General features: G+C 38.4%; 10 protein-coding genes across 25 annotated transcripts in view; 4 read left to right on the top strand and 6 right to left on the bottom strand.

Annotated features, from left to right (window-relative positions):
* The window catches only part of LOC127425179 (transmembrane protein 106B), a 22,927-nt gene extending 18,504 nt beyond the window's left edge, over positions 1-4,423 (bottom strand). The window contains exon 1 of the mRNA XM_051670881.1: positions 4,268-4,423. The gene's annotated coding sequence lies outside the window, so the exon portion shown is untranslated. The remainder of the gene's footprint in view (positions 1-4,267) is intronic.
* A 6,235-nt stretch (positions 4,424-10,658) lies between these two features.
* Positions 10,659-32,756, top strand: LOC127425180 (type 2 phosphatidylinositol 4,5-bisphosphate 4-phosphatase). Its single transcript, XM_051670883.1, has 7 exons — positions 10,659-10,866; positions 21,822-21,970; positions 23,915-24,021; positions 24,437-24,560; positions 26,426-26,478; positions 29,314-29,404; positions 30,982-32,756. Exons 1-7 carry the CDS (start codon positions 10,761-10,763, stop codon positions 31,123-31,125), a joined length of 774 nt encoding a protein of 257 aa, XP_051526843.1. The 5' UTR covers positions 10,659-10,760; the 3' UTR covers positions 31,126-32,756.
* A 2,084-nt stretch (positions 32,757-34,840) lies between these two features.
* On the bottom strand, positions 34,841-105,677 carry LOC127425173 (N-terminal EF-hand calcium-binding protein 1-like). Of its 2 annotated transcripts, none has more exons than XM_051670872.1 (13): positions 105,493-105,677; positions 104,268-104,292; positions 101,670-101,778; positions 83,332-83,357; positions 82,870-82,967; positions 68,982-69,118; positions 48,201-48,322; positions 47,444-47,520; positions 46,931-46,984; positions 40,691-40,803; positions 38,149-38,226; positions 35,443-35,534; positions 34,841-35,336 (listed from the first exon to the last, which is right to left on the bottom strand). In XM_051670872.1, the coding sequence occupies exons 1-13, from the start codon at positions 105,643-105,645 to the stop codon at positions 35,308-35,310; spliced, it is 1,113 nt and encodes a 370-aa protein (XP_051526832.1). In that variant the 5' UTR covers positions 105,646-105,677; the 3' UTR covers positions 34,841-35,307. The 2 variants fall into 2 exon arrangements, with proteins under 2 accessions (XP_051526832.1, XP_051526831.1); XM_051670871.1 differs by having other exon boundaries at positions 47,411-47,520.
* A 6,550-nt stretch (positions 105,678-112,227) lies between these two features.
* Positions 112,228-128,058, top strand: LOC127425174 (transmembrane protein 64-like). 3 transcript variants are annotated; one of them, XR_007894572.1, is made up of 4 exons: positions 113,869-115,231; positions 126,139-126,294; positions 127,099-127,610; positions 127,922-128,058. XR_007894572.1 is itself a non-coding variant. In XM_051670873.1 (3 exons), the coding sequence occupies exons 1-3, from the start codon at positions 114,536-114,538 to the stop codon at positions 127,282-127,284; spliced, it is 1,038 nt and encodes a 345-aa protein (XP_051526833.1). In that variant the 5' UTR covers positions 113,869-114,535; the 3' UTR covers positions 127,285-127,902. The 3 variants fall into 3 exon arrangements, 2 of the variants coding, with proteins under 2 accessions (XP_051526834.1, XP_051526833.1); XM_051670873.1 differs by lacking the exon at positions 127,922-128,058 and having other exon boundaries at positions 127,099-127,902; XM_051670874.1 differs by lacking the exons at positions 126,139-126,294; positions 127,099-127,610; positions 127,922-128,058 and adding an exon at positions 116,390-116,611 and having other exon boundaries at positions 112,228-115,231.
* Positions 128,038-139,781, bottom strand: LOC127425172 (tyrosyl-DNA phosphodiesterase 2-like). 2 transcript variants are annotated; one of them, XM_051670869.1, is made up of 8 exons: positions 139,563-139,781; positions 139,250-139,413; positions 138,963-139,145; positions 138,791-138,882; positions 138,596-138,714; positions 137,914-138,084; positions 136,454-136,703; positions 128,038-131,742 (listed from the first exon to the last, which is right to left on the bottom strand). In XM_051670869.1, exons 1-8 carry the CDS (start codon positions 139,716-139,718, stop codon positions 131,708-131,710), a joined length of 1,170 nt encoding a protein of 389 aa, XP_051526829.1. In that variant the 5' UTR covers positions 139,719-139,781; the 3' UTR covers positions 128,038-131,707. The 2 variants fall into 2 exon arrangements, with proteins under 2 accessions (XP_051526829.1, XP_051526830.1); XM_051670870.1 differs by lacking the exon at positions 128,038-131,742 and having other exon boundaries at positions 135,971-136,703; positions 139,563-139,780.
* A 521-nt stretch (positions 139,782-140,302) lies between these two features.
* Positions 140,303-143,348, top strand: LOC127425190 (acyl-coenzyme A thioesterase 13-like). The gene is made up of 3 exons (XM_051670903.1): positions 140,303-140,608; positions 140,712-140,896; positions 142,090-143,348. Exons 1-3 carry the CDS (start codon positions 140,525-140,527, stop codon positions 142,244-142,246), a joined length of 426 nt encoding a protein of 141 aa, XP_051526863.1. The 5' UTR covers positions 140,303-140,524; the 3' UTR covers positions 142,247-143,348.
* LOC127425178 (uncharacterized protein C6orf62 homolog) lies at positions 142,329-160,124 on the bottom strand. 4 transcript variants are annotated; one of them, XM_051670877.1, is made up of 6 exons: positions 158,415-160,124; positions 158,104-158,280; positions 148,665-148,841; positions 147,215-147,340; positions 143,669-143,803; positions 142,329-143,586 (listed from the first exon to the last, which is right to left on the bottom strand). In XM_051670877.1, the coding sequence occupies exons 1-6, from the start codon at positions 158,541-158,543 to the stop codon at positions 143,461-143,463; spliced, it is 870 nt and encodes a 289-aa protein (XP_051526837.1). In that variant the 5' UTR covers positions 158,544-160,124; the 3' UTR covers positions 142,329-143,460. The 4 variants fall into 4 exon arrangements, with proteins under 4 accessions (XP_051526837.1, XP_051526839.1, XP_051526840.1 ...); XM_051670879.1 differs by lacking the exon at positions 148,665-148,841 and having other exon boundaries at positions 158,415-160,098; XM_051670880.1 differs by lacking the exon at positions 158,104-158,280 and having other exon boundaries at positions 158,415-160,078.
* Positions 150,957-167,981, top strand: LOC127425183 (geminin-like). Of its 7 annotated transcripts, XM_051670896.1 has the most exons (8): positions 150,957-152,228; positions 152,711-152,771; positions 153,595-153,618; positions 163,064-163,135; positions 166,757-166,913; positions 167,043-167,125; positions 167,352-167,462; positions 167,560-167,981. In XM_051670896.1, the coding sequence occupies exons 2-8, from the start codon at positions 152,718-152,720 to the stop codon at positions 167,755-167,757; spliced, it is 699 nt and encodes a 232-aa protein (XP_051526856.1). In that variant the 5' UTR covers positions 150,957-152,228; positions 152,711-152,717; the 3' UTR covers positions 167,758-167,981. The 7 variants fall into 7 exon arrangements, with proteins under 7 accessions (XP_051526856.1, XP_051526855.1, XP_051526854.1 ...); XM_051670895.1 differs by having other exon boundaries at positions 150,957-152,771; XM_051670894.1 differs by lacking the exon at positions 163,064-163,135 and having other exon boundaries at positions 153,595-153,696.
* Positions 167,982-168,037: 56 nt separating this feature from the next.
* Positions 168,038-169,058, bottom strand: LOC127425189 (armadillo-like helical domain-containing protein 2). The gene is made up of 2 exons (XM_051670902.1): positions 168,867-169,058; positions 168,038-168,485 (listed from the first exon to the last, which is right to left on the bottom strand). Exons 1-2 carry the CDS (start codon positions 168,952-168,954, stop codon positions 168,043-168,045), a joined length of 531 nt encoding a protein of 176 aa, XP_051526862.1. The 5' UTR covers positions 168,955-169,058; the 3' UTR covers positions 168,038-168,042.
* A 2,856-nt stretch (positions 169,059-171,914) lies between these two features.
* LOC127425165 (rho family-interacting cell polarization regulator 2-like) lies at positions 171,915-242,579 on the bottom strand. Of its 3 annotated transcripts, none has more exons than XM_051670857.1 (23): positions 242,306-242,579; positions 212,298-212,418; positions 208,874-209,029; positions 208,609-208,687; positions 206,671-206,694; positions 206,364-206,417; positions 193,627-193,776; positions 193,399-193,462; positions 191,208-191,251; positions 190,731-190,856; positions 190,397-190,545; positions 190,024-190,153; positions 186,636-187,280; positions 184,792-184,964; positions 183,587-183,755; positions 183,256-183,388; positions 182,790-182,945; positions 182,140-182,313; positions 177,392-177,594; positions 177,071-177,154; positions 176,892-176,982; positions 174,157-174,231; positions 171,915-173,718 (listed from the first exon to the last, which is right to left on the bottom strand). In XM_051670857.1, the coding sequence occupies exons 1-23, from the start codon at positions 242,406-242,408 to the stop codon at positions 173,687-173,689; spliced, it is 3,135 nt and encodes a 1,044-aa protein (XP_051526817.1). In that variant the 5' UTR covers positions 242,409-242,579; the 3' UTR covers positions 171,915-173,686. The 3 variants fall into 3 exon arrangements, with proteins under 3 accessions (XP_051526817.1, XP_051526818.1, XP_051526819.1); XM_051670858.1 differs by having other exon boundaries at positions 183,587-183,752; positions 242,306-242,578; XM_051670859.1 differs by lacking the exon at positions 242,306-242,579 and adding an exon at positions 232,512-232,695.
* Positions 242,580-243,793: the final 1,214 nt, after the last annotated feature.

Here is a 243,793-nt window from a genome sequence, read left to right on the forward strand (position 1 = left end):
TTATGTAAAGATTTGAGTATGTGTATTTTTTTCCATGGGGGTTGCAATTATATTGGCAAATGTATGACATTTCAGTGTTTTAATCATAAATTAAACCTGAATAAAAAAATTATTCTACACCTTTGCTTTTTTGCCACTTATTTGAAAAATATAAATCACAAAATATGAAAATATTACATTACATATGGGGCTTGGTAATGTTAAGGCTGTTATCTGGCTGCCATTTGAGGATTTTGGCATAACTGTGGTTTAATTACGGCTGCTTTCTGGAGATGTAGGTTAAGTTAAGGCCAATAGGGATGGGCGATACCACTTATTTTCTTTTTGATCCGATACCAAGTACTTTCAGGCCATTATCGCCGATATCGATATTAATACAGATACCTCTATTGAATTTAATTTTTATCAATCCTTTGGATAAAATTAGTAACTTAAATTATTACTAAAAATTTTTATATATTTATAGGCCTAAGAAGAAAATGATTAGGCTGATTTGTTTAATCTTTAAAAATGAGTAAGTATAAGCCACATATAAAACCACAAAATTAACCATAGATATTATTATATGGTTACTATTTCTAAAACTAAGTTACCATATGGATACTACAGTAATGCTGTAGTAAAACCATGGTTAACTGTATCAAAACCTTGGTTACTGCCAAAAAAATAAAAAGAAAAGAAAACATGGTTACTACAGTCGTGGTTACTAGTCATGGTTAATACAATATTAATACAGTAAATCCATGGGTAGTTTTCATAAGGGTATCGTTTATTAATAAGGATTAATGAACAATGTTATTTTCAATGTTTTAACACCTCTTGAAATAAGCTTGTAAAAATGGTCACATAAGCCCATTATAATAAATGTCACATCTAGGTTTGCCATTATTTAGTGTGAATAACTCCAGATGCTGTTTTTCTGTCATTACCTCAGGAAAGCACTGCTCCCTCTTTGAACGAGTGCTATCCTGACTGAAAGGGTAAGCGCTGTCTGACTGCTGGTGTATTTTAGCATTTCTACGCGTCAAGATGAGCAGAGGAAAAAATAGTTCCGGTGCCATGCAACTATATGCTAATAGAATTATTTTTTTCCACTTCGAAGTTTATGAGATTCATTAATATTCACGTTATCTAAATAAGAAGATCACTAGTTTAAAAAAAACAACTTCAGAATCGATATTTTTATGTGAGGATCGATATTCTTGATACCACATCAGTATCGGAAGTATCCATACTTTAGTATCGATCCGCCCATCCCTAATGGCTGAGTTCTGGTGCAGCAGTGGCAAATTGTTTAGCTGTTTTCTGGCTGATGTCTGGGGATTCTGGCACACTTGTGGTCCAATTACAGCTGCATGCTGGGGGGACAGAATAAGTGTGGCTGAGTTTTGGCCTCTTTCTGGGGTGGATACGGCTTACCTTCGGTAGGTGGCTTTCGGGCACATTTTGGACCGTAATTCCACATGGTATGTAGGCCAAAATCGCAGGCTGATCCGGGCCAAGAAAATTTCAAAGGGGTGGGTGGGGGGGGGCAGTGTTCATGTTCAAACCGACAAACACCGGTATTACTGCTGTTTGGATGCTAGGTGGTACTATGGGGTAATTTTCGATAAGCAGGGTTAGGGTTAAGCCTACACCATAAAGCAAAGACACCTTGATTTCAAACTCTGAACTTTATTTTTTATTTATTTTAACTAAAAATTCAAATGAAACTGGAAACAAATTGAGTGCAATTAAAATGTGTGTTGTTCAACTTATTGAAAGATGGCTTGACAACAGTTGTGAAGGGCAACATCTCTTTGGCAAAGAACCTACTTCATCTGTGCATTTTCTACTGGTCGAGTATTTCGTTGTCCGGGAAAATACATCATGTGTGTGAATAAATTCATTTTGTTCCCTCCTTCACTATATATATATCTCGCAATATCCAATTACATCGGCAACCCCCGGGCTGAGGGATCGGTGAATATTCTTGCTTTAGTGATTTTGCATTGAAAATTATATTAATTTATTTAAATCAAATACATTTCTAAATTCAAATTGCACTCCAAACAAAACGAAAAAGCAATTAAGATAATGAAGTGATCAAAAAAATAATATATAAGTAATCACCTTTCCATTTACCATCAGGTAAGTATTCGTCTAAACATGCATGTGGAAAATTACTTACACAAATGAAGACATAAAAACAATTATAAATGTAAAAATAATAATTATCATGATGATAAGAATCACTGAAGTATAAATCATGATTCGAGGTGAATGTGTTTTTGTATTATTTTATGTTTTAATCACAGCTGTATAGGCTGCAGAGTTGTGGTCACAATGAACTGCTCTGTGGAAATAAAGCGAACTGAACTCAAAGCACCTCCTGAGCTGAGATGTCTGAGGTCATTTGCAGCACTCATAGATGATACTGTTCTTGCAAAAAAAAAAAAAAATTCAGAAGACAGAAACAAAGAAAGAGTGAGAACCTTTTACATGCACGTGTTCCACGAGACTGCACACCTCCGTACAAACAGCGTGCCATACATGTGCATAGATGGCTTTTCTGTCATCTGTTCTTAATAACATAATAAAGTGTGTTTCTTCAAGCGCATTCTTCAAGTCTGTGTGTCTACAGGCAAATTATTTGTAATATTAATTTGATGATAATTATAAAAGCCTAATAATAATAATAATAATAATAATTTAATACATTAATGGGAAAACGAGCCAAATATCGTCTTAACATCAAAGGCATCAGTTACTGGCGATCACTCTGACCATCGCTGATCCCCGAGATCATCGTCTATTGGCACAACCTTACTGCAGACTGTAGCGTGATGACGTAGTGGATCAAATCCCATGCGTATTGGATTTTAGTGACGTAGTGGATGTTTTAATGCGCATGCGTATTCACATTTTAATGTTTTGTTTTATTACTGTAGCGTACTTAACCGTCATTAATACAGTATATATTCATATAACACACACACACACACACACACACACACACATTTAGATATCAGGGCTGCACAATTAATTAAAATAAAATTGCGGTATGACATTGTGTGATTACTTAACCTCAAAGGGCTACAGCGACTGAATTAAATTAATAGATCAATCAAGCTGTTTGCTTCAAAGTCTATGCATGCTGCTCTGTCCTGTCTGTATTATGTATAAGCATTATTATAGTGCATTTAGAGTGGTTCTGTGCTCCACAACTCCATCTCATGCTCAGAGTAACAGATGAGCTCCATTTGGTTCCAGATTCACTTTAATTTCACTTTTGCATACTTCAAAGTATGTTTGTCCACTACATGTTAATATACAAATACAAATAATTCACCCCATGGCATTTATGTACAGTGGAGGAGATGTTAAAATGAGGAGCGCATTATAGTGAGGAGTATACTGCTTAATTTATATATTTGCTTTCTGTGGGTGAAGAGGAAAAACAAGGAAAAGTAATTTATTAAATCCATGGTTATGACCATTTTTAAAGCTAAGCTATATTAAACAAACGTCTCAGTGTAATACTTAAATACCAAGTAATAATATACTCCGTGTAATGCATAAAAATGAAAACATCCACTACGTCACCAAAACATCCACTACGCAGAGGATTAGAAAATTAAGCTATCTGGGATGGCTTTGTCGAAACCAATCAAATAAAAAGGCCAAATACTACAACAACTTTGCTTAGCAGGTCCAAACATATTTTATAGGAATAAACACACTTAATAAATAAATAAATAAATAAATAAATAAATAAATAAATAAAGCTGTTTAAACGGTCTGAAGTCAGCAATCGCAGCTGCGATGCTTAACAGTAGAGAAGATGTGAGCCCTAGCAACACTTATACCTCATTTTTATCCGCCGTGATACATCATCTGGGACAGTCAGGTCAACACGACAGAGTATATAACCGAGAGACTGATTCTCAACACGATGTCAGAGATCGGACAGTGACACCAATCATTGTATTTGCCGAAACAACAGCCGTCGTCTTGTATGTGATTTATGACAGCTGGACGACCTGAGGTCTGGTCACGACTTTGATGTTTTAGCAGAAAGTACGAAGTAAGAAACATACACATAACCATTACATAAACCATTCGTAGACCTTGACACTACATCAGTTCGTACTTGAAACGCAACTGACATGTTGGCTAAAAACAAAACTAATTAGATCGGAACCAGTCGATAATTCCCGTGCCTAACACTGAAGCAGATCTGTCTCACATTATATATGAATACTTATGTAAAAGATGCTGCTCTTACGTGAATTCGTTTACTTGAGCTCCACAGTCGTCATGCAAATGTCGTTTCTCTTGGCCTGACATGCGTAGTGCGACGTCTCTTGGACACGAAATACGAATCAAACTATGGCGAAGGTTTAGCCAAAGTCTCTCTAGCAAGTCAATCCACTGTCGGCCATCTTTGGAACACTCTCGGGAGGTTATTTCAAGTCATGCTAGTGCAGCTCCTATCTACTTGAATGGGGAAAGATCGAAATCTCAAAGATAGTTGGTTAAGATTACGATCAAAGAACATATTTCAAATCATCAATAAAATCTGATAATATTGGAATCATAAATTATGCTTCTTTACCTCATATTACGCTAAAACGCAATTTTCCCGGTTTGTATAGCTAATGCGCATGTGCTTTAGCGAGTTGATTGACAGGCGATGTCTGTATCTAAAAGGTGATTGGCTCTTTTACCTGTAAGGCGGGACTTCCTTTCCACGTAAGTTGTGCGCTAGAGCTTCTTGGTTGGGCGTTCCATTTTCTCCCATTCATTTAAATAGAAGTTGCCCGTCTCTGCTAAATACTCTCTGGTTTAGCTCATGAATATTAATTATGTCCTTCTGACGTTGCGTGGTTAAAGGTATAGTTCACCCAAAAATGAAAATTATCTCGTCATTTACTCACCCTCATATCAACTCAGACGTGTAAGACTTTCTTTCTTCTGCTGAACACAAAGAAAGATTTTTAAAAGAATATTTCAGCTCTGTAGGGCCATACAATGCAAGTGAATGGTGGCAAGAAATCAGAAGATCCAAAAAGCAGATAAAAGCAGTATAAAAGTAATCCATAAGTCTTACGTGGTTAAATCCATATCTTCATAAGTGATATGAGATCAATATTTAAGTCGTTATTTATTTATTTATTTATTTTGCTATAAATCTTCACATTCACTTTCAGATGTGAAAGTGAAAGTGGAGATTAATAGTAAAAAAGGGACTTAAATATTGATCTGTTACTCACCCACACTTATCATATCACTTCAGAAGATATGGAATTAGCCACTGGTGTCGTATGGAGTCGTTACTTTTATGCTGCCTTTATGTGCTGCCTTTTCATTATATAATGCTTAAAAGATTATTAAAACTGTAGTGCTGCCCATATCCACCATTAAAAGCTGATGCTTAAATAACCCCCTTTTACAGTATAAAAGAATAAGAGTATAAAAGCATAAAAAATGTATTTAAACTAAATAACAAAAACTATTTTTTTTTATTATTTATAATCTCTTTTTAAGAGATTTTACAATATGGGAAATTTCAATTAGAACGACTTCAAATCTGGGCAAAGTATAATATTATTATTATTATTATTATTATTATTATTATTATTATTATTATTATGAATAAAGTATTTGCAATGCAAAAAAAGTAAAAAAAATGTAATATAGCTGCAAGCAGCAATTAACAGGGTTCAAGCCTTTAAGGTCCCATTAGGTGCATATGCAACAGATATTAAGTATTAATTAGACAGCCTGTTAGCAACTAAAACAATGTTAAACTGCCTTAATTTTCAGAAACATCAGGTAAAGTAGCACAGAGATCTGGTATTTTTTTACATTCCTGACTGTTATTGCATCACCAAGAGGTAGAGGTGCAATTTTTTTTTTCATGTGTCCTCAAATAAGTGTTTTAAATTTGGTGAGAATATCTTATTCCATTCAAGAATTTTAACCATTTAAGAAAAAGTGGCCACGCCCACTTCAAACGTTTTGTCCTACTGTTGCAACAGTGCATGGAAAGTTAAATTTTTTTTTAGAATTATTGATACTGGGTCTCCAAAGAATCTTTCTGCACAGGTTTGGTTCCGATCGGGTGAACGGACTAGGACTAGTTCAAATAGCTGCTAAAAGTTCATTGGTCGATGCCGGCCATGTTTTTCAAGATATGTGACTGTCCTCATGGACCTTGATGGCACCATAGACAAAGACACTGCATGCAAAATTGTCAAATTTTGTCTTAAAAAAAATCAAGAATATCGATCCTCACATAAAAATAAAGTCAATTGGACCAACGGTTCCATAGTTAGAGCAATTTTTAGATTTTTAATTATTATAGCACCACCAAAAGGTAGAGACGCGCAATTTTTTTGGGTGTCCTCAGAATGACCCCTTACATATTTGTTCCAAATTTGGTGATAAAATCTCATTCCCTTCAAGAGTTATAACCGTTTTAGTAAAAGTGGCCCAACCTGCTACGTACGTTTTGGCGTACATTTGAGACGATGAATCGAAAGTTCAAACTTTTTTTTTGATAATTATTCATAATGGGACTCCAGAGAATCTTTCTGCACTAGTTTAGTTCCGATCAGGCGAACGGCCAAGGACTAGTTCGAAAAAGTTTTTTTTTTTTTTTTTTTAAATAATCTCAAATATTTAACAAATGATTTGAATCTCACCAATGGTTCTTGAGACAATGTTGTTCAGAAAGAGGAGGTCTACCATATGGTATGATTAACGTGTTTCTTTGTGAAAGACAGCCGTTTATACATCAATTTACACGCATGTAAAACGCGATAGCGCCTCCCAGTGACCAATTATTTTTTTCACATTTTGCACAGACCTCTTGGGCCAAGAGACAAATGGCACTTTTCCACTGCACGTTACGGTTCGACTCGACTCGACTCTGCTCGCTTTACTTTTCTGAGCTTGTTTTTCCACTGCAGTTTAATGCCACCTCAACGTGGGTGGGATTATAGGCTGATCGTCATAGTTGCGCCGCCTCTACTGCCGTGACATCATCTTAAACGCGACACAAACATTACTGACCATAAAACAATAACACGACCGCTAGCTGTTAGCTACTAGCTCATTGTGCTGCATAAAGCAGTTGTTGCATGGTGATTTTACACAAGTTAAATTGTCCTGGTTGTTTTAGAAGCAAGCTTTCCAGAAGCTGGTCAACTAAATAAAGTGAAGCTTTCAAACAGAATATAGAGTTAACGTAACAAAACGTACCATCCTCCATCGTAGACTCCAACAACGCCGAGTCCAGGGCTCTCTCCCTCCCATTGCTCACCGGCCTATTGCTATAGATAGCATCCATTTGGTCAAACCACTTCCACTTTCTTCGGTTTGAACCACTCCAGCTGTTGTGGACCTTGATGGTTCTGTAATCACTTTTAAGTTTTTTTTTACTTTTCCCTACACTGTTGGTAGGTCCGGTGCGGCCAACAGCTGAGACACTTCCTGAAAGACTTTTTCATTTCGCGTCGTTTCATTCGTCACTAACAAGAGGAATGTCTGCACCTCGTTTATTGACCACGGCATGGTTTTGCGCACAGCCATTTCTTTTTACAATTTGAAAGTCACGTGAACAAATGATATTGCTGTCGCTATTGCAAAATTTAAAACTAGCGGGTTGATGTCCCGTGTCGCAAATCCAGTGACACTGGTAGTGACGATTCTCTCTGACCAGTCAGTGATCTGCAGGGTTTTGACGTTACATTTAGTATCGGCTCGGCTCGCTTGGAACCTCAACCGAGGTGGTACTAAAAAAAGTATCAGGTGCCAGGTACTATCCACAGTGAAAAACCCCCAAAAAGTGAGCAGAGTCGAGTCGAGTTGAGCTGTACCGTGCAGTGGAAAAGCCCCAAAATAGGCCTTCCACGTTTCGTTTCGATCCGCCTTTTGTAACCTTGTTTTTCAACCTGCTTAAAGTTGATTGTTTTTGTTTGTTTGTTTGTTTGTTTGTTTGTTTGTTTGTGTTTTGTTTTGTTTTATTGCGAAAAAATTTTCGTGACGGAAATTAAATCCGGAGATAGCCATTTTGTTCATATTGAGCCAAGGATTCAAATGATATAAGGCACTTGAGTTGTGGCCATTGTGGCAAACGGTTCAAGAGTTATGGCCCAAAAAGCGTTTGCCTTTGTTATAGTGCCCCCCATTGGCCAATCGGGGCGAGTCCATGCGTACGGCTCGCCAGCTGGAGTACTACCCAAAGGTTTCAAGTCTCTAGGCCTTATGGTTTGGTCTGCACGATCAGTTTTACCAGAGAAAAATAATAATAATCCTGACAAATACAATAGGGTTTCAGCCCTATGGGCTTGAATCCCTAACAACATGTTCAGCAGCATGATTACTACAACCCCAATTCTGAAAAAGTTGGGACAGTATGAAAAATACTAATAAAAACAAAAAGTAGTGATTTGTAAATTATATTCAGCCTTTGCCATATTTAAAGCACTACAGCTACACATTATATGATGTTTTACCTTGCGAAATTCATTGTTTTTTGAAAATGTACAGTAATTTCAAATCAGATGATTGCAACATGCTCCAAAAAAGTTGCGACAGGGGCCATTTAAGACAAATAAAAATTTGACAAGTTGAAACAACAAGGTGATGTGAAACAGGTGAGGCAATCATGTCATGGTATATAGGGAGCCTCCAAAAACAGCCTAGTCCTTCAAGAGCAAGGATCATTCAAGATTTGTCAATTTGCCAAAAGATGCTTCAGCAAATAATCCAGCACTTTGAGAACAATGTTCCCCAAAGTCAAATTGGAAGGATTTTGGGCATTTCACCCTCTACAGTGCACAATATAGTTAAAAGATTCAAGGAATCTGGTCAAATCTCGGTGCGTAAAGGGCAAGACAAAAACCACTTCTGAATGCGCGTGATCTCTGATCCCTCAGATGTCACTGTCTTAAAAAACGGCAGTCATCTGTAATGGATATCATGAACATGGGCTTGGGATTACTTTAGTAAACCTTTGTTAGTCAACACCACTCGCCGATATATCCACAGATGCAAGTTAAGACTTTACTATGCAAAGCAGAAGCCCTACATCAACACTGTCCAGAAGCGCTGCCAACTTCTCTGGCCTCCGTCTCATCTTAGATGGAAAGTAGAACAGTGGAACTGTTTTTTTTTTGGTTCGAAGAGTCCACATTTCAAAAAGTTTTTGAAAAACACAGCCATCGTGTTATCCGGGCCAAAGAGGAAAAGGACCATCCAAGCTGCTATTAGCATCAGGTCCAAAAGCCAGTGTGTGTATGGGCCAGGGGTGTGTCAGTGCCCATGGCATGGGTAACTCGCACATCTGTAGAACACCATGAATGCAGACAGATATGTAAAAAGATTTTGGAGCAACATATACTGCCATCTAGCACCATCTTTTCCAGGGGCGTCCCTGCATTTTCCAGCAGCACAACTTCAAACCACATACTGCCTGGATTTTAAGTGCATGACTATGTAAGCAGAGAGTGTGGGTGCTAGATCGGCCTTCCTGCAGTCCTGACCTGTCTCCAAATGAGAATGTGTGGCGCATTATGAAGCACCCCATACTACAACGAAGACCCCGTACAATTGTGTAGCTAAAGACATACATAATGGATGAATGGGGCAGTTTCACTTTCTAAACTTAACAAACTTGTGTCTTCAGTACCCAAATGCTTAATAAGTGTTATTAGAAGAAATGGTGAAGTTTCCCAATGGAAAACACTCGACTGTCCCAACTTTTTTGGAGCGTGTTGCAATCATTTGATTTGAAATTACTGTAAATTTAAAAATAACAATGAAATTCACAAGGTAAAACATCATATAATGTGTAGTTGTAGTGCTTTCAATATAGCAAAGGGTGAATATAATTTACAAATCACTCTTTTTTGTTGTTTTTATTATTATTTTTCATACTGTCCGGAATTCATACTGGAATTCATAAAAAGTTAATACTTTTTCGGAATTGGGGTTGTACATGAAAACTAGAAAATATATCTTTCATTAATAAAATTATAATTTTATAAAGAGAGCCAAATAAAAATTAAAATTCTCCCAAAAGGGTTGTATATGATGCAGACTTTCTTCCTACATCCAACAGACTACACATACATTAGATATGTATCTAGAAGACAAACTAAAAGTTTGGGTATTATTCTTCTCTCACCAAGCACCCACTTGCTAACGTCTGACTTTCAGCTAATCAGTGTGGCTTACAGCTTGAACGTCACGTAACGTAGGCTAATTAATATTCATAAGCAAAGCTTCCGCCATAGTAGAATTCTAAGATTAATTTCGCAGACTGGACTAATGTTTTTTTCCCAAAACATTTTATTAATGAGCACATAAATAACTGAGTTTTAAAGAGTTTTAAAAAAAGTTTACAATTAGTTAAGATTTACAGTTACATTACAGTATATTTAATCGACATATTTGTACATTGAAATTACTTTTTGTTATAACAGTAAATACATATTTATTTCCCCTTTCTGAGCAAAATATATAGTGCCACTGCCAGGTCAAATTAATAGTATAATAGGAGTCGAGAAATAACTGGTGCGCAATATTTAAAGGGGAGACTGAAGGGAGATCCTGTCCACCCAACAGTGCTTTTTCATCCTCCTCGTTTACGTCTTTGACTCCGCCTCTCCACGGTCCCTGCCTAGTGCTCAATCACGAGCAGCGGACGGAGAGACCACCATTCTCTGCTGTTGTTGTTTATCTGTGCTGCCGGCTGATCTTTTGATATAATGGCCTCCGATGGTATGGATGAACGATCACCGCTGTTGTCAGCACCGAACTCGGGGAATGTCACGCCCACAGCTTCGCCGTACCTGCAGGATCAGAGCCCGAGAGGTAAATGTGAATTGTGAATAACGTAGGAGTGCTGAATCATTTTGGTCGGACAGTAGTGAGCACTGATCTGTAGCAGCCATCAGCCCATTTATGTGATACATTGTCTCAAAACGACATGCAGTAACAGCTCAGATGAGTCGGTCGTGTAAGAAGAACGGGCCTCGATCAACACTGGACATTACGTTGGCATCGCAGCCTAAAGTGATGGGTGCAAAATGTTGCATTCCTGGATACGCTAATTAAATAATGAATTCATTTAACAGCTAATTATTATACAGTGCTTGATAGCTTATTAAACGTGTACTTTAAATTTTAGGTCAACTGATACCCGTTCCGTATAATTTGCGGGGGTATTTCGTTTCGTGGTCAATTTGACATTTAGCTCGCTGTTAGTGATGTGTTGCTTTCATTCGTGAGCTGGTAGTTTGAGACACTGTAGCAGTGCCAGTCATCACGTAGGCCCAGACCACATTATATTGGGACTATCCTGTAAGCATATTACAGATGAATCGTCATAACACTTGTTTGCACATGCATAAGACACACTATTACAAGTACAAACAAACTAGAAAAAGAAGAACATTTTCAATTTCACAAAGTTACCATGAACAATTTTGGTTAGCCAGGAACGTTGATTTCACGGAAATGTTGTTTCAGGTTGTGCAAAAGGTTTCCCTAATGTTCCTTAAAGGTTCCATTAAAGGAATAGTTCACCCAAAAATGGTGAATTTACTCACCCCCATGCCATCTAAGATGTGTATGACTTTCTTTCTTCTGCGGAACACAAACGAAGATTTTTAGAAGAATATTTCAGCTCTGTAGGTCCATACAATGCAAGTGAATGGTGACCAGAACTCCAAAAGCTCCAAAAAGGGGATAAAAGCAGCAAAAAAGTAATCCATAAAACTCTAGTGATTTAATTAATGTCTTCTGAAGCGATCCAGTTGGTTTTGGTTGAGAACAGACCACAATGTAACTCCTTTTCACTGTACATCTTGACAGCAGTCTCCTTGGCGATTATGATTTCAAGCTCGATTACACTTCCTAATAGCGCCATGTAGCGCTCTGTGCATACGTCAAGCACTAGGACGTGTAATTGAGCTTGAAATCTTGATCGTGGCTAGAGACTACAATGACAAGATTTACAGTGAAAAAGGAGTTACATTTTGGTCTGTTCACCCAAAACCAACTGGATCGCTTCAGAAGACATGGATTAAACCATTGGAGTTTTATGGATTACTTTTATGCTGACTTTATTTCCTTTTTGGAGCGTCAAAGGTCTAGGCACAATTCACTTGCATTGTATGGACCTACAGAGCTGAAATATTCTTCTAAAAATCTTCGTTTGTGTTCCGCAGAAGAAAGAAAGTCAAACACATCTTGAATGGCATGAGGGTGAGTAAATGATGAGAGAATTTTCATTTTTGGGTGAACTATTCGTTTAACCTCTGAATTCCTAACTTATCTGCAACTGTACTGCAACATCAAAAATCATCATCAAATCCTTTGTTTGCTTAATTTATGCTTTTCTCACAGTGATTGTGAATGGGCATAACCACTATAGACACTGAGGAGTGCATGTGATGTGCCCCCTTTATTCAAATTAATATGTTAATCAGTATGCACTTTTCGGGCCTGGGTAGCTCAGCGAGTATGACGCTGACTACCACCCCTGGAGTCACAAGTTTGAATTCAGGGCATGCTGAGTGACTCCAGCCAGGTCTCCTAAGCAGCCAAATTGGCCCGGTTGCTAGAGAGGGTAGAGTCAACCTCCTTGTGGTTGCGATTAGTGGTTCTCGCTGTCAATGGGGCGCGTGGTAAATTGTGTGTGGATCGCGGAGAGTAGCATGAACCTCCACATGCTGTGAGTCTCCACGGTGTCATGCACAGCGAACCACGTGATAAGATGCGCGGATTGACAGTCTCAGAAGCGGAGGCAACTGAGACTTGTCCTCTGCCACCCGCATTGAGGTGAGTAACCGCGCCACCATGAGGACCTACTAAGTAGTGGGAATTGGACATTCCAAACTGGGAGAAAATGGGATAAATAAAAAAAAATAAAAAAAATAAAATAAAAATAAAAATGCACTTTTCAATTAACAATTCCAAACTTTTACATATAATTATAAAAAGATACTAGTCTGGAATCGGAATCGGGTCTGATACAGCACTCATGTACTTGTACTCGTTCTCGTAAAAATACTCAGATGCCAAAAACCAATACCATCTGATGTACAAATGTCATTACACATTTTGCCGACACTGTTCATAGCTTTTAGAGCTCCTTGGCTCATACATAGAAAACACCATCATGAGCATAACGTGATCTGTTTGTAGCAGATGACAGCAAGCAGAGCGCTAATTCGATTTGTAGCGTGAGGCACATACAGACTACATATTTATTTAATTAAATAGCAATCTTTTGTGGTTTAATAATCACTTTGAGCCACGTAGAGACCTGCTTTTCCAGAGGTGAGAAGCTACTGTCAGAAATACAGAAACAGAAAGAGCTTCAAAATAAAAGCTGCTGCCAAAATAAAAGCAAAAAGTACGTTTTTAATGGAAAAACGTGAAACGAAATATATCACTACTGTGTAGTTATGTAATATTCACTCTAATACTACAGTAGTATGAATAATAATAATAGATCAATAGTAGGTGTATAATACTCAAGCAATATCACACATCTGTGATGCTCTGTTATGCAGCATTTTATTTGACAAAATATAACTCCAATGTGGTATTTTGTATTGTGCTGTGAGGTTCCGTATAAAAGCACTTAATTTGATTTAAAAAAGAATACAATATTATGTTGAAAATTAATTGTTCTATTTTCATTTGATTAAAGTTTTAATGAATTAATTTATTTAGACACCATTTTGATGATAAAATTGATAAACTGTTGATATGGAATTCAGAAAAAAAAAAAAACAGGTATCAGTGTCAGTGAGTACTGAAAAGAAAGTATCGCTACTCGTACTTGTTCTCAAAAAAAAAAAATGGTATTGGATGGGACATCCTTAGGCTTTAATGATAAATGAGGGTTACAAAAACTGAACAGACAAGTTCACATTTTGAAATACTTTTAAGAAGAGAAGCACAGATGATGGTATTTCCTTTATGAATATAGACTCTGTAAACTGTTTGTCCTAGTGTACTATAGCTTTATGATCTGGCCTAGTATTTCAAACCCCTGGATAAAGTCTGTTTCTTTCGCTCTTTTTGACCGTGAGCATTAACTCACGAGGTGAATGAGAGGGATTAGCTTTGCCTGTTGAGGGAGGAACTGCTGAGCTGGGCTCTAGTCTGTGCACAACATTGCTTAGTGTGCTGAGATTGTTTTTTTTTATTCTGCATTTGCTGTATGAAGCCAAACCTACATTAATTAAAACACCTGTGTGGACTGAACTACATTGTAAGCTCGTGATTTATGAGCTATCCAGTTAGAGATATTGGTGAGAATAGGAAAAAGGATAAGAAACAGCATTGACCTTGTCTGACATTAAATAATTGGGTTTTATTTTAGTGATATGTGATCAGTCCTCTGAGGTAAATACCAGACCAAATAATTGTCTCTGCTCTGGTCATGTCATCTGATTTCCACAGGAATTTTTGAAAATAGACAAATATAAAATAATAGTCCATCAAAACTCTTGAAGGTGTAGGTGCAGACACATATTTTGATATTACAAGCAGTTTAAAAGGTCTACAGTAAAACTTCTGGCACTAAACTAAAGATGATTGGAATAAAAAAGAAAACATTAGTTAACATGAACTTACAATGAACTAAACTTTTACAGCATTTATTAATCTTGGTTAATGTTAATTTCAGTGTATAGTAATACATTTTTAAAATCAAAAGTTGTATATGTTAACATTAGTTAATGCACTATAACTAAACATGAACTAACAATTAAGCTTAGTAAATGCTGTAAAAATATATATTGTTAATTTTTAGTTCATGATACCTAATGCATTAACTAATGTTGACGAATGGAACCATATTGTAGTGTTACCAATTTTTTTATTTTTTTTATTTAACAAATACACATTTTGAATCGTTATTGATATTATTGTGTTTGAAAGCACTCTCTTCTGCGAGTTACCTCACTAGCAAGCTAGATTACCAATTTGTTAATGTTCCTTTGTTGGAGCATGTTTAGCTCTATTTAAATGTAAATAATTAAATATTCATATTTAGCTTTAGATTAGGTTTAAGAGTATATCTCTAGTTCAGATTTAATAATTATTTCACTGTATGCACATAACATTTAAAAAATAGACTGTGAGTCTAGAAGCACAGTCAGCACAGCAAATTATCCGTGATTAAGGATTAAGAGTAAAAACTGGGATAGGCATTATAAATTTACCAATCACAGGGAATGTGTACATGACTTGGACGCTAAGAATAATGCCCTACAAAACGCAGTAACTATGCTTCAGTTCACATGTTCAAGGTATAATGGATGGCCTACAATCCCAGACTATTGTAAATGTATGCTAATGCTAAATCAATACCCGCTACTCTTGGGATGCCCAGCCTCTCTCAGATTTTATACATGATAGTAAGACGGACAGAGTGGGAGTTGCAACAACAGCTGGCTGCAGTCTCCAGGGTTGGGAAAAGGCCTCTCTCATCTTACATGCGGTTCAGGCTGGTGTCAGAGGAACGAGACCTGGACTTTCCACCTGCCCATGGAGAGTTGGCAGATACTATATTAGTTTGTGAGACATAAAGTATATGTCTTAATTCTGTCATGAAGACACCTAGTAAAAAATACATTAATGCATACCAAACATGTGTGAGTCAGCAGTTCAAGCTTATGCTGTATTTAAAGATGGCAACAGCATCCAAAAAGGGTTAAAAATCCATCCTCGCCCTTCTTTGTCAAAGAGATTTGCCTTGAGCTGTCAAAATTAACACGTTAACGCATGCAATTAATTTAAAAAAGTTTAACGCATTAATTTTTCTTAATCACGATTAACCATTTACCATTAATAAAGCATAAACCAGCATAAACACTGGTTTGAAGGGTGGAACCTTTGCGATGTGTCTGCTTGGAGTCTTTACACAGATGTACACACCTCAAACACACAACAGTGATTCAGTGTCAGTGATATCGTGATGGGGAAAGGAGCACTTTGCGTTGTTGAAATGAGAATTGTGATAGAAATCAAGTATTTTTCAGCCTAAGTAAGGCACATTTTAATTACCACAGAAGCACAGCTTAACTATAGTCTTAACTTAACCAGTCTTAACTATCACCAAAACGCAGAATGAGACTTTTTTGTCTGCAAGCGCTTTTCATGTGGAGTTCAAAGCGGCGCTTGACACTGATGCACTGACACGAATCATGCTGGCTGATTAATATCGTAGAGGATGAGAGTTTAGAGATGTAATGCCCATTGCAATGAATATGCAAACTATGTGGGGACTAGTTCTTTCAATTAGTCAAACTCCCACTTAGACTGCCTTGTAAACGTTTAATGTTACTTGAATTGGTGCTATTTTAGTGCATTTCTTGTAGAAGGCTTTGTTTGGAAACTGTTAATAAAGCATTATATTGTTACATATTGTTTTGTTTTCTTTCCTAAGAAGGAAATAAATGCATTTCATCAGGAAAAAGATGTATATTTAAATTTCAGATGAAATACCACAAATTATGTCATTAATCACGATAAAAAAATGTAATCGACTGATAGCATTTATTTATAGTAACCTTTTGTTAAATCTATTGAAAACAAGAAAGAGATGCTTAACTGATTTTTCCTAGCCTTAAAGGTGCATTCATATAATGTCCATAGTCGTCTTGGATTTTTTTTTAAATTTAAAAAATAAAAATAATAAAACCTCCTAAAAAAAGAAACAGCAGTAGTGTAAGCAGTCAACCAGAAAACAGGATTTAAAAGTGTGTAAACAGGTGACATTTCCAGACAACACTAAAAGTATACTGGAGAAAGAAAAAGAGAGCGATGAAAAGCTGAATTTCTTGATGACATTGGTAATGACTTGCAGGTAAGTCAGGTGTGAATGCACTTCCAACATTCTGGTTCAGCAGGATGGTTTCCTGATAAGATAGAATGCAGAGAGGGGCAGTTTACTAAAGCCCTAGGTATACTTTCATTTTGACGTGAATGCTCAGCGTCTATGTACAGTGGAACGGGAGTCTGTCAAAGTATACACCATATAACTGTGCGTGCATATACACAGGCGGTTGGCGCATGCACATTATGGCTGCTATGTGACACCAGACTATCTCTTCAAGAGTTTGGACCCATAACCATGTCTTTATTTTCCTTTAGACTCGAGTTATTCAAATGCAGTGACATATCTCCAGACCTGCTCACACATGCGCTCTTGACTTGCACATCCAGTGTTGTTCTTTTTACCTACATTTCCTGATTTTCTTCATGACAGCAACGGCTCAAAATGTAGCACGTTCAGTGCTCGCGCACTCTGGTGATGACGAGATTTGCGTCACTCGTCCCTCTGACCGAAGTATACTTTGGGCTTAATGCATTACTCAATATAGAGTTACTATGTGGTTATTACATATCTAGTTCGGTCAGAAAAGAGTTTAGAGAAAATAATATTCAAGTGCTCAATCATTCCCACAGTTACAGTTATAAAGTGAGAAGTATGGATTGTGCAATAATAAACACACCCTGCATTATATCATATTGCATCTCTTGATTGCATTGTTTTAGTTTATCTCATGATTACATTGTGTTTAATGTCAAGTTTGTTTGTTTTTTGTCATTTGCAAAGCAAAAGTAAGTAAATTAAATATTCATATAGTGTAGAAAGAAAGAAAGCAGTATTGGGTCAGGAGCACTGCAGTAGAAACTGATCAAATGCAATAAATAATAGGTAAGTGACAGATTTTAAAGGTGCACTCAGTAATTTTTTCCTCATTATAAAAGTTTAACTCCTAAAGACAATTTTGAAATACATACCTGTTGCAGGCTTGTTGACAACATGATCACACGTGAAGTCGGAATGATCTTTCCGATAGTTTCAGTACCCTATCACATCAAATACTGTATATATTACATATATCATCTCTGAGGAGAGTCTACTCCTCCATAGGTCGCAAATACTTGATGTCCAGACTCTGCAGAAGTCATAGCAGCTTTAGTTGTCTATTTTACATTTTTTTATATAGATTTGTAAGTTTAGCATTCATCAATCAAAAGAATGATTAATTCATCTCTTACTTGGTAATATAGCTAATACTAATACAACATTCAGCTCAATGTTTGTTCCATGCGTTAGGCTGGCAAATCACACTTCTGCCGTTGTTTATGCACAAAATTGTAAATTTTCCTATTGCTAAGTAATGTTAATATTTTGCATTTTATTAGGACTTTGTAGTTTAGAATCAGAATCAGAATGAGCTTTAATGCCAAGTATGCTTACACACACAAGGAATTTGTCATGGTGACAGAAGCTTCCAGTGCAAAGAGAATGCAACCATATATACATACATACATACAAACATTTACATTTAAACATATACAGTATACAAATAGTAACATAAAAATAAAAAAATATGACATAACAGATAAATAAAAAGAGAAATATAAAATAGAGCAATGTTGTTCGAATATTTTATATACAGATATACAGTTATGTGCAGGTGATGTATGGAAGAAGAGGAAGGATATGTTAAAAAATATAAACGAAATATAGAAATAAGTGGGAATGGATGGATTGAATGTTGCACATGGTTGTATTGACAAAAAGGAAAGTATTTGAGGGCAATTTTAACTGTTCATGAGAATCTGTTCCTGTGCCTGGCTGTTCTGGTGCTCAGTGCTCTATAGCGCCGGTCAGAGGGAAACAGTTCGAAAAGGAAGTGTGCTGGGTGAATGGGGTCAAGAGTGATTTTACCAGCCCTTTTCATTACTCTGGATGTGTACAGTTCTAGCGGGGTGGGTAAGGGAGTGCCAATAATCCTCTCAGCAGTCCAAACTATCCTGTAAAGTCTTCTGATGTCTTACTTGGTAGCTGAACCAAACCAGACGGTTATAGAAGTGCAGAGGACAGACTCAATGGCTGCTGAGTAGAACTGTATCAGTAGTGCCTGTGGCAGGTTGAACTTCCTCATCTGGTGAAGGAAGTACAACCTCTGCTGGGCCTTTTTCAAAATTGAGCCTATGTGGGTCTCCCACTTAAGATCCTGTGAGATGGTAGTGCCCAGGAACCTGAATGACTCCATTGCTGCCACAGTGCTTTTCAGAACGTGAGCAGAGTTAATGCTGTGGTGTTCCTCCTAAAGTCCACTATCATCTGTACTGTTTTAAGCGTGTTCTGCTCCAGGTAGTTTTTACTGCACCAGATGGCCAGCTGTTCAACCTCCCTTTTGTATGCAAACTAATCGTCATCTTGGATGAGGCTGATGACTGTAGTGTCGTCTGTGGACTTCAGGAGCTTAACAGAGGGGTCCTTGGCAGTGCAGTCGTTTGTGTACAGGGAGAAGAGTAATGGGGAGAGTACACATCCCTGGGGTGCGCCAGTGCTGTTTGTATTTGTGCTGGAGGTGAATTTCCCCATTCTCACTAACTGCTGCCTGTCTGTCACAAAGCTGGTGATCCACTGACAGGTAGAGGCAGGAACAGAGAGCTGGGTTAATTTAGTCCATAGGAGAGCAGGGTTGATGGTGTTAAAAGCCAAACTGAAGTCAACAAATAGTATCCTTGCATAAGTCCCTGGTCAGTCTAGATGTTGAAGCAGTGTTGCCACTAAATGTATTTTGCAGCTGTGCGGTGCCACTGCTGAATTATGAGCACCACTGTTGGGATTTCACATGGTTAATTTAATATTCTTGACCCAACATAACACTTGCCAGCCCCAGTTAGCTGTGTGCTTTGTACACTGCGAAAGAGACTTGGTGATTCCCTACAGAGTTGGGGGATGGTGTCTTGTAGTTTGTAATGTCCTTCAGGCCTCTCCACACTGATGCAGGGTCATTAGCTGAGAACTAACCATCACTTTACGTCCTTACTACAGGTTTAGCTGATTTTAGTTTCTGCCTGTAGATCGGAAGAAGATGAACCAGACAGTGATCAGATAGTCACAAAGCTGCTCTAGGGACAGAGCGATATGCATCCTTTAATGTTGTATAACAGTGATCCAGTGTATTTCTGTCTCTAGTGGGGCATGTAATGTATTTAGGCAGTTCACGTGTGAGATTTGCCTTGTTAAAATCTCCAAGAATAATAATAAGCGAGTCCAGGTGTTGCTCCGTGTCTGTGATCTGATCAGCCAGCTGTTGCAGCGCTGCGCTCACACACGCTTGTGGAGAAATGTAAACACTCATAGGAATAAATGAGGAGAGTAGTAGAAGGTTTGCAGTTTATGAAGAGCGCCTCTAAATTAGGACAGCACATCTTCTTCAGCGTTGTTACATATGTACACCAACATTCATTGATGTAAAAACACGTTCAACCTCCTCTCGTTTTCCCCATTAACTCCACGATGCGATCCGCTCTGAACAGCTGGAAGCCCCGTAGATGTAATGCGCTGTCCAGAATGGCTTCACTCAGCCAGGTTTCCATGAAGCACAATGCAGAAGAATTTGCAAAGTCCTTTGTAAAGAACTTCACAACAGGATGGAAGGAGGATGCAGGGAACCGGATTTCTTCACACACAGATCAGGCTTTAATTGGTAACTTTCTGGGCTTACAGCTTCACAATGAAACTACTTCACAAATACACATCAGCTTCACATTTATATATCACATTTATATTTCAGCTTTACAGCAGGAGTCTTGTTCCCTAACTCTCTCTGCTTCTGTCACTGGTGTAGTCGCTTTTATGCCGCTCTCCCCAAGCTCACTAGAGTTGAAAACAGGTGTTAATCATAATCTGGCTCAGTTGTCTGCGCCCTTACCGTTTCTCTCTCTCCGGGTGGACGCTCGACCACGCCCCCGCTGCTACATCCTTATTTTTGCAGGTGAGAAGTAATTTGTCCATTTTGTTAGGAAGAGAGCGGAGATTTGCTAGATGGATGCTTGGCAGCGCGGTTCGAAAGCCGCGCTGTCGGAGCTTGACCAGTGTGCTGGCTCGCTTCCCACGTTTGCATCTTTTAGCTTAAATAGCACCGCTGCTCCTCCAACTAAAATGTCAAACAGAACGTCCGAATAATCAAAAACCGGTAAAAGATTGTCTGGCATGTGCTGCCGAATAATCAGCAGCTTGTCTCTGGTAAAACTGATCGGAAATAAATTACTAAACACAGGACAAACAAACAAAAACATCAAAATAACTGGAGAGCTCCACACCGAGGTGGCCATCCACGGTGCCATCTTTAAATTAGTTAATGTAGTTCACATAGTTCATGGTAATATTTATAAATTTCATTTTTGATTTTAAACTTATGTACGATAAACAATTGGTACTTTTTTGGGCCACCACTTAATGTCCAATTTAATATCTGGGTCCTTAAAGAAATGTTCTGGGTTCAAAACATATAGTACTTTAACATAGACACTGTTTCAAAACTATAGCCACAAGACATAAACTTTATACATGTTTACATGATTTTAGTGTGATAAAATCTGTCTATAAACATTTACATAGACACTGTTTCAAAAGAATAGCCACAAGACAAACATTATACATGTTTACATGATTTTAGTGTGATAAAATCTGCTATTTACCAGAGTTGAAGCGTTTTGCAGATTACAGGGATTACTGGTGTTGCGTATCCATCATGGATATAACTTTACACAGATGAGGTTAGGAAGCATGTTATCACCCTAAATCATGTTAACAACCTGTATAATGTTTATGTACTTTTGAAACCATTTGTATTTTAATGAACTGGGCCCATTCACTTCTGATGTAAGTGCCTTATTATAACCGTGATTTTTACTTGTTGTTATTTTTTTTTGTGAAATATTGCTCTAAACAACTTCAAGACATTTATGTTTGCTTTTTTCTCTTACAGCCGAATTACCTCCGCCCTACACAGCCATTGCCAGTCCAGATGCAGGGGGAGTGCCTGTCATCAACTGTCGTGTGTGCCAGTCTCTTATAAATCTGGATGGCAAGCTCCATCAGCATGTGGTGAAGTGCACCGTCTGCAACGAAGCAACGGTAAGAGACCTATCTGCAGCTCGTGCTTAGTCATCCACAATTCTCTCTCTTTTCCTCTAGCTCTTTTTCAAGCTATGTACATTCGTTTTTTTTTTGTTTTGCATGAATTCATGTGAACTTTGAAGGGACAAAGTTTGGTTATCCAACCAAACATCAGCCATCAACATCAGATATATAGTTCTCATAGAGATTTTAGTAATTGTGTTGTATGCTCATGGAACTGAATTGTGATGTAATTGGATTGCCTACATGAAAAATACTTTGCATAAACTCTGGCAAGTCGATGAATGGATGCTTAATCTGAGCTGCAATGTCACCTGAAAACATGCTTGTAGCTTTCTGATTATTATAATGGACCATAAATGTGTGTCCCAGAATGTTTAATGTATCATTTTATGTGAACTTGAGCTGCTAAAGCAAAATCAAAGGGCTTCACAAAGCTCTATTTCATAATTGGTCATCTGCATGTGCTGTACATGTTGGCTAACAATAAAATCTCAGCTCGACTGGTTCAAATGTTTCATAAATTCTGGTGCAGACATGACCTCAATAATGGGTATTAGTAACAGTTTGGAGGTGCTTTGTCTAGACTCAAATGAGAGGGCTCTCTGTGTAAAGGACTCAGACCATGTGCAATATTCATGAATTAGTCCAGCCATTAATGCAGCCTTTAACTAGTACCCACAATAATGGAATTATTTCATGCATAAGACATTGCTGATTGAACATGCTTATAGAGCATACTTAAATAAGAGCATGTATTTAAAGGGGGTATGTAAAGAAAGTTGTTAATGCATAATAATGGATTTGGTTCGATTTCATGCTTATTCACTAAATGAAATTTAAAATGATAGGGGAAACTTGCATTATCTTTAAGGAATATTCCAGGTTCAATACAAGTTAAGCTCAGTCAACAGCATTTGTGGCGTAGTGTTGATTACCACAAAAATTTATTTTGACTTGTCCCTCCTTTACTTTAAAAAAAAGCTAAAAAGCTAAAATGAACTTTACACAGAAAACTTTAGTAAGCAGTTTTATCACACTAAAATCATGTTAACATTCATATTGTTTATGTCTTGTGGCTATATTTTTGAAACAGCGAGTATTTTACATTTTACGAATTGGCCCCATTGACTCAATTGTAAGTGCCTCACTGTAACATTGATTTGTCTTTTTTAAAGAAAAGGAGAAACAAGTTGAAATACATTTTTGTGGTAATCAACATTATGCCACAAATGCTGTCGATTGAGCTTAACATGTACTAGCGTCAGCCAATGGAATTGCAAAAAATTGTTAAATAGGGTTCTCTCACACTCTCCTTGTCTTTCATTGGTCAAACAAACAGATAGTCCCAACAGAGCAATGCTTTCATTATGCCACAGTGATTACACTTTTCATGGAAATCAACCTCTGAATGGTATACTTTTAGTTGTCTGTGCTGAGACAGGGGAAAGTATTATAACATTTAAAAGAATTACACACTTCAGCATTAAATATTATTACTCTGTTATGTTGTATCTTGCATGTTGCATATTCAGTTAGTGTGGATCCATCTGAAATATGACGTGTGTCACGACTTGTGGTAGTGATGATGAAAGGAGAGGTGATGGATCTATTTGCAGGCTTTTTAATGAAGACGATATAAAACAATACAGAGTGCCATAAACCAAAACAACAAACTAACGCAAGCATTGCACGGACGAGAACTGACAAACATTGAACAAAACTGGAGGGTATATATACACACACACACAAGAACTAATGAGGGGATTGAAGACAGGTGAGGATGATGTGGAACAGAGTGAGGTGATGAGGGCAGTGCACTGTGGGAAATGGAGTCCAGGGGGAAACTTCAAATAAGAGTCCATGGAGAACATGAGGCAGACAGAATATGACATGTATCTAATTTCTTTATATTTTTTTATTTTTTTATTTTTTTTACAGCCTATAAAAAACCCACCAACGGGAAAGAAGTATGTTAGATGTCCTTGCAACTGCCTGTTAATCTGTAAAGACACATCTAGGAGGATAGGATGCCCCCGGCCCAACTGGTAAGTGGTAAAGGGGCACTTTTGTGGGTAGTTATTTTGTGGACATGTGTTATGGTAGCTGCAACACCATTATATCACAGCAAAAGTGCATTACCATGAATGCTCAAACGAGCTGTGCTGTTTTCATTTTGTACAGCTGACGAATTAGCACTTGATAGTGTTAAAAGATTTCTCTTGCTTTTACAAAGCGATCTAAACTTCTATAGAACACCACCATGTTTCTTTCACCACGCTTTGCTGCCTCAAATGAAATATTTGACATCAAGTTGTGAGCTTGCAGAGTAGAGTTTTATGACTTAACTTTAAAAGATTTAACAAATAATGGGGGGTTTTAGATATTTTTAGGGGGTTTGTAATTTGTTTCAAAAATTGTAGAAAGATTACAATTGACATCATTGTTTTTATTGACCCCCAGCAGACGGATCATAAATCTAAGTCCAGTGATGGTTATCCCAGAGGAGCAGCCCACCCAGCCAGCTCTACCAGTCCAGACTGAGGGCATGCGCGTGGTCTGCGGCCACTGCGGAAACACATTCCTTGTACGGTCTTTATATCAATCGTTATATTAATAACGTTTCTTTCAGGGTGTGCCCCTCCTAAAACTTTTGGTGTCAGTTCATGAAAGCAGAGAAGAACTGTGAACAGAAGAGTTTTTGTAGAACATGTTCTTAGTGTTTCTGTGATGCCCCTGGTGTGTAGGGCAGTGAAGATGAGTCATTCCTGACTGTCTCAGGCCGGGATATTGGTGCTTCCTTTGCTCTCTTCAAGGTCCTAATGCCCCTATCTACCACCCTTTGGGCAGACTGAACCAACTAAAAAACCAATCAGAAATAATGGTAACTCTTTACAGTAAGGTTCCATTAGTTAACATTAGTATATACAATATCATTTTACAACGTTTATTAATCTTTGATGACAATTTATTAAAACACTAATGTTTATTGTTAGTTCATGTAAGTTTATAATGCATTAACTAATGTTAATGTATACAACGGTTAATTTTTAGAATGTATTAGTATATGTTGAAATTGACATTAACCAAGATTGTTAAATGATGTAAAAGTATTGTTCATGTTAACTAAATGGTTAACTAATGTAAAAATACAACATTATTGTAAAGTGTTACTGAGATAATTCAACCTAGTCTCACAGAATGAATGTTAATATAACTACATAGTATATATCTACATAGTATATATATCTACTTTTGCAAACTGAGTTTTACGTGCCACTTTCTACGTTTTGCTGCAGTTTTCTGGTAAAGTTAACACTAAAGGCACTACACCAACTGTGCGTTTTATTAACTTTCATGCAAATCAAGGGTATTAGGGCTATTTAGGAACACTTTTTTCAAAATACTTTTACTCTAACGCATCATTTGAAAAACAATACATTTGAACGTTTGTATTACAGACCCACCTACATTTACACACTTATTCCAACTTGATTAGTTTGTGCTGTAGCTCACCTGATGGTGTTGAACTTTGGACTCAAGACTGAGCCTCGAGCCCAGCCAAGGATGCTCGGAGTGACTGTGAAGTGAAAATACCATATCCGTTAGGTTTAGGCTAAAGTTTTAGGTTAGGGTGGTATGTGTTTTACTCATTAAAACATCCGTCTAATATTCACCTTAAAAACCTTGTCTGATTACAACATCATTTCACTCCCTTTTGGCGCCCCCCGCTGGACATTTCACTTGGAAACTGCAGCCAAACATGTAATGAAGCACGTAATTTTGATTTGCAAAAATGTAAGCATTACACGTGATTCAACTGAACATAACTCTTTGTGGTCTACAGAGGCAAGATGCAGGAACTTCTTATGTCAAACAAAATATGTGCCACTTATGATTTTTGTGTTACTTGTGCAATGTTGTGGTGGAGAAGCCTTTGTCTATTTCAGGAAACAACTGCCTTTTGCCTTTGTACGGCGTTAAATACACTAATTTACATAGTTTTTTCCCTTCTTATACATTTTATTTTCACTGAAATCATCATATACAAAAGATCTTGCTAATTATCTTGAATAATTATCAGTAGCCATTTAAAGTCAACATGAAGTCCTTTTCTAATACAAATTCCTAGTCTTATAGTGAACAATTCATCGGTGGCGGTGCACAACGTTATTAAAAAAAATAATGTTTTGTCATAATCTTTTAGCAAAAAGTAATAATTTTGCTCCACCTCTGAAACAAGGTTTCCTATTCGGCAGATGTCACAGCAGAAATACATCACATTACGGAAAATAAAATGGGTTGCAAGCACCGTTTCATGTTGACTTTAATTTTAAATACCATTCACTGACCTGTGGAATCAGCTTTGGTGTAGTTTAGTAAAATGAATTGCTCTACCATGCTTTGTGTTTGCATGCTGTATAAGAAACTTCCTCTGTTTTCTGTCTGCAGTGGATGGAGCTCCGATTCAATACACTGGCCAAATGCCCACACTGCAAAAAAATGTGAGTTGCAATAATTTTTCATATTCTTCACTTTTTGTATGTCAAAACTGCTGGCTCAAGACAGGGTTGACTGTCCCGAATCAGTCAGGGTTCTTGTCTGTAGAGACTTGAGCCTGTATGGACTTACTCCACTGATGTCATGCCAACAGCTGAACTGTTGTTCCCGGGAGAAATATCATAAATCTAATTATGTAATGTGCATTACTAGCTGTAGGTCAGGCTAGAGTTTTCACTGGGAAGTGAAAATAAATAAACCTTTGCTAGTGGTACCAGTTAGAGAGGGATTGGCAATGTGATGCCAATCTGCCAGTCACCTGAGAGGCCACAGGGCTGTCACAAAGTAAATCATGCTGACATATTGGAACATGAGCACTGCACACACTAGTGATGCTATGACGGAGAGTTATGACAGAGGCAGTAGATGTTGCAACAGAGATGAAGCCTAGTGCCCAGAATCTTCTGAAGTAAATTAGAAGTTTAAAAAATTCACTTGAAAACTGAGCCTTTAAAGAGGCAGAGAAGGAGATAAAAGCAGGAGGAGAGAAAGGCTATATGGTTTGTTGTGATTCCAAAAGAATGTTTCAAAATCCAATCACATGCGAGGCATGTGAAGGGTCAGAGTAAGACTTAATGAGAATCAAACAGGAAAAAGAGAGGACCATGTGACCCAGAGACTCAATCCTTTTGACTGCAAGTGTTTCTTTAACAATGGCCACTTTTGGCCCTGTGGAATTTTAGAAAATATACTTAATGTTCACTCTCTCCATAGTTAAAGGGATAGTTCATTCAAAAATGATAGTTTTCTCATCATTTACTCACTTTCATGCCATCCCAGATGTGTATGACTTTTTCTTCTGCAGAACACAAATTAAGATTTTTAGAAGAATATCTCAGTCTATTCAAGTAAGTGAATGGTGGCCAGAACTTTGAAGCTCTAAAGGCACATAAAGGCAGAATAAAAGTAATCCATAAGACTCCAGTAGTTAAATCCATGTCTTCTGAAGTGATGCAGTCTCTTTGGGTGAGAAACAGATCAGTATTTCAATCCATTTTTACTATAAATCTCCACTTTCACTTTTACCTTCAGAATGTGAAAGTGGAGATTTATAGTAAAAAGGATTGAAATATTGATATGTTTCTCCCCCACACCTATCATATCACTTCTGAAGTCATGGATTTAACCACTGGAGTCTTATGAATTACTTTTATGCTGCCTTTATGTGATTTTTGGAGCTTGAAATGTCTGGTAACAATTCACTTGCATTGTATGGACCTATAGAGCTGAAATATTCTTCTAAAAATCTTTGTGTTCTGCAGAAGAAAGCCATACACATCTGGAATGGCATAAGTGTGAGAGAATGATGGGAGAATTTAAATTTTTGGGTGAACTAGCCCTTTAAATGTTTCCACTAACAGCATCCAGCTGTGTATAAATGTATCACAGGAGAATTCTGTCATTTCTGTCTTTTTTCTGAACTATCGTGAACATTCCCATATCACAAATGATGTATTTATTATGTTTAACCACATTTTGTGGTGGAAATGACATTTTTGGAATGAAATGGCAGACTCCTTTTGTCTTGCTAAATCTATTTTCATGGCTAGCTTTGTGTGTATCCTAAATACACACAATTAAATAATATTTTCACACTTTTGCATGGAAATGATGCGCAAAATTTATGTTCACAAGTAATATTTAAGAAATATGACATGTAATTCCCGACACTGTCATTCCTTTGATAACCAAGTACAATCATTTTGATGAAAATGTATTAATAACAAAACTGTTGGTTGAGATAGATATGATACCATGTAATTTGTTTAAAATATTATATAGATAATTTTTACACAATAAATATTGAACTGGTTCATGACTTGTTCAATGAACTTGTTGTTTAGATTATTCATTTTGTGATGAAGTTTCTTATTTTAAAGGATCATGACATGAAGAATCAAGTTTTCCTTGGTCTTTTGACATACAAGAGGTCATTGTACTATAAAAACATACTTTAAGTTTCAGAACTCAAAACTTCCTCCTCACTGCAAAAAGAGCATTTGTTGAAACCAAGCTACCAAAACAACTCCTCTACATCCTCCACATTGTGATGTCACACTGTGGGAGAAATTTGCATCTGACTGCCTCCACAACAGCACATCAATGCCTGCTTTATCTTTAATCACTTCTGAGTGAGCAGTGAGATGGCAAGGAGAGAGAGCAGGTCAGTCAAGAGCAGACAGCCAATCATAACAGTGGGCGTTTACTGTGAAGTCTTAAAGAAGCAGCAGCACCAAAACCAAGCATTTCTGACAGGGTCAGAATGAGGGTATAATTTAATCATATTTTACAAATATATGACTTTTTCTTTTTTGTGCACAAAACGTTACTAATATTATTAGTGAACATGATGCAACATATTAAAATAATAAAAACAGACATGTCATGAAAAAAAAACATTAAAAAAAAAATGTATACATACAAGATATTTGAAAAGCAGCAAAAATAAATTATGAAAGCATGGTAAAATATTTCCAACACTATGTGACCTTCATATAACAATTTTTTGTTTTTTTTAAAGGGCTCTGTTTTCCCTTTTAGCTATGCTTAACCAAGGGAGATTGGTTTTATCATTTGAGGGGGCTGGTAGCTTCATTTTAGCCTAGCTTGCATGTGTAATACCTGTTAAGTTATTTGCAAATCCATGTAACAAGGCCATTATACTTGTGTAAATAGAGATGGATGCTGCCCAATAGAGCAGTAAATCACAGGCTTTATGTTTGTGATCAGTTTGAAGAGCACTGACATAGCCTTACCAGGTATGCAATCTTTGTTTTCAGATCCTCTGTAGGCAGTGCCCTACCCAGAAGACGCTGCTGTGCCTACATTACAGTAGGAATGATCTGCATTTTCATTGGTGTTGGTTTAACGGTGAGTATTCATCATGGTTATCATAGCTGCGTTTCCATCCAATTATTTTTATGTGCATTTTAACAGTGTGCATAATGCAATGCAATGACATCCTATTGTCAGAAAATAATTTTGGAGCACTAAATTCAACACCTATAACAAGTAGAGGAATATCATATTAGAAAATACAATACAAATATTAAAAAATTATCTGGGTTGAATGCAAGTAAAATTGCATACTAGCCTTGTCTATGCAATTTCCAATTTTTCAACTGCTGTCATGACTATTTTAAAGTCAGTAAATCCTGTTACTTTCCCATGATATGCACAAGGAAACCAGAAAGGGAGTTGCTGTATGTTGGTAACTTATAACCAGAAGTTCCACTGTCTAGAAAAGAAGTTCCATCGCTGAACATATGAATTAAACTTTACAGCTTAAAATGCACAGAATAATTAATGTAATTAGTTTAGCAAAAAAATGAAGAATGCTTTGCCCCTGTTATAGGGATAAGTCACCCAAAAATGAAAATTCTCTCATCATTTACTCACCCTCATGCTATCCTTTCTTTCTTCTGCTGAACACAAAGATTTTTAGAAGAATATTTCAGCTCTGTAGGTCCTCACAATGCTGTTCCAAAAGTGAATGGTGGCCAGAACTTTGAAGGTCCAAAAAGCACATAAAGGTAGCATAAATGAAATCCATAAAAGTCCAGTGGTTAAATCCATATCTTCAGAAGTGATATGATAGGTGTGGGTGAGTCCCACTATAAGTCTTTCACTATAAATTCTCCTTCCTGCTCAGTTGGTGGTGATATGCACGAAGAATGCAAATTACCAAAAACAAAAGAAGAATATGAATGTAAAAGTGGAGATTGATAGTAAAAAAAAAAAAAAAAAAAAAATTACTTAACTATTGATCTTTTTCTCACTCACACCTATCATAACGCTTCTAAAGAAATATATTTAACCTCTGGAGTCTTATGGATCATTTTTATGCTGCCTTTTAAGTGCTTTTTGGAGCTTCAAAGTTCTGGTGCCATTCACTTGCATTGTGAGGATAGTTCACCCAAAAATGAAAATTCTGTCAATACTTGAACACCAATTCCATTCCAAAATAATGATTTTTTATTTTATTTATTTATTTATTTTTCTGTGGGAAAAAAGAAAAATCTGCAAAAATCTTCACGTCTTTTTGCCATATAATGAAAACAGATAGTGACTCCTGGCTGTCAAGCTCTATAAAGGACAAAAACACAGTGAAAGTCCTGAAAAAGTTTTCTGAATCCATGAAAGTGACAAGTCACTGTTCACTTTTATTATATGACATAAAGACATTAGATTGTGTGTGTTCCACAAAAGAAAGGAAGTCATACTGGTTAGGATCAACATGAGGGGAATAAATAATGGCGAAATGGGTGAGACTTTTTTTTTTAAACTTTAACTTAATTTAACTTTAATTATAACTTTTTTTTTTTCTTTTTTTTTATAAATAAAAAGTTACATTTTAAGTCTATTTTAGGACCATTAACTTAAATTTAACTTCAACCTAATTTTCCCCTTAACTGTTCTCACCAGATCTTTTGTGTGTTTCCTCACAGGTGGGCACTCAGGACTTTGCCAGGCGCTATCATGCTACTTATGTGTCCTGGGCCTTTGCATATCTCCTTGGTCTTATCTGTCTGGTACGGGCCTGCTACTGGGGAGCTATTAAAGTCAGCTATCCAGAGAACACCTTTGCATAGACAAAGATTTGTCCATCCTTCAATGAGTCCATTTAGTATTTGATTTATCCTGATTTTAACAAGCTAACAGCTGGATGCCCACTCCTCTTACAAGAGCTAGAATTTACTTCAAGAATTAGTTATTGATTGGCTCTGATACTTCTCTAACTGATTTGAACTTTATGATGACTAGGGAAAATAAAGTGAAACAAGTGATTCTAAAATTAGATTTAATAATAATAATAATTTTAATAATCCATTGTTCTTTTTGGTACACCTCTTGGATTTTGTCTTGGAGTTGTCATGGTGGGTGGACATATTTTAAGTACTACATTTTGTTACTAACTTGACCAAAAGAGATGATCTTTTACGAACAGTTTGCCCATTGCACTACGATTTTATGCAAATATTCTGTTCTGTTGCTGCTAGTTTCCACAGCTGTAATGAGATGAGAGATGTTATGTCTTAAGAAAGCCTGCCATCAACAATGGTGGCACTGTCTGTCATATGAAATGTTCAGATATATTTAACTCTTCTTACAATCCTGTGCCAACATTTTTGTTTCAGTGTCTGTTAGGGGAGGTCCCTCAGATGAAATTTAGCAGTATTTTAAAATCCATTTTGGCTGCTCAAACTCACTGTGAGCAATAATCAAAAGTTTCTGTGGCTTTAAAAATAAGTAAAAAAGTAAGCATGTACAGGGTCACTGTTCCTCTTAATGACATTTAAAGGAAAAGTTCGTGAAGGAAAATTCAATCATTTCAAATCTGTCATTCCAAACTCAAATTACTTTCTTTCTTCCATGGAACACAAAAGGAGATGTTTAGTAGAATGTTCACGCTGCTCTTTTCCATATAACAGCAGTGAATAGTGACCAGGGGGTAACAAGCTCCAAAAAGGACAAAAAGCACCATAACATTACCAGAACAGTAGTCCATAAGACGTGCACATTATATTCCAAGTCTTCTGAAGCCCTATGATAGCTGTATGTGAGGAATAGAATGAAGTGTTTCACATTTCACTGAAAAGTGAAACCCATGATCAACATTCACTTTCATTGTATGTAAAAAAAAAATAAAAAAAAATTGCTTAAACATTCTGCTGAACGTGGCCTACAGAAGAAAGAAAGTGATACAGGTTTGGAACGACATAATGTTGATGAGAGAATTTTCCTTTTTTTTTTTCTTTTTTTTTTTTTTTGGTGAATTATCCTTTAACACATGATGAATGGACATTAATTACATGTGCATGATTTTACTTGGATTCTTTTGTACTCAGAAACAGTGTTTTATTCGTCTGTTCCTGAAAGGGCACAGTGGAAGTGTTACTCCATTTGTGTCTAGTGCTTCTTCCTGTGTGTAGAATGTAAAAGCCCCACTGCTACCTGCCTAATTCCAAAACTCAGTAAAAACCTTGCTAGTATTGCTGTAGCTTATACATTTACAGTAGTTCTGTATTTTGTCAAGACAATTGGAAATAAACTTGTTCTGAATGTGACAAGCCAGTAAACTCTTTGTACATAGGCAACTCAGCACACAAAGTCTGTAGTTCAAGTTGTAATATGGCTTGGTTCTTTTTCAAACAATAATTTCTCAATAAAACTGAAAATTATTCCTAACCCTTTGACGGCCAGATGCTTCATGCTTTCTTGACTTGAATCAGAATTTTAATGAATATCTTGTGTTTTGTATATCTAGTGAAAATACTTCCTTTGTACATTTTTCTAATTTAATACAATTTCTTTCAATACAAATTGTATTATCAGCATAACAATTTGAGTACAAATGTAGTACTTGGGATGTCCCCCTTTTGCTTTAACGACAACATGGATACAAGCTGTCATGGACTCCACAATTTTGTGCAAAACCTTATGATCCATGTTATCGAGCATGATTTGAGAATGTTTCACACTAGAATGATCCTGTGTGCTTCAATGGAAGCAAGGAAATCTGACCTTTTGTACAAAGATGTTAACATGCATCAGTTTGAAAAATTGCATACATTTGATTAGTGATATAGAAATAATGCAGATTCTTAAACACAGTATTTCTTCTTCATTTTAAATCATAATGTTCTTTGTTTTTCAAAATCCAGGTTTACTGTTGATTTTGAATTAGATTGTCAATATGGTCTAAGAATTTGGACCCCACTCTCACAATAGCCTCCTTATATCTTTTCATTTGGTACAAAGTGTCATTTGATTTGAACCAATTAGCAGTTTGCTTTGTACCAAGTGCCATCATTAGTATTTTTGAGGAGAGAATTATTGTCTCCACTGTCACACAGGCATGTTAATTAAAGATGCTGGACCTTATATAAATGTCACAGTAAAGCATGCTGATGACATAATACAGTGAGAGCCCACCAGCAAACTGTCTCTCAAAGGTCAGGCTATCTTTTTATCTCATAATTATGACCTTTTATCTGAAAATGTTGACTTTTTAATCCCTTAATTGTTTATTTAGCATCTCATAATTTTGGCTTAGTATCATAAACGTGACTTTTTATCTCATAATTATAATTTTTTTTTCATAATTATGACTCTATATATAAATATTATGACTTTGTATCTCATAATTTTGACTTTTTATTTCAACATAATGACTTTATCTCATAATTTTGATTTAACAAAGCACAATGTTTTGTTTGTGATGGAAATGGGCTTCCATATGAAACCTTTTTTTCCCAAAGCATTACGATTTTTTTGCATTATGATATTATTTTCATGACAATTTCTTAAAAAATCAAGAAAGATTCTTTTTCCAAGACTTTTTTTTTTTTTTTCAGTACAAATCAGCATAATTTAAATTCAGTACAACACATACTACTACGATGTGTAAGGGTGGTTGATGCATAATGTGTCAATAGACTTTTTTTTTAATCGACATTAAGATTCTAGGTTAAAATGTAAACAAATGTATAAGGGAAAGGGTATATCTTAGGTCATATAGCTGGTTACCATTTATTTTACCCTTTTGCCTTCACTATTTAATTTTAAATTGTCCTCCGGTGTGACAAATTATATTTTAAAACTATTCCATACTGACAGTGTCAGTATATAATGACCAATTTCTGGTGCTTGATACACCGTAAATACTAATAGTAATCTCAAATGATAAAAAAAGTTAACAACTTAATCTTAAGTTTTTACTATTCTTACTAGTTTTAATTATGTTACCATTACTCTCTAAATCCTAAAGTTGTCATTAATAAAAACAATCAAGTGGTCCTAATTAAACAATACTTGAAATGTCACATTTTGGAATCAGAACTCAAGTACATAAGTTCTTTAAACTTTGGCTTTGAGTACTACTAACTCAAAATTATCAGGTACAAAACTGCTGTGTGCAATACCCATAAACACTTGAAAAAAACATGCAAAACGATTGCCTTGAAAAATGTAAGTAAGGTCAACTAATTAGTTTTTACAGTGTATCATAAAATCCTGATCCTTGTACATCCACAGGATGGCAGTGTTGATACTTGAAAGGTAGAAACACATGACCCTCTATGAGTCATCTGGCTCTGGAAAATAGTCTAGCACAATCAGTCCCCTCTCTAAGTGGACCAAGAAAAACATTCATGTGCTGTTCAAATACCATATGACATGTACAGAAAGAAAGAAAAAAACCTAAACCACAAGGCAGGTTAAATGAAGTACATGCCACTATGTCAGAATCCTTCCATTTGCTTAGAAAGATAATTAACAGCTTAGTTAACCCAAATATGTATCAAAAAAATAGTGGTTGGTCACATTTAATGTCATATTTTTATTCAGAGATGACAAACGATATAAAATAACAAAAGTATATACTTTCAAATTAATGGTCTAATATTATTATGAGTAAGAGACACAGTCCTGTTCTATAGACAAACAGTACATAATATGACAGTACACATCACTGTAATGTCATGTCAAAGATGAACAAATAGATTATGTATCTCTGATTAAGCATTTGGAACTATTGGTGTCAGAGTGCTATCGGATATCATTGCTTTATTTGATATAATCTAAAGTTTACACTATTCATATAGAGCTAATAATGTAACAACATGGACAACAAGTACTAGTCACTATGACTACACAGCAAATATGAACACAAGTGGTCACTTCCTGATGACAGAAGGATACAGATATCAATCTTGGCATGTGTGGTCCATGTAATTTCTGGCATCACCTAAAGTAAATAGAGTTGACAAGTTCTAGTTGTTGTTGAGGACCCACCATGATGCTGTAGAAAGAAGCAGAACAACATTTAATAGAGATTTAATGTATGTGAAATCTTACTATAGTGTGTCAGCTTTGGGTTTTGCCATCAGAGAGAATTTGTAGTTCACCTGGAACCAGCATTGTCGTCATAATCTCTGGTGTCTCTAAGAAATCCACGTTGCCTCTCTGGAAGGTTTTGCTGTAATTGGTCTGGAGATGACTACAGACAGAAAAAAATGCTTGCACTTTAATGTGAAACAATTATATAAAGGTGAAGTGTTTAATTTTTGTGCCATTAGCATCACAACATGATCACACGAGAAAACGACATGATGCTTCTGAAGGTTCATGTACCCAGAAATCAATCCCATTCAACTGAATTACTGACAAGCGGCATCCACCGTGAGACATTTTTGCATTTTGCAATTCACGCATCACTGCAATTTACTCCACTGACAGTTGGGATTTGGGTTTAGGTTATGGTGTAGGGTTAATTAAATGTGCATTCCTGTTCACTGTATTACTAGAGTTGTCGATCGATTAAAATGTTATCTGATTAATTGATCGAATTAAATGCAATTAATCACATACATCATAATTTGCTGAGAAAGGCTCCCAAAAAAAGAGACTTTAATATGAATAATACGTAATAATTCAAATAATTATATGCTGTGTCAAGTCAAAAGTAGTTGAAACTTTGAAAATCGCATCTTGAGATCCTTGCATTCTGTGGTTCTTTGTCCAGCTGTCAAGAACGTGTCCTGTATGACTGGCTGTCTTTCTGTGGCTACGCTGCTTGTGAGGTTTGTTGAGGGGCATTGACTGCCCCCAACTGACGTGGCTCATAAAAACACAAAATTATGTACGTTGAATTGCTCCAATAATATTAAAATATGTACTTTTATTACAGAATTTTCGTACAGGTCAGGAGGCATGATTACGGAGATAATCTTTTTTAAAGCATCGTTTTTAATATAATAAATCGCACTAAATTAACGTTAAATTGACAGCCCTATTTTCAACTACAAATACAACTCGCTTTTGGCACCACTCTGTGGCCATTTCACCAAGAAACTGGAGCTCACACGTGCACATACAGGTGCATCTCAATAAATTAGAATGTCGTGGAAAAGTTCATTTATTTCAGTAATTCAACTCAAATTGTGAAACTCGTGTATTAAATAAATTCAATGCACAGAGACTGAAGTAGTTTAAGTCTTTGGTTCTTTTAATTGTGATGATTTTGGCTCACATTTAACAAAAACCCACCAATTCACTATCTCAAAAAATTAGAATACATCATAAGACCAATAAAAAAAACATTTTTAGTGAATTGTTGGCCTTCTGGAAAGTATGTTCATTTACTGTATATGTACTCAATACTTGGTAGGGGCTCCTTTTGCTTTAATTACTGCCTCAATTCGGCGTGGCATGGAGGTGATCAGTTTGTGGCACTGCTGAGGTGGTATGGAAGCCCAGGTTTCTTTGACAGTGGCCTTCAGCTCATCTGCATTTTTTGGTCTCTTGTTTCTCATTTTCCTCTTGACAATACCCCATAGATTCTCTATGGGGTTCAGGTCTGGTGAGTTTGCTGGCCAGTCAAGCACACCAACACCATGGTCATTTAACCAACTTTTGGTGCTTTTGGCAGTGTGGGCAGGTGCCAAATCCTGCTGGAAAATGAAATCAGCATCTTTAAAAAGCTGGTCAGCAGAAGGAAGCATGAAGTGCTCCAAAATTTCTTGGTAAACGGGTGCAGTGACTTTGGTTTTCAAAAAACACAATGGACCAACACCAGCAGATGACATTGCACCCCAAATCATCACAGACTGTGGAAACTTAACACTGGACTTCAAGCAACTTGGGCTATGAGCTTCTCCACCCTTCCTCCAGACTCTAGGACCTTGGTTTCCAAATGAAATACAAAACTTGCTCTCATCTGAAAAGAGGACTTTGGACCACTGGGCAACAGTCCAGTTCTTCTTCTCCTTAGCCCAGGTAAGACGCCTCTGACGTTGTCTGTGGTTCAGGAGTGGCTTAACAAGAGGAATACGACAACTGTAGCCAAATTCCTTGAGACGTCTGTGTGTGGTGGCTCTTGATGCCTTGACCCCAGCCTCAGTCCATTCCTTGTGAAGTTCACCCAAATTCTTGAATCGATTTTGCTTGACAATCATAAGGCTGCGGTTCTCTCAGTTGGTTGTGCATCTTTTTCTTCCACACTTTTGCCTTCCACTCAACTTTCCGTTAACATGCTTGGATACAGCACTCTGTGAACAGCCAGCTTCTTTTGCAATGAATGTTTGTGGCTTACCCTCCTTGTGAAGAGTGTCAATTATTGTCTTCTGGACAACTGTCAGATCAGCAGTCTTCCCCATGATTGTGTAGCCTAGTGAACCAAACTGAGAGACCATTTTGAAGGCTCAGGAAACCTTTGCAGGTGTTTTGAGTTGATTAGCTGATTGGCATGTCAAAATATTCAAATTTTTTGAGATAGTGAATTGGTGGGTTTTTGTTAAATGTGAGCCAAAATCATCACAATTAAAAGAACCAAAGACTTAAACTACTTCAGTCTGTGTGCATTGAATTTATTTAATACACGAGTTTCACAATTTGAGTTGAATTACTGAAATAAATGAACTTTTCCACGACATTCTAATTTATTGAGATGCACCTGTATGTTTAACAACACTTCCAGATTCGGCCACTGGGGGCAGTGGTTCGAATTTCGGTAAGCACAGACCAATTTCGGCAGCAAACCTTTCTACCTACTGCTGCCGAATTCACCGTCTGATCAGTCTGTTGCATCACTAAATGGAATGAGAGTTACTTACTTTTTCCACACATTGCTTTGCTCCCAGAATTCATACAGTATGAAGCGGGATTCATTGGCAAGCCTCTGAACTGCAACACTGCCGACAGAGCATAGCCAGAGAAAGATTACTATCAATGTCTGGTTAAAATCCCTTACAATTCCTCCCTACCATTTAATACAGTGATGTTATCAGTTGGTAATATCACAGTACATTAACATATCTTATGGTACTGAAGGTTCTTAAAAGAATACCATGGTACTGCCATGGTGCATGCCCCAAAAAAACATAGTACTAGCATGGTACAATGTCCCAAAAACTATGGTACTACCATGGTTCCTTTTGTTACTTTTTATGTTAGCTACTTCCTAATTAAAATATTGGGAAGTCATCAAAAAAAAAAAAAAAAAAAAAAAAAAAAAGAAAGGTTGTCAAAGAGTCAGTCATTTGAGCTGTAGAGCTTCAAGCATGTCATTTACAACAGTATTTAATAGCCTAAGCAAAAACTCTTCATCCAAGCATTCCAACTGGCTAATTAGTAAAGTTTTTATGATAAAACCAAAGGAGAGGGCCTCCTCCAGTGCTTTAAAAAAGTACACAATGTCACAGAGAAATTTGGTGTTACCTAATGTGATGACACATCAGTTTTAAAAGTCAAACCTGGACTGAGGGCTTGTAAACACACGGCAGATTCCTCCCAGCATGCTGCCACTCATTCACAGAGCGCTGTAAGCTCTCTGACGTTGCACAGGCTAAGCCATGTGAACAATTGGATATCTTATCTTACATATTTCTAAGCTTGGAACAGTTTAATTGGGGTGTAATGGTAATAATTATGGGTATCATTGTTTTTTAAGAGATTACTCATGCAGAAAACTATGAGAATTCCTGGTGTGCAGAAAACAATGTGCTTCCATCTATGAACTGAAACAACTGATTAAATGATTTCAACCACATGGATGAGAATACTGATTGCTTGATTTACCAAATGAGAAGTGGCCCACACAGACCCTTCATAAATAAAGCTACCCAGGGCTTAAAGGAATAGTTCAACCAGAAATTAAAATTCTCTCATTATTTCCTCACCCTCATGCCATCCCAGATGTGTATGACTTTCTTTCTTCTGCTGAACACAAACAAAGATTTTTAGAAGAATATCTCATCTCTTTAGCTTCATACAATGCAAGTAAATGGTGATCAGGCCTTTGAAGGTTCAAAAAGCACATAAAGGCAGTATAAAAGTAATCCATAGGACTCCAGTTGTAAAATCCATATCTTCAGAAGCGATATAAGTGTGGGTGAGAAACAGATCAATATTTAAGTCCTTTTTTACCATAAATCTCCACCTTTCACTTTCACATTCTTCTTCTTTTGTTTTTGGTGATTCGCATTCTTCGTGCATATCGCCATCTGCTGGACAGAAGTAGATGGTGACATGATAGAACTTAAATATTGTTCTGTTTCTCACGCACACCTATCATATCGCTTCTGAAGATATGGATTTAACCACTGGAGTCATACGGACTACTTTTATGCTGCCTTTGTGGTTTTTAGACCGTCAAATTCCTAGTGACCATTCACTTGCATTGTATGGACCTACAGAGCTGAAATTTTCTTCTAAAAATCTTTGAGTTCAGCAGAAGAAAGAAAATCATACACATCTGGGATGGCATGAGGGTGAATAAATGATGAGAGAATTAAATTTTGGGGTGAACTATTCCTTTAAAATTAGATTTTGGAGGTGAGGGAACTCAAGATCTAATGGCAAGAAAGCAGAAATAACAACACAAAATTAGTGATTAATTATAAATTAAATGCACGCATATATGCATAGATATATATGCATCATAAAGTTGACTAGGGGTAGAAATCAGTGGGTACCTAGCAATATTATACAGATATCTGGGGAACAATGTCGCTAACGTTGTAATTTCTTTAGTGTATAGTTATTTAAAACTGTTATATATTGCAACCTTTTACTCAATTTTTTTTCATTCATCTGTGCTGGACTTCAGAGCTTTTTCAGAGCAATTATATATTCTATATTCTCACACACTTGCTCTCAGTTGTAGTCAATTTATCCCAAAAAATAGTCATGTAAAATGTATTTAACTACAACATCTGTTCATACTACTCATTCTGGTTTGGAACAACATGAGTGTGAATAAATGATGCCAGAATTTTTCTATTTGGGTGGACTATACCTTAAATGGATATTTGGTATGGTAGTGCTACTTGTACTGTGCTCCCTAAGATTAATTGCTTTTGCTTGTATAATTCTCATTTGAAAGTCGGTTTGGATAAAAGCATCTGCTAAATGAATAAATGTAACTGTAAAGTTTTTTTCCCACTCACTAAAAAGAGCCAGGAACGTGTGCACTGGAACCAACAAAACTTGGACTGGAGTACACGCACATGAAATGGAGTTGATTACCAAACAAATTGTCAATCATTTAATTTCTTGTTTGAATCAAAGGAGGTGTAATTCTAGTACAGATCACCCAATTCAATCCCTGTGTACAGCACAAAGCTTCACACAGATCCAGTGGTGGTGTGAACTCACTGGAGGCAGCCGGTCTGGACACTGGCACAGTCGATATACTGCCTGAGAGCCAGACGAAACTCCTCCACCTCCTCCTCCAGAACGGAGAGCTGCCTCTGTACGATCAGAATGTGCTAGAAGAGAGGTCACAGGAGAGAGCAGGACATCAGAGAACAGCAGCCAGAAATGATGCTACATAAAAGATTCAGGACCATGGGTTATTTATAAAAGAGTACAAAATTCTTTCTGGATCAGTTTTCTAAGAAATGAACATGAAGTACAAGAAACATGTACTTCTGATTATGTGGTAACATCTAAATTAATTGGTTTTATTAGGTAAAAAAAAATAAAATGGATGACACAACTGAATCAACTTGACTATATTAGTAGCACCAACCTAAGTAGTTTTAAAGGGTTGGTTCACTCAAAAAGGATAATTCTGTGACCCTCATGTCGTACTAAGCCCATATTACTTATTTCCTTCGATGGAACACAAAAGGAGGGAAAATATTTAGCTGCTCTTTTCCATACATTGAAAGTAAATGGGGACAGATGTGTTGAGCTCCAAAAATAATACAAAAGCACCAAAGATTTAGTTCATATCACTTGTAGTACATTACAAGTCTTCTGAAGCCATACAATAGATTTTTTTGAGGAACTGAATAAACAATTTTATCCACTGAAACTCAAATTTCACTTACATTTGCATATATTTTCAAAAATGGCAAGTGAAGTCAAATCACGGCAGGTTTTGCATCAATGATGCCAAATGCCTTTGGTTGTTAAGTGTGTCATTACAAATTATGGTGTGCCAGATTAAATACGAAATGAGATATGATAGGTACAGCGGATGGGAAGATTTTCAGTAAATAACATCTTAAATTTTGGTATGTTTCTCACACAAAGCTACCGTATGGGTTTATAAGTCTTCAAATGTAGCACACAAGTCTTATGGAACACCTTTATGGTGCTTTTCCGTAATTTTTGGAGTTCTACAGCATCTGTCTGCATTCACTTTCTTTGTATAGAAAAGAGCAGAATATTTTCAATATTCTATCTAACATCTTCTTGTGAATGTGTTCCATTCAAGAAAGAATGTCATACAGGATTGGAACGACATAAGGGTGAGTAAATGATTACAGAATTGTCACTTTTCTGTGAAATATCCCTTTGAGGGTCGGTAACAACTGAACATTTTTACTTTTTAAAGTGCAAGATACCAGGTCAGGGTTCAAAACTGAATTCAGGAAGATCAACCAGGGAGAACTGAAGTTAATGGGGCCGAACAGCCATGTTGCTCATAGACTAAAGCATGAAATATCCACCTATGGAATTGTGACTTAGACTGCAGTGGGAACAGAGAGGACCCACTCAAGCATCAGGTAGAGCCATGAAAAATCGTGTCATAATGGTTGCTTTTTAAAAAACAGGGATGGTGGAAGGTTGTTGACAGGTAAATAGTGGCTGAATGAAACAGGAAGTGAGAGTTCTTTCCCTGCGGGAATTGGTGACCTCTCCACAGGCGCTGAGCTGGTGCCACTTCTCATCTTTCATAAACTATTTGAGTCTACATACTGAGAGCTCATCTCTCTCCAACGCTTACAAATACACACATATAGCTGTCCTTTAATTAAGGAGATATGTTTTAAACATAGTCTGCCATATTCACATAAAATACAGCTGAAATAAGACAGTGAATGATGAATTAACATGAACAGAGGTATGATATTAGTGACAGTAATGAAATGATACAAATGCATTAGCAGTGCTGAAATTGTTATTCCATGCATAAAGTTTGTGCTGGAGTGTAAGTCACGGTCTGTTTAGATAACTGACAAATGACAAATTAATGAGAAAGAACAATTCCACTTCAGTAATGAACTATTATTTCAGAGATAAATAATTTCTCATTTTGTATTCTTCCTCTATGTATGCACAAATGCAATACCCCTGATCTGGCTTGAAATATCGCTCATTATAAACCAACAGCTCTCAGAGGAAGCATTTCTGTGAGTGGATTTTCAAAAGTAAAAAAAGACTGGATGAAATGTACTTCACCCCATTCCTCATGCAACAACATGATTTTTGGAGAAATAAAGGCTATTCGAGTCACTCTTAAAGGTGTAATGTTTGGGCAAGGCAGGACAGGCTGAAGACAGGAACGGACGAGGACGAGACGATGATGAAGTGAGAACCCAAGTGCAGTTTATGATATATCCAAAAACGTGAATCCAAAACATACATAAACGACTGGACTGGACTTGACACAACGTTTCATTAACACAACACTTGACAACAGACAATGGCAAACATGAGGGCTTAAATACATGAACATGGGTAACTACAAGACAGAGACAACCAATGACAAGACTAAACTAATGAACATGACAATGAAACAAGAACCAATGATAAAACAGAACTGATAACAAGACTCATAAACAAAGACCAATGAAGAGACAGGGCTAATAAACATAGTGGAACAAGAGGGAACAAATACCAATAAGAACAAAACACATGAAAACATGGCATGGAACATGGAGCATGGCCTGGCGAGACAGGGCGTGGGGCAGGAGACCAGGGAGGAGCCAGTGGCCAGAGAAGTGGTTTCCAGGAAGAGAGCGGGTCTAGCGGTTTAGGTGGTGGCTCCAGGAAGGAGGTGGTCTGGGGGGTGACCACAGAGCAGGGTCAGGAGACCTGGGAGGCGGCCACAGGACATGGTCAGGAGGCTTGGGAGGCGGCCGCAGGACATGGTCAGGAGGCTTGGGGGGCGGCCACAGGACAGGGTCAGGAGGCTTGGGGGGCGACCACAGGACAGGGTCAGGAGGCTTGGGGGGCGACCACAGGACAGGGTCAGGAAGGAGCGGCTCAGAGGGCGGAGCTCTGGAAGTCTCAGGGATTGGCCATGACAGGGGAATAGTCTTGGTGTTTGTGAGCACAGGCAGTGGCAGGGTAACAGTCTCCATAGTCAGGAGCATAGACAGTGACGAGGGAATGACCTCCATGGTCATGGGCACTGATATTGACTGGGAAACAGCTTTTGTGGCTGTAAGTACAGGAAGGGACAGAGGAACGACCTCTGTGGCCGTGAACACTGGCAGTGACAGGGGGACGACCTCCGTGGCCATCAACCCTGGCAGTAACAGGGGATCGGTCTCCATGGCTGTGAACACTGGCAGTGACAGGGGAACTGTCTCCGTGGCCGTGAACACTGGCAGTGACAAGGGAACTGTCTCCATGGCCGTGAACACTGGCAGTGACAGGGGAACGGCCTCCGAGGCCGTGAACACTGGCAGTGACAGGGGAACGGCCTCCATGGCCGCCAACACTGGCAGTGACAGGGAAACGGCCTCCGTGGCCGCCAACACTGGCAGTGACAGGGGAATGGCCTCCGTGGCCGCCAACACTGGCAGTGACAGGGGAACGGCCTCCGTGGCCGCCAACACTGGCAGTGAGCACAGCTGTGGGAGAATCGTAAGGCGGAACCATGGCAGGCTCAGGGGACGGAGACGTGGCAGGCTCAGGGGTCATGGCGACTTGGCATGAAGGGACAGGTGTGCCGACTTGACAAGGAGGGGCAGACGTGGCGACGTGGCAAGGCGGGGCTGCTTGACGAGGCATAGCAGGCGTAGTGGCCTGGCATGATGAGGCAGACGGGACAGCATGGCATGATGAGGTAGGAATGGTGGCTGAGGCTTGCAACGCTGGCTCTGGGACAGACGAGGCTTCAAGAACTGGCTCTGGGACGGATGAGGCTTCAAGAACTGGCTTGTCGACCGTGGCAGGCATGGGCGCTGGCTCATCAACGGTGGCAGGCATGGCGGCCATGACGGGGGACGGCTCTGACATGGCAGCCACTGTAGGAGTGCATAGTTCCTCATCAGCCACTCCTACAGTGATGTTGGAACCAGCAAGGCAAAATCAAGAAATTCCATCAAAGTCCATGTGATTTGACCTTGAGGCAAACAAGACTTGATAGGCTCTTCTAGTCCAAAACGGAAAATGTCCTTAAAAGCAACATCATTAAAGTTTACCTCGTTGGCCAAATCAAAAAAGTCCACCACAAAATCCTCTAGGGAACGATTGATAACAAGGCAATGAAACAAGAACCAATGATAAAACAGAATTGATAACAAGACTCATAAACATAGACCAATGAACAGACAGGACTAATAAACATAGTGGAACAAGAGGGTCACATGACAGTAACATGACAAAAAACCAATAAGAACAAAACTCATGAAAACATGGCAGGAACAGGAAATCACATGACAGGAACAAGGAACTAGTTTTTTTAAATAAAAGACATGAACAAAAACACACAAAAACATGACAAAAGGAGTTGTTCACCCAAAAATGAAACTTTTTGTGACACTCATGTTATTCCAAACCATCTATTTTTTTCATAGAATACAAAATAAGTTATTTAGCAGAATGTCTCAGCTACTATTTTCCATATAGTGAAAGTGAATGGTGAACATGATTTTTATTAGGGATGTCCCGATACAATTTTTTTAAGAACAAGTATGAGTACTGATACTTCCTTTTATGTACTCGCTGATACTGATGCCGATACCTGTTTAAAATTACTGTATAAAATTTCACAGAAAATAAAATAAAAAAATAATCACTATATACAAAACCAAGCAAGCTGACTTTATTGGTTTCAGCAACTCAAATAAAAACCAAGATGTAAAGGCTGTCTATCAGTATGGATTCTTTTGCAAATTTAAGGGCATGATTCTTTTTCATGAACAGAAGCATCTCTGCATGTTATCATGTATGAAATCTATAAAAAAATATTTTTACAAATATTTGTTTTATGTTTTCACAAATTCCATATTCAAAAATGTAAATAAATTTTATCATCAAAGGGTGTCTAAATACATTTATTAAATAAAACTTTAATTAAATGAAAAAAGAATAATAACCAGTAATTTTTAACATAATATTGCGTTAATTTTATCATATCAAGTGTTTTTTTCAGATCCTCAAAATACAACATTGAAGTTATTTTTGTCAAATAAAGTGCTGCACAAGCATCACAGAAAAGAGGAAGTGCTTAAATATAGTACAGTTATTATATTATTATTATTATTATTATTATTATTACAGTGAATATTACATAAGTATACAGTAGTGATAAAATGATGTCGTATCTTTGTCCATTTAAATGGAGCTACTATTTTGGCGGGATACCGAGTGAAGCCGGTTTGACATGACAGCTCCACACCTCCAGAAGATCAGGTCACTACGTGACCCAGTGTGATTTTAAACACTAATGTGCATGATTTTAAATGCGCACATGCAGACTATATATTTATTTATTTCAATTGCAGTCTTTGCTGTAGAATAATGACACTAGGACACAATGAGGATTTAATTTGCACTGAATGTTTATGCAATGAAATTCGTATGTATCGGTTTTTGGTATCGGAGCATTTTTAGGAGCACGAGTACGTGAGTACAGTATCAGATCCAATTCCGATATCAGTATCGGTATCGTATCGGGACATCCTTCATTTTCAAGCAAGATTTTCAGTGAATAATGACCTTAATTTTGTCCTGTTTCCCACACAAAAGCTACTGTATGTCTTCAGAAGTCTTGGACGATATACGCTACTTTTATGGTGTTTTTTTTTTTTAAAGCTCAACAGCCACAGTCCCTATTCATTTTCATTTTATGGAAAAGAGCAACTTGGACATTTTTCCAAACATCTCCCTTTGTGTTCCACAAAAGAAAAATAAAGTCATACAGGTTTGGAACAACATAAGGGTGGGTAAATTATAAGCGATGGGTGAACTATTCCTTTAAAATCATAAGTAATTGAATGGGAGTGATATTTTAGAAGGGAACTACTACTTTGAGTGTAATTTTATGCTTCAACATGTCCAATATCCATATTGCATTGTGTCTCTGTCGGCGATCACACATTATTATGTTTGCAGCCAGTCTCCACAGGGGTCTGGGTTCCACTCTCTTCTCATAAGCACTGAATCACAGACACACAAACCGTCTATTTAAAGTCTGTCAACAACATCTTGTCAGCCAGAGTGAAAAGCGCTCTAAAAGTACTTTGCAAAAGATGGCAGAGCCAAATGAGAGAGGGTGAGTGATAGGGAGAGAAGAAAAGAAAAGATAAAGAATAATTTGGAGCAAGTTTTTTGATCCTCACTGTTTCCTAGACGACAGGGATCTGTGGTCTCAGTGTGAATGAATCTCAGAGAATATTGTGAAAGACAGAGACATCACAACTGACTTACTGATTTGGTGGTGCTTTCCAACACCTCTTCTTCCACAGGCTCCAGACGCAGCTCCTAGGAAAAGAATAACAAGCTGGATCTGACACATTTCTCTAAAATCACAAGTAATCAGAATTGGGAGGGGTGCTTAATTATAATGAAAATAATGTCACAATGCAAAAATCTTAAAGGGAATATTTCACCCAAAATTTATATTAAATAGTGCATTATTTACTTTCCCTAATGTCATTCCAAATGTCATTCTTTCTTATGTGAAATACAAAAGCTGAATTTCTGAAGAATACATGGACACTTTTTTCATATAATTACTGTAAATGAGGACTGGGAATATTTTCAAAACAAAGCATTTTTTTTGTTTGTTTGTTTCTTTTGATATTGTGGTGAAATATGACTCTGGCATGTTCTTGGCAGGATTTGGATTTTAAATTTAAACTTAGTTTAAGGTAATTGTGACAAGAAGGAGAGAAAGAAAGAGATTACTGAGAAAGTGAAATCATGTGTGTAGCCAGTTGCCTTTTTTTCAAGACGGTCAATCAGTTTTTGCAGTCTGTTGATCTGAGTCATCCACTGGTTGTCCTCTTCATATAGACCTGCAGAAACACACACTTCAGCACTCAAATACAGCTCTTTCTTGCTCCGTTTTTTTAAATGTTTTTATTTATTTTATATCTGCCATATGTTACTTGGCTGCACTTGCTCTGATCCAGTGTAATTGAATGAATTTGAATCAAATACACTTTATTGGGTTTTGGCAGCATGTTTTTCACAGTCAATTGTTACGGCTTTAGAAACATACAATTCCATGTGGAAAATTACACATCATCACAAAGTCCCCTAGAGGAGGACAAGGGTTAAATTGACTTGGCAAAATCAAGCATGCTTTTCTTCACCTGAGATGCAAATATCATTTGAACACTAAAGCCACATTTAAAAATGCATGAATGTCATTGCATTAAGAAATATAGCACTCTTTTTTAACAAAACCTTTTTATTTTTATCTTTTTTTTTCTTTGTCAGAAAAACTTTTTTTTTTTCTTTTTAAAGAAATCTATTACTAAAATACTCACAGAACTGAAGTTTCCATCCAATTTATAGGGTCCTACCCAGACTCCATTCTAGAATCCCAATTAGATCCCCTTCCTTCCCCTGGAGTCTCTCACATAGAGTCCCTCCCTGACCACCTTCCTAAATCTCCTATCTGCTGCATGCCTTCTGTATGCAGACAAATAACCTTTCGTCCCTTTGAAGCATTGAGGATTAGAATAATCACCTGAATTGACAAGGTTGATAAGTGGGTTGTTTGGAGACAAGCTGTTGTTCCTTTGAAGTCTTCGATTAGATCTCCGTCCTGACAACTGAATCGACAGCACCTCGGGCTTCACAGGTCCTTTTCTGTGATTAAGACAGCATGCACACGCCAACAAAACAGACACGTGCAAAGGAAACAAATACATGAGGCAGCTGCTCAGGAATGTGTACAAAGTGTTTTTTCTCACATCCTCATCTCATTATTAGCTTCTGATTATTCTGCCCTGAGCATGTGAGATTAAAAATAACCATCAATATCACATATCACCAACTGATGAATGTCCTCTGGAAATGTAACAACCATCAGAAACAATAATTTACAACACAGCCCCAGGAGTGTCATTATAATGTCACATTCAAATAAGGATTATGTTCTTTAATATTCTAGGTCACACCACTAACAAGCAATTGAAGAATAAACAATCCAATGTACTGTAATAAAAACAAAAGTATATAAATGAATACATAAAAGAAGCAACATTTTTAAATACTCTGGTGCTTGTCTGTGCAAAACTCACAGGGCGTTGCATTTATGCTATACAGTTCCAAAGATGTTCTGTTATATATTTATTTTTGTGCATGTCTATATGGTTGCTAGGGTGTTTTTGGTTGGTTACTTGGGCATTGCTAGGTGGTTGCTAGGGTGGTTGCTTACTGGCCCAAGTCAAAAGAGCTTATCCCAAAGTTTCTATGATATTCTGGTCCCTATGTGTGGCTCGAGTCCCTCCTTTAATACAAATCTACAGGATTATTTGCTTCTCCTTCATTCAAAAATCATAAGTACAATTGCTTAGAAAAATAAAACACACCTCACCTCAACAAGCTGCACGATTTGAGGTATCATTCATGTCTGTAGTATAATGGAGTGTGGCAGGTTACATGTAGAGGTTTAATATAGGGTTGGGGGTTTGCTCAAATCCCTAACCTTAAGTACAAGCAATAGCAAGAGCCTCTACCCAATTGCACAGTAATACATGAGGAGACAAAAAATAGATTTATTTCCCTATACTTAAAGCAGGAAAAGCTCAAATGTCTTTGCTAATACAGTATCATTCATACATTGTATCTAATTGAATTCCATTAGAGTAGAAACAGAGTGTATTCACATACAAATGATGCTTCAACATTTTTAGCCATCATCAAAATGCAATTTTCTAGCATCATGACAACACTGATGCCTCTTTGATTGCACAGGACCTTTCTGGCCTGCACCACTTGCTACCAGTTAAAGTGTATGAAGGAAGTCATCAGGACTTGAAGCTTTCTTTAATGCTCAGAATTCAAGAAATGTTCGCCTTTTAGATGGCTGATGCCAGCAGAACATTTTCTTTTTTGGCAATAAGAAGGAATATGGTGATTTCCTTTTCAGAAAGAAAATAATTAACTTTTTGTCTTACTGATGGTGTTTAGATATTTTTTTCTTTCTCTATAGAGCTGTTCAGTCATGGTATCAATTTGTTGGCCAACAAAGAATGTTAATAGAGCTCATCAGTCTGGTATCGGTAGTAAAAATCCCATTAATTTTTCCCATAAACCTTAAAAGACAGGCCTACCATGAGCTCCAAGTTTGTTAATCAATGGTAAATGCTATACTTGAAGCCATCAGTATTTAGTTAAAAAAAAAAAAAAAAAAATTAATAGCAGAATTTGTGGTGAATGACTACACTACCCATAATCCTGAAGAGAGATCCACCAATCAGAGAATTAAGGTGAACAAAGTGCGTCAAAAGAGCCTTGCAGCGACCGTTCACTCCCATGACGCACTACGAATGATGGAGTCAAGTCAGTCTCCCTAACATTTCAAACTATTTGCATTTTTATCTAAGTATTTTGCACTAATCTTAAAATATATTGTTTCAATACATGTATTCAACAACTTTAAACCAATAGTTTTGTATTTTTATATATCTATTTTTATATTTTAATTAATCAAAGACCATTATTCTGAAAAAACAATACGGTACGAGAAGGATGCGAAAATGTAAATGCTCTTCCAGGTTTTAGGATTATAATCTGAACAGCTCTTTTGTTGTAATGAATGTGCCATTGACCAATCAAAGTGATGATATCATTTGTAACAGAATTATACTACTTGGTTTTGGGAGTGGAAAATTATTATATGAAATCTAATTATATCTATTGTTCAGCTGTTTGCAATAAGTAGCAGAATGCTGTGTCTATTTTAACTCTGAGAAAAAAATAAATGGAGGCAGGCAGGTGTCAAAATTATGGCTCAGCTGGTTCCTCATTATCCCTAAAGACACTGTTGCACAGCGCACGTCCTGAGAGGAGCTTATCCTCCAGAGTTAAAAATGAATCACAACTGCATCATCAGCACACAAAAAACAGCTGCAAATGAATCAGCCAGACCATGAAGCCACACAGGTGAATAACCCATGGACCAGTGCTGATGATATGATGGAAGTTGCACTGACCAATGCTAAGAGATCACTTCCCTCTCATACGAGGAATAATGTAAAAATTAAGCCAGTAGAAAACAAAAATGGAGACATGGGTGAATGTCACAAAGCATGTCAACAATACATCTGGCTTATATTTAATATTTTATTGAATCAACATAAGAAAAAACGAAATGTTCAAAAACTAGCTGCTTTTCATTATAGGTTAATTTTGAGTTAGCTATATTTTTTTGAGTGAAATATGACCCTGGCATGTTTTCATAAGATCCACCCATATATAAGTAGGAGTGCTGCTTCCTAATAGCTGATAATGGTGCTCTTCTCACACACAGATGAAAGCAGTGTTGTGAATGGGGTGAGCTCATGATGGCTGAACTTCTGTTAGGTCTGGACTCAGATTTGTGCTCATCACTGGCGTTTCAACCCTCTGTGTGGTGCTACTCTGAGAGCCTGACTCAATGCTTCACACAGAATAGAGAATGGACCATGCTATTTCAAATTGCTCTAGCCACCATCCACCCTAAGTACACCTAACACAGTGGGAATCAAGCCCTACGAAACAGCACTCAGTAGCACACAATGTTCTCATCCCGTAACACTACCGAATAAGCCGTATGAAAGCCTTTTTTCTCAAAATGTGAATAGACTTTATAAATAACACTAATGCTATGAAACACCACAATGTGAACCTTGTGGCCTAAATAGGCTACACACGTTGTGGTGATGTGGCCGAGCGACGTCTGTGGAGAGCGAGGCCGGGAGAGGAGGAGTGGTAAGGATTGACACCTGTGGTAAATCACCTCTAACAGCTGTTTTGTGTTGCAGTGAGAGCTGGAGGGGGTTAAAGGACAGTCCAGAACGCCGGAGTTTGTTACGCTGAAAATTGTGTAATAAAAAGACTTACGTTGACATTTACCCGGCCCTCGCTTCCTCCTTGAGAAGAGAACGTGAGATTGATCACAGTGGTGCTGAAACCCGGGGATTTGGGAAGATACACCATCATGAAGTCCTCGCCCTTCGCCGATCTGATCAAGACCCTCGCCAGCATCCACCAAACACAACAACAAGCTCTGCTTGAGCTGCTCCAGGAACAGGAGCAGCGATTCCAGGTCATCCTTCAAGCTCAAGCAGAGGACTGGCAGGTGCAATGGAGCTTGATAACCCAGGGGGCTTCCACTGGAGCGATCTCAGCCGCCGCCCCCGCTATGACCCACTTTACGCTCACCAAGTTGGGGCCAGAGGATGAACCGGAGGCATTCGTAGAACTATTTGAGCGTGCGGCGGAAGCAGCGGGATGGCCAGAGTCCCAGTAGGCGGTCCACCTGCTGCCGCTGCTGTCGGGAGAAGCACAACTGGCAACCCAACAACTGCCCATTGCCAACCTCCTGGGGTATCAGGTCTTGAAATGTGCCATCTTGCAACGGGTCAGCCACAGTTCAGAGCAGCACCACCTGCGCTTCCACTTGCTAACGCTTGGCGAGCTCGGCCGCCCATTTGCCTTTGCCCAACAGCTCCGTGACTCCAACCGGCGATGACTGCTGGCAGCAGAACACGACGCCACGGCTGTAGTCGACATGGTGGTGCTGGAGCAGCTGATCAACCAACTACCAAAGGGGTTAGTAGAATCGGTACAGTGCCACTGCCCAGCGTCGCTGGATGAGGCAATCCAGCTGGCAGAGGACCATATGGCGCTGTATTCAGGGGCCGGCGAGCCCTCTTCTTCTCTCTCTCACTCTCTCTCTCTCTCTCTCTCTCTCTCCCTCTCTCTCTCCTCCCTCCTCCTCTCCTTCCCCTCATCCTGTTCCTATTCCCCGGAAATGGGGAATTCCTACCCAAAAACAGGTTCCCCGGACCTGTGGGCCGTTCATCTTGGCAGTATCCCCTAACCCTCTCCACTCTCCCCCACAGGCTGGTGAATCTGCTGCTGCAGGTATTAGTGTGAAATCTGGGCTGGTCTGCTGGAGCTGTGGGGAACCTGGGAATTTCCAGGACCGATGTCCCACGATGGAAGTGGAGACATTGGTCCGGGTCCCCGACACACCACAGGCTGCCCCCGATTTAGCAGGAGAACACTGGATACCTGTGAGTATTAAGGGGACTACATTTCAAGCCTTGGTTGATTCAGTTTGTAATCAAACCTCCATTCACCAAAGCTTGGTTCAATCCGAGGCTTTGGATACAAGCCGGCGGGTGAAGTTAAGGTGGGTGCACGGGGATATTAAAAAATAAACCTGCAGTGATGGTCATTATTCAATTTTGGGTACATAAGCACAGTGTCGAGGCTGCGGTTAGTCCCCTCCCTCTCCCATCCACTAATCTTGGGTACGAATTGGCAGGCATTTACAACTTTATTAAGTATGTGGATGGGTCTTGCAACAAAACGTTTCGGTGTGGTGTGTGATTCGCTGTCTGGGGTGGCGGTGCCATCTATGTCAGCTCCACGTCAGGAGGACATAAGGGAGGCTTCCCCAGCCCTTAGAGGATTCCTGGCAGGGGATTTCCATCTGGAGCAGATGCGAGGCGAGACCATTCAGCATGCCTTTGATCAAGTGAAAGTGATTGATGGTCAATGCCTCCACATTGCACTCGCATATCCATATTTTTCAGTTATCAAGGATCGGTTGAATCAAGTGATGCAGGACACTCAGACAAAGGAGTATACAACCCAACTGTTAATACCACAGAGCCGTCGGAAAATGTTATTCCAGAAGGCTCCTCATAATCCAATAATAATCTCACTTAGTGCAGGAAAAGACATTGAACCGTCTAATGGCCCATTTCTATTGGCTGGTCATTCGCGGGGATGTTCGAGGTGGTGTGTGGCATGCCGTGAATGTCAGCTGCTGAATCCGCCAGCCACCCCAAGAGCGCCCTTCCATTAATCGAGGCCCCCTTCGAAAGAATTGGTATGGACCTCGTTGGCCCATTAGAGTGGACAGCACGCGTACATCACTTTGTATTGGATCTGGAGGACTATGTAACACGATATCCGGAAGCAGTGCCTCTGCGCAACATTTCAGCGCAAAGTGTTGCGGAGGCACTCTTCAGAATAATCTCCCGAGTGGGGATTCTGAAATAAATCCTCACTGATCAGGGCACTATGTTTATGTCACGTACACTACACAAACTGAATGAATTATCGGGGATTAAATCAATTCAGACCAGCGTTTACCACCTGCAAGCCTCCACGGGGTTCTCCCCATTTGAATTATTGTACAGGCGTGGACTGCGTGGTGTGCTCGACATCCTATGGGAAAATTGGGAGGAATTTCTCCAGGCTCAAGAACATCAAAGCCGGCTGTATAATAATAGGGCTACAGGAATTTACACCGGGAGATAAAGTCCTTGTATTGCTCCTCACATCACGCTCTAAATTACTTGCCAAGTGGCAAGAACCCTTTGAGGTCACATGGCGAGTTGGGGAAATTGTGGCATGCTTTCACCCTCTGTTCGGACCACCCCCCACTCCAGTGGCTCCATCGCATGAAGGATACCAATGCACGGATCATCCGTTGGTATCAGGCTCTCCAGCCTTTTAAGTTTGAGGTGGTCCACAGGCCAGGGGTGCAGATGGCTGTTGCAGATTTCCTCTCCAGAAATGGTGGGGGAGTAAGTGACAGGCCGAATGGCTCCCCAGCCTGAGTCAGGCGATGGGGGTATGTGGTGATGTGGGTGTGGCCGAGCGACGTCTGTGGAGCGTGGCCGGGAGAGGAAAAGCAGTAAGGATTGACACCTCTGGGAAATCACCTCTAACAGCTGTTTTGTGTTGCAGTGAGAGCTGGAGGGGGTTAAAAGGGCAGTCCAGACCACCGGAGGAAAGAGAGTGACGCACGCAGCCGAGTTCATGTGTGTGTGCATTCATTTATGTTGTGCTGAAGTTTGTTATGCTTAAAAGTGTGTGATAAAAAGACATTTACCCGGCCCTCGCTTCCTCCTTGAGAAGAGAACCTGAGATCTATTGCACACGTGTAGCCATATGATGACTTACAGAAAAGATTTTAAAAAAATATAAAGATGGCCGTTAACTGCCACTTTTCATGAATAAGGTACAGAAAATGTATATTTTTTTTATTTTTTATCAAATGGTCAGTAAAATGAGGTGCTTAACACTTCAGAAGATGTAGATGGTCAACAACAAATAGAAACAGTCCAAATGATGTTACTTCTTGGCAGGTTCTGTTTGCACCCTGGTGCAAATAAAGGTAGATGCTATTTGCTCCCCAGTGCAAATAGTGAAAAATATTATTTGTACCCCAAACCTGGTACAAATATTGGCAAATACTGTTTGCACCCTTATTTAAATACTAACATGCAGTATAGAGGCATCACTGCAGAACATTTATTGTTTATTGGTTAGGGTCTCACAGACACACCACACCAACCCTTACGCCTAAACCTAACCCTTACCTCCCTTTACTAAAATTCAGCAAAGCCTTCTCTGCTGGCGTAACAATAAATATTAATATTTAAAGAAAAAGAAAAAACTTCATCCTTTCATTCTCATTCACCTTTTTGCCTATGCATTTTCAGTCGCTTTACACTCCTAATTCATCTACAAACGAATAGCAAAAAACAAAAAGTTTATCCAATCAGAATTAATCGTTCGATGCTTATTAGCAAAGCGTGTCGGCTGTTTCACAAATCGCATGCTCCTTAGCCGAAGCACTGCGTGAGTCTGAGCTCCACCCTGTTAGGCCTTCAGAATTTCTGCAGAATCCCTCAACAGTGCAAATGAATGGGCATCTAAAGTCAGATTGTCAGATTTATCAGCCAATCAGATTGATTTATATGTTCTTGGTGGGTGTGGTCTTTAGGATATGTCCCATTCCAGGCCTTCTAGCTGGTCTTGAGTGACGCAATCATGCTTTAAGTGATTTACGTAATTTGAAAGCGAAGAGCGCGAGATCTTGCTGACGAGTCGGCTGTCATCACCATTGAAAAAGAGATCCTTATGGATTTAAAAACCTGAGATGTTCTGTATGATTGTGCGATTGATTAATTAAACAGGAAAGGAGGGCTGATTTTCACTTCAGGCAAATTGGTAAGTGCTTTTTGCATTGTTATAGCAACATCTGCTTGAGCATTCAGAGTCAGTTAATAATGTATAATAATGTGAAAATTAATCATGTACCCTGACGAAACAAAATTTATTGCAAGCAACATTTAAATCGCAAATATTATTAGATAACTTTTTACACCATATTACTGTAGTAACATCATAGTTAACTGCATCAAAACTATGGCTTCCTTCAAAACACATGGTTACTACAATATTACTATAGTAAAACTACCTTATATATATCTTAAATGTATATTAATTTTTTTTATTATTATAAATGCTATTAAAGAAAATGTTAAGAGAGGAGACAGGAAACAGAATGGGAAAAAGAGTGGGACAAAGCCACCCTCAGTATGTCAAAAAAATTTGAACCCGGGTCGCCTGCACAAAAAGGCACATTCACACTGGCATTACACCCCACGCCACTGCAGCAATGCTTAAAATGCAGTTTTTCGTACATTTCTATTTTTCCAAAAGACTATTGGGGTGCAGACAGCCACGCAGTATAGAAGGTGCTATTTACACCTGGGTGCAAATAGTTATAGTCATCATCTCACCCTCATGTTGTTTCATCCCTGTATGACTTTTGTTCTTCCATGGGACACAAAAGGAGATGTTAGACAGAATGTAAAAGACTGACAGCCTCAGTCCCCATTGATTGTCACTGTATGGAAATGAACTGTAATATGGGTTTTAAACAATATGAGGATGAGGAAATGTTTAATTTTTTGTGAACTATTCCTTGAAGGTATGTTAAATTTGGTGTTACATGGGAAAAACATTCTGTACGAGGGCAGCGTGAAAAATGTGGGACACAGCTAAATATCATAATATAAAAAATAAAAAATAAAAAAAATGTTTTCTACTACAATTAATTGAATATCAATTCAACAGATGTCAAAGATATGGCATTGTCGCATAATTTTAATTGCTTAAAATTAGATACTATCATGCTAGATTCATTTTATGTAAAAAAATGTTGTGTACTGTATTCATAGAATGTGCCAACTAAATTTGTGCTACAGAATGTCAAAAATCCTCTAACCAAGATGAAGGACAGAGGGAACATGGAATGTCAATGCAATGTATCTGAGATATTTTGAGTGGACCCATGGGATTGTGAGTGATGTTGCAAACTTTTTACAGCTGTATTTTACAGCGTCAAAGACTGTGACAAGCAGACTGAAAATGAGGACCGAAAGAGGGATAGAGAAAAGTTCCCTATCTGTCACTCACTTGATGTTGTGTTGATGTAGTGACACTAAGGGTCACTCTTGGGAGCCCGAGACACCTCTGGTATTTGATAAAAGGCCAATGAAAATTGGCGAGTGGTATTTGCATGCCACTCCCCCGGACATACGGGTATAAAAGGAGCTGGAGTGCAACCACTCATTCAGATTTTCTCCTCGGAGCCGAACAGTCGATGTCTACTGAGCTGACTGTTCATTCACCTCTGCTGGATCTGACGGCGCATTTCAGCGGCTTCTCCCTCCTCTGCACTGGTGCACTGCAGAGAACGCCCCTGGGCACTTCGTCCGAAAAAAGAGAGTATATTTTCCTGAAAAAGTATATTTCTCAAAAAGAGCGGCACACACGGAACGTCTTTTTAAAGACACGTCTTTTTAAAGATGCCTTTCCGTTTGTGTGTTATTCCCGGTTGCATTCGTTACCTCTCAACTTCAGACGGTCACGATCGCTGTCTTTCGTGTCTGGGCATGACCCACACGGAGGCTGCGAGAACATGACCATGGCAACATTGCGGTCACTTATGAAAGCAAGCCACCCCAGCGGCTCCCCGCCTCGGTCCTTCTACCTACGGGTTTGAGGCCAGCGCGGCTAGCACTGGGGCGATTTGGGGACCCCAATGGGACCGCCTCCGCCAGGTATCCCCCCGCGGATCTCCCATTCCCCAGCATGCTCGTCTGCCCCGATCGGGCTTCCGGATGAGTCCGCCGGCTCGTCTCACGGCTAGTTCGACCTCTTGTTCGGAGCCCGCGAAGCTGATGAGCTCTCGAACGCAGCATCGGAGAGCGGGCTTGTCCAGTCGGATGCAGAAGCCTCAGCTGGGCTCCCCCCTTTGGGGACGATTGCCCAGTCACAGGCTGATGCGGAGATGACGGACATGCTTTCCCGGGAACCCTCGGCTCTGCCCTGAACCCTCGCGCACGATGATTGGTTCCTGGGCTCGCAGCGCCGCTCAAAGCAGCCACGCCCCACTCCAGTGCCTTTCTTCCCGGAAGTGCACGAGGAGCTGACAAAATCATGGGAGGCACCTTTTACTGCCCGGTTTCTCAGTTCCCCCCGCCCTCACTACCCTCGATGGCGGGGCAGCCAGGGGCTATACAGCGATTCCCCCAGTGGATAAGGTGCTCGCAGTGCACCTATGCCCATAGAGCACTGCCACCTGGCGCGGACGCCCAAAGCTCCCGTCCAAGCCCTGTAGGTTCATGTCGTCCCTAACGGCCAAAGCCTACAGTGCTGCTGGACAAGCCGCCTCTGCCCTGCACACCATAGCTCTCCTGCAGGTCCACCAAGCCAAGGCGCTAAAAGAACTGCACGAGGGTAGTTCTGCCCTAGATCAGATGCAGGAACTGCCCTCGGCAACCAACCTCGCTCTCCGAGCGATGAAGGTCACGGCGCGGTCTCTCGGGCGGACGATGTCCACATTAGTGGCCCAGGAGCGCCACCTTTGGCTCAATCTGGTCGAGATGGGTGTGGCCGACAAGACATGGTTCTTTGCTGCCCCTATCTACCAGGCTGATCTATTCGGCCACACCGTCGAGGACTTTGCCCAGCAGTTCTCGACGGTGAAGCAGCAGACGGAGGCTATCCGGCATATCCTGCCCCGGCACGGCTCAAGATCCCGCACCCCATCTGCTCATCACCAAGGGCATCCCCCTGCAGTGACTGCACCGGCTCCGCTGCAGCCCGCCCCTTCGGCCCGGCCCCGGTGTGGAGCCCACCGCAGGAAGCAGATGCCACCCGTCTCACGGCCGGCTGCCAAGAACCCACGAAGGTCGTCAAAGCACCCCTGAGACGGGCAACCCAGGGTCGAAGAAACCCACTGCATTGGAGCTGATAGTAAGACCACTCCATCCCCTGGTGGAGGGCTGGGTGGAGAATCTTTTGTTGCCTTTTCATTTGATTTCGCTGCATGTCCAAGTGGCTGCGGCTGTGTGGTCACAAGGAGCCAGGTAAGTGCTTCGATGTCCCTAGACTCAGCACGGCCACGACATGGTGTGGCACCTTGAGCTCTGCCCCGCCGTGAGGCCCCACCTGCTGCTACATCCGACGAGGTTGTCCCTTTGGTCCCCCTCGCACGGAACTTGGATGCGTGGCTTGCGCTTTCCAATCCTTCGCGACGGCTGGTCCGGACCGTCCAACTTGGCTACGCAATTCAGTTCGCCAGGCATCCGCCTAGGTTCAGCGGTATCCACTTCACCTTGATGAAGGACGAAAACGCTGCTACCTTGCGCGCGGAGATCGCCACCCTCCTATGGAAGAGTGCGATAGAACCTGTCCCTCCGGCCGAGATGAAGAAGGGGTTTTACAGTCCCTACTTCATCGTACCGAATAAAGACGGTGGGTTGCGGCCAATCTTGGACCCGTGAGTACTGAACCGGGCTTTACACAGACTCCCGTTCAAGATGCTGACGCAAAAACGCATTCTGGCGAGCATCCGGCATCAAAATTGGTACGCGGTGGTAGACCTGAAGGACGCGTACTTTCACGTATCGATTCTACCTCGACACAGACCCTTCCTGTTTGCATTCGAGGGTCAGGCGTATCAGTACAAGGTCCTCCCTTTCGGCTTGTCCTTGTCCCCTCGCATCTTCACAAAGGTCGCAGAGGCAGCTCTTGCCCCGTTAAGGGAGGTAGGAATTTGCATGATTGGCTAATCCTAGCTCACTCTCGGGACATGTTGTGTGCACACAGGGACTTGGTGCTCTCGCACCTCAGCCGATTAGGGCTTCGGGTCAACTGTGAAAAGAGCAAGCTCATCCCGGTGCAGAGCATCTCTTTTCTCGGTTTGGAGTTGGACTCAGTCTCATTGACAGTGTGCCTCACAAACGAGCGCACAGTCAGTGCTGACCTGTTTGAAGGCATTCAAACAGAAAACAGCGGTTCCACTGAAACTCTTTCAGAGGCTCCTGGGGCATATGGCATCCTCAGCGGTGGCCACCCTGCTCGGGTTGATGCATATGAGACCGCTTCAGCACTGGCTTCAGACTCGAGTCCCGAGATGGGCATGGCACCGCGGGACACATCGCGTGGTCATCACGCCGGTCTGTCACCGTCTCTTCAGCCCTTGGACCGACCTCTCATTTCTACGGGCAGGTGTTCCCCTAGAGCAGGTCTCCAGGTGCGTCGTGGTCACAACAGACACCTCCAAAACGGGCTGGGGCGCTGTTTGCAATGGGCACGCAGCTGCCGGCTTATGGACGGGCCCGCAGCTGCGTTGGCACATCAACTGCCTCGAGATGCTGGCAATTCTGCTCGCCCTATGGAGGTTCACCGCGACACAGTGGACGGTAAGTCCTTAGGGAAGCACGACCGTATCATCAGGTTCCTGAGAGGCACCAGGAGGCTGAACCCCTCCAGACTGTGCCTCGTTCCCGCATGGGACATCTCTGTAGTTATTCAGGGTCTACAGAGAGCCCCCTTTGAGCCTTTGCAGTCAGCTAAGCTTAAGGCAATCTCCTTGAAGACTGCCCTCCTGACTGCGTTCACTTCCATCAAGAGGGTAGGAGACCTGCAAGTGTTCTCTGTCAGCGAAACGTGCCTGGAGTTTGGTCCGGGCTACTCTCACGTGATCTTGAGACCCCGACCGGGCTATGTTCCCAAGGTTCCCACGACCCCTTTTAGGGACCAGGTGGTGAACCTGCAAGCGCTGACCCCGGAGGAGGCAGACCAGCCCTGCCGTTACTGTGCCCGGTGTGTGCTTTACGCATCTATTTAGATCGCACGCAGAGATTTAGGATCTCTGAGCAGCTCTTTGTCTGCTTTGGTGCACAGCAAAAAGGAAGCGCTGTCTCCAAGCGGAGGATCGCCCACTAGCTCATTGATGCCATAGCTATGGCATATCATGCCGCCCTCGGTAGGGCTACGAGCCCATTCTACCAGGGGTGTAGTGGCCTCCTGGGCCCTGGCCAGGGGTGCCTCTTTAACAGACATTTGCAGAGCAGCGGGCTGGGCAACACCCAACACCTTTGAGAGGTTCTACAACCTTCGGATGGAACCAGTTACATCCTGGGTAGTGGCACGCAATACAAGCGGATAAGCCGGCCGGGTGTATCGCTTGCACATAGCGCCTTTCACCTCCTCTGAGCTGAAGACATGCGCCATTAATTCCCAGTAGTGTTCACAAACTATGTTCCCTGGTTGACTTCCTCCGAGCCCTGTGGCAGTCCAGTTTTCGGAGAGACTCGCTGCTGGCCCAGTACACGTGCTAACTAAGAGCCCTGTTCTGGGGTAGGTGCTCCGCATGTGGCGGTTCCCTGTAAGGTAACCCCATGCAATGTATATCTTCCGCTAATTCATTTCTCTGTTGGCAAACTGCATCTTCCTTGTGCAGAGCCCCCTCTGCCACAGTCTCCATGTTTGTAGTAACTCCTCCCCTGTTGGGTAGGATCTACCATGAGACTTCTCCACATGGTCTGCAAGACCATGTGACGTATTTTCCACTTAAATATCCTCCCCTCTCTCTGGGTGAGGTGTGGTCTCCACGGTGTCCTCTCCTTGGGAGGGACACCCCCTGACTAGACCTGGTCGGCCCAGTCGGATATTCCCCCTTTTTTTAGGGAGTGGAAAAAAAGAAGGGGAAAAGAGGCCACGACTGGTCTAGCCTGTCTCTATCTTTTGGGTAGTCTACTTATCCCCAAAGGGCCATTCGACACTCATAACTATATTGGGGGAGGTTTCGTGTTGGCCTGGTGTGCTGGCTACGAGGCAAACAGTTGTCTGCCCATCACACACCACCAGTTCACGTAACACAGTTCAGCCAGTTGCGGCGTTTTGTATAGGGACCCCTAGTGTCACTACATTGACACAACATCGAGTGAGTGACAGATAGGGAACATCCTGGTTACTTGCGTAACCTCCGTTCCCTGATGGAGGGAATGAGACGTTGTGTCCCTTCTGCCACAATGCTGAACTACCCGCTGAAATGGCTGGACCTTGTCTCAGCTCCTCAGCATAAAACCTGAATGAGTGGTTGCACGCCAGCTCCTGAACATACCCGTATGTTCAGGGGAGTGGCATGCAAATACCACTCGCCAATTTTCATTGGCCTTTTATCAAAGACCAGAGGTGTCTCGGGCTCCCAAGAGTGACCCCTAGTGTCACTACATCGACACAACGTCTCGTTCCCTCCATCAGGGAATGGAGGTTATGCAAGTAACCATGACGTTTTTTTTTATCTCAGGGAGTGGCAATGTCAACACCGCTATTGCCTCTTCAACCTCTATGTGACTGCTGGGTTGATTAAAACCTGAGAGACAAGGCTATGTGACATTCAGTATCAAGCAGAGATATATTTATCTGTTCACTTGCTCAATATGCAATTTAAATTTGAATTCCCTTAACTTACCATGGCAGTATAATCTGGAATAAGCCCTGATTAACAGTGCAAGAACAAAAAGTACAGAATCAAATTTATTTTCTGAAGAGAAAAAGCATTTTACAGTTCTTATTGTTGATTTCTGCAATAAATACTTAGGGGGTATTCACTAAGGATGAATTACTCCGCTAATAGCATAATTTATTTGCACACACTGTCTGCATTGTTTTAGTACCCGATTGACTAGTGAAATTTAAAGAAAAACAGGTAACAGACAAAAATGAGTGCTATTGTCAGGGGTGCAGGAAGGAGGACCTGAACATAGGCATGAAATATGAGTTTTTATTACAACAAAAACTCTCACAATGGAGAAAAACAGGAACATAAACAAAGATACAAACACTGGTTGAGGCAGAACAGGACTAGAATACATGACAGAACAGGGTTACTCACAAAACGATCCAGGACAGAGCACACAAGGGAACTATAAAGAGGGAGAAATCAAGAGGTAAACGATGAAGGCAGGTGAAGCACATTAACTAATAACAAGGGAACAAGGAGGCGGGGTCTTGATGAGAGACAGGAGAGCAGGGCTTCTGCCATGTGCTCACACCAAACATGATGACGAGTCATGGAGCATGGGTGTCCGGATCCTCAAACAAAAAAACACAACAAAACAGACAGGAACACCAACTAGGGTGGGGCAGGAGGCATGGACTAGGGTGGGGCAGGAGGCATGGACTAGGGTGGGGCAGGAGACACGGACCAGGGCAGGGTAGGAGGCACAGAACTGGGTGGGGCAACCCATAGAAGGGCTGGCAGACCATGGGGGCATAGACAGAACCAGCCAAGCGGGGAAGGGGGAAAACCAAGGAGAAGGCTTCAGAAAGGTCCTCAGAGGCCCAGACTGAGATGATACCATCCCACTTGATAGTCAAATTGATAACCTCTGATATACTCTCCCCCTCCTTCCCATACAGAACACAGGACTTGATAGGCTCTACCAGACCCACCATAAAAAATCTATCAGGCAGGACTGATTGAACTCTAGGCCTGAGGACAACACCAGAAATTCCTGTGCATACCCTCTCACCGACCAGTTTCCCTGACGGAGACCATCAAGCTCCTCAAACTCCGCTCTACGGCACGCAGGGGAACGGGGTTAAAAAGAAAAAAATTCATGCCTGCTGGTTCCATAACAGGTTGGATCATTATGTCGGGGTGCAGGAAGGAGGACCCAAATGCAGGCATGAAATAATGAGTTTTTATTAAATGAAAAATAAAACACAACAACAACAACTCTCACGATGGAGAAAAACAGGAACATAAACAAAGATACAAACACTGGCTGAGGCAGAATAGGACTAGAATATATAACAGAACAGGGTTACTCACAAAACGATCCAACACAGGACAGAGTACACAAGGGAATTATAAAGAGGGAGAAATCAAGAGGTAAATGAGGAAGGCTTGTGAAGCACATGACTAATAACAAGGAGGCAGGGTCTTGACAAGAGACAGGAGAGCACATGGCAAACAAATCTGACAGAAGCCATGTGCTCATACCAAACATAATGACAAGACATGGAGCATGGGTTAACTGATCCCGACTCAGAACCAAACCAGTCCGAAGAGTCAGGATCAAAACATCATGCTACGAACATGTAAACACAGACAGGACAAAAGAGCGCACGGCAAGGAATAAGCACCCAAAACGTCATGGTTACTTGTGTAACCTCCATTCCCTGATGGAGGGAACGAGACATTGTGTCGATGTAGTGACACTAGGGGTCACTCTTGGGAGCCCGAGACACCTCTGGTATTTGATAAAAGGCCAATGAATATTGGCGAGTGGTATTTGCATGCCACTCCCCCAGACATACGGGTATAAAAGGAGCTGGTATGCAACCACTCATTCAGGTTTTATGCTGAGGAGCCGATATAAAGTCCGGCCATTTCAGCGGGTAGTTCAGTGTGGTGGCAAGAGGGACACAACGTCTCGTTCCCTCCATCAGGGAACAGAGGTTACACAAGTAACCATTCGATGTGTCGATGTAGTGACACTAGGGGTCCCTATACGAAACGCCACAATTGGCTGAACTGTGTTACGTGAACTGGCGGTGTGTGGTGGGCAGACTACTGTGTGCTTCATAGCCAGCACACCAGGTTGACACATAACCTCCCCCAACATAGTTATGAGTGTCGAACGGCCCTTTGGGGACAAGTCGACTACCCAAAAGATAGAGAAAGGCTAACCCAGTCGTGGCCTCTTTTCCCCTTCTTTTTTTCCATCCCCTAAAAAAGAAGGGGGATTATTAAAGCGTGCACTGGACTCAGCAACGACAGGGCTGGTCTGCCTCCTCCTGGGGCAGCGCTTGCAGGTTCACCACCTGGTCCCTAAAAGGGGTCGTGGGAACCTCGGGCACATAGCCCAGTCGGGGTCTCAGGATCACGTGAGAGTAGCCCGGACCAAACTCCAGGCACGTTTCGCTGACAGAGAAGACTTGCAGGTCTCCTACCCTCTTGATGGAAGTGAGCACAGTCAGGAGGGCATACTTCAAGGAGAGTGCCTTAAGCTCGGCTGACTGCAAAGGCTCAAAGGGGGCTCTCTGTAGACCCTGAAGAACTACAGAGAGGTCCAATGAGGGAGCGAGGCGCAGTCTGGGGGGGATTCAGCCTCCTGGCACCTCTTAGGAACCTGATGATCAGGTTGTGCTTCCTTAAGGACTTACCGTCCACTGCGTCGTGGTGTGCTGCTATGGTGGCAATGTACACCTTCAAGGTGGAAGGGGACAGTCTCCCTTCCAACCTCTCCTGCAGGAAGGAAAGCACTGATCCAACTGCGCATCTCTGGGGGTCTTCCCGTCGGGAAGAACACCACTTTGAGAACAGACGCCACTTGAAGGCATACAGGCACCTCGTAGAGGGGGCCCTAGCCTGAGTGATCATGTCTACCACTGCAGGTGGTAGACCGCTTAGGTCTTCCACGTCCCGTCCAGGGCCAGACATGGAGATTCCAGAGGTCTGGTCGTGGGTGCCAGATGGTGCCCCGTCCCTGAGAAAGAAGGTCCTTCCTCAGGGGAATTCGCCAAGGGGGCTGTCGCGAGGAGCCTGAGGTCCAAGAACCACACCTGGGTAGGCCAGTAGGGTGCTACCAGGACGACCTGCTCCTCGTCTTCCCTGACCTTGCACAGGGTCTGTGCAAATAGGCTTACTTTTTTATCAAAGACCAGAGGTTTCTCGGGCTCCCAAGAGTGACCCCTAGTGTCACTACATCGACACACATCGAGTGAGTGACAGACAGGGAACCGTGTGCTCACACAAAAGGTCCTGTCACCACAATAAACATAACTGACAAGGTGACAGAACCCTGACAGCTATAGGATGAAGCAGACTACCATGATCTGACATGCTTTAGACTGTAAATAATAGTTATCTCAAATTGTAAATAAAATAGCTGTTCTATTTTTACTAGTTTTAATTAAGTTACCATTACTCTCTAAACCCTAAATTTGACATTAATAAAAACATTAAAGTGGTCCTAATTAAACAGTATTTGAAATGTCATATTTTGGAATTATAACTCAAATATATATGTTTTTTAAAGTTTGCTTTGAGTACTACTAACTTAAAATTATCATGTACAAAATTGTGGCTGCGTAGAATACCCATAAGCCCTTGTGCTTGAATAAATTATGTGTGTTTGGTAAAAACAAGGGAACTTTAGAAAAATAATAACTGTTATTTAAAAATGTATAGTTTTAATTCTTATGATTACTGTTGTTGTTGTTTTTGTTTGTTTTTTTGTAGCTGGTTGATGGTTGTGATTTGTGTAAAGTCAAAATGGGGGTGATTAGTGTTACCTCTGGTGAAATTGGAGCCTGTTCAATTTAAGCCATTCTTCTTTATTCAATTGTACTTTACAAAATTGCAGATTAATGTGCACTAAGAAGTACTTATCCAATGTGGATAACCAAAATTCCAGTCATAGTTTCCCTTACACTGAATAATACATTATATAACTCAATTTAAATAATTAAATAAAAACAACAATACTTTAATCACAGAGGAGTTAAGTTTACTTAAAAAACTTAAGTTCAGTTTACTTGAGACAAATAAGTATGTTTACTTAAAAGAAAAGCATGCACTTTTGCCTTAAAAAATATAAGTCCACTAATTAGATTTTAAAGTATACTATAATCCAGGCACCTGAACCACTCTTTAAAATGTCAAAAGTGTGTTTGACTGCATTGCATGTCACATGTCTGAATATATGCCTGAATATATCTTCTGGATTATATCATCTCCATCATTTTATGATCATTTGATTAATTACTGCTGCCATGATCAGTAAAAAAATGTACACAAACATCTTTCATTTTTTAAATTCTGTTTAGCACTTGCATTCTGTGGGCGGTAGTAGCACAACGCTAATTACATCACACAAATACAGCTTACTTTTGTGAATAAGGCGAATTCTATAATGTGCCTACTTTGCATAGAAAGCAAGAGTGCACTAAAAAGAATGACAGTTATTTAATTTAAATAAGCCTGGAGCAATAGAGAAAATAGCAGCAGGTCAAGCTGGATTATGAGTGGTTAGTGAACAAGATGCAGGTTTTCGTGCTTAAAAGTACAGAAGTACGAAGTAATAGTGAATTCACCCCTGTATTTTTGTAGCTCTTGGCTTTTTTATTAAGTAAGAGGTACTGTTTTGCCAGCAGAGGTGATAGAGTTAATTAGAATTTACCAATTAATTATGTAACTGGCTATATCACAGCTAGAGTGTATTTACTTTTAAGAATAGACCAAAGAAGACAAGGAAGCACTTCCTTTGCAATTAAAATGAAGCTTAAGCATCCATAATTTCTCAAGGCCAGCTGCTCCTGCTCATTTTCATGAGATCGTAAGGTGAGCAGAGCAGCACAGCTGCCACAGATCGAGTGGAGAGGTAGTGGGCACTTTGTGACACATACACACACACACACTTATGCTCACAGTTCTAGGCACACAGTCCTCTGCAGCATGCAATTATCCAGGTGCTGGAACAAAACAGCTAATTTTCCATTCAAAATGTTGCACTCTATAAGAAGCTGACCCCCACGGCAGGCCATACAGCAGACCATCCTCCACACATGAATGCTGTCAGTTAGAGACGCTGACAATCCCTGTGAGCTCTCAAAATGAACACATACACTCACACGCAGGCTAGACTTTATATTGATGCCTTCATTGATAGATTAAACTGGCTTCTGTTCCAGTTCAATTTAATAACCAGGGCCTGGTCATCACTCTATTGGTCACCTGGTCTATTAAGAATAAATGCACACGATGCTCTGGCAATTCAGTATCAAGGATTGCTGTGCCTGGAATACCTTTTGCTTCAACCTATGATGAGCCAGTACACAGGTACTGCTGGATTGTGCACCATTCAAAATTAAATTGAGAATGCCCTTTAAACTCCATTTCATTTCCTGAATTTGAATTGAGGCAGGATGTAGATTTGTAATTTGAATTTGAATGAAAAGAAGTAAAGTCAAAATGGAATGAAATTCAAATCAATAAAAAGAAACTACTGTAAGTGTGGGCTTTAATTTCATTTTTGATTTCTCATGTTATCAAATGGGGTTTAATTACATTTAATTAACTTTCATTTTATTGACCATGAATCACTTATTTCCCATATACACTCACTAGCTGCATTTTCACTATCGGGCCAAATGAGGGTGTGCTAGTGCGTGCCAGGGCCAGTTGTGTTCCCATTGTTACTTCCGGGGCTTCACTGTGCCTCCTCTGGGCTTCCTCGGGGCCAACGGCTAATGGCCTTTGGCCCGCTGATTACCCGTGGGCCAAAAAAGGCCAACTGGGGATTTAGGCAGGGTCAATGTCAAAGACAGAGTTTCACTGAGTCCGGTCAAAGGCGGCAACAAGGCGTTTCCGTCTGCAGAACTGCTGCTCACTGGATGTTTTTTTGTTTTTGGCACCATTCTAAGTCAACTCTAGAGACTGTTGTGTGTGAAAATCCCAGCAGATCAGCAGTTACAGAAATACTCAAACAAGCCCATCTGGCACCAACAATCATGTCGAGGTCAAAATCACTGAGATTACATTTTTTCCCCCATTCTGATGGTTGATGTGAACATTAACTGAAGATCCTGACCCATATATGCATGATTTTATGCATTGCACTGCTGCCACATGTTTGGCTGATTAGGTAATCGCATGAATAAGTAGGTGTAGAGGTGTTCATAATAAAGTGCTCAGTAAGTGTATATTATAAGTTAGAATACTTATATATTATAAGTTATCTGAAAAAGAAATGTAGTGGATAATTTAGAGAAAGTTTAGAGAAATATGTGAAATCAGTTGAGAACAGTTTTCATTCTATAGCTTACATTAAATCAGAAAATAAATTGGTCAATCATTTTGTTGCAAAACCTTTGTGTGACTGTGTTAAATTGATTTTATACAATTCAGTATCTTTCTATTTTTGTCTTTTTAATTCAGCATCGAATGGGCCGTAGCCAATTCAAATTCCCACTCATGAACTGAGAGGAGGCCAATTTTTAAATTCTGAATTTTGCCCAAACATGAAGTACTGTCTACATTTTGAACAGTGAAATAATATTTTTACATCTATGGGGAGTGGGGACTATAACAATTGTATATTTAGCAAAATGTAAAAGTGGATTCTGTGTTTCTTGCCTCTCCTGTCGGGTTTGTTCAGCCGTGGTCTCCATGGCACACTCCAGGGAGCTCTGCAGAGACTGCAGCTGACTGGTGGTCTCCTTCAGGAGGAAGCGTGTCACAAACTGTTCCAAATGTGTTGACTCTTGATACTCCTGCAGATAAAGGGAGAGATTTAATTGTCACTGATGATGAACTCACATGCTCCAGAACTGGGCATTGGCCCCAAAAAGTATTTGGATCCTGAATGAATTATTATAAACCAGGCCGATACTATAATTATAACTACCTGAACCAGAAAGTTTTAATCTAAGAACTCTAAGAAAGAAAGTTACAAAGCTCTTTGCAAATAAACGAGGAATTGTCAGATCAAACTAAAGTTAAGTATGTAGTGCCACAGGGATCAGTTTTATGACCTCTCCTTTTCTCCTTATAGGCTATATGCTTCCCCGGGAGACATTATCAGGAACCGTGGAATTAGTTTTCACTGTTATGCTAATGAAATTTAACTTTATATTTCCTCGAAACCCAACAAAATTTCACAAAAATTCCATCGATGGATGTACTGTCATGTCGTCTTCTATAGTGAAGAACTTAGGTGCTATATTTGATAGAAATGTTTGTAGAACAGCATTCTTCCATCTCAGAAATATTGCTAAGTTACGACACTTAGTTTCTAATGCCAAAAAACTAATTAATGCGTTCATGACCTCAAGACTAGATTATTGTAATGCATTAGTGGGAGGATGTCCTGCAGGTTCCATGAATAAACTTCAGTTAGTTAAAAATGCAGCAGCTAGAGTGCTGACTAGAACCAAGAAATATGATCATATCAGCCTAATCTTAGTGTTGCTACATTGGCTACCTGATAAATTTCATATTCATTTTAAAATACTTCTAACTACTTACAAAGATTTGAATGGTCTAGCCCACAGTACTTAAGTGACCTTCTATTACGCTATATTCCATCATGTTCACTAAGATCGCAAAATTCTGGCCTGTTAAAAATACATGGAATATCAAAATCCACAAAAGGAGGTAGATCCTTTTCATATTTGTCTCCTAAACTATGGAATAGTCTTCCGAAGATGGTTCGGGACTCAGACACACTCTCTCAGTTTAAGTCTAGACTAAAGACTCATCTTTTCAGCCAGACATAAACCTAATTTACCTATCAACTCATAGTTATGCTGCATTAGTTAGGTCTGCCGGAACCGGAAGCACTTCTCATATTCTATAGTTCTGTTTTAAAATGAATGGCATCTACGCTGAGTGATGATGACTAACTGAAGCCTGAGCCAGCCAGATATCACTTCAGTCTACTACGATGGACTTCACAGAGGATGAACTGATGCCAGCACCAACAATCAGACATGGGATACTTCACTGGACACTCCCTGAAACCTGGACTTACTCCACCGGAAATTAGTTTGCCATGAGCTTACAGTCGAACTGCAGTGCACCTTACTGACCTCTGCCTGCATCACCTTGGTCAAAGGATGGACTACACTTTTAAAATGGAATAAATAGTTAATAAATTAATTGCAGTCTTCATCAGCCAAATAACAAAATAATGCATCTGTTTGCACTTCCGCAGTTAATTAAGAACGTAAATTCTGAGACTTTAGTAATTAATCTTACAGTTAATACAAAAGCTTTTTGTTTAAACATTGGCCCCTAACACTTACTTAGTTTATTAATTTTAAATCTTGACTTATACTACACATAAATAACTAATATTGGCATTGTATTCATGCTGTTTAGCCAGAGGGAAACTGGCCCCCACAGTGAGCCTGGTTTCCCCTAAGGTTATTTTTCTCCATTAACCAACATCTTATGGATTTTGTGTTACTTGCCACAGTTGCCTTAGGCTTGCTCACTGGGCTCTAAATATACTGTAAATATAATTATTCTCTATTATTTATTTTAAGGTGCAATTTACAATAATGTTTTTTTTTTAATTATTATTAAACTGCAATTTTATGACTCGAAGACATTACTATATTCCAGCTTTTTCTGTTAAAGCATAATTTTCTGAAAAGCTGCTTTTAAATTATGTGTGTTGTGAAAAGCGCTATACAAAAAAAATGACTTGACTTGCAATTATAGCATGGAGTGCATTCAGACAGCTCATGCATCACATCTTTTAATGAAAGTGTTTTGTTAGATCAAAAATTACTATGTCTTTTGAGAGTGAAAACACTCAGACAGTGCCAACGAGTCTCTTCATCTGTTTTGGTTGAGACTTGTTTTGCACTCGCAGTCCCAAAGGCAGAGTTCAGGGGTATGTTATTTGTGGGTTGTGGGGTAATTCAGCATTAGGAAACAACAGCCGCCTGTATAATTATGTTGTAAGCCGATGGAGCCTTGTTCTGTCACTATCAAAAGACCTTACTAAAGCTGAGAACATCCCTCAGCTAACAGGACAAATAATTCTTCTGAGCATCCAGTAAAGAAACAGGTGTTACACATCTATTATGAACATGATTGAGATGTTGACAGTCAAAAGAAATCCCTCTTCTGCATGCATCAGTATGATCAGAACACATTCACAGATACATAGCGCATATTTACAAAGCAGAGGTGCAAACCTGGTTAGGCAGATTTTGGAGTGAGGCAGACCTTTATAATAAAGCAACCAAAACCACTATAACCTGTAGATTTTTAACATTTTCCCCCAACAGGGATTACAACAGATTGTCTTAAGTCATTAGTTAATGCATACAGTACATGCATGTACTGTATAAGGGAGAGCAGGGCTTGTTGTCACAAGGGCTATTTTGAGTCAAAGGTCCAATTACACAAATGCTTGTTTTCTCTAGCAGAGGTTTTATATGTTGGTTTGAAACAACTAGTTTAAATCCTTCTTAATTTAGGATATTTTTTGCGATTTCTGTCCTCAAAACATAAAATCCAACATCATGTTTCTGCTATAGCTCTTGGGTAAACAAGTGAACACAATAAAACCACACTGGGATACTATCAGGCAAGAGTCAACTACAGTATATAATAAAGGTAGATTTTAACCGAAAAGTTGAACTGTGTACTCGGGACAAGATAAATGATAATAAGAGCTGTCAAAATTAATGCGTTAACGCATGCAATTAAAGAAGTTTAACACATACATTTTTCTTAATCGTGATTAACCCTTAAATCCATACCTCGGGTCTTTAAAAACCCGGGACCTCATTCCACCCCCTGTACCTCATCCATTTTTTGGAGTTGTGCCCACACCTCTTTAGTATTCCTCAATCTATCTCTTATAAATAGTGTGACACACAAAAAATGGCAAAATTGCAACAACAACAAAAAATTATAATGGTTTAAGGACCACACGTGTATAGGGTTTCTAGAGACCCGAGGTATGTAAGAGTGTCAGTTTTTATTTTTTGCACTTCCATAAATTATATTTTTTATAATTATTTCATATCTATTTATATGTATTACAAGAGAAAGGAGTACTATATTCATACAAATAAAATACTATATGACGTTGACTTTCTGTGCAACAATGAACTATCAACAATGGTGAATTATCAGTATTTTATATGCATATACACATACATAATATACAGTAATTGTTATTTGTTACTCAAGATGGCACTGATGTTTCAGTGATTGACTTGATTTACATTTGACATTGCTATTTGATGAAGTAACAACATCGAAGTAAACTATAGCAAGCACAACACATGAAAAGTATATGACTATTGCCATTTGGGTGTACTACTGAAATAATGTAAGTTGTGCATCTATTTAGACTCAACAAGTGCTGAGAAAATACACATAACATACACATAAGCTTAAGATACACATAAGCTACACATAGGTTACACATACATTTCACATGTGTAAATTATGTGTTATGTATAGCTCAATATGTGTTTGATAGCCAGTTGCATCTCATGAAATTTTAGTGTGAAAATAATTAATCCTGTTATTGATTTGTCCTATTTGTTGCATTATCACTTTAATTTATGAAAAATAAAACATAAAAAATATATCAAGAGATATTTTATTTTATTGTTTTCTAACTGTCTTGAAAATTTTTACACTATCTGGGCATTTTGTATATTCATTTAATGGGCCTCTAATCCCAAAGGGCCCCGAGCTCTAAATCAATTATTTATTTTTTTATTTTTTTATTTTGAGATATCTATTATAAATCTACGTAAATGTCAGTCTTATGTGAAATAACATTTGTTTGGCCGAATGCGTGGACAACAGCAGCGTGAGCACAGACACTCAAGTGCACGCTCAGGGAATCTGCGTCTCACAGGTGCAGAGTGTTTATTTGAAGGACTACAGAGAGCAGCATCTGATTTACAAAACGCTTCCAAACACAAAGATAAGGTGCAGTTTATCTTGGCTGTGTACAAAGCTGATGGTTTAAATTCAAATAAGCGACAGAATTCGTGCAACAGTATGGAGGCCTTTAAAATGTTTAAGTCCTGCATACATTTATTGTTTAATGATAAAGCGAAAGATGCCTTAATACCCTAAATATGTGCACGGTAACTGTAACAGGGTTTAATGGAAAGGAGGAGGTGGGAACCGGATGAAGCATCAAAGTAATGTTTTTAATTAACTTAAACACAAAGACACACAAATGTAAACGCATACAGGGCAGCTGCCTGTAGCTCTCGCTCTCTCTCCCGAACTGCCGCATCTCGTTGCACTTATCCCTCTCCTCGGCTGATTAGCCCGATTGGGGGCCGGGCATGCATAGTCACGGCCCAGCCCCGCCCTCCTCCTTGTCACAGTAACCTTTTGTAATATTTGGTTAACCACGAGAGTTCACAAACGGTTATTCTTTTATTTGTCAGGACTCAGGAATAAAGAATGTTTAATGCCATGGATGCATCAAACACAATCTCAGATTAGCAGGGAATAAAGTGCACAGTGAGCTATGAGCCTAATTAGCACAATACATATATTTTCAAATGATAAAATCACATTAAAATCGAACAAAAATAATCTCTGTCAATACCTGCAACATAGTAGGCCTATTCTTAATCAATGGAAAATGCGTAATTCTGCCCGGGCAGGTTCACTTTCCATGAGGCATCGAACGCTACAGTTTATATACCTCTTCGAGATGCTTTGATTTTAAGTTATTCAGCATTTAACTTGTGTAATTATTGTCTGTACACCAGAGCAAAAGTGGGAAATAAACAGTGGCTCACCGTTTAACAAGCGCAGAATTTTTGCCAAGTGAAAAACAATCTGGAATCATGTGTAACAGTCACATTAAGTCCTCTTTGCAACCTGAACTTCATCAGAATGTCGATTTGACACCAGAGCTGAAAAAGCTTGATGCAGCGCAACAAATGGTGAAACAGAACACAGGTGTCTCGAGATGCATTTATAATTATTGGAGTTCTTTTAAACTTAATACAGTGTCTAAAAAATGCGACAGTCCTGCGCGGTATGCTGAAAAAAGTGAGTTGTGGCACAATGATCAAAGACATCCGTCCAGTGCATTTTTATATGGCCTCGAAAAACAATTGAAAAACAGTGCAGACGCACGCGTGAACAGCCCATAACTCGCCATATAGCCTACTTGAAAAACTGACCCAAACCTGGCCCAAAACCTGTAGGTTTGTCGGGTACCGTCGAACTCAGATCGGTTGAAGACCTTACACGTGCAGAATAAAAGAATACTGATTTTGCTAATAATAACGCATGATTTATGAACGGTTCATGTTTAATATGTAGGCTACATATAATTGGCCTTAAGACATTGCTCTAATCTTTTCTTCCATCAATTTGAGAAATCCAATCAAATCTGCCAAGAATCCTGTACCACATAAAGATGAACATAGTCAAGTCATGGGGGGCCTCCATGGTGTACCAGCCCATGGGCCTCTCAGTTCTTAATCCGTCCTTGGATATAAGTGCCGGGTCTCTAAAAACCTGAATATGTAAGAGTGTTTGGGAAAATTACCATGCATTTAAGGGTTAACATATTTACCATTAATACAGCATAAACCAGTATAAACACCGGATGGAAGGGCAGGACCTTTGTGATGTGTCCACCCGGAGTCCCCCAGATGGGACTTGTGATAGAAAAAGTATTTTTCAGCATAAGTAAGTATTTTAAGTATTTTAATTAACACAGAAGCATGTCATGTCTTAACTATCACCAAAATGCAGAATGAGATGTTTTTGTCTGCAAGTATGTTTCATGTGGATTTCAAAGCGGTGCTTGACGCTGGCGTTGACACCCTGACGTGAATCATGAATACGGCTTCACAATTGCTGTTACAAAGCGGATAGCCATAGTCTGCCCACTGATTAATATTGTGGAGGATGAGAGTTTAAGAGATTTAATGCGCATTGCAATGAATATGCAAACTATGTGGGGACTAGTTCTTTCAGTTGTCAAACTCCCACTTAGATTTTGTGAAACGTTTAATTTTACTTGAATTGGTGCTATTTCAGTGCATTTCTGTCTTTATACTGTGGAAGGCTTTGTTCGGAACATTTTAATTAAGCATTAATTTGTTACATATTGTTTTGTTTTCTTTCCTAAGAAGGAAATAAATGCATTTTAACAAGAAAAGAATTATATTTAGAGTCAAATTTCAGCACTTTCAAAAATTATGAGATTAATCACAATTAAAAACTTTAATTGACTGACAGCACTAATTATACTTTTTTTTTTTTTTTTTTTGGCCAAAACAATGGTTTGCAATTTTTGTATGTTACCTTTTACATTTGTACCTTTTCATCAATTAATTTGTGTTTTATAATTGTTTTACTGTTTATATTTTGCTGAAAAGCTTAAATAGGCTTTTTAATGGCAGGTTCCATTGTTACAATATCTCTTCCATGAGCACTTAATCAGTCCACAAGCATAAGGCACTTGCTTTCAATAAAAATATATTTTTTTTTAAATAATTAAAAAATAATTAAAAAAAACTCTATGTGTCTGTTTCTTTCATCGGTGTCTTTCTTCTGCTCTAACTTCTATATATTTCTCCAGCTACTATTAGAACCTGGCAGTGCAATACTGTGGATTTTGTTGGCTTTTGTATTTTCGAAATGCTTATGTTCCTCATTTTGTAAATCCCTTCGGATAAAAGCATCTATATATATAATATATATATATACATACATACACACACACACACACACACACACACAAAGATACAAATAACCTCTAGATTTTTAATCTTTCAACTGTTGTGCTTGTGACTGGCATTTCCATCTGTTTACACAACCACAAGCTAATTACGTAACGGCGCATTTAAACATTAAAAACTATGTCACACTCCTTGAAAACATCTGAAAAGAAAATCATAATGGTGAAAAACAAAGAAATAGCTATTTTTAATATTCAGATTAGTAATCTGTCATGACTTCACCTGCAAACTAAAGGCAAGAGAAATTGGCTGGATGATACCAATCCAGCACCCACATATTAGACGTTCAGATGTGTGTTTGCTGTTTGTAGAAGGGCCTGAGGGCAGAGACCAAATGCATCATAGCAGCTGGTTGCCCACCCACTCATAGCACTATGCAACACACACACACACACACACACACACACAACACTAATGGAGTCCATGCAATAGAAATTTACACATCACCAACTAGCACGAAGAGAGAGACTACAGAAAAATGACACTTGGTGATGTATTTTATGCAGGCCTTTGATAACATCTATTTTTTCTCAGTAGTCACAATGAACCTTAGATGAATGATTTTATGGTCATTGAAAATTTATAAGCCATTGCAATCTGAATAATTTACGAGGAAATTGGAAAGAATTGCCTTTGCTTTTCCGTGAAATAAGGATATAATATTTTTATTATTTGCCAAGTTTCCTCAACAGAGTGTAATATACTGTAGTGTCTAGGATATGCAGTAACTGAATTGTAGATACTACTGTTATTCATCTTCACCGGTTTTCTTGTCTGGTTATGTCTTTTCACTGTTTGGTTAGATTATTCCACTGACACAATATGTATATTTTTTATTTTTCCTTGGCACTTTCATACCTAGAAACGTGTTTTTGTCCTTTATTAAATTTTGTGACCACTTGATCACATAGATGTAGTGCTGGAAATCAGTGGTTCTAAACTGGTAAGGTGTGACCCAAAATTTGGTTGTAGAAAAAATGCTAATTGCAAATAACAATATAATCATGCATAGCCAGGACAGCAAAATAAATAGGCTTATGAACTTATATACTATAGATCAAACTCTACAACATCACTTGGTAGAAGCAAGCCAAATTTCATATGCCAAGATTAACTGACATGTCCTCATTCTTGAAAACCATGAACAGAACTGAAATGAAAATACGACCAGGCTACATTAAATATGGGTTAAAACAAGAAAAACATGGTTTGTGCCAACCACAGGGTGACTTGTCCCAGTTATATTAATAGAGTACTACTAATAAATTAATAAGTATATAAATAATTGAAAATGTGTGGAATTAAGGACATTTTTTGGAACAATTTTGGTTCTGTGTTGGGTCTCCACTTGATGCCAAATCTGGCTCCTGAAGCAAAACTAGTTGAGAAACATGCTTGAAATTATGACAAGTATATCCATGGAAAAAGTACATGGCTGTTAAATATTTTATTTTAAGCGCTGCAAGCTGTGAAATTTAAATAATATCTATTCTCCCTTTTCTTTCCGTCACGATATTCAAAATATGAATGAATTGGTCACGCTTCTAAATGAATGGTATGTTATTGCCAGTGTTGGGTGTAATCTAATTACAAAGTAATTACTTTTAAGTAAAAAAGTGTAATGCATTACATTTTAAATTCTTGTAATCAGATTACAGTTAATGACTTTCAATTAATTTAATTAATTTTAAGTACATTATAGAGGCCTGCATGGGCCTTAAAATTAAACCTGAACCCGAGACCATGTGGCCTGACCCTACCCGGCCCAAACGATACCATAAGATTTTAAGCCTGAACCCGACCCGAACCCGAAATTACTTACTATCTAATTTCTTCTCCTAGCAAGAACTGTTGCAATAGGCTGTATTTTATGTAAGCATATAGACAACATTCGTAACAGTACTGAAACAGTAAACATACACATACACTAGAGCAGAACGGAAAAAAGCACTGCCTTACCGTTTATGCACTGAAACTTCACTTGGTGCAGAACAATCTGGAATAAAATGAAACACTGCAACAGTCCCCTCTATGCAGCATGAACTTGTTTAGATTGTTGAATCTTTGTGACACCTGCGCTAAAAACAATCTAGACGCAGCGCACAGAATGTAACAGAGCGCAGGTGTCTCAACATGACAATTTGAAGTCTTTTTAACTTGACATGGTGTTTAAAATATGCCGGTCCTGTGCGAGACGCTGAAGAAAAAGCGAGACATGGTGCAAATGTCAAAGACATTCGTCCAGAAAGTGTTTAAACAATGGGAAAACAGAACAGACGTGCGCAAAAACAAGTTCGGTGTGAACGGCCCCTAACTCTTCGAAACAAGTTCAGGAAGCCTGTTTATTTTTTCATTAATTGCAAACTCGAACCCAAACTGAACTTGAAGTCTTACTTGAAAAACTGACCCGAACCGGCCCGAAAACCGTCGGGTTCCCAGGTCCCATCGGGCCCAGGTCGGGTTGCAGATCTCTAGTCCATTATAGGGTTCTGCTTATTTCTAATATATTATTTATGTAGAATACATGAATTATGGCACCGTAATGAGTCATTGTGAAAGAGAAATGTGATGTGCTGAGTTTATGAGTTGTGTACAACAATGAACAAAAAAGAAATATAGACATTATTTAGAATTTGTTGAGTGGAAAAGTGTTTTAGAAAGTAACTTAAAAGTAAATTAATTAGTCATCTGATTATTTTTTAATGAAGTAATTAGTAAAGTAATCTGATTACAATTTTATATAAATAATTAGAAATTTGTAGTGGATTACTATTTTAAGTAACTTACCTAACACTTGTTATTGCTTATGCTATTTGAACATTCTGAATAGTATAAAATCAAAATTAAATTGTAGCTGAACAAAGACAGCATCTGTTAAAGAACCTAAGTATTTAAACAAAAAAGCAGCAATTTGATCCGCTCTCTCATCAGTAGGTCTGAAAATGACAGCAATCTAAACAGACAGCAATTTCTCATAGAAAATAGTTCTAACAAACAAATTTGCATATGTCTATTACAGAAAAACATCAATCCTAAGTGTTTATAACACTAATCGTTTTATTATTTGGCATGAAAATTAATAAAGCTTCAAGAGGGAAAAAAGGGGGAATAATGTGTTGGTAAATACACTGAAAAAAATATTGTACCTTAAATGTGCTTTGCATGATTACATCAAAATGAACTGGTTATAATTTTAGTCAAAAATTTTATTTAACATCATGGAATCAACTAGAATAGTAGGCTACACCACCAAAACCAATTTTAAGGGACTTTCTACTCATTTGAACATGAGTAGAAAAGCTGAAAAGTGTAAGCAGTCGCAGCACACATTCGACTGAAGTACTGAAGAACAGTATTCAACCTCACTAAATAATAACCAAGCTGAATGTGACATTTATTATTGTAGGCTAATAGGTTTTTTGTGGTGTTTGATATAACTTTAAGCAAAAGTTCTTAAATGATTAATCATGTTTTAAAATTGTTAGTAAATCAACAACAATGAAAGAGTCTGATTATTTGCCATTTTATGTAAATAATAGCTTTTTAATGTTAAATGGCTATAATTCCCATTCTATCCACACAGAATCCCAGAGAATTTGCCATTTAAATATATTGATTTGATATCAGCAATAGTGGCTTACATGGTATTTAGTTTCAGATCAAAAAGATAAAATGTTATCACGCATGTAAAACATGGAAGCAAGACAGAGAAAACGGCAATATTTTTCCACCAAAAAATCCCCTTGAACTCATTATTCAGGTTTCAACTTCCTCTGTCTGCCTCTCTAATCAAGAGGGCATAATGAAATGACACAGCACTGCCCTTTATCCAGACGATTCTATTCCTCAGATGCTCACCTGCATTAAGTGGCAGGTCTGCTGGGCCTGGAAACGGTGCGTGGCTAATTCATTATCTGTGCAGACCAGCTCAGTTAAATAGCTCTGCGGGAACTGGAGCACGCAGCTTGTACCTGAACATTCCTCTGACGGTCAGTGTGGACTGTTCTGATAACAAGGGTGTGAGTCTCTAAAAGATAAATGCTGCTACTCTGACCAGACTGTCAGGGCTGATAACCACTGACAATACTACACAACTCTATAAGCAGGAGCTGAGCCAGTCAAATGAACAATAAACCTGTAAGCAGATAAATAAGCATACAGCGTGGGTATAACATCCAAGCAACAGCATATTAAAATCTCTTTGGTGTTTAGCTGAGTTTGATATGCAAACTACTTAAGTAATAATAATAATAAATATGATGCAATAAGTATACAGATTTAAAGGCAAAGTGTGTTATTTTTTTTTTCTGATGTTAAAATACTTTTTCCTTTATCAGCTTAATATGCTGAAACAGCTATAAGTAAAGACATTTGCAGGTTGATTTCTCCGAACAGTGTAAACACTGTGGCTCTGTGGTGCAATCAAAACATTGCTCTGTTTGTTTGAGCATCCCAACACAGCAACATTGGCTCAATCAATGGCATGAGTTCTTCTATCTGTTTTTCAACCAAAGATAGATGGGGGAGTGTTTGGGAAACCTGTTTTAAAACAGGTCACTATTTTTGCAATTCTGTCTAGTGATACTAGTGCTGCAGAAATGGCACACTTCACCTTTAAGTTATAAATTGAAGTTAAAATATTGAGGCAATCTAGTATTAATTCATATTAATTGTGTAACTATTTTTATAATTTATGTTCATAATTCAAATCTTACATACTGATCAACTCTATTAAATCTTTGTATATGAACATTTTATGGAAATTAATTTAATTTAATATTTAACCTTGTGTGAGCCCGCATCCTTCTGCATGGATATCGCTAAACGCAATGCATAATTTAAATGCATTTAAACTGACTGATCTCAGATCAGAAGTCATGTGACCAAACCACATGGCGCCGACCACAGTGGAGTTTCCAGTATAATCCAATATGCCATTTTTTAAATTTGAGCAATTTATTCCGAAACGGCACGCTGCTAAACACAAGGTACACTATTGTAGACAATAGCACTAGTTTTTCATTGGAAATGTTATATTTATTGTGCATTTTCACAGGGGAAAAAAACCCTTGAGAAAAACATTTAGCTTCAAGTGGCTTAATATGGAGTTTGGATGAAAATAAGGTGCATCTCGAACTGTTCTGAAACCAGTGCAGACAGCACACTGGAGGTTAAGTCATTCATTAAATAGGGAACATCCTATAGCTTTCCTATGCAGCTAAGTACATTCACTCCTAAAATATGACCAAACGTTTCAGGCTGCAGATGATGTTTGGATCACTCAACAGTTTAGTAGACATGGGACAATGGTAATCAGTACATAGATTCAGAATTTATCATTGTAAAGAGGAGACGAGAAGCAGTTTTCCTGGTTCAGGTTATAGTTTATTTTCTCTCTCTCTGCAGCACAAAGTTAATCATCAATCGCACACCGCTTCACAAAAATAAACTCTCAACATTTGTAAAGAAACTCCTAGCTTCTTGCTCGGGTCTGTCGTGCCCAGGCTCTCTCTCCCTCCTATTTGCGGTGTGTCTCTATTTATGCCGCTCTCCCCGTGCTCACTGAAATTAGAGACAGGTGTTATACATAATTTAGCTCAGGTGTAAGCGCCCTTACCGCTTTTTCTCTCTCCGGAGAGATGCTTGACCACGCCCCCGCTGCCACAATCATGTATAATTTAATTTTAACATGGTTGGCAGTGATTGGATGATGCTGGCCATTATTTTGAATCAGAATTAATTTTGCTAATTTCTGATGTAATGTCTGTAACGTCTCAAAAACATGAATAACCAACACTCCTGGAAACATAATAAACTATTTGATAAAAAAAAAAAAAAATCTGACTTTCTATAGCTTGATATATGTGGGCATAAATTTTTAGGGAAATATTTGCTTTTTGTTTTTTTCATGTTTATTAGGCGCTACTAGTTACAAATCAAAAAGGGAAATGGAAAATGCACACAGAAGTCACGATCGGGTCTCAGGAGAATAACTTAATTTGATATATAAATTTGTAAAGATTAAATTATAATATAATGTAATATAATATAATATAATATAATATAAATAATTTTATAGTTAACATGGCTCAGATTGCAACTTTGAAGATAGGGCTTGAAAATAATGATTAAACAGATTTTTGGTATTAAATTTATTTATATTTATTTGCAGCAAATTAAAGAGAAGAACCACTTTAGATTCATTTTATCTACAGTCATTTATTCTTATCCAAATTTTTTATAGTATTAAATATTTGGTAAATTAATCAAATTAATATTTAAAAACTAATAATTGGAACAAAAAAAAAACATCATATCTCATGCAGCATTTTTTCAGACAGGTTGCGTGCAGCATGGTACTGTATTTCTGTCAAAAAGATTTGAGTTTGAGCTAGTGAACATCCATCGTCTAAGCGCTGTGAACAGCTTTATTACGACTCAGAACATGCTGTGAGTGATTAAGAAAAGACACTGACAGCCGCAAGGTATGAATGCAGAATACAAATTTTAGTGCTCACAGGCATCACATCTATATTGTACTGAGAGAGAAAACAAGTACACAGAAACATCTCCTACATAAATACACAGAGGCAAAGCGTTATGATCAAGAACACTTAGTAATCAATGATTTCAGTCTGAGGATAATAAAAGAAAATGTCCATCTTTTCTGATAGACGTGGTCTCGGTCAACTGTATAATTGAGGTCATTTCCATTTGTTGAATACTGCAATGCAGAGTAAGTTTAGTAGGCGGCTCACCTTCTTGGTTTTGTCCATGGCTTTCAGTATGGAGACGTTCAGGTCTTCCAGGGCAGCAAGGACATTTTCATATTCTCCAAGGTGCTGAGAAAAGTATTCTAAAAGAAAGGAAGACCGTGTGCAATATTAAAATACATATAACACGGTTTCAACACAGCATCAACAAAACAGTATAATATAATGTCATTATAATCTAGGCATTAGCATTAACATTTGCACCTTTATTGACAATGTTCAAAGCAACAATTGAGAGCTAATGTATAAAATTATATATATATATTAAACAAATATATTTTTGCATGTTTCATTATAATACTGTACATAAAACAGTGCAGTTCGTGTGGTATTATTACAATACACTTTCGATTCGCTTTTTTAAATTACCATAAACTGCGCAATTGCATGTCAAGCACAATTTTAATGGTAGTTTTGATGTTTTCAATAATAAGTGTTAACTCTTACCACAGAGTTCATCCGTGTCCACATTGCTAAAAGTAGATAATAAATAAACAAGTTTATTTCTTTTACATAACATGAACATAACAACATGATAGAAGACATCTCAGTTAAATTTAAATGTGATCTAATGTTGTGTGGTGATTGCAAGCTATGCGGGCAGCATCTTGCTCAAAGTGGGGTCCTCTGGGAATGTGATGTGTGCCTAATGAGAGAGGGTCATCGTCAGACAGCTAGACTCTGACCCTGGGTAAGACCCACTAGCCAACACTGACAACTCCATGTCTCAACTCTGCCCTGATTAGATACCCAAGGCAGTGAGAGAAAGCAGACTGTAATCTTACACACTGAGAATATAGGAATATAATGTGTCCCAAGTGTGTGTTTATGGTAGGCTGGGCCAGGGCTAGTTGTTCCACTTTTTACTCCACTGAACATTTCTCAGTTTTATTTTTAGAAGTTAATTTATGCATATACACATACTTTAAAGCCTTGGTAACAAAAAAGCTTAAATTTCCAATGTAACAGCACTGTGGCAAAACTGACTGTAACAGGGTAAAAGGCAAAGGAAGAGGTGAGACAATATAAATAATCATTTAATGATTAACTTAAAGCAAAAGAAATATAACACAAATGTATACAGGGCAGCTGCCTGTAGCTCTCTCTCTCCCAAACTGCCACCTCCGGCTGCCTTTATCCCTCTCGTGGGCTTAATTAGCCTGATTAGGGGCCGGGCGTGCATCATCACAGCCCGGCCCCACCCTCCTCCTTTCCACACTCCTCCCTCCTTTGCTTCAGGCCAGGGAGCCCAAGGCATGACATACAAAACTTTATTTTATACCTTCTAGTTATTGAGATATAGCCCCTATATATGTCATATATGGGGCAGTGGTGGCTCAGCAGTTAAGGCTCTGGGTTACTGATCAGAAGGTCAGGGGTTCAAGCCCCAGTACTGCCAAGATGCCACTGTTGGGCCCTTGAGCAAGGCCCTTGACCCTATCTGCTCCAGGGGCAACATATCATGGCTGACCCTGCACTGATTCTTTTTTTCACATATCCCAGCTAAGCTGGGGTCATAGTGCAGGGTCAGCCATGATATGGTGCCCCTGCACTATGACCCCAGCTTAGCTGGGATATGTGAAAAAAAGAATTTCACTGTATATGTGCAAATGTATAATGTGTGATAAATAAATACAATTATTATTATTATTATTATATGACCCCATGTGTCAGCTAGCACCAGTCTCCCCTATATGTGCTTTCCTAAGCTTGCATTAAAGCTGCAATGTTGTTTTGCTTTGTTTTTTAAGATTTGTATATCAGGCTTTGATAACAGTAATGTACAACTCACTTATGTCGACGTATATTATTTTTGGTTGCGAGAAATGTGGCAAATTTGAGATCATTTTCGTTAGTTTCACAGAGTCACAGTGATTAGCAGTTTAATTCCATTTTCACGTAGGTGGAAGATTTTCAGTGTTTGGCAGTTGTCTGCAGGCAATGACTGAATTCATTGGTTGTCTAGAGTTTAGAGTCTATGGCAGAGAGTGGGAACAGCAAGGAATAACTATTGTGAGACCTGCTGGATAAAACATCGTCACAGGAGGCCTTGTGTCATGGCTGAACTGCTAACTGCCTGGGCTAGACCTCTTAGCAGGGGGTAAAGCCCTCGATAAACAGACTGAGAGAACAGATCAATGAGGTCAGAGGAACTCTACACTGTCAATGATTTTCATATCTCCTCTCATTTCAACTCACTCCTAGAGATATTACACAATAACAAGACACACCTCATAACGCAATAGTAATCAATTTGATTTTGTTTAATGAAGCAATAATTGTTTGATCTTAGTTTACAGTGGTTAAATTAAAAGGATTATAGGCTACAGGAATTGAAATAGCTGTCATTAAAATGGGAATTGCTAAAATCACTATTATTAGTAAATCCCTAACTTTCACACCTCTTTTTAGTATGGAGCTGAACTGTCTCTTGTAACTTGACTGAGCTCTTCTCACACCTAAATATTACACTTTAATAAGTTGGATAGAGCTGATTTTAGGATATCAGTCTTATACAATGTTGGTCTTGGCAAATATGTTGAGTATGCAGGGTCCACCACTGACTAGAGGGAAGGATAATACTCAAAGACCCCATGAAATCGCTTGACGAGTGCCAGTTTCTGTCCTGTATTGTATGTATTGTAATCAGTGGCGTAGCCAAGGGTGGGCCGGGGTGAGCCTGCCCCACCCAACGTAGACCCAGGCCCACCCGGAATATTAAAGAATATTTTTTTACTGAAATATATATTTATAAAATAGTGAAAAAATGCATAAATTCTGCTTCCTGAAAGTGTGAAAGAACTGATTGAATGTGCTGCCTTTATGTTGCTATGGTAATTTTGGAGAAAAAACATTTGGGCAAACATTTGGCCCATCCATTTTTATTGAGGCCCACCCAAAAGTAATTTCCTGGCTACACACTTGATTGTAATTGAAACATAGTTTGATCAGGACATAACAAAGGGGTTGTCCCTTATTTTTTTTAATAACCAATAAGCTTTTGTTATATCACAGCCATGAACCATGATCTGCTAGTTACTGCTCAGTTGCAGGGAGAGGGACATTCTCATCTTTTGAGAGCATTTGATTAGACAAAAATCTGTGTTGTGCGACGTGAGTCATTCATATCTTTGGTCCATTTTTCAGGACGAGAAATTGACATTTTAAATCTGCTAAAAGGTAATTTCATTAGCTTTAGTAGATGAGTAGATGACCTCAAAGCTAACACATGTGGACTAAATGCCACAAAACACACATTTTTATGTAACAAACTGTAAGAGAAGGAATACTATAGACTATACTATACTATTTTAAAATTAGGATAAAGTGAAATCACAGATTCAAAGATTTTTAAAGGGCTAAGATTAAAGAAAAAGGGACTGCAGTCAATTATTGAACTCTGTAGCTCCTTTAAAGTGATTGTTGGCCTCTCTTTTTGTTAGAGTGCTGAGTTTTAAGGGACGGAATTTTCTTGGCAATGCTTGGGTGGTGTGGTGCAGCTTCCACTTCCTGATTATTGATCCAACTGTGCTCACTGGGATATCCAAACATTTGGATATTATTTTGTACCCTTTCCCTAATCTATGCATTTGTATTACTTTATCTCTAACTTCTGTGGAATGCTCTTTGGTCTTAATTTTTCTTCAGATTCACAGCCTGACTAATGATCCTTTAACAATGGGTTTTTTATCCAGAAAATGTGATTGCAACTTTAATGATTCACAGGTGGATGCCAATGGTAAAGTAATTGTGTCCTCGTTAGGGTGATTTCTTTCATCGGTGTAACCTGGCAGCTTCCGCAGCACAGGTGTTGAATACTTATGCAAGCAAGATATTTCATTTTGTTTTATATACACTATATTGCCAAAAGTATTCGCTCACCTGCCTTTAGACGCATATGAACTTAAGTGACATCCTATTCTTAATCCATAGGGTTTAATATGACGTTGGCCCACCCTTTGCAGCTATAACAGCTTCAACTCTTCTGGGAAGGCTTTCCACAAGGTTTAGGAGTGTGTTTATGGGAATTTTTGACCATTCTTCCAGAAGCGCATTTGTGAGGTCAGACACTGATGTTGGACGAGAAGGCCTGGCTCGCAGTCTTCGCTCTAATTCATCCCAAAGGTGCTCTATCGGGTTGAGGTCAGGACTCTGTACAGGTCAGTCAAGATCTTCCACACCAAACTCGCTCATCCATGTCTTTACGGACCTTGCTTTGTGCACTGGTGCGCAGTCATGTTGGAACAGGAAGGGGCCATCCCCAAACTGTTCCCACAAAGTTGGGAGCATGGAATTGTCCAAAATCTCTTGGTATGCTGAAGCATTCAGAACTCCTTTCACTGGAACTAAGGGGCCAAGCCCAGCTCCTGAAAAACAACCCCACACCATAATCCCCCCTCCACCAAACTTCACAGTTGGCACAATGCAGTCAGACAAGTACCGTTCTCCTGGCAACCGCCAAACCCAGACTCGTCCATCAGATTGCCAGATGGAGAAGCGTGATTCGTCACTCCAGAGAACGCGTCTTCACTGCTCTAGAGTCCAGTGGCGGCGTGCTTTACACCACTGCATCCGACGCTTTGCATTGCACTTGGTGATGTATGGCTTGGATGCAGCTGCTCGGCCATGGAAATCCATTCCATGAAGCTCTCTACGCACTGTTCTTGAGCTAATCTGAAGGCCACATGAACTTTGGAGGTCTGTAGCGATTGACTCTGCAGAAAGTTGGCACTATGCGCCTCAGCATCCGCTGACCCCGCTCTGTCATTTTACGTGGCCTACCACTTCGTGGCTGAGTTGCTGTCATTCCCAATCGCTTCCACTTTGTTATAATACCACTGACAGTTGACTGTGGAATATTTAGTAGCGAGGAAATTTCACGACTGGACTTGTTGCACAGGTGGCATCCTATCACAGTACCACGCTGGAATTCACTGAGCTCCTGAGAGCGGCCCATTCTTTCACAAATGTTTGTAGAAGCAGTCTGCATGCCTAGGTGCTTCATTTTATACACCTGTGGCCATGGAAGTGATTGGAACACCTGAATTCAATTATTTGGATGGGTGAGCGAATACTTTTGGCAATATAGTGTATATATATATATATATATATATATATATATATATATATATATATATATATATATATATATATATATATATATGTATATTTCCCAACATAATACATCTCGGTTACTGTCGTAACCCCCATTCACTGATGGAGGGAACGAGATGTTGTGTCGATGTAGTGACACTAGGGGTCGCTCTTGAGAGCCCCGAAAACCTCAGATCTTTGAGAAAAGGCCAATGAGAATTGGCGAGTGGAATTTGCATGCCACTCCCCCGGACATACGGGTATAAAAGGAGCTGGCTCGCAACCACTCATTCAGATTTTGTGCTGAGGAGCCGAGACAGGGTCCCAGCCATTTCAGCAGGTAGTACAGCATTGTGGCAGGGGGGACACAATGTCTCTGAGCTGCTCAGAGCGTCTAAAGCTCTGCGTTCGATCCAAGTAGATGTGCAAAGTACACACCCGACACAGCAATGACAGGGCTGGGTCTGCCTCCTCCTGCGGAAGTGCTTGCAGGTTCACCACCTGATCCCTGAAGGGGGTTGTGGGAACCTTGGGCACATAGCCCGGCCGGGGTCTCAGGATTATGTGAGAGTCACCCGGACTGAACTCCAGGCATGTATCGCTGACAGAGAATGCATGCAGGTCCCCGACCCTCTTGATGGAGGTGAGCGCAATCAGGAGGGTCATCTTCAAGGAGAGGGCTTTCAACTCGACTGACTCTAGCAGCTCAAAGGGGGCTCTGCGTAGGCCCAGGAAGACCACGGAGAGATCCCATGAGGGGAACAGGTGTGGCCTAGGAGGATTCAGCCTCCTGGTGCCTCTCAGGAACATGATGATCAGGTCGTGCTTCCCTAAGGACTTACTGTCCACTGTATCGTGGTGTGCCGCTATGGTGGCCACATACACCTTCAAGGTGGGGGGGACAGCCATTCCTCCAGCCTCTCCTGCAGAAAGGAAAGCACTGACCCGACTGTGCATCTCTGAGGGTCTTCAGCTCGGGAAGAACACCAATTCACGAACCGATGCCACTTCAGGGTATAAAGCTACCTCATGGAGGGAGCTTTGGCCTGAGTGATCGTGTCTACCACTGCTGGTGGTAGGCCAATTAGGTCTTCCGCATCCCATCCAAGGGCCAGATGTGGAGGTTCCAGATGTGTGGGCATGGGTGCCAGATGGTGCCCCATCCCTGAGAAAGAAGGTCCTTCCTCAGGTGAACTCACCAGGTAGGGGCTGTTGCAAGGAGCGTGAGGTCTGAGAACCAAGTCTGGGTGGGCCAATACGGGGTCACGAGGGTGACCTGCTCCTCATCCTCCCTGACATTGCACAGGGTCTGTGCAAGTAGGCTCACTGGGGGGAACACATACTTGCGCAGCCCCCGGGGCCAGCTGTGTGCAAGCGCATGTGGGCCAAGGGGGGCCCCCGTCAGAGAATACCAGAGTGGGCAGTGGGAGGTTTCTCGGGAGTCAAATAGGGCTACTTGTGCTTTGCCGAACGACTCCAAATCAGCTGGACCACCTGGGGGTGGAGTCTCCACTCTCCCCTGAGCGTCACCTGCCGCGACAGCGTGTCCGCTGTGTCATTGAGGTTGCCCGGGATGTGAGTGGCCTGCAGCGACCTCAGTCGCCGATGACTCCATAGGAGGAAACGGCGGGCGAGTTGCGACATGTGACGTGAGCATAAGCCACCTTGGTGATTTATATACGCTACTGTCACTGTGTTGTGCATCCGGACCAACACATGCTTGCCCCGGATCAATGGCAAAAGCCTCCGCAGGGCGAGCAATACTTCCAGCAATTCGAGGCAGTTGATGTGCCAACACAGTCATCATCCAGCCTCACTTGGAGGCATCTGTCGTAATGACGATGCACCTGGACACTTGCTGTAGGGGAACTCCAGCCCGTAGAAATGCAAGGTCTGTCCAAGGGCTCAAAAAGTTGTGGCAGATCGGTGTGATGGCCACGCAATGTGTGCCGTGGTGCCATGCCCATCTCGGGACTCGAGTCTGAAGCCAGTGCCGAAGCGGTCTCTTATGCATCAACCCTAGTGGTGTGACCGGCGCCGAGGATGCCATATGCCCCAGGATACTCTGAAAGTGTTTCAGTGGAACCGCTGTTCTCTGCTTGAATGACTTCAGGAAGTTCAGCACCGACCGTGCGCACTCGCTCTTGAGGTGCGCTATCATCGAGACTGAGTCTAACTCCATGCCGATAAAAGAGATGCTCTGAACCGGGGAGAGCTTGCTCTTTTCCCAGTTGACCCGAAGCCCTAGCCGGCTGAGGTGCATGAGCACGAAGTCCCTGTGTGCGCATAGCAACTCTCAAGAGTGAGCTAGAATCAGCCAGTCGTTGAGGTAGTTGAGTATGCGGACACCCACTTCCCTTAACGGGGCAAGAGCTGCCTCTGCGACTTTCGTGAAGACGCGAGGGTACAGGGACAGGCCGAAGGGGAGGACCTTGTACTGATACGCCCAGCTGTCAAAAACAAACCGTAGGAAGGGTCTGTGTCGAGGAAGAACCGAGACGTGAAAGTACGCATCCTTCAGGTCTACCGCCGCGAACCAATCTTGATGCTGCACACATGCCAAAATGTGCTTTGGCATCAGCATCTTGAACGGGAGTCTGTGCAAGGCCCGGTTCAGAACTCGCAGGTCCAAAATTGGCCGCAATCCACCACCTTTCTTGGGTACGATGAAGTAAGGGCTGTAAAACCCTTTCTTCATCTTAGCTGGAGGGACAGGCTCTATCGCACCCTTGCGCAGAAGGGTCGCGATCTCCGCACGCAAGGTGGCGGCGTTCTCGCCCCTCACCGAAGTGAAGCGGACGCCACTGAACCGGGGCGGGCACCTGGCGAACTGAAACGCGTAGTCGAGTTGGATGGTCCTGGCCAACCACCACGACAGGTTGGAAAGTGCAAGCCATGCATCCAAGCTCCGGGCGAGGGGCACTAAGGGGACAATCGCGTTTAACGTACCTGTGAAACAGAATGAAATTTCAATGCACTATTTGTAATTCAGTAATATGAGATAATTGGTCAGGGGTCTGAATACTTTTGCAAGGCACTGTATATATATATATATATATATATATATATATATATATATATACACACACATACATATAATAATTATAGTATTAATAATAATAATAATAATAATAATAATAATGGTTATCCAAATATATATATACTATTAAGTGCTCGGCGGGACATTGCTTAACAGCAATCAATTAAGACACCACCTGTAGCCTCCTTGGGTAAGTGCCTCCACCCCCCTTAACGGGACTAGGGAGATGCCTTACCTAACTCGCTTGAAGGTCACGACGTGGTTGAGCGCTCACTGCGAGGCATGCAGCAGCTTACCCATGTCCACTCTTCCGTACCTCGTGACACGGTCCAGCACCTGTGGCATTTACTATAGGAACCCCTAGTGTCACTACATCAACACAACGTCGAGTGAGTGACAGACAGGGAAAGTCTTGGTTACTGATATAACCTCTGTTCCCTGATGGAGGGAACGAGACATTGTGTCCCTCCTGCTGTGGTGCTGAACCGGCTGCTGACATGGCCGGGACTCTCTATCGGCTTCTCAGCATAGATCTGAATGAGTGATGCATGCAATCTCCTTTTATATCCGTATGTCCAGGGCAGAGAGTGGCATGCAAAATCCACTTGCCAATTTTCATTGGCCTTTTCAATTTTAAGCAAAGGTGATTGGGGCTCTCGAGATCGAACCCCTAGTGTCACTACATCGACACAACGTCTCGTTCCCTCCATCAGGGAAAAGAGGCTACATCAGTAACCAAGACGTTTTTTCAATTTCCACCATAAATTTTCAATCGGATTGAGATCCGGACTGTTTGCTGGCCATGTCATTGAGTTGAAATGCCAAAGAAAAGCTTTAACATTCTTTGCTCTGTGGCAAGATGCAATATCATTCTGAAAAATACTATTTTCTGTCAATGGAATGAGAAAAGTGTCCAAAATGTCAATGTACACCTGTGCATTTTTGTGTGCATATTGCGTTGTGTTTTCTATCCTGACACTTTGACGTCTGCCTTGGTCTACCCATATGTTTTCCTTTTATAACCTTCCCATTTTGTATATACTTGCACCAAATTTTAGACAGCTGACTAAGAACAACCAACTTTTGCCACACTACGTGTTGGATTACCTTCGTGTTTTTTATAATCCTTTCCATTGTTTCAACTGGCAACTCTCTTGTTGGGGCCATGTTTCCTTTCAATTAGCCAAGTCCAACAAGGACATTAATTTGTGCATTGATTGGGTTTTCACCTTTACGTAATATTTCAACGTGACTTTTCCTTTGCCCCATGTCCTGATGGTATTATGCTGGTATCTTAACCTAATGCCTCTGGATTTTGATTGTTTTTGTATATATTTTGTTTATGTTATTCATACTTGTTTATTTTACTTTACATATTTGTATTTTGGGTTATGTTGTTTTAACTTTTTTTTTCAGTAACATCTTTATTTGCACTTTGAATTTATATATGTATGTGTATGTATATATATATATATACATTATACACCTTTGAATGGTTTTATTGTCTGATGAAGAGCCGTGGACTCAAAATGTCACCTTAGGTGAGAACATTAAAATAACATTTTCTAATTTTGGAGCCGTGGTGTGCCGACTTTTCTCTCTTTTTCTGATACCAATTTGGTTGGACACCCACATTGAGCTTTTTTGTTCATTGAATCATTTGTTCATTTGTGCATGAACAGTACCAATGTTTATCTCAGCAAACTAAATACTGACTAAATATTCACTATTTTACTGTGTTTTATAGTTTTTATGATCAACTTAAACAAAAAAATGGCTACCTACGTGTTGGTTAAACCCAAAGATTTTGATTTGGTGGACAAAAAGCGCTTTAAAATTTGAATCATATTTTAAAACAATTGTTTCACAGTTTATTTTTTAAGAAATAACAATAAAATATTATTCTGCACTAGTCATGCCAACATTTCTTTTTTTAGGAATGTAAAATTTTAATGAGACTTTGACTTTTTTTTATTTTTATTTTTTACTGTCGCTGGACACCACATCACATTTTTTTACTTTAAGCCCTAGAAAAAATATCAATATGACTTTAAACTCAGCAATTGAAAAATATTCATCATAGAGGAGGTGTTTTCAAGTAAATGGTTTGTGTGAATTGTATTTATGTATTTTTAATTTTATAGATCAGGACAAAAATGAGCGTCATTTCACTGACCCTTAGGACACATGGCCATAATATGCACCTGTTACCCTCTGTAATTGTATTTTATGATTAATTTTGTGAAAAGAATCCATGTTTTGATCATGAAAAAGGGTTTTTTCTAGATCGCTCGCCCACTGCAGATACACATTTTTTCTACTCCAATCTACTACTTGACCATGTTTGAAGTCTCTCCTCCCCCGTCGCCGACCCCCCCGATGCCAGGTACATGGAGCAAGGGAAGTACTTCGAGGGCCCCCTCAGCACAGCCACGAGTTCGAGACAAAGCAAGGCTCCTCAATGTGGTGTCCCCTGCTCCCCCCCACTGCGAGGCCCCACCCACAGGTACATTAGACGTGATTGTCCCCTTAGTGCCCCTCGCCTGGGGCTTGGACACATGGTTAGCGCTTTCCAACCTGTCGCAGTGGCTGGCCAGGACCATCCGACTCGGTTACGTGATTCAGTTCGCCAGGCGCCCACCCCGATTCAGCGGCGTCTGCTTCACCTCGGTGCAGGGCGAGAACGCCGCCACCCTGCGTGCGGAGATAGAGCCTGTCCCTCCAGCCGAGATGAGGAAAGGGTTCTACAGCCCTTACTTCATCATGCCAAAGAAAGGCGGTGGGTTGAGGCCAATCTTGGTCCTGCGAGTTTTGAACCGGGCCTTACACAGACTCCCATTCAAGATGCTGATGCAGAAGCACATTTTGGTGTGCGTCTGGCATCAAGATTGGTTCCTGGCGGTAGACCTGAAGGATGCGTACTTTCACGTCTCGGTTTTACCTCATCACAGACCCTTCCTACGGTTTGCTTTCCACGGCCAGGCGTATCAGTACAAGGTCCTCCCTTTCGGCCTGTCCCTGTACCCTCGTGTCTTCACGAAGGTCGCAGAGGCAGCTCTTGCCCCGTTAAGGGAAGTGGGCGTCCACATACTCAACTACCACGATGACTGGCTGATTCTAGAGCACTCTCAAGAGTTGCTGAGCACACACAGGGACCTGGTGCTCAGGTACCTCAGCCGTCTAGGGCTTCGGGTCAACTGGGAAAAGAGCAAGCTCTCCCCGGTTCAGAGCTTCTCTTTTCTCAGCATGGAGTTAGACTCGGTCTCAATGATAGTTGGTGCTGAACTGCCTGAAGTCATTCAGGCGGAAGACAGCGGTTCCACTGAAAAACTTTCAGAGGCTCCTGGGGCATATGGCATCCTCGGCGGTGGTCACGCCACTCGGGTTGATGCATATGAGACCACTTCAGCACTGGCTTCAGACTCGAGTCCCGAGATGGGCATGGCGCCGTGGCACACATTGTGTAGACGTTGTGTCCCTCTTGCCACAACACGGAACTATCCACTGAAATGGCCGGGACCTTGTCTCGGCTCCTCAGCACAAAACCTGAATGAGTGGTTGCGAGCCAGCTCCTTTTATACCCGTATGTCCGGGGGAGTGGCATGCACATTCCACTCGCCAATTCTCATTGGCCTTTTCTCAAAGATTAGAGGTGTTTGGGGCTCCCAAGGGCGACCCCTAGTGTCACTACATCGACACAACATCTCGTTCCCTCCATCAGGGAACGGAGGTTACAACAGTAACCTAGACGTTTTTGTGCCTCTGGTCAGAAGTTCTCAAACAGTAAGATACTTATTTGATATGACTATGAAAATGACTGAGAGTGCCATCCTGTCTAACAAGCTGACAGACAGATTTTACTGTATATAAATGTGCCCAATCCACCATCAAATCACAGATCCATTCATGGTTTACCACAATTCTTTGGTCACAGCCAGAGAAGGCTGAAATGAGAATTCCTAGAAAACATCAACATGATAAAAAAATTAAATCACATAAGTACCTTAAACCACAGGCAACTCTAGATCCTATTATACTCAATGTAATTAAAATGTTGACTCAAAAAGAAAAATAATTGAACCAGATTATTTACAAATTATTTACGTGTCATCATAATTCAGAATGCTTTGACCAAACACACTTAAATAAATTCAAGCGCAAGGGATTGTGGGTATTGTCTTCTGCCACAATACTTCTCAAGTGGGCATGCTCAGTATCAGATGCAACATGAAATTCATAGTGCTTAGCCTTACAAGGTTCCCACAGATTTTGATCCATGAATTTTCAAGACCTTTACATGACTTTAACAGATGTTTATGACTGATAACATCCTTAAAGAGTTGAAATGCCTTCTCAAAAGCCTGTAAGTTCTACCTTCACCACCAAACTTGACATTGTATGTACTCACTATTTAAACATTTAAATTGCTCTGACTTAAATGGCATAAAATTTGACTTTATTGATTTTTTTAAGTAATCTAAAACATTTTTACATCAGATATTTCAATCAACTTTTAAAGTGTAGTTTATATGACAAAATTCAATTGGATTTTTTACAGCAGTACATTTGCAATGACATATTTTTGACAAAAAAAGGGGGAAAAGGTGCAAATAACATTACCTCAACATTGCATAAAATTATGAATTTGAAATATTTTTATCCAGTAGACAGACAAAATACATTTAAGTTCATACTGCAAGATTAGATCAAATCCATAAAAACAAAATGGCATTTCATTGTGTGGAAATGTTTACTAAACACTCAAAATATTGTCAAAGATTTCAATTGTATAACAAATTTCCATCAAACTGAATTATCTTTAACAAAATGAAATTATTAAAACTTAAATAAATAAAATAATACAATTCAAAATGTAAGTTTTATTAATTATTATTATTTTTTTTTTAATTATTTTTGTAAGATTACTCGCATCAGTTTAATGGAAATTTGTTATACAATTGAAATGTGTAAATCTTAAAAATAGACTGAAATATTTTTTTTTTAGTTTTGAGCAAGGCTCAAAGATATAGAGGTGAGTTTTCATCTTCTATTCCTTATTCTGTTGACTAATTGCTGGTGAGTCTCATGAGATGTTCTTTCGATTTGAGCTGCAGATGCAGAAAGAATTATCTTTGTCCCATTAGTCGGATCCTGGAAATGGGAGTAGCAGCCGTGGTTTTTGATGAACATCTCTTTATAGCTTACTGATCCTTTCTTGTTTTATATTTCGTGTTCGGTAATAGTTTAAACCTAATTGATAGGTTCTTTTCAGGGTATATTTCCATTAAAGAGACAACACAACCAAGTAATGGAGAACCTAGAAGTTGTCAATTTAAGCGTTGTTGAATTCGATCCAGAAAAGCAGATAAGATTAAAAAAAATAACTGGCATAAATTTTATTTTTATTCTTATTTTTATTGTCTTGTTATCTTTTATTTTCTTTATCATCTATGGGTTAAGATACTTATGAGATGTAATTTTTTAATCATGTTGATATTATCTTTTTTAATCATGCCTTCTCTGGCTGTGACCAAAGGACTGTGGTAAACCATGAACTGATCTGTGATTTGATACTGTAAAAACTTCTTTTATCTGTCAGCTTGTTTAATATAATGTAAAATCAAACAATATCTTACTATTTGAGTACTTATGATAAGAGGCGCAAAAACTATATGTATATGCAATGTATGGAATTCATTGGGGCGCCATTCAAAGGGGGGTTAAAACAGGTGCCAGGGGAGGGAGATAAACATATGCACACATCATCCCACATAATTAATTTCAAATTTGTTTCAGTTTCTATTTATAATATTTCTTGCAACTTATGTTCTTTTAACCCTGATAAAGGCCCTCGTGTCAAAACATGTTAATAAATGTCAAACTCTCCAATCCACAGAAGTGTTGTATGTTTTGCCCTATATTAAGTGAATGCTCTGCATGATAAGTGGGCAATATGTAGTTTGGCTTGTATCAGAGTAAAACAGGTTATGTGGACTTTTTCTGGAGAAAAAGAATTAGGTTTACTATCACTTTATCTTTACTCTCTGTCAGGATAAATAACTGCTTGACCCAAAACAATATTATGCTTGTGTTAAAGGGAAGAGCCGACCATTTTGTTGGTACAGGATAGTGATTTTTTTTTTAAAACCTACATCAAAACCAAATCTGCCCCAGCCACACAATGAATGGAAAATAAAATCACAAGTACATTCCCATCAAACATCTACTACAAAGGGACCATGCACCAGCCAGGAGAGCTGCTGCTATGGAAACCAAGATGACTTAAGTGACATGGAATTATTCGGGGAGGAGGTGAAAGCAAGATAAAGATCTACTCCTTATCACATATGCCACACATAGTTGCTAAACTTAAATTAATCTGGAAAGAGGATATTTAAATGCAACACATAAATATTAAAATATGGATATCTCCTTAGATATATTCCTAAATAGTACATATGCATTTTTCAAGAAGAAAAATCATACATCTTGCTTCGGTAAGCCAGTATTACTTTGTTACTTCTAAGTCTACCGATAATGTAAAAAGAAGCATGTGTTTATAATTTCACCTCTTACAAAATAATCCTTTTTGGGATTATTATTATATTATTATTTCTAATACCCTTATATTTTCATCAAAGAAGCTCCATATAAAGAGAAATCAAACTTTTAAAACCTTATGCCTCTTTCTCTCTTACACACAAACACACACTCTCACAACATGGACCACTGATGTGCCTGACAAGCCAGAAGCAAGATAAGCATCAGTTTGACATGAGTGCTTCGTGTTCGAGAGAGAAAGCACCCTCGCCCTTATGGATGTTACTAACAGAGCTGTATGACATCAACAGGACCAAGTGGCTGCTGGGTAAGCCAGAGTGAGGAACATTCAGCGATCTGTACTCCCTCTAAATCCACATAAACATTACAGACTGCACAGACAGTGGGGGGGGGGCGGGAGGGCAACTGGATTATACCTTAAATGTCCCCTGTACACAAATAAAACATAATTTGCTGTTTTAATATTTGCGGACATGCAAGTTTTTAAAGACAACCAAAGATTCACCAAATTTGGGTAAAAAATTTAATATTAAAATATATAAACAAACAAGTTTATGACAAATGTTTCAATAAGTCAATACTTTAAGCCATGTTGTCATGCTGTTCTTTAGAACTGTTCTTTAGAACTTTAGAATGACTAATGCAGTAAAATGAATGATAGGCAACATCATGATTTTAGGTTAGAATTTAATCAGTAGGCTATAATCAACATGTACAGGTCTTGTAAATGGTCACCATTTCTTTAAAATTATTTTATGTCCAGTGTAACAAGTGAATTTTTAAATGCATGTATCTCAATTACTATGAGTTTAAAAAACTTGCATGCATCGAAATTATAAGTGACCAATATGATGGCTTTAATGTGTTTTTTTAATCATTATTATGGTTTATTAGGATACTATGAAAATTGTTAATACTTTATTATTATTTTAACTAATAAACTAATTGTATTGTAGCAAATATGAGTGTAGTAATGTTCACGTTAACACGTTATCTTGTATTACCATATACAGCCTACATACAGTAAGAATGGAAAATATTATTGGTTAGCAAATATCCAATCACATCTGAAATGAATATTCTGACTGGTGGATCAGCTTAGTCGGACTGTCTGTTTTGTGCTCCCATGGCTCCGTGCGCGTTTAGAGAGAATATCTGTACACTTATATATACACAATTCACTCAACGGTGCTGTGGCATCACGTTAGTAGATTTAAAAAGTTCCATGTCAAAAGACTATTCGTTGTTCTGGCAGTATCACCAATTATTTCAGGTGGGCTTGTGCAAAATCCTAAGAAAGATAAGTGGACATACTCTGCGTATGCCCTAGACCAGTGGTTCCCAACCCTGTTCCTGGAGGCCCCCCAACACTACACATTTTGGATATCTCCCTAATCAAACACACCTGATTCAACTTATCAACTCGTTGGTAGAGACACCAAGACCTGAACTGGGTGTGTCAGATAAGGGAGATATGCAAAATGTGCATTGTTGGGGGGCCTCCAGGAACAAGGTTGGGAACCAGTGCCCTAGACTACACTACTGCCTGTAAACTATTTAGTGCTTCTCTTGCATTTCGTTTGCAAGAGAAGCAGCATGATGAAGTCTGAAGCTTTGTTCTCTCTCTCCTGGTTAGTTGCGCATTTGCTTTTTATTCCCAACAGTACCAATATTAATTTGTATATATTATTAGGTTGAAGTGCGTTGATGTGGTGAGCTTAGTGTATAAGAGCATTTCTCACTGAAGGAAAGGCATTTATTTAGGATTTAGTGGGGTGGTTTATAAGGGTTCCAATTGTATGTTTTAAGTGAATTCATAATAAATTTGCAATTGCAGGTGCGGTCTGGCCCTGTATAACACTAGCTGCTGTTTCTTCATACCTGTTTCTTTACATTTGTTCCTGCGTGCTGTTTCATCAGAGTCGCTTCATTGTTTATTTTGCCAAACTTGTTGCACTATATTTGTCTTGTTTCTGCATTGTACAGTGCAAAACATTAAATTAAAGTGGAAAGAAATACCTCATTATAATTAACATAAGTGTATACTGTATGTTGTTCCAGAAATGAAAACCCGACAGCTGTATACATTAAAAAAAAAAATTATAATGAATGCTTGCCAAATAAGAGCGATCTCTAATGAGTTTGGCTCAGGTGCATTCAGTAAGGCAGAAAATCAGATCCAGATGGGTTTCGTGATAATAACGTGGGAAATTGTGCTATAAAAGTAACTTATATTACACCTACATTTACACCAGCACGTATAATCCACATGAAGTAGAACTGAAACTGGAGCTGACAGTTCCAAAGATGCGAAACTAATGCTGAGCTTCTACCTTATCTCCAGATGTTGTTGGCTCGTTATTCGTTTGACATTTGTTTTCTCCCACCCGTACTTTTCAACGATATCATTAGCACAATTAGGTTAAAGAATATATGACTATATCACACAGGCATAAAACGTAGAACTCAAACGGTCAACGCTTGTTGTAGCTGGAGAATTCTGCCTAAAAATACACTGATGGGCTTTCATTAACTAGCTCTTGTAAGGGACCATCTGAAAATTCCACCTACAACACTAAAATGTCAGAGGTGTCCAATTATTAATTAATTAATTAATCCAATTAAAGTGTAAGTTATGCATACAATTTACAGTCTTTAGAATGTGTAAATTTCTTTTTAAAAAGTGTTTAAGACAGAACATGCAAGGCAGTCGCATTGAACACTTGGACAACGGTGATGTCTTAACACAGTGTGCGGACATTTTAGACGATCTCTTATAAACAATAAGAGAATATTTAATAAATATTTGACTTAAATTAAACTTTACCCCACCAAGTATTATTATGCAGTCATAATGCATTGATGTTTTGTTTAAATATAATTTGTTTGGTCTATTTATTATGATGTGGGGTCACTGAACTCTCAGTAAGATGGAAAATGAGAATACCACTCTTACCATTCTACCACTCCAATTTAGTGGGGGCCACTAGGGGGGCCAGGCCTCTTGACACGGGGTCCCCCAGAACCACCCCTGCCTGCGACCACTCACTTTCATTTTGTGGAAAGCAATGAGAGTGGATGGTGACTGAGGCTAACATTCTGTCTAACATCTTTTGTGTTTCATGGAAAAGGGAAAGTCATATGGGTTTGCAACAACATGAGGGTGAGTAAATTATGGCATTTAATATATTTTGGTGAACTATCCCTTTAAGCCACTCTTGCATGGTTAATAACTTAGAAATGAATGCTTTTTGTGTGGATAAATCATATAACAAATATACAACCCAGTACAATAGAATGAATGTTACTAAAACAAAATTTTAGCAAACTGACTTTTACGTGCCAAATTCTTCATTTCTTTGCAGTTTCCTGGTGAAATGAACACTAGAGGCACTAACAACTGTGATCTTTATTCACTTTCACACAAATCACGACTACAGCTGCTGATTATGACTTTATTAACACTTATTTTTAGCTCTATTACTCATACACTGCTATGTTATGATAGCGAAACACACTTGAAAAACTTTAACACTTTAACGCTTGTATTACAGACCCACCTTCATTTTCACACATATTCCATCAAGATTAGTTTGTACGGTAGCTCACCTGATAGAGTGTTGGACTTTGGACTCAGAAGACCACGTCTCGAGACCAATCAAGCATGCAAACTGACACGAGATGGAAGTTTCATAGAAGTGACATGAGATGATGTGGTTGCTTCAAAAATGTGCTTTTATGCTTATTTCATTTTACAGCACTATCAGTTAGGTTTAAGTTAAGGATGTCTGTTATTTCACCTCTCATTTACTTTTTTAAAACACTATTGGTTAGGTTTAGGCTAAAGTTTTAGGTTAGGGAGGTACATGTTACTCATTAAAACCACCGACTAATATTCACCTGAAAAACCTCGACTGATTACGACACCATTTCACTTGCTTTTGGCATCCCCTGCTGCACATTTCACTAGGAAATTGCAGCTAAACATGTAATGAAGCACATCATTTCTTTTTGCAAAACATTTTGCCACAGTCACGTAATGTTCATGAGACCAGGCTGCAAATATAGTAAGGTACTCAGCAATACTTACTCTGTGTTATGAGTATCAATCGTATGGAAAAGCTCCTTCAATTCATCTCCTGACAGAACGCCATCTGAGAAATAAGCCTTAAACTCATCAAAGGACAGCTTCCCATCATCTATTGAGATAAAAATGTGGTTACAGAAGAAAGTTGCCTTAAAAACATCTAATTCAGAATAGTTTTGCATATTTAATTAGTAAAGTGTTGCATGCATCACTGGTTGCATGTATAAATGAAAAAGGAAGTGAAGTTCATCATCCTTAAGACCAGGATCAGAAATTAACCAGGTCCTGGAGCATAAATGCCAAAATGGAGATATGGCAAAAAATTTAGGTATTCAAAATATGTGAGTGGTGGTATTTCAAATTTTAGCTGTTTAACATTTAATCTATTTTATAATATTCTATTCTAGGCCTATCTAGTTTGGGTTGGTGCCTCTGCAGGCACTTAAGGGATCTGTAGCTCTCAGAAATCTGGAATCACTTTCTCAGAGTATTTTTGAAGGAGAATGTGAAGAAAACACTCCCAACACCATCTGTATATACAATCTACCAATGACAGCAGAAAGTATAGAGAGCTGTATAATATTGATATTGATATCTTGTCAATTATTTACAGCTACTATACTTTTATGTTGACTGGATTCAATAAGTAGCAGTCATAATAGTTCAGAATGACAATTTATTTCAGTTCATTAATTCCACTGAGTCAAAAGTATTTGACATGAATGGACGACACACACACAGTTCATATGGTTCGAAACAAAGATATGCCCTTATAAATATAAAACTTCCTCTGAAAAATTGCCGTTTACTAAAAAGTAAATTTTTGACACTGCTTTAGACTATGGCAATGCAGCTTGTGCATCTCGGATCTCAGGTGAACAGCACAAACACACACAGATGCTACAAGAGAATGTTTGTAACAGGGCTGAGGTTTGTGTTAGTTTGTGTGGATGCCCAGAGCTTTTTATACAAACAGTGACAGGTGAGTCATGCCAAGCTATCCTTAAAATAGAAGAAATGTATTGCTGCACATGCTGCGTGATACACACCTAATTCATTATATGGAAAAAATGCAGTACAAAAATCTAAGAAGGAAGAAGAAAAGTGAACGCAAATGAAGGTGAATATCTGCACGTGTTTGGGCCTGATAGCCTTTAAATATATATTGATTTGTGCTGAAAAAAAAATAAAAAATAAATAAATATATATATATATATACTGTATATACACACACACACAGGGTTGGGGAGTAACGGAATACATGTAACGGGATAACATATTTAAAATACCAAATATAAATAACTGTATTCCACTACAGTTACAATTTAAATCATTGGTAATTAGAATACAGTTACATTCAAAAAGTATTTTGATTACTGAAGAGATTACTTTGCATTTTATTGTCATTTGTTTCATTTAATATTTAGTCCTTTCAGATGGAAAACATTTATACATATAAATTATACGATCCAAAGTGCATTTGAACAGCGGTGAAACACTTTCTTATGATGTGTTACATTCATACGAACAGACAGAGAAGTAAGTTTGAAGTAAGTTTGGAGCAGAAGAAACAGAAATGAACCTTGTGTAAATTGTCAGCTTTACGCTAAACTAAAATACTATTTCTAGCCATTTTACATGCACACGTTACCAGGCACAATCATATTTTTTATCAAGAAAGTTCACTTTGGATCATAATTTCTTTTTTTCTAGTAAGACCTTTGATATTAGGGCAAAAATCATATTCTTGATAATAATTTTTGTATTGTTTTCCTGTACAAATATCTAAAAATCCTTAAAACAAGATCAGTTTGATTTATATTGTTTTAGAAACAACACTGTATAAGATATTTAGGTTTTTCAGAGAATGTATTTTTAACATGTGTATTTTGTCTTACTGTACTGACAGAGTTTTTATAGTCAAAACAAGTGAAAAAATCTACCAGTGCTGAAGTAATCCAAAGTATTTAGAATACATTACTGACCTTGAGTAATCTTACAGCATGTATTCTGTAAACTGTAGTGGAATACATTTCAAAAGTAACACTCCCAACCATGTATATATATATATATATATACACATAATGTAATTACAATGTAACAATCATTGTTACATTTTCCGTTAGTCTGAGTAAACTGTCTCTGTAATTTAAAATTAGATGGATTTGTGTTTCAATGCTTCTCAGACTTAATATCCTTAAATAACAAAGTTAAGACAAAATAATATATATAATTACCATGTAAGCTGACCGAGAGAAGCAAAAGTATTGAATTTGAATTTACAAGGCATGAACTGAACTTCAAAAAACAGTGCTCAAAGTTAAATCTGAATTTTACTTATATCAAGAAGTTTAGCACCAGTCCACGGTGGCAAAAACCAAAGCATGGGAAGAGGGCAATGGGGAGGAGCACGGTGACATTTGTTTGGTGTCACCCTACTAAAATATTGACTATAATTAAAAAACGTATGGACAGTCTAGTATTTCCATGACAACAGAGCAACAGCATTGGCTGGCAAGGGAAAACCCAATGAAACATATGGAAACACCATAAATAATGTGCACTAGTCTATAATACAGTTTATTATGCAGGTGAACTTACCATTTTTGTCAGCTCTTCTCAATATCTGAAAGCAAATAGGAGAATATGAGTACATAAACAAAGGCTATGGAAAAATGATGCAGTGTTTATCATGTAAAGGGATGCTCGCTCTAAATTATTTAGGTCGGCCCTAAAAAAGCAGAGATGAAAGAAAAAGTGATGATGGCTATGTTGACTTTGAACACCCAGTCTAAGCTCAGGCACACTGTGGCGGTCTGGTAGATAAGGTCCCAATTCACAGCAAGAATATTCACACTCTAAATATGGTCCTCTGATAGGCATGCCAAGACTATGCTGAATTTAGCCTCCTCATTAGAGGAGTGAGGGAAAAAACTATGCCACCACTTTGTCAAGGAACGGAATCATAATTAACTGTAAACACCTCATTTACCCAAGGAAGCTTTTTAAACTGCATACTACCATTTATTTAGGAACTGAAACCTCACTTACAACTGGTCTTTAAGTGAGAATCTCATTGTGGTTAAAGATGACCAGCATCCATTGTAAAGCAGAAAAGAGACTGTATTATTTACTGTATTTTTTACTATTTTAATAATCAATTTTTTTAAACAAGGCAACAAATTAACAAAATGCACGGTTCTTTTAAATACGCATGAATCTATATGATGAATGCACTGGTCTCAGAGCATTACATAAGTCAAACGTGAATATCTATGGAGGATGCTAGTCTCACATTACCTTAACATCACTTCAAGAGCCAACCAAGACCAGAGATCAGTTCATATTCCAACCAAATTTTGAATCAGATATATTCATCAGTCAATACAGTTTTATGAAAGACAGCTAGACAGAATTACAACATTACTTTAAACATATAGCCATATACCTACAGATATATATCACCGATACCTACAGACACAACATTAATCAATTCATCAGTTAATCAATAATTAAAGGAAAACATCTGATCCACGAAACAGATGTCCAACTAGTTCCATATATAGATAGATAAGATTTAAATGTTAAATCATGTAACACATGGATTCCGATTATGTTAATAGATTGTTAATGAGCAAATTATCAAAATTCGGGAAATGGTGAGAGATTTTTCAACAGGTTCTTTGAAATATTTCGCTTCTTTAACCTCTCTGTTTTACTTTTATCGTTCGAAACAATTATTTGGTACTATTATGGTGATACAGGATTAAAATAATAATAATAATAATAATAATAATAATAATAATAATTCGTAAAAAATACTTACATCCAAAAATATTGACATTCCTTTCTTTAACTCCATGGGTGTACTGGCTTCATCTGACAGTGACTGCACCTCTTCAGAGCAATCCATATTTATTCCTTGTGATGAATTTTTGTTTAGTATCGTAAACCCTAAATCAGCCACACAACTGCGCATGCAAGCAGAATGAGCGCGAGATCTGCACTATGTTGATGTACGCGCGTGAAAGGACACTGATGAGCCACAGGTCTCCTGATGCTGCATGTGCGCTGCGCACCGATGACACGCAACTATCACGCAAATCAATATTCCCTACTATTCTCAGTGTGGAATTTTTTCTTTATTTTTTTAACCATACTTTTTCTCACAAAAGTTTCTTCTCTTGTTATGATACCAATATTGTTATATTTTTATTATTGTTTTATTTTTTGCATACACCATGAAGTCGTATTTGGCGTTCACAGAAGAGTAAAATTAAAGGGATAGTTCACCCAAAAATGAAACTTCTCTCATCATTTACCAACCCTCATGCCATCTCAGATGTATATGCCTTTCTTCTGCTGAACACAAACGAAGATTTTTAGAAGAATATTTCAGCTCTGTGGGTCCATATAATGCAAGTGAATGGTGACCAAAACATTTAAGGTCTAAAAAGTACATAAAGGAAACATAAAAGTAATCCATAAGAATCCAGTGGTTAAAAACAGATGAGAAACAGATCAACATTTAAGTCCTTTTTTCGCCATAAATTCTCCTCCCTGTTCAGTAGGTGGCAATATGCACTAAGAATGTGAATTAGCAAAAACAAAAGATTAATGTGAAAGTGAAAGTGGAGATTGATAACACTAGGTAACACCATTTTTGTTCATGGGTAGTAAGTGTTATTTCCTAATTGCTTATGCCTCAGAAGTATAGAAAATGGCTATTATTCCCCACAAACTTTGCTTTTGTGACCAGGACAGTGATATTTTGAAATGTACCTATTTCCAATGAGAAAACGGGCAAATTAGTGTCTTTTCGTTCACATAAAGTCAGAAAAAAACAACATATGAATCCAAAATCCTTCTCTATCTGTGGTCCGACAAAGACACCGTCTTTGAACTTGAAGTCTTGAAGGTACTTGAAGGCTGCCGACTCCTTATCTAGAGCTCTGACTAATTGTTTCATAAGGCCCAATTTGATGTGCAGTGGTGGCATCAGCACCTTCCGGAGGTCCACCAGTGGCTCCCATTTGACATTGTTCCTCCCCAGATAGAACTTGGTCCGCTGTGGCCAGTCCTGCCTGTGGTAGTGTGCCTTGGTGTCCCTGCTGTCCCAAAGGCAAAGTTAGCAGGGAAACATGGTAAAACCGCCTTGGAGACCCACTAGGAATGCCACCATTTTGAAGTCTCCAATGACCTCCCAGCCGTACTCATCATAATTCAAGGTGTCCAGCAAGGTCTTGATGCTGTTGTAATCCTTTAGGATAAATACATGTTCATTTGGATTCATATGGTTTTTTTTTTTTTTTTTTTTTTTTTTTTTTTTTGTGAATGAAAAGACACGAATTCGCCCATTTTCTCATTGGAAATAGGTACATTTCAAAATATCACTGTCCTGGTCACAAAAGCAAAGTTTGTGGGGAATAATAGCCATTTTCTGTTCTTCTGAGGCATAAGCAATTAGGAAATAACACTTACTACCCAGGAACAAAAAAAAAGAAAAAAAAAAAAAAAGAAATTTGCTACACAGTGTAATAAAAAGGACTTAAATATTGATCTGTTTTTCACCCACACCTGTCATATCGCTTCTGAAGACATGAATTAATCTACTGGAGTCATATGGATTACTTTTATGCTGCCTATATGTGCTTTTTGGTTCTTCAAAATTCATCATTCACTTGCATTGTGAGGACCAACAGAGCTGAAATATTCTTCTAAAAATCTTTGTTTGTGTTCTGCAGAAGAAAGTCATACACATCTGAGATGGCATAAGGGTTGGTAAATGATGAGAGAAGTTTCATTTTTGGGTGAACTATCACTTTAAGCGTCACAATAATTTCATATATGTTCTAACCTTAAGGAAATAATGCTCATTCAGTTCACATAATGTCTGTGCTTCATGTGGGGTAAAACGGTTTTATAAGTTTTATTATTCTTTAAAGTAACGTTATAAAATTCAATTTAACTTCTAGTCTGTATGATAGATGGCAATTCTCTGAGAAAAAGTCCAAAGCCTTTCAGTGACTTGAAAGTTAGACAGCAGCGTCACTTTGTGGTAAAATGTGGCAATGACAGAAACACAAGCAGAAATGTACGGAACCCCTTGGAGGACAGGGAGGGATTTTTTTCTGAAATAGTTTTTCGTAACTTCGCAGTTAGTTTTACATGCTCTCGCAATATGGTATTTGTGGTTAAAACATAGTAGCCTAATAATACATGAAAATGAAAACTATGGTAATAAAAATTATAATTTTGTGGTTACAGTTTTCCTACAAATACTGTAGTTCAACTATGGTTACTGTAAAACCATGAAAGATTAACCCTCGAAAATGAACCATGGTTTACTAACTCTGATAGCACAAGTTCGTCACCCAGACGTTTATTCGATGTGTGTGTGTTTACATCTGGAAGACGTTCATCTGGAACGCAAATGTAGCCTGTTGTGAGGGAACGCAAAACTACTAAGAAAAAAAAAATCCTTTCCTGTCCTCTAAGCCAGGGAATGTAACTTCCTAGAAATGTAACTTTGAAGTATCTAAATAATAATGACAAATGTTCAGATACATCCGGTTGGGAGCTACCTGCTAAATATCTCAAAAAGACCAGTCACACAAACTGCCAGAACAGGTAACTAGTTGAAGGAGTAACTGTGATCCAGTCACATTTAAAAAATGTGTGCTGAGCTGGAATTTATTACAGAAATGTCAGTCCAAGGTCAACGCACATACTGTAGGCCCATATCTGTATGCCTGTAACATTTAGGAATATGTATGTATGAATTGTACTGTGGTCTGATGAGTCATTTTCACCATGTTTTCAGTATTCAGATTTGTTTATGCATGAAAGAAAAAGCCAAATAATGCCTTCAGCCCTCAAAATCTCTCCATTATGGGGATCTTCAATGGCAGTAATCTTATGGTAGTCGATCAGATGTCTATACAAGACAAGGTCTGATGATTACTAAATGGTAAAGACATCATTTTCAATGGCTAGGTGCACCTTAAACGGTACACTGTTTTCAAGTGAAGTTTCCATATGCCAGACTGATAATGCTGTCTATAATGATAAACTAATTAATAAATACTTTCATGAAAACCAGGGTAAAGTCTGATGCCTTGCATGGTCTCACAAGATCATCATCATTGAACATTAATGGGTCATTCCAGAGCGCAGAGTGCAAAGTAGACACTCCTTTCATCTGCCAAAAACAGAGGCTTATCTTATCGTCTTCTTCAATAATTGTGCAATTGCTACAACTACACAGTTAAATGGACTTGAATGGCAGCATACAGAGTAGGACAGAAATCTGTTCTAAAGGTAAAGGGTATCACTACACTAGATAAGGTCCTTGATATGCAAATCATTTTGCTGATTCTATTATTTTGTCTGTAGGTTGCAGGGTCAGAAATGAAAAAGCAGCTCAGGGCAACAATACCACTGAAAGTAACAAAAATGTCCCCAAAAATTGCCAACATACAGTAATGAATTCCTCCATTTATGCGCTACTTATATGTTATTGTATAAAAATGCATGTTGATTGAATTTATGGGTAAGAGGTAATACATTCTCAATCTAGTAATTTACATCGAGAATGTGTGTTAATTGATTCATTAAATTTAAGTATTTGGCATAAAATGTTTTTTTTTTTTTTTTTTTTTTTTTTTGGTTAGAGAAGAATTGCCCTTTCAAGGTATAAAATGACTCTAAAAAATCAAAACCATCTGTAAATGTAAATATACTTCAGCCACTGATGAAGGAGCATGCCTTTGGTTAACTATAGGCAATCAGTACATTTCACTGTCCTGTTCTTATATGTTCATTAGGATTACAAAAGATAAATAAATTAAGTCTGCTTATTTATATACAGAGGCGCCCTGAAAATGTTATGAGTGAGAGAGCATGCTTAAAATTAGAAGGAAGAAATAAAACCCCCAAACATTTCCTTTGTAAACTGAAAGTCTTAATAGTGATAGACCAAATTATCAAACAATATTTGGTCATTTTGAGATCTCCTCCAACAATCATGTCCACTTGGCAAATTAAAGGGATAGTTCACCCTAAAATGAAAATTGCCTCATTATTTACTCACCCTCATGACATCCCAGATGTGTATGACTTTGTTTCTTCTGCTGAACACAAATGAAGATTTTTAGAAGAATATTTCAGCTCTGTAGGTTCTTACAATGCACGTGAATGATGACCAGAACTTTTAAGCTCTAAAAAGCAGATAAAGGCAGCATAAAATTAATCCATATGAGTGTCGTTTAATCCATGTCTTCTGTAGCGATATGATAGGTGTGGGTGAGAAACAGATAAATATTTAAGTCCTTTTTTACTATAAATTCTCCTCCCTGTCCAGTAGATGGCATTATGCACGAATAATGTGAATTGCCAAAAACAAAAGAAGAATGTTAAAGTGAAAGTGGAGATTTATAGTAAAAAAATGTTTTTAAAAAAAGCAGCGAGAGTGAAATATTCATTAGCAATCATTACATTGTAATTATTTCTGCATTAAATAGGCAACCAGTTACTACGCTCACTAGACACTGGCATCAACCATTGAAAAACCTGCATAGGTCAATCAGTATTTATTTTTTATTTTTTTAATGGGACAAAGTACATTTGAATAATTGCTCCTTTGAATCCCAATGAGCGGTGTTTACAAAGCTTTTTGTAAATGCAAAATAGAAGAAGCAATGACATGTTTTTTCAACCCGTCAGTGTGCTTCAGCGGATTTACAATGCAAATTTTGCCTACTTTACATCTCTTTTTAGCAGTATGTAGGCTTAAGTTAGTGCTGTTGATTGACCAGAGTCACCAGACAAACTTAAAGTTAGATTATTATTAACTTATTTTAAATCATTTTAAATAATCTTACTGTAAGGCACTGATGGAGGTTTGCTGATTGTGGGCCCCGGCAAAAAAATGGGACAAAACATGTCTTGTTTCTCCAGAATCATTTTATTTGGCAGTGACAGCTTAACACACATTGTCAAAGACAAAATTTCAAAGACAAATGACAAAGAAAAGAATGTATCCAAAGACAACATGTCCAATTACCGAACAATTGGCTGAAATAAGAAACTGTGCTGACACTGCTGTGGGTAATAGGAGAATGATGTATTCAATAAGCACAATGTAACAGTTTTGAACATCATGTAAACTGGGACTCTCTTACATAAAGTCATGTACTCGTCTCCACTCTATTGGTGACAGGGCTTTTTCATCTTATGCTCCAAAATTGTGGAACTTGCTTCCAGCTGATATGAGAGAAGCATAGACTTTAGGAATATTTCAATCTTATCTTAAAACATATATTTTTAGGACAGCTTTTACTTGATTATTTTATTTGTTGCACTCTGTTTTATTATTAACTGTGTTTTCATATGCATGTTTATACACTATTTGTTTTTATTCTTTGTATTCTTATAAGCTTGTCTTTTAATGTAAAGTGCCGTGAGAAGCTACCTTTAAAGGCGCTATATAAAAATAAAGTTAATTATTATTATTTTGTACCTTGTCACATAAAGAGCACAAAAAAGCAAAACATGCATGCTGAAATATATGTAATTGAATTAATTTTAATAAATAAATACAGTTGTATTTATTTTATTACTGACATTATAATAGTGTTAAAAATGGAACATAATAAATTCATGTGTCAATTTGGCTCTAGAAAGACCTCATTATAACAATTTAGCAATGATGTCTTGATCTTTTGATTATTAAGCCTATATTATTTTAGATAAATGTTTTTATAATCTGACAAATTTCTAACAACTAGGCCAAAAGTAAATTCTAGGTGTCTTTTTAATACATTTCTGTTATTGAGTGTAATCGTTCGCTAACAAGAAAGAAATCATGTCCAAACACGTGTTTTGTTTTTGTTTTGTTTTTCACAGAGCGCTGTGACCAGAGCCCTTTTACCAAAAATCCTATAAGTTTAGCATAAAATTGCATAACGCGGCAGTCGTTTTTCTCCGTCTGTGGAGTAGACGCTTCAGTATGCGGAATAAACTGCTTTTGTGAGAAAACAACTAATCTCTTAATGCATTTACTACCTGTCCCCTAACATTCAACATGTTGTAAACTAAAAAAATCCTTTTGGAATGAAGTATTTGGGTCGTTTACAACGATAAAATTTTAGTTTTATAAGAAAAGACACGGACAATTTTGTGTCAGGTAGGGATCGTTTACGGCTCTCCCATTCATTTGTATGGTATCCGCAAACGGTGACTTGCTGTCGTAACACGCATGTTGACCGTTACGCTCTCTCCTATGATAGAGCCGCGGAGGTTGTTGTCTAAATTTGTTATTTATTTATTTTATTTTTTATTAATGGATTTCAAAAATACAAAACAATTCAATTAGTTTTCAGACAGTTGACACAAACAGTACAAATACTAATTAAAACACAACAGAAAATAAATTAATTATAATAATAATAAACTACGGGGTGACAAACATATATTAAATTCATTTAACAAAGACACAGTTTTTCAGGCTTTTTTTGTTTATTGAAAATTTTATAGATTCAAAATACATTTCAAGGGCTGTTTGGAAATGAACAAAGTTTGGTTTTAAATCACTTCACTTACTCTGATGAATTACAAAAACAAATCAATAACTCTCTTTTCTTTTTGAAATGTCATACATTGCATTCCTTTTTATTTCAGACACATAGGTCCATATCAATAAAAACATACAAACAAAAACAACACAGACAACAACACAAACATATAATCATTACAGTTGATTAAAACACATACAGGCTTTTGTTTCAATGTTTCCAAAAACAAGAGGAATACCTTGTGTCACTTAACGTGGGGTCTGTTAAGGCCATTATGGTTACATTTTTAGAATCAATTAATCGACACATAAAGTTATAAATAAAATTCCTCAGCACAGCATAAAAGGTGGGAACATTGTTAGTCACAAACATATGGCTTGCACTTGTCCATCTTGGGAACTTGAGCACAATTCTAAATGCATCATTAAATGCCACCTGAAACTTTTCACATTTGTTTTGCTATACCTGCACCATAAGTGAGCTGTATAAAGTGAAATACAGTAGGCTCTAAAAAGGGCTATTTTGACATAATCTGTACACATATGAAATATGCGTGCAAGCATTTTTGCTTGTGCATACGGTTTGCAACACTGGCGCTGCACATAGTCATCATCACATAGACCAATCTTTATAATGTGACCCAAATATTTTACTTTGTTCACCACATTTAGCACTTGGTCTGCCATATAGAATGAGGGGAAATTTCGGTGGGGCACGTGGTGAGTTGTGTATGTATGCCGCGGGGAATAGCATGGGCCTCCACACGTGCTACATCTCCGCGGTAACGCGCTCAACAAGCCACGTGATAAGATGCACAGACTGACGGTCTCAGACACGGAGGCAACTGAGATTCATCCTCCGCCACCCGGATTGAGGAGAGTCACTACACCACTCATGGATTTAGAGCGCACTTGGAATTGGGTATTCCAAATTGGGGAGAAGTAAAAATAAAGTAATGGGTCTCCACCCATCTAGTGATAGCGTATCCTAATTTGGCTTGGATATTAAGGTAATTACCCCTTGTCTGAGAGAAGGGGGTAATATTCCTTTATTTATGGATTCATTAAACATAGATAAAATAAATGGGCAGAGGGCATCTCTGAAAGTCTTATAAAATTCATTTGTACGCCCATCATTACCAGGAGATTTGTTGTCCTTGAGCTTCTTAATATTATCAACACTTTCTTTAATACTATGCTCTTTTTCGCATAATTGCTATACTCATCACTAACAAATGAGTTATTATCTAGGGTTTTTTAAAAGGCTGCAATTAATGCTAGAATACAAAGATTGATAAAACTCCGATACATGTTTTGAGATTGTCAGTAAATGATCTGTGACTATATTATTTATGCGTAATTTATTGGCTAGTAATTGAACCCTGTAGAAAGTATTTTTTATTTATTTATTATTATTATCCCTAAAACTTCACTCTGAATTGTTTAAAATCCAGTATCCATTTCTACTCGTGTTCTTTCTATTGACATTAGTAATAATAGAAATGTGAATAGACTTATGGTCTGTAAGAACTGCCGGATCAATAGCACCGCTATCTACAAATGATATCATCTCCTCCGATATTAACCATAAATCTATACGAGACTGCACTGACGGCTGTTATCTAAGTAAATACAAATAGTCTGTACGTTGTGACGTTGTTACGTGCTCTCGCGATGCTCAGTGGGCAATGAGAACACGTGATGACATTCGCATGGAATACTGGGAAACAAACAGTGGAATGAATAACGCCGGGCGTGTAAAAATCGTTCAGTGATGTGGGCAAGAGCTCGCTGAATACCGCGAAAACAACTGATCTCGTTCCGCTTTGATAATTGTGATTATTCGGGGCAAGCGATGTGACGTGTTGGGCTGGATGGAGCACTGCAGTGATGTGTGGAGTCTGGAAAGTTGAGCGAGTGTGTGGTTTATCAGCCAGACGCAATGACAGGAGCGATTTGAACACGCCGGATCATCACTCAAGTAGCTGCCTGGTCATTTGAGATGTCTGGAGGGGTTTTTACTCCTCTGATGTTGACAGGGCTATGATGGGAAACTGGGAGAGAATGACGTTTGTATGTGAACAGCAGCAGCTCACACGTTTGGATCTGAAGTCCTTGAGGTGATACGACTCCAAGATAAACACGCTTTCGATTGCTTTCTAAATCACTTGACTTTGGGACAAGCCCTGTTCTGTGTGTTATCTAAAGTGATCACTTGTAGGCAACGTGGAGAATCAAGGGTCAACCAGTCAATCAATCGGGTGAACTCTTATGCAGCGCATATGAAGGGCTGAAGATGTGGAGCTCCGGGTCAGTGCAGGGGGTGCTGAAAGCCCTGAAGCACGCTGCGGGTAAAGGGCAGATCCAGCTGACCCGCTGGCTGCAGCGGAGCCCGGACACGCTGGAATGCGACAAGATTGATATCTTGATCTGTAATGTGTTTGATGATCGAGGAAGCGGCGGCAGGTCTGAACCAGACCCCGAGAACCCGAGCGACAGCGGCGTGTCCTTCACCCCCGAATTCAGACATCCGTGCTGCATCACCACCTGTTGCTTTAAAAGTGCCCTGCTGGCGTGCATCCTGACAGCTGTGTGCTTCTCATCCGTGGCACTCGTGCGTCAGTACCTGAAGGACGTGTTACTATGGGTGGAGAGTTTGGACAGTTTTGTGGGAGCGATGCTCTTCATAGTGGGCTTGATCACAGTGTCTTTCCCCTGCGGCTGGGGGTATATCGTGTTAAACGTGGCCGCGGGCTATCTCTATGGCTTTGTGTTGGGTATGGGGCTGGTGATGGTGGGGGTTTTGATCGGGACCTTCATAGCTCATATGGTGTGCAAGAGACTACTGACGAACTGGGTTTTAAGTAAGATCGGGAGCAGTGAACAGCTGAGTGCTGTTATTCGGGTGGTGGAGGGTGGAAGTGGACTCAAAGTTGTGGCCTTAGCGAGACTCACGCCGATACCCTTCGGTCTCCAGAATGCAGTCTTCTCGGTAAGTCTGTTTTGGACATCCTTGGCTTTAATTTTGGTTTATTATTACTAATAGTAATAATGGGTCAATAACGTGATCTATTAATTTATTTAGAAATCTATACATAAAAAACAATTACTTGCTTACACATTTTCTATGATGAACATTTCTATGAGTTCAAAGTCATTTTGATATTTTTTTCTGGGGCTTAATTTAAAAAAAAATGTAATGTGGTGCAACCATCTGGAGACCGATAACATTCAAAGTCTAATTAAAAGCTGACATTCTTGAAAAAGAAAATGTTGGCATGAGTTGTGCTGAATACACTTTTATTATTATTATTATTATTTTATTTTTTTAATGCAGTGAAACAATTTTATTTTAAAACATGATTAATATTTGATTTTTTTTCCCACCGAATCAAAGAAATGTGGTGCAACCAACATGCAGGTAGAAATTTTGTTGTCATGTAAAAGGGAAAAAAAAAGGAAACAGAGAAGATCACTTTAGACCCACAAGACTGTATATGGAGATTCAAAAACAAATATCAGTATTTTTACATTTTAATGAAAAGGTCATTTGGCGCAACCATGAGAAACCTTCTTGAATTCTTGACTTAAAAATTTGTGATGTTTGTAAAAAAAAAAAAAAAAAAAAAAAATTCTTAAAAATGTGTTAGAAAACTTTTGTGAAAATAATGAAGTTCCATACACTCTTGTGTTTTCAAGGTGCAAGGAAACCAATTTAATACCTTTTACTTGATGGTTGCACCACATGACATTTTTAAAGTCATTAAATACATTTTTTGTTTTGTTTTGTAAAAACAACAAACTCGAAGATTACATGTCTATTATCTTGACGTGTTTTAAACCAGATTTTTAAAATATTTCTAGTTTTTATCACCTCGGACAATCTTATTTGTTAATGACAAGTAACACAGTTAGATCTGCATGTTTTTTTACAGTAAAATACAGCTAGTTTACTTCTTACAGTACGCTACAGTAAGCTTGTTGTTTACAGTTATTTACTGATTACTTTAACTTGTAATTGAGGTGTATTACTGCAAAAATATAAATTTTACAGTAACTGATATATGAATTATCCTTAATAATAACATTAAGTAACACTTTTTAGATGAAGTTACTGTTTACAAACAAACACTCCACCCCGTTCCTTCAGGGTTCTTTTGGTATCCCAGAAAAGAACTGCTGTCTATGGACGCTTCGCTCAAATTGCGCTGAAACTGCCCCAAAAGTGCTGTTTGTGGGGTTGGAACACCCCGTTTACCACAGAATATTGGAGATTGGGGCTTCTTTAGATTTGACCCGCAGCAGTTGTTGGTTGATATTAAAATTTTTATGAAGAAATTACGTAAACTCTGATTGTAAACTGCTTTTTTCATTTCCAAAGTGCTGTCGCTGTGACAGATATGAGGTCAAATATAATCTAACGATGATATTATATGATCAAGACCACCATATATGATATAACAGGAGGAACAGAAACCGTCTCCACCACCGCAGAACATGGACTATTGTTTGTGAAAGGATAAGTGAATAAAAATAATGTCATACTGTGAAAATGATGTCTTTGCATTTATTTTGAATGCAGTAAATAATATTATTAAATCGAAAACAGCTGTTATTATGTTTTGATATGGAATATGATCATTTTGAAGTAAGAATATTATTATTATTTATTGAATGTGGGTTAATAATTTAAGCAGTAAAGACACATATTGCATTTCTAGTGGTAGTTCTTATTTTTATATATCACATGTCTTAGGCTTTAGAAGTGTGTTAAACATGTGAGGATGTGTATTCATCAACCTGTTTCATGTCTGATATGATCATACAGGCTCATTGAATCAAGTTTAAACTTTAAACCAATATTTCAGAAAAGAACCCACGTGCTTTCTTCACTGTAAACCATAGATATTCCTTTATAATAACTTTTTATTAACATTAAAATACATTATTTCTTTCTATAAAGCATAAAAGATTATTAAAACTGTAGCCCTGCCTATTTCCACCATTGAAATCTGCTGCTCGAAAGAACCCGGAAGCGTGGTTTCCTGCGGTGTAACGCCAGAGTAATTTAATCTATACTATCTTCCACAAATGAGTCATCAATTGAACAAATATTTAGCTAATATTACTTATTCAACATATTCATATATAGAAATATGAAAATCAACGTTTACTGACATTTCTGCAAAATTTTATGTAAATCAACTGATCTGTGAAGCATTGTAAATTATTATGAAAGTTAGTGTTACCTTATAGAAAATGTTAATTTTGTATTTTATGTTTTACCTCCAGAGTAGCAATACTAATTTGATTACTTGCATAAATCTTTTATATATAAATTAATAATATTTATATAATATTTATATACAATCTTTTATTTATACCATATTATATCATATATATATTATACCTCAAAGTTTTATTTTTATTTATTTTTTGTACCTTTTTTTTTTTTTTTTCTGGAGGTAAACGACACAGCACAGAGGTCTCTGATTAATTGCACTGAGGTAGCTTTATCCAGCTTAGCTGGAATTAAACAATAAAGACATCCTACTCGAGCAGGATTTAAATCAAACATGACTGCTCTTCATGCAGGATCAAGGATAAAGACAGGACTCAGTGTACATTGTAATATTACCTTCAAAAGCATTGCACCACCAACATAATCCATTTTTAATTAACTGACACACATAAGGAGAAAGAACTGACACAATTAAGATTAACGAAGGACAGTAAATAACAGTGATGCACAATGAATGCAGTCTCAAGCGTTTATCACCTTTTTTTAAGCCTTACACAGCTTTGAATGAATTATAATAATGACCTAGTTTCTTTAACTAGAGGAATGGTCACATAAATAAACACAATTAAACGCTTACTGCAACATTTAAATTTGACACTAGATCATTTAGTAAATAATGGTATTATTAATAGAGAAATGATTACACTAGGCTATATTTTTCCTGGCTTTAAATGAGAGTTCAGTGAAAATGTAATAGTAGCATCATCAAAATTGTAAATGCTCATCAGACATTTCAATGGGCTATACAGTGCATTCAGAAAGTATTCAGACACCTTAACAATTTTTTCACATTTTGTTATGTTACAGCCTAAAATGCTTTTAAATATTTTTCCCACATCAATCTACACTCCATACCCCATAATGACAAAGCAAACACCAAATTTTTGATAACTTTGCAAATTTATTAAAAAGAAAAAACTGAAAGATCACATTGACATAAGTATTCAGACCATTTGCTATGACACTTGAAATTTAGCTCAGGTGCATCCTATTTCTCTGGATCTTCTTTGAGTTTCTACACTTTGATTGGAGTCCACCTGTGGCAAATTCAATTGTTTGGACATGATTTGGAAAGGCACATATACACCTGTCTCACAGCTGAAAATCCATATCAGAGCAAAAACCAAGACATGAGGTCAAAGGAACTGCCTGCAGAGCTCAGAGACAGGATTGTGTTGAGGCACAGATCTGGAGAAGGCTACAACATTTTTTAGGCTGCATTGAAGGTTCCCAAGAGCACAGTGGCCTCCATAATTCTTAAATGGAAGAAGATTGGAGCAACCAGGACTCTTCTTAGAGCTGGCCGCCAGGGCCAAACTGAGCAATCAGGGTAGAAGGGCCTTAGTAAGAGAGGTAACCAAGAACCCGATAGTCACTCTGGTTGAGCTCCAGAGATCATGTGTGGAGATGCAAGAAACTTGCATAAGGACAACCATCATTGCAACACTGCACTGATTTGGGCTTTATGGCAGAGTGGCCAGATGGAAGCCTCTACTCAGTACAAGACACAAAAAAAATCACCGAAAGGCTCTCAGACTGTGAGAAACAAGATTCTCTGGTCTAATGAAATGAAGATTGAACTGTTTGGTCTCAATTCCAAGCATCATGTCTGGAGAAAACCAGGCACCACTCATCACCTGCGCAATACCAACCCAACGGTGAAGCATGGTGGTGGTAGCATCATGCTGTGGGGGTGTTTTTCAGCGGCAGGAACTGTGGGACTGGTCAGGGTTGAAAGAAAGCTGAATGCAGCAAAATACAGAGAAATCCTTAACGAAAACCTGGTCCAGAGCACTCAGGACCTCAGACTGGGCCAACAGGACAATGACCCTAAGCACACAGCCAAGACAATGCAAGAGTGGCTTAGGGACAACTCTGTGAATGTCCTTAAGTGGCCCCTAGATCCCGGACTTGAACCCAATCTAACATGTCTGGAAAGACCTGAAAATGGCTGTCAACTGATGGTCCCCATCCAACCTGACAGAGCTTGAGAGGATCTGCAGAGATGAATGGCATACAATCCCCAAATCCAGGTGTGCAAAGCTTGTTGCATCATACCCAAAAAGACTTTAGGCTGTAATCGCTGCCAAAGGTGCGTAAGTACCGAGTTAAGGGTCTGAATACTTACGTCAGTGTGATATTTCAGTTTTTTCTTTTTAATACATTTGCAAAGTTATCAGAAATCTGGTTTTTACTTTGTCATCATGGGGTATGGAGTGTAGATTGATGTGGAATTATTTTTTATTTTTTTAAGCATTTTAGCTTAAAGTCTGCAACAAACAAAATGTGAAAAAAATGAAGGGGTCTGAATACTTTCTGAATGCACTGTATATTAATCTATGTCCTTAAGTTACATTTTAATAGATTTAAAGTTTAGGCCTACATGCATCTGCTTATGTTAAATTAGATTTGCCCTGTACTTAAACTCACTGAGAATTACTTATTTGGATATTGATATGAATTCCTGGAACTCGAGGCTTTAGCCTGTTTGTTTGGAGCATATTTGACTGTTGTATGTACCATTTGCATAATCTATGCACTGGGTGTTTCAAATGTTAATGTGTTCCAGCTCCTTTTGAAGAAGTTTACTTTTTTTTTTTTTTTTATGATGAACAGATGTCTTCGTCCAGGTTGAATGATTTACATTCTTTCCACTTGACCATGAAAGTTAGTTTGTCTTACAGTGGGTGGCTTTTTTGTAAGTGCAGAGCTCTGACTCTTTGTTTTGGGAGTGCTGTAATTGAGCCCCTGCTTATGATTATTGGTCATTTGAAAGATTAACCAACAGTTTAAATGTTAAACCAAGAGCTGGTTTTGTCATTCAGAAGCCATCATTGAGTTTAAGTGAACTACATTATGCTAGTTTCAGGGTCATTCCTTTTGGAGCAACCTTAGGTTAAGGTTCTTGTTCAAAGACACTGTAATGACTCTTCCATTCTTAGTTTGCTTTTACCTGGGATTGAACCTGATATTATGAGTCAGCAGACTAACTCCAGTAGGTTACAGATGCCCATAGACCTACTTGTTTATGTTTCTCTTCCACCAGCCATATTTCCATGTAATCTAATATAGAAGCGTAAAGGCCAAGGGAGTTAACACCAACCCCTCTGTATATGCTAACCCCAATGACTCTAATTTTATTTGGCCTTATTGGTATTTTGCTTCACATTTCTTTACCTAACAGAGGGGATCGCAGACCAAGGGTATGATGTACATTGGTACTCTGCAGGTCACACTGGAATTATATTTCACACACCCTCAGTAAGCACGACCTATAGAAGGGGCAATGTGCCCTGCATTTTCTGCTGAAGCAGAATGCATCGTGTTATATGGGTAACCCAACACAATGCATTGGTCTGCATACTTAGAAAGAAATATTGCTCGACAGCCATTTACAATGAAGCACCAACTCAGAACGAAAATGCATCGTTTTATCATATTCATGAATAATAATAGGTTGACTCCACCTGACTATTTATAAACAAAACTGTTGTCATGGTCTGCCAAGTCATAGTTCACCACTTGTTGAGCAGACTATGTTTGAGCAAATGTTTATATTGCATAAACCGTATACCTGAACTCCCACATAAAGGAGATACAATTCATTTATGTAATCATTTTATGCATTTATTTATAGGCCAAATGTTGTGTGTTTGTTATAGAGACTAACAGACTTAAAGATGGAACAGCTGCTTAAATATTTATTCTTTTAAAGCATTAGCACAAAGTAGAACAACAGGTCAAACCTCCTATATGTGCATCACTGAAAATCAGTGCATTGCATTGTGTTTACACAGATATATTTACTATGGATATAAAATGTTTGAAAAGTGATTTTACTGTTTAAGTAGCATGTCAACTTGTGATGACAAAGAAAGGAAATAATTAAAAATGTCATATGAGTTGTTACTGTAGAAATACCTCCATGTTAAACCATTTTAATCTGCTAATTCTTTTAGAACTATGCATGCAACATTTATGACTTTTATTAATTGAGAGATATGGAATTTTTGTACAGCTAAAAATTCATTTGTCACACTGCAGGACCATTTTAAATGAACTACTTTTTAGACCAAATAGTTTTACAAAAAATGTATGTCCACATTTGTGGACAGTGGGACCAAATGTGAATTTTCAACGCGATTCCTCGCCACGATAAACATTTTGAATCGAAACAATGGATTCCTTACGAGCCATTCTCACCTGGAGCGTAAAGTTTCACACTGAATCGTGTGGCGACAAAGTGAATCTTTTTTTTTTTTTAATGGTGTGTACATTTTTTTTTTTTCTTCGCCTGCTGAAAAAATGCCCTGACCAATAATATATAAGCTTTAGATCATGTGTCTGAAGCTGTTACCAGAGCAACTGGTGGCACTAAAGCACAGAAAGCTGTTTTGACCACTGACATCAAATGTTGAAGTAACCAGCAGTGAGGATGTATTGTTCATTTGTCTTAAACTGAAATGTTTTTTTTCTCATATGGGTTCGCTTAACATTTAAATGATATTGCTGCATCACTGCCTTGCATCCCCTTTAAAAATTACAGTGGCATGCAAAAGTTTTGGCACCCCTGGTCAAAATTTCTGTTGCTGTGAACAGTTAAGTGAGTAGAAGATGAACTGATCTCCAAAAGGCATAAAGTTAAAGATGAAACATTCTTTTCAACATTTTAAGCAATATTAGTGTATTATTTTTATTTTGTACAATTAGTAAAAAAAAGGGAAGGAGCACCATACAAAAGTTTGGGCACCCCAAGAGGTTTAAGCTCTCAGATAACTTTTACCAAGGTCTCAAACCTTAATTAGCTTGTTAGGGCTATGGCTTGTTCACAATCATTGTTTGGAAAGGCCAGGTGATGCAAAATTTCAAAGCTTTATACATACTCTTGACTCCTCAAATCTTGTCCCAACAATCAGCAGCCATGGGCTCCTCTTGCAGCTGCCTAGCACTCTGAAAATTAAAATAATTGATGCCCACAAAGCAGGAGAAGGCTATAAGAAGATAGCAAAGCATTTTCAGGTAGCCGTTTCATCAGTTCGTAATGTAATTAAGAAATGGCAGTTAACAGGAACGGTGGAGTTCAAGTTGAGGTCTGGAAGACCAAGAAAACTTTCAGAGAGAACTCCTCGTAGGATTGCTAGACCCCTGTTTGACTGCAAAAGACCTTAAGGAAGATTTAGCAGACTCTGGAGTAGTGGTGCACTGTTCTACTGTGCAGCGACACCTGCACAAATATGACCTTCATGGAAGAGTCATGAGAAGAAAAGCTTTCCTGCATCCTCACCACAAATTTCAGTGTCAGAAGTTTGCAAATGAACATCTAAACAAGCCTGATGCATTTTAGAAACAAGTCCTGCAGACTGATGAAGTTAAAATATAACTTTTTGGCCGCAATGAGCAAAGGTATGTTTGGAGAAAAAAGGGAGCAGAATTTCATGAAAAGAACACCTCTCCAACTGTTAAGCACGGGGGTGGATCGATCATGCTTTGGGCTTGGGTTGATGCCAGTGGCACAGGGGAACATTTCAATGGTAGAGGAAAGAATGGATTAATTTAAATACCAGCAAATTCTGGAAGCAAACATCACACCATCTGTAAAAAAGCTGAAGATGAAAAGAGGATTGCTTCTACAACAGGATTATGATCCTAAACACACCTCAAAATCCACAATGGACTACCTCAAGAGGTGCAAGCTGAAGGCTTTGCCATGGCCCTCACAGTCCCCCGACCTAAACATCATTGAAAATCTGTGGATAGACCTCAAAAGAGCAGTGCATGCAAGACGGCCCAAGAATCTCACAGAACTAGAAGCCTTTTGCAAGGAACAATGGGTGAAAATCCCCCAAACAAGAATTGAAAGACACGTAGCTGGCTACAAAAAGCTTTTACAAGCCGTGATACTTGCCGGGGGGGTTACTAAGTACTGACTGTGCAGGGTGCCCAAACTTTTGCTTCGGGCCCTTTTCCTTTTTTGTTATTTTGAAACTGTAAAAGATGGATATAAAAAGAAAAATAGCTAAAAATATTAAAGGAATGTGTCATCTTTAACTTTATGCCTTTTGGAAATCAGGCCATCTTTTGCTTGCTTAACTTCTCACAGCAACAGATATTTTGATCAGGGGTGCCCAAACTTTTGCATGTCACTGTATCTGATCTTATGTGGATTGTCTTCATAATTTTTGTCCATATTGATGCATTGTTTTGCCTTTGCCTTTTTTTAAATAAACAACTTTACAGGGGGCCTGGGTAGCTCAGCAAGTAAAGACGCTGACTATCACACCTGGAGTCGCAAGTTCGAATCCAGGGCATGCTGAGTGACTCCAGTCAGGTCTACTAAGCAACCAAATGATCCGGTTGCTAGGGTGGGTAGAGTCACGTTGGGTTAACCTCCTCGTGGTCGCTATAATGTGGTTCTCGCTCTCGGTGGGGCACGTGGTGAGTTGTGCGTGGATGCCACGGTCAGTAGTGTGAGCCTCCACATATGCTAGGTCTCCGCGGTAACGTGCTCAGCAAGCCACTGAGATTCGTCCTCCGCCACCCGGATAGAGGCGAGTCATTACGCCACCACGAGGACCTAGAGCGCATTGGGGATTGGGCATACCAGATTGGGGAGAAAATCCAAAATAAAAAATAAAAAAATAAACAACTTGACGGATCTTACGTGTTTTTGTTTTCGGCAAAAAGAATAATATTAATACTATTGCTGTGACTTGAAATGCACCTTAGTTTATATATGTCGTTCTATTCAAAATGCCTTTGTATACCAAAAAAGTGGTGGTGTCTCAAAAATCGTTATTGCTGTGCTATTGTTAATAGTCGTTGGCAGTATTATTGTATCTAATAATGGGTCAGACTGAAGATGGGTTTTGTTGGGTGAGATCTGTGTTTTAATGCTTGCGCTCTTGGAGCTTTTAAATTTCATCACGTTCATTTAGTAACATGCAGGGTTTTGAGCAAATATAACACAAGTAGATGTACATGACAATAAGATACAATCAAACATTTGTTTTAAAAGTCATTATGAGTGTGCATTACACAGTGATTTTAACCAAATGCACTTAACACAAGTATATGCAGTATGTGTGACAGTGGCATATTATTAATATTGTTCCAAATGATAACATGTTTTAACCGTTAATATTATTTTTTACACTCCATTCTTTCTAATCACCCCTCAGATTGTGTATTCATGACAATACTGTCATGTTGTCCAGCAGGTGAAAGTGTCTTTAATATTTTCTTTCTCATTGAACACATCAACAATACACTCGTCATCGCTGCTTCAGCTTGTAGAGAAATCTGTTTTATTTTTTCGATCTGCCCGCTAGAGAATCGTTTGCTTATCTTGTTTGTTTTGCAAACTTGTCAAGTGGTTAACCCCCCCAACACACACACACACACACTTTGCTTAAATTTGTTCACATTTACTATTTGATCTACTGTCCAAAAATGTTAATGTTGACAAATATACAGATGTATCATTATTAATATTTTTGGACAATAGACTATTTAGTAAATGTGAACCAATGTATGCAAAGTAAAGTTAGGCCCATGGGTGGGGTCAATGAGCAATGAGTTTTTAGATAATACCAAGCTATAGAAAGTCAGATTTTTTTTAATCAAATTGTTTAGTTTGTTTCCAGGAGTGTTGGTTATTTATGTTTTAAGATGTTACAGACATTACATTAGAAATTAGCATAAATAATTCCTAACTGAACTGAGATCAGTCGTTTAAATTAAATTACATTTTATTTATGCATAGCCTATAGCAAAGCCAAAACGTAATGTCCATGTATGTGGATGCGGGGGTCTCAGGAGGTTAAATATCTTTAAGATGTATTCCAGTTTCAATACAAGTTTAGGTCAATCTACAGGATTTATGGCATTATGTTCATTACCAAAAAAAATTAAAATAAATAGTCATTTTCGACTTGTTTATTTAAAAAGAAAAATTGCAGTTACAGTGAGGCCCTTACAAAGGAAGTGAATGGGGTCAATCCGTAAATGTTACAATTGTATTCGGCTCAGTCCGGGTGGCGGAGGATGAATCCCAGTTGCCTCCGTGTCTGAGATTGTCAACCCGTGCATCTTATCACGTGGCTTGTTGAGCACGTTGCCATGGAGACATAGCGCGTGTGGAGGCTTCACGCCATCCACCGCGGCAACCACGCTCAACTCACCACACGCCCCACCAAGAACGAACCATATTATGGCAACCACAAGGAGGTTACCCCATGTGACTCTACCCTCCCTAGCAACCGGGCCAATTTGTTTGCTTAGGAGACCTGGCTGGAGTCACTCGGCACGCCCTGGGATTCGAACTAGCGAACTCCAGGGGTGGTAGCCAGTGTATTTTACCACTGAGCTACCCAGGCCCCCCCCTCCAGATAAATTTTAACAATCTTGCATCTGGCCTCAAATGCCCATTTTCAGTTTCATTACACAAGTGCTGGAAAGTACTAAATTGCACCTAAGACAAGTGAAGGACAGCGACAGCGCTGAATGTGGTTGATGACACATTCTTGCAGGCAATATGGAGCCACTGCGATTAATCTTGACACACTATGACCAACTCTAGTTCTTGCTCCCTTTGACAGATCACAGATGTGTCCTTGCCAAATTATTTAGTGGCTTCCTCAGTGGGACTTCTCCCAACACAACTTCTTAATTCATATCTGGGCACCACCCTGCGCACAATGGAGGATGTGATAGCAGAACAGAGTGTCAGTGGATACCTTGTGTTCAGTCTACAGGTAAGCAGACATTTCTCAAAACTAAAACTAAAATAAAGTTTGAATAATATATCATGTTTGCGCATTAAGATGAAGAGCATGGCAAGTGGGATGCTTAATATTATATTATAACTGTTGGACAGTCATAATTTTTTTTAATATTGATAGAAATAATTTATACAAAATACATTTTAAAGTGGTTTGTTTATTTCACACTTTATCATAGTTTTTAAACATTAAGTTATTTGCAAGTTTTTAATGGATTTTCATAGTTTAATATTGAAGGTCTATGTCTGGGACAAGGCTAAAACAATAAAATCTATACATAAAAGGCATCTTGAAAGGTACCAAAAATAAATGGTGCAGACATTGTAAATAGTTTCTAAGTCTTTTCTACAGCTAAAGAAGAAAAATCAACCGCTTGGACATGAAATTGCCTGGAGTTGAAGAAATACCGATTTATGTTATGTCTTGTGTAGATTGTAGGGGTCATTCCTGTGAAAATAACTACGGTAAACCATAATTATAGGTAGTCATTGGCAAAGCTTTGACAAATGTGTGTTCGTTTTGTCATTTTCTCGTCCGTGTAGTAAAGATAGCATGAGTTCTCCATTCCCTTGAGATTGTGAAATTGTATGTTAGATGCCAATAATGGATTCTTGAGTGAAGCATGCTGTCATAATAGAGAAGCCAAAGAAATGAAATATTGCTTAATTTTACAACCGCATTTAAGTCACATCATCTGGATCTTATCATCAACTCTAGTCCAGCACAGTCAGCAAATCAGTCCAGTGACTCACTCTCTCTCTCTGTTCCTCTCATCAGATTTTCATCAGCATCGGCCTCATGTTTTACGTTGTTCACCGAGCACAAGTAGAACTGAACGCCGCCATCGCCGCCTGCCAGATGGAGCTGAAGACATCGTACATGAACGGGAACATGGCGAACCACAGCGGATCGACCTACTGCAGCAAAAGGGCTGCGGCGGGAGGGGGCATCAATGTAGTCTGATTGATAAAAATCAACATGTTTCCTGTTGATGAACATATTTCAACTCCTCTTCCATCCAGTTGCTCTTTCCTGACTGGAATGCTGGGGATGCAGAGGCTTCGTCAGAGAGTTTGGGCCCCTGCAGGCAACTGAAGCTGCTACTGCCCTGACCAGCTGTTCTAGAGATGTTCGAGGTCTAGCTATGGAGCGGCAATGGACTTTATAAATGAAGAGCTGCCCATCAGGGACTATCAGACTTTATTGGAAACATTGCCCAAAGATTGGGACCCTGAGCCAGTATTCTATGAAAAAAATTGATGATACTGACTGAGATATTAGTTATTGTGGTACGTTTTCTTTTTTATGATACTAATATAAATTATATAACACTTTATAGGAGGCCTAAACTAAAGCATGAATGGGTAACTTAAAGAGAATGTTGTAGAATTGTAATCAAATATTGCAGAGGGCCCAACTAATATATCAGGTTAATATGCTTCAGTTTTTTTGGAATTTTTTTTTTTTTTTTTTCATTATTGTTCTATATATACTGTCATTTGGTATAAATGAAGAATTATGTTTAATTATTTTGATACTTTTCAGAATTTAACTAATGGTATTGCTTGATGGATTCTTTCTTTTCATATGTTTACTCTAGAGGAAGAAACACGTACCACCTGGATAAAATTGTGGCTTTTGCCAAACTGGAAACACTTTTTTGCAACTCTGCAGTTTTGTAAGGAACAGATGGAGGAAAGAACATTTTCTTAGCTGTTTTTTTTTTTTTTTTTTTTTTTTTTACTTTTTTTGTAATGGTTTTAAATTCTTTCTGTTGTTTCACATATTTATGTTGTGAATTAAGTTTTTAAGAACCAGATGCTCTCAATTATGGATTTCTCAGTAACTGAAATGTATACTTGGTGGTGACCTCATTCAGAGTGTCATTTGAGACTCATCGTTTGGTTAATAGTATCAACATTACCACATCACCATTATCTGACAATCAGTGGATCCATGATCACTGGTGTGTTGCTCATTTTACAGGACGATATCTTGTTAGTTTTCAGTCATAGTTTTGCTGCTACTTAGACTGTAGGGTGTGAGTGAAATTCTGACAAGGGCTCAAAGTAATATTGCAATTTTATTACAATGTGACATACCATATGGGTTTGTCTTAAATAGCGATTCTGTGCAAATGAATAGGTTACATTTATTTTGAAAAGTGCAAATGCACAAATAAACACATTCCTTACCCTAAAAATTGGTTGAATGGTTTTGATATGTATCTGGATTTATTTTATTTTTATTTTTTTTGAGGAAATGGAATAGCCCCTCTGTTTTCTGAATTTAGCAATAACTAAAAACTGAACGTGCTGACTCACCACTCTGAGTTACATTGGAGAGCTCCAACAATCCCAGTCTTTTGTTACGATGTCAACCTGCCTTGTAGCTCTTGCTGCCTAGGACATTGAACAGGACACTTGCCTGCAGTATGTTCAGACTCTAATTTGAAAAGTCATGAAATTCTGTTAACTAAAATGCTGAAGACCCTTGGGATGTCAAATGCAACAAACAAACAAAAAAATGCAAAAGTTATAAGAATTTTAATTGTTACATAAAATTAATCAGAAAACGAATAAATGACAATTCGAGGATAAGTATCAGTGCTTTGTCTTTTTTTTTTCTTTTTTTTTTTTTTTAATTAAAGTATGGAATATGCAACAATGCAGTTGTTAAATATGTCCCTGCATGGTTCTTGGCAAACCATAATCAGAGATTACAGAATAGCTATATCACATTTTTAAAAAAGTGCACAAATGTTCAGACTAGGTCAAATCAGGTACCTTAATGAAACTTTACCCATTTGACAAGTGCAGTTTACATTTGACACTGTATTTTGTAATACAGAATTTTGCAATGAGTAAATAAATATTTATCACTGTACCATGCTTGTTCAGTGTTATTTATGAAATAAGTGTATTTACTTTAAAATAAATAAATGCCTTGGGCTTTGCTATGGTATCTACATAAAAGTGGCCCCAAAGAATTTGGACACTTAAGCAACACTTGTCATTGTCATTGCATTACATAATATATCAAACCAAGTGGCATTTATTTTAAAGACAGATTTTTAAACCCTTATTTTGTGTTCTGGTCAGAACTGACCGATTAACTTTTTCTCTCTTTTTCCTGAAATCTGTAGTTTATTTCATTCAGTTGGAATAAAATTCCATGACTTTGTTCACACAGGGCATCTGAACACACAACATTTTTTTTTTTAAATAATTTTCATAAAATTGTATTGGTTTTATTTCACTTTGTTACACCTATGGTATTCCCGGTCTAAAGTGACCTGCCAATGGAAATGAATAGATTAGACTACAAAATACAGAAATATTAAATGTTCAGGAGCACCCCAATCCTTTAGATGAGCACGTGGATGTGTGTTTGCACACACACAACGTGTATTGAGCGCCATTTTGTGCATCATCCTTCCATGTTCACTCACTGAGGAATATTTCTAGATCTTCTTATCATATTATGTTGTGTTTGTGCTTGTTTGTATCGGGATAGTCTGCTGTAAGTTACAACATGTCATTGTCTATTTGTTATACAGTATGTATATTTTAGGAAGTAATAAGGAAAAACATGACAAAAGACACTAATGTTTATTATATCTATGTGTGTCAGTGGGAATTTAATACACTATACTCTGAGTGAAACAAATTTGCTCATTGCATTTTACTAATTGAAACGTTTCCAATGATATATAACACATGGCTCTCTCATCTTTTATATGTTTTTACCAACTCTAAATATAGTTTTTTTGAAAACAAATTTGCTAATGATGAGAACAAAACAGTTCTAATTTGTCAGCAAATTAAAAAGCATAATTTAAGAATTGGTAGGATCAGCTATATGCATTGTAAAGTCCAGATTCAAAGCTTTAAAATTACACCTATTTTGTTTAGATCAAGCAAGTGGTTAATTAAATACGAAATTAATATTATTTTAATTTTTTTTTTTTTTCTGCAGGGAGTTCCCCCCACTAGCCCAGTATAAGCTCAGTTCAATTAATCCTTCTATCGATAAAAAATATATATATATACACATTTTTTAAATATGTTTGAAAAAAGAAGTACAACACCTGTCATAATTACTAAAAAAGATGTTGACAAAAAGATCTAATGCAATATCTTAGGATAATATATGCAATATGAGAGATTTATAAACAATCGTAGTTGGCTGGTCATTTTGGACTATGGGAACACAAAAGGTGTTAGCACAAACGAACACAACACAAGGGTTAAAGCAAAACTTTCACAAAAAGAACTTTGTTAGGTTACATAGTATATACCTATATTATATTATAAAAATATATAAACTACACCTAGGACATGTGTGACCTTGAGGGCAACTGATTTGGACCAGCTGGTTAAAAGGAATTGCAAAAATGGCTCAGAAAATTGAAGCTAGTTCCGAGAAAACCTCTAGAATCACATGTTTCTAGATGTCAGTTAAAAAAAAAAATTTACGTGTGGCTTGAATATCCAAATACTTTCACAGGCCACTGTAAATCCCCTTTATTTATTTCTTTAATTTAATGAGTCAGGGTAGGGAAAACGTCATAGACCTGTATCCTAACTGTAGATGCATTGTTTACTGATAAATTCAATTTAGTTACAGATTGAGAGTGCTGTATTGTCTGGTTACATAATTGTGTCTTACATCAAGATTTCCTCCTTCACGTGGTTCCAAGAGTTCTTTCCATTCCTTTCAGACCTCATTGTCTCGGGTTTACAGTGACATGGAACAAACTACACTATTATCTAGTCTAAAGCATGCAATCTGAACTGTGAAATGAATGGGAAGATTCCTGTTGCACTGGAGTGTACCATGACAACACCCATAACCTTGACTGCTTCACGACTGTGTCACTGATGTGCAACAACCCACCTCTAAATGTTTATCTTATCAAACAAACATGTCATGTTCTCGGCATTACATTATCAATGATTGCATATATGGCCTAGAAGACTGAAATTTCCTTCTTTAGTAGGAGCAGAGGTGCTATTCCCCAACACTAAAATAGCATGTGCTCTTGGCCATGTGTCAAAGCAATTCAGTGTGGTGAGTGATGACTATAGAGGGGATAGTTGTCCTGAACCAAAGCATTGCAAAATCACTAACAATTCACACTGCAGAAGATCACAAACAGGTTGGAGCCACCATAGACATTCAGAATCATGCTTGACTGATTGACAGTTTTTCAATGACTAATTCTTATAAATGAATAGTTCACCCAAAAAATGCAATTTTTCATCATTTACTCACCCTCATGTTGATCTATTCCAGTATGACTTTTCTTGCGTGGAACACAAAAGGAGTTTCCATACAATGAAAGTGGATGTGGACTAGCCGTGTTCCTTCCATTGTATTAAAATCAGCAGCTTGGACATAGAAACCAACAGTCGGGATCTGGAAGTAAAAATTCCATTTATTTTACATTGGAGAATTAATAAATATCAACAACTTATAAACCTTTAAAGACAGACCTACCGTGAGTTCTGAGGTTGTTAAAGGGATAGTTCACCCAAAAATGAAAATTCTCTCATCAATTACTCACCCTCATACCATCCCAGATGTACAGGTGCATCTCAATAAATTAGAATGTCGTGGAAAAGTTCATTTATTTCAGTAATTCAACTCAAATTGTGAAACTCATGTATTAAATAAATTCAATGCACACAGACTGAAGTAGTTTAAGTCTTTGGTTCTTTTAATTGTGATGATTTTGGCTCACATTTAACAAAAACCCACCAATTCACTATCTCAAAAAATTAGAATACATCATAAGACCAATAAAAAAATTTTTTTAGTGAATTGTTGGCCTTCTGGAAAGTATGTTCATTTACTGTATATGTACTCAATACTTGGTAGGGGTTCCTTTTGCTTTAATTACTGCCTCAATTCGGCATGGCATGGAGGTGATCAGTTTGTGGCACTGCTGAGGTGGTATGGAAGCCCAGGTTTCTTTGACAGTGGCCTTCAGCTCATCTGAATTTTTTGGTCTCATGTTTCTCATTTTCCTCTTGACAATACCCCATAGATTGTCTATGGGGTTCAGGTCTGGTGAGTTTGCTGGCCAGTCAAGCACACCAACACCATGGTCATTTAACCGACTTTTGGTGCTTTTGGCAGTGTGGGCAGGTGCCAAATCCTGCTGGAAAATGAAATCAGCATCTTTAAAAAGCTGGTCAGCAGAAGGAAGCATGAAGTGCTCCAAACTTTCTTGGTAAACGGGTGCAGTGACTTTGTTTTTCAAAAAACACAATGGACCAACACCAGCAGATGACATTGCACCCCAAATCATCACAGACTGTGGAAACTTAACACTGGACTTCAAGCAACTTGGGCTATGAGCTTCTCCACCCTTCCTCCAGACTCTAGGACCTTGGTTTCCAAATGAAATACAAAACTTGCTCTCATCTGAAAAGAGGACTTTGGACCACTGGGCAACAGTCCAGTTCTTCTTCTCCTTAGCCCAGGTAAGACGCCTCTGACGTTGTCTGTGGTTCAGGAGTGGCTTAACAAGAGGAATACGACAACTGTAGCCAAATTCCTTGACATGTCTGTGTGTGGTTGATGCCTTGACACCAGCCTCAGTCCATTCCTTGTGAAGTTCACCCAAATTCTTGAATCGATTTTGCTTGACAATCCTCATAAGTCTGCGGTTCTCTCGGTTGGTTGTGCATCTTTTTCTTCCACACTTTTTCCTTCCACTCAACTTTCTGTTAACATGCTTGGATACAGCACTCTGTGAACAGCCAGCTTCTTTGGCAATGAATGTTTGTGGCTTACCCTCCTTGTGAAGGGTGTCAATGATTGTCTTCTGGACAACTGTCAGATCAGCAGTCTTCCCCATGATTGTGTAGCCTAGTGAACCAAACTGAGAGACCATTTTGAAGGCTCAGGAAACCTTTGCAGGTGTTTTGATTTGATTAGCTGATTGGCATGTCACCATATTCTAATTTTTTGAGATAGTGAATTGGTGGGTTTTTGTTAAATGTGAGTCAAAATCATCACAATTAAAAGAACCAAAGACTTAAACTACTTCAGTCTGTGTGCACTGAATTTATTTAATACACGAGTTTCACAATTTGAGTTGAATTACTGAAATAAATGAACTTTTCCACGACATTCTAATTTATTGAGATGCACCTGTATATGACTTTCTTTATTCTGCTGAACAGAAACAAAGATTTTTAGAAGAATATTTCAGCTCTGTAGGTCAATAAAATGCAAGTGAATGGTGGCAAGAATTTTGAAGATCCAAAAATCACATAAAGGCCACATAAAATTAATCCACATGACTCCAGTGGTTTAATTATTTCTTCGGAAACTATATGATAAGTGTGGGTGAGAAACAGGTCAATAAGTCCTAAAAACTAATAACTCCCTGCCCAGTAGGTGGCGATATGCATGAAGAATGTGAATTGTCAAAAACAAAAGAATGTTAAAGTGAAAGTGGAGATTTATAGTAAAAAAGGACTTAAATATTGATCTGTTTCTCACCCACATCTATCATATCACTTCTGAACACATGTATTAAACCACTGGAGTCTTAAGGATTACTTTTATGCTGCATTTATGAGATTTATGGAGTTTCAAAGTTTTGGCCACAATTCACTTACATTGTATGGACCAACAGAGCTGAAATATTCTTCTAAAATTCTTTGTTTGTGTTCCGCTGAAGAAAGAAAGTCATACACATCTGGGATGGCATGAGGGTGAGTAAATAATTCGAGAATATTCATTTTTAGATGAACTCTTACTTTAGCAACCTCAGAACTTTATTGATTCTATTTTTATTCTATACTTATAATCAACAACTTTGAATCAATAGTTTTATGTTTTCCCATATTGTTTCATTCAAAATAATAATAAAAAAATCCATACGGAACCAAGATGGCTGTAAAGGGAACACACTGTTGTGCTCTATAATGCTGCTATAGATAACTCCCTTTATATTCCATGCAAGAAAGAGACTCATATGGGTTTTAGAACAATGTGAATGTAAATGATGACAGAATTTTCCTTTTGGGGTGAGCTATCTCTTTAAAACGATTACATCTGGTCCCCCAATCCTGAAAAGGTGGGACTAGTCTTGATCAGGAGGGTGGATTAATGCTCTAAAACTGTCTCAAACAACTCCACAAGGCCTGCTATTACTCAAAGTAAATATGAGCAGAATGTTCAAACAAAATCAATTACAGGACTCGCCCTTTAAACAAGAAGTGGCAATGAATGTTTTCTATGACAGAGGGGCAAGGATAGCGTGTGTTAGTGCCACAAGCAGTGTTGTGGAACAGACCTCTGTAAGCCAGTCATACAGACCCCGTGGGCAGATCCCTTTTAAAACTCAAGGCAGTTTGACCTGCTTAGATGTAATATTTACCCATCTGACCATGCAAAAGGTTTATTAGCCTTGGCAGTGGGGTGCCTTTCAAGGGTGTCTGGAGTCACGTGTCTACCCTGCTTAAGACAGCTGCTCCCTTGACACTCTTATGCTTTCAGCTCATTTAGAACAGCTAGGAAAAGTCCTCACCACTAATTTCACATTTTAAATAGTCAGATTGGCATAGCTTGAGAATCATGTAGCTTAGCGGCATACTGTAATTTTACATTTTACTTAAATACTGAGAAACCGGAATACCCATTCAGGATATAATATTCCTGTATATACAGACTACTACTACAATGTAGTTTCAATAAGCTTATAATTACAGTAATTAGATTATATTAATTAGCAAGAAGCAAGTTAAGATCAATCAGCAGCATTTGTGGCATAATGTTGATTACCAAAAAGATTTATTTCGACTTGCCCCTCCTTTTCTTTAAAAAAAAAAAAACACAAATCTGGGTTACAGTGGGGCACTTACAATGGAAGTGAATGGGGCCAATCCGTAAATGTTAAAATACTCACTGTTTCAAAAGTAAAGCCACAAGACATGAACAATATGTGTTAACATGATTTTAGTGTGATAAAATCACTTACTAACCTTTTCTGGGTAAAGTTATAGACAATTTTACAACTTCGTTGCCATGATGATGTAACACTGTAAACTCAACAGCTCTAAAAGGACAGTAAAAACGAATATATAAACAACTTTACAGCTCAAATAATACAAAAGTTTTAACAGAAGTATTAATATAAGTGCTTTTATAAAATTATAAGCTTCACATTTCTGCCTTTAAACCCTCCAAATATTGGTCACATTCACCTCCATTGTAAGAGCCGCACTGTAACCTCTATTTTTTTGTTTGTTAGTTTTACAGAAAAGGAGGGATGAGTGGAAATACATTTTTGTGGTAATCAACATTATGCCACAAATGCTGCTGATTGAGCTTTATTTGTATTGAACCTGGAATATTCCTTTAAATAAAGGAGGCATTAAAGGCCTTTGAACATGGGCCAGTATGTAATTATCTAGCAACCACCTAGAGCACCCTGACAACCGCATAGAAATGCACTACAAACTCATGTAATCCCTTGGCAACTGCACAACAACACCTCAGAATTATGACACAAGTTTTGCACAGGCAGGCACTACTCAATTTACTCAGAAAATGTTTAAAATAATCTATTTTTCTCCGAAAAGAGCATAGTTTGAAAAATACTGACCTCTTGTGGTAAAATAAAGGGACACGTGTTACCACAAAAATCTTCTTATTCTTATTTATTAAAATACAATAATTCAGTCAACAACAACGACGACATTTTCAAAAAGCAATAAAAATGGCAGAAAAGGGAAAACTATTACATATCTGCAAGACACACAAAGTGGGAGCGCATTTAATAGTCATAGGACTAAAATCGTGGGATGCCATAACAAAATGAACCTAAAATTTTTTTAATAAAAATAAAATAATGTAGTGACCAGTTCTTGAGATATAAAGAAATCACATTAATTCAAACTGTATATATGTTTATTAGCTTACACCCACCTGTTTTTCTTTAACTATCCATATTTGTTTATACCGATCTGTAGGCACTTTTCATGTCCTTCTAAGTGTTCTTATTTCTAGGACACACTCTTTTAAATGAACTATATCCCATGCAGAAGCCTGTCAATGGCATATGGGCTTTTGGTATATAATAATCATGTATTAAAAGTGCAGTAAATACCCCAGTGATCACTTGTGTAACGGCCACAGTCCACTTTCTCCATTCCAATCAAGACCATGTGATCAGGAGTGACTTTAAGCCCGGTTTTAGCAGACTTTAGATAGATGCGGTCAAAGCGACATCTGCTTATGTAAGGCACAGCCTTGTTGCTGTTTACTTTTGTGTCCCAGGTGTATCTGCAGTGTTCCTGTTTGCCCAGTTGTTCCCACACATCATTTACACCTGGAGGCAAACCACCAACCTTTACCACCTACAAAGGCAAGACACAAATTTAAAGGGATAGTTGACAAAAAAAAATATATATATATATATATTTTAAAAAAGACTATCCTATGATCATTCACTTACATTATGTTGTTACAAACCTGTATGACTTTTTACCAAAAAAAAAAAGAAAAAAAAAAAAAAAAGATTTAGACAGATTTAAGCATTCATAGCTGGGAAAAAATATGCAATGAAAGTGAATGGTGACTAAGGCTAATATTCTGCCTAAGATGTCCTTTTGTGTTTCACAGAAGAAAGAATAGTCTTACAGGTTTGGAACAATATGAGGGTGAGTAAAGGATCACAGAATTTTAATTTTTGGGTGAACTATAGGCCCCTTGAGTATATTTTGGTACATTTTAAAAGATGCACAAGTACTTTGTTCCTCATTTAAAAAGCTTTTCACAAAGAAATGTGAAGTAGTTTTGAGAACATTTTAAAATCAATATTGAAGTCCTTTTTAACTATCAATTCTCCTCCCTGCCCAGTAGGTGGCGATATGCACGAAGAATGAGAATTACCAAAAACAAAAGAAGAAAGTGAAAGTGGAGTAAAAAATAAATAAATAAATATATATATATATATCAAAAAAGAATTAATTATTGATCAGTTTTTTCACCCACACTTATATCACTTCTGAAGACATGGATTCAACCACTGAGTCTTATGGATTACTTTTATGCTGCCTTTATGTGCGTTCTGGAGCTTTAAAGTTCTGGCACACATTCACTTGCATTATGAGGACCAACATAGCTGAAATATTCTTCTAAAAATCTTCATTTGTGTTCAGCAGAAGAAAGAAAGTCATCCACATCTGGGATGGCATAAGTGTGAGTAAATGATGAGAGAATTTAAATTTTTGGGTGAACTATCCCTTTAAGAAACGTCAATGCTTATTTCTCGCTAGAGTCAGAAGTTGAAAAAAATGAAAAACAGGCCATTTATAAACTAATTACCATACTGTTTTCAACTGCTCCATCATATGGCATGTTTATTCTTTCAACCAACAAGCTAACTTCACACGCACGATTTTGGCACATCAAAGGCAGTGAAGGTTAGATCTATATTGCCTTCAAATACAGACCAGAGGAAGATATCTCAGAAGACAGAATGTGACTCAAATACTGGATTCTGATGCACCTTGTTGCCTACCTGATTCCATATACAGCCTATAAAAGGCAGCCATTTTCATTTACCTCGGAGTCCCTGAGATTGGTGTCTCCACCAAAAATGACAGTGACATCATCTGGTGCTTCTCTTATCTTTTGAAAAACAAATCTCAGCTGTTTCATTCTCTCCTCTGATTGATTTTTACAGCTTTCCAAATGTGAAGTCATCAAGCACAGCTTCTGACTTAAGAAAGTTACCTAAATAAGAAACCAGAGACAAGAAAAAAATTAATGTGTACAGTATATAGAGGAAGAGAGGCAGATAAACTATGCAGGAGACAAGAACAAAGCAATGTAAAAAGTAAAGAGAACTCTTTGAAGGGTTTAAAGACTCTCAAGGATTGCTTATCCTGTGTCTCCCTCTAGTGGACATAACTGGCACTACATCCTGCATCTGCCCTTCACTGTTGAATTACCTATTCATTTTGAAGTGTTGCTGACAACAGAAATTGATGACATTTGACACATGTCATCAGACTGTCCTGGTGAGCAATTAATCTATAGATATCTCTGAGCTTATCACAAAAAAGCAATAGGTTAGAATGTATGTAAGCCATTTAGTTGCAACTTTACTTATTACAAGGACAATCTCTTTGGAGCAGTTTGGGATTAAGTGCCAAATTTTGATGGCTTATGGATCACTCCATGAGAAGCTCGAACCAGCAAATGTCCAGTTACACCTATACCATGGCAATCGTTGAAAACTCACCTGAGCAACTAACAGGTTTCTCATCATCTGTGTTGTAGGATAGCATATGATCTCACTTTCCAAAAGCTTTACTCTTGATTTCTTCAGCATAATTCCTGTGAAGTATCCATCACTGCTTCCTATGATGGTAGAGAATGTTATTACTCACTGAAAAACAACTAAGGAACGTTACTGAGCACATAACAAATCCCTTACCCTCAACAAACTGGTAGTTGTCAGCATGTTTCTTAAGATACTGAACATAAACTGGAATGAGTTCTTGAAGAAAAACCACATCTGGTGTATAGCTGCAAAAGAGACAGACAAAACTCCCTTTCAGTCACATGATACATGAAAAAGAACACCTAGTGATCATTAAAGAACTCACAGAGCCAGATATGAGCACAAGCTTCTGGCACGCTCAACCAGATTCAATGTGTCCAAACCATCCACATTCCAGCTGATAATGGACAGCTTGCTATCCTCAGCTTCAGAGTGGGATGCTCCACTATCAGTCTGATTCTCTTTTGAGTTGTTGCTGGAACAGGTGGGCTCCTCCACTAAGTCAATACTGCAAAATTACAAATAATTATATTAATAACATAAACTGTTACTTATTTGAAGTATTGATAGAACATATCCAGTTTCCCATGGCTGAAATTTAGAGAACATCACCGATTCGCCATGTCCGTTTTAATTTTTTTCTTTGATCCTGAAGCATCAGCCGTCTCAGGAATCACCTCTTTTCTCTTATTCCCAGACACATTTTTAGTTTCCTCTGTATCTTCAACGTCAAAGACTGAATCCATATGAGCCTCGAAGAAAGAGTTCAATGCTCTCTGGCAGAAACACATAAAATGTACTTTTTAATAGGAACAGATGAGAACTAGAGAGACTATACGTGTCTCACTCTATCTACTAATACAAAGGGTTATATCCTCTAAAAATGTGTCTATAAGATGCCGTTTTTGCAATGGCATCGGTATACCTCCATATCCCAGTCATTTTCTGCTAGATAATACTGAGCCACAGCACTATCTGACCCAGACACACAGGCAAACTGCTCGCAAAGACTCGTCCTAGTTTCCTCCAGACTAGACATTTGTTGATCGGTGTGGTTATCTGACATGACAGTGTTGGACATGTTCACAGTTCAAATATAAATGCGGGAGTGAATACGTGCAACGAAAAAAATATTCCGGGTAACGAATCTGCTTTTGGCATCGTAAATGGTTTTTTTTTTTTTTTCTTCCCTCTCTCTCTCTCTCTCTCACTCTCTCTCTCTCGCGCTCTCTCTCTCTCTCTCTCTCTCTCTCTCTCTCTCTCTCTCTCATTATTGTTTTCTCACTGTATCCTTGGAGATTCTTGTTATTGTTGCTTGTTATTGAATTTTATTAATTGTTTAAAAAAAGCGCGAAAGTACGGAGAAAATATTACTATAAACGTATGCTTGTTGTCAATAGACTTACATCATTTAAACATGTTAAAAATTAAAATGTAAACATTTATATAGAAAATAAGAACAACAACAAAAGTATTAGTAGCATCATTTTCATGATGAAATTTGCATCCAGAGAGTAGTCGTTGAATTTAGGAACTATTATTATTGGACTGGTGGCGTACCGGAACATTTAAACGCAAGACTGAACGGATCCACTGTATATTTCATAATAAAAGTGCACATAGGCGAAAGGTTCATCTTTAAGTTTCTAATACTAATCATTAATTTATTCGTTTGATATAGTTTACATGTTCAGGGAAAAGCAATGCGAATTTCCGTAATATTCACATTTACTATATTTAAGTTGTTTATATTTCAATTAAAATAAAATCAGAAGGATTGACTTTACACCGGAAAATCAATCCACTCTTAATTTGTGGGCCACCTTTCAAACAATTCCCAGTGTACACTTGTCCTTCATTGTGTTTTAGTATTTGCAAAATTTAGTAATGGTTTCCTTGTCTGTAAATTCATTAAAACAGATCATGCGAATGATGGTGGACAGCCCTGGATTTGACCGGGTTTTAAAGAAGGTAAGTGTCGCGCGAAGACACTGCAACCTTGAAGTTGATATGCGTACCAACGTAACCAGTTCAACCTGCGACGAGCATAATTAACCGTTCATGTTGTGACCAGGTTGAAATAGTCTCTGCAACCCCTGGCAGAGTTGTGTGTGAGATGAAAGTGGAGGAGGAACACACCAACAGAGGAGGCACTCTTCACGGAGGACTGACAGCCACGCTGGTGGATGTGATCTCCACTACTGCCATCATGTACTCTGAGAGAGGAGCGCCTGGAGTCAGCGTCGACATGAATATAACGTGAGGATTTTTGGTGTAGGTTTGTGTTTAGAAGTACACTGCCAGTCAAAAGTTTGGACCCATTCTTTGTTACTAATTACAAACTTTAGAATTACATTAAAGGAACAGTTGACACAAAAATGAAAATTCTCTCATCATTTACTCACGCTCATGCCATCCCAGATGAGTATGACTTTCTTTTTTTTTTTTTACTGAACACAAACGAAGATTTTTAGAAGAATATTTCAGCTCTGTAGGTCAATAAAATGCAAGTGAATGGTGGCAAGAACTTTGAAACTCCAAAAAGCACATAAAGGCAGCATAAAAGTAATCCATATGACTCCAGTGGTTTAATCAATGTCTTCTGAAGCAAAATTTCTCAATATTAAGTCCTTTTTTACTATAAATCTCCACTTTCACTTTCTTATTCTTTTGTTTCTGGCAATTTGCATTCTTCGTGCATATTGCCACCTACTGAACAGGGAGGATAATTTTTTGGAAATGGACTTAAATATTGATCTTTTTCTCACCCACACCTGTCAAATCACATCTGAAGATATAGATTTAACCACTGGAGTTGTAAAGACTTATTTCATGATTCCTTTGTGCTTTTTGGATCTTCAAAGTTCTGGCCTCCATTCACTTACATTGTATTGACCTAGAGAGCTGAAATATTCTTCTAAAAATCTTCGTTTGTGTTCAGCAGAAGAAAGTCATACACATCTGTGATATTATGAGGGTGAGTAAATGAGATCATTTTCATTTTTGGGTGAACTGTTCCTTTAAAGTCATCAAACTTGTGAAAAAATCCCAAATGGACCAAAACAATCTTATATTTTAGCTTCTTCAAAGTAGCCACCATCACAGCTATGCACACTCAATCAACATTCATGAAGTACTCACCATGCATACCAGTATTAAAGAAGTTCCCATTTATGCTGGATACTTGTTGACAGCTTAACGCCTTCAAAAATCAAGTTTTGTAAAGAAACAAATACTTGGTCACGATTTACATTTTTCCACAAAGCTATTTGAAAGCATTTAAACTTAAGCATTTTGATCCGGAGCTTTTCAATTGGTCAGAAACATATTCAGTCAAGCATGTCCAAACTTTTGATTGGTAGTGTAGCTATAATATGATTACAAATGTGTGGGATCTGATGTCATGAAATAAGGTTATATTTGGTACTGAATATTTTTCCACTTATTAACAGATACATGAATGCTGCTAAAATCGGAGAAGACATCCTGATAACTGCACAGGTTTTAAAACAAGGACGGACTTTGGCATTTGCAACAGTAGATCTAACTAACAAGGAGAATGGAAAGCTTATTGCTCAGGGAAGACACACTAAGCACCTTGGCAGCTAATTATGTACATATCCTGTAAATAACATTTTCTTGATGATATATAATAAACTCCATCATAAAAATGTTTCGCACTTTGTTAGGATATGTTCAGCTCTGTTTATTTCAAACAATGGATACATAAAGACAAAAGATACACCTTTCCCTTTGCTGACTGTGAACTTAAAATTTCAAAGTGGGAAATAAAGTAATGATTTTATGCCATATGACCCAACGAAGATGGCTTACAGTTACCAAGTCCCCAAGCACTGCAATAATTAGTACTCATTCTCAGAACAGGGTTGTCTATAAAAGAAAAACAAAACTAATGATCCATTTTGAGTTCTCCACAAGATTTCTTATTAGGTACATGAGCTCATCTCCCATCACATACTCACCACCAAAGATTAAATCTGTTATCAGAAGCTTGTATGTATATAGTGCTTGATTGGTGACAATTACCATCCCAACCCCAAGAAGAAAAAAACAGCGTCAGAATTCCTCCAAAAGACATGAGTTTGTCAAGGTTCTTAGACATACATCATGCCACTCACCTCTGTCCCCTTCAGGCACCACACCTCCAGATATTATAAAATATATCAAAATAAGGTCTGTCATATTATTGGCAAGGAATAACACTCAAATTAAAATGTCCAGCAAAAACTAAGGCAGTACCACAGAATGAGAAGCAATGCCTACACCAAATGAGTTCTACTGATCACCTTCTAAATAGAAGCCTTTAGAGGAAGACTACCCAGGCTCTTTGTCACTGGTTGTCATTACTCATGAAATCCCTAGTACTATAATTTTCCCAATAATAGAGACAATATAGCTATCCCTCATGACACTGATGTTAAAGCCATTCCAACACAAGAGGAACACATTTAAGAGACCTCTGTCATTGGTTTCCATTTTTTTTCTTGTCATTTTGTAGGTTTTTCCCTTAACGTAGAGTTCCTTTTGTGACTGGTATTATTGACGGTGCAGCTCCAAGAAAACAACCACTCAAAGTCAATGTTCATGCAAGTAAAAAAAAAAAAAAAAAAAGAAGATCAAACAGAGGGTAAATGAGGTGAACCAAACCAAGATTGGTTGAAAGAGGGGTTAAAAAAAAAAAAAAACTAAATTAATCTCAAGATGAAAATGAGTGGTTAACAAAAAGGAGAGTTCCAAGCACAAGTTCAATTCTATTCAACTGAGGGATGTGTAGATTGAAGGGTGTCTTCCATGCGTTTCTCCTAGTCAGGCATGTATGGACGGAGGTGGTCCTCGATGTCTCCAACCCCCCAACAGGTGAGCTGGTCCTGTGGCAGGTAGAGACAGAGGCTGCACAACTTGAAAACTGTGAGCTTGGTTTTTGGAGTCTGTGGAAGGAAGCAAATATTAGAGGTTTGTTAGGTGTATTATTTAATGTTCACCTTTATTTCCTTATGTTTTTTAACCAACCTGTAAGTGCTGTCTGTCCATGAAGAGAAAGACAGACTGATTAGGGTTGTTTATAACCATGCCAGCCTTGTCCTTCCGACCAACAGCATGTAAAAACTGTTTCTCATAGTCTGCGTGGTGAAATTCAAACTTGGCCTGTGAACATAAATGTAACTTTAGTCTTATTTTACATTTACAGTTTTACAATTTATTTATTTCTTTTTTTATCCCCTTTTTCTCCCAATTTTAAATGCCCAATTCCCACTACTTGGTAGGTCCTCGTGGTGGTGGTGCGGTTACTCATCTCAATCCGGGTGGCGGAGGACGAATCTCAGTTGCCTCCACTTCTGAGACCGTCAATCCGCACATCTTATCACGTGGCTCGTTGCGCATGACACCGCGGAGACTCTGCATGTGGAGGCTCATGCTACTCTCCGCAATCCAAGCACAACTTACCACGCGCCACATTGAGAGCAAGAACCACTAATAACGAACACAAGAAGGTTACCCCATGTGACTCTACCCTCCCTAGCAACCAGGACAATTTGGTTGCTTAGGAGACCTGGCTGGAGTCACTCAGCACACCCTGGATTCGAACTCGCGACTCCTGGGGTGGTAGTCAGCGTCAATACTCACTGAGCTACCCAGGCCCCGCCGTCTTAAATTTATTTTGACATTTTCTGAAGAGTGGTGTTTGCCTGTGCAAAACTTGTCTCTTCAATACTATGGTGTTTTGAGTGGTTATCAGGGCATTGACATTAGAGGTCAACCGTTAGTAGATTTTGCCAATACCAATAACTACGGTGCTGGAAAAGGCAAAAAAACTATTTTTTGGCCGATAGTTATTTTACATTTATCTATAGAATGTTAAAAAAAGAAAATGTCTTGGTCTTTCCTTACCAAGACAGGCACAGACATAGAGGCTACAAGAGTCCGCAATGAATACAATCCCAAATGCTGTTTACTGTGCAACCAAAACCTCAATAATTACCAGAACATTTTTTTTACTTTAACTTTTAAATGAAAACTAGTCCGAAATACACCAGGGACTCCTATTTTAAAATTAAGGAGTCTTGGCTCCGTTACAATGCTCTATATTTAAGTATTTACAAAATGTATGATAAATAAATTGTTTTTTTATAGCCTATATATTTCAGCAGATGATGTTTAATGAGAAATTAGGTTTATTATTATTCACAAGATATTAAGTTGGAAATACGATGTACAGTTGAAGTCAGAATTTTACATACACATTAGCCAAATACATTTAAACTCAGTTTTTCACAATTCCTGTCTTAGGTCAGTTAGGATCACTACTTTATTTTAAGAATGTGAAATGTCAGAATAATAGTAGAGAGAATGATTTCAGCTTTTATTGAAAAATTTTATTTTATTTCAGCATCACATTCCCAATGGGTCTGAAGTTTACATATAATTTGTTAGTATTTAGCAGCATTGCCTTTAAATTGTTTAACTTGGGTCAGATGTTTTGGGTAGCCTTCCACAAGCTTCTCACAATAACTTGCTTGAATTTTGGCCCATTCCTCCAGACAGAACTGGTGTAACCGAGTCAGGTTTGTTGACCTCCTTGCTCGCACACGCTTTTTCAGTTCTGCCCACAAATTTCGGATTGAGGTCAGGGCTTTGTGATGGCCACTCCAATACCTTGACTTTGTTGTCCTTAAGCCATTTTGCCACAACTTTGGAGGTATGCTTGGGGTCATTGTCCATTTGGAAGATCCATTTGTGGCCAAGCTTTAACTTCCTGGCTGATGTCTTGAGATGGTGCTTCAATATATCCACATAATTTTCCTTCCTCATGATGCCATCTATTTTGTAAAGTGCACCAGTCCCTTCTGCAGCAAAGCACCCCCACAACATGATGCTACCAACCCCATGCTTCACGGTTGGGATGGTGTTCTTCGGCTTGCAAGCCTCGCCCTTTTTCCTCCAAACATAACGATGGTCATTCTGGCCAAACAGTTTTTTGTTTCATCAGACCAGAGGACATTTCTCCAAAAAGTAAGATCTTTGTCCCCATGTGCACTTGCAAACTGTAGTCTGGCTTTTTTATGGTGGTTTTGGAGCAGTGGCTTCTTCCTTGCTGAGCAGCCTTTTAGGTAATGTCGATATAGGACTTGTTTTACTGTGGATATAGATACATGTCAACCTGTTTCCTCCAGCATCTTCACAAGGTCCTTTGCTGTTGTTGTTCTGGGATTGATTTGCACTTTTCGCACCAAACTACGTTCATCTCTAGGAGACACAATGCGTCTCCTTCCTGAGCGGTATGATAGCTGCGTGGTCCCATGGTGTTTATACTTAACTACTATCATTTTACAGATGAACGTGGTACCTTCAGACATTTGGAAATTGCTCCCAAGGATGAACCAGATTTTTGGAGGTCCACAATTTTATTTTCTGAGGTCATGGCTGATTTCTTTTGATTTTTCCCATGTAGGCCTTAAAATACATCCACAGGTACACCTCCAATTGACTCCTATTAGCCTATCAGAAGCTAATTGGCCAACTGACTAAAGGCTTGACATAGATTTCTGGAATTTTCCAAGCTGCTTAAAGGCACACTTAACTTAGTGTATGTAAACTTCTGACCCACTGGAATTGTGATAGTCAATTAAAAGTGAAACTATCTGTCTGTAAACAATTGTTGGAAAAATTAATTCTGTCATGCACAAAGTAGATGTCCTAAACGACTTGTCAAAACTATAGTTTGCTAATATGAAATCTGTGGAGTGGTTAAATTAGTTTTTAATGACTTAAACGTCTGACTTCAACTATATGTGCTTACGGGGCACGCATCCATACAGTCACATTTTTCTTTGCATGCTCTCGCTTCAACTTAAAACACTTTATTAACTAATCAAACTATGCACTGAACAAAATATGCATTAAAGTGAGAATAAGAATATTGATTAATATTGTCAGTGATAAAAGATTTAGATACAGTAAATCCACACAAGGTGTCAATAGCCCCTTTCAAACATGCAACCAGGTAAATTACAGGAAAATCGTTGGGTTGCCTTTACTGGTAAATATACCAAATGTGCTGTTCACACATACCATCAGTAGTTCACACATGACCTCTAAACTGGAAATTTAAGTAATTTTCTGGAAAGGGCTGTATGTGTGAATGTGACTAGTGATTGTTTTTATTTCATTTCTTGAGGCTGCTGTTATACTGTAGAACTAATCCGTTCCAACTATAGAATCTTCCAGCGCTGGCCACAGAGGAATACGGAGGAAATAAAAAAACATTGGGTTCAGACCAAGCAATTGAACAAAGTGTGAAAGCACACTAAATCTATGGAATCTTTTTTGCCCTTTTTTACATATCCAGGTGAAAACTGCAAATCTGATTGCTTAGAAAAGTAAAAGCACTCCTCCACAAGCATTCATGTCCGTAGCACAAACTGTGTGGGGTTACAAGTCAAAGTTTAATACTTGGGGTTAGAGGTTTGTTCAAATCTTTAACCCCATGTATGAGCAATAGTATTAATGATGCTCCAAGCACCACTAATTATGTTTTTGGGCAGGAGAAAACCATACCTGAACAGGCCTGAACGATTCATGTTCAGCCCCTTTCCATCTGGAGAACAGGAGACAGACAATCTTCTCAATATCGTTGCGGGGCCAAAGGATGAAGTCCATCTCCTGGGTACAACCTATCACATCCTATTAGGATTCAGAAACAATGGTGAGACATAAATATCAAGTGATGACACATGGATGTCTGGACAAGACAGAGCATTACGATTGCAACGCAGTAGTAGCTTAAAGGGATAATAAAAAAATAAAATATCTTATTTACCCTCATGCTAGATGTGTATGACTATTTTCTACTAAACACAAATGACGATTTTTAGAAGAATATCTCAGCTCTGTAGGTGCATACAATGCAAATGAATGGTGGCCAGAATTTTAAAGCTCCAGAAAGCACAAAGGCAGCATAAAATAATTCATAAGACTCCAGTGGTTAAATCTATATCTTCAGAAGTGATATGAATATTTATCAATATTTAAGTCCTTTTAAGATTTTATTAATAGTGTGTAACTTTTAACTTTAGAGGCACTTTAACTTTGAAATACAACAGGGACTCATATTTTGAAATGTTTGCACTTCACTGCTTCCAGCTGCTCATTCAAACAGATAAGGGAAATAAAATGTGCACTCCTACAATAATCTAAAACATATTACAATATAAACAATTAAAAGTAAACATTGTCATATTTCATCAACATTATATCATCATCATCAACAGCTGATCTTTATTGGTAGCTTGTCATAAATTTCCGATATGGCTTAATGATTGTTTACTGCTCTGCAACAGCTGGAAATACTCACAAGCCCTCACATGCTTGGAGAAAATACAGTGCCGTGTTTTCACTTTGAAGGACACAGTGCATGCATTTATTTAATTAAATCGTATTCTTTTGAAGTTTGATAATCACATTAGGTCATATCATGATTCCTGTCTTTCCGCCCCAAATTTAAGACCTCTTTAAATAAAAATTAAAGACTTTTATTGCATCGTTTAAGATATTTAAGACTTTTTATGACGTTAAATTTGGGAAAACTGAATTTAAGACATTTTAAGGATCTGCGGGAACCCTGTTATAGTAAAAAAAAAAAAAAAAAAGAAAGAAAGAAAAAGGACTTAAATATTGATCTGTTTCTCACCCACACCTATCATATCACTTCAGGTGACATGGATTAAACTACTGGAGTCATATGGATTACTTTTATGCTGCATTTATGTGCTTTTTGGAGTGCTAAAGTTCTGTCCACCATTCACTTGCATTGTATGGACCTATAGAGCCGAGATATTTTCCTAAAAATCTTTGTTTGTGTTATGCAAAATACAAGAAAGTCAGATACATTTGGGATGGCATGAGGGTGAGTAAATGATGAGAAACAATTTTTGTGTGTGTGTGTGAACTATCCCTTTTATCTTCAACTGACACTGCTGAAAGAAAACCAATGTGTCGCAATACTTACTCTACGCATTGACTGGTAACGAGGCGCGTGCAACTGCACGACATCTTTCTGGAGAAGTTCTAAAGAACTCTCTAAGGAGTAGCTTGAATCCTTCACACCTTTAAGGATATTTTCCTCATAGTTGTTGGTCATCACAGGGACCACCTCAGCTACTTCAAAGAGCGCGGACTTCTTTCTCTGCAAAAGTGGTTCAAAGGAACATTAGAACAATCCCTGTCATCACGAATTTCTTGAGAAGAATTCAAAGTGGTTCCCAATTCTTAATGTTGTTTTCACAAAGTCGCATGCTTATTTGAACCACATAAATGTACCTTTTCCTTGAATACGAAGGCAATGTAGATCTTGAAGTCAAACTGATCAGCCAGAGATTCTCTTTTCTTTCGTAGCTGGGCTCGGAGTCGGTTTCTCGTTTGATTCCTTCGAGAATTTGGGTCTCCCATTGTTACTGACAGTAACAATATTTCTTATGCAGACTGTTTTTTTTTTTTCTCTATCTCTCTTTGTGTTTTCCTGACAGTAGACTAAGTGGCTTTTCAAAACTAAAGAAAAGCTATAACCAAGCACTACCTGCAGCACATACTAATTCGAAGGGACACATTTTGTAAAAACAAATCGTCATTTTCAGATCAATGTGGGTAACGCACATGAACCATGTAAATTTGCACTGTATTCTTGCTTTACTACGTTTTCGTGTGTTACACCTGTTTTAGTTTGTGTGTGTGTGTGTGTTAACTAAGGGAAACCACTCATATAACACGACCCAATCCAAATATTAAATCGTTATATGGTCGACTGTGTTTTAGCACTGAAAAGAAGACGGGTGACACAAATGCCTGCTACACTGAAAATCCATACAAACAGATTTGTGGACGTGTTTGTGTGTGAAAGGGGTCAGATCCCTGGCTTTAGTTAAATAAACCTTGCTTAACGTTATCTAAAAAGCTGACAAAGAGACTTGACTATTGTTGCGGACTTTTGAAAGTCTCTTCCAGGATCGATTCTTCTGGTTTGTATCCATGTCTTTGTATAATAAACCGTCTCATAAAAGCACATCTGAATGACAGGTGAGAAAGACAACCATGGCTGAGAAATACAGATGCCATGAGATCTTGGCATCGAGTAAGAACACGGAGTTTGCTGGACATTTTGGGATTTAAGGGCATAAAATGGACCCATTAACTGTCCTGCCACAGTGGAGTGCCATTTGGAGGCTTTTATTGTGTGGCTGGCTAGCAAACTAATGCTAGCTTAGCTGAATACACACTTTTGCCACTAACTGACAAGCTGGTTGAAGGGAGCTACATCTCTTTCGGGTCCTATATGATTTTAAATCTACAAGAGCAGTCAAGCTAATATTAATCGAAGGTCTGACGGTTACATTTTGTTTTTGCCTTATTTATCTCGATGATAGCGGGGACTGGCTTTCATGCGTGGCTGGCTAACTGGCTAACAATTGTGTCTCATTTTCTCGAGTTTTCCTCCAAGCCCGTTGCGATCCGAGCTAGTACTGCAAAACGATCCTAACAAGAAACCCACGTCTTAATACACCGATCTCAGTGCAAAAAAACCCGCCAGGCTTGATCTCTCCTCCGCGGAGGCTTAGCTAGATGGTATCCGTTTGTTTTCGAGCTTTTCCACAGTCGTCACACAACTGAATGCCATGTCAAGATAAAGTGACAAACCGACCGAAATCCTCCGTTCTCTCAGGTGACAGACGGCGGGATCTGCATCGCGGTGGACCCATAATGATGAAGAGAAACGGTGAAATGTCTTTCGAGTGTTTCGGGCCTTTGATCTGTGTTTGTCGGGAAAATAACAAGCGCTCCTCGCTGAACAAACAACTTAAAATGGCCGATGCGCGTCACGCAGCTGTGCACATGTGACAGATAGGAGAAGGGCGCACGTCATTTTTCTGACAGCCTTATTCATTCCTGTTGTACTGACTGACATGAATCCGTGTATCATTCGTTCGTTTCATATTCAATTAGGAATTCAAAATCGGAAAAACCAAAAACACGAGTACAGTATTAGGTTATTTTAGGATAAACGTCATATAAAAAACATTTCAATACTTAAAGGAATAGTTCACCCAAAATGAAAAAAGCAGTCTCCTAGGCACGATCATGATTTCAAGCTCGATTACTCTTCCTTGCGCCATTTTGCGCTCTGTGGAAGTGTAATCGAGCTTGAAATCATGATGCGGACAACAATAGAGCGCAACAATCTGGTTCTGGAAGTAAACATCACATTCATTTTTTCCATAGACTTATTAATTTTAAACGATAACTTATAAAGACAGTTTAAAGCCAGACCTACCTTGAGCTTCATAAATTGAAGCCATCAGTCTGCATTATTTCAAATTCATTTGTTTAAAAACCGTGTTTGATAACGGAATTCCTGTTGAACAACTACCCATTGTCCAGAAAGATCCACCAATCAGAGAATTGCGGCCAGCAAAGCCCATGAAACCAGCCCAGGAGTGACCGCCCACTCCCATGATGTTAGTGTAAATGACGCAATGGAGTCGGTGTCTCTTCACCCTTAAATTAAATATATTTGTACATATCGTAATATTTAGCAATAAACGTAAAGTATATAGTTTTTTACTTATAATTAACAACCTAAAATCAATAGTTATATTCCAATAATTTTTAATTCGACTATGTCATTTGCAATGCTTCACGGGACTGTAGTTCATGTTTTGTGAAAGCCGGTAAGTACTAGTCTTGTACCTTTATCTTTTTATCCTATTTTCAAATACTTTTTTGCCTCAAATACAAAGTTTGTAATCTTGTGATTCACCTCGGAGCTGGTTAGTTTTATGAAAAGATGCAAAAAATTCATGGAAAAAATACTTCCGGAACCATGACGGCTGAAAAAGTAGGCAGTACTGTTGCGCTCTATGGCAAGTTGTACTGTAAAAATGCATTACGTTTGGTCTGTTCTCACCCAAAACCGATTGGATCGCTTCAGAAGACATGGATTAAACAACTGGAGTCTAATAGATTACTTTTATACTGCCTTTATGTGAACTTCCTTTAAAAAAGTACCATGATACTACCATGATGCCCTAAAACAAGGTATTGCCAAGGTACATGTCCAACAAATCTGGTATTACCACGGTACAGCGTCCAGAACTACCCTTCATCTTAAATTAGTGTCTACTATGAGAACTTAGGCTTCATTAGTTCATGAAACACAAGTAGAACGAATTACAGTAGGCTACTGCTTCAGTTCTACTCGTGTTTTATGAATGAGGCTGAAATTGTCTAATCTGCGGGATACAAAAATATTTACATTTATTTAAATATAGACACAATTAATTGAATGAAGTTTGAACACACAAAACCTGTTTTTCCCTTCTCGTAATATTCATATACTATTTTGAGAAGCAAAAAGTACTGATATCCATTGAATGAGGAGAGGTGGTTTGTTTACGCGCGAAATCTGGAGTCACGTGACGGTACAAAGGCAGCATTTAAGCCACTGGCGCGCTCTTCTCACACACCAAACAGCACGAGTTGACTACTGAGAAGTTATTGAATACATTTCTTGCCATATCAAGTGAGTATTATCTTTGTCTTGCTTGATGTCCGGTAGTTCTTAAGGATTAAATATATTATTGTTTTTTCGTTTCAGAAGTGGCAGCTTTTGTACGGGTTTGAATTACATTTTTGGTTGCTTAAACACAGTCAGAGGCCTAGTCAGCCTTTTTAGGTTAAGCTTTTTTTTTTTTTTTTTTTTTTTTTTTTTTAAACAGACATTACCTTAAATTGTCTCAAATACAGAGTTTTGTACATGACGTTTTTATGACCTCATTTGTACTAAAAAAACAAAAAGAACTGCAAAGGGGAAAAGGTGACAAGTGCTGGGAAATTTTAAATGGTGTCAAGTTACATGACCTAATTTACACTTTCCTTTTTGCATGTAATTGGACCTTCAATCTTGATTAAGGACATGTCCGCTACCAATGTCCAGTTTGTCTTCAGGCTGTTGTGATAAAATTGAGTGTTTTTAATGGAAGGTTTTTTTTGTTTTTAATTTAGGTGAAACATGAGTTCAGTCAGAAGGGTTAAGCATGCAGAGAATCCCTCTGAAAACATCAAGGTATCTGGACCATTTCAACTTGACACTTGCAGAGTCTAACACTATTCATTTAGGCTACTAAAAGAGTTTAATTGATTGTTAGTGACATGGTGTGTCTCCTCTGTGATTGCATTACTGGGTATTTCTTTTGAATTTGGATGCAACATCTCCATAAACTGATAAATGGCACCTTTAAAAGCTAGTGGTTAGTGGTGATGGTCTATAGCTGTTAATTGCCATAACTGTAATTCTTAATTATTCCTGTGTTCTGGTTAAATGGAACATGGTTGGCTTTGTCAAAGAGGGGATGAATGGGGTCAGCAAATTGCCTTTAATTTAAAACTATTTCCCACCTAGAACAAACTGACTTGAGACCATGATCTGTTTCTGAATTAATTACCAATGTGCATAAGCCTTGACACTTTCTGCTTTTAGAAATTCAGTAACCATGTTTTCTCTTCTGCCACTGTATTGCGAGTGAAAACATTAACCAACTCAAACTTGCAGTTTGTCATAAGTAGACTTCTGTGGTGAGTTTTCCACAGTAATTACAGGTTAAAGAATGTTGCAGTAAGATAATAATGTGAAGGGACCAATTGCTGCTCGAGGAATCGGAGGTGTTTACCCCATGAAGCTGATGTGCGTCCTGCCCCTTTCCCACATTTGTTAGAACGGTGGACATGCAAAGTTGGTCGGATACCTCACTTGTTGCTGTCTTGTTAACCTGTCAAGACAGTGTTAAGGCTGGTGAAAGTAGCCTGAGTTACTGTGTACTTTGATAAAGCAGCTTCGCTTTCCTTCTCTCCAAATACCATCATGATTTGTGTTGTCTTATTTTTCTCAGAAATTCCTTGTAGTGCCAACACCTGGAACAGGATCAGGAAGGAGGACATTCCAGGTCCTTCAGCCAGCTGCGGTAAATAAGAACCTGGGACGGATAGTTGAGGTACAAACAGCAATAGCATGCAAAACATGTCAAGAACATGCCTGTCATATTTCACCCCTAAAATCTAGAGCAGTGTTTTCCAGACTGGGGTGCGTGCATCCCTGGGGGATGATGTGGGTACGCGAACAAGATTCTGAGACTTTTTAATCCCAGTCTAAAACAACATTCAAACTGAGTTCTGCAGTGTATGTATTTCTTCTACTAAAGTGAAATGTTGCTTTAAAGGAGTTTGGGATATTTATATTGGGGAAAACAAAAACGTTTTGTTTCAGTGTTTAATGGGGTGAAGATTACCTCACCTTTTTGTTCACTTAAATCCATCTAACTAAAAAACAAAAACAAGCTGCGTATTAACAATTTTCTTCACGGTAAGTAATGCACAGTGACCCATTACGATTCAATGTCACGTTATAATTTAGCTGCAGCAATTGCATGCTTGAGGGTCGGGCGTCCCCGTGCCAGAGTGCATCAGCCGGGTGCAGTTTCAATCTCCATCACCCCCCTTAGATCGGGACTCTTCAACTCAGAGGTGCTGACTACATCGAGAAATGCCAGTGTTGGAGTTATTTACATGACCTGCTGCCTTTTTTGAACTTAAAAGCTATAACGCATTAAATATAACTGCATTAAAGATATAACGCCGGGGTCTTTCCTTTAAAGACGCACGACACGCGAGTTTTGCTTCAGCAGAACGTCAGCTCCGCTTATTCTACAACGAGGGTGTTTCTGTATTTACCTTGTATTTTTGTATAGTTTCCTCATACTTTGTGATCAACATCACCTGAAGCTGTTTTGGAAAGTTTGGAGTGCATCTGGACTGGAAGCTGTGTAATTCTTCCCCCTCCGTCCGTGAGCTGCAGTGCTGCTCTCGCGCATCACTAGTTTCATGTCTGTTCTCCTGTTACGTTAAATGAGTGACTATTCGACACAAATGTCTGGCCTTTTTATTGTCTACGTTGGCAACTAATCGTTTCAGCCCTAAATTAAATCCTATCTTGCGGTTTAAAAAGTGCATAAACTTGCGTGACTTTTTTCAAATGAGCTCAATCTTTCTGACAAAATGTGACAAGGACCTTGAGCTAACCGTGCAAATGCGCAGAAGGCTGGCAATGCCATACCTGCAGTGATGCACAATTCCTGACACGTTACAGGCAGCTATTCTTGCGCACCGGTAGCTCTTATAAAGATGCGCGGTACGGTGTCATGCTCCCGTGCCTATGAGGGGGCGAGTTTAAAAGTTATGCATTATTTAGCACACCCATCTCAAGCCACTTATTCAATTTGTGTATATGGTAAATATAACGTACAAATGTTAAAACAACTCCCTTATATCAAACAAGATAATTGTTAAATCTTCAATATACCTTGTGTGGATGTTATCCAGGGGATACATGAAACTATGAATGTTTGGAGGGGGGTACACCACTGTAAAGTTTGGGAACCACTGATCTAGAGAAATGCAGAGTTTTGTTTAACCGGGACGCAAACAACTACTTTCAGCTAAATTCTCCTTTTTCGGAAGCAAATTTGCCCAGACTAGCTATACACCTGCTGTCTCAAGCTTTTGAGATATTGATGGGCTACATGCATGCCTAAACTTTCTTAGTGCTGCAACAACTATGATAAAACTTGGTATTATTGAAACTACACCCACTGAGCACTTTATTAGGAACCCTTGTACACCTACTTCATGCGACTATCTAATCAGCCAATTGTGTGACAGCAGTGCAATGTATAATCAATCAGATAAGGGTCAGGAGCTTCAGTTTTCACATTCCCCATCAGAAGGGGTGGGTGGGGGGTAGTGATTTGGACCATGGCATCATTGTTGGTGCAAGACAGGCTGGTTTGAGTATTTCGGTAACCGCTGATCTCCTGGGATTTTCATGCGCAACAGTCTCTGAGTTTACTCAGAATGGTGCCAAAAACAAAAGTGTGTGTGTCCTGGTTATGTACACTCCATCTATCCAACACCAATTCCTAGGGAACAATCCCATAATTCCTATTGCCTCTGCCATTTCCTCAGCTAGTCAAGCAGTATTTAAGTGCTCCACCAAAACCCCAAACAAGCCCATGAGGAAGAAATGAAAGCGGTACTGCCAAATGAAATTAAGGGAGTATCAAAAGGGAAAATGTATAGATGCAACGCCGATGCTAAACAACTCTTCTGTTGCTGGTGCATGGAGGCTCCAGAAGAGATTGGAGTAGACAATCCTTATGTAATGGGTAACAGCATTTTAAAAAGGGATAACATTTAAAAAAAAAAAAAAAAAAAAACAGCACTTCCCAACGCCACGCCAGGAGACCAAATAGGAAAGGGTGGCCAGCAGACATGCTACATCTGTGACACGCACACATTGCACTAAGTCAATGGTTGACTGGGTGAGTTTGCAAATAAGAATTTTTAAGTGATGTCTGCCCACAGACCCATTTGTCCTGCTAATTTGAAGTGTAATATGGATGTTGTTTGGATTTGTGTTTAGTGATTATTGGGCTATATAAACAATTGACTAAGCAAGAGGTGTTTTGTTCCTGCAGTCTGCCATTTTGGGCAAATGTTTGTCAACACTTGTTAAGGTTTGGATTTTGTGTACCCTGTATGCAACAATGTCCTTTGCCAGTCACATGTCTAAGTGATTAACTGCACTACTTGTGGTGGTTTTCTGAGATGGTAACACATTTTATTTGTGCTACAATTGTGTGGCTTGTTCTTAAAAATTCAACCTTTTGTAGCACCAGTGCCATGTACAAAGTTAACGTACAGCCCTGGAGAGGTCAACAGAATGGCCAGACTGGTTCGAGCTGACAAAGGCTACAGTAACCTCTCTGTACAATTGTAGTGAGCAGAATAGCATCTCGGAATGCACAACGCGTCGAACCTTGTGGCGGATAGGCTACAACAGCAGAGGACTGTGCTGGGGTCTTTTTATTAGGGACCATGGTGTTCCTAAAAGTGCTCGGTGATGAATGATCGACAGTTTTCGTTTTTAGTTGGATATCAGCGCTCTGACAGAATCTCCATCAGTAATGCCACTTCACAGTAGTGGAAAAATCAATTTCTATGGAAAAAAGCATTTGAAAAATGGTACGAAGCTGCATCTGATATAAAATGCTTTATAGAAGCTTTTAGTTTGGTGTCAGTTAAATTTCTTCATTTTGATCCGTAAATATTAAACTCCAAGCTAGTTTCCATTTTGCAAAACAACTTGTTACTTGAGGCCTAATTCACTGAGTGCACACATGCACTGCAACCAGATTAAGTGCAATGCACTGAGAAAGGGGCTGCAGTTGTTTTGACAAATTGATGTTTGTTTTGTTTGAACGTCAAATGTACCTGTGAATTGAATGGCATTTAACTGAAATCTTGCATGTAACACTAGTAATTCTGAAATGGGCTTTAATCTTTTTGATTTATATATTCCTGCTGCGTTAAAACTGTGGACAAACACAACGCAATATTGCAATGGGTTTTTTTTTTTTTTTGTTTAATATAAAAGGCTTAACTTTTTTTCATAGGAATAGTCCTATGCATGTGGCCCCTGGACATGCTCTTGTGAGATCCACCCATTAGGTGTGTGTATATTGCAGTGTTTAAGTCACACTCAAACTCTGTTTTTAAGAATGGCAAAGCTGTTCCCAAAAGGAAGATGTGGAGCGCTGAGCAAGAAAAGGGCTCAAAGAGAGTCAAAGCATGATATGATTCCGATATGGCTTAATGATTGTTTACTGCTCTGCAACAGCTGGAAATACTCACAAGCCCTCACATGCTTGGAGAAAATACAGTGCCGTGTTTTCACTTTGAAGGACACAGTGCATGCATTTATTTAATTAAATCGTATTCTTTTGAAGTTTGATAATCACATTAGGTCATATCATGATTCCTGTCTTTCCGCCCCAAATTTAAGACCTCTTTAAATAAAAATTAAAGACTTTTATTGCATCGTTTAAGATATTTAAGACTTTTTATGACGTTAAATTTGGGAAAACTGAATTTAAGACATTTTAAGGATCTGCGGGAACCCTGTTATAGTAAAAAAAAAAAAAAAAAGAAAGAAAGAAAAAGGACTTAAATATTGATCTGTTTCTCACCCACACCTATCATATCACTTCAGGTGACATGGATTAAACTACTGGAGTCATATGGATTACTTTTATGCTGCATTTATGTGCTTTTTGGAGTGCTAAAGTTCTGTCCACCATTCACTTGCATTGTATGGACCTATAGAGCCGAGATATTTTCCTAAAAATCTTTGTTTGTGTTATGCAAAATACAAGAAAGTCAGATACATTTGGGATGGCATGAGGGTGAGTAAATGATGAGAAACAATTTTTGTGTGTGTGTGTGAACTATCCCTTTTATCTTCAACTGACACTGCTGAAAGAAAACCAATGTGTCGCAATACTTACTCTACGCATTGACTGGTAACGAGGCGCGTGCAACTGCACGACATCTTTCTGGAGAAGTTCTAAAGAACTCTCTAAGGAGTAGCTTGAATCCTTCACACCTTTAAGGATATTTTCCTCATAGTTGTTGGTCATCACAGGGACCACCTCAGCTACTTCAAAGAGCGCGGACTTCTTTCTCTGCAAAAGTGGTTCAAAGGAACATTAGAACAATCCCTGTCATCACGAATTTCTTGAGAAGAATTCAAAGTGGTTCCCAATTCTTAATGTTGTTTTCACAAAGTCGCATGCTTATTTGAACCACATAAATGTACCTTTTCCTTGAATACGAAGGCAATGTAGATCTTGAAGTCAAACTGATCAGCCAGAGATTCTCTTTTCTTTCGTAGCTGGGCTCGGAGTCGGTTTCTCGTTTGATTCCTTCGAGAATTTGGGTCTCCCATTGTTACTGACAGTAACAATATTTCTTATGCAGACTGTTTTTTTTTTTTCTCTATCTCTCTTTGTGTTTTCCTGACAGTAGACTAAGTGGCTTTTCAAAACTAAAGAAAAGCTATAACCAAGCACTACCTGCAGCACATACTAATTCGAAGGGACACATTTTGTAAAAACAAATCGTCATTTTCAGATCAATGTGGGTAACGCACATGAACCATGTAAATTTGCACTGTATTCTTGCTTTACTACGTTTTCGTGTGTTACACCTGTTTTAGTTTGTGTGTGTGTGTGTGTTAACTAAGGGAAACCACTCATATAACACGACCCAATCCAAATATTAAATCGTTATATGGTCGACTGTGTTTTAGCACTGAAAAGAAGACGGGTGACACAAATGCCTGCTACACTGAAAATCCATACAAACAGATTTGTGGACGTGTTTGTGTGTGAAAGGGGTCAGATCCCTGGCTTTAGTTAAATAAACCTTGCTTAACGTTATCTAAAAAGCTGACAAAGAGACTTGACTATTGTTGCGGACTTTTGAAAGTCTCTTCCAGGATCGATTCTTCTGGTTTGTATCCATGTCTTTGTATAATAAACCGTCTCATAAAAGCACATCTGAATGACAGGTGAGAAAGACAACCATGGCTGAGAAATACAGATGCCATGAGATCTTGGCATCGAGTAAGAACACGGAGTTTGCTGGACATTTTGGGATTTAAGGGCATAAAATGGACCCATTAACTGTCCTGCCACAGTGGAGTGCCATTTGGAGGCTTTTATTGTGTGGCTGGCTAGCAAACTAATGCTAGCTTAGCTGAATACACACTTTTGCCACTAACTGACAAGCTGGTTGAAGGGAGCTACATCTCTTTCGGGTCCTATATGATTTTAAATCTACAAGAGCAGTCAAGCTAATATTAATCGAAGGTCTGACGGTTACATTTTGTTTTTGCCTTATTTATCTCGATGATAGCGGGGACTGGCTTTCATGCGTGGCTGGCTAACTGGCTAACAATTGTGTCTCATTTTCTCGAGTTTTCCTCCAAGCCCGTTGCGATCCGAGCTAGTACTGCAAAACGATCCTAACAAGAAACCCACGTCTTAATACACCGATCTCAGTGCAAAAAAACCCGCCAGGCTTGATCTCTCCTCCGCGGAGGCTTAGCTAGATGGTATCCGTTTGTTTTCGAGCTTTTCCACAGTCGTCACACAACTGAATGCCATGTCAAGATAAAGTGACAAACCGACCGAAATCCTCCGTTCTCTCAGGTGACAGACGGCGGGATCTGCATCGCGGTGGACCCATAATGATGAAGAGAAACGGTGAAATGTCTTTCGAGTGTTTCGGGCCTTTGATCTGTGTTTGTCGGGAAAATAACAAGCGCTCCTCGCTGAACAAACAACTTAAAATGGCCGATGCGCGTCACGCAGCTGTGCACATGTGACAGATAGGAGAAGGGCGCACGTCATTTTTCTGACAGCCTTATTCATTCCTGTTGTACTGACTGACATGAATCCGTGTATCATTCGTTCGTTTCATATTCAATTAGGAATTCAAAATCGGAAAAACCAAAAACACGAGTACAGTATTAGGTTATTTTAGGATAAACGTCATATAAAAAACATTTCAATACTTAAAGGAATAGTTCACCCAAAATGAAAAAAGCAGTCTCCTAGGCACGATCATGATTTCAAGCTCGATTACTCTTCCTTGCGCCATTTTGCGCTCTGTGGAAGTGTAATCGAGCTTGAAATCATGATGCGGACAACAATAGAGCGCAACAATCTGGTTCTGGAAGTAAACATCACATTCATTTTTTCCATAGACTTATTAATTTTAAACGATAACTTATAAAGACAGTTTAAAGCCAGACCTACCTTGAGCTTCATAAATTGAAGCCATCAGTCTGCATTATTTCAAATTCATTTGTTTAAAAACCGTGTTTGATAACGGAATTCCTGTTGAACAACTACCCATTGTCCAGAAAGATCCACCAATCAGAGAATTGCGGCCAGCAAAGCCCATGAAACCAGCCCAGGAGTGACCGCCCACTCCCATGATGTTAGTGTAAATGACGCAATGGAGTCGGTGTCTCTTCACCCTTAAATTAAATATATTTGTACATATCGTAATATTTAGCAATAAACGTAAAGTATATAGTTTTTTACTTATAATTAACAACCTAAAATCAATAGTTATATTCCAATAATTTTTAATTCGACTATGTCATTTGCAATGCTTCACGGGACTGTAGTTCATGTTTTGTGAAAGCCGGTAAGTACTAGTCTTGTACCTTTATCTTTTTATCCTATTTTCAAATACTTTTTTGCCTCAAATACAAAGTTTGTAATCTTGTGATTCACCTCGGAGCTGGTTAGTTTTATGAAAAGATGCAAAAAATTCATGGAAAAAATACTTCCGGAACCATGACGGCTGAAAAAGTAGGCAGTACTGTTGCGCTCTATGGCAAGTTGTACTGTAAAAATGCATTACGTTTGGTCTGTTCTCACCCAAAACCGATTGGATCGCTTCAGAAGACATGGATTAAACAACTGGAGTCTAATAGATTACTTTTATACTGCCTTTATGTGAACTTCCTTTAAAAAAGTACCATGATACTACCATGATGCCCTAAAACAAGGTATTGCCAAGGTACATGTCCAACAAATCTGGTATTACCACGGTACAGCGTCCAGAACTACCCTTCATCTTAAATTAGTGTCTACTATGAGAACTTAGGCTTCATTAGTTCATGAAACACAAGTAGAACGAATTACAGTAGGCTACTGCTTCAGTTCTACTCGTGTTTTATGAATGAGGCTGAAATTGTCTAATCTGCGGGATACAAAAATATTTACATTTATTTAAATATAGACACAATTAATTGAATGAAGTTTGAACACACAAAACCTGTTTTTCCCTTCTCGTAATATTCATATACTATTTTGAGAAGCAAAAAGTACTGATATCCATTGAATGAGGAGAGGTGGTTTGTTTACGCGCGAAATCTGGAGTCACGTGACGGTACAAAGGCAGCATTTAAGCCACTGGCGCGCTCTTCTCACACACCAAACAGCACGAGTTGACTACTGAGAAGTTATTGAATACATTTCTTGCCATATCAAGTGAGTATTATCTTTGTCTTGCTTGATGTCCGGTAGTTCTTAAGGATTAAATATATTATTGTTTTTTCGTTTCAGAAGTGGCAGCTTTTGTACGGGTTTGAATTACATTTTTGGTTGCTTAAACACAGTCAGAGGCCTAGTCAGCCTTTTTAGGTTAAGCTTTTTTTTTTTTTTTTTTTTTTTTTTTTTTAAACAGACATTACCTTAAATTGTCTCAAATACAGAGTTTTGTACATGACGTTTTTATGACCTCATTTGTACTAAAAAAACAAAAAGAACTGCAAAGGGGAAAAGGTGACAAGTGCTGGGAAATTTTAAATGGTGTCAAGTTACATGACCTAATTTACACTTTCCTTTTTGCATGTAATTGGACCTTCAATCTTGATTAAGGACATGTCCGCTACCAATGTCCAGTTTGTCTTCAGGCTGTTGTGATAAAATTGAGTGTTTTTAATGGAAGGTTTTTTTTGTTTTTAATTTAGGTGAAACATGAGTTCAGTCAGAAGGGTTAAGCATGCAGAGAATCCCTCTGAAAACATCAAGGTATCTGGACCATTTCAACTTGACACTTGCAGAGTCTAACACTATTCATTTAGGCTACTAAAAGAGTTTAATTGATTGTTAGTGACATGGTGTGTCTCCTCTGTGATTGCATTACTGGGTATTTCTTTTGAATTTGGATGCAACATCTCCATAAACTGATAAATGGCACCTTTAAAAGCTAGTGGTTAGTGGTGATGGTCTATAGCTGTTAATTGCCATAACTGTAATTCTTAATTATTCCTGTGTTCTGGTTAAATGGAACATGGTTGGCTTTGTCAAAGAGGGGATGAATGGGGTCAGCAAATTGCCTTTAATTTAAAACTATTTCCCACCTAGAACAAACTGACTTGAGACCATGATCTGTTTCTGAATTAATTACCAATGTGCATAAGCCTTGACACTTTCTGCTTTTAGAAATTCAGTAACCATGTTTTCTCTTCTGCCACTGTATTGCGAGTGAAAACATTAACCAACTCAAACTTGCAGTTTGTCATAAGTAGACTTCTGTGGTGAGTTTTCCACAGTAATTACAGGTTAAAGAATGTTGCAGTAAGATAATAATGTGAAGGGACCAATTGCTGCTCGAGGAATCGGAGGTGTTTACCCCATGAAGCTGATGTGCGTCCTGCCCCTTTCCCACATTTGTTAGAACGGTGGACATGCAAAGTTGGTCGGATACCTCACTTGTTGCTGTCTTGTTAACCTGTCAAGACAGTGTTAAGGCTGGTGAAAGTAGCCTGAGTTACTGTGTACTTTGATAAAGCAGCTTCGCTTTCCTTCTCTCCAAATACCATCATGATTTGTGTTGTCTTATTTTTCTCAGAAATTCCTTGTAGTGCCAACACCTGGAACAGGATCAGGAAGGAGGACATTCCAGGTCCTTCAGCCAGCTGCGGTAAATAAGAACCTGGGACGGATAGTTGAGGTACAAACAGCAATAGCATGCAAAACATGTCAAGAACATGCCTGTCATATTTCACCCCTAAAATCTAGAGCAGTGTTTTCCAGACTGGGGTGCGTGCATCCCTGGGGGATGATGTGGGTACGCGAACAAGATTCTGAGACTTTTTAATCCCAGTCTAAAACAACATTCAAACTGAGTTCTGCAGTGTATGTATTTCTTCTACTAAAGTGAAATGTTGCTTTAAAGGAGTTTGGGATATTTATATTGGGGAAAACAAAAACGTTTTGTTTCAGTGTTTAATGGGGTGAAGATTACCTCACCTTTTTGTTCACTTAAATCCATCTAACTAAAAAACAAAAACAAGCTGCGTATTAACAATTTTCTTCACGGTAAGTAATGCACAGTGACCCATTACGATTCAATGTCACGTTATAATTTAGCTGCAGCAATTGCATGCTTGAGGGTCGGGCGTCCCCGTGCCAGAGTGCATCAGCCGGGTGCAGTTTCAATCTCCATCACCCCCCTTAGATCGGGACTCTTCAACTCAGAGGTGCTGACTACATCGAGAAATGCCAGTGTTGGAGTTATTTACATGACCTGCTGCCTTTTTTGAACTTAAAAGCTATAACGCATTAAATATAACTGCATTAAAGATATAACGCCGGGGTCTTTCCTTTAAAGACGCACGACACGCGAGTTTTGCTTCAGCAGAACGTCAGCTCCGCTTATTCTACAACGAGGGTGTTTCTGTATTTACCTTGTATTTTTGTATAGTTTCCTCATACTTTGTGATCAACATCACCTGAAGCTGTTTTGGAAAGTTTGGAGTGCATCTGGACTGGAAGCTGTGTAATTCTTCCCCCTCCGTCCGTGAGCTGCAGTGCTGCTCTCGCGCATCACTAGTTTCATGTCTGTTCTCCTGTTACGTTAAATGAGTGACTATTCGACACAAATGTCTGGCCTTTTTATTGTCTACGTTGGCAACTAATCGTTTCAGCCCTAAATTAAATCCTATCTTGCGGTTTAAAAAGTGCATAAACTTGCGTGACTTTTTTCAAATGAGCTCAATCTTTCTGACAAAATGTGACAAGGACCTTGAGCTAACCGTGCAAATGCGCAGAAGGCTGGCAATGCCATACCTGCAGTGATGCACAATTCCTGACACGTTACAGGCAGCTATTCTTGCGCACCGGTAGCTCTTATAAAGATGCGCGGTACGGTGTCATGCTCCCGTGCCTATGAGGGGGCGAGTTTAAAAGTTATGCATTATTTAGCACACCCATCTCAAGCCACTTATTCAATTTGTGTATATGGTAAATATAACGTACAAATGTTAAAACAACTCCCTTATATCAAACAAGATAATTGTTAAATCTTCAATATACCTTGTGTGGATGTTATCCAGGGGATACATGAAACTATGAATGTTTGGAGGGGGGTACACCACTGTAAAGTTTGGGAACCACTGATCTAGAGAAATGCAGAGTTTTGTTTAACCGGGACGCAAACAACTACTTTCAGCTAAATTCTCCTTTTTCGGAAGCAAATTTGCCCAGACTAGCTATACACCTGCTGTCTCAAGCTTTTGAGATATTGATGGGCTACATGCATGCCTAAACTTTCTTAGTGCTGCAACAACTATGATAAAACTTGGTATTATTGAAACTACACCCACTGAGCACTTTATTAGGAACCCTTGTACACCTACTTCATGCGACTATCTAATCAGCCAATTGTGTGACAGCAGTGCAATGTATAATCAATCAGATAAGGGTCAGGAGCTTCAGTTTTCACATTCCCCATCAGAAGGGGTGGGTGGGGGGTAGTGATTTGGACCATGGCATCATTGTTGGTGCAAGACAGGCTGGTTTGAGTATTTCGGTAACCGCTGATCTCCTGGGATTTTCATGCGCAACAGTCTCTGAGTTTACTCAGAATGGTGCCAAAAACAAAAGTGTGTGTGTCCTGGTTATGTACACTCCATCTATCCAACACCAATTCCTAGGGAACAATCCCATAATTCCTATTGCCTCTGCCATTTCCTCAGCTAGTCAAGCAGTATTTAAGTGCTCCACCAAAACCCCAAACAAGCCCATGAGGAAGAAATGAAAGCGGTACTGCCAAATGAAATTAAGGGAGTATCAAAAGGGAAAATGTATAGATGCAACGCCGATGCTAAACAACTCTTCTGTTGCTGGTGCATGGAGGCTCCAGAAGAGATTGGAGTAGACAATCCTTATGTAATGGGTAACAGCATTTTAAAAAGGGATAACATTTAAAAAAAAAAAAAAAAAAAAAACAGCACTTCCCAACGCCACGCCAGGAGACCAAATAGGAAAGGGTGGCCAGCAGACATGCTACATCTGTGACACGCACACATTGCACTAAGTCAATGGTTGACTGGGTGAGTTTGCAAATAAGAATTTTTAAGTGATGTCTGCCCACAGACCCATTTGTCCTGCTAATTTGAAGTGTAATATGGATGTTGTTTGGATTTGTGTTTAGTGATTATTGGGCTATATAAACAATTGACTAAGCAAGAGGTGTTTTGTTCCTGCAGTCTGCCATTTTGGGCAAATGTTTGTCAACACTTGTTAAGGTTTGGATTTTGTGTACCCTGTATGCAACAATGTCCTTTGCCAGTCACATGTCTAAGTGATTAACTGCACTACTTGTGGTGGTTTTCTGAGATGGTAACACATTTTATTTGTGCTACAATTGTGTGGCTTGTTCTTAAAAATTCAACCTTTTGTAGCACCAGTGCCATGTACAAAGTTAACGTACAGCCCTGGAGAGGTCAACAGAATGGCCAGACTGGTTCGAGCTGACAAAGGCTACAGTAACCTCTCTGTACAATTGTAGTGAGCAGAATAGCATCTCGGAATGCACAACGCGTCGAACCTTGTGGCGGATAGGCTACAACAGCAGAGGACTGTGCTGGGGTCTTTTTATTAGGGACCATGGTGTTCCTAAAAGTGCTCGGTGATGAATGATCGACAGTTTTCGTTTTTAGTTGGATATCAGCGCTCTGACAGAATCTCCATCAGTAATGCCACTTCACAGTAGTGGAAAAATCAATTTCTATGGAAAAAAGCATTTGAAAAATGGTACGAAGCTGCATCTGATATAAAATGCTTTATAGAAGCTTTTAGTTTGGTGTCAGTTAAATTTCTTCATTTTGATCCGTAAATATTAAACTCCAAGCTAGTTTCCATTTTGCAAAACAACTTGTTACTTGAGGCCTAATTCACTGAGTGCACACATGCACTGCAACCAGATTAAGTGCAATGCACTGAGAAAGGGGCTGCAGTTGTTTTGACAAATTGATGTTTGTTTTGTTTGAACGTCAAATGTACCTGTGAATTGAATGGCATTTAACTGAAATCTTGCATGTAACACTAGTAATTCTGAAATGGGCTTTAATCTTTTTGATTTATATATTCCTGCTGCGTTAAAACTGTGGACAAACACAACGCAATATTGCAATGGGTTTTTTTTTTTTTTTGTTTAATATAAAAGGCTTAACTTTTTTTCATAGGAATAGTCCTATGCATGTGGCCCCTGGACATGCTCTTGTGAGATCCACCCATTAGGTGTGTGTATATTGCAGTGTTTAAGTCACACTCAAACTCTGTTTTTAAGAATGGCAAAGCTGTTCCCAAAAGGAAGATGTGGAGCGCTGAGCAAGAAAAGGGCTCAAAGAGAGTCAAAGCAGAGGTGGCAGTAAAATCCACAAGCCCAGAAAATGAGAACCAGCCTGAAGGGATCACCCAAGAAGCTTATGAGTTTATGATCAAAGGTAACTAATCACATGTGTATAGTTCAGTGGTGTTGATTTGGTATGCATTTATTGCAAGTTGTGGGGGGGGGGTTTGAAGATGGTAATGGAAAGTTCTTTATAACTGTAATGAAGACAGTTTCTCTCCAGAAACTCCTGGCTGCTCATACTGGAAGGAGGTAGCAGAAGAGAGGCGGAAAGCCCTGTTCAGTGTTCTCCAGGAGAATGAAAAGGTGAGTTAATTACTAAAATGTGGTGGCTAATGTTTAGCCATCCTGCACCACCTCTCTTGACAGGGCTGATGAATCTGTCATGAGCCTTTTTAAGAGTGACCCCAGGTGCTACTGTGATTTCTTTAACTTATTTCACTTGTAATGCTCCTAATTTTAAATATGAACTTTAACTGATTTTAACCGAGATGATGCATTGTTTACTGGTCTGAATCCATTTCAAAATTAGTTGCACAAAGACATTGAAGCCAAAGATGAACAGATTGCTCAACTGAAGAACGAGAACGAAGAGTTGCAGGAGTTGGCGCAGCATGTACAACACATGGCCGACATGATTGAAGTATGAAATGGCGTCTAGAAATAGATACGGGAATATTGATGTACATGTCTATAGTGGTTGTGGACCTGCCCTTTTTAATTTTTTTTTTTTTTCTCAGAGATTAACTGGTAAAAGTCCAGACAATCTAGAGGAGCTGCGAGAGATGGCCTTTGATGCAGAGGATGAAGCGGAAGCATATGAAGATGAGGAAGAAGAGCAAAATGAAGAGAGCCAAGAAAGTGTGGATCTGGGCCCAGACGAGCACATCATGGTCCAATGTCAAGATAAGGATGATTCCACAACAGAAGAAAGCTGAAATTACTCCTTTAGAAAATATTGAACTGAAAAGAACTGAGACCAGTGGTTTTGGTCTGACGTGATTTTTATTTTTAGCTTATTTGCTTTGCGGAACTAACGTGCACCTTTTGTTTTAATACTATTTTAATTTCTGTAAATGAGCTTTATTTTCAGTACCCATAGTTATTGTGCATTTTCACTGCCAGTGTACATATGTAAAATTAAATGCAATGGAAAAACTCATTTTGTACAAGTGCACTTTTAATTTGGTCGTTTTGACCCCTTCTGCATTTCTGCTGTGGACCTAGAATTCAGTTTCCTCATGGAAAACATCTTGACTTGTGCTTTGCCTGAACCCTATAATGCTGAGTAGCTCCTGAGGGTAGTTGGAAGGCCAGCTGCCCCAGTCCAGGATTGCTAGTTGCTCCAGATTGATCTGAAGCTCCTTTGAATTCCTGAGGTGATTGATGATTTGAATGTTATTACAACAGAGGATGTTGAGTAGATAGCAGCTCCAGCGCTTTGCTGTAGTGGACACATTGCTGGCTGGAGCCATTAATTCCAGTAGGGTGTAATAGAGCCCAAGTGTTTGTGCCTTATTTTGGTTGGTAAAACGGAAGAAGCAGAGTCCACTGAGAGCCTCCAGTACTCTAATGATGTGATCATCTGAAAGCTTGGGTGTTCTCAGGAGCTCCACTATGTTTGGCATGTACTGTGCTGCTGTATGTTTTGCTTGTGCATAACTTCCTAGATGGTTTACAACAATTTCAGGATCAGCCAAGTGTTTTATCTTGTTAAATTTGACTTTAATCAGCTTTAGCTTCTTGAACCCTATTCTAGTGGGGGTGTTCTTGTGAGAACAAAGATGACCCATGTGTGACTGATTTTTATCTTTTTTATATTGCTTATGGTCAAATAATATGGGTTGTTCAATGGCCTTTAAAGACTAAGGTAGCTGATATATGCAATACAATTTCTTTTCTGGTAATAGCATGCACCCACAATTGCTGAAGTATGTGACAAGAACTTGCCAAATAAAACTAATTATGCATTCAGTAAATTTGGAAAAAAACAAGGGCGAGGTACTGTAAAACATATTAATGGCCAATATAGTAAAATCTCAAATACCTGTGTAACCTAGGATCCCAAGGTCATGAGCTGCATCCACTCTCTTTGTTATAGGCAGCTCTGTGTCCTGGACAATTTGACCAGCCATGCAGATCTTCTTCTGATGCTGAGTTCTGTGGTCTTGGTCCGCTTCTTCTACTTCATGGTAGAAATAAGACTTGATATTATTGTACAATGAGAATAGAAACCTAATCATACTGATACAATATCTTTTGTATGGTCAAGTTTCATTAATGGACTTTTTAAACTCCAACTGTCATAAATATTCAAACTTATACAAACATGCACAAGGCCTTTAATCTACTTTATTCCACGGGTCTGTTGAATGCTTGATGCTGATTGGTTGACGGATATTCTAAGGTGTGTAATTATTTTTCAAGTAAACACAGGGCTATGAAGTAGTTCCAGGTCTTGACCGCATAACGGTTCCATATCATTACGCCAAATTATTTCAGAGAGCCCTACGGGCTACCGCAGCAAAATAATTAAAACAAAGACATTAAGTACATCGGATAAAAATGACAATTTCAGTAATATCCTACATTTTAATTTCGATTGAAAAGCTCCCTCATTTCTCATTTTCAGTTTTAAAGTACTTTATTAGCATGATTGTGTTTACACACAGTATTGCCAAAGCATTAATGCACAAAACAGATGACAAGACAAAAACAGTAACGAATAAAAATATAATTAAAATTAGGTGCCAGGTAATAAAATAAAAACTATAATAACATACACTATATAAAATAAGCATTTAACAAGACATTATGAACATTAAAAGAAAACAAAAAAATACTGTGAACTACATTTAAGGCAGTAATTGGTTTCTGAGGGTGTGCATTTCAAAAATGAATTGAACACACACACCGTACATGCTACCACAGCAAAATAACCATATAAACAAATATATTGGTTAAAGTAAATCGGTTAAGAACGTCAAACAATGTCTATAATATCCTACATTTATTTCAATTTCAGTTGAAAACTCCCTCGTCTCCCCCGCTCGCGCTCTCTCTCTCACACACATAAACATTGAGACTCGTGTAGCGACCAACAAATAGAGCCGCATCCACAGATATATATATATATATATATATATAATATAGAACTGGATTGCTCATGACGTCATCTCAGTGAAGCCACTACGCCGCCATATTCCTATGCCCAAACATTCCAATGTCCTTATTGACTTAATAGGAAATCATCTCATTTCAGTAAACATTAGTCATTCAATCACCGATTTTATATATGAAATCTGCATGTACATCCCTACAACGTAAACGCCCCACACATGTAATTATTTATTTAAAGTCGGCAATTTTTCCTGTTTCTTGAAAGCCCGAGCGAGTTATACATATCTATATCAAACAGTATCCACCTCTAATAAACTTCATCAGCGAACAGATCAGCTGAATGTAAACAAGTTCTCTGAAACTGAGGTTAGATACAAACAGGCCTTTTTTTTAACTTATTTATTGTGATCATCGAAGTGTTTGTTCAGAGTTACTTGTTTTATGTTTTTATCAAAAAGTGCCATTTTCTCGCGGGCACTTGAATAAGAGCGCGCGCTCTCTCTGTCACACGCGCAGAGGACGCGCAGAGAGGGGGACATGCAAAGCAAAGTTGGTTACAGTTAAAGTGATACGCTAGATTTAAAAGGCAAACAAACACACATTTATGACATGTGTCCATGTATGACTACAGAGAGCACTTCAATATGAAAACAAGCAAATCCCGGGCATTTAAGGCAATTTAGAAATCCCGGTCTGACTTTTTTAAAGTTCCTTTCGGGGGTACGGACATATTGTCACCCTAAACTAGCAGATATTACAGATTTTCCTACTCACAATACAACTTGTGGACAGTTTTGCCGCTTCCTTTGGTGATTGTTGTGCTGCACCAGGTCAGGTAGATGCTCTGACATCTCGATCTTCGTCTATCTTATATATCCCTCGTAATGAACATTATCCATAACAAGATAATTAAACCTTAAACGTGATTGTCACGAGAAGGCGAAATGCAACTGTTGTATCCACAGGTCGGAGACTGTGAAACAGGAGTGTTTTTCTGTCTGTCTCTCCTTTTATCTATCTATCAGTCTATCTTTCTGTCTGACACTTTGTCTGTCGGTCTATCTGTCTGACTTTCTGTGTGTCTATCTGTCTATATGTCATTCTATCTGTCTATCTGCCTATCTGTCTGTTTGTCTTTCTGTTTATTTATCTGTTTGTCTGTCTGCCTATCTGCCAGTCTTTCTCACCTTTTATCTATCTGCTTATCAGTCTATCTTTCTGTCTGTCTGATTTTGTCTATCTTCCTATTTGTCTGTCTATCTGTCTGTCTCACCTTTTATCTATCTATTTATCTGTTTGCCTGTCTGACTATCTATCTGTCTGACTGTCTGTCTGTCTCACTTTTATCTATCTACTTATCAGTCTATCTATCTTTCTGTCTATCTGGATGTCTGTCTGACACTTTATCTGTCTATCTGTCTGTCTGACACTCTGTCTGTCTAGCGCTCCATCTGTCTGTCTGATGTTCTATCTATCTGTCTGTCTCACCTTTTATCTATCTTTCTGTTTGCCTGTCTGACGGTCTGTCTGACTATCTATCTGTCTGACAGTCTGTCTGTCTCACTTTTATCTATCTACTTATCAGTCTATCTTTCTATCTATCTGGATGTCTGTCTGACACTTTATCTGTCTGCCTGTCTGACACTCTATTTTTCTGTCTGTCTGACACTGTCTAACATTCCATCTGTCTGTCTGATGTTCTATCGATCTGTCTGTCTTTCTATTTATTTATTTATCTGTCTGTCTATCTGACTTTGTCTATTTGTCTTTCTGTCTGTCTTTCTGATGGTCTGTCTGACTATCTATTTTTCTGTCTGACAGTCTGTCTGACTGAATCAAGTCAGAATTGCATTTTAATTTCTTAGCACAGCTGTGTTGTGGCAATAACTGTAGAAACTATGGTATTTTGGCAGAAACATACTATTTACTATGGTAAATCTATGAAAAGGATGAAAAAACAGCTAAATATATCTGATAATTATGCAAAAATAAAATTTATTGCCACTTTCAGCAGACAAAGGAAATACAGTTAACAGTGAGTAAACATTATCAAAGTCATTATGACATCAAGTGAAATTGTGCATCTGCATTCATCCAAAATAGCAGTAGCTAAAACTATTGCAACAGCAAACTGTGTGTTCAATCCATCAGCATAGTCACAAAACCATAGTAATAGTTTTCCTATAAAGAAACATGGATTTACAATTCTAATGAGGTTTGTGACAACAATAAAATCCAGTTTCAATTTACATAGCTTCTTTCTGAGATGAATAAAGGCAATACATGTTAATTGTACCTTTTCATTTGATACCTCTGTGCAAAGAAAGAAATTCACTTGAGTGATCACCAATGCCAGGAGTTCAAACACTGTAACGATGGTAATTTGACAAATTTGCAAAGCAAGAGGAAAATATAGCCATAGCTAGAGTGAATATTTAGTGACTAAATACAGAAAACAGAAAAAAATAAAAACTGTTATTTTGAAATTCTTTTATAGATAATTCTGATAAATAGAAATGTCAAAACAGCGTTAAATATATTTGCCTTTGTATCATTATGGCTTTGGGACTTTGTGCAGTAGATGCCAGATAACACATTTGACATGTTAAGATACAATCTTACCATAATAGTTTAGTTGTGCTTTTGAGGCATATACTTCCAGTAGCTGCACTAAAATGTGCTCTTTTAATGAACAGATTTTAGCCCTACTTTGGTAAAATTCTTAGTGGTAGTAAAATGTTTATTGTGAAAACAGGTCACAATGACAATTCTTACAATGGGGCAATCTACAAAATTGCATTTTAATTCCTGCCATATATACTGAAATTCATATTTGCAAGCTTTTAATATCAACACTGTCTGTGTAAACGGCACAGAGCAAGGCAAATGTTCTGTTAGCAAAAAGCGTTCTCTCATTTCTCAAGACCATACACGTACTGAAAATATTTTTTTTAAATGTTTCCTCCTTGAACACAAATACTGTATAACTCTCACATGTAGAAATCTCAGAAAATACACTCAAAACATGATACTGATAAATAAAACCTCTTTCTATATGTAAAAAAAGAAATTGCTATCCGTTTTAACATTTCATGGGGAACAGCCCCTCAAGAATACCAAATTCTGATGCACCGTACTTATTCATATTGTGAACAGACCAAAAAGAAATTAGCCTGTTTAGTATATCTTTAATACAATCTGTTCTCTTATTATTATTTAAAAGAGCAAAATAAGGGAAAATATCAGCATCTTACGTTTATAACGAAGAGAAGTGAAAAAAATAAATAAAATAAATGATATTACTCGTTACAGTCACATGACTCAGTAGTACAGAGGTACAGAAGCAAGTTAGATCATAGAGCACAATATTTCCAGTCTTCATTTATGCACAAACCAAAATTCACAGTAATGCATCACCTTTTCTCTGACTGAATATAGCATAAAAAAGTGCATTTTCAGATACTCAGCAAGGGCCTAGTCTGTCCTCGAGCCCTTAGTTGTAAGATCCCATGTGCCCAGGCATTAGAACCATGTTAATGCAATAGATTCAATACTCGCCGGGGTGTCGTCCAGCAACCCTGCTTCCTCTGTCACAAGTGGCAGCTCACTGTATGCTCCTCACAGTTCCATTTATGGACATTTTTGTTCCTGACCAGTGAAAGGCAAGTGAGCAATCTATAAATCGGTGGTCCACTGTCCACAATGGCCATTCAGCAGTCCGTATGACCAGGGCTTGGAACAGTTCACTCAAATCTTTCCACATGGGCAGAAAAGTAACTCTGTCCAGGAAAAAATGCAAACAGATTCTCAGCGGAAGCTTCAAAACCGTCCATTATAATCCCTAGCTGTGCTATTTACGTTCCTCTGACAATGCAATTTACTGATATCTGCAAATGACTAATTGCTAGTAAACAATTAATCAAACACCCTTATTGTTAAATCAGCAACAATAACTTATGACCGCTGTGACAAGAACATTGTAAATGATAAATATCCTGTTTTGAAGAAAGTGGCTTCAGCTGGGATCTCATGATAAGGTCTGAATCGAAGGAGAAGCCCAAAGCCCTTTGTCACTTGTCCTTTTGCGAGTGGTTGTTTGTGTATTAATTAAATGTGCAGGGTCATGGGGTAATAACGGATTAATGATGTTGGGATTACAGAAGAAACGGGTTCCTGTGTGAAATTGATTTTCTAAAATGTAGTGGTAACAGCATTACCACGGCGAGTGCCCAGCCGCACCATCTCCCTCGGCACTGTGTCCAACTGCTCATATGCCAGTCGCCCCTCTTCACCTGAGAACAGAAACAAACACAAGCTCTGTAAGATACAGGACCTTTTAAAGATTCGGTGAATGTGGTTTTGTCAAGCAGGACCTGTTCCTGGATCAACATCCTTGTTAATCCTGGAACAACATTCCTATTAACCAAATTAGATTTTGGGGTTAGGTTTAGGGTTACTGTGAGAGTTAGGGTTAGGTGATTGTATACCATTCTTATTAACGTCTCATTTCCCTCAGGTTTATCCTGAGCACGGCTGCTGTATGCATTTTCCATTTCCCTTTTTGATTTGTAACTAGTAGCACCTAATAAACATGCAAAAAAAAAAAAAAATTTTTTTTTGCTGTTTCAGAAGGAAATTGGTACTTTAATTCACCAAAGTGGCATTCAACTGATCACAAAGTATAGTCAGGACATTACTGATGTAAAAAACAGCACCATCACTATTTGAAAAAAATAATTTTTGATCAAATCTAGACAGGCCCCATTTCCAGCAGCCATCACTCCAACACCTAATCTTTGAATTATCATGCTAAATTGCTAATTTGGTACTAGAAAATCACTTGCCATTATATCAAACACTGCTGAAAGCTATTTGGTTCATTAAATGAAGCTTAACATTGTCTTTGTGTTTGTATTTGAGTTGCCACAGTATGCAATAGACTGGCATGTCTTAAGGTCAATATTAGGTCACAAATGGCAAAAAAAACATTCTTCAAAGACAAAGGACAACTGGCTCTAACAAGGACAGGAAGAGATTTGGAAGGCCAGATGTACAACTAAACAAGAGGATAAGTACATCAGAGTCTCTAGTTTGAGAAATAGACGCCTCACATGTCCTCAGCTGACAGCTTCATTGAATTCTACCCGCTCAACACCAGTTTCATGTACAACAGTAAAGAGAAGACTCAGGGGTGCAGGCCTTATGGGAAGAAATGCAAAGAAAAGGCCACTTTTGAAACAGAAAAACAAAAAGAAAAGGTTAGAGTGGGCAAAGAAACACAGACATTGGACAACAGATAATTGGAAAAGAGTGTTATGGATCTTAGCCCCATTGAGCTTTTGTGGGATCAGCTGGACTGTAAGGTGTGTGAGAAGTGCCCAACAAGACAGCCACATCTATGGCAAGTGCTACAGGAAGCGTGGGGTGAAATGTCACCTGAGTATCTGGACAAACTGACAGCTAGAATATCAAAGATCTGCAAAGCCGTCATTGCTGCATGTGGAGGATTTTCTGATGAGAACTCTTTGAAGTAGTTTAAGAAAATTTAAAATTGTAATAGTAATTTTTCACTTTATTAATGTCCTGACTATACATTGTGATCAGCTGAATGACACTTAAGTACCAATTTCTTTCCATAAGAGCAAAATCTGTACATTATTCCAAACCTTTGGCCACCAGAGTACATATAGAGCAAATACTTTTTCTAAAAATTGATGTCCTCATATGTGGACAGCAGGACTACTTTGTGAAATTTTAAATGATACCAAGCTATAGAAAGTCAGATTTTATTTTATTTTTTTAATCAAATAGTTTATTATGTTTCCAGTAGTGTTGGTTATTCATGTTTTTGAGACGTTACAGACATCACAGTTGATTTTCTGTAAAGCTGCTTTAGAACTGTGTATTGGGAAAAGCACAAATAAAAAAACTATACAAATAAAAGTTATTTGACTTGATTTGACTTATGTTTCTATGTTTTTTCTACTTTAGCAAAAAAAAAAAAAAAATCTCAATGTTTTCTCTTTGCACTGTCAAACAAACAAGTGATAGCCAGTGCTGAAGCATTTTACCAATCAGAAATTTGCACAATTAATTCTGATACAAATTCCAATCACTGCCAACCATGTTAAAATAAAATGATACATTAAAAATTCAGAATCTATGTACTGATTATCATTGTCCTATATCTGCCAAACATGTTGAGTGATCCAAACATCATCTGCAGCATGAAACTGAACTTTTGGTCGGAGTGAATGCACTTAACTGCATAGAGAGCTACAGGATGTAGTGAATGACAACCTCCAGTGTGCTGTCTGTCTGCACTAGTCTCAGAACAGATCGAAACGCATGGTATTTTTATCCTGACTCCATATTAAGCCTTGGAAAATGCATGGTAAATATAGGATTTCTAATGAAAATCTAGTGCTATTGTACACGATAGTGTACATTGTGTTTAACAGTGTGGCGGTTCACGATAAATTGCTCAAATAAAAAAAAAATGGCATATCGGATGAAACTAGAGACTCTAATCTTTTAACTCAAACAGGTTTCAATGTAAAAACTTAGGTTTCTTATCAGATGCAGTTTTGTTGGCATTTCTGCCAAAGACAAACTGTGATCGGTGCCATGTTGTTTTGTCACATAACTCCGTGCATGTTTAAAACTTTACTGACAGCAGAGTCTTCTGAACAGATCAGTCGGTAAAAATAATTTAAATTATGTTTTGCGTACAGCGAAGCCAAAATACAACGTCCACGCATCTGTACGCGGGGTCGCACGATGTTATAGGTAGTTAATGGTTAGGGTTGGTTTAAGGAATAGCAATTAATGTTGTTTTCAGGGCTAATGCATTTACTTTAGAAATAAAAAAGGCCTTCAATATGTTCCGCCCCTAACTAATAGTTGGTGCAGTGCATGTATCATTTGTATTGGCTTAGACTGAATGTATTACCAAAAGTGAGGAGGGTTTCTATGGCAACCTGGTGGAGTTCTTCATCTGCTGAGTCACACAGTGACACAACAGCATCAATGCTCTCCACAGCCTAAAAAATATGTAGAAAGACAGAGAGGTTTTGCAACAGTCATATATACAATCACAGTCAAGTTGCATAATCAAGGTATTAAACTGACCTGCAGGCAGCTCAGAGCAGCACATGCAGCTCTTGGTGTGTGTAACCCTGCTTCTGATAAGGCTTGTGTGTAACAATTCAAAGCCTGTCAATAAACATACAGTAAACAAAGACACACATATAGACAAGATTAACTATTTTATCTCCTCCAGGTGTCCTCAAACAATTGTTTGAAGGTTTAGACATGCATTTTGTGCATACTGTTACAGTGAGGATTCAAATTAAAGCCAATTTTAGTGTCAGTGTGTCCAGTCATTCAACCAACATCAACATCCCACAATGGGCTGCACAGAGCCTTTCGAAAGGGTCCAACAAGACTGACCTTTGACCTGAAGGGTTTGTGTGAGGCAGCAGAGGACAGGAAGGCTGTAGCAGCCTTGCTCAGGTCAGGGTCATCAGAGGTCAGCAGTCCAGCAACAGCCCCCAGGGTTTGAGGGAGGGGCTGGAGAGAGGTGACGGACACGTCCTGTAGCTCCTTGAGAGCAAGCTCTGTATCGCCACAGCTGAGGGCCTCTGAAAACATGACTGGATTGGACACAAAAAATTATATTTAATAATAATTTTTGATAATATTCAATATACTTTATATTGTACAGGGCTGTGGAAAAGTATTTGCCCCATACTGATTTCTTCTGTTTTTGTGTATATCTCATACTAAATTGTTTCAAAAATTCAAACAAAATCTAACATAAAATAAAAGCAATCTGAGTAAGCACAAAATAAAGTTTTTAAATGATAATGTTATTTATTGAAGCAAAAAAGTTATCCAATACCAACTGGGCCTGTGTGAAAAAGTATTTGCCCACTTAGTTACTAAATCCCCAAATCTATGAAACTGCATTCATAATGGGGTTCAACTGGACTAGACACATCCAGGCCTGATTACTGCCAGCCCTGTTCAATCAAATCAACACCTTATTAAAACTTTTTCAGCAGCATGAAGTTGGTTAAAAGGTCTCACCCAGCAGCACACTATGCCAAGGTCGAATGAAATTCCAGAAATGATGAGGAAAAAGGTGATTGAAATACATCTGGGAAGGGTTACAAAGCTATTTCAAAGGTTCTGGCACTCCAAAGAACCACAGTAAGAGCCATTATCTCCAAATGGAGAAAACCTGGCACAATAGTGAACCTTCCCAGAAGTGGCCGACATTCCAAAATTCCTCCAATAGCACAGTGACGAATCATCCAGGAAATCACAAAAAAGCCAAGGACAACATCCATGGAACTGCAGGCCTCTCTCGCATCAATAAAGGTCACTGTTCATGTCTCCACTATCAGAAAGACACTGGCCAAAAATGCCATCCATGGAAGAGTGGTGAGGTGAAAACCACTGCTAACTCAGAAGAACATTAAGGCTGAATTTTGCCAAAACACACATTGATGATCCCCAAACCTTTTGGGAGAATGTTCTGTGGACTGATGAGTCGAAAGTGGAACTGTTACATCTGGCATAAATCAAACACAGAATTCCACAAAAAGAACATCATACCTACGGTCAAGCATGGTGGTGGTGGTGTGATAGTATGGGGATGCTTTGCTGCTTCAGGGCCAGGGCGACTTGCAATAATTGAGAGAAACATTAATTCTGCTCTCTACCAGAAAATCCTAAAGGAGAACTTCCGGTCATCAGTCCGTGAGTTGAAGTTCAAGCGCAACTGGATTATGCAGCAAGACAATGATCCAAAGCATAGGAGTAAGTCCACCTCTGAATGGCTCAAAAGAAGCAAAATTAAAGTTTTGGAGAGGCCTAGTCAAAGTCCTGACTTGAACCCGATTGAGATGCTGTGGCAGTTCATGCTTGAAAACCCTCCAATATGGCTGAACTAAAGCAGTTCTGCAAAGAAGAGTGGGCCAAAATTCCACCTCAGTATTCTGAAACACTGATCTCCAGTTATCTGAAGTGTTTGGTTGCAGTTGTTGCTGCTTAAGGTGGCACAACCAGCTATTAATTTTAAGGATGTAGTTAGTTTTTCAAATGCGTGATATAGGTGTTGATAACTTTTTTGCTTCAATAAAAAAAAAATATATATATATATATTTGAAAACTATTTTGTGTTTACTCAGGTTGTCTTTGTTTTATATTATATCTCGTTTGAAGATCTAAAACAATTTAGTATGAAAAATACACAAAAATAGAAGAAATCAGGATGGGGCAAATACTTTTTCACAGCACTGTATATACAGTGCATATAAAATAATGTATTTTCCTTTATGAAATTATAAGATATTTTATTATTAGGGCTGTCAACCGATTAACATTTTCAATCGAATTAATTAAATTATATGCTGATTAATTAATATTTGCAGAGAAAGGCCCCCTAAATAAAAATAATTTAATATACAGTATAATGATTAAATAATTTATATTATATATAATTCAGTTAGTTAAAATACATTTCATTATTGTGGGAGACGATTAAAGAATTGATTAGACAATACAAAAAGTGGCCTTAGAAGTCAATATATTGATTATTTTCATATCAGTGAACATAAGCCTATAACTGATCTACAGTTCACAGCAATTCAGTTTACAATTGACTGTTTGCTAAGACCCGCCTTAAAAGCATTTCTGACCAGTTCTCTCTAAGCAACTGTTGCCGTCTGCTATTTCTTTGACAAGCGTTTGCTTTTTTCCAACGAGAGTCTATGGGAGTAATGTGTGTTTGAGTAGTTTTAAGCGGAATTTTATAGAAATGATAAAAAAAAAAAAAAAAAAACCTTGTTGCTGGGTCACATGTAAAAATAATGACACAATTTGTTTTATTTTTTATGTTGTCTTCAAAAAAAGACATTCCCAAATGAACATCAGCAAGGACACCTACATTTGCTCCAAGTTAAATTAAAGCTAATAATTACTGTACAGAGAATGAGACTTCAACCGCTAGCGGTGAGCCATGTGTGGGACAGATACGGGCAAGCTGCTGTATCTCTTCACATAGCATGAAAACGCTCACTCGCTGTCATCTGAACCAGTGTCAGAAACAAAACCAAGTGAGATAGACTGAACTGCAGCCAGAGAAAATAACAGTTTTGAGATTTGAAACTTTAGCATCTATATATATATAGTGTCCAGTAATGCATTGGCAATGTACAGTGCATCCGGAAAGTATTCACAGCGCTTCACTTTTTCCACATTTTGTTATGTTACAGCCTTATTCCAAAATGGATTAAATTCATTATTTTCCTCAAAATTCTACAAACAATACCCCATAATGACAACGTGAAAGAAGTTTCTTTGAAATCTTTACAAATTTATTAAAAATAATGGGGTATTGTTTGTAGAATTGAGGAAAATAATGAATTTAATCCATTTTGGAATAAGGCTGTAACATAACAAAATGTGGAAAAAGTGAAGCGCTGTGAATACTTTCCGGATGCACTGTACAGTTAAGTTTCTCTTGCCAATAAAAGTTTTTATAAATTGAATCTGCCCATTTGATCCTATTATTAAAAAAGTCCACTGGAAAATGGCAGAAGATTTTGCCCAACTTTTAATTACAGCATATTCATTGATTTTATGGCATGTAAACATGTGTCTAATTAACTCTATCTGCAAACAATTTAAAATGTTTATATTAAATAATTAACATACAGTTGTGCTCAAAAGTTTGCATACCCTGGCAGAAATTATGAAATTTTGGCATTGATTTTGAAAATCAATCAAAAGACCTGTGTAACAAGGTAATGGAACTTTATAAAGATGGAAAAGGATATAAAAAGATATCCAAAGCCTTGAAAGTGCCAGTCAGTACTGTTCAATCACTTATTAAGAAGTGGAAAATTTGGGGATCTCTTGATACCAAGCCAAGGTCAGGTGGTCCAAGAAAGATTTCAGCCACAACTGCCAGAAGAATTGTTCGGGATACAAAGAAAAACCCACAGGTAACCTCAGGAGAAATACAGGCTGCTCTGGAAAAAGACGGTGTGGTTGTTTCAAGGAGCACAATACTTGGTGACCCCTCTCCAAACATAGCGCTATTGGTTGTGAACATAAAGCTCTATTTTGGTCTCATCACTCCAAATTACAGTGTGCCAGAAGCTGTGAGGCATGTCAAGGTGTAACCGGGCTTATTGTAACCGGGCTTTTTTGTGGCATTGGGTTCTTTCTTGCAACTCGACCATGCAGCTCATTTTTGTTCAAGTATCGTCGTATTGTGCTCCTTGAAACAACCACACTGTCTTTTTCCAGAGCAGCCTGTATTTCTCCTGAGGTTACCTGTGGGTTTTTCTTCTTATCTCGAACAATTCTTCTGGCAGTTGTGGCTGAAATCTTTCTTGGTCTACCTGACCTTGTCTTGATATCAAGAGATCCCCGAATTTTCCACTTCTTAATAAGTGATTGAACAGTACTGACTGGCATTTTCAAGGCTTTTGATATCTTTTTATATCCTTTTCCATCTTTATAAAGTTCCATTACCTTGTTACACAGGTCTTTTGACAGTTCTTTTCTGCTCCCCATGGCTCAGTATCATGCCTGCTCAGTGCATCCACATGAGAGCTAACAAACACATTGACTATTTATACACAGACACTAATTGCAATTTAAAAAGCCACAGGTGTGGGAAATTAAACTTTAATTGCCATTTAAACCTGTGTGTGTCACCTTGTGTGTCTGTAACAAGGCCAAACATTCAAGGGTATGTAAACTTTTGATCAGGGCCATTTGGGTGATTTCTGTTATCATTATGATTTAAAAAGGAGCCAAACAACTATATGATAATAAATGGCTTCATATGATCACTATCCTTAAATAACATTTCACTATCCAAAATTTCACAATTTCTGCCAGGGTTTGCAAACTTTTGAGCACAACTGTAAATGATGAATAACCAATTTCTTGCAAGTTCTTTGAAACAAAGTATAAAATAAATATATTTATGATTATATTTGAATGTTTGTTTTAATGTACCATGTACCATGATTAATCGTGATTAATCACAAAAAACTGCGATTAGTTAGTTTAAATTTTATAATCAATTCACAGCCCTATAATTTATATAAAAATTATATTAATTATCTATAAAGCCAAGACTCCTGCCAACACATAAAATTAAAAAAAAGTCTCACCCTCTTTGGCTAAATCCAGCAGGTGTTGCTCCATGTCTGTGATATTGTGTTCAACGGTGTAGCTATGAAACTGAAACACGGTGAGCACATCCTGTGCCAGAGAGGATGGTGATGGACACGGGGATGAGGCCAGCTCTCTCCTGACCACCATCTCATTCACCACCATCCTTATCACTGCATATACACACAGACTGATGAATATAAATGGGACTACCACAATCAAACCACAATAATTAGTATTTAAACAGACAGAATTTATCTCATTCAGCAAACACACAAGGCCCAATGAAGCATTTGGACACTTAAGCCAAATACAACATACTTAACTATGTATGAATGTCGTTCCATTAGATAACAAAATATCAAACTAAGTGGCATCAGCAAACCAATAATGCTAGAGTTTTTGTGAATAACTTCACTTTATTTATACATTTTTGCCATTGCTTTGTCATACTTCTCCTAAGGCGCTTATTTATTAATCTATCCTACTTGGATTGATATTTTGTTCTAATGATATCTTATGCAATTAAATGCAAATATTTGTAAGTGTGGCTAAAGTATCCAAATACATTTTGAGGCCACTATTTATTATATCTACATATACAGTAAGGGCAATACCGAGGTTACAATGCAGAAGTCATAGGCTCTACCTGAATCAGGTGAATGAGGGAGAATCTCTTGCAGTGGTAAGGCAAAGCTGAGATGCATTTGTTTAAATACACGGTCCAGTGTAGTATGGAACATGCCACCACTGCAGTCAGACCACAGAGACATCAGCGCTGGCTGCTCTGCTAATCCAGGCAGCACTGTTTAACAAACCAAGAGATGTAGGAGCATTTACAGAGGGCTTTAATGTTATAATATGTTATAATGCCTTCATATGTTTAAGCATAATCACACATAATGTAACACTAAAAAATTTACCAAAATATTTTTTGTACATGTACCACCACAGAACTCTTTTTTTGGAAGTTACTGTGATCTTTTCGACAAGAATAAGCTTAAATTGGCATATTCTTAAAAAAAAATATGTCAAAATGGAGTTAAAGCTGTTAAAACATAGCATCAAAATGTGATAACGATGTGTCTAACAAGCATATACTATGATGTACTAACCATCAGATGCCATGGTAAAGCAGCCCGATCTGTCAAAGTTTTTCTCACTGAGCTCCTCCAATAGGACTGTTTGCGTTGCTAGTTTGTGCAGGTACACCTTATGCTGCGATGGGCTTCCTCCTGAGTCCAACAACTATAACAAACACAGAGAATCTTTAGCATGTTATTGCATAAACACACAATTATACTTGTTTTTGTTGTTGTTGTTGTGCTGTACAAAACTGTTGCTGTTGTGACCATGTTCACTGATACAAACAAAGAAAACCACATATTACAGAGTCTGAGATAAAAAGAGGAGGGAGGAAAGGAAGATGTAAATATAAAGCAGCACCTGAATTAGATGATTGCAGTATTGTAGATGAATAACGATAGCCACATCTAGGTTCTCATTTCCTGTGGTGAGAGGCAAGGGACTGCCAGCCACACTGTTCCCCACACCGGTGTCCTCTGTCAGGGCTTCACTCAGGTGGCCTCTTGCTTCTGGATGCTGGCCTGGCCTACTGGACATGAAAGATATTCAGTCACCACCAGAGGGCACTATATGCCAAATGTAGAAGTACAGTACATTCCAGAATTATTTAAACTGGCCTTCACAATGTTGTCCATCCTTCAAACCAAACAATCATGTACTTAAAGGGATAGTTCACTGAAAAATGTAAATTCTCCCATCATTTACTCACCCTCAAGCCATCTCAGATGTGTATGTCTTTCTTCTGCAGAACACAAACAAAGATTTTTAGAAGAATATTTAAGCTCTGTAAATCCATACAATGCAAGTGAATGGTGACCAAAACTTTGAAGCTCCAAAAAGCAGATAAAGGCAGCATAAGATTATCCATAAGACTCTAGAAGTTTAATCAATGGTGACCAGAACTTTGAAGCTCCAAAAAGCACATAAAGATAACATAAAAGTAATCCATATGACTCCTGTGGTTTAATCCATGTCTTCTAAAGTGATCCAATAGATTCTGAGTGAGAACAGACCAATACAAAACTACATTTTCAATATAAATTTTGACATCAGTAGTCTCCTTGGTGAATCATGATTTCAAGCTCGATTACACTTCCTATAGCACAATCTAGCGCTCTGCGCTTGCGTCAAGCGATAGGAAGTGTAATCGAGCTTGAAATCATGATCATGTCTAGAGACTGCAATGGCAAGATGTACAGTAAAAAAAAGTTTACATTTTGTTCTGTTCTCACCCAAAACAAATTGGATCACTTCAGAAGACATGGATTAAACCACAGTAGTCGTATGGATTGCATTTATGTTACCTTTATGTGCTTTTTGGAGCTTCACAGTTCTGGTCACCATTCACTTGCATTGTATGGACCTACAGAGCTGAGATATTCTTCTAAAAATCTTTGTTTGTGTTCTGCAGAAGAAAGACAGTCATACACATCTGTGATGGCCTGAGGGTGAGTAAATGATGAGAGAATTTAAATTTTTGGGTGAACTATCCCTTTAAAGTTATCTGATGGAGGACACCAAGTGGAAAAACAGTAGGTCAATAAACGGTGTACAATTAAACCTACCCGATTCTCTCTGACTCCATGTCAAAGAAGACAGATCGTGAGAGGGTGCCAGCATCATCTCCTGTGTCATCGTCATCAAAGTCGGAGGTGTTGAGGAAGTCAAAGCTTTCAAGAGCGCTTTCCACAGTCAAACTGAGACTTGATGAACGACTCCTATGTGCAGGCACCCGACACTGAGAAGAGACAAACAACCTTCATACCCTGTCCATACACAGCATCAAATTCTAAGTTTCCATCTAAATGGTGCTGGTGCCAATCTAGACGGCTTTGATGATTATAATGGGATCAATCTAGTTTTAATGTGATCTAGTTTTTTTAGCGTCAGTCTAGCCAGACCAAGTTTTTCTGGAAGAAAATGCATTTTTACACTACGATTGCTGAAGTTGAATTCAAATCTAAATTTGATTGTCATCAGTCATCCTGCGCCCACTAGTTTACGTTTGCACTGTGTTCTGTTGTTCTTTCAAAGTACCTTCGTCAAGTACCACTAGAAGTTTATCATAACGGAATATATGTAATCAACACCAGTTCACCTCCATTTTGTATTTACATAAATCACAAACAATAGATAAGGTTCCCAATGTCATGGAAAACCTGGCAATGCCATGGAATTTCAAAATGTAGTTAACAAAATCTTAAAAAGTCAAGGACATTTCTATAGTGAATGTACATTTTTCTTATTATGCTCTGCTTTAAAATATTTCACCACCTAAATATTGCTCTTGGTTAGAGCTTTTGTAGAGTACAACTTGTTAAGCAGGAACCTTCTTTCGAATAGGTTCTTTTCAGTTAAAGGGATAGTTCATCCAAAAATGAAAATTCTCTCATCATTTACTCACCCTCATGCCATCCCAGATGTGTATGACTTTCTTTTTTCAGATGAACACAAGCAAAGATTTTTAGAAGAATATTTCAGCTCTGTAGGTCCATACAATGCAAGTGAATTGTGACCAGAACTTTGAAAGTCTAAAAAACACATAAATGCAGGATAGAAGTAATCCATGTGACTCCAGTGGTTAAATACATGTGTTCAGAAGCTATATAAGTGTGGGTGAGAAACAGATCAATATTAAAGTCCTTTTTAAAAGGACTTATAGGCCAGTAGGTGGCAATATGCACAGAAAATGTGAATTTGAAAGTGAAAGTGGAGATTAATAGTAAAAAGGACTTATTGATCTGTGATATTGATCTGTTTCTCACCCACACCTATCATATCACTTCAGAAGACATGGATTAAACCACTGGAGTCCTATGGATTATTGTTATGCTGCCTTTATATGCTTTTTTTACCTTCAAGTTCTGGTCACCATACACTTGAATTGTATGGACCTACAGAGCTGAGATATTCTTCTAAAAATCTTTGTTTGTGTTCTGCAGAAGAAAGAAAGTCATACACATCTGGGATGGCATGAGGGTGAGTAAATGATGAGAGAATTTTCATTTTTGGGTGAACTATTTTTTTGATTGGTCAAAATGGTTTACAAATCGGTCTGAATCAAAATTATTTTTAAATATCATTTTCTAGAAATCACAAATGACTAGAAAAGTCATTGAAATTCTTTGATCAAAAGCGTGGGAACCCTGCGTAGATGATCCAAACCCCAACCCCCCTTTTCGATCTGACATTAGTGCGGTTACTAGGTGTGCACCTGAGTTTAGATTACAACTTTCAAACTAATCAAAAAAATTAACCTGGGTCCTCACCAAAACTTTAGTGTCAAAGCAACATTAGTCAGACTGTATAAAAAACTGCAACTGGAAAAAAGTAAGGAAGACAACTTAAAACTTGCTCATAGACATTGAAATGAAGAAAAAACAGGGATGCCACAATCAAATGTACTTACCTTGAGCAGGTCTTCAAGTCTCATAACCTCCTGCTCCAAGTCTTGTAGCTCTCCACAGCGCTGGCCCAAGCTCTCCAGCTGCAGTAGCAGGGATTGAATGGCCTCCTCCAGGCTGCTCTCCAGGAATGCCCTGCTGCCCTCTCCCTCCCAGCTCAGAGTTCCAGCCTCAGGTAGCATGTCAGACGAGGTCAGCCTCCTCACCAGCTGCTTCGTCAGACTGCCTTCTTCCCCATCCAGCTCCACGGGCTTCAGCTCCAAGTCTTCATCAGGCACACTGGGCTCCAGGAACACCACATCCTCTGGTCCCACTGCAGAAAGCTGACTCTCAGAGCACAGAGAGCGGGCCTCGGAGCCTGTGCTGGACCCCTGGCCCTCAACCAGATCCCACTCCAGGTCTGGTTCACTAGCACTGGCCACACTTGCTCTCACACTGCAACTCTCTTCTGCTTCCTCACCCCCCTCTTCCTCAGAGGAGGGGCTCGGCTCAGAGGGCGGGTCCGTCTCAGGGGGCGTGACTGTGATCTCAGGGTTTAATTGGATGGGGACGGAGCTTGAGGTGGAGGTGTCTGAGAATGTGAAAGACAGGCGTTTGCACTCGGCAACACCGCAACCTTCGTTCTCATAGACGTCATCAGGTAAAGTGGACTATGTGAAGATAAGTGAAAGAACAAGATAAAGGAGAGTAAAAATTGTCTCTCTCATGTACTATATTTCTATAATTACTATTGTTTCTATGATTTCAGTGGTCTAAAGATGTGTGCAACATTTCTAGTCCTAAAGATTTCACAACAACACACTGAAGAGCAAGAAAGGATTTAAAGACCTCATGAAATGATTCGATGAATGCAGTATTATTTCCTCTGTTGACATATTTTTTTTCAAACAGGAAGCTGTTTATTTTTTATTTTTAAGTTTATTTTTGAGGAGTATGCTAGCATATAGATGACCTCAAAGCTAATACACATGGACTAAAAGCCACAAAACTCCAAATTTGATTTTACGGGGTCTCTACATAGCTAACGTTATAGTAGAAAAAACGTATGTGTACAGATTTGGCTATATTTGTGAGGGCCAAATGTGTAAATTTTGACAAAGATATTTTGATGAAGACATGATGTGAATATATCTGTACACAGGTGCAGCGCATGTGTCAGATGCAAGGAAGTGTAATCAAGCTTCAAATCTGGATTGCAAGCCTAGGAGACTGCAGATGGTAAGATTTATAGTGAAAAAGGAGTTACATTTTGGTCTGTTCTCACCCAAAACCAATCGTATCGCTTCAGTAGACATGGATTAAACCACTTGAGTCATATGGATTACCTTTATGCTGCCTTTATGTGCTTTTTGGAGCTTGAAAGTTTTGAACCCTATTGACTTGCATCGTATGGGTATATTTACCGTACATAATTTCTCCATCAAAATATGTTTGTTTGTGTTCCGCTGAAGAAAGAAAATCATGCAAGTTTGAGACGGGTGAGTAAATGATGAGAGAATAACATTTTTTGAGTGAACTGTCCCTTTAAATCTAATAATGTCAACAGGTTTTGCTTTAGTGCTAGGTTAAAATAAATATCATTATGAAAAGTATTGTCTAGTCTAATTCCTCTTTAATATAGTGACATCAACATATGTGTGTGTGTGAGAAGAAATGGGTGTGGAAGCGGTTGAGTAATGTGACAAACCATAGAGCACAACATGCAAGCAAGACAATTAGGCAACATTTAAAGACACACACACACACACACACACACGTTCACTCAGAATGGTAGGGTACACAGTGACCTAACTCACATAGACTTCCAAACTGGACCTTGAACGAGGTCTCAGCGCTGCCAGATCGCCAAAAGAGCGACTGCGTCTCAGTTTCTCTATGAGAGTCTCTCTGAGTGTGTGCAAGAACGAGAGCCGCTGACCCTCCCACTGCCGAGGCTGCCACTTCTTTCACATCAACACACAAAGCCACATATAGCAGCCACGATGGACATGGTGGCAGGGGGTGGTTACAATTAGACACAACAGTGTGGATTAGGCACAAGCATTTACACGCAAGCTGCAAGCAAATTGAAACACAGTGAATCCAGAACAGCTACTCTGGAGTCAACTGGGTTAGGGTTGGATTAGTACTCAGGTGTTAGGGTGGGGAATGTGTGCAATTTGTCAGTGACAGTGTGTTAGGTTCCAACACTTGATTTCAAAACATCATTTTATCATTGAAACCAAAAAAAACCTTTTGGGGCCATTTTACATGTGACTTAAAGGAATATTCTGGGTTCAATACAAACTGAGCACAATCGACAGCATTTGTGGCATTATGTTGATTACCACAAAAAATCTTTTCGACTCAAAAGCAAAAATCTAAGTTACAGTGAGACACTTACAATGGAGGTGAATTGGACCAGTTTTTGGAGGGTTTAAAGGCAGAAATGCAAAGCTTATAATTTGATCAGAGCACTTACATTGTGGGGGCCTGGGTAGCTCAGCGAGTATTGACGCTGACTACCACCCCTGAAGTCTCAAGTTCGAATCCAGGACGTGCTGAGTGACTTCAGCCAGGTCTCCTAAGCAACCAAATTTGGCCGGTTGCTAGGGAGGGTAGAGTCACATGGGGTAACCTTCTCGTGGTCGCGATCAGTGGTTCTCACTCTCAATGGGGTGCGTGGTAATTTGTGCATGGATCGCGGAGAGTAGCATGAGCCTCCACATGCGGAGTCTCCGCGGTGTCATGCACAGCGAGCCACATGATAAGATGTTGACTGTCTCAGAAGTGGAGGCAACTGAGACTTGTCCTCCGCCACCCAGATTGAGGTGAGTAACCGCGCCACCACGAGGACCTACTAAGTAGTGGGAATTGGGTATTCCAAATTGGGAGAAAAGGGGATAAAATAAAAAATAAAACAAAAAAAGAGCAGTTACATTAATTCTTCTGTTAAAACTCATGTTTTATTTAAGCTGTAAAGTTGTTTAAATCATTGCTTTTACTGAAGTTTTAGGGTTTACGGCGGTATTTGGATATAACTTTAAACATAAAAGGTTAGTAAGTGATTTTATCACACTAAAATCATGTTTACATGTATATTGTATACGTCTTGTGGCTATACTTTTGAAACAGAAAGAAAGAAAAAAAAGAAAAGGAGGGACAAGTTGAAATTAATTTTTGTGGTATCAACATTGTGCCAAAATGCTGTCGATTGAACTTAACTTGTATTGAACCTGGAATATTCCTTTAAGTATATGTGAAATTGGCTGCAGTGTTTGTAGGTCCTCTAGTGGGTATTGGGCCTTCTAAATGCCAAATGTGTTTTTACAAATAGAGCTGATTGGTCCAGTAAGTTAACAAAAGCTGTCTTCTACTCTGGAAAAGAACTGGACTTTGTAAATGGGCACTCACAAAGAAAGAGTTGTCCTGGAAAGTGGGTGTCTCAGGTGTGCCTTGGCTGTACACAGACACTCGTCTCTGCAGGGCGGTGGCTTTGCTCACATTTCCTGAGGAGAGGGTCAGATCCTCCACATCAAATGGACTGCAAGAACAAGACAGACATATGTTCATGTACACCATTAAACCTATAACATTATTATAAAGAAAGAAAAATGTGTATTAAAGTATGTGAAGTTGCCATTAAAAAGTATTCGAGTCAGTAATTCAGCATCATTTCCTTGACTATCCAACAGAGGGCAGCATACATCATCACTTCAATCAACTGTGGCGAAACTGGCTGAAACGCCACAATTCTTATCTCATTTTAATACATAGCGTCACTTACAACCAGACGACCTCCAGGTTAAGTTTAATGGTTCCCAGGTCATTGACGTCTACAGCAACCACCTGAGGCATAGCGGTGAACAGGTCCTTGGTTTCACAGATCACACTACCCACTAGGATATGAGTGGCCAACCCCTTCAACTCTGTCACCTAATAGAAAAATAAATGTATTATGTATTACCTTCTTCACGCTTTTTTTTTTTTTTCTGTCATCAAGGATGTACCCAAATATTTAAGATTGGAAGGGACCAAGTGTGAAAGTTAAGAAAAAGTAGCATTGGAACACATTTGTGTAAGTAAAGTAGACACTGTGTGGTGACTGAACTCCAGCCCACCTTGATGTTGAAGAGGTCTGTAATGAGGGGCATAAAGATCATCTCCTCTCCATCCCAACTCTGTTTGGAGTTTGCTTCGATCTTCCCCTTCAGTTTCCATCTTTGTCTGCCATATCTCATAAAAATCTGCCAGGAAGAGAGAAATAGACAAAAATAAAGAGAGAGGAGGGAAGTAAGTGTGTTTTAGGCAGTGAAATATTAAAGAGTTAGAAAAACAAACAAACAAACAAACAAACAGAACAAACTCAATTATTATGTCACAGCAGTGAAAGAGGGAATTTCAGTTTTGGTTTGATACAGACTTCTATTTAATTGGTTTAGGTGGGTGTACACACTTGTGGAAGAGAAAATGTTGCTATTTTTCACATTTAGTTATTTGGTTGAAGAGCGATGCATTAATTTGACTTTATTATTGAAAAAAGTTCAAGTTTTGAATGAAGCTTTGGATCAAACAGCCAGACTTCCCAAACAACTCACCTCATACTGATCACCGGGACAAAGCCTGGCAAAGCCAGCCAATCCTAAGATGGGAATCACAGGGGGAAAAGGTGGAGTTTGTTAATGAAATCCAATGAAATCCAAGTTTTTATAGTTTTAACTAGGGCTGTCGATTTAATTAGTTAATTTAGTGTGATTAATTATATGAAAATTAACGCAATTAACCATACCCTCAACCTGTATGTAAATTGCGTAAAAAGGAATGTTCCTACTATCAGCAGGATTTAAACTTGATGCACCACCTTGATGCAGTATGGGGCAGTCAGCGCTCCAGCTTTCCACAGATGCACTGTTGTATCCGACAGCTGGACTGTGCTTGCATCTCAAGACAAATTTGTCAAAGTTTCAAAATACGTTTAACTTTGCACATCGTCCTAAAAACATAGCACTTAGAACTAGAGGCGCTGAAAACTTGAGACGCGACACAACCAAAGTGAGAAGCTCCAAAAGTGTCCGACTGATGAATAAGTACATAAACCAACAATTTGAAAATAGTGGACATACTGTATGTAGGCCAATAATAGGGTTATGTTCAATGATATGGAAATAAAAAAAACTATCTTTTGACTTTTGAAGACCCCTTTTGTACTGTATAAATCAGTGTTTCCCAAACTTTTTTGCCATAAGTACCCCCACAGCACTATGAGTTAGGCTCAATTACCTGTCATTGACACAAATCCAAAGATATGTATCAAAGGCTAAATATCATTTAACGTTACCATGAATTTTGTCATAGGAAGTTTCTGGTTGTGATGTTTATTCACCAACAAAAACAAAAAGTTTATTGTGTACATGCATGATTTGTACTATTTACAAGTATTTACATTGATATGTGGAACCAGTACAAAAATGGTACTGTCTCTTTAAGACTACTGGCTGTTCTGCGTTTTGTTTTGTTAGTGCATATTAATGCATGTCTTCTTTATTAGAATATTTTTTTTTTGTTTTGATCAAAATCTGACAGTGAAGAACAGAAAGGATATTAAAAGAGACACTGTCAGTAGCTTTGTTTCCATCAACGATTTTGTATGCGCATTTTGGGATATTGAATAAAAACTGCTGGATGGAAACACCAAGATGCAAATAAAATCTCCAAAATGTGCATAAACAATTTATACACTTGCTTGAGGTGGATACATTTTTTATTTGATAAGATGAAATGCACATAAACTATGATAGAAACACATTTACCGAATAAACTACAGAATTTATGACTGGACTAACCAGCCAATCATCACATCCGAATTGTTGCATCCTGAAATAACAGTGTCCTGACAATCCAAAGCCTGCATAGAGTTTGCAGAGCAAATAAGTCGAATACAAACTTGAACTGTGCCAAAGAGCAGGTTTATTGACATAAGGATGGATAAACGCACACATAGTTCTCCCAGAACTGTGTGTCACGCTGTCGCTACCAGACATGAGACAATTTTTTTTACAGTGTTTTGTCTGTGTTCTAAACTGCAAGTATTTTAGTAATAAAAGAGTCACAGTGGCTTCAATTTCTCGGCTTTGTTCTTTTGAACACATGGGATGGAAACGTGGCTTTATTTGCACATTGTTTTTGCGGTTTTATGGTTTTTCCGCATAAAATAAATTTGCAACTTGGATGGAAACATAGCTAATGACAACTGGATTTATGGATCTAATCTTTGAACACCCATTAAACGAAACAAGTCAAACCAAACTCTCAACACGCAGTGAAAGGATCTCGATGTTAAACTTTGCATATTAAAAGACTGATTGTGGGATTTTAAGAATATATACTGAGATCTTTGGGAAATCTATATTTTTATGCATCCTTATTATTTTTTTTTTAAATCATAAAGATTAAACATAGCAAAATCCAATTCTTTTCGCATACCCCCGGTTGGAAATCACTGGTCTAAATGCTTTACTTGTTTGCTGTCACAATATATGTATATGATGTAATGTATTTAAATAGATTATAATATTTATTATATCTTTATCATTATTTTTTATATTATATTCTGAATTACCTTTATTTGGGGGCCTTTAGCAGTAAATATTGATATGTGATTAATTTGATTATTTAATCGGCACATCATATAATTCATTCCATTAAGAATTTGAATTGATTGACAGCCCTAGTTTTTACACAACTGGACCAAACATCATACCAAAGAGGATTCATAAAGAAACCCAGTACCTTTCATTTTGATATGAAACTCTCCCAGCAGGTTCTCCAGCTCGCCCTCAAAAGTACTCATGTTCTGAGAAGAAGGGAACAGACATTCATAAGCTAAATAAACATTACTTCATCTTCAAACTCTGAAGACGTGAGGACAATCCCAGGAATTCAGAAGATATATTCATATTCTGCTACTGTGTGAATGTAGCCAAAAAGAAACTGGTATATTGACAGATGATAGTGTACCTCTGTATACTCTTTATATCTGCGGTTGACCTCAGCCAGGCTCTCACGTGTGCCTTTAGTGGAGGGTGAAGCAGTGAAGGCCTGTTTCATCTTACTGGCCCCATCACGCAACCGCCTTTGAATACAAAACCCCTCATACAGCTCATCAACCTGTGAAAACATCAATAAACACACACACACACACAGTATTGGCACAGGGAACTCTATTACTCAAAAGCAGTACTGCTCATGTATACACATGGCAACTTTTGAAGTCTAAAGCGCTAGCATACATTATTACAGAACTCCGGGGTGCCCCATTCAGCACAGAAACACAACTTTTATAATCTACTGTAACATTCAGCAGTACAATGGAGCGGAATACTGTACAGAGTGTTGAGAAATGAATTTGAACACTTCAAAAGCGAATGCACAATGATGTGGCTCAATGGCCCTCAGGACAAGCGTTTATGCCATACTTCTGTGATGGACGAGCAGCTCAGAGCCACAGCCTTTATCATGGAAATGCACATTTAGCACATTCGCAACTCACTGAACACTGGGCGGCTCAAATTAGCTATGCAAATCCTATCAATGGTGGAGACAGAAAGAGAGAGAGAGAGAGAGAGAGAGAGAGCTCTCCAACCAAAAACACAGAGAGCCACACAAAGCTGAAACCAGACAAAATTATTGTGAAGCACTAAGGGATTATAAAAATACAACATGCCACAAAAAGCAACAACATCTAAACCACATTCTTAATGAAACTGAAGACTCAATTAATGATAATCAGTTCTGGGAAAAATGGAGCCGTCTGAATAAACAACACAGCCAGGACATAGCCATACAAAACTGAGAATTATGGAAAGGCTATTTTAAAAACTTTTTCAAAAGAAATTTCTCCAGAAAATCTCACACCTGACCAGAAAAAACATGCAAAATAAGATGAGTCAATTGGAATCTACAATAAAAAATAACCAAAACCCTTTAGACTATCAGATTAGCAGAGAAGAATTGACAGATGCACTTAAGAAGCTAAAATCCAGAAAGGCATGTGGTTTAGACAATTTAGAACAGAAATGCTGAAGTAGAGCCCTACAGTAATGCAGGAGGCCTTGTTAAAACTGTTGAATCTGGTTCTGCAAACTGGCTACTTTCCTGACACCTGGAGTATGGACTTAATACACCCATTATATAAGAGTGGAGACAAATTCGACCCCAATAACAACTGAGGCATTTGTGTGAGCAGTAATCTGGGAAAGACTTTCTGTTGTATCCTGAACGCCTGGATACAGGCCTTCCTTACCAAGCACAATGTCTTGAGTAAGAGTCAGATTGGATTCCTACCAAACCACCGCACCACCAACCACATTAACATGCTACACACGATAGTCAACCAGCATGTTTATCAAAAAAGCATAGGCAAAATGTATGCATTTGATTCCATTTGGCATGATGGTCTATATTATAAAATTTTACAATCCGGCATTGGGGGTAAAATACACAACACTATCAAACCTATGTATTCGGACAACAGGTGCAGAGTTAAAATTGGCAATAAAAGAACAGAATTCTTCAATCAAGTGAGAGGAGTGAGACAGGGCTGCAGTTTGAGTCCAACTCTGTTCAACTTTTACATTAATGAGTTAGCAGTGCTTCTGGAACAATCTGCAACACCTGGTCTTACTCTAAATAATTCTGAAGTTAAATTTCTTCTCTATGCAGATGATCTGGTGATGTCAGCTACTGCAAAAGAGCTACAGCAGCACCTGGACCTGCTGGAGAACTACTGTCAGAACTGGGCCCTGACAGTCAATTTGAAAAAAACTAAAATTATGATCTTCCAGAAAAATGCCAGATTGCAGGAAACCAGATACACATTCACTCTGGGAAACACTGCAATAGAACACACCCTACACAATGACTACTCCGGTCTAAACATCAGTGCTTCAGGGGGTTTTGATCTGGCAGTGAATGCACTAAAAGAGAAAGCTAGAAGAGCATTCTATGCGATTAAGGGCAAATTTACCCAAACAGACATTCCTGTAACAATTTGGAGTAAAACCTTTGATAGTATTGTTATGCCTATTGCTCCGTATGGATGTGAGGTTTGGGGTCCACTCTGTCTGGCAGATTACTCTAGAAGGGACAAACACCCCACAGAATCCCTGCATGCAGAATTCTGTAGAAACATTCTAAGAGTTCAGAAGAGGAACACCTAATAATGCATGCCGAACTAGGCAGATACCCCCTAATTATACATATTGAAAAACGATCCCTCAAATTCTGGACACACCTAAATTCAAGTTCCCCTAACACACTGTAACATGAAGCCCTTAAAACCCAAGAGTTGAAGTCTAAAACCAGTCCCCTTTGTCAGCTGGCTCTGAAACTCACAAACCCACTAACAACTAACAAACACCAGTTTCAGACCAGCACTGCTGAACAAAACCAAATCAGAATAAACCAAATCAAACTGGAATGTTGTCGGACCCTAAACAGAACGTATAATCTGGCACAATATCTCCACACTGCAAGACATCCAAAACAGAGACGGATCCTCACCAAATCACAGTCTGGCCATAGACAAAGGGAAACACAGACAAACATGGCTTACAAAGGAAGAAAGAGTCTGTGCTCACTGAGACACTGGTAAGGTCGAGACAGACACAGAGGTGAGAGAAGAAATACTTTGACAAACTCTCGAACCTCATGCCACAGTCTTCGAGTTTAGCAGACACAGATCAAATACAAGTGTAACTGGGGGAGGACAATCATGCATCAGTTGCAGCAAAATTCATTTTTGAAGTGCACACTGTCAGAAATCAATCACTGCCTTAATGTACTTCAGTCACAGTATTATTTTTTTATGTTCATAATGTCTTGTTAAATACTTATTTATTTTATATTGTATATTGTTATTATAGTTTTTATTTTATTCATTACATGGCACCTTATTTTAATTCTATTTTTATTGTTATTTGTTACTGTTTTATTATTATTTTTGTCTTGTCATCTGTTTTGTGTATTAATGCTTTGGCAATATTGTATGTAAACACAATAATGCTAATAAAGTACTTTAAAATTGAAAAAACAATTATTATTTTTTGATAGATCAGAGTGGAAGAAAGATGGAGACTGCAGCTAAATGAGAGAAACAGCAGTGACTTTAGGTTATGATGTGTTTCCTGCACCAATAAAATATATTTTAGCAGAGTTGTGAGGAGACACTTACCGCATGCAAATAATTACCATATGCGAACAAATCGCTCATTTGTTGCAACTTTTTTTAATAAATCAATCAAACCGACTGGCGAATCAGACTGAATCAGTTACAGGAGATATTGGTCTGAATCATGGACTGAAAAACTCAATTCTTCACTGAATCAGTTTGGGTGACTTAGGACCCGTTCATACTGAATGCATTCTTGTGCTAAAAAAAAAAAAAGGCTAGACACAGCACCACGAGTAGAGCAGAAAGCAGGTGTCTCACAAAAGTTTTTAACAGATGAAATACTTTTTAACTTGGCATCTAAAACCATGGCGCTCCTGCGCGAGATGCTGAAAAAACTGCAAGCCGCGACAGAAACATTTTTTCAATAGGAAACTATTTTTAAAAATGTGCTTAGGGGGAGAGGGTGAGAAATGGGACAATCTAACCCAATTTGTGTGTGTGGATTGGGTATATTATCTGTGTATATGATGGATGTGAATGTGTGTATTATGATGTGTGGGGGTAGTTCATGATAAATGGCATTAGATAATGAGTGTGTGTGTACATACCTAGTGTTAGTTTGGGGTCAAATCTGTCCCCTAAAGTGAGCTAAATCTGACAAAACCTCCCTTTGGGGACAATCGTGGACATCCTCAATTAGAAAATCAATTGGAAAATATTTAATAAATAAAGCAAATACTTTTACTCTTAAAACTTACAGGAGTTGGGTTAGGGTTACACCATGTTCACTAATCCGTTTAAGTTTGAAAACTCAGCCGTGAGCTTACTAATATTATCGTTTCCAAAGTATGTGGTTATGGAGAGCGTTTTCAAAAGTCACAGTTTTTTCAGTGGAGAAAAACGCTGTTATATTGTGAATGAGAAGCATAAATGTAGCAAAATCAAGGCATTTTCAAATGAAAAAGTATTAGTGTGGATGTGGCCTTATAGTCTAGACTACAACAGCATTTTAGTGCCACGTTAAAATAAAACAAAAAAATCTAAGATTTCGGGAATAAAATCTAAACATAACGAGATTAAAGTAATAATTTTTTGAGAATAAGGTCATGTAAGGTTTAGGGAATTTTCTCATAATAGGCCTTTTACGAGAATAAAGTGGAAATGTTTTGAGAATGAAGTCGTAACATTACAAGATTAAAGTAGTAAAATGTTGGGAATAAAGTCATAATATTTAGTGTATAATCTCATTATTGACCTTTCACGACAATAAAGTCATACATTTTTGAGAATAAAGTTGTAATATTTCGAGATTAAAGTAGTAATATTTTGAGAATAAAGACAAATTTACGAGAATTTGTAGAATTATGAGATTGAAGTAAACATTATGAGATTAAAGTAGTAATATTTTAACATTTTGAAGCAAGCAGCACATGCAGATTACATATTTATATTATAAATTATTATATTATATATTACATAATTAAATCGCAGTATTTTGCAGTTTAATAACCACACTAGGACAGATCGCAATTTTTATTTGATTAATTGTGCATTCAAACATTAATTTTCATTCCAAATATATAAAATTCCTTGAAATTTCAAATTTTATAGCTAATGCCGGATTTTCAGATTCTATCCATGTTTTCCACATCATAGAAATCAAAGGACCCTACACATGGCAGCCACGGTATAAGCGGACTCCGATAGTTGAATTATTACAAACTAATTCACATCCCGAGGTGTTAAGGCCGCATCACCATGCTACCACCTCGGGTTGTAAAAAATAAAATAAAAATTGCAGTCCCATCATTGTCATTGTCTAAAGTTTAAATTACAACTCAAATGTTTTTGTAGTTAACACAACAGCAATGTTGGAACAAAAAATCCTATTTTGTACTATATCAATACTTAACCTATTTAGTCGGAGCAAAGCAGAGATTATAGCAGATGAGCAGAGAATTTACATGACAGGGCTTCATTCATTATGGTCAGCCGCTGATGTTGTTTCCCAATTCACAGCCTCCGGCAGTGACACAACGAAACAAATTTGTGTATTTGCCATCTATCCCAAGTCCTGATTGTTACCATGTTTTTGAACATGTAACAAAATTATTGTCAAACAGATTCATTATACTAAAATATTTTCAAGGACAATTAATTTTTTTCCAGGACATTTTGGCATTTTTCAAATTTTCCATGACTTTTCCACAACTGGAAAACTGCATTGCAAAATTCCAGGTCTTCCCGGTTTTCCAGGATGCATGGGAACCCTGACAAAGTCGTAATATTTTGAGATTAATGTCAAAATTACAAGAATTGATAGAATTATGAGACTGAAGTCATATTATTACGAGATTAAAGAAGTAATATTTGTAAATTTAAAAATCTTAATGTTTAGGTATTAATCTAATTACTGGCCTTTTACGAGAATAAAGTAGTAATATTTTGAGAATAAAGTCAAAATTATGAGAATTTATAGAATTATGAGATTGAAGTCATAGCATTACAAGATTAAAGTAGTCCTATTATGAGAATAAGGTAGTAGATTACAGTATTTAATTCCAATTAGCTTTTCTTTAAAAAAATAGAAGACTAGGTATTTTCAAATTTGTAAGTTTGTAAAAGTGTGTGTGTGTGTGTGTGTGTGTGTGTGTGTGCGTGTGGTTTATTAGGCATCTGCCTAAAGGGTGTCGTGACATGTCAAGTGCAGCTTGCTAGTGAGCTATTGCATGTAGGGGTGCCTGCATTTCCTCTCCCTTATCTCCTCCCGCTGGCCACACCAGCCGGTGTTCAGGAAGCAGAGTGTGTACATCTTCCTTGGTCAGTATACAGCCTCTCCCTCACCAAGACTCCTATGCCTCCTTGCGGCAAACCACGTTAACTGGGGTTTTGCGACCAACGCAATCAGCGTTAACGATGCTTCAGCTTCAGGGCTCTCCTGTCCCATTTGCAATAGAGTGTGTGGCTCTAGGATCGGCCTCCACGGCCACATGAAATGGCACCAGCATCAACCTAGCTGACAACTTCACCCAAATCCCTTCCTACTCCTTTGAAGCCAGCGTCATCATCGGGCACGATTGACAAGCAAGAGTGTGTGTGTGTGTGTGTGTGTGTGTGTGTGTGTGTGTGTGTGTGAAGAGAGTGTCTGGACGGTGGTCCTGTGGGTTTAATTACATTGGGAGGAAAGACCCCACCCAAGTCTGGAGAACTTTTACCACACACATGCACACACTCACCAATCGCAACCCTGTTATGGTACAACAGCTGCTTGTTTATTTGGCTCCATTAAATTCTCTTGTCGGACTCCTCTCATCTGCCATAGCAGCAAAGCAGCATGGGAAATGAATCACCATGACCGCCCCAAGCCTGCTCCATTCTGTCAGACGAGTGCGGTCTGATGCGTACATTTTTATAAGCTGCATTTGGACAATAAATTAGCCCAAGGAAAAACAAATTTTCACTAAGCTCTAGCTATCATCTAGTCTGCATTTAAAGTGTCTAGTGTCTGCATTTAAAGGGGTCATATCATACATATTTTTATCATTTCATTTTTTTTTTTTAATTATTTTTTTTTTGCAGAGGTTCACTTACAATGTTAGTCATTTTTTTTTTAGTTTGTTATGACCATTTACCACTTTATCTTTGATTCTTAAGTGAGTTGCACACCGGACGAGAACTGCCACATGGGCGTCAAGTCACAGGTAGGACAAAGTAGGGTATCGCACATAGAATATGCCAGTCGAGTGTAAAGAGCTTGCAGTTCAAAAGTTAAATATGAAGGTTTCTGCACTTAAAAAAATGTGATCTTGATGAGTTTGCAAGTTGGTAAAAGATTAGAAATGGCAAAGTTTATTATGCAATTTCTCTATATGTAGCCTTGAATAGGCTTTATTGAAGCTGTCAAACCATAAAAACACATACTTGTTACTGAAAATGCATTGTGTAGGCTATATGAAAGTTACATATTCACAATGCATCTTCTAGCCATGGCTAAAGTAAATAATCTAGGTCCCATGATAATGATCTGGGTCAAATTTAATGGAAAACTATTTAAGGGGAAGCCCCCGATGTTGTAGCAGGGCTTTATCAATGGACACCGAATGGCAGTGCCAGTGTGCGTACATTCATTGAAAACAATGGTTTCGAATTTGAGGTAAATTTCAAGTCTGCAGTGTAGTTACTCATAATCAGTAGGTGACATATAAATATGTTAATGCTGAGGGGTTTCTGATGTCAGAAAACCAAGAAGCCCTTTAAAATTTCAACATTTATGTCATGTAGAAATGTGTTGTTGTGTTATTCACAGGGCACTCACACAATTTTCCTCAGACCAATCCTCAATGTCTTCCCAAATTTACCAAAGACATGCATGAAATGAGTCCAAACAGGAGTGACTCGTGACTAACAGGATAATGGGCCGCTCAGGTTAGCCGTTGGTGTCAGTATGGTGTTTGTCAGAGCTTTGTGTTTGTTTGAACAGAATTTATTGAGCTTTTTGATACAGACATAGCAGAAAAAAAGTATTGAGCCATTACAATCCACTTTTCATAAGCTGACACTGTGCCAGACTTGTACTGCCTCAGTTAAATATTCATGTCCATTCAATGGCTGATTTCTATCTCATCTGCTGCAACCACAGCAACTGTTCTCAGAGGCAGAGCTTAGGGTGACAGAAACAGACAGCCCTGCAGTGACTGAACAGGATGCCCACTTCTACTGATGAAAATACTATGACCTCAAGAAGTATTTGGACACTTCAGCCACACTTAACAATGTATGGATTTTATTACATAGATTTAAAAATATCAATACCATTTGGAGCCAATGTAGACTGGCAGAGAGGCTGGCAAACCAGTCAAGATGTTAGCTTCTCCATCCTTAGTAGAAAATAAGTCATGGGGAAAGTGCAGGAATTGAGGAAGAAAAGTGCGTGACACTATATTAATGTTGTGTTTGGAAAGATGATGCATTTGGTGTGTACTGAATGACATACACCCAAATACACATTCCTGCAAACAGTCAATCCCACTGGGAGTGTTTTTGATCTACTTTTAGTTGACAGCAGAGGTCCAAGGCCCGACTCAACCAACCCATGCATACTTGTGAACAGCTGTTTGGCAGCACTCTGTCCATCGCAAGCGTGGGGGTTTTGATTAGACCTACTGAGTCAAATAACAAGCCAAGAGTATGCAGTTGGCCCATATAATAAAAAAACAATAAAAAAAAGACATACATGGCATATTAGTGGTGCGTGCTAAGCATGCATCACTAGTATTATTGCTCATACTTAGGGACAGGGATTTAAACAAACCCCTTGTCACTCACTATTTGTGCTACAAATGGACACCAGAAAGCCGTTAATTGCAAGAATGCTGCTTGAGATTTGAAATCACGAAACCACGAACATGCATCGTGTTCACAGCTTTCCCTTTACCACATACTGCACAGAAGGCTCGGTGAGTAAGCAGCTTTCTCCACAGCAATGTAATTTGCCTGTGAAGCTTGTGTAAATAAGAAACATCGGCTCCGAGAAAGATCTCGCTATTTTATTTTCTGTTGCTTTGGTTTATTTCAAGATATTCCAGAGTTGTTGCTGTGTTGTTTCCTTAACTTTCTATCGTGAATCTATCAGCGGAACTGCACTACAATAGTGGGCTTTCCATCTTATGTCAAACTCCATTGTACTTGAGCGCATATACGTGAACATGAGGGACAGTTGATATTTTTCCACTGGTGTGTATAAATGGGTATATCTTATTCAGTACGTGCTTTTCCCACTCCCAGAAATGTTGAATTCTTTCCGTTGTGTAGACTCGTTGATAAAATGTAGGGGTCTATCATATGATAGATAGTTATCTGGTCTGTTCCATGCACATGCGCACTCTTCCAAAACCTGTAAGAACACCGCTTATGTGTTTGCATAGCCACATAAGCCATGTTTCTCTGGGAGAAACCTGGGTGTGTTAAACCGCTTTTTCTTAATCCCTTAAACGGCGTAAGGGAAACGGCGTTCTCGTTTACATGATGTTTCAGAAGTCCCTTTTCTGCAAAAACCCTGGAATAAACCCGTAAACACATGTGAACAGGGTCAATGATACCTAAAATCATGTGGCTTGTTGAGAAGAGGGGTCCCAGTACATTTCTTAGGGCTCAGACTATTTTTGCCTGATAGATAATAAGAGGGCATAAACATCCCACAGACTTAAATTGAAGGAGGGACCCCAAGCCATTCTGTATCTAAGAACCAGAATATCATAAGAGAGCCTTTTTGGGCCAGTGAGCAACCACCAGAACTCCTTAGCAATCCCCTGCAAAGCCACAAGCAACCAGCCAAAACACTCTTAGCATTTTGGTGACAAACAAGACTCATATTTACTGCAAGATGGGGATATTTTAAAAAGACAACTAAATAATCTGGCTGGTGAAAAATCCTCTTAAATTATGGGCATTTATCAGCTGTGATCAGAGTATTTAGCCCCTCTACTATAAAATAAAAGGGGGGGCAACGGCCCAATTAAACAGATTAAAACCTCCAGTTCACCCAAATTTCTTCGGAGACTAAAGCCAGATCAAAGAGCATGGGGTAGAAGAGAAAAGATGCCCACTAATTCACACCTCCTCCAACACAAAACACTTCTGACAATGACAGTACAGATATCGGACTGTAGGCTGAGGCCTACGAGTCAGTATTTCTATAGGTGTTTGTTTAGTCTCCCATAAGGTCATAAGTTCAGATTGAGGGTTTGTTGGGTTAGACTGAATTCTTTGGCAAGATTGAACCTGTCAATACTGCCCTTCCTCTGAGAAGACACCTGCTCAACCTGTTGAAAAACTTCCTGTTGGCATTGCTCAACTTCCTGTGGGAAGAAGGGTTGCGATGACAAGGTTGTTAAAAGAGAAAGCCACTGCAGAGAGTCTGTAGCCCAGCTGACAATGCCAATCTATAGCAGAGTCATAAAACAATGATCGAATCTTTGACATTGGTTTTCCTATACCCATCACTGGCCACTTTATCCACAGCACTTACAGGGATCAATGCGCTCAGATATCAGTCTGCTGAGTCAAAACCGATGGGTTTCATTCCTGTATTCAGTACCTTCATTCTTCTAGCCATTAACAACAACATAAACAAGGGTGGCCAACAACTCAGAGGACTTTGATGTGTATAAAGGGTTGCTCAGAGCAGATTATAATGAGATAATTGATGAGGATGGAAGTCTGCTGGATGCAGCGTTGTTCACGTGAAAACTTGTTGCGTTCAGTTTAACATTGGAATTAGCACTGTTTTTGCTTTTGCCGTTAGGTTTAAGTGTTAATGAACTTCTTTAACTGGCGAAGAAGGCAGATTTTTATAAGAAATTAACTTACATTTTGGGCTGTTTCTTACCAAAATGTTTATGCCACTTCTGGGTTCTTTTTAACCCTTAAACTGAGCCACTGTCAACTGCCATTGTATTGAAATCAGCAAATGGGACATCCTTGAAAATCCCTTCTTCTGTGTTCCGCAGAAGAAAGAAAGTCATATGGGTTGGGGTGAACTATTCCTTTAACATGAACTTTGCCTCTCTCACACGGTTTCACCAAAATCATAAAGAAAATGCTTTGCCCCCTCCTAATTAGACATGCTCACGCTCATTAACACCTTGGATTTAGCCATCAGAGATTTGTTTGTCACTCAAGAGGATTGCTTTGACCTAGATCCGGTGCCAATCATAAACAGCGTAAAACACAGGGGAAAACAAAACACTCCTCCAAATTACAGCAAGTCCGACACAAAATGTTATTTATAACCGCAAAGACCGTAAACAGAAAAATAATAATTCGATTGTCTCTCCAAGATCTGTACGCTATGAGACAGTTCAAAGTGTTCCTGTGGGCTGGCTGAATGTGGGGCTAATTTCAAGTGTGTAAGGCTAATATGAGCTATGAATTGCTCTTCAACAGCCTCAAAGCTGCCATCGTCAGGTTGCCATGGCTACTTTGAGACTAGATGTGCTGCCGAGTTGCCAATCAGCATTGTAGTTTGTTGCAGACACCCACCTGTATGCCACTAAAACACACTGCAGAGGAAAAGGACACAGCAGGACTCCAAAGAGTGGAGAATGCCAGACCAGGGGACTCGAAATGAGTCAGGACATTTATTGGAAACACAGAGCGCCCCTGTCCTTAGAAAACACTAACCCTCTCACCATAGCACACTGTAACTGCAATTTCAAAGAGTGAACTAGTCTTACCTTTTCTAATCTATAAAAACAAACTCATATATACGCCATGGCTCCAAACGGTATTTGGACACTTGTCATGAATGATGAATGCATGAAAAATGCATTAAAGTCATTGCATTATATAGAAAATATCAAAGCAAGGTCATTTTACTGGAAGTATGAAGTCAGATGCCCTCAACTTCACACTGCTGAGAAAAACACAGGTGTAGTTCATCACATTAACTATATACATGTTCCTCAAAAAAGTGACTTGTCTTACTTTGTATTACTTTAGAACAGTATATCTATTGCCAGAGTTGGGAAATAACAGAATACATGTAACAGAATTACGTATTTAAAATACTAAATATTAGTTACTGTATTTCACTACAGTTACCATTTATATCGTTAGTAATTAGAATACAGTTACGTTCAAAAAGTATTTTGATTACTGAAGAGATTACTTTGCATTTTATTGTCATTTGTTAATATTTAGTCTATTCAGGTGGAAAAAATGTATCCATATGAATGATGCGATCTGAGGAGATTTTGAACAGCGGTGAAACACTTTCTTATGATTTGTTTCATTCATACGAGTGCTTTCACAGGTTGGATATGACATCGAGGAACTTTCCCTTGGGAGCTTAACAGAGGAGCTACATCGTGTTTCTACAGCTTAACAAAAAACATTTAGAAACGCTTTGAAAGATGAAACATAAATCCAATAAATACACGATTACATTGTCAATGTTTTTTATGCGGTTAGGGTATTGCTAACCAATGTAGCCTTTAACATCGTATTAAAAGCTACAAATAATATATTTTCTGCCTCATTCTATGAACAGAATTCACATACGATCGGAAAAGGATGTTGTTGAGGACACTATGTGGGGTTTTGAAGTTTGGAGCCCCAAAAATAGTTAACCTGTAAATTGTAAAATAAACATTTGGCTTTATGCTAAGCTAAAGTGCTATTTCTTGCCGTTACATGCATCTGTTACCAGGCATGATTATATTTTATAATGAATTTTATGAAGAAAATTCATGTTAGAGCATAACTGTTTTCTCTAGTAAGACAGGGCAAAGATGCACTGCAAAACTTTTATTCTTAATAAGAATTTTAACATTGTTATCCTGTAAAAATATCTAAAAATCCTTAAAACAAGAAAAATGTACTTGAGTAGCCAAACTGCATAACATTTTTTTTGTGAGAGTTATGCTTGAAAAAGTGTTTGTGCTATCGTCCATCATTTGGTTTGATATTTTTATTTAATGCAATAATAATCCTACCTTTTTAAGTTTTAATGTCAAAATACTTTTTGGGACCAATGTAATACATACATATACATAAAAGAAAAAGACGTAAATCCACTCTTCACCTTACTGATGTGGAACTCCAGTCGTCGCATGTATCTCTCTATAGTCTTAATTTGCTGTTGGAAAGAAGACAAAAAAAGATGAAAATGAAAAGACATACGTTATTCACACAGGGATCAATCAGGGACTGACACCAGCAGAAATCAGAATGTCGCAATAACGGATCACTGCTGCAGGAATGCAGCACATCATTAATGCAAAGCTGCTTACGTTTCCTGGTGCACATTTCTGTTTTCAAAGTTCTAAAACAGGTTAAGACAGGTTAACTTAGATGGGTTAAGAAGGCCTTAGTGTGTTTAAGGACCCTACCTTGTCCAGATCATACAGCACACCCTGAAGAAGAAAACAGATACATAAAATCAGTGGAAATGCAAGGAAATACCATTTTATAATTTTAAAACACAACTCTGCTGAAACAATCAGCATATTTTGTGTTTTGGATGTTGGTCCCCTGCTTGGGTTGCCAATCGTCCCTTATAATACAGAATTGATCTGTATTTAAGAGAACAAAACTGTGTTTTGTATTGAATCCATATGGGACACACCTTGTATTTTAGTGTCTTATACCCAAACAGCTGAGTACGCTGAATCAGTTTTACATACAAGTGTCAATGTTAAAAATTACAGACTGCAATGGAAATCAAATCAAGAAAGATTTTTTTTTTTTGGCTGTTGCTACATCAAATACATTTCATCACTTAATTCTGTCAACTTTACACTGACAGTGTAGCATTTCATTTTTGTTTACAATGTGGTCAATCGTCACCTGCCAGCAATGGTTTACTTAATTGTCAAATGGAAAAAGTGGTATAAAGAATTGGAGAGTGTCCCTTATTTTCCATAAACTAAAACATGAGAGTGTCCCTTATTTTACTCTGAGGATGTTGGCAACCCTATGTGCTAGTGTCCCCATTAGGCTAGTTAGCTAGCTTAAGACTTCCTTGGTCAACCAGCTCCACAGGGGGATCATGCTGGTTGACCAGCTAGAGTACAATCAAACCAGCATAGAATAGCCTAGACCAACATGGAAATTAACACTGGTCTAAGCTGATCTTTTCAGCAGAGCATATCCACCATTTTCCTGAACGTGGAAGACTCATACCTGAAGCCTGTTTTCGTTTTCCGATCTCTCAGTGTATTTTCACTCGCATCTTAAAAGATATTTAAATGTTTTGCGTATTAAATTTGTATAAATGGCCAAAAAGGCATTTGGCTCCATCGTGTCAACACTTACAGTCACGATGGATACACTGTAAACCCTAATGTTGTCATTACTGGAAAAATCAAGTTGTCTTAATTAGGTAAACATTTCAAATATCTATGTTCATTGAACTTATTTTTCTTTAAAAAAAAAACAACAAAAAAAACATAGACTTAAAGGAAACATATGGGGCATTTAAATGGTTGTTATTAAGAATTCATAGAGGTTTTAGCTATTTTGTAGTATTATTTATGTTGTTTTTTTGCAAATACTTGTTTTGTGTGATGTCACCATTAGAGTGATTGTGTCCCCTTTGATCAAGTTGGGGCCTGTTAACACTATCTCAGTTCTCCTTGTGCATGTGCAACTAAGGTACAGGTGTCTATGCATTTCTGTGGAGAAATACGTTTATTTAATGACTGACTTAGAATCACTTAGAATCTTCTTTATTTAAGCGGTTTTATTGTATGACCTAAATTTGAGTCCATTCAATTAAAATTATTAAGTACAAACAACAACATTTAAATAGCAAATATGAGTAAAGCTCTTGCATCTTGTTACCTTAACTTAAATAGTTAAGTTCATTTTATATGATCACCAAGTTTAGTGAACTTAATTACACAAGTTTTGGAGACACCATTACACAATTCAACTGAGTGAACAAGTTTACTCACTCAATTGAGTAAAGTCAGTGTTTTCAGTGTGTCTTTTGACAGTGCTTCACCCCTCAACGTTTAAAGAATAGGTAGATGACACCAAGCAATGGCCAGCGGTTCATTACCTTGATGTCTTAAACTACTTCTAGGTGACAGCTAACAACTGCACAAGTTGAGTCTGAACTCATTTTTACTGCAACTAACACTTAAAATGGATGTTGTTCTCCATCTTGACTGCTCGCTTCAGTAGTTTTTACATTGCTTTTTATGGAGACCGGAACCAGAAAACAGTCTAGCAGCAATCAGAATCATCATAGCAGTGCCCAGTAGTTGGTCAGGAAAACTGTGGCTAACGGTAATGCTGGGTGAAGATGTCATATCCTGTCTCACCAGTCTGGAGTTTCTCTTCATATCCTTCATGAGGGAAGTGAGTTTATCCAGCTCTGTTTGATGCACCTCCAGATACTCACTGACAGAAAGAAAACATGAAAAAGTATGACGTCAGTGGTGAACAATGACTGAACACAAAGATTTTATAACAGCTAGCCTGAACAACATTGATTCATCCAAAATGTGTGTACGACTGCGTGGGGAGGTGAGAGAAAATCTATGGAGAAAAGTCCAGACGGAGAAATGTGAGTCAGAGGAGACTCACTCCAGGCCTTGTTTGAGGGCTCCGTAAAGTTCTTCCACTCTTTTGGGCTGCGGCTCTCGTGAGCTGCTGCTGGACTTGTGCCCGGACAGATGGGACTTCCTTGGCTTTGAGATGGGCTTCTTCTGCACTGCTGAGTTCCCCATGAAGGAGTTACACCTGGAAACACATAAATGTAAGCAATCCATTTACTTCAAAGCATTCGCTTGGAATCTCTATATACAGTACCTGTCAAAATTTGGACACACTTGACTGAATTTTTTCTCATGTCTCATAAATACCTTTTGATTGATGCTTAAATGATTGAAATTAATTTTGTAGAATTTTTTTTTTTTTTTATTTAATCAAGAAGCTGAAATCGCGGGGTCTGGGTAGCTCAGCGAGTATTGACGCTGACTACCACCCCTGGAGTCACGAGTTCGAATAAGCAACCAAATTGGCCCGGTTGCTAGGGAGTGTAGAGACACATGGGGTAACCTCCTCGTGGTTGCTATAATGTGTGGTTCTCGCTCTCGGTGGGGCATGTGGTGAGTTGTGTGTGGATGCCGCAGAGAATAGCGTGGGCCTCCACAAGCGCTACGTCTCCGCGGTAACGCGCTCAACAAGCCACGTGATAAAATGCGCGGACAATTTGTCCACCACCACCACGAGGACTTAGAGCGCATTTGGAATTGGGCATTCCAAACTGGGGAGAAAAGGGGAGAAAAAAAGAAGAAGCTAAAATCACTAAATATGGCATCTGTAGTCCCACCCTACTGGGGTGGGTAAAAATACTGATTTTCTGATGCATCGCAATCTTTATTTGAAAGATCTCTTTATCGATCCTAAAATCCCAAGATCGATTTTTTTACTCTGTGTGCAACCCTCCACTACAATGAGAGGAAATTGCTTTCATTTGCAACCAAATTTCACACTATGCAACTAAAATGTTTATTGGCAACTGGCCGGTAAATGTTTACATTTCACTCAACAGTAATTGTGTAGTATAGTGGTGAAGCATTAATCAGAGAGATCCTTTCACTGCATGTTGAGAGTAAAGGTTTGGTTTCTGTGTGTCTAAAGACGAGATGCACACACCCACTTTTGTCATTGAATGATGTCTCTATTAATACCCTTTCTGTTCTTTACAGTCAGTTGTTGATCAGAAACAACAAAAAATTTATATTTAATGCTAATCACGCATAGTAGGGATGAGATAAAGCCATTCGAGTCCTCTCTGGTATGTGCTCATTTACAGATGCTTTTTACAAAAATGACGGTTTTCTTATAAAGACAGTACCATTTTTTAGCACGTGTTCAACAAATGAATGCACACATATACTTGTGAATAGTACAAATTATGTATTTAAACAGTAAAATGTAACAAAAAAATAAAAAATGCAATATAACATCATATTTATTGATTGAAAACATGGATTTGTTCATCTTTAAAAAGCTTAAATGTGACAAAAATGATGAAAAATTAATCAAATATATTTAGTAAAATTAACATTTTCTTAATATGCCTAGTTAGAAGGGACCCTGTATAATTAACAGCATTAGCTGGGAGATCAATTATTTCATATGTAAGCAAAAGGGACATTATAACTGAAATACACCCATATGAATCGATATTGAATCAAATTGAAGAGCTTGTGAATCGGAATCGAATCCGGAGATCTGTATTAATACCCAGCCCTATGCCCTAGAGTTAAAAGAACCAATCACCTTTCTAGATAGAGACATCGCCTGTCTGTTTACTCGAGAATGTGAATGCGTGTTAGCTGAAGAAGTTGTATTTGAGCTACAGAACGAAAATGTATTACACCATTGCTGTCAGATTTAATTGCTGATTTTAAATATGAAATTTGAACATTTGAATCTTGACCAAATGTTTTACAGATTGATGTCTATCCCCATTCAAGTAGATAGAAGCTGTATTTGCATGACTGAAAATAGCTGCCCAGGAGTGTTGTGAATATGGCCACCAAGTGACTTGCCTTAAAGGGACTTTAGGTTTATTACTATACATGATGCTGTCGGCTAGTAGTCTATGTTGGCATTTTAGTGCCCTTAATGCTTGTCTATGCAATATGCATGCAAATAATCGAATGAAGTTGCTAAAGCTTCAATGATTCCTATCATAATGTCAGTTAAAACCACAAAACATCAGATAGGGATGGAGCTTGTAGTTCTCCATTCTTCCTCAATGCTCTTGACATTTAAGTCAAAAGGCAGGGTGCTTATTAGCCTAGTTCTGATGTGACAGTGCTCCTACATCTAATAATATCCCACATTCCTGTTTCTTAATGACACAATGGCAGTTGGTTACTCGACATGTCTGAACATGTTGCATGCATGCACATGCAGGCAAAAAGAGCATTGGATGTTTTGCTGCAGTAAATCTAGGCCATTGTGTAGAATGAGCACATGTTGTTGCCTAAGGGTCATCCACTCGCGATGCACTCCGTCATGCTGAGATAAGCCAGCGTGCACTGCACAAACACACACACACACACACACACACATGTTGGTGCGGCTATCCTTATGAGGATTCTCCACAGACATAATGATTTTTATACTGTATGAACTATAGATTCTATCCCCTTACCCTAACCCTACCCCTAAACCTAACCCTCAAAAAAACATTGTTTAGTATTTTTTTTTTTTAAGCGATTTGAATTATGGGGACACTAGAAATGTCCTCATAAACCACATTTATAGAATAATACCCTTGTAACTACCCGTTTGTATCCTAAACAATTTCCTCGTAAATCATCCAAACCCGCCCACACACACACACACACACACACACACACACACACACACACACACACACACACACACACACACACACACACACACACACACACACACACACTCTTTAATGCTATTACTGCAACCACTGTTTCTCCATTCCCAGAGTTGTATTAGTGAGAATTATTTGCATATATTTCCAATGAGCAACTTTAGTAACCAGTGGGCATAAACAGTATCTCTCTACATAGAAACCAATGCAAAATTAAGATAAAAAGGGGTTTTGCCCTCCGGTCACAAAAGTTGCTAGGTGCATTTCTGAGCGAATACCCAGAAATGGTAGTAAGAATTAAACACCACATGATACATTATCCAGCAAATTGCCAAAAGCTCTTCCTGAGTTTGACTACTTGTTTCCCAGTTGTTTTTAAAGCATCTATAGTCACCCAAAAAATATTTACAGATGAAAAAAGCCCAACATTTCTCGTGGGCTTAAATCAGCTTATAAAAAGTTGTCTGATTTTATGCATGGTTACAAACAAATGTGTAAATGTCTTATATTTTGTGTGAATTGTTTTTAATTTTGTCATCCACAGTGACAAAGAGATGTTTTATTTTCATTCAGAGGATCATCTAGTCAACTGGAGAGGGATGGAAGTGTTTAATCCTCTGACAGGACAAGTGACCTCACCGTGAGCGTCGCTCCTGCAGCGTGCTGAATCCAGCGAATGACTGGCTCCTGATGATGCCATTGGGCCCTCCAGGAGAGTGAGTGCCAGCAGCCATGATGTCTGGGAAGCGGGACGACACTCCTGCAAGGAAACAGAGAGAATTCTGGATAAGAGAGGGGCCACTGGGTCCGATAAGGAGGAAGGAATGCATGTGTAAGATGATGTGGGGTTGGGAATGACTGAATGCATTTGGTTAAATTCAAACTTTAAACCAGTAGTCCATTTAAATGGCTACCAATACACTGTTACATTAAAGAGAACAATGCAAAAATGGTGGGTGTGCTGTATGATATGAATTCTTAAATTTGTTGGACAAGCAGGTCATTTCGAAAGATATAGGCTACATTCCAATTTGCATACTATCCATATACTTTATAGAATTAGGACATTTGTGTTTTATCCTATTTATTTAATCCAAAATTAGGATAAGGACATTGAAAATGGTGTTTTGTAAATAGTGTGCCAAAATTACCCAGATACTCAACATTATTTCCAGAGGATTTTCAAAGTACGAATCTGTGCATGCTTTTTTGTCTAATACTTTCCATGCACGCACTACGGAAGAGTTGTGGTGGTTCCCTTTCAGTTGTAAAAAAAATAACAAATAATATGAAGACTGTGAGGCAAAAGTTGTATCAGTCATTTTTAAATATGTGAACCTAAAAGTTAAGTAATTATGCATTTAAATGTAGTTAGCTAGATGCTAACACTTACATGCAAACACAAACACTACACAACAAAGAGGTCTTTGATATCAAAACTCTATATTTTGATGCAGTAGTATGCCCCAATATTAGCATACTGACTTGATACATACTCAGAAATACTTTTCCATCACCAGCGAAGTACAAAGGCCTACTTTTAGTGTGTAGTGATTGGGAAGCAACCACTCAGTTCTAATATGAATACAAGAATACAGACTGAGAAGACCCCATACGGTGCACATTTAGAGGGTTTTATAAACTGCTCAAAGCCACCTGAGCCCACCACAGCTGAAGACATTAGAAACTGGAGGTGGTCTAATGGAGCACAGAAAGCCTAATGTCATCACTCTATTCAATCAAGTGCAATCATCTAGGGAGGACATGGAAATCTCCCTTATACAGAAAGGAGAACCTTCAAGATATTGTCTCATCTCCTTTATAGCTGATCTCCAACATTCTATAATGCATCAGAGTAGAGCAGGATGATGAGAGCAGAGGCAAATCCATGATCTGAGGGTAATGAGGCTATGAGATCAGCGATGTGAGAGACATACTCATTCTGACCCAAGATCAGTGCATAATTCTGATAATACTCCCTTGCACCGAGATCTAGATCATAAAGAGGGAAAAATCTGGGTTATGCTGCAAACAGTAGAAGTGCACACCAGGGCCGTTTCAAGACTTTCACAGGCTCACTATCAAGTAAAAATGTGTATCATGATTTTCTTGTGGGGCCCTGGGGTGTAGTTCTTCTGGAGAACCCAAAGTGTTCAATTCTGTTGACTTTTGAAACAGCATTCTTTACATTTTCTTAAGTACTGCCCCCTTTACACCTCCCATTAACAAGTGTCTTTCATGATTAGATCACAGTCGGATGGCACTTGACACCATCAAAAGCCAAAAAAAGTTACAAAAAAACAAAAACAGATTCTGACCTCATTTGACAAAGGTGTAAATTCTAATGCATTTTCAGTATCTGCCTATAACTATGCAAGTACATACTGAGGTTGCACTACAAACAATCACTATCCATCACTTTGATGGGATGGGTTGTAAACATTTTTTGTCATGCTCTATTTTTATCCATTGTTGTTATACTTTTCCAGAAATTATATAGAGTTTAGATCTATAATGACCGGGACTTGACAAAACCAAAAAAAAAAGAAAGGCTATAATGGAAGTTAATCATGATTTAAAGAACAAAAAACATGGACGTCTGACAAGCGCAAGTTCTGTTTAACAGTTTTATCTATTCTATTTAGCTAATTCGGTCACACACACACACACACACACACACACACACACACACACACACACAAAATTCATTTGAAAAGTTTAAATTATTGCAATAATAAAAAACTTCAAGTTTAAATGAAAAACACATCAGACACTGTGGTCTGATCACCTGATTTAATTAATATTATCCCACAAATCCACCGCACTTGTAATCTCTCCTTTCTCACCCCAAATCCTCACTCACATCTCTCTCCTGGTCTGTTTTCATTAACGAGCTTTAAAACTTTATTTTCTCCCCTTTTCTTCACTTCTAAACCCTATAAGCGCGATTAGGATTTATCAGTAAAAATTTACTGGAGCACGGCAAATTTTTATGGGCTTTTTACCCCAGTTAAAAGAGTCAAGCAACACCTCTGGTTCACATATGGACTCTCTAAATAGTCTATACTTTCTAGATTGGAGGTGGTTCACAGATATAACTGTCTCATTAGGTCTGTGTTTGTGTAGCTCTCTTAGGGGTATGGTTACACACTGCATGCAGGGGTGATGTGCTGGGGGAACCATACACCTCTGGGTCTCTGCTCAGAGCACAGTGCAATAAATACATCACTGCTTAGACATGAAAGCAATGGGGCTCTGGGATGGATCTTGTTTTGCAGAGGAAAGACAAAAGATCATTCTATGACGTGTGCCAGGCTATTTATAGGCACTGGCTTTGACTCTCGAACGTGAACTTCAGTACTTCTCATTCTGATCATCTGACAAATATTTTGATCACTCAGACAACCAAGGAAATAAAAGACTGGAATAATGTAATAATTTCACACTGCAGCATCCAATTCTTTCTGCCTAAAAAAGGTATAAAATGTAACCAACCCAATCACAGAAAAATAAAAAAGCACTTAACACGCAGCCCTATTTTTCTAACCGCACATCTTTGAACGTGCATGTGCCTGGAGTTATTTGCACTAATTAGTGGGTCCACAAGGTGGCAACACTCACATTTGTGCCATTGCCATCACAAAGAAGCACTAGAAGAAAATGTAATCTGTGCTAATCATCAGGATGTTATGTTGCTCAGAACTGCACCCAAGAATTTCACAAACCATTACACTTGTGTATATGGTTGTGTGACAATAAAAGTGATTTGATTTGATTTGAGATGAAGGTAAAAACAACAACAGTGGATGTGCAAGTCAAGATAGCATATGTAAGGAGGTCTGGAGATACCTGCATTTGTACAACTCGAGTCTGAAGGAATATAAAGACATCTTTATAAGTCTAAACTCTTGAAGAGAAAGTCCGGTGTCCAGAGAAAGTCTTAGCGTGCATGCGCCAACCGCCTGTGTATGCCCACAGTTATATAGAGTATACTTTGACAGGCTCGCATTCGCATTCAGTACACAGACGCAGAGCGTTCGGGTTAAAATGGAAGTATACCTAGGGGCTTTAGTTTTATAGATGTTAATGCTTTATTAACGAAAGGTACAAACAAGGCATTGAAACCAACCACAGGCTAATCAGATATTTGGCAGTGTGTTAATGAAATGTGTTTCTCTCTCTCTTTCTCTCTCTCGGTTTTTTTTCACGGGTGGAATTGGAAAAAATAGCGTATGACACCGGAGTGGGCAGGAGCAGGAGAGAATCTTACGGTAGCGGGATTTAAAAATTTGCATAGACCTCTACCTGCGGGATTTCGTGGGTGTGAGCGGGACAAAATGAAATTTTTTGTGGGAGCGGGTCTGAAAAATCTATCTCACGCAAACCTCAGATACTTTCAATATCACTATTGGACCCACTTTTTATTATGTGTCTTTAACTACAATGTACTTTCTACTACTATTTGATACAATGTACTTATTATGTCCATACGTGTTGTTCCATTATACTTACATTTAAAGTACCTGCATTTAATTATATCTGTAGTTACACTGTTAACATTACCGCTTACACTAAACCTACCCCAACCCTTACCTTAAACCCTAAACCCTACTCCTAAACCTACCCGTACCTTAATCTCAGTAGCGGCAAATGTTAATTTTGTGAAAATTTTGCGGAACAATATGTAGTTACACAATAAATACATTGTATTGTATGTATTCTAATGTAAGTACATTGTAGTTTAAGACAGAATAGAAAGTTGGACCTCACAATAATATCAAAGCACTGATGCTGATGCAGTAGGTGCATGTATTTAAAGCTTAAGTTGTTTCTTTTTTTTTTTTTAAACAACACAAAACCAACGCAAGGAAACATATATAACCAATCGCTGGGTTGAACATACAAAAGGTATTACTTCAGTCTCCCAATGCATTTCAAGAGCACAAAGCAACACTGTGCCAGCCAGTGCATGCTGGGATTACTCCACACGTTCTATTAAGGCCTACCCGTCTCGGGTCACAGACACTCCTCAAGTGTTGCTTATGAGGGCAACGTCAACCCCGTCCCAGGGAGAAAAGAACGGGGGGAGGGGGGTTTGTGGGCTTCATTAATTTGTCACCTCCAGCAGGGACCATGTTTGTCAGGCCTGTCGTTAAGGGTGGGGAACGGGGTCTTGAAGTAGGGCTGTAGTAGTACTATGAATTCTGGCTGTCTGACTAACCTAACACACTGCAAAGAGTGAAATGGGTGCGCTCAACAAAACATGGTGCCTTTCTTATTCAAAAATCCTGAGAGCATTTTTACAGAAGAGGAAACCATTTAGTCACTTTTGATGTAGTATGTGATTCAAATCAAACACATCACCTCAGGGTTTTGTACAAGCCATTTCCTTTCTGCACCTCAATCTTTGGAATAGTTCTTGTTTTCATTCTGTTCCAAATTCTAGTGAGCTCCCTCCATAGGCAGCATTTTAAAGGGGTCATGAAATGGAGAATCAAATTTGCCTTGATATTTAGACATATAAGAGGAAACTGTACTATAAAAACATAATGTAAATTTCAGAACTCAAAACTTCCACCCCAGTCTAAAAAGAGCATCGATAGTTACCACCCTGCTGAAACATCTCGTTTTGAAATCTGTGTGCTTGTGATGTCACGAGACACTGGTCATTTGTATTTACACATCCCACAACATGCATTATCGGACCCCTGACCCCGCCCACTGGTGCTCAGTTTGAGAGAGCAGGCCTTGTATGGCTAACTATTCCTTTTTAATCATTTTTGTATATAAACATGCACTATATAGACGTCTTTGACCATCATGTGTCTCACTGCTTTTAAAAGACACCATGTCAAGTTACAGCTCTAAAAAGGAGAGCCCATTCAGTTTCATCAGCTGCTCTGGGTCTTGCTGTTTTGAGCACAAACACATCCTGAATGCGTTCTTTCGCACATCTGTGCTATTTTTAATTGTTGGTGTATATAAACATGCACTAGATTAACCTCTGTGACCATTTTGATGTATTTCCGGCAATATACGCCTCAGTGTGCCTATGTGTGTGCATTATTTCACCGTAATTTGCACTATGTATGTGCAGGGGTATTTTTCCAGCTCATGTCAGCGTGGATTCCTTGTGAACCAGTCATAATACGATTCAAGTTTTGCAAAGGAACTGATATTAAGAATTGGGCCAGTTAAAAGCACTATTGGAACAAATTGCAAAACAGTAAGTAAACAGTTTCATTCATGAATATTTCAAATGTCATGGCTGTTTAATAGTTTATGGTGCTGAATGTTAAAAGTTGTGCTTGATATGAACGGATTAATATATTCGGATGCAATGTGTTGGATGTGCGTTATGTGGAAACTCTGAAATTTAGTTGTATAATGTTGTGGAGCTTTGTTCATTTTCTTCTGATTGAGTTTCAAATATGGCTGTATTTAAGGGGCTGCACAATGTTAGCCAATCATAACAGTGGGCCTTTACGTTAAAGTTTAAAGGAGGTGCTGAGGTCAAAACCGTGTTTCAGACCGAGTGCCAGAGATAGGGTGGAAAATGATCATGTATTATTAAATTAAGCCTGTTTTGATGCAAAATTGTTTTTTAATAACATTATCATTGGACCTCAGGGAAAATAATACAATTATAAAAAAATAAAAATAAAAAATAGCATTTCATGACCCTTTTAAAGCATGAAAGGTGTGCTCCCGACATGAAATTTGTTCCAAAAAAGGAACCCCATGTGGGCAAAACCCCCTCCCCCCAAAAAAAGTTAGATACGATATGCGATAATTTATCGCTTCCATTTTAGTCAGACTTTTTATCCTAACCAGCCACGAATGCAACGGGAGACAAGACATTAAGTTGGTTTCCATATTTGTGGCATCGAGCCAGGTAGTCCCGTCTAATGTGAACTCTCATTGATCCAAAATCTTGCTCCTCATACATTAAACATCAAATACGTTTAACCAAACAGCCGCTAACCTCCACAAATGTGGCAAGCAATGCAACAACAGCCATGAACGCAACGAACGACAGGACATTAGGTCGATAGCTTGGTTTCTATTTCTATTTTGACCATGTAGTCCCAAACCCTGTGAACCATCATTGGTCTAAAATCCCACTCTTCACACATTAAACATTCAAAATGTTCAGATTAGCTGTGAATGTGTTGTGTCGCACAGCAGTTTAGCATCAAACGTGGACAGTCGTGAACAGCCACGAATGCGACAAACAAAGTAACAGTCATGCGGGAAACAAGCGCTGAGCAACAGAACATTAGGTCGATCGTTTGGTTTCTAATTCTGTGGTAAACACGCAAGGTCGCCCCATCCACTGTGATCTCTTAATTGGTCCAAAATCTTGCTACTCCTTTGTTAAGCATCAGCATGTTCAGCTGATTGGCTGTGATTGTGTTGTGTCACACAGCAGTCTTGCGATCAGTGTGGACAGACAGATTGCAAATCGTTGGAATCTTATCGCATTTCATATGGTTAGCACATGGTCAGCTACTCATTTACGGAGGTTTATGCAATATCAGCGTTGGTGTTTCTCTAACGTTGGCACTCCCTTTACTTTTCGCCTTACTTATAATTCATTCATTTTAAAAGGAATCAATAAAAAATGTTTTAATACATTAAAAAAAATACATATTTTAACCAAAATGTGATTGTACTACGTGTATTTATGCTTATATTTAGCTTAGCAACAAACAAACACCCAACTGTATTGAAGTCAATTGTAAGTCAAGTGTCCTATGCACTTTGCGTGAGAAGCCCTATTTGTGTGACACTCAGAGTTGCTGCCATAGAGGTTTAATTTCCCACACAAGCACACTGCAAGTTAACAGCAGCATGATTCCTAATGACTGTATAAATTATAGTTTCTATGGTAACAACAGACAATACCCAATATGTTCAGTACAACAACATTGCTATTATATATCCTCCACAGCAGGCCTCCTCCCACTATACTGATCTAAGACTCTGTTGTCTTCCTCTCTGCGTTTAGGTAGGAGTTCCAACTGCCCAGCCTACATCCATGCAGCTGTCTGTCCAGTTTGCCCATTGTCCCAGTCCACGTTGACACTTATTCCACACTCCACCCAGGAATAGTGATGAGCTGGCCTCCATGCCAGATCAGAGAACTAAAGTCAATCATGTGGAAGTGACCGACTGACCCTGTTCCAGTCACGCTGTAGTAATGTGCATTTGGGCAACATCTCCAAATGGGCCAGGAGAGTGGAGCGGTATATCTTTAAATGGATAGCTCAACCAAAAAATTAAAATCCCTGCAGAGGATAGGACTCTGTTATGAGAAGCACAAAGATTATAAACACAGTGAAACATGATTCTAAAGCAGGCACCCGAGAACTGAATGGGTGTTCTTGTTTTCTGGACGAAAGATCATGTGGTCATGACAGTGGCTGCTATTGTTTATCAATGTCCTGAAAATAATTACAGTTTTGCTTGAAGCTGGGAGGCACTGTAAGTCTATCAGCTGAGGAATAAACTAATAAACTAATTGGGACAACTGTCCCAGACAACTGTTGCTCAATAGAGGTGTGGTTTTGGAACACAGGAGATGCAAAATGGATGAAAGCATAAAAATGTAACTAATCCATGCATTAAATAATTTAATTTAGACTTCAGCAGCCTGCACTGATCTTAAGTAGAAATTAGGAATGGGTCAGGATAGTTACGTCGACTAGACAACAAATCAGTGAGACTGACTAGTTTATGTAGATTTTTTTGTGTGTGTTGTAGCTTTAGTAATAGTGTTTTAAAAGTCTCTAAACTCATCGCCTTCAAAGCACCGTTCAGACCAAACCTGTTCTTACATTAGAAAAGATGCTGCACAATGAATGGAACAGAATGCAGGTGTCTTGAGAGATGCATGCTTAAAATATCAAGTTCTTTAAACCTGATGCAGCATCTTAAAAACGTGGTGCTCATGAGCGAGATGCTCAAAAAACAGTGAGACATAGCCAAAGACTTCTGTCTAGTGCATATTTACATTGAAAAGCAATAAAAAAAAAATCATCATATCAATGTGTGGTGGACCCTAAATCAGTATGATTGTACAGGGCTTTCTTAAGACCGACCAGTGAAACTAGTCGTTTAGACAACCCATTGACTAGTCGATTGAGAAAATATGTATGCACAGGGCCATATTAACATACGGGTTTACCGGGGCTTAAGCGCTGGGGCAGCGGGGGAGTGGAGGGGTGGAGACGCTGGAGACGCTGATGTAAACACAGAGAATGATGAGTGCGAACTGAAGACAGAAAGAAACGATTTCCGGATGCCTGAAACACACTTAATCAATGATAACTTCTTAAAGACACATTGGGCATTTGTAATCTCAAACTCATCCTCATAAGGACATGGATGAGCGTCTGAGCATGTGGGAAATGTTACCAGATTCAGGTTTGACATGGCTGTTAATGGCTGTGGATGGTGATATGTCAATCTCTAAAACAAAAAGCTGCATAAAAGTACCATAAAAGCACTCCATATGACTCACATGCTATATTACAAGTCTTCTGTGAGGAAAAGACTGAAATTTATGTCGTTATTCTATAAATTTTCCCCTCCACCATAGCTCTGAAATATTACTTGCGTTCAATTCAAAACGTTACTGTGACAAGTCACGAACTCTCTTTGAAGGAAGAAGCGAGGGCCAGGTGAACAGTCAACATAAATCTTTTAATTTTTAACACAGGTTGGCTTTTCAGCATAACACACATAAATAAATGCACACATCCACACTGCTGCATGCAACTCTCTCTCTCCACTCCAATGGTCTGGATTACCTCTTTTATCCCTCTCCAGCTCTCACTGCAACACAGAACAGCTGTTAGAGATCATTTCCAACAGGTGTCAATCCTTACCGTTCTTCCTCTCCTGGCCTCGCTCTCTACAGACGTCACTCGGCCACGCCCCCATCACCACAGTTACATCACAACCGGTCACGTAACAAGCAAGTAACAATTATGTTTGACATCACTAACATAAAACCTAACAATCCTTTTTATTGTATGGAAAAGAGCAGCTCAGGCATTCTGTAATATATCTATGTTTGTGTTTCACGGAAGAAAGAAAATAATACAGAGTTTGGAACAACATGAGTGTAAATGATGACTGACTTCTCATTTATGGGTGAACTAGCATATTCCTTTAAGCAACTGTGATCAGCCATCCAAAAATTATGTGCATATTTTTAAATTCAACTTTAAATGTGGATTGTCACTGTGGGGCTATTCCAGTCCTGAATATTTGTGAATATTTGACTGAACCAAGTTTCACTTAATTTGGGCTCTCTTTATTAAGATAGAGCTGACCAGTGGCACACAAATAAAACTTGGCTATGGCTCTAACTGGAAGCAATGCTTGTGGCTTTGAAGAACAGGAAATGACCAGACTCATGCTGACACATCATGGGAAACGGACACTTGCAGGTGAATCTTCAGAATGATTCAGCAGTTCAGAATCACCTCTGTGTGTGTGTGTGTGTTCATGCAAGATGCATGAGAGAGAGAGACATAGAGCAGTAAGACAGAGTTGCTTCTTCATTTCTGTCTCTCCTGCAGTCTGCCAGCAGGACATAACTAGAACATCTGTCTCTATAAAAAGATGCCAGTTGACTTGTGTCAGGCTCGTGCGGATGAAAAATTAAAGCCGTTTACTGTCTTGAAGACTGAAAAGACCTTTTAAATTAGTGATGACGTCTCTTGAAGTTTCAAAAGAGTGTACAAAAGAAAAGCACACTGTATGTGCAAATACACATCCAAAAAGATGGGAGATGAAACCAAACTTATAAAAATACTTTCAGCTACAGTTGATCATTCAGTTTAATTAGTGGTGTTTGTTAATGCAATAATAACTATTACTAGCTCATACTTATTGTCAGGAGTTTGTTCAAATCCCTAACCTTAAAGGAATAGTTCATCCAAAAATGAAAATTCTCTCATCATTTTCTCACACTCATGCCATCTCCCAGATGTGTATGACTTTCTTTCTTCTGCTGAACACAAAGATCTGTACTAGAATATCTTAATTTCAAGCTCGATTACACTTCCTAGCGCTTGACGAATGTGCAGAGTGCTAGAAGGTGCTATAGGAAGTGTATGCTGATGTCAAGATTTAAAGTGAAAAAGGAGTTATATTTTGGTCTGTTCACACAAAACTGACTGGAGTCCTATGGATTACTTTTATGCTGGCTTTATGTGCTTTTTGGAGCTTCAAAAATTTGGTGACATTTACTTACATTGTATGGACCTACAGAGCTGAAATATTCTTCTAGAAATCTTCATTTGTGTTCAGCAGAAGAAAGAAATTCATACACATCTGGAATAGGGCTGCAACTAATAATTATTTTGATAATTGATTAATCTATCAATTATTAGAATGATTATTCGGCTATTCAGCGATTATTGCAATGATTAATCATTAGCTTTTAACCGATTATTCAGCTTGTGCCCCGACTTAAAAGGTTGTATTAAACGTGCTTACTAACAATAAAGAGGACAAAATCATCTTTTAAAAATACCTCTAAATGACATTCACTGAATTAAAGGGGAAAAAAATACTTTTTATTAAGTTTAATTCAGTAAAGAAATTCACTGCAAAAAATCCTATTGTTATCAAGTGTTTTTGTCTTGTTTTCCATTTAAAATTGTCTAAAAATCCTTAAAACAAGATACATTTACTTGAGAAGTAACATATAAGATATTTAGACTTGCTTTAAGAGAATGTCTCTTAAATATAAGTGTATTTTGTATATAAGTGTATTTTTTCACTTGGTTATACGGCAAAATACACTTATATTCAAGATCTATTCCCTAAAAGCAAGTCTAAATATCTTATATGCTGCTTCTCAAGTAAATGTATCTTGTTTTAAGGATTTTTATACATATGCTGCTTCTCAGGTTAATGCATACTTTTTTAAAGGATTTTTAGATATTTTAAAATATTTATATTTTTAATACTATATTCAACATTCTCAGATAAACATTTTTTCTTCCGCAGTATAGCTGCTAAAGAAAATGTACATTGTTTTAAAGGAGTTTTAGATATTTATATTGGAAAACAAGCCAAAAACAAATCAAAAACTTATTTTGTTTGTGTATAATGGGGCGAAGACTACCCTATCTCACCTTTCTGTTCACTTCAATCCATCTTTAACTCACAAAAAAAAACTCTCTCTTATTAATAAAGCTGCGTATTGCCAATTTTCTTCATGATAAGAAATGCACAGTGACATATATTATGATTCAATAAGTCGTGAGCATCATGTTATAATCTAGTGGCATTAAGCGTGCACGCTCGAGGGACGAGTGTCCCCGCGACAGAGTGTGCATCAGCCGGGTGCAGTTTCAATCTCTCCCCTTTAGATCGGGACATTCGCGCAACTCATAGAAGAGGCGCTGACCACACAGAGAAATGGCAGTTTTGGAGTTTGTAGTTATTTACATGACCTGCTTCTGTATTGTTTGAACTTTAATAAAGCTGTAACGCATTAAATATAACTCCATTTAAGATGTAATGCCGGGGTGTTTCCTTTAAAGACACTCGACACGCAAGTTTTGCATCAGCGGAGCAGCAGCTCCACTAATTCCGCAACGAGAGTGCTTCTGTATTTACTTATTCTGTATTTTTGCATTATAATTCAATTATACTTTGTGATCAACATCACCTGAAGCTGTTTGGAAAGTTTAGAGTGCATCTGGACTGTGAGCCGTGTAATTCTTCCTCTCTTCATTAGAGTTTAATGTTATCTCATGTTACGTTAAATGAGATCAAACGACTATTCGACATCAAAAAAAATTGTCGACAATTGTCGATAATGTCGACTAATCGTTTCAGCCCTAATCTGGGGATGGTATGAGGGTGAATAAATGAGAGAATTTTCATTTTTGACTGAACTATTAGTTTAGGTATTAAACTTCGATGTTTAACTTGCTTCACCATTTTTTTGTGTTACGGACATGAATAATACCTCACATTTTTGCCTGATAATCAATAAAACTATATAAAAAATACTACAAATGTACATTGATTGGAACCCGAGCCATATCAAGAGACCAGAATATCAACATTTGGAGGTGGGCTCTTTTAGGCCAGTAAGCAACCACCCAGAACACCCTAGCAACCGCATAGCAATGCTCTAACAACCATTCTGAAGACCTAAGCAACACCCTAGCATTGTAGCAGCGAGTTTCATACAGGCAAGCACCACTCATATTTTCTTATCTAGCAGTTTATAAGAACATCCTTATCTACATTTCTTGTGGGTTTGATAGAAGGAAGTACACTTCATCACTGCCAAAGTACAGCTGTATGTCAGCAAAGACCCAGAAGGAGCACAGCACCCTTTAAAAAGCACAATGATTGGGCTTCACAGAGCAGGTTACATGTCACAGTTGACAAAATCTAAGGAAAACAGCCAACATCTAAGGGAGAATATGTTGTACATGACAACATCCAAGGACCTCATTCAATCAACCAATGAAATTTCAGACAGAAACCCTAACAACCAATCATCTTCCTACACTCCTGCTAACGACCGATTAAACACAGTGAAAAACAAAAACATCCAGTTCACCAGATTACGTTGGAGGGATAAACCGCTGTAATACTTACAGCAGAAAGCTTGTGATTTCATCACTATGGAACATATGAGCTATGTGATATCCATGGGTGCAAGAGGGGTGTTCTCTCTGCGGCTGGATTCATAGACTGTCAATCAGAGGGGGGATTATGGGATAACACCCCTACTGATAAAACCTAAATGCATGTCATCTGTTCAGGATGAGAGAGAGTGAACAAGAGAGAAAGAACCTTTGGATAAGATGCCATTATTTAACCATCAGTTCAATATGCCTCTCCTCAGAAAAGGAACAGTACACAAGCCCTGTTCCAAAACCTAGTGGGGTGCCAACCTAGACAGCATTTTTAAGGCATCATAGGTGCCCCCCCACCCCCCCAACAGGAAAGCTATTTTTAAAAGGTAGTCTAGACAGAAACAAAAGGCTGCCCTCTAAAGATTACAGTTTCACGTGCCGTTACGCTTGGCACATGGTCAAGTGCTCTAGCCTAATAGTATACTCTTTTGACCAAATTAAATTCAGCATTAAATGTGGATTGACCACAAGGCCATACGGATGCGTTCGATGACCACACACTACAATTTCTTTGTGATGTTATTTTGTACAGTCAATGGCAAGTGCATGTGCAGATGAAGCGCAAAGACATGGACTGTTTGCGTGTCTAGAAAAACTGGGTTGCATGCAGACATTACATGCATACTGTGCTGATGACAACATTTACATCACACAAACTGTGCGCAAGATGTAGTGGTACACGGAAACCCTACACTTTTTTCAGTTTGGCTGAACATGAGCTACCCTCTAAGACATCTAATTTTGGCCAAATTTTAAGGTAGCATTGCATGTATTCTTCGTCACATGCTGAACTCAGTGGAAAACATATTGATAATGCACTATAAACCTTTCTATCAGCACAATCTTTTATAACAAATGCTTTCATGATTCAGCATAAAATACTATACTGAACTATTGACTGAAAAAAGACATCTTGATGCAAGTAAAACAGCAGTAACAGGCATGTGACACTTTCATGATGTAAATAAGATTTCATGACGGTTACGTTTTTAATACCCACTCTCGATAAACATTGAATTATTTATGTCCGTTATTACAGGAAAAACTCAATGTAGTCATACAGAAATCACATTGTTTTCTGTATAGCACTGCAACTGTCACAGTACAGATGCGATGAAATCTCAGTGTGTCAAGTACCTAAAATAGGCTTTACTGTAGTTTCTGCAGTGAGAAAGGCTGATGGTGCTCTAGGTGATGAAGAGTGTTCTTAATCAGACACTTATACACAGATGAGCCAAAACATTATAACCACTCACAGGTTAAACAAATAACACTGATCATCTAACAAGGCCACATGTCAAGGTCTGGGTAGATTAGATGGTAAGTGAGCAATTAGTTCCCGTAGTCAACGTGTTGAATGCAGGAGAAATGGGCAGGAGTAAAGACCTGAGCGACTTTGACAAGGACCAAATTGTTATAGCCAGAGGACTGGGTCAGAGCATCTCTGAAATGGCAAGGCTTGTGGGGTGCAACCAGTCAGCAGTGGTGAGTACCTACCGACAGTGGTCTGAGGAGGCATAAACCACAAACCGGCGACAGGGTGTTGGGCGCTCAAGGCTCATCAATGCACGAGGGCAATGAAGGCTATTCCATCTGGTCCGAACTGACAGAAAGTCTACAGTGGCACAAGTCACAGAAAATTTTAATGATTGTTACAGGAGGAATATGTCACAACACACAGTGCATTGCACCCTGCTGCGTATGGGGCTGCGTAGCCACAGACCGGTCAGAGTGCCCATAATGACCCCTGTCCACTGTTGAAAGCGCCTACAATTGGCACGTAAACGTAGGAAGCAACAGAAGAAGGTCGGCAGGTCCGATGAGTCTTGTTTTCTTTGACATCACATGGATGGCCGTGTACGTGTGTGCTGTTTACCTGTCAGAATGTCCAACAATGTTCTTTTTATTGATATGAAGCAATATCAATAAATAGAAAACCATATCAAAGCAACAGTGTAGTAGAATAACATTTAAAAATCTTGATTATGTATCTCATGCAAATTCAAATGCTATTGTGTATCGGCTACACAAACCTACTTTCCACTTCTATGATCTATGCACTTCCCATGAACATGCATCACGGATGCCCACATATAAACCCTGAACATTTGAAGATGCATGAGGTAATTATATGTCCATATACAGAGTTGTAGGATCAAGTGCTGTGTGAGTGCTGTTGAATGAGAGTTAGATGACAATGGAAAGCAGAGGTCAGTGGAGACTGATTCTATAGTAACACTGACACTCAAATGGCCTCTTGCTGACCGTACTGATTTGATTTAGCTCGCCTTATGGCTGTGACGTGTGCCTCAGCCTTTCACTGCCTCGTCATAACCACAGAACAACAGTAGCCTTCATAAAACCCAGACCTTCCAGCAGCTCTTTTAATCCTTCTCACTCCTTCAATTGAACTAGATTCTAAAATATGTCTGTCTCTTTTAGCTGCCCCTCTTTTTCAGGCATCATCTCTTTCTTAAAATACCTTTCCTCAGGCCAGGTCAGGTCAGACTAGGTCAGACTATCTTAATGGGATATTTGTACAAGAGTACTTGACTACAAAATTATTCAAAATGCCCATCCTTAGTAACGATACACTCGTTATCTCGAGCAATCGATTACTAATCCTGCCGATTCATATGCATTGATCTTGGAATAGGATTTTTGTATCGAGGATTGTTAGTGTTGGTCAATAATAAATTTAAACAGCTAAAAATCAGATGAATAGCAATTCAGCGAAATAGTATACAACATTTTTGAAAATCTAAATATTAAGTTAGTTATATATGCAATTTGAAGTAAATGATGTTACTTAAAGGTTCTTTTGCGTCCATTCTTTTTACTTTTTAAACCCAAAAATGAAAAAAAAAAAATGCGGTTTCTTCTTTATTGGTTTTAACACTGATGAATAGAATAAGCAGATACAAACTCATTTTCTGTTGACTTTCTGTTTTCGTTTTCTTTCATTGTTTAAAAAATTCATTATCGGCTTGAAAAAGGAATGGATGCAAAAGTACATGGACCCTTAAATGTTGTAATATTTGGATTAGTTCACTGATTTAGGGTTCCCACGGTCATAGACAACCTGAAAAAATCAGGACATTTTAAAAGTCATGCAATTGAATTAAATCTTAAAAATCAAGTATTTTTTTTAATTATAGTGAAATATGGAATACTTTTTTTTTTTTTTTTAATTTGGAATGCCCAATTCCCAATGTGCTTTTAAATCCTTGTGGTCACGTAGTGATTTACCTCAGTCCGGGTGGCAGAGGATGAATCCCAATTGCCTCCGCGTCTGTGACTGTCAACCCGCGCATCTTATCACGTGGCTTGTTGAGCGCGTTGCCATGGAGACATAGCGCGTATGGAGGCTTCACACCATCCACTGCGGCAACCACGCTCAACTCACCACGTGCCCCACTGAGAACAAACCACATTATAGTGACCACAAGGAGTTTACCCCATGTGACTCTACCCTCCCTAGCAACCGGGCCAATTTGGTTGCTTAGGAGACCTGGCTGAAGTCACTCAGCACACCCTGGGATTCAAACTAGTGAGCTAGGGAACTCCAGGGGTGGTAGCCAGTGTGTTTTACCACTGAGCTACCCAGGCCCCCAATATGGAATACTTTTCTAGTCATGCTAAAAAATATTTTATTAGCACATTGCACTCTTTGTTGTATTCCAAGTATGTAAAAGTATTCAATGTTTTCTTTCATGTTACTTTTGGTGCAATAAACAATCTTAAATAATTTGTCTTTCTTTTTCTTGTTTTAGCCACATTCGGAGAAGTATTTTAAGAATACTTTAAATGCATTGAAAAATCGTTAATCAAATTGAACCAAATTTCATTGTTCATCGAATTAAATAGATTCATTCTGAATTTGCAAAGAAATTGATTTTGAATCACATCAAAAACCTATGAATCCTGAATCTAATCGATTCGCTTTCAACCCAAAGAATCACACCCCTAGTAGCTTGACTGTAGTTTAACTACTGACTATAATAGGAGTATGAGACAATGAGATATGGGATAAATAAGAATAGCTTTTAACTTGGAATGCTACAATTTCAAAGTACTGTAGCTTCACCAACTGCTAAATCTTAGCTCAGAAATGTCAAACAGAAAACAATTAGAATGTCATGTAATATGCAGTACATCACATTTTCTGAGAAGCCGAAATCACAGTGATAAGAGTAAAAGAAAAGGCATGGGGCTGAATGGGTGGAAGATGGAGTGAAAGGGGGTTTATTCAGAGAAAAATCTTGAGAAAAGTTTTTAGAAATGCTAATTTGTTACTGATTTGGAAGTGCAAGAATCTGGAAGCCCCCTCCAATAGAGTGCAACAATGACCCCCATCATTTTAATAAAGAGTATTCCAAGATCAATCACAACATCGTAAACTTTGATTTGATGCACAAAAGTATATAAAGAAAAAAGTACAAGAGTGTGTTCTTAAATTATTTTATGAGGTATAAACTCATCCCATGAAGCACTGTGAATGGCATAATCAAATATAAAAACAGCATAGTATAAAACTACTGAATTATAGTTATTGATTATGAGTATAAATAGTATTCAGTTTTTTTTTTTTTGCTAAATATTTACATATATGCTAGATATATAAGTAGTAGAGCATGGGGAGTGTGACCTAAATATGTCATTGGCAGCGAGCCATATAAGTAGGTTAGGGAGAGTGTTTTGCGACAATATCTGTTTCCATGACTTGTTGCATTAAAAAAAACCTAGACGCTGTGCAACAAATGAAACAGAACTCAGGTGTCTCTAGACCAAATGTATCTGTCTGGGTCACGCAAGGCGACAAGGAACAGCCACTACACAACATGCCCACTCCCAGTAACGCCCCCCTTGGATCACAAAGCCATTCTATTGGCTGAAAGAACTTTTAAACTCTTATGCAATTGCTGTATGATTCTACGTAAACATGACAAAGAATGACTTTAAATTATATGTCCCATTTAATTTACTATAAAACCAAGACATAAATTGTTAAATAAAACATTTCTCAGTTCAGTTTTCTTCAGTTAGCTCACAAGCTAACTGGTTAGCCTTTTAGCTTAGCATAGTTTCTTCTCCTCTTCATTTTTCTCACATTTCTTCTCTCTGTCGCCATCTAGTGATACGTCAAAATGATTGAACTTCTAAGTTGTGGTATATTTAATAATTTTACAAACTATTTAGTTGGAGGATTGCTGCGGAACTCCAAATAAACACAAAAAACACAGTGTATGAATGTGATCCAAATGTTGCAGCTTGCAAGACCTCAGCATTTCATCAGTTATTTGAAAGGGGGCGTAACTTGTAGAGGGTGTGCCTTTAGTGCGCATACCTTGTAGTAGTCTTGCAGGATGCAGACAGACCCTTTTCCTCGAGATAAGATTTTAAAAGTTGACACGCCTTCTAAAAAAAGTGCTGCTCCTTTTCGAAACACTGAAAAAACGGCAAGATGCCTCAGAAAAACATTTGAAAAACAGCGCAGATGCATCCAAAAGAGCATTCAAGGTCCGGGGTCTGGGTCCCAGCTTTCAAATAATAGATGGGTCCGGCATTTCTCGGTTCTGCATGAGTACGGGTCCAAGCTTTCAAATAATAGACGGGTCTGGTTCAGGTCTGGGTAGTACATTTCTGGGTCTCTTTGGGATTGGGCATGAATTTTTGGACCCGTGAAGACCTCTAATTCAAAGTAAATGGCCCCTTAGTGGATATCTCTCAGGACTATGGGTATTGTAGTTCAGTAATTTGGCTATAGACCAATCCTTTGTCAACGTCACCGCCTATGGTTTATTGTTATTATGGTCCGTTGTTAAAACATTTATTTTGAGGGCTCTCGGAGACAGCTGTGGTTTCAAGCAATCAACAGAGCTGACTGGACTGAGAAGATAATTTCAATTTACGGCTTTGCAGCAAACATTTAGTAAACATTATTTCAGGTATCTTATTAACTAATATCATTATAATAATTGTATAGCTAAGAATATTTGTGTATTTATGATGGTTTTGTACACGCTGAAATTTTTGTATACAATGGGATTGGTCTACTAAACATGCATCATCGCTTAATTTTGGAGGTCAAAGAAGGTTTTGAAAGGTATATATTTTATCGTTAAAAATCTGTTTCTCCACGGAGAAAATAAATGGGATTTTTACTTCCGGAATGTTGCTGCACTCTCAGCTATCTGTGACGTCACATGCACTCTCTGCCCAAGGAATTTGAAATATGTATTCCGCAGTGGGGTATTTATTTACCCATATATATATATATATATATATATATATATATATATATATATATATACACACACACACACACATATATATATATATATATATATTTACAGAGAAAAATGTAACATACATGTTTGTGTGTGTATATATACAGTATATATGGGTAAATAAATACCCCACTGTATGTAGGCTATATATATATATATATATATATATAAACTATTTACAGATCACGAATGTTGTCTATATTTCAAATCATGGTCACGGTTCTCTTTTCAAAAGTATTACTTTATGGAAATAAACATGACACTCCATCATTTGAGCTGTTACTGATGAAATATTTCATTGACAGCTGCCAAAGTATACTGTACCACAGCATGTTCAAACTGATATCCGTCTGGTATTCTGATGGCAGTTTGTCTTATCTCATGTCACAATCGGTTTTATTTAATCGCACCCGCACGAACTAAAAAGTGCAGCTATTTGAGCGTCTGGTGTAAACGCGTGCGGGTGATTAAACAGTGAACAACACGACACCATTCTGCAGAATCTTTGAAGACACTCTTTTAAAACACTGTTCAGCTACCGACATTATAAGTGCTTCTCATACTGATCATTACAAATGCATATAAACACTGTCTATTTTTATCATTATATCGTTTCATTGATATATTATATTGGAATTGCGCAATCTTGGACTCGGGTGTTAAGTTATAAAGGGTAGTAATGAATCAGTTTATCACATGAATGGCACCAAAACACAACAGTGAATCAATATTGTAGAAAAGTAAGAACTCTTAAACATCCTTTAACGATCTACAGCCAAAAAACCACCATGCAAAACATCACGTCACTGAAGTGAACTGTAATATCTAGATTTAAAGGCATCGTTTCGCAAAGTGCATCAAATACAGACAGTACTCACCACTAGAGAGAGAAAACTTAATCCAAGTGAATTATTTACTTGAGCTGTTCACTTCCGTCCATGCGAGCAAAATATCACTTTCCCCTTTTTTGGCGATTCGGAAATTGATTATTTAAGTGTAGCAAGAAAAACTAGCGCAAGCGAAAGTGTTAAATGACAATACAGACTTTCCCGAGTGATACCATCCGGCACGGCAGCAACGGATCAAAAATCACATGTAGTACACTCGTAATATTTGTAGCTCGCCCACAAAGCCACAACGGACCAATCAGCGGACAGCGCTATGATAATGGGCGGGGCCTGTTCGTGTCGGCAAACTACATAACATATTCACCCTTGGCTGGCTCGATTCTAACTTGTCTAAAAAACATTGTGGTGTGCCACATCAGGGTCTGGCATTAACAGCGTATGTACTCTGCTGTCACAGTGAATATTCTTACTGCTATTTCGTAACAAAAGCTGCTTAATCTGTATCTGCAGGAGTTTTGCATTTTCAAAAACAGCTCAGTGTGCCTGTGGGCTACATGAAACCTGCACACTACAGAAACCAGTGCAAACTGCCCACAGCTGACCAGTCTATACAATCAAATGTCAATGTTTAAAGTCATGAATTACAAGTGATTATAAATTATTATAGCTTATAATGGTCTTCTTTATATATCTTCAATAAAGTTACGTGGCATAGATGCACCACTATTTTGACCTGAAATCAAAATTTCCTCTATTTATCGTCTTTATATGTATGTGGAGGATTGATTGATGCATGCTATCCCAATGCAATATACAATACAAATGCTCTTCAAAATGTAAAATCTTGCTCCACCTCTGAAACAATGTTGGTGCGGCTATCCTTATAAGGACTCTCCACAGACATAATGATTTTTATACTGTACGAACTATAGATTCTATCCCCTAACTCTTCCCCTAAACCTAACCCTCACAAAAAACTTTCTGCATTTTCAATAAAACATAATTTAGTATGTTTTTTAAGTGATTTGAATTATGGGGACACCAGAAATGTCCTCATAAACCACATTTATTACATAATACCCTTGTAATTACCAGTTTGTAACCTAAACAAATGTCCTCATAAACCACCCACACACACACACACACACACACACACACTTATTCACCAGATCAAAATCTTTGCTGTAGAAATGTGCCTTATAGGCACTTTATATCAGAATCAGAACACATTTAATTTTGAGCACCTGATTAAGTTACTGTTGCCACAAAAGCCACTTTACATCATGTCTCACCATTAAGGACCAGTCTTCCTAATGAGCTCATTGTGGTTAAACCTGACCTTGGTCCAACACTCATGTAGTGTGATGTGGTGTATTATAGACATAGAAGCAGAGTGTTCTCAGGCTGTATGCATCAAGGCAGGCTTGGACAGAGCAGTACAGACACCTCCACATGCACCCTCACTCAGCTCATCCCGTAATTATGGCTGTCATTAGTGGCCCCGATGAGAAGCTATATTTACTGGAGCCATGCACAAACAGTTCTCAGGCTTAAAAGAGCAAAGCAGAGCTCTTTCCATTCACTCGCGACTGCTCTTAAACAGGTTAGCAGGCAAAATACCAAATGTAAACACCAAGTTCTAACAAACTTATAGCTGACTTGATATTCAATAAAAGAATGTTACAAAATCCTCATATAAAGACAACCATGATTAGATGCAGACTGCTTGACTGCCCTCTAATAATGGACATGCACATATAGTTGGTCATAGAGCCTGAAAATCAATTTTATCTTGATATTTCTCACCCATTTTGATAATGCACAATATATATCTCAATATAAGTATGTAAGTATATATGTATTTCCTCTGAAATTGCTTAATTTTTTTTTTCAGTCTAAGGAACCATCATTTCGACCAAACAGCCATTGTAATCAAATAGTTTAAATATGTTTAATGGAAGAAGTAAAATACAGTGAAAAGGAAGAATGTTTAATAATTTTCATAAATATGCACCAATATAACAATACATAATGATAAACAGCAATATTTGCCTCCACACAGTTTTACTAAAACATTTGACTAAGTAAACAATAGAGAGGGAACAGTTTTGCATGATAACGATCAGTTGTTGTTTATAACTATTATCGAAAAACACTGACCTCTCATGTCCATCTACATTCATTCAGTCCATGTATTCCATTCTGTCTTCTTCACATGCCTACAAACAAGCATACCTAGCAGGAGTCATTCACACATGTTTGTACACTTCTGTTCAACAAACATGTCCAGGCATTTGCGATCACTTCAATTACGAGAGTCAAACAGAAATAGGTTAGCACATACCACTAAGGTCAAAAGGTTGCGAAAAGCAGCCAGACAAGCGAAGCTGAGGACAAGTATGTGTGAAGCTTTTGATGGAATGATTAGTTTAACAATACAGATATATATCTATTACATTTGTATAGTGTCCCCAAAAAGTACTGGACACTTAAGCTGCACTTAAAAATGTATTCTTAAGACACATTGTGTGTTAGTGGATCATGTCCATAGTTATGAACTACGCCTGTGTTTACTCTGCAAAGACACCTGTGCACTCAAAAAAAACATTGCTGCATGTTAAGTTTCTTTAATTAAAATAAACTAAAGCAACACAATTGTAGAACATTTTGTCACAACTTGATTTCATTGTGTTCTATCCATTTAAATTTGTAAAATGGAAGTTTACTTAATCCATTTAAGTTGGGACTACATGAATACTTTTTGTGGTGTTAATGTAGCATTGATGAAACTGTGCAGGGGATTTATATTTTCAAACATGCTATCCATTTTGCAAGTGTTATTTTATGCTTTTTTGAGCAAGATGAGAATAGGAGGAGATTTATTAATGTTTAATGTTCTGTTATATTGGTATTTAATTAAAAAGAGAGTCTGTTATGCTGGAGTTTTAGGGGTTAACATTATGGTGAAGATTGGCGCTTGTGCTGAGATTGAGAATGGACTTTCACTTTCAAGTAATGATTGATTCGAGTGCTGCTTAGCTCTATAAGCAGTTGTTTTTAAATTGAAGGTGCAACAGTTTTACACTTGTTCACCTGGGATATACTAATGACTGATCAAATAAATTGAGTTGGACCAACATAATATAGTTTATTAAATACCTTGGTAAACTAGGTTTGATGATCCTAATGAATTTTAAGATTTAAGTTAAAACTGCTACAGTACATGAACTAAATTATGTTGGCTCAATGAAACTAACTTAATCGGAATTAAAGACATTAAATTACTTGTGAAAACTTTCAACAATTCAGTTAAGTAAGGGTAATGATTTCATTTTGTGGACTTGAGGGAAACAGATTTCTTAGATCTATAAATGACCTTGGAAGCAGTTGCTTAAAAAAAATTGCCAAAATGTCTAAGAAAACTGAACTTAGTTCTAAGAGAATGTCTAGCATAATTTGTTTGCAGATGCCACTTGGTTTGATATTCGGTTTCAAATGCAATAACATTCATAAATTTTAAATGTGTTTTTAGAGTCCAGAAGTGTCTAAATACTTTGGGTCTGAATTTATGTACTTGGAAAAAAACATCACAACAGTATTTCTATTGCTCATACATAGGGAAAGGAAAATGAACAAACACCTAACCCCAAGTGTTAAGCTTCAGCAAGTAAATCATCCTGCATGGTTTGTGCTACAAACATGTAGTGTACCTCATATTATTGAGGAGAGCGATCAGACCCTCCATTTCCATCTGCTGGACCTATACCAATTAACCAATATTAACCAACAGAACATTAAATATGAACATATGTCCTGTTCGCATCTTGCTCAAAATGCATAAAATCCTATAAACTTACCTAGGGACTTGAAACCAGAAAATCATAGAGACTTGTGGGTTGGTTCTTTTAACTTGGGCCAGTAAGCAACCACACAGCAACCACCCAGAACACCCAAGCAACCAGATGGCAACACACTAAAACCACTCTGAACACCAGCTGTGTAGCAATGCCCTGGCAACCACACACATAACCCAAGCTTTATTTTCCTGAGTTTTGCACAGGCAAGGACCACACATATTAAAAGAGAAAATATAGTTCTAAAAGAAATCTAGCTCTAAAACTAAGTTGCCAGGTGCCTGTACATTTTTCCTTAAACTCTTTGAAACTGTTTCATCGGAAGAGTTTGTATATTTCACTATGGTTTGAAGAGAGTTAGTCAGTCTGAATTAGATTATAGGTTGCCATGCCCTGTGGCAAATCTCCTGTCTTTGGTCTTAATGACAGGCTATGATGCAGGTAGCAGCCTACACCACCAACCCACACAGCTGTCTGTGGACCGCCGACCTGCAGGTGTTCACTAAGCCGATATCAGCATAATACTGTAGGTTAACTGCAACACTGGGATCAGTTCTGATATAGTAGTAAATGACAGACAGATTAAGAATAGTTAATCACCTTTTCCAACACAAAACCTGAGCTCAGTGGTGGTTCATTGTAAAACTGGTTTGCGATTGTTTTTTCCTTTCTTTAACATTTATTGCTTGTCAGATTGTAATTATATGACTTTGGTGAGAGATAAGGTAAGATAAGGCAGATTCAACATTCTTTTAAGTCAGATTGTATGATATACCTGGTCTTATAGAATCACGTTACTATACCTACATTTTTGCTAGATGCTTTTTACGTGGCTCGTTGAATATATTGCAGCAATTTCCTGGTAAAATAAACACTAAAGATGTTAAAACAATAATTACATTATTTTTCTTTCACAAATCACGTCAAACTGCAGATAATTTCTTGCGATGCATAGAACCTGGGTACGTGTCCTTAAGAGCGTGCGAGTCGACACATGAGCTGAAAGTGTCATAGAAGCACTACAAAAAATATATATATTTATGTCACACTTTGCTTTTTATGACACAATCGGTTAGGTTTAAGTTTAAGGTTTAGAGTAGGAAGGTCAGTTTTGTTGATTTAAAACTCAATAGAGTACTACCCTTTAAAACCTCACCTGTTTTGAAGAAAATTTAACTCACTTTTAGCGCCAATCAATGGACATTTCACCTCGGAACTGCTGCAATACGTGAACAGAGCCACGTGTTATCATATTGTAAAAATGTCACCACAGTCACGTAATTTTCATGAGATCAGGCTACAAAAAATGTCTTTGAAACTTTGTCGAAGGCTAAAATTCATTGCAAAGGCAATAAATCGTCTGTCAGTGAGCATGTCGTGCTAAGCGATCAAACTGACGAAATAAATATCTTTTACGATTCTGGAAATTTGTCTCAGACTCCAAAATCATGGCAGTTTGCACCCGAAGATAAAGACTAAGAGCTTAAGTGCAAACCAGGAAGCAGCTCTGCTCATCTGTCATTGGCCCCCACCAGTGTTTCATCTCTCCACATTGTGTGTTTTCACCTACTGTGCAGTCGTAGCCTTATGTTTGTGGAAACCTCTGCTTGTTTGGTCTAAAGTAGGTCAATGGAGGCCTCCGTCATATTGTGGTGAGACAAAAACACACGTAATACACAGCCCCCCACGACACGACAAACCAGATTAAATATTCTGCATATGACAGCTCAATCTCTCATTGAGTTTTAAAAATCTCTACACTGACTGAACATGTTCTGTAGCAGGACTAAAAAAAGAGAACAACAATTCCATGTTCTCTCATCTGTTTTTCTCTTGTCACCCTGAGGCTGAGCAGTGTGTTCTGGGCACCCCAGGGCTTGAGTCCTGAGTCACTTTGACCAAGTCATGACTGGCACCTTCTGACACATTTGCCTTGAGCATCACGTACTACTATGGACAACCTCCATCTACACACTAAACATGCACTAAACCACAGAACAGCCTCCAATCTACATGTGCATTCATATGTGTAAAGTCAGTCCTCTTAAAGAGATAGTTCATCCAAAAATAACTCACCCTCATGCCACTTCCTTTCTTCTGCTGAACACAAACGAAGATTTTAGAAGAATTCAATCGACAGCATTTGTGGCATAATGTTGATTACCACAAAAAATTATTTCGACTCGTCCCTCATTTTATCGAGGTTACCGTGAAGCATTTACAATGGAAGTGAATTGGGCCATTTTCTGGAGGGTTTATAGGTAGAAATGTTAAGTTTATAATTTTATAAAAGCGCTTACATTAATTCTTCTGTTAAAACGTGTGTATTTATTTGCTGTAAAATTGTTTAAATTGTTGTTTTCCAGAATAATAGGGTTTACATGTTAGGTCATCATGGAAACAAAGACATAAAACTGGCTATAACTATACACAGAAAAGGTTAGTAAGCGATTCTATCAAACTTAAATCATGTTAACACGCATTTTGTCTTGTGGCTATACTTTTGAAATGTGAATAACATTTAGGGATTGGCCCTCTTCACCTACACCATTGTAAGAGCCTTACTGTGACCTTGATTTTTGTTTTGTTTTTTTAAGTAAAAAAGGGACGTTTTGAAATTATGTTTTGTTGTAATCAACATTATACCACAAATCCTGTCGATTGAGCTTAACTTGTATTGAACCCAGAATATTCCTTTAATATAGACTTCAACTGATGTGCGGTCAAAGATCTGGAATTTGTTTATTTTTTGGAGGGGGGGGGGCTTTTTTAAAATGACCTTGAACATGGCTCATCCAATCAGATTTCAGTGTAAAACTCTGAAGTATCCATTTTATAAATGGTGGTAACCACTTTCAACTTGTTAATGTTCTGACAGACTCTAGCTGGTGTGGTGAATCAAAAAGCTGTATGAAATTATCAGCGCTACTTTGCGTCACTCTCTGACTCTAAATCAGCTTCTGATAATAATAAGCCATCACTTGATGGGTGCAAGTTATGCAGCCATTCAGAGCTGCAAATGTCCTGTTCTGCTGACATAGACACTGACATCATCGTTATTCACTGGCGACCTTGGACATGTAGTGCAGCGTGAAGACTGAACGCATTGTGTATTATTGAGAAAACGCATCATATCATTGTGCCAGCTCTGATCTGCAGGCCTGCTGATAACATCTCTACCAATGGCGCTGTTCAACCAGATTACACCCGTAAATCAGTCCTACTGGCACCACCATTCTGCATGAATCAATACATGATGCAGCTCAGCTTTGTAATCAGATGCCATGCCACCATGGTGAGTTTTGTTGAAGCCCCTGAGAGGGTACAGTTTCCCCCGCCTGAGTGTGATACAAGTGGATCAGGGGTGCACAAATGTTTTTTTGAAACCCAACACTGTTTTTTTTGCATGCGACTGGATTTGATTGACAGAAAACATCACAGAATCCCAGCTCAAATGCTGTTCTTAGAAATGCATCAGCTTTTAGTCACAATATCACTTGGAGACTGAGCTGCTCTCAGCATTTCAAAAAGATCTGCAAAGACCTTTAAATTAAAATACAGCAAGTGTTAAATGCCAAATCCAAACACATGTTGTCAAACTTATACTTTGTATGCAACCAATTAAGGAGAACATTAGCAAGCAATACTGCAAAATCAATATAGCCTTGGTTATAATAGCAAATCTAATTGCATTTATTGATAAAATAATAACCCATGCAGTTTCTAGTTATAAAACCGAAGGTTCCCTATGATGTTTTGATAAATACACTTAAAACATAAAAAAGCCAAATGTTTGTGGACACCCTAACATCACTCCCATATGTGCTTGCTAAGCATTTCATTTCAAAACCTTTGGCATTAATAGTGAGTTGGTTCTCCCCTACAGCTTCAACTCTTCTGGGAAGGTTTTCCATTAGATGTAGGAACATGGCTGCCATTCAGACACAAGACCATCAGTGAGGTGCTCAGAAGTCTTGATGTTGGGTGATGGAGTCTGGCTCGAAGTTACCATTCCAATTCACCTCAAAGGTGTTCATTAGCTGCTTTTCCATTATTGGGGCAGTATGAGCCAGGGCTATCAGCTGGTCAGCCGGGACAAATATCCTTGGATCTTGAGCTGTGAGACCAAACTCAATCTGTATTCCCACCATCGGGCCAACAGCCCTGCAGCATTGCCCTAAAATTGCCCTTGATACACTGCCGTGGTGCCGATGTCACACACCCCGCCCATTTCACAAGCAAGAGGAAAACTTAAGATGAGGTATCAGACTCTTGAGACTATCTAGCCCTCAAAATCAACTTGGATTTTTACTGTCCCCGCAATTTTTTTTATGTTGTGCGCTGTATTCATAACTTGGAAAGAGTACTCTTCCTTGGTGCTGGTGCATGTAGCTGTAGAGCATGATACAGTGTTTGGATAGTATAATATCTACAAAGTTAGGCTGAAATTTGGTGTATTGGGAAATAGGTAATGAAAGATGCAGTTTATCAATCCATCCATGTCATGCTCCACCTATGCCTATTCAACATGTGAAAGAGATGGGTAATATCCAATACCTTTACACAATCACAGTCTATAAATAGATACATAGCAACACATTGCCTCTCAATCCAGATAAACTCAGTGGCATTTATGCATTCCAAGCCATCCAAGCAAAAGACAAACACCTCCGTCATAATTTATAGCCAGAGATTGAATGAAATAAATAACTTTCAGGCTATTTTTTCTCTCTCCATTGACATGCACAGAGACACACATTCTCTCCTTGTCCAGACTGATGAGGCATCAGGGCTTTTGCAGCAACAGCAGATAAATCTGAACATTCAATGCCTTAGTGGACAGAAATCACAACATATCTAAGACAACGTATCATATACAGAGCACTGGACATCTATCAGAATGGAAACTGTAGCTTTAAAAGGGCAACTTTGCCAGTTAATGGATGTTTATGTGAGGTGTTCAATGAGGTAACAAGTTCACTTTCACTGCATGTTGTGAATATAAAGTCTTACACTGAATAAACCAATCAAATCTAAATGGGAATAATAAAATTGTTCTAATTAGACAATTTTTCACGCCATATTTATTCCTGAGAAGGTGCTTTAAGCATTTAATATTATCATAGTACATACAGTTTGTGCTTCTCCTTGGTTTTTATATTACAGCGTCACTTAGAATCAACAATAAAACCATAAATGTCAATAAGAATGTTTACAGTATACATAAAGTTGTTACATCAATGTTGTTTCAAAAACAGGAAATTGCTGCCCTCCATTACACCGAACATCATCCTGTTCCTCTGCCTTGGCAGATGCAGCACTTGACAAATCAAACAGAAGATATCACTCTCACTTAGAACATGTTTGCTCATGTACTAGTTCTTAAAATACCAAACAGCTGCGTTGTATCAGTTTTACTGGCACAGTTGTACAGTGATGTGCTCAAATCATAATATAACAGCATTATCAAACAGATCTACTCCTGTAGAATGCCCACTAAATACAGTATGTATTATGATGAGGTAAGAGACATATATCATATATCATATTTCATTTGAAATAGTTTTTATTCTGAGCAAAATATTAAACTCAGGGTTTGTTCACCCAGAAATGTTCCAAACCCATATGACTTTCAGAATGTTTGGTCTCAGTCACAGTTCACTTTCACTGTATGGGGGGGGAAAAAGGCAATGAATGTTGAAGTGAGTTGTGACTGAGGCTTACATTCTGCCTAAAATCTCCTTTTGTGTTCCACAAGAGAAAGAAAGTCATACTGGTTTGGAACAACATGAAGGTTGAGTAAACGATGACCAAAATTTTACTTAAGGAACTGTCTCCAATTCATACAGTATTATTATCACAACCATTTCCCCCAAACCTGTAGAGCAGATACTCTCCACAGTGTTCACTCATTCAAGCACACCCATACCCATGGCCTAAACTCTCCACATGATTTCAGCATGACCCTACCATAATCAAAGACGTCTTCTGCCTCCTCATGCATCAATTCATTTAGGTCATCCTCTGTGATGTCGGAAAAGGCCATCCCTTCCTCTCTTCCCTTGCTTTGCATCTGAGCAGTAACTATACTGTAAAATTAAATTAATGCTGGGATTCTCTTTCCCCCGGGCAACTGTAAACCCCGCTTTTCAGATTGAGCCTGAGTAGAGAAGCGAAAGGCAATGGACCGCTCTTCTACTGACTGCACCAATGCGAGCGTGTGAGGGTGTGTGGGAGCCCACACCATCCAGGCCAAGTTTCATCAACAGGATGATTTCATAATCTCCTGTGTGAGTGTCAGAATAAGGGAGATGGAGATTGTGTGTGTGGTAAATATGCTAAGTGTGGTATGTTGAGTGGAGGTCAAGCAGAATGATCTTCGAGTAAACCAATCCCTAGTGATTAAAGAGATAAACTGGCAAGCTGTATCACAGACAGCAGGCATTGTGTGAGAGATTTGAATCTGCTAATGTGGAATCAAATGGAAATTCTATATAGTTCTTCTATTTTGACTTTAACTCCATGCACATTATATTTCCAATATATTGGCATGGAAGCTCAGGAAAGTTAATTTAAGGTGCATTTAAGGTGAGTCATATTATGAAGTAACAGAGAGACTTTAAACAGGACGATTTTATGTGTGTTTAAATATGTTTGTCATGTAAAATGGCGAGTGCTTCACACATAAAGACAGGCTGAAATAATTAGGCTGCAGAAGTTTGACTTAAGCCAAGCTTTTCTTTCTCTTTAATTTTGGTGTGCTTCTGATCAAAGCTCTGTGGAATAGACCATGGCAATCTCATTAATGGAGGGGACAGCTCACACTGTCACAGGCATATAACAGCAATTTTTCACCTCAGAACTCCTTTAAAAACATGCCTTAAATAGAGGAACCAAAATAGATCCACCCACAGATGTCACGTTTTCAGGAAACTTTTTTTTTTTTTTTTTTTTTTTGTGATTGCTTCATCTTTTCAAATATTTAGTTGGGTAACTAAGGCAATTTAAACCCCTGACCTTAAGTATTTTATTACTACAAACTTCAGTGCATAACTCATCCCACACCATTTGTGCTACAGTTGTCTAAGTAATCAGACTTACGATTTTCATCTGGCAGAGGATAAAATTGCAAATAAATCACATGGACTTACTGTATATTGAAAGATGGACCTGAGCCATATCTAGGAAACCCAATATCAAAGAGACTTGGCCAGTAAGCAACCTCCTGGCAACCACCAAACACCCAAGCAACAACCTAGAAATGCTCTAGAAAACGCCTTGAAACGACCTAAAAACACTCTGGAAATCCCTAGCAACTGTATAACAATGCCCTGGCAACCACACACAACACCCCAGCAACCAATAAGAAATGCCATAAAACCACTCCATAAAACCCCAGCAACTGTACACCGTAGGAACGCCCTGGTAACTACCCACATCACACTAGCAAACACCTAG

The sequence above is a fragment of the Myxocyprinus asiaticus genome, chromosome 34, assembly GCF_019703515.2.
Source record: "Myxocyprinus asiaticus isolate MX2 ecotype Aquarium Trade chromosome 34, UBuf_Myxa_2, whole genome shotgun sequence".
Taxonomy (NCBI): Eukaryota; Metazoa; Chordata; class Actinopteri; order Cypriniformes; family Catostomidae; genus Myxocyprinus; species Myxocyprinus asiaticus.

Bases quoted from the DNA above. Each gene is read 5' to 3' on its own strand.
- LOC127425180 (XM_051670883.1), top strand. From the start codon at position 10,761: ATGGCCTCCGATGGTATGGATGAACGATCACCGCTGTTGTCAGCACCG. The intron at 21,971-23,914 runs GTAAGAGACCTA...TTTTTTTTACAG, and splicing joins CCGTCTGCAACGAAGCAACG to CCTATAAAAAACCCACCAAC. The intron at 26,479-29,313 runs GTGAGTTGCAAT...CTTTGTTTTCAG, and splicing joins TGCCCACACTGCAAAAAAAT to ATCCTCTGTAGGCAGTGCCC.
- LOC127425173 (XM_051670871.1), bottom strand. From the start codon at position 105,645: ATGCGCAGTTGTGTGGCTGATTTAGGGTTTACGATACTAAACAAAAAT. The intron at 48,323-68,981 runs GCAAGAAACACA...TCTTAATCACAG, and splicing joins GAACAAACCCGACAGGAGAG to AAAAGGACCTGTGAAGCCCG. The intron at 35,337-35,442 runs GTGAACTACAAA...TTCTTTCTACAG, and splicing joins GACGACAATGCTGGTTCCAG to CATCATGGTGGGTCCTCAAC.
- LOC127425174 (XM_051670873.1), top strand. From the start codon at position 114,536: ATGTGGAGCTCCGGGTCAGTGCAGGGGGTGCTGAAAGCCCTGAAGCAC. The intron at 115,232-126,138 runs GTAAGTCTGTTT...TCCCTTTGACAG, and splicing joins TCCAGAATGCAGTCTTCTCG to ATCACAGATGTGTCCTTGCC. The intron at 126,295-127,098 runs GTAAGCAGACAT...TCCTCTCATCAG, and splicing joins ACCTTGTGTTCAGTCTACAG to ATTTTCATCAGCATCGGCCT.
- LOC127425172 (XM_051670869.1), bottom strand. From the start codon at position 139,718: ATGTCCAACACTGTCATGTCAGATAACCACACCGATCAACAAATGTCT. The intron at 138,715-138,790 runs GTAAGGGATTTG...CTACCATCATAG, and splicing joins CAACTACCAGTTTGTTGAGG to GAAGCAGTGATGGATACTTC. The intron at 136,704-137,913 runs GTAAATGAAAAT...TTGCCTTTGTAG, and splicing joins CCAATCTCAGGGACTCCGAG to GTGGTAAAGGTTGGTGGTTT.
- LOC127425190 (XM_051670903.1), top strand. From the start codon at position 140,525: ATGGTTTCCTTGTCTGTAAATTCATTAAAACAGATCATGCGAATGATG. The intron at 140,609-140,711 runs GTAAGTGTCGCG...TGTTGTGACCAG, and splicing joins TTGACCGGGTTTTAAAGAAG to GTTGAAATAGTCTCTGCAAC. The intron at 140,897-142,089 runs GTGAGGATTTTT...ACTTATTAACAG, and splicing joins AGCGTCGACATGAATATAAC to ATACATGAATGCTGCTAAAA.
- LOC127425183 (XM_051670894.1), top strand. From the start codon at position 152,718: ATGAGTTCAGTCAGAAGGGTTAAGCATGCAGAGAATCCCTCTGAAAAC. The intron at 166,914-167,042 runs GTAACTAATCAC...GTTTCTCTCCAG, and splicing joins TTATGAGTTTATGATCAAAG to AAACTCCTGGCTGCTCATAC. The intron at 167,126-167,351 runs GTGAGTTAATTA...TTTCAAAATTAG, and splicing joins TTCTCCAGGAGAATGAAAAG to TTGCACAAAGACATTGAAGC.
- LOC127425178 (XM_051670877.1), bottom strand. From the start codon at position 158,543: ATGGGAGACCCAAATTCTCGAAGGAATCAAACGAGAAACCGACTCCGA. The intron at 148,842-158,103 runs GTAAGTATTGCG...CCACTTTTGCAG, and splicing joins GTTACCAGTCAATGCGTAGA to AGAAAGAAGTCCGCGCTCTT. The intron at 147,341-148,664 runs GTAAGTATTGCG...GAATCCTAATAG, and splicing joins GTTACCAGTCAATGCGTAGA to GATGTGATAGGTTGTACCCA.
- LOC127425189 (XM_051670902.1), bottom strand. From the start codon at position 168,954: ATGGCTGGTCAAATTGTCCAGGACACAGAGCTGCCTATAACAAAGAGA. The intron at 168,486-168,866 runs GTATTTGAGATT...TAAACCATCTAG, and splicing joins TGGGATCCTAGGTTACACAG to GAAGTTATGCACAAGCAAAA.
- LOC127425165 (XM_051670857.1), bottom strand. From the start codon at position 242,408: ATGCAAAGCAAGGGAAGAGAGGAAGGGATGGCCTTTTCCGACATCACA. The intron at 206,695-208,608 runs GTGAGACAGGAT...TTTCTTCTTCAG, and splicing joins TGAAGAGAAACTCCAGACTG to GGTGTGCTGTATGATCTGGA. The intron at 183,389-183,586 runs GTGCTGCTTTAT...TGTTTGTTATAG, and splicing joins ACTGCAATCATCTAATTCAG to TTGTTGGACTCAGGAGGAAG.